General features: G+C 38.9%; 2 protein-coding genes across 7 annotated transcripts; one reads left to right on the top strand and one right to left on the bottom strand.

The window, feature by feature from the left end:
- The first annotated feature begins 12,176 nt into the window (after positions 1-12,176).
- SLC5A8 (solute carrier family 5 member 8) lies at positions 12,177-37,976 on the top strand. Of its 2 annotated transcripts, XM_031600391.2 has the most exons (15): positions 12,177-12,676; positions 14,979-15,044; positions 17,434-17,485; positions 18,555-18,622; positions 19,928-20,082; positions 21,429-21,569; positions 25,630-25,759; positions 26,838-26,926; positions 27,536-27,648; positions 28,952-29,019; positions 29,300-29,386; positions 30,253-30,452; positions 31,266-31,369; positions 33,194-33,279; positions 34,707-37,976. In XM_031600391.2, exons 1-15 carry the CDS (start codon positions 12,344-12,346, stop codon positions 34,836-34,838), a joined length of 1,824 nt encoding a protein of 607 aa, XP_031456251.2. In that variant the 5' UTR covers positions 12,177-12,343; the 3' UTR covers positions 34,839-37,976. The 2 variants fall into 2 exon arrangements, with proteins under 2 accessions (XP_031456251.2, XP_089996492.1); XM_090140366.1 differs by lacking the exons at positions 14,979-15,044; positions 17,434-17,485; positions 18,555-18,622 and having other exon boundaries at positions 12,252-12,676.
- A 44-nt stretch (positions 37,977-38,020) lies between these two features.
- ANO4 (anoctamin 4) lies at positions 38,021-210,190 on the bottom strand. 5 transcript variants are annotated; one of them, XM_031600390.2, is made up of 28 exons: positions 209,824-210,190; positions 153,515-153,721; positions 133,847-133,983; positions 127,876-128,034; positions 104,678-104,778; positions 104,328-104,429; positions 102,318-102,362; positions 97,073-97,204; positions 88,030-88,136; positions 86,447-86,502; positions 85,812-85,933; positions 79,006-79,140; positions 78,144-78,240; positions 77,460-77,520; positions 71,186-71,268; positions 67,221-67,361; positions 65,005-65,169; positions 61,236-61,272; positions 58,714-58,825; positions 57,693-57,750; positions 55,306-55,403; positions 53,374-53,516; positions 52,242-52,394; positions 50,412-50,559; positions 47,146-47,265; positions 45,221-45,326; positions 41,520-41,715; positions 38,021-38,452 (listed from the first exon to the last, which is right to left on the bottom strand). In XM_031600390.2, exons 2-27 carry the CDS (start codon positions 153,582-153,584, stop codon positions 41,524-41,526), a joined length of 2,880 nt encoding a protein of 959 aa, XP_031456250.1. In that variant the 5' UTR covers positions 153,585-153,721; positions 209,824-210,190; the 3' UTR covers positions 38,021-38,452; positions 41,520-41,523. The 5 variants fall into 5 exon arrangements, with proteins under 5 accessions (XP_031456250.1, XP_089996478.1, XP_089996468.1 ...); XM_090140352.1 differs by lacking the exon at positions 209,824-210,190 and adding an exon at positions 200,155-200,288; XM_090140342.1 differs by lacking the exon at positions 209,824-210,190 and adding an exon at positions 198,510-198,780.
- Positions 210,191-211,232: the final 1,042 nt, after the last annotated feature.

The following is a 211,232-nucleotide window of genomic DNA, read 5'->3' as shown; positions in this document are numbered from 1 at the left end:
TCTGGACCTGGATGCAGTATTCCGGATGGGGCCTGACAAGGGCAGAGTAGAGGGGGACAACGGTCTCCTCTCTGTCCTTGTGGCGACTGCTCTTTTGGTCTTCCAGACTGCAAGAGCATGCTGCTTGCTTTTCATCTGCATCTTGCCCAACTCAGGCTGTGGGCCTTCTCTGAATATTTACTTAATTTAGAACAACCCTGAGAAAAAAAAAAAGCAACAAATGCCTACCACAGGCACAGCTCTGTGGTAGTACAAAGTACTTCAGTGGTGCTGTTGACACAGTGGAAGGAAGGGATGCCATTCAGAGGGACCTCAACAGATTTGAAAGGTGGCCCCAGGAGAATCTAATGAGATTGAACACAGCAAAGTGCAAGGTTTTGCACTTGGGCCAGAGGAATCCTAGGCATCTATACAGACTGGAAGGAGCAGTCCTTGAGAGTAGCCCTGCAGAGAAGGGCCTGGGGATCCTGGTGGATGAAGAGCTTAATGTGAGCCAGCAGTGTGCTCTTGCAGCTCAGAAAGCAAATAGTATCCTGGGCTCTAGGGACAGGGAGGTGGACAGGGAGGTGATTGACCCCCTCTACTCTGCCCTCATGAGGCCCCATCTGGAGTACTGCATCCAGGTCTGAGGCTCCCAATACAAGAAAGACAGGGAGCTGTTGGAGAGGGTCCAGAGGAGGGCCACAAAGATGATTAGAGGGCTGGACCACCTCCCCTACGAAGACAGGCTGAAGGAGCTGGGCTTGTTCAGCCTGGAGAAAAGAAGGCTGTGGGGTGACCTCACTGCAGCCTTCCAGTACCTGAAGGGAACCTGCAAACTGTAGGGAAGTCAACTCTTTGAAAGGGTTGATAACTGCAGGACAAGGGGAAATGGTTTCAAGTTAAGGAGGGAAGATTTAGGTTGGATGTCAGGCAGAAGTTCTTTACAGAGAGAGTGGTGAGGTACTGGAACAGGCTGCCCAGAGAGGTTGTGGATGCCTCATCCCTGGAGGTGTTCAAAGCCAGATTGGATGGGGCCCTGGGCAGCCTGGTCTAGCATTAAATGGGGAGGTAGGTGACCCTCCCTGTGGTGCAGGGCTTGGAGCCTGATGATCCTTGAAGTTCTGTCCAACCCATGCCATGCTATGATTCTGTGATTCACACACAAAGTGTTAGGAGCCCCTATATTTTGTACCTGTAATTCTTCAGACCAAAATTAGCCATGGGTTTGGACAGTGCATTAAAGTTACCTAAAATATCTGGCACCTTCTTAATGGTGCGCAAGAGCAAATAACTACAGACTGACTGTTACTACTGTGGTCACAGGAATGCCAGAGCCTGTGGAAGCTTCTGGTTGTGACTGCAGTTACAGAAGTAGAAAGAGTGGAAGCTGGAAGAAGCTTTGGTTTGGGAGATGCAGTAGAAGCAGGTCAGAACCATGCAGCCCAGAACCATGTGCCCACTCTGGGAGGCAGTTGATAGGGCCCCAGGATTTGCCTTTCCCCATTCTGTCTGTCCTTCCAGACAAAGGCCTCTCTCACAAATCTGACATAGGTGTTACTCAGCAAACCATCAGGCTGGTTGTGAGCATGGATGAAGTGCACTCCTAGGAGTACTGCTTTGAATAGACCTGACAGGTTACATGCTGCCAGGTGTAACCAGCAAAGCTCCCACGGGCAGGCAATAAGCCATTAGCATGATAGTTATCTGGATGGGCAGGGAATGTGCTCACTCCAGCACCTGCAGCTACAGACTTTGGAGCTTGCTCTTCTTCAGGTATTAAAAAGAACTTCTGGTATTTATATCAAGTGGGAAGAAAGCGTCTAAGTTAGGCAGTAGAGTTTGAGAAGTTTGGCTTTAATGCTTTCAAGCCCAAATACATCCACAGTAATGTGCAACTATGAGCATGCAGGCTGGTTCAGATCCACATAAGAGCTTAGGCATCAGTATGAGCCTATTGAAGTTCACAAATACCTCTTCAGCTGTGGTTACTAAATTCCCCTAATGTGTCTCCTGCATACTGCAAACTTGTGAAAAACAGTCTACAACATCTTTCTTCTGTTATGAATAGTGTCCAGGGAGGTGGTAGACTAACTGTCCCTTGGAGGTTTTCAAGAACTCTGTAGATGTGGCACTGAGAACACAGTGGGCATGGTGGGGATGGGCTGATGTTTGGACTACTGTGATCTTCTTAGTGGTCTTTTCCAGCTTAAACAATTCTATGATTCTATGATCTTGTAGAGTTGTGGAAATTCCTCGAATGCACGTGTTCCAAAATAATACAAGGGAAAGAACCAGCTCAAACATCTGTGGAAAGCAACAAGGTGAAGAGCTCATGTGTGTTCTGCCTGTTGCAGAAAAGGTGTCATCAGCAATAACAGAAGGTGTTAGGGGAAGTTTTTCACTTAATGTTTGCAATGTAGCAGCTTTTGAGAAGAGTGAGACTGGTGAGCCCTGCAACTGCTGATGCACACTGGAGCTTCTGCTTGCAAAAACCACTGACAGGCTGCACTTTAGCCAGTGCTGTGAACTTAGTGCTTGAGGATACATCTGCGTGAGCTGCAGGAAAGTAACAGGTACTGAAATAAGTGTAGCCATAGCAGTAGGTCTTGCACTTCAGCTGGAAGGGTCCAGTGATGCAGAAGGTCCCTTGTCTACTTCTGCATGAATAACATCTGAATTAGCAATGTCCTCACTACACTACACTCCAATCGCAATGCCTCAAGCCTTATTCCTTTGCCTTTTCAGGAAGAGATGTGGCTCTCCCACCTGTGGACAGGCCCCAGCTCCACCACCCTGTGATTATCTGGCAGACTCAGCTGTCAACAATTCTTCAGAAATCCACGCTAATGGCAAGCAGATGGCCTTCTGAAGTGTGATGGTTTATTGGCAGTAATGCTTGTGGAGGCACGTAGAGAAAACTCCTAAAACAGCACGTGTGTGTCACTTCTGCAGATCTGACTTCTTCAAACACTTGCTGTGGGCTACAACCATCAGTCCCTGACAGTAATATATCAGCGCTCCTGGAGCCTTGCTTGTGATACCCAAAGTCCTTCTCTTTGTTACAGCTCATCCCACGGAACAACTCAGGTGGACAGTCTGGGTATGCACAGCTGGAAGCCCTCTGCCTCACAAAAGCTCTCCAAAATCACAGAATCACAGAATCAGAATCACAAAATGGCCCGGCTTGGAAGGGACCTCAAGGATCATGAATCTCCAACCCCCCTGCCATAGGCAGGGCCACCAACCTCCCCATTTAATACTAGACCAGTTTGCCCAGGGCCCCATCCAGTCTGGTCTTGAACACCTCCAGGGATGTGTAAATTCTTAGAGAGAAGGCTGGCATGGGTCTGAGTTAGGTTATATAGTTGCATGGTGTCTTTGGAGTACTCTTTTAACTGTTTTTCTTTAATTTGTCTAGAAAGCATGAAGAGCCCTTTGAAACGCAAGGACGTGTTTTCTTTGCCAGCTTCCTCCTCAAGTTCTAGCTGGCATTTTGCCTTGTCCTGCAGGAGGACATCCCACAAGATTATGTAGGTTATGGTTGAGAACACTTGCATTTTCAAAAACAAAGCAGACAAGATACTGGAATCCTGTTCTGCAAACTGGTAGAACTGTTCGGCCGCATTTTTTCTAATCTGCCTGAAGCATAGAGATTCTGTAAATAATGTGACGCCAGGTCAGTGCTGGCTGAGTCCTGGGGAGAATTTCACCTGTGTTTGCACATCAGAAGGAGTTTTGGACTAGAAGCTGGAAGGAAGAGCCCACATTTCTACAGCTGTATCTCTGAAATATCGTGAAGTTAGAGCCTTCCTTCATGGAATGATAACAACAATCACTAACAATATCATTCGGCTCAAGACACCTAGGCCAGTGGTTCCTGTATTGCAAGACAGGGTGCTGCTGCAGAGCTGGAGCAGGCGGGCTACCCTCACTCCATCTCTAGAGGTAAACTGAATAGTGCCAAAGCACAGGGACCATCTAGGCTGATTAATCATTAACACACAATCCCTGGCACAATTTTGTTTCATGCCAAATATGATTGCCCCAATGTTTCTGCCCAGCGGGAAGCCACACTTTTATTTTATTTTATTTTTATTCTTATGTTTTGTGGGGAAGAATGTTGAGAGTGTAGTTTCTGTTAAAAAAAGAAAAAGAGAGAGAAAAAAGAAAAAAAAGGTCTGAAGGTCTGATTTCTGCATGGATAGCATTATGCAGATGACTCCATGACAGGAAGGGATTTCAGTTGTGACCACTGCTACTATTCTTCATCCCAAGGCTCAGCCACAATGGCAGCAGCAGGACTGGCATCAGCCTTGTTGAAAGCAAGAGCAAGAGTGACAATAGGAGCAAGATCTACAGAGGAAGCAGGGGACATGGAAAGGAAAATGAATAGGCAGGAGTAAGTCTTTTCCTGAAAAGGATGTGAATTCTCTCATGTATTTTGCCCTCACCGCTAGAATGATGGGCATCTGGATTTGACAGACAGTCTGGATTTCAGGCTTTCTGTCAGCTGCCTGGGACTATGAAACATCTGATTACAGTGTAAACCAAGTTTCTGGCAAATGGTCCTGAAATGTGGGTATCTGGCTTGTCCAGCAACAAAGCAAAAAGCCTTTAGCAGTGGATCTGAAGCTATGTTACCAGATTTCTCTTTCTTCCAACCCCAAATCCCTTGTTTGCTCAGTATCTTGAAGCTACAGTGTGAGGTGCAGAACAAGGGCCAACAGATCACAACTTTAAGTTTTAAAGTAAAGTTCAGCCTTCCAAACTAGAGAAGATGGAAAATGGTAAAGATCTCTTAGAAACAGGTGCGCACATGAGAATGCGTCCCTCAAAATCACTGCCATCTCTTCCTTACAATTTTTTTTCTCTTCTTTCCCCTTCTGCTCTGTCTTTACTTATTCCTTTATCTAGTAAAGGCCAGAGGAAACAATAAATCAATAATCCAGAACAGTAATTTCCCTACTGAAAACAGTTCTTATGTCGCAAGGATGTTGAGAAGCTAGTGTTGTTTAATCTTGAGTGAAAAACATGAAATGATAGAAGGATGGAATCAAATATCCTTTCTCAAATAATTTCTGCGGTCTGACTTGCAAAGTCAGCTGTACACGGCTTTCAGGGGCAAATCAGGCCAGGCTCAGCATTTTGTTACTGAGAGGAATTGTTTTGTTACTGAGAGTTCCTGCCACAGAATAGAAGATGATAGCATACAAAGCAAATGATACTATTTTTCATGTCTCTGCATCCACTTGGTTCATACAAGATGGATCCAACGTTTACATACTGAGGGTTTGGCTTCTTCCTGTGCTTTTTTTTTCTTCTTGTTTTTAGCTTGAGCTGTTCTGATATTCATGCAGCTCTAATTTGTTCTCAGGTTCCAGTAAAGACACCTTGGTTAACTGGTGCCTGCTGCTTGATGAAATATTCAGAGTTAGCTTGGAAAAGAGGAAGAACTTACACAACATCAAAATACAAAGCAGCCCTTCTCACTAATTCTAGTGTGTCAGGAGATTTTCATCAGTTGTTAGTACCAGCTGCTAAATCATAGATCTACATGACAAAATCCCTGTGCTGGTCTGTATAAGCCAAAAAAACCACATTGCTGTATTCTTGGGTTGGTTTCCAAAATTTCATGTGATCTGAAGAAGATCGATATGTCACCAGAATTCATTCCACTTCTGGACAACATACCTGGTCATAATGGGTAGGACAGTAAGGACTTCTCAGGCATGTGCTCTTAACTCCTAACACCCGTTTCTGCTATGAGTCCCCATTTGTGATACAAATTCTGCAAGGAGATACAATGGTGCTTCGCTTGGAAAACAATTTTGTAGTGAAAGAAGTGCAAAGTTTTATGAATGTTCTACTGTAGAGATATTGATAACTCAAAGGAAAGAAACAGGGCTGTTCCTTCTTTTTACAGGAATCTTATATAAGCTTTTGGATCCTGTCATAACTTCTAATACTGACTTGTGGGTCTGAAATATAATCAGCCATTAAAACAACTGAAACAAGTAGCATGGACCAAAGGAATAGATCCTTGTGTGAAACATGTCCAACTGGGTGGAGACTGGCACTTGAGAAACAGAAAATGGACTTGGGTATCACCACCCAAGTGAGGGAAAAAAAATGACGTTGAGGCAGATGAAGTCCTCAGTGCTGGTATGGGTCAGGAGTGTGCTTACACAAGGTTGCAATGAACTCTCTGGCTATAGCTATGCACTGCACAGGGGGCTGCATTTAACCTAGTGTTCCTAGCCAGTGGAAGAGGACCAACATTTATAGGGTGGCACAGAAGTCAGTTCACAGTGCCTACTCTGAAATGAGATGAAAAGAATATGGGAGCACAAGAGGAATTATCACTAGGAATTACAAAAAAGAATGGCAAGTAGATAACAAGGGAGATGCGAGAGCTGGTGAAAGACACTCCTGTGTTTGAATGGAAGAATAAGTCAAGATAATAAAAAAGTACATCTACTCAGAGCACTGCGATAGTGTCAGGGAACATTTTTTTAGAGTATTCTTAAGTGCTGAAGTGAGGAGTTTCATTTTTAGAGGCTTCCTCTGCAGATAATGGGAAGAGACAGGTTTCTCCAGGGATCGCATCAAAGCAGCACAGTTTCTTTCAGAAGAGGCTGTCTCTTTCCGTGGGTTAAAGGGGAAATGTAGGGAGCCAAGCTGCATAACTGCAGTACCTACACTGTGTACCCAGAGCAAACATATCTCAAAATAACACCAACTCGAACATGTGAGCAGAGATTATCTGGACGGCAAGTATTGGAGAAAGAGAAAATGACAGAAATAAAATAAGAAAATTCAGAAAAGATCCATTCCGAAGAAAAAAAAACAATTTTTTGTTGATCATTCTGGTGAACTTTTGTCAGCCCTTTTTCATACATTAACTGTGAGTAAGCAAACTAGTTGAATTGTAATTCTCTTGATGCAAAATTGAACACCTTAAATAAACAAAAGATCCCAATGCCATGAGAATAAAGTTCAAGTATGTAACTTATTTATCCTTTTCAGTTAAAGAAGGAATGAAACCTGCACCACATTTTTATTCCCATACTAATTATTCTCTTGAGAAAATAATTATGCATGTCACATCTCACTGCAGCCCATAAATAAATTGTGAAATTTGTTATTTTAAATGAAAGCACAGAATTCTCCAACAAATGAACTATGCGGTCCAAATCACTCAGATTTAAATGCTCAGCACTGACAGCTAACTTAACTACTTCCTTCAGTCCTGAGGCACTGCCTATTGATTTTAAAAGGTGTGTAGTTACTAGGGAGTTACACAATCTTAAGTTTTCTTCTCAGGACCATTAAGCATTCATCTTTAAATCATTTTGCTTGCATATTGCATTTGTTCACATTTCTATGGGACGCAAAATAGAAAAAAAAACAAATGGCCAAGAAAGTTTCATTCAAAACATCAATAAGAACATGATTTATTTCTGTAACTTTTATGCAACTCCCTGGCTCTTTCCCTGCCTCCATTGCTCTCTTTTTCTGGAAGTCACTCCATCTCTTCTGTGTCCCAAACAAGCTAAGCTTGAGAGGACAAGTCTTCAAGCAATCAAGTTGTCACTCAGGGAAACACTGATTAGAGTCTTAAGCTTATCTTCCTTTCGCTAACCTAAGCCCCTGAAAATTTAGGAAGAGGATTGGAAATGCTAGAGACATAGAATTAGGGAACTGTGCTTCTTGAAATATTTAACTTGTTATGGTGGTGTCTTAAGGCATCAGACGCTTGCAAATTGCATCACACTCTTGCTATTGCACAGAAACAGTGCACAGAAACAGTGCACAGAACTTTTAAATGCACCATCCTGTGCTTTTGGCTTTGCAAATCCAACTAGCTGGAAGTAAGTTTCCAGAAATATTCTTGGAAACACACTCTAGTGATAAGCTTGGAAATAAATTGCAGGACATCTGTGTACAAGAAAATCCCAGTGCTCAAAATACAGGTGCCATGTGGCTATTTGTGATCCTAAGGAACTCATCCAAATTTCACGATGAATATAAATGATGATAGTGTGCTTCTGAATACACTTGAAGAGTCATTCTGTAATGTCCAAACATTATTAATGGAAGATCAGACAAAAAAAAAAAGAATACAGCTACGAACATCACTAATGACATCATGGAAAATTTTGCTAAGAGTAGCATTTAACCTGGGAAAGAGAGGCCAATGATGATGGCAATCAGGTAGGTAGCTATACTGAGCTCAGCCATTCAAAGCAGCAGTGTAGACAAGCACAGCAAGCAGGAGAGATTAGAGTGGAGCCAAACATTAACTGGTGTTGAGATGTATAAAACACCCTCAGCAATGAACTTCCGTGACACCAAAATCCCAAGAGGCTTTTCAAGGTGACAAATGATACCGTGTAGGAAACATGAGCAATTTCATCTGTTTTGCTGGAAAAAAAATCTTTCAGGAATATAAAAAGTGAATCATAGGATCATTGAGGTTGGAAAAGACCTCCAGGATCATCAAGTGCAACTGTCTGCCTGACCAAGTCCTGTCACTACACCATATGTCTTGGTGCCATGTCCACACATTCCTTAAATGCCTCTGGGGATGGGGGCTCTGCCACTTCCCTGGGCAGTCCATTCCAATTCATGATCACACTTTCCATGAGTAAATTATTCTTAGTATCCATTCTAAACCTCCCCTGGCACAACTTGAGACCATTTCCATGTTTCCTATCACTTGTCACCGGAGAAAGGAGTCTGATCCCCCCTTCCTGCAAACCTCCTTTCAGGTAGCTGTGGAGAGATTTTGACTCAAACCATTGCACTGGGATTAAAATCAACCTGTTAAATTTGCATTCAATGATTTATTTTGATATATTGTTGCTGATAATGATGCCGTTTATTTAATTAATACTGAACAGAGGAGTAAATAGAACTTGGATTCCTCACTGTATTAGTGTTGGTTGGCTTTTGTTCTCAAGATGAGAAGCTTTGTCTGCAGTTAGGGCGTTTCTGAGGTCTCATATGTTTTCACTGTTATCTAACAGAGGTTCAGCTCTTGCTGCAGTCTTTTTTTTTAACAAGAGCATTTACAGGGTCTTTCTTTTTGCCTGTCTACTTTGATAAAACTGGTAGCAACTTAATATCTCTGAGGCTTCCACTGCTCTGTTAAATTGTTCAATGGTTACTGGAGTGTGGGCAAACACCTACTTGCATACATGTATACACGAGGCATAATTCCATATCTTTTGTTTCCTTGGCAACTCATCCAGGCAAAAACAAACAGTTTTTCCAGTTCTTTTCTGGGAATGTTTTGTTCCCAGAAAAGGCCAACCTTTACATTTTTTATCTTATCAACATTCGTTTTTTCAGATTTCACACTGAAATGGTTTTTTATTTTACCAGTGGCTAGTCATTCTCTGGGAAGTTTTCCAAACAGATCTCAGCAAAAGCAGAAGAGAATGGAGCACAGACTTCTGATCCCGGCCCTGGCACAGCACTGTACTGCTGCTTAGCGTGAACATCATCTGCAAACTCAGCTCCACTGCTGTAGGTACAGTCAGAGTGCTCTCAGGCTGTCAGGGTGAGTTGCAAAGGGTCTCACAGCACTGCTGAGCAGCATCAATGGTCAAAGAGGGAATTGCTTGAACTCAGTAGAGCAGCCTGGGGTTTGTTTAGGCAGAATCACAGCTCTTTTAACTTATGGGTGCCAGAGGGATGTGACTCTCATGCTACCCAATATCAAACACAAGATTTCACTGATGTCAGCAGATCTCACAAGAGTGGAATCACAGTGAAATGAGGGAGCACATAAGAGCCCATGGATATGGGGCCAGGCATTACAAGGAAACAGTGAAACATGCTGAGATTGGAAGACATCTGATTACCTATTGTAGGAATTAGGAGAATGCAGTTCTCTGTTACACAGCACAGGTCCACTGGAGTGGATTTGGACTTGTTCATGAAGAAATCAGGGGGAAAAACATTTAAAACATGTCCACTTACTGTGATTTAGGACATGGGCATCATACAGCTTTGCTGCTAATCCCTGAGACAGAAACATCCAAATGGGAGGATCTGTATCTTGCCATATTGTACATGATGACATTTGAAAGACAATTTTCATAACACTCCTATAAAAGAATCAACGATGCCACCTGACACCACTGAGAACACTGTATTTATTTCCTTATAGCACTGCTTGTGTTTCAGTTAACAAACACAACTTGTTTTCCAGTACATGTTATTGCTTGCAGTGTTTACATTATGTCAAAAAATGATAGAGAAGCAGAATCAAAACTGTATTAATCCCGTGCAGTTTATACTTTAAACACACGTTATTGCATGAATGGTTTGAGCAATATAACACCTGAAAGACTGCAAGCAGGTAACACCACGCTCTGGGCTGCACAAGCTGTGGGTGTAGGCACAGGGCTGCTTATGTCCTTCTTGCAGGAAAGTGGCTCAGGTGTTTTTGACACCCAATACTTTTGCTGGACAGCACCAGATTATTTCACTATGTGGGAAGGTGCTGGTTTTCACTGATGTTTTGCTGGCAAGGTTTTTTTTTTCCTTCCCTGTGGTCAAAAGCTCATAGCAAATTAGGGCAAGCACCTCATTCTAGCAACCACCTCAGGTAATCAATAGCTCCATAGCCTAATTGGTAGGCGTACAGAGCAAGCTTCTTGTTCTCCCCTAGCAGTACATCTGGAAGCTGTTACTCATTGTACAAGTAATTAAAGAGTAATTGGGCCAGAAACACCAAAGCCCTAACCTGCTGGGCGAGATTAGGACATGCCGTGCACCTCAGTGACCAGCTTCTGTATGTTTGGGGACACCCAAGGACACCCACACTCTCAGACAGGCACCTGGAGGCTAGGTCAACTCGCACGTGATTTCACAGTACTTCCACCCACATCCCTGCTTCCAGCATAGAGTCAGGACCAGCTCCAAATGGCCTGCCAAGTCTGAACCCCCAAAAAGAACAGCACTTGGTGAGCAGGGTTGGCTGCCAGGTGTCTGATCAATCATTTGTCTTCAGAACAGAACCCTGCTGAAAACTCTCAGATCCAGGCAGGACGGAGCACCTTGCGCTGAACTGAGGCAATTTGCACCAGTGAGCTCTTCCAGTAAATTCACCAGTGGGTAAGAACAAGGCTAAGCAGGAAAGAGCTCTATCTGCCATGAAATAGTACTGCATTTTGTGTTATAGAATCATAGAACAGCCTAGGTTGAAAAGGACTACAATGATCATCTGGTTTCAACCCCCCTGCTATGTGCATGGTCACCGACCACCAGAGCAGGCTGCCCAGAGCCACATCCAGCCTGGCCTCAATGCCTCCAGGGATGGGGCATCCACAGCCTCCTTGGACAACCTGTGTGTCACCACCCTCTGTGTGAAAAACTTCCTCGAATTGCTGTCTTGTGCCAGAATAGCACTTGGCCAATACACAACACAGGTCAAGCCTGAAAGCCTCTGCACAAAGCCCTGAGCGCCACTGCATGCAGCCATGCTGCTGTCAGAGCCGCCTTGGTCAGCTTTGGCACCCTTACACCTTAACTCCCACCTGCCATACAGCAAAGTGGCAAGGTGTAATGTTTGTTGTTTTAGCCCAGGACGTGTTGCTAGCTATGGAAACACATCTCCAGCAGAGAACATACACGGACTTGAAATCCCACTGGTACTTTTGATGTGTTACTCCGTGGGTCAGTGAAATGAAGCCCCATCTCTGATATTCCTGTGCACTTTGACTCCTGAAACTGCGATTAGTGAGAAAACTTCCTTGATCAGAATGAGGGTAACGGGTCTTCCCTATCATACTGTATAACTGCAGCACTCAGCAAGTGTTCCCTTGGCAAGCGTGCTGGGAAGTCCACTTCAGCACTTTATCTTGCAGATTGCACAACCCACGGAAATATAGGTAAAAAAGCACATGTATAAAAAAAAATTTCCATCGTCTTCACTTGAGGAGAGGGAATGCTAACCGCGCAGTAGAAAACACCACCAACGGCGGCAGCGGGGGGAGCTGCCTTCCACCAAGCGCAGGGCTTCCCGGGGTCGAGGCAGGGAGGCGGGCACCCGCCCGCTGGGAGCGCTCCTCCACGCCGCCCGACCCCGTTCCGCGGCAGCAGCCCGCCGTCACCCTGCGCACTGCCCGGGTCGCCGCCCCTTCGCGCTCGGCGGGGCCGCGGGGAGGAGCGGGCGCCGGTGCTCTATAAGGCCGGCCCGTCGGCCCGGTACCGCGCTCACCGCCGCGTACAAGGGCGAGAGCTGCGCCTCGCAGCGCCCCGCGCTGCAGCCTTGGTTGGCTGGGTCCCGTCGCCTTCCTCCTGCAGCTGCACATCTGAGTTTGGGTCAGGCTGCAATTGCTCCGTTGGCATGGGGGGCTTCAGCGTTTGGGACTATGTGGTCTTCGCCGCCATGCTGCTGGTGTCAGCTGTCATCGGCATCTACTATGCCTTTGCGGGAGGGGGACAGAAGACCTCCAAGGACTTTCTCATGGGGGGGCGAAGCATGAGTGCCGTGCCCGTGGCTCTCTCACTCACCGCCAGCTTCATGTCAGCTGTCACTGTGCTGGGCACCCCCGCTGAGATCTACCGCTATGGTGCCATCTTCTGCATCTTCGCCATCACCTACGCCCTGGTAGTGCTGTGCAGTGCTGAGATCTTCCTGCCTGTCTTCTACAGGCTGGGCATCACCAGCACTTATGAGGTAAGGTTAAGCAGAAGGAGCCTTTCCGCAGCCTTTCAGGGAGCTGGGCGGCTTCTCTTGGCTGCTTACTATTTGTCTTCCCTCACTCTGTTTCCCCAAGTTTCCTTGCACTCGGTGCTGCTCTACACACAGCTCGTGTTCCCACACTGCTGAGGACAGGCAGGCTGTGACCTGCTCCATCCCCAGCTCTGCCCACACTGCAGAGCGGAGACACCCCTGCTGCTGGGACTTGTGCACCATGCCAGATCTCTCCTCACTTCAGGTGCTCAGTTGAGCAAGTGGTTTAATCCTTTTGCAGCTTTGATGATATTGTGTGATTAACAATGTGTAATTAACCAAGACCATCCAACATCTAAAGCGCAAGCGCATGTAACATGGTAAGGAGAGCTCTCAAATCATTCTCACTTCAGGCTGGTTTCTAAGCTCAGACACACCACAGAAGTTCCTTTCTGGCAGAGTATATGTTTGTGCTGTTCCTAGAGGTTTTGGGAAGACAGCCTCTCCAGCAATGAGTGTCTTTTCTGTTGCTTGTATAGAGTGGTCAGCAGGTACTCTGTGTCTGCACAGGTTTTCTTGCTTTCAGCAACCTACTATAGGGAACTTTCGTAAGCAAGGGGGTTGGACTAGATGATCACCAGAGATCCCTTCTAACCCCCACCTACAATTCTGTGATTCTATGAAAATATGGCTCTTCATCAGCCCTGCATGTGTGTTAAAGCTAAACCTAGGAGTGCAGAGAAATCTGGAGTGGTGGGATGTATCACTGGTTTGGAGTGATGAAGCCTGGTCAGGGCCTTCTTCTGTCCCAGAAGGTCCTTGCAACGTGTTGGTCTTGCCTGGAAGATAGTTCATAGCTACAGACTTGGAGGCAAGTTGCTCTTGTTATAGGATATTGGAAAAGGGGCATCAGTGCAGGTGAAAGTCCTCGGATAGCTACTTTGGTCTTTTGCGTTTTATTACACTGAGCAGGAGCACTGCAGCACTGGACATTGAAAACAGCAAGGTTTCAGTTGGTGGAGTTAGATAAGAATTCCCAACAGAAACAGTGCATTTTAAACTACTAATCTTTGGACTATCAGTTATGGTGATATTTAAAATGTCTCCTCTTGTTAAAGGCTGTTGATTAAGACCAGAAACTTGCTGATAATCTCAGGGTTTAGTCAGGGTAACACACCTATAAAAGATATACGTTCTATCTGTGGCCAGAGTTCAGAGATCAGACTTCTTGTGCCTGTCCAGGGGTTCAGCACTGCTGCCTGGAGTGAACGTGCTCACTGACCATATTTTCAGTGCTGGCCGCACGGGTGAGCACTGTGGGATTTCTCAGTGTTTGCCTGTGTCAGATGGGTGGATTGACAGGTGAAGGGGATCCCTTTTGTGCAACCATGTGCCTCAGAGGGTTGGCAGGACAGACGGTGGGAAGAAATCTGCCCTACAGCAGATTTACAGAAGTTGCACCATAGGCAGAAAGGTGAGGTTCCTCTTTTGAGAAAGGCTGCATTTCTACTTGCTGGTAGAAGATGGGTAGTTTCCAAACTAAGGCTCAGGCATTGCTGTAATGTTTTTCTCTCTGATTTCATGACATAAACAAGTTCTGTTGTACTGGGGAACATCTCTGTGAACAATGCTGAGTTCATAATAGATGCAGAGCTTTGCCAGGTGCACAGCTCCCTGCCCCATGAATGCCCAGAGGCAGCAGCGTAGCACCAGCTTAGAGAATCATAGAATCGTTTGAGTTGGAAAGGCCCCTTAAAGATCATCTAGTCCAACTTCCCTGCAATGAACACAGACACTACATCTAGATCAGGGTGCTCAGATTCTCCTCAGCCTGACCTTGAGTCTCTCCAGGAATGGGGCATCCGCCACCTCTCTGGGCAACCTCTGCCACCCTCTGACTGTAAACACAACTTCCTTATCACCGTTCTAAACTCCCCTCCTTTAGTTTGAAACCATTTCCCCTTGTCTTATATAACAGGCCCTGCTAAAGGGTTTGTCCTCTTCTTTCATATAGCTCCTCTTTAGATATTGAAAGGCTGCTATTCAGGTCTCCCCAGCTTCTTTTTACTGACTCAGCCATGTACTGGTTGGCCAATGTCAGCTTCACCTGCTCATGTGTCATTACAGTGGTGAGGTTTGTGAAAAAATATCAAATAAAGTTGAAAGAGATATCCATCAAGTTTTGGCTATTAACAAAATGCTAAAAAAACACTGTGCCCTTTTCTATTGCTCATCTCTTCACTTTAGTCCTATCAATAAAGCCAAGTTTTGATGTAAACTTTTGTTTTTTTCTTCTCTTCTGCAGTATTTAGAGCTTCGATTTAATAAATACCTGCGTCTCTGTGGAACATTCCTCTTCATTATACAAACGGCAAGTAAACCTCAAAGTGATTCATGGGTTCTCATAACCACCAGGGCTGCTCAGCTGGACACAGCTGGCTGTTTGCCATGAGCAGCTGATGGGGTGACCACAGGGGAAGGGCCCCTGGAAACAAGAAAAAGAAATCTCTGCACCAAAGCAATCAGGTGAAGAGCAAATGCTGGGCCACCCTCCCCTTTGGCATCACTGGGCATTGCTGAGCACCTGGGGCAGTCGTTTGGCATCAGCGCCATGTCGTGGGACCCTTCGTGGCACAGGGAAACAGTGCACAGAGCAGTCATTGGCCTGCCCTCAGAGAAGCCCAAAGAAAGTTCAAAGTGTAAACATGCCCCAGTTATCTGCAGTGGCAGATCTCATCCCGTGGGCCACTGATTCTGTGAGTCTGGCTAATTCCCAAAGGTTTGTGGAAGGTGACAGGGAAAACAAGCTGTCAGGAGCCTGTCAATGGCAGTACAAGGGTTTGTATCACTGATGGGAGTCTGCAAACAAAAGTTATGGATCACTCACTGCCTTAGGGAAAGTCAAACTAAAGCAGTTCCTGTATTACTCTGGATATCCAGCCCATTTGGTGAGTCAGGGTGGGACTGCAGCTTTCCAAGATACAGTGATTATGTGCCAGATGCTGTGAAACACCAGCAGTAAACGTGTTCGCAGTTTTGAAATGGACGTTTTGGGGAGTTTAAAGCAAGAATGAATGTAGGATTTGAAGGCTTTCCAAGTTATGCTTCTGTGTATGCTTGCCTCTTGTCCTTTTTGGTACTGTTAAGACCCACTGGGAGTTACAGAACAACCACAGCTGTACCACTGCAGTGCTAATTCCTTAAGTGAACAGTGCTTCTAAGCTGGATGTTTTGGATACACATAGGAAAAGCAGAGTGCTAGCATGCATGAATCATGGGCAAACATGAAGGCATCACAGTTGCATAAGTTGGAACAAAACAAATGTAATCTTGCAAAGATCAGAAAAATAATTTTATATAATGTAAGTATACATACAGGAAATTAACTGACAACCTGTGGGTGATTTCTGTGCTGAGCACTAACAACTTAAATGTCCTGAATCATGAAAACAGTGAGGAAAGGAACTCTCCGAGATCTTCTGTGACTTGGAATTGGAACTTGATTCAAAGAAAAATAAAAAGGATATCTGGTAATACAACATGAAGAAACACTGAAGAGATGGAAAGATTGTTTTATCTTTGCTGTTTGAATTGACACCAAAATGTGATCAAAATTGTATCAAAAGAAAATTTCTGGTAGTTCAAAGCTTCTGGCACTTGTTTGCTGCACACAAGAAAGTTGCTGTCTCCCACTGACTTCCTGAGTGAAGAGGATCCTACAGCCCATGCAGATGGCAGATGGTCACTGGATGGACAGGTGCCAAATGCTTTGGGCTTGACGATTGTTGGCAGTTGTTGGCCATGAAGTGGTATGGCTGGTGCTGAGGGGAGATTTGCTATGGACAGGCCAGGGCTGGCAGCTTTCAGGGTGTACAAGCCATGTGTGAGAACCTAGAGAGGGCTCAGAGTGCAGAAGGAAACAAGCACGCGCACATGAACAAGTAAGAACAACTATTTCCCTGCTGGTCCCACCACCAGACATGGAAAGCTGACGTAAGTCAGCTCAGGACCTAGCTGAGATTTAGATCCCTTGAATCAAGACCTGACCTTCACAGAAGTTCATCTGCGCATTGCAGGCTTTGCCCTGGTGCATGCCACAGCTGAGCTTGCCCTAGTAGGTACTTAAAAATATATGTGAATCAAATATAGAGAATATCAGCGTATGAATCCCACTGTACTGTTAGAAGTGGATATAGTATCTCACTGATTTGTCTGATTATTTCTGTATTGGGTGAAAATACATATCTGCTGATGATCATGCATGGTTTCATCTTATAGAACTGTAAACCCTTATAATCCTATCCATAATGCCTAACTAATGCTGTGTTTCTTGTTGTGATGTGCATTATAGATGCATACTGAGAGGTATATTGATCCCAAGACTGAGAAAGTAAATTGTAATAGATTCCTTGGCAAACCATGTGTAAACCTCACCAATTTCCTTTTGCTCTTGCTTCTTTCATTTGACTGCACTTATAAAGCAATAAAACAAGTTAATTATAAGAGAGAGGAGAAACTAAAGAAGGATGGGGTGTTTAAGAATCATTGTGTTGTTTGTTTTAAGCAGACTAGGCTGTGAGACTGTAGTACTGGTTAGTCTCAGACATCTGTCTTCCAGCAATTGGAATTATTCCTTAACAGTCATGCATTTAGGAAATTTAGACTGAAAAAGTGCTTGAAGAGAAACCATCTCAGAACACTATCACTTGTTCCAGGAATTTTGGTTTCTTTTGTTCTTATATCTTTTTCTCCCCATCTAGACTTTATACACTGGCATTGTCATTTATGCTCCAGCTTTAGCACTAAATCAAGGTAAGATGACCATCCTGAACTGTTCTGTATTTTTTTTATGCACATAGTACTGGTGTGCTTTTCTTTCTGTAATGCACACCAATGTATGTATTTCAAATATTGACTGTGAGGTCTTTCAGGACTTCAGTTGGTCCTGATGGGAACTTTGATAGACCTCCCAGATCTAATCCTGCTCCCTTATCTCTGGCTGTAAGGAATTACAGAAAAGGCTAAGCAAAGAAAATCTGCTCTCACTTATTCTAGCTCTCTCACGATATCCTCACATCAAGGCTAATTTCAGAAAAGCCAAGGAAAAATAAGTCAATTTTGGAGGCAGTGGGCAGCATAAACACACAGAGTCCATCTGGTTAAATGCGCTTCTTGAAGCACTCTGTAACTTGCTCTAACAAGCTACAGCCTGGCTGGGAGTGGTGCATTCCATGAACTGTGCTGCAGAGCTTCCCATTTGCCTGGGCTTCTGTTGGGGAGCCCCATGGTGTCACACTGGGCAGCGTGTCAACCTGCCAAGCTTGGGCACTGGCAGCTTTAGAGACTGGCATAGGTATGCTGTCACATTTCCCGAAAAGAACACAGAATAAAAGAGGCTTTTAGACCAACGTATGTCTTCCAAACCATTGCTTAAACCAGCTTGTGTCTGTGAAGCATGCCCATGGCTGCTTTCCTGCATAAATCCCTGGCATAGGGCTCCAGGGCCTATCTAAATTCTTTTGAAGAAGGACTCTGATTTTAGAACCTTTCTGAGCTGAGCCCTGCAAGAATATTGGTTTTGTTGGTTGTCATTAAAGACCAAAAGCATCTCAGGTTCCCAAATCTATGTAATTATTTAGAAGTTTCCAATTATTTAGCAGTTTCCAATATCTGTAACAACTATGCATTTTTAGAGCTGGTCAAGGTGAATTCCATAATTCAGATACACACATCTTTTCATTGCAGTTTTTTATTACTTTCTACTTCTGCATTTTACTTATTTTCATTTTTCTCCAGCAGCCAGACAGAGGTGAAAAACAGTCCTCCAGAGTTATATCCCCCATGCCTTGCTTACACTTGCTGCCCTTTCCCTCTTTTTCAGTCACGGGCTTTGACTTATGGGGTGCCGTGGTGGCAACTGGCGTCGTCTGCACTTTCTACTGCACGTTGGTATGTGGGCCATTCAGCTGAGGGAAATCTCGTTTCCTCTCACCATTTACATCAAGTGTGGAATTTATTGAAAAGTCAGCTAATAAATGGGTTGCCCTGTTTCACAACACAGCTGCAGCCCAGAGCTGTATTCATCCAGGGACTTTGGATATAAGGAAAAAGTCTTTTACAATGAGGGCGATGAAGCAATGGAACAGGTAGCCCAGAGAGGTGGTGGCCCTGTCCTTGGAGACATTGAAGGCCAGGCTCGTGGGGCGCTGAGTACCCTGGTCTATCTGTGGATGTCCCTGTTCATTGCAGGGGTGTTGGATTAGATGACCTTCAAAGGTTCCTACCAACTCTATGGGTTTTATGATTCTATGACTTGGACACAAAGGCAGCCACAATGTGACTTGTGTTCCTAAAAGAACAGCAAAAAGATAGATCTTCCTTCCTGAAAATTGCCCTATGAAATTTCTGCTAGCCTAGCAGACTAATTTGTCAAGCACCTGTTCACCACAACTATAATAGTCCAGTCTCATAGTGACGGGGGACACTGAAAATAGCAAGTGTCACATGAAAAGATTGTTCTTTAGGTCAGTGCTAATTGACCAAGTGCCTGGATATGTGTAAATGGATTCAGCAGGACATAAAATTATTTGTATATTTTTGATTAAATAATATTTATTTTAATTTGCACAAATTGCATGCCTTCTGGAGTTAGTGATACTGTAAACATGTAAGATGAGCATGGTCTGCCTGTTTACCTTTTGATACAGCTAACTAGTGATAGGACAAAAGGTAGTGGCTTTAAGTTGTACCAGTGGAGGTTCAGGTTGGATACTAGGAAATATTTTCTTTCAGAAAGAGTGATGAGGCACTAGAACAGGCTGTCCAGGGAGGCTGTGGAGTCACCGTCCCTGGAGGTATTAAGTGTGGATGTAGCACTGAGGACATGGTTAGTGGGCATGGTGGGGATGGGATGATGGTTGTAATACATGATCTTAGTGGTCTTTTTCAACCTTCGTGATTCTTTGATTGTATGATTCTATGAAATTTCTGAGTTGGGGGGATGTGATGAATGATGAATGAGATTGGACATGTCTATGGTCACAGTACATTGTAGTGCTCCTCACAGAAGGCCCTGAACAGGTTGCAGGATACAATTCCTAAACATCCCAATGCAGAATTATTTCTATTCAGGAATAAGATAGAATTAGTCAGTTATGCATAATCCATATAGTAAGGTTTGTCCTAGCTGGATGTGAACATACGCCAAGAGCACGGCTGCCCCGCTGTACCTGATACATGCTGTTCCTCACACAGGGTGGTCTGAAAGCAGTGGTGTGGACAGATGTTTTCCAGGTTGGAATCATGGTCGCTGGATTCTCGTCTGTGATTATACGAGCTGTGATAGTCCAGGAGGGAATTGGACGCATTGTAAATGATTCCTACTATGGAGGAAGATTAAACTTCTGGGAGTGAGTTTTTCGTTGAAGATGATGTGCCTTTTTCCTGATAAGTGTGAAATTAAATTGCTACTGAAGGTGGGGAGTCGGGGACCAAAATTTTACAGATATTTACACAAGCTTACCTGTTCTGGAGGATTAACTCTGTGCAACATTCTGCCAAGAGAAAAATCCTTCACATTCTCAAAGTCATGTTATAAGGATGCATCTTGGATTCCATTGAAAGTGAATGGTGAAGAGTAGAGGACAATCGTATTTATAATTACAGTTTGCAAAGGAATGATTTGGTATTTCAGCTACTGAACCAAAGTAGCTGAAAAAATTACAGCTGTTACCTAATCTGAAAAAGGGAAATGTTCTTCTTTCCCTCAAATGAAAATTAGAAGTAATCTTAATGGCATTTTGCCCTTCATTATTGTAACTAATCATACACCAAGATTATAGTTTTGCAAGGTTAGTAATATTCATTTCTGATAATGCTGAATCAAAAGATTCCTTAAGTTAAAAAAAAAAATAAAAATGTTTTTTTGATGAATAGGTGATTCTGCTGAGAAACTTCAGCTGCTGCTATTAATAATAGAAGTTTACTGTGACAGGTATTGCCTGTTGCCCTTTTGTCTATTGATTCACAATATTTATCAGGTAATTCTATTAAATTCTTCAGTAAATAATAATCCATTGGAAGAAACATATTTTCTTCTCATGAGCAGTGATTTTTCAATCTATTTGGTTTATATGCAGATGTTACACAGCATTGCTTCTTCTCTCATCATAGAATTCAGATGGAAAAAGAAAAGGAATAAAGGCATATAATAGCTGAATTAATATAATTTTGTTCGGCAAGATAAGTGTAATCTATTGCTCTATTTAAAATATCATTTTAAAATATATTCCATTTAAAATCTGCTCTTCACTTAGAGCTAAATCAGCAACCTTTTTTATAGAGGCTCTGTCCACAAGGGCTGGGTATGCAAACACACCTTTGTATTGGTGTTAGACTGAGGTCCCTCCAGATAAGCAGGCATATTAGACTTTCTACTGGAACTTCATTTCATCACAACAGCAACAGGCATCACAGTGCTTTACTTATGACTGTAATTTATAGGCAAATAAGTTAGTTTGAATTCACCTTTGAGCAGATCAGTGTTTCAGTGAGTCAGTGGTTTCAGTGATTTCAAATCTGCTTTCTGTGATTTCATGTAAAGTTGGAATATCTGAATATTCAAAATCTGGATAAATTCATTGAATTTATATGAGAATAAGTAAGAGGAAATTCTTTTCCTAGCCATTAAGGTCATCTGATAATGAAAAGAGTTTCATATTCTGAGAGTTTTCTTTGTTTTTCCCTCTTGTTGTAGCTTTAATCCCAATCCATTGCAAAGGCACACCTTCTGGACGATTATTATAGGTGGGACCTTCACATGGACTGGCATTTATGGTGTCAACCAGTCCCAAGTACAGAGATACATTGCATGCAAAACCAGGTTCCATGCAAAAATGTAAGTCTGCCTTCAGTAACTCTTGATGTCTGAATTTAGCAGTGACTGTACTTTATAATGCAGATTAATTTTGTTGTTGTTGTTGTCTGTATAAAACCTATTTGTAAAAGGTAACAACTTCTGCTGTCTGCTTTGTGGACCAAATAGGAGACAAATTGGCATAGTAAATGCTGATATTTTAATTACATATAGATGACTGTGACATTCAACTTTCTGATGGACTGTTTCACTCTGCCAGTATTCTTGCATACAAATAACTACATTAAGTTTATATGCAACCTAAAGACCAAGCAATACAGCACTTAATTGTGCTGTAGCTTTATCAAGACAATATTCTGAATTGCTAAACCTAAACCAGAGTGGGGGTATTTTATCTAAGTAAAGACTAAAAATATTTTCAGTACCTGTGAGTGTAAACGTGAGAAAAGACAAAAATGTTTTATTCAGTGATAAAATTGCTGAAGAATCATATATTTTGGTTTCATGATCATCAAGACTTTTTCTATAGGAATTCATAATGGAGACTGGCAGCAAGTTCTGTTTTCCTTGAGTTTAAATATTTCTGATCAGCCTTTACTCTAGAACAGAGTATATTTACTAACTCTGTTATCTTATTGTTATCTTTAGTGTCATTCCCATAGTTCACAACTCAATATTTAAGAACTATTACCAAGCAAATAAAGTCTATTTATAGGAAAGATATATAAACGCATATCATTAACTACAGTCACTAAATTTCATAACACAGTGATATGCAGTAGAGGAGGAGTTTACGAGGATTTTCACTTCATAAAGTCAGCAAGACACTCACAAAAATCATATTAAAGTTTGGATCTGAAGTATTTCAGTTTTGGCAATAATGGAAGTGCACCTTTCAGCCATTTATGCTGCAAACAGGAATGAGCTGATGCCCATCATTAGCCACATCTCCAGCATACAGTGCCACATTCCAACACACTATCTGGCTTCCCTGCAGTCTCTGGTGCGTAGCTGGGTCCCAGCTTCTTGGTGCTGCAGAAGCAAGAGGCTTCCCACACCCATCCCACACCTGCAGTGCCAGCTGGCATGATTGCCAGTGTGAGAACAGCTGCATACATTGTGCCTGAGTTCATTCCCAAGCACCTGCTCCACTTAGGGCTATTCTATTGCCCCATCTGTACCCCCTGTGATGGGAGACACCTCCATGGTGTCCCAGAAGCATGATGTGACCAAGGAAAATGTAGTACCGTGGCAGCTGCTGGGTAGATTTTCTGGGCTCTTGCAAGTGTCTTTGATTTGGATTAGAGGTAGCTGGTTCTGGAGGTTTTTGGATGGAATTCAAGAGTTATGAATAAACATTCAGGTGTATTTGGTTGGACCTGATGACCTCGAAAGTCTTTTCCAACCTAAATGATTCTATGATTCATACCATAGTAGTGACGGCAGAACCTTAATTGATGGATCTGTATCCTGCTGGGATGGGCAGTTGAATTCCATGACACCTTGCTTGTGCCTCCTGGCATTTCCCTTGCATGGAGAAAACTTTTTGTGCAATGGCTACAGTTTGTTACAATTGTAAACATTATCATTCTGTGATGACTATCTAGTTCATTCACATATGTAATTAAACACATTTGGCAAGTCATATTGGCAGTTACATCTCTTGCCACCATTTAACTAGTATAGAGAAGTGTCAATTGTCATTGGGTCACAATAATAAGGCTTTTCTCCTCCATGGCATTTTATATAAGGCTTTATTTAATAACAAAACAGAACTGAGAAAATAATTCCTTCACAGTTCCCAACTTGTGGGTCATAGGAAGGCCTTAAAGAATGGCACAAGAGTAGGAATTTTCTCAGGCTATGGGAAAGGAGTTCACCCCACTCAAGAAACACACTAGTAGGTATGAACACGTGCTGTCATCCTCAAGCAGTAACTAGGGAAATCAAACATAGTGCTTGAAGATGAACAATACTAGGCCCTCAAGAAGATCTGCACCTTCTGAAAAATATGGGCTCCTAGCACATTCTCCTCTACTTTCTTTTCAAGGTCATTGGCTGGCATGTTTCCTAGAGCCAGGCTGAAACAACCAACTAAAAATAAGCCTTGCATAGTCACAGTGCCTACTTCACCCAAACTCCACCTTATGTTACTCATCCAGAATTAATGGGAACATGTACTCCAATAGTGCTGCAATTATTACACCCCAATGCTTAAGTCACAGGGTGTACCATGAGCTAGGGATGTAAATAAGATAGAAAAAGAAGTTTTCACTGCATTCAAACACTGACACAGTTTAAAACTGGGAATTACTGAATGCAAACAATTTCTTTTGCCTCTGTGTCTTTCTCTCAACTTTCTAATCTCAGCTACAGGCTTTGCGCTAATACTGCTATTGCATCTATTTGAAAAGATTTGGATTGATTTAAGTCATTGGTTACTTTTTGTGCTACGTCAGCTTCTGAGTGCCTTATTTCAAGGTAGATTATGCCAATGTAGGAACAACTTCAGCTAAATTTATGCAAAACGCTTAACTACTGTGTAAGCATCTATAAGATGGGGATTACTTCATTTTCACTAGATTAGCCTAGAAATAAATTTAAAGAGTTGCTGTATTTATATTAATGCTAATTTCAAATATGAAACATAAATGCAGAGTTTTCTGTCCTGTGTTATCCAACCAGCCTTTATTTACCTAAGTCTTTTTTAACAGTTTACACCGTGCTTGCCAATCATTTTTCTGTGATATAAAATGGCAATCTCATCTAGTTAACCTATTAAAAAAAAACGATATAAAAACACGCATTTCAGTGCCTAACAAGACCTATAAAGATAAGTTTACTTCATTCATCCTTATAATCCTCTGGAGCAGTCCAAAGGCTGATGCTCTTTGGCTTCTTGGGTCTTGAAGGCACTAAAAGGCCTTCTGATACAGTGCAGGCATGGAAATGTTTGCACAGATACCAGAGATCCTCCAGGGATCCACGCAGAAGAGGTCTTAGCTGGCACAGGTGCAATGTATGTGATCTGTCAGCAGTTAAATCCCCATATGTACATGGTACACAGCCAGAAAACAACTGCTGGAAAAGAATGCTGTTTTTCAAGGCCATGCTCCCTCTGGGTGTGTTCACTTGAAACGACCACCATAGGTGAGCCATAGTGTGAAGAACTTTGTGATTCAGGAGTCATCAAGAGCTGAGATCGGATAGTTAGATAGAAAGAAAAAGCCCTCCCTGGGGCAGGAAACGTGTGGAGAAGGATTTATTTTTCATGATGGGTAGAGGCTGCCTGTTGTGTGTGGCAAAAGAAGCATTAATATGTGATGTCCACCATTTTCTTCTCTGTGTCAGTCATCCCCTCAAAACGTGGGGACAAGATAGGGTTCCTTGACTGCTCCAGGATCCAGGCAGCAGAAAGGGAAGCTCTGGGGTTGGTGGTGAACCCCTGATCCATGGAAGTGACAGCTGGAAGTGGCTCCAAAGCAGGCCACAGTGGGAGGGAGCACCCGCCTCATTGCTGCCTTCCATGGAAACCTTGCCAGGAAGAGATGGTGAATTTATTGATTTATGAGCATAATTCCAGCGTTGTGTAAGTGTGGTAGTGCAGCTCCAGAGGCAAAGGAGTGCTGTTGCTGATTAAAGGTACACCACACTTTGATCTGTGACACCTTGCCTTGCAAATATGTCTAGGGTTTGTCTCTGCCAAGGGGTGTGGTGAGGGGATAAGAATGTTTTCTTGATAGCTGGCTGTAATGTAAATCTTGTGCACGTGATGAAATGTGTAGATTGCCATAGTTCTCCCATCATCTCTGGAGTAGGCCTTATCAGAGGGCATGCACTCAGACCATGCTATGAAGAACAAAGTGTAATTTGTGTTTTTAGAAATGTGAGCCCATGTCAAAATTGCTTAGAGCTACACCATGATTCCCTTTCATCTTGGCAGCCACTGAACAGGGTGTCTCCTCAGTGCTGGGATGGTGCTTGTTTGCTCTGTTTGAGAGGGGCTGACGGTCCACTGCATTAATTGCAGTATGGTGGGACATCTAGCTCTAACATGGCATTTCTGTGCATGCTGGTGCAGGTCCCTCTACATCAACCTGGTGGGCCTCTGGGCAATCTTGGTCTGCGCAACACTCTGCGGGCTGTCTCTGTACTCCATTTACAAGGACTGTGACCCATGGACGGCAAAGCAGGTGTCAGCACTTGACCAGGTACAGCCCCACATCTCAATGGGGAGAAAGGGGAAGCTTTCACCTTGAGGATGGTGATGAAGGAGCGAGCATTAAGCATGTGCAACTGGAGATGGTGATGAAAAAGCAGCTACTGAGCACGTGCAACTGTGTAGAGGGGGGTTCAAGAACTAGGGGATGGGTGTAAGGACATGTTCAAATCCATACAGAGTGAGTTTGTAACTCAGGGATTAAGCTCAGACTGTAGCAGGAGGGAAAACTCTGGAGAAAGCAGGAGATTTGCTTTCAGGATCGATCAGTGCCAACATCCCCTTGGGTCTCACAGAGCTGCAGTTTGTTTGTGCCTCAGATAATTGTGTGCTATGGACAAATCCCCATGGACAATAGCTAGGAGTCCAGAAGAGCAGAGATAATGGAGTACTGGAAGCAGGACTGCTTGGTCTTAAACAGTAGAATAAGATGAGATATGAAAAGCCAAGGTGGATACCTGAAGGCTGTTAGGTGCCTCCTGTGAGTCAAATAATTTTGGTGGAACCTGAAAGTAAGATACTAAAAAGACCAACTTGTTGGTGAAAAAAATGGTTCACAGGCAGAAAATCTTACAGTCTGTATCTTTTCCCAGCTCTCAGATCTTGCAAAGGTAAACAAACAGCACACAGCTTCCAATATGGAAATAGTTCTCAGGTACCCTAAGGCTATTGGGTCGAATCTGTAAAGCTTTTTATGGTGTCAGCAGAGACCTGAGCATCTACTGTGGTACTCAAGCCTGACAGAGTGATGTACAGTGCAAACTACCTGCTGCTCAGTGCTAGCTGCCTCTACAGTCATCTCCTGGGAAGAAAGCCTGACAGCAGCTCTGTGTTCACCTCTGCTGGGCTGTCTAAACAGACTTGCCAGTATTTCATGTGGATGTTTTAAACATCATTTTATTTTCTATAGAAAACCAAGAAATACTGCATTGTGGAACATTCCAAATTGGAAGAGCTGAGCAGCATGCCACTAAGAAGGTTCTAACAACAACAACAAAAAAAGCAGCAAAGAAAGAAAATGAAAAATAATGGCAATATAATAAGTTTTTACACTCTCCATTTTTCTTTAGTTGATGCCCTACCTGGTGCTGGATATTCTCAGGGATTTTCCAGGAGTGCCAGGGCTTTTTGTGGCTAGTGCCTACAGTGGGACATTAAGGTAAGTTAATAATGTGGAATTTAGTGTCATTTTTTTTCATTTTGTTAAACCAAAAGTTGCATTTATACTGAAATGTGATTTAACTGCATTTCATTTCCTTAATCTTTAGGATAAGTGCTAGGAACTGATGTTGCAATTACAAATCTTTAGTTTTCAGCTCCTGTGCTCTGATGTCTTAAGAGTTTCCTACTGACAGTGGGAAGAAACAGCTAGTAATCTATGGCACTAACAAACCCTGCCACTCTGTGCTTTACAGCCTCTCTGCTAGAGGAATTTTTAAATATTATAAGCAGGTGGTTGCACAACATGGCTATAGTAATGCTTACGGCACAGCCACATGTAATGTATACTTCATTTCACTGACTTCTCCAACCCCACCTTTTCATTAAGAATTGCCTTGTCTTCACTAAGAGAAGTTATTAGAAATGATTTTTCTAAACTATTAACTGTATCACCAACAGCAATGTCATTTCAACCAACACAGCAGCTGCATTTCTTTTCTGACACCATTCTAGACAGTAACAGCTTCTCTCTGCCATTAATTCACCTGTTATCTATGATTTCAGTGTCTAAGATTAAAAAAGAAAGTATATATCTTGTGTTTTGCAGTACAGTGTCCTCCAGCATCAATGCTTTGGCTGCTGTAACTGTTGAAGATCTCATCAGACCATATTTCAGATCCCTTTCTGAAAAGAAGCTGTCATGGATTTCCATGGGGATGAGTATGGAAATTTCTCTTCCACTTTTGCTTTATGAAGTGAGGGCTTGATTTAGATTTTAAGTCAGGGGTAAGTGTGTTCAGACTGATATTTGGGGGAGCCAAGATCAGCTGTGCAAATTCTGTGCGGGATGAGAGACAAGCTATTTCTAGTGAGCTTAAGAGAAAGTATCTGATCTTTAAGAAGTAAAGATAGACTGCCTTTATATTCAGTATTGCCTGTAGTTGTACAGAGCCAAATGTCTTGAATTAAAATAGGTGATATTTTAATTTCTCTGTCAAAAATTAGAAGCATAAGAAACGATTTTGTAATAAACCTTGTGAACAGAGCAGTATGTGAACTACAGCACTCCAGAGAGTGACCAACTTCACATCTTCCCTGACCTGTGGGCCCACGGCCTGTTGAGCTCCTATATTCAATTACCCTCCTCGAAGAAAAGAGTCAGAACTGGGCTGAGCAGATGGTTTACATCTCTGACGTTCACTTTCCATCTCTGCTGGTTGTACGACTTGATACCAGCTGCAGGTGCAGCCCAAGGCAGCGTGCTTAATAGGCATGAAAAACCACAGACCCAGCACAGTGTAGCCCATAACACTGAGCACAGTGGACTAGTGGCAGGTGACAAATATGAAATGTTTTCACCTGACAGCAGCTTATTGAATGTTATTTCAAGCAGTGTTTATACTGAAATTGTTGATGCTGTGTTATTGTCCTGAGTTGCCTCAGCTATCACATCCCCACATGGTGGGATTAACCTATTGCTTGTCACTCAGACAGTGAAACTTAACAGAAGTGAAGGTGGAGAGCACAAATGAGCCAGTGTTGTGGGTTCTGGCAAGAGACACTACATCCTGGTAGTCCAGGATGTCCTCTGTCACTCTGCCAGCTCCCAGGATCTGACATCATTTACTTTAAAGCTCCAAAGGCTTTAGACTGAGATGCAAGATTACTTATTCCAAATAGTGACTACAACACAGGAGATTACCTGAGAAATACGAACAATATACTTAGTATTGCTACTGTGTTTAACCTATACATGTGCAATCTAGGATCAGGTACTTAACTAATCATACACAGGAAGAGGATTTTGTCACTTTCACATGGTCTCCTCTTAATGTAAACAGTAACCAGGCCCTGTGGCCTAGTTGGGCTCTCTTAGGAAAGAAAACCCAAATGAACAACAAAATCAAATCCAAACGGATGGCAGTGGTTTTGTTGTGATGTCAGGGCTTCCTGGGTGAGACGGGACCATTTCCATCAGTGGACATTTCAGCTGATGCACTCACAATCTTCCTTTCCCACACAGGCCTATTTTATGGTGGAGTCTGCATTGCTATGGCTGCACTGGCGTCTCTCCTGGGTGCCTTGCTCCAGGTGAGTGTCAGGCTGCATTTTCATGTGTTTCAAATAATCTAGAACAAATTGTGTAAGGAAATAATTGCTGGCAACTATTATGAGATTAGCTTTTATTCTTTGTTAGGTACTGACCTCAAACAGCCTCAACCTCTGCTCTAAGCACCCATGTCACTATATGAATTAACACCAGCTGAGAAAACACTAATTAAAATCTCTTAATTTTCTTCTCATCTTTTTGTCCTGTTTGTGTATTTCACTTTTCTAACGCAGTGCTTGATAGACTCTTCTCCTTCCACAGGCAGCGCTCAGCATTTTTGGCATGGTTGGTGGCCCCCTTTTAGGACTGTTTGCCTTGGGAATTCTCTGCTCCTTTGCAAATGGAATTGTAAGTAGAAATTTAAAGCCCTGTTGGACCAAAATCCATCAATAATTTTGGGTGCATCCATCTCCCTCCATTCTCAATAAATTTGCATTCGGCAGCAAGGATATTTCTTTGATACTTTCCATGTTGATCTTTACCCTTTTCTTTCCCCATGAGGGCAGCTGGGAGAATGGCCTTTTGGGTAGGATGGATAAACCAATGCAGCAGATGGCCTTAAGGGCAGGCAGTCTTGAAAACACATCCAGAAGTCCAAGATGATAAACAGATGTGTTTAAAAGGCAGACTGTATTGGGGTGCTCTACTAGAGTGGTTTGGATATTACAAAATCAGCCCTTGGAAATGAAAAAATTACTCCATCAAAAATGTATTGATGGAGGAGAATGGATGGAGGAAGATGGATGGAGGAAGATTGTTATTTAGTAAGATTTGCTAATCACTATCCTCTACAGTTTAACAGTTGAAAATCTAAAATATGTGCTGAAAAAAAATCACTGTCAGCAAGCAAACCCACCCTGAAGTAGAAGAGACTTTTTCCAAAAAAAAAAAAAGAAAGAAATTGTATTAATTCAAGGATGGTCTCAGATAAAATAGCTTTTTTGCTATAAACCAAGAAGCCCAAAGCTATTCTTTCACTATAAATTCATAGTGGCAAAATAAAAAGAGGTAAGTTCAGGAGCCATAAGCGAACAATGAGTTCTCCAAAAAGGAAATGAAGTAAACTCCCAGTTCTCCCCAGCTGTACATTTTATTTTTCCTATCATCCCTGCAGTTTGCTAACTTAAGTGTTTCCTACTCATCTAATTTTTGTTGTTGTTTTCAAAATCCTTTTGCTTTCCTTGCAAGCCTGAGTATCCTATTTTCTTTTGCAGGGCGCATTTGTGGGTCTTATAACTGGCTTTGTTATTTCACTTTGGGTTGGAATTGGTTCTCAGATTTATCCTCCCCTCCCAGAGAGGACTATGCCTCTCCCCCTCTCAACTGCAGGCTGTAATATGTCCATCTCAAGCAATTTGACTACACCGACAGAAAACCCATTAACAACAATCTTCAGCACACAGGCTGCAGAAAGGTATGGAAGTTTCTCATGTGCAGTCACTACAGCATGTGTTTGGTTTGAAGCAACATGAACATCTGCCTAGCATTTGTGTTGCCTCAAAAGAGAGCATTGGTGTAATGGAAAAAATATAAGGGGTTTTCTCCCCTCTGCAATCGCCATACGTGTCTTTGGGCACCCACCATTAAACCTAGCAGTTATAAATAATAATACAGAAAACAGCTGGAACAGGAGCTGAACACATTTCTAGATATTCCCAACTGTTGTTATATTTAAAAGTACCATACAGTCAGTGACAGACACTCCAATCCACACATGGATGCCCAGTATCCACTACATGTCTCACGCAAGACCTTCAGCATGGCTGTAGGAAAGCAACAGAGCACATTCTGAAGGAGATCAAAGCAAACTGTAACCCAAGGTGTGAGAACTGCCCTGTTATTTCTGGCTGTTTTTAGCTACATGTGGCTGATGTCATATAATATATTTTTTCTTTAAATAACCCAGTCCCTTCTAAATATGTTATCCCTTTATCTGGATAGCTGGAGTGCTCAGCTTGCAGTAGATTCCTAACTGCAACAAGACTGTCCTGTTTTACCTGCTTATTTCCATGCACTTACCAGTCTCCTCCTCTACGAAGGCATATTTTCTGATATTTTTATGACAGATTTGCAATGCACATTTTATCATATCAAAATAATTCAAGAATACCAGCTCACTTGGTTCAGAAAGTAGCTCTGTATTTATATTCTATATGGATATAGACAACATTTTCAGGTTCCCTGGAAGAGGACAGCAGAGGTTAACTCTTTTCCTGCTCTTTTTCAGGCCTGTCCTGGCAGAGCACTGGTATTCCTTGTCTTATCTCTACTTCAGCACCCTTGGGACACTTACCACGATAGTTGTGGGAATGATTATCAGCCTCCTAACAGGTACTGGTTACACAGCTGAGGCTGAACATAAATCTTAGATTTTTTCAAACCATGATGATCAAAAAGAGAATTGTCATTTCCAAAGTAAGAGCCAGGGACCCTATCACAAAGGCTAAGGATTAGGAAAATGTTCTTCAGCAGAGGGTGGTCGGGACCTGGAACGGTTTTCCTAGGGTGGTGGTCACAGCCCCAAGCTGTCAGAGTTCAAGAAGCATTTGGACAATGCTCTGAGATGCAAGGTTTGAATTTTGGGTGGTCCTGTGTGGAAATGGAAGTTAGACTTGATGGTTCTTACAGATCCTTTCCAATGTGGGATATTCTGTTGTATGAAGGTTCCTATCCTAACTCTCATTTCCCCACTCAGCCCTTCTACATCCTGCGCTTGACCTCTAATTACAGCAAAGATCACTTCAAATCTCTAAGGAGAATGAAGTTTCAGCAGTTTTTTAACCTAAGGGGCAAAAATCCCATCTACCTTTCCTGTTTTGTGAGATCTCAGCAGATGCTGAGGTTGAAGGATTGTTGCCGAACATGGAAAGAACTCAAGGCAAGGAGATGCACCCGTTCTTCTTCTAGAGGACAAAAGCAGTTTTACTTTGAGTGAGTTCAGAGCACTCAAAGGCTTTTGTCTGCACCTGTGCAGTGCATGCATTTCACCACATTTCCCCGGCATGTACCGAAAAGCTGCTGGTCCCATGCATGGCTTTCTTTCTCAGTTGCTCAGTACTACTTCTGAAAGGTGCAAAAGCAACAAGTGAGAGCAGGGACATCAGTTCCAGCCTGTGATCTCTCTGCTCTTCCATCTAGATGAGATGCATACTGCACTTGTCAGCTGCACTGTGCATGGCAGAAATGCACCAAAGGAGCTGCTCTCATGGCTTTCAGCAGTATACCTGGCCAGAATCTTGCTACAGCACTCATCAGACTTTGACACTGTTAGATTTCAAACCTATTATCCTGACCTACAACTACTTCAGAGCTCAGTTCTCTTTGTTTTTTATCAGGACCACCAAACTCCCAACCTAGCAGATTGACTGGTCCACCACTTTCTTTGTGTCCTGCAACTTATGAGCACAAGATACGTCTACTGTTTTCTTTTCTTAAACTTCTGGAGGATTTGCTCCCCTTTCTTCCTTCCTCTTCTTCTAAATCCTGTCTTCCCTTGGTGACATGCTGCTCTCTACAGAAGGCAAGGCTGAGCTCTGACAGTGATGCTTATAGTCAAACTTCACTTTTTAATATCTTGGGATCTGGTCATCTGTAGCCACTCCAGTGAAAGCCTTTCCATAGGGCCATAAAACAGTGCAAAATCTGAGGAGCTCAATAAGTCCAGATGAGAAATCTTCAGTCCAAGAAATAGAAACTTCAGAGAACCATCTAAACATCACCCATCTGAGCCTTGGGAGACAAAGCTAATTCCCAGCACCTTCATCTCCTTTCTTTCCCACATGCATTCCTACACAAGAGTAAGTAGTTAATTTTACATACCCTAACAGTGCTCAAACATCCCATTAACACCCCATCCCCTTCAGATGATTGTCTCAGCATTTTACACATTTTTCAAACAGAAACGTGGGGAGAATTTAGAAAACTATGAAAAAGGGCTGAGAAATTTCAGGTAGATCCCAAGGATAATTTTATATTCCGAGAGATGCAGGGGGACACATGGTTGTAAAGGAATGATTCCTAAGGAATGTAACATCTAGCCTGTGACTGCTTGATGGCTTTTGCTGCATGACTGTCCTGGCTTGGTGCCTGCAGCTGGGCTGTGACATACCATGTACATGTGGAAACCTGGCTGATTGAAGCATGCCTATTTTGCAGGAGGATTGAAACAGAACACAGACAGTAAATTCCTGCTGACCAAAGAAGATTTCCTCTCCAACTTCTCCTGGTCTAAATCTGAGACAGTAAGTATAGTTATGCATCCTCTGATATAAAGCAATCTCTCCTCTTGGGAACAAAGGCAATCTTTTCCCACCAGGATGAATTGCATTTGATGCTTTAAGGCAGCAGCAGAGCACAAGACGGCTGAGGCAAAAGCAGCTGGCATAGGCAGTGAAGCTGCGTTTGGCCACAGCCTGACTTCATAACAACAGAGCAGCAGCTGAGACAAGGGACAGTTGTTCCCAGGTTTCTGACAAAATACTCCCTCACTATACCCTTGGAAGCTAAACCAAGGCACGTGTTGGGTTCAGCAAAGCTTTCTTTGTAAACATGATTTCTAAATTCTGGGATTTTTAGAAATATTTTATATTTTTTGCAACATCAGCTACTTTTTGAGAGAAGGCATTTCATTTCTAGACAGTGTGTCTATTTCCTATCATCCTCCCTAAGATACAAGAGAAATTATTGGGTAGAATGGAAATAATGTCCCTTAGAAAGGAGAATGTTGGAGAAATTTGTTTTTTAAAATAAACAGAGCCAACCTCTGGGTTGGGGCCATCATTGCAGTCGTATTCATCATGTCTTTGAGATGGTCCAACGTGCAAAATATTTCTCCCCGATGACAATAACTCCTCTTAGCATGACCTCCTGTATTTTAGCTCCCGCTTATGAACAACAGAGGAGGAGAGGGTTTTTTACAGAAATGCATGCTCTTCACCTATGTGAAAGCTGGATACTGGCTATCCAGGTGTTGTCATTCAGTTCTTAATGCACCAACATCTACTTTCACCATCTGGGAATTTAATCTCTAAAGCCTTTTGAAAAGAAAATCTCACCAAACAGATGGAAGCTAACATCCACAGCCATACTGATTTCTGCCTGGAGTCAGAAACGAGTGTCAGCCTGGTTATACTGCTGGGTAGGAAGTAGTTGGCATCACAGCTCGTGCAGAAAGTTAATTGCTCAGAATAACTGGGGGGCAGCTGAGCAACTTCCTGCACATGAAGAGCTTAACATCTCATTACATTTAGTGAAGATGAAGCATCAATGTAATGGTGCATGTTAATTTGCTTTTCCTCTCAAAGATGGGGCAAGGACTGAAGGTTGGGAGTCAGTAGATCGGTGGGCTGGTGGTGACAGATCTCTAGATGTGAAAACAGCAATTAAAACTTTGCACAACCAGAAATGCTCTGAACACTTTGCAGGACAAGAACATTTTATGTGACGAGAACATTTTGCACAACTTGCACCTTACGCAATCAGAAACTTTCCATGCCCCTAGAAAAATACCAGCTACTTCAATGAGTAACGATATTCTGTCAGCAGCAGGCATATTTTCCTGTAAGGCTTTCTGTAAGTCAGGCCTGGCTCTGCTTGCCTGCAGGCCAAAGAGAGGAAGACTCTTTCTTCCACTTCACAACATGGCTTCTATCTCTTCTTTTTTTTTTAGGCAGAGAAAGTGGTTGTGTTGAACTGGAAAACATCTACAATGGTAGCCGAAGGAACTGACAACCCTGCTTTCAGCCACATCGAAATGGATGAAGCAAGTGATAAGAACAAAGCTAATGGCCTTCATATATGACGTGGAGCCATGTCAGCCCTTGAGGACAGTTTTGATCATGTAAAGCACTGTTGACACTCTGTGCTGGGTTAGTTACCAGCCCTGCTAGGGTCACCGGCAGGAGTCTGCTGAGCTTCATGGTGCTGTCACCCGTGCACAACTTTGACATTAGTCAAGAAAGGAATCAGGTCTTTCCTGCTTTTGTTGTCTCTCTCACACTCTGGATCTTGGTGACAGGGCTTAAGGCAATGTATCAGTGTGGAATATTTGCCTAATATTCTTGGGCCTCCTGGAAAATACCTGCTTTTACTTCCAGTTCACCCTTGGAGTAAATGTTTTATTTGGTAAGAGTGCTGTCCCCTGGATATTGACTGTTCTCTGTGGGCTTTTTTTTTTCTTTTTTTTTCTTCTTTTCTTTTTTCTTTTTTCTTTTTCCTTTTAAGGCATTGAAAGAGTGAAGAGATCAGTACTGTGGGATCTTACCAGATTGCAGGAAACACTGGATCTTCTTTTTAGGGGAGGAGATGTACTTAGAGCCCACTGATTGCTTTGTAGAACTGATCTTGAGAGCATATTTATTTTGCTGGTTCTGTCATATGTTTGCTTTCATTAACTCATTCTTTGGTGAGCACTCCTCTCATGTGCTCACTATTGGACGTTACAAAACTGTCTTTGGAGACAAGTAAAAACAAGCATCAGTAATACCCTTCCCTTTACTCCCTACCTCACTCTTCAGCCCCATTTTGCTCCAACAGAACTGGCCCTTGTGATGAAGTGAACAATCTGGGCTCTTCTTTCTGTGCCATGTAGCAGAACACATGCTGGCCCATGACTGCTCTTGCACTGAGCTGGATGCATATATTAACAAAGGTATTAATGTAGGAAGAAGACCCTCTTTGCTGTACTGGAATAGAGAGAAAGCTGCACCTGCAGTTGGCTGTTATCTCTGGAGCTGTGAGCTGAAACTTACTGTAACCATTTGTGTTCTTGCGGTCCCTGTTGTCACTCCAAGGTTTCACTTGCAAGGTTGGGCCAGATCAGGCTAGAGCATGTTTTGTGTTTTGCTTAGAGGGTTGTTCTGTCCTTGGGAGGGGAAGGGATTGCAAAGGCTGGATGAAGTCTTCATGGCTGCAGGGCATGGGATGGCTCATCCTCTGGCTGCGCTGCTGAGAGGAGATGAACAGCATATCTGTCCTTACATTACTTCTGGCTTGAAAGGATAAAAACCCCATAGCTCCCTTATCCTAATTGCTTGGAGAACAGGCTGTTTGACCCACTGTGTTGGTTTGGTATTATATATTTTTTGTGACATCAATTGATGGGGGTTTAAAACTCTGCCACAGCATCAAGTTGGTAAATAAAAATCATTGCAGGAAAGCCAAGCATGAAGCTTATAAAGCAGTCACGCTTGAGACACAAATCAAACACTGACTGTGTGTCTTAGACTCTTTCAAGAAGTTACACTGAGCTGTGCTGGGTGCTGAGCTGCTGTTATATGGGATTTGATTGTACTAGTTTACCTATGCTGATTTGGTCTCTCAAGCACTTAACCCAAGCTGTTCTGTGCCCCCTGACAGCAGGCATTTGATGATTTACTGCATAAGATGGATTGGTAAACTTCAGGAGGCAAAAATGGGAGCAGACCTCTCCTAGCAGAGTATAGACCAGATATATCCTACATGGGTTGCCACTAGGAGCACATCTCCATTGGCCAACCAATGATGAAGGCAGACTTCCCCCTGAGTTGTAGGCTGGCAAGATCCAGAGCAGACTCCCCTTGTCTCCCACTCATGTGCTGAGGTACTTTTGGCCCATGGATATGAACAACCATAAGTACTGGTATCTCCACTCAGCTGCAGAGAGCCAAAACGTTAAGAAGACTGATGGCATTCTGTGTGCCTCTGCTCAGTGGTATGTAGTAAGCCAAGGGCAGAGCAAAGCCTGCAGCAAGGCCTATGTGCCTTCTGGTAGGACTGCAGCACTCCCAGGCCACATGCTGATCTCCTGTCTGACCATGATCCTTAGAAGGGTGACTGATCAGCACAGCCCTTTGTTGCACCATGCTGGGTTGAGATCCTTGTTTTGAATTGATGCTGCCTTGGATGACCTGAGACTTCTATCTGTTTTGTTCATGGAGTGAAGACTAATCTCTCCAGCAGTCACAGTTAAGAAATAACGTAGGGTCATGGTGTTTATTCTCAGTACTTTGAATTCACATGGGAAAACACGTAAGCCTTCACTTGAAGTCACTCTTTGAGTGCTGATCAGTCATTTTACTCTAATTTTGGTATGAAGTGAAAGCTTGGGCCAGATGGTATCTGTTGGCCCATAGTCACATTGAGATGAGTTTTTACTGGGGAAAATACCTTGTTGTAGGACGTTTAGAGGTAGCATTCTTTCTGCAGATGACCCTGGCAACTGTCCTTTTTCTCATTATCTAACCTTCCATGATTGCTGCAGAACAGAACTAAAAAGTGACTCTTCTGCTTTACTTTTTTTTTTTTTTTTTCTTTTTCTATATGCCTGTTGTTTTAATTGGCATCATTAATTAAAACAATTAATTTTGAATAATGTTTTCTCTGAGACTATATACTGTCCTTGTCTAGCTGGACATGGAGCCAGGGCTTTGCCTGTGTAAAAACAAGATAATTCTCAGTGTCTCATCAGAGTCCTGCACCATGATTCTTCAGTTAAAAGCTCACCCAACAAAGAAATGAAGGATAGCCAGTGCCAGTTAATTCCATGGGAATGGGAGCACTCCATGCTGCCCAAGTTACATGCAGCATCTGGGAGGACTGAGAGGAGAAACAAGTGGAAACATTAAAAAATGAACTGAGAAGGCAACAGGAGCAATATTTGATGACGTAGATTCACAGACAGAAGGTGGTAGTGGATCCTGGCCCCTTTTGGTCTGCGTTTACACTTACTTCCACTCAGCTGGTCTGTTTGCTTTCTGAACAAATAAGACAAATAGAAAATAACGCGTGGATTTCAAACAGCAGATATTTCATATGCGTCATTTATTTTAAAGTTTATTGCGTCACATTAGACAAGCATTAAACATGGCTTTATGTTGATGATTTTTTACGTAAGTGTGAAAACTTGACATTCTTCTCTGTAAGATTTTTTTCTATTTACAAATAAACAATCTCTATGTATACTTTATATATATATTATATATATGGTAAATAACATAACTCCCTTCAGAAAGATTTAAAATAAAGAACAGATTTGTAAACAGGGTTTCAGTTGTAGTATTTGGTGGCTTGAACACAGATGGTGCTCTATACCTAGGCTTTTACTTTTGTCAAAGTATCCAGGGTGCTCATTTACATTTATTATTCTAAGGTTTGTAAAACCAATGTGGGACAGAATGCAAAAATTGTAGCAAACAGGCTGAAAAACAGTCCCAGTATACAATTTTTTCCTTGGTTTTAAAAACTGGTGTGTAACTGCTCATGAAGTACATGCTTGCTGTCAAGAGTGGTCTATAGAGATCAATCCTATGCTGATTGCAAGATGATTTCACTGTAAATCCTTTGATGTGTGTTGTCCTGCTTGCTATGGCAAATGTCTGTGGCATGCACTGAGGTTGCATTTTTTCTCTTTCCTTTGAAGGTAGTGCTCTTGTGGAGCTGGAATAAATAAACAACATAAAGGGCCGTCACCTGGAGTTTTAAACAAAACCCATCCATCATCAGATCAGAAAGAATGGAATGGCATAAATTTTCTATCTACAGACTGTTTTAAATTCTATGTATTACTGTTAGTCTATTGTATGTGATACATTTTCCTAAATAATGGAGCAAATAAAAAGGGGGTTGTCTTTCCTGAGTGTTCTGCTATAAAGCTTTAAAGGACTAAAGGGAAATCTATTCTGCAGAACAGCAGGACTGAAATGTCAGTGCATTGACTGGTCAACATTAAGTGACAGAAATGTACTCAGGATCTGCCACGGAGGTCAGAGTCCCTTTTGGCATCACACTCAGCACAAGCCTGGTAAACAGCAGCTCATATGCTCAGTTTGGACAGAACAGGACATAACTTCTAGCTATGAAATGTCATGAAAATTCATTGCAGTGTACCTACATTGAAAACTTGTACCAAATGCAATTATTTTGTATTGTGTTTTTGCTGCACTGTATTAGTTTTGACACACTATATTGTTGTGATTCCTCCAGGATGGAAGTCAGCTTAAATTCTACTCAATATCAATTCAGTTCTGGGAACTGCAGGATTTTGTAAAGATTCACAACTCATATGGGTGAGACTGATATTACGTATGACTCACAACTTATTTTACTACCTAGCAAACAATTTCTAAACTAGCCATTTGTGAGTTTTTGTTAGAGATGTAAAACAGAGGGCATGCAGCCTAATCCAGTTGCTCATGTGAATTTGGTCTGAGTGTTATTTTCCACAGTGATCCTGCCTGAGAGTATCCAGATTGCAAGTGTAATACAGACCCATAAGTGGTGAATGGTAAATACTAGCCCATTTGACATGTGTGTACAAAAGAATGAATGACGTTGTTGCCTATCTCCTCCTATTTACTGAGACAGAACATTCCCATTTCTTCACTGCCCACATAGGCTGTGTCCACAGCAGCTGCGAGATGAAGCAAAGATGAACAAACAAGTTCACTTGCTTATTAGGCAGGAATACATCCCAGAACCATTAGTTGTGTTCCTCATTCCTTTTGGAAGCAAGTCAATAGAGAACAGATTCATCCTGAAACTCCTATTGCCTCATAGGAACTCCAGGCTTGGGTCACGAGCACCTGATAGTGGAAGCCATTTATCCTCTCTGTGCAGGAAGATGGATTAGTACTAGAGGAATTCCTTAAAGAAAGGAAGCAAAATGTAGGCTGGCAGTGGCTACCAAGATCAGGATGCAAACATTTTCTTCCACCAAACCATACTGCTTTTTATCAAAACTTTCCTCCTCATAGAAATAGCACAGTTCTACCTTGCAGCGGAACAAAGTTAACAGATCTAATTTGGCAATATGTGGTCTTGGTAAAGGTAGTCCTGATGTTTACTGGAGTTGGAGGAATCCATACAAAGGATCTTGCACTGTGTGATTTGTCCAATACTGCTTCTATTGAATGGTTTCTAGAAGAACTTGTAGAAACAGTGTGCTGAATTTTCCTCACTGTCAAATGCCTTTAAACTAACAAGGTCATTATTCATTAATAGCTCTGAGAAAAGCATGCTGTTTTTGAAGCTACAGATACTTGGAAAAGTGCTAAGTGAATTGATGAGCTTCAGTATTTTGCATGTAGCTGTATCTTTACCAAGACATCTGGTTCCTTGCAGTCTACTTAAAGTCTGAGCTTTTGAACTTCCTTCTTCATGTTGTGGTTGATTATGCTACTGCACGTTCTGCAAGAATTGCAGTATTATCACTTTGAGGCAAGAGGCAGTGGAGCTTTCACAACGCTCAGCATTTTGATTCATGTTGCTCTGTCCAGTAATTCTGCAGTCATCAGAGTTACAACTCTACTATTCTGGACTAATGACCTGCAAACTTTCTAATTTCTTAATGCTAAGCAATTTGCAAAAGGATATAGTCAGTGGTCCATTTTGGCCAAATCTAATTCTACAGCCTATGTAGAACTGCTGTGCACAAAGGATTTCAAGCTATTTCATACTACAGCCTAGTTGTTTTCTCCCAGTGCAGACAACAGAAGGAATAAAAGAGAAGTTATAAGATCAGAGATTATGGATGATCGTGTTCTCTTGCTCTGTTGAATTTGTTCATCCATTGTTTGTTTGTTTGTTTTTGCTTTGTTATTGTTGATTTACTTAAGACACAGACAGTCTTCTGTTATGTATATCATATATTCTCATTCTTGATGAGGCCTTGATGTGGCCTTGCAATACAAGCATACAAGCAATTTTGGATGAGGTGTCCTAGCTTGATTTGTTTACTTCAGAGACCAGACAGACCCATAGCTGAAAAGGCACTGTTCAGATCTTTAAAATGTTACTAATCTTTCACAATAATGTGTCCAAATTAATGACCCTACAGTTAAGACACCTCTGGGCACATTTAGGTTCTTGCCTATCCGCCAAAACTTCTGCATGTGTAAATTTTCAGCACTGTTAAAGCATTTGATTGGACTCATGTTCAAAAATCTCCTCACAGATACTAAGGTATTGTTCAAGTTATGGAAGCAATCCCCATATGTTAACTTAACTCATGGTAGATGCTAACTTCCACCACTTATCCCACCATGGGAGAGGGCATCGTTGCCACGCACGTTCTGCATGTGCTGACTATACATGTGGACATGTACTGTCATGTTGCTAATGAGCAGTCACTGGTTATGAAGTAGCTGCTCAGCCATGATGAGGAGCCATGAGATCACTAGGTTCTGTAAAGCACTGTAAGATATATAGCTGCTCTGAAGTTCACGGCCTTGAATTTAAGCCATGCCTGGAAATAGTGTGGAGACTTACGCATTGGTCTGTGCTGCTCATGCCAAAATTAGCTCTGGAGAAGACTAAGCCTTGTAAGACCCCAAATTTGAAAAGACTTAGCACAGCATTCACCATTTTAAATATGGGTACACATGTGCTGAGTGCACACAACACTGACTGTTCCTCTTTCACTGTGCTCTCTACTGCAGAAAACCAGGATTTTTTTTTTTTTTAATAAAAAGAATTCCTATCTTCTTTTAAGCAGTTTCTTCCTCACCCCATCATGGCCATTCATTGTGATAAGATTTTCCATTCTTCTTTCTTTCCTTCCTTTCTTTCTGCAGACGTTCTAATTCCGCTTCATACATCATTTCCTGAATCAGGTATTTTTCTCTCCTCATTCGATCTCTCAGATCCTTTGGAAGATCTGGGATTAAGTAGGAAATCAGGTGCTTTATGCAAAAGACAAGGTGCTGCAAAAAGAAGAAATGGTTGAAGAATGAAAACAACTGGAAGAAAATAAGTTATTTCCATACCTTCTGAAATCCCTTTCCTTCTAAAGATGCTGCGTTAGAACTGAATTATTACTAAATTACTAAAGTATTACTAAATCTGAAGAAACCAAATTGTGAAGATTTCCCCAACAAAAAACTAAAGGGCAGTGGACTGTGGATTTCAGCAAAGGTCAAGAGTAGCTGGGTCCAAACAAAGCCTTGGGAGTGTTGTATGACCTGTGTGTTCAAACCCCTGAGGTCATGCTTTGCAGTAGGGTTGTCTGGGCAGGGACTGTTAATAGTGGATTGCTCCATAGGAGGAAGATCAAGTAGTATCATATTTTCCTGTCGCTGGAAATTTCTTGCATCAGTATTGGAAACTAACTCACCTATGCAAAACAAAACATTTTTTTTTCTAATCTGCATTTTTAATCCAACACCATCTTGTCATTTACTAAGCATAAGGTGCTCCTTCGTCATTTATGTTTTAGACAAGCCCCAGCAAAGCTGACTGTGATGGGGGAGGACTGCTCAATTGTCTTCTTTCATTTGACTGAAGATGGTGCAAGGAGATTTATACACTACACCTGAGAGGAGATCCTCAGAAATAAAAATCCCTCATCTCAGCAAAAACACAGATTCTAAAGTAAAGTTACTTCTCCAATTCTAAAGTAAAGGTACTTCTCCAATCAGAATCTTTCCTTTTAAACCCACTGAAAAATATATAACATTTTCCCATGTATTCTTCCCTTATGAGAAAATAGAAAAACAACCCGCAATAACCATAATTACTGTGTGTCTGCCTAATCTAAAAAAAAAAAAAAAAAAAAAAAAAAAAAGAAAGAAAGAAACAACAACGAAAAACTAAAAAGCTTCTTCAGCTTTTGCACACAGCACTGCCACTGAACTCTCAGTTTAACCCAGACAAATACTTTCTTTTACACTGATAGGAAGTACTTTTGTTTTGTTTGGCCAACATAGCCAAACATCACTGCATCCACTTCCTCATTGCCAAAAGGGTGTCTGAGCTGAGGTGGAAGGTTACTTGATTTGTGAAAAAAACTGCCTTGAATCTCCTAGAGAGACCTTTTACTGTAACTGCTCTGGCAACAATAATATATCTGGTAGTATTTTCCGTAGTGAAAAACAGGTATAGTTTCTGCTGAAGTTACTTTTATAATTTCATTTAGATAATTAAGGAAGCATTTTGCAGTGCAAATAAACAGACTGGTCTTTGCTGAGAGAGGCACTGGTGAGCCAACTTATAGCTTTGGTTGGGGCAAAGCAAAGTCAGTTCTCTTATGAAAGCATCAGCCAGATCTGAAAAGCTGTTCCACAACAGACTGTGTATTTAGCTGGGCACTGAGACTTCTGCAAGACTTATAAGTTTCACTGTAGTTACTTTTGTCCTTATTCCATGCTGCCTTTACACATAACAGCTGAGGCAGGAAGAGACTTCTGGGTCTGTTTGGTCCCACCCTCTGGCTCATGTAGAAACACCCAGAGCAGGATGCCCAGGACCATGTCCATGTGGCTTTTTGAAGATCTCCAAAGACATATATACCAAGTGTCCAGTGTCTAAAAGTCAGGCTCTCTTTGGTATTAAACCTCCTTAGGCTGACCTGCCAGAGCTGTTCTTGTAGTTCATTTTTGGAGAGGGATTCCCTGGCTTTCAGCACTGAAAGCTCAGGGAGCAAAGACAAGATGCACCGGTGAGGCCTCCCCTCAAGTACTTTTTGGGCACCTCAGTACAGAAAGGACATTAAGGTGCTGGAGCAGGTCCAAAGAAGGGCAACAAGGCTTGTGAAGGGCTTGGAGAATATGCCCTAATGAGGAGGGAGAAGGAACTGGGGATGTTCAGTCTGGGGAAAAGGAGGCTGAGGGGAGACCTTATTGCTCTCTTCCAATACCTGAAAGGTGCTTACAGCAAGAGTGGGGTTGGTCTCTTCTCACTGGTGACAGGTGACAGGACGAGGGGAAGTGGCTTCAAGTTGCGCCAGGGAAGGTTTAGGTTGGATATCAGGAAATACTTCTTTACATAAAGGGTTGTTAAGCACTGGAATAGGCTCCCCAGGGAAGTGGTTGAGTCACCATCCCTGGATGTGTTTAAAAACCGTTTGGATGTGGTGCTCAGGGACATGATTTAGTGGAGGGTGATTAGAGTTAGGGTAGTATGGTTAGGTCATGGTTGGACTTGATGATCTTTAAGTCTTTTCCAACCTGAGTGATTCTATGATTCTATGATTCTATGAAGCCCACTATGTTGCTATCAGATCTTTCTTTCCCCTGATGTTTTCCTGAATGTGGCAGAAATCACGGAGGAGCCAGACTGAACTTCCATTAGTTAGAGTAGTATGAGGCAAGAAGAGATGTCAGCCTGTGATGCCATATTGCCCTTCATCTGGGAAGGGCTGAAAACTACAATTGCGGAATTCTCTGCAGAACTTGAACTTCTGCTGACAAGACAGCCCTAGGCAAGAAATAATCTAGACAATGTTTCCCCTTCACTTTTCTTCTAACTCGAAAGCTTGAATGTTCAGTGATGTAAAGAGGTGCTTTGAGAGCTCAATACAGAATGAATTTCCAGAGTAACATGAGTCAGAAATGTAGTTTGTGCTCCTGAACAGTATGCCAATAATTTGTGGTGATTACAGCTTCCGTATCTGGAGGCCCTGTTGCTATGATTTCAGAGAAGTGGACTGAGGAAAGAGTGGTCATTTTTATTGTTTATTCCCTGTTTAGCTTCTTCTCAGTGTAAAAGGCATTGGAACTGCTCATGCTGTAGAGATGCTGAACACCTGGTTTCTGGCTTAATGAAATTCAGACCTTATGAGCTGCATCACAGCTTACTTGTCTACCCTCTTCTCTCTGTTTTTCAAAATCAGCATAAGAATAGCAGTCAGATGAAGCTGAGTTTTCTCTGGTTTGTTTTAAAGATTTCTGAGATACTGACAGTAAGCACTAATATTATGAACTTTGCCAAAGACACTGAGCCTCTTTTAGCATCACCAGCTTTGTGATGCTAATGGAGATGAATGGTATTTAAAATAGAGAAAAAAAAGCAAAATGTGTAAATAATGTGCAACTTAAGCTATCTCCATTTTTCAGTTGTTCAGATTTCATCCTTTCTAATCATGTTCCCTCTCCCCTTACTCACTAACTAGTTTGCATACAGCTTTCAGCCTAAACAGAGTGCTAATATCAAAACTTAGAAAGTAAGTAAAAACAGCATTTCTTTCCCCTCTTTTCCTGTCACTGTTACAGCTTTTAAATTGCAGTAACAAACTCCTGTTTGTTAAAATATAAATACCTGTTACCATTCAGGAAATGGGAGAATATAAAGCACAATACAAATAGCAGAAACTAACACGAAAAGCTTGTCAGCTGGCATCATGGAACAGCTCAATGAATAAGCTTCAAGAGGAAATTGGTTTTGTTTTGGTGTTTTTGCTATATAGACTTTTCCACTGGAATGGTCACTGACCTCAAATACAATAATGAAAGCCAGCCGTGCTGCTAGGACATGCCAGAACTGCAGCGTGTAGCCATAGGGCACTGGGGAGTGAGGAGGGTCTCGGTAGTCCCTGTACCTGAAAGACAAGTGGAATACTGCAGTTAGTAAGCTCCTACTCTTCTGCCCATGAGGAAGACAAAACCCAAACCCATCTGCTCTCGATCAATGCGTTTTCTGCAAATACAGAGCATGTCAGGTGCTCAGCACTAGCACTTGTGGCTTCTTTAGGTGCCCTGTAGGCACCTTCTCAGAATGCAGAGTGGGGTAGGATGCTACTGGAGGGGTGCCTTCTTCTCTACCACAACTTGTTTTAAAATCATAAATATCTCCAGTTTTGTCAGCCTGACAACCCTCGTCTACGTTCTAGATGAGCAGAAGTTAACTGAGTATGGCCACTGGCTTTTGTTCAGACACACTGCCTTCTTGGAAAAGTGCCTACACTACAGCAGGATGCAGTATTTCCTTACCTCACTATCAATAGGTGGTTTACGCTGCAATTAAAGTGACGGATGTTTTAGCAGGATCCTGATGTGTTATGTAGCTGATAAACTCAGCCAAAGAAAGTAAGAGGCTCACTTTCTTTCAAGGGTAAATATACATAATAGTTCAGTGTACCTCCAAGAAGAGATTTAACTTCTAGAGATTTATGGCACCAATTTTAATAGAATGGAGTGGAATATTGAGGTGACAACTCAATGCATTTATTGATGGGGTTTCTACCACCAGCTTTAAGTAGCAGCAACATTATACATGATTCTATGGAAGAAAGGAATTAAAGGGGGGGAAGAAACTGGTCAGAATCCATAAACATTATTAAAAGGTACCATGGCAAACTACATGGAATGAAGTATTATAAAAGCAGCTCTGCTCTCCAGAAAACTTTATCTATGGAGTCAACATTGGGATGCTTTTTCTGTAAAATAAGTTTCAACAGAGAACATGACTTCAATATCAGTTATGTAAATAAAAACAGTAATCAACTTACAATGCTATACCAGAACTGGTTATTGCTAATAAAAATGCCACAATATCACAAGGTATCGGTGACTTTTGCTATATTCCAGAATATCTTTTTTCTTGAAAGACTAATGACATTAAATTATATTTTTCTACAGTGAAAAATACTGGGGTACCTGTATCTATAGCCACCAGGACTCATGCTGGTAAACTAGTATTGCCACAGACAAATGGCAACAGTATGTGTCATTTGATGTTCTTCCCTGGCACTCTATTTAAGATTTTGATTCTCTGTATCATTACAATTAATCACTTGCAAGTCTCTCATCAAGCCTAGTGTCAGACTGCTATTCCCAATCTGCTGGCTAATGACAAAGATACAAAGATGATTAACTGCTCATTTTATTCTGATTCAAAGCAGAAGCATATGATGATTACTAATAGTTACACCTGCAAGCAATGACATAAACATGTTAACTATTCAGCTGTTAGTTTCATAAAGGTAGCTGAGGACAGGCTCTGTTTATGTCAGACAGACTTGTGAAATAACTGAATGCGGTCACTTCTATGCACACCTAAACTGACTTCCGTGTGTAAGGGTGATGAGAAAATCTGATTAAGATTTCATCTCAATGACATAATCAGTCACTCATCATTGACCCTTTGATACCATATTCCTCCACGATGACTGCATGTGATTCAAGCCATAACACCATACAAATTCTGTAGTTGGAGCACCTGCCAGCTTCTCTTGTATCTAAGGAAGCAATCATGCAGATAACAACCAAGAACTACCACAAGTGTGTTCTCAAGTAGCACCTTTTTTTTTTCCATTAATGTTTTTCAAGTTTTGAAAACTAGTTCCAACCCCAAATTTTCCAGGATGTTTCTCCCTTGAAGTGCTTTAAAGCAAAGAAGTGTTTTGATCAGATACTTACCTGCAATATTTCAATGGTGAACCAGAGAATTCACTTCCATTTGATGTAGGCTCTGAACGGTTTTCAAAGTCCGACACCAGAAATACTGATAAACTGGCATTAACATAGCCAACCATACACCTAGAGGGGAAAAATTCCTTTAGTCAGGACACAGCTAGATTCTTCTATTAACTGCTCTACCCAGAAGGAAGTTCTCTGGGTTTCATGAAATTTGCAGTTTAACTGCGATGCTTAGTAACGTTTTGAAGGGATACAGAGGCAATATAAAAGAAGTACTGACATAGATCAGTGAATAATGGTAGATTTTTATGGGAGAAGAAATGGTGAGGACTGGGACTAGTTACCTCTGAAAAGTAGATAGGTAGGGAAAATAGTGAGTGGCACCAGGGAGATAATTAGAATACTCCCACTGTCACTGTCATGTTACAAACACAAAGGAACATTAAATTAAAATGGAAAGGCAATACACCTAAAACAGCTATGGGCAATAAGACTTTTTTTTTTTTTTTTTTTACAAAATGTTCAGTTAATTGGATAAATTTGGTATTAGAAGTTCGCAGATTGGTTGAGTGTTGGGAGGGTTAGGCAGAGTTTGGAGAACACTGAGGAACAGAATGTACATTGCACAGTAAAGGGCTGTGGGAGTCACAAGAAAGCTCAAATTTGGTATTAATCATGTTGAGGATAGGGAACATGCATTGTGCTTTTCACTCAAACATGGGTAGGTATTGGCACACCAAGAAAGCATTCATTCTCTAACTAACTGAGAAGAAAAGACTTCAGCTAGCAAAACCTGCAGTAACCAACCACATCACCATCAGGGCCATCTGTTTTCAGTGTTTCAAAGCTAAAACCAAGAGACCATTGACAGAATTACATGAGGCTGCCAGATTTTCAGTCAGGAAGAAGGAAGGACTGAACCAACCTATCTTCATTCTCCTAACATAATGCTGAACTGAGCTTAAGAGAAAGATATTTAAACATATTTTGTAGTGCATCAAGAGGTCAAGTATAAATTTAGCCACCCACAAAACTGTTCTGCATGGTATACCGTGTACTGTCTTTAAGAATAAGGACCTAAAAGATGAGTATAATTTTTGCATAGTTAATTCTTTCAAAAAGCTGTTATCGATGAACAAATTTAGCTACCATAAGGATAGCTTCTAAATGCCCTGACTGGTACGGTTTTGCCAGGCAGTTCTGACCCACAGGGATGTCTGAGGCGACAAGGGAAAGCAACTCTCACCTTCACTGAACTAAATCTGTTATAATACTGCTCTGATTTCAAGAACAATTCTACTGTTATTTAGACAAGAATCTGAAATGAGGAACTCGAGGTCAGACAACTGAGGTGTGAAAATTGCTTTTAAAAGAATATTTGAAAATCAATTTTGTCCTGCCAAGAACTGCTGCAGGAAGCCAACAGTCTTTGTGATATACTTACATCTTTAAAAACCCTCTTTGGCTTAATCTGTTGGACTATTATAATTAAATTTCAGCATTACCAAACCAGAAAGCTTAAATCTGTAATTATTTCAAGTTGTTTTGCCAGAGGTTCAGAAAGCATTATATGGTTTTCTTCACAGTAAGAGCTGATTATTTTTTAACTAAGGATTTTAAAATATTTGAGAAATTACATTTAAGAACCATGTTTTGATTCAAGATCTTCATGTTGATTAGATTTGGAACTTAACGCAATCTCAATATTTTTCTAGTATTGCTGGTGTGTTATATGGATTTAATACCTACAGATGTTTTGGGAAAGAAAAAGAGAATCTCTCTCATGTAAGGTAGTCAGTAGCAGGTATTCTTCACGCCTTAATTTAATTTGAGAAAATTAAATATTCCTGTGGATTTTTAATAGCTTCCATCTTTTCTAACAGCAGTTACGAATAGCAGTATCCAGAATTATGACATATATAGTTTTTATCCAATTTGGCTGCTCCACAGGATTAATATCGAATGATTTCATCTGAGAAATTCATCCAGAAAAGCAGCAAAGTTATGAAAATGCTGTACAAGAGGTTTGTAAGAAGTGCATCTTCAGTGAGCCAAGGTACTTCCCCTGTTCGGAACTAGTTTTAAAACCAGTGAGTCATATTTGATTACAGAAATCAAATTTCTAAGAGCATTTTTTTTCCCATGCATATTGGCTCTAAGAAAATCAGTCGCAAGGAAAACTGCTGACAGTGCCTCAGTGTCCTATGGATCTTCATCACAGCACAAGCAGAGGCGTAGGCTCAGCAAACACTGGCAGCAGACCAAACACCTTACCAGCAAAAAGATTTTAACTCCTCATGAAAATAAATGGAACAGTCCTGCAGGCACCTGTTAAAATGCCAATCTAGTAGTAGAACAGCAAGTTAGCAGCATTGCTAATCAGGAACTGCCCCCATCAGCTGCCCTTCTTCCATCAGTAGGATTAGACAGTATTGGCAAACACAAGATAGCAAAAAAAGCACCAACAGAAGAATCCACTTGCTATAGCAAGGAAGAAAAATCAATCTGCCATATGTCCGACAGCAGAACATAAGCCTTGTAATTCTCTCTCCGGTTAAGCTTATGTTTCTCTGAACTGCAGGCTCTTACTAATGGAGCTGCCAGGAGATCATTTGCAGACTGTGTCCATTTGTGTTCAGCTGGATTCAGCGACCTTCCCCCAGTCCAACAGCCGAGATTTTACAAGTTTGGTGTAGCAGCTAGACTCATACTTAATGTAATCTCAGTGTTTACCAACACTGCAAGAAAATCCACTTAGGAAGCGGGGTTTCAGTTCACAAATGTCTCCCGAAAGATGTAACCAAAGGATTCTAGTTTTAGATGAAAAACAAATTACTTTGCTCTGTAAGGATGCCTTGATTTATCAGTTGGGAATTGCTTCCTCCTGTGAGACGCTGCTTTTTGGAACAATGCATGCTGAATACAGGAAATGCAGCTTAATGAATAAATATAAAATTCTGATTAAATCTTTAACTGATAAATATGTGCATAGCTTCAGAATAAAAAGAGGTCTATACCCATGTACACCAGGAAATGCGGTTTGTGAAGCATACTGTTACACAAGCCAAATTTCTGCCACGTTTTTCTTGAGTTAGCCTCATAGATTACAGTCAGTCAGCAACCTGCTCTATCTGTGGCTGAAGTCTGTTGCCTAAGCACAAGCGATAAATTTGGGTTAGTGGAATTGGTACATATGCAGACAGAACTGCTGTCTATTCAAGCAATATGATTTTCATGCACAACTTTCCTCCTAAAGAAAAGCTTACTTTTGCCCAGCTTCTCCTTGTCCTGCACAAGGTCCATATTTGTAAGCATAAACAAGTCGAGGGATGAAATCTGATGTCACGGCAATAACAAATGCATTTGTGATAACAGAAAGAATTCCAATGCCTTCCAGAATCCCATACCATATTCCTGTATGATAAGGAAAATGCGTTATCTCCAGAAAAAATCAAGGACCAAAAGATTTCAAATACTGCATACTTTGAAGCAATTGTCCCACCACTCAAAAATTATATAGTTTCTATCAGAGACACTGACTAAAAATCATTTTCTTATTGAGCAGCAAGACCTCAGTAGACCAGATTTATGTTCTCACTGGGTGGCTTTATGTTCCCAGTGGATGGCTTCATCTTAGTGAAGCCAGCAGAAATGCTCATGAAACTTTGGCTCCATCAAATACCACGGTCATGTCAGTTTTAAGAAATGTGGTGAGCCTCCTTGCCTATTGTGGCTCTTTGAGGAGAGCCAGCCAGGGCAGCTATGGGTATATTTAATCCATGATCTGCATGCCACAGAGGTCTGGTATGAGCCTTGTGTATGGCTGGTCAGTATGTATCTCTCTACATCAAAATCTTCCTGCCATGCTAATGCTATACAATGGCACATGGCCCCTACACATCACCTGGACTTCTGGGCCCAGTTTTAACTGCCTGAAAGATCCTGTGGTACAGACACACAGCAATTCTGATGATGAGGATCATCACTGAGAAATACATATAAGGCAGGTTAGACATAATTGTTGATTTTAATGAGATATCACACTATCCCTAAAAACTTCACTGAATAGAGACCAACTGCAATTCATTTTGAGAAATCATACCTGAATCTGCCTGAATACAAAAAAAAAAAAAACAACACTGTTTTCCAATTCTTTTATTACTGAAATTATATAACTGTCTCCTCACAGGTTCACACTGTTCACACACAAGGCTTTACTCAGGTACATGGAGAGCATTCTAAGGGCAGAAAGTCTGGGATTCTGCTATTTCATGTTGAGGCCTATGCTTTTTTGCAGTGCAGACAGGCAGCAAGGTGTCCTGTTTACCTTTCCAAGGCACCAGGAATTCAGCACTGGACAAATAAGTTTGTTTTGTAGCATCCTCCTTAAAGGTGTTTTGCTTTGGCATAGTACAAGGATGGAGGTGTTTTATAATCAGTTCAGAAAACTCTTGCAGCAGTGTGTGGCCAAGTAACCTCAAAGTTATGTGAACCCTATGTTTAGCAATGCAGTCTTTCCTCATTAACAGTAAATTGTTTCTTGGAACCTAGACCCATCCTATCTCATGCACCAGGGACATAGCCACTGAGTCATAGGGGATGTTGTTTTTGGCCAAGCAGATAGAAAACACGGAGGACTCTTAATGAATGGTGGCTGCTTTAATTTCATTTTGATGTTTCTGCAGCTCTCTCTGGTTATTATATTCAAACTGAGCAGCAGTGTTCACAGTGTGTATGCTGCAAGAAAAACCCATAGAGGACACTGGCCACTTCATTAAAACATAGAATCATTAAAACATAGAATCATAGAATATCCTGAGCTGGAAGGACCCACAAGCATCACGGAGTCCAACTTCAGGACATCTGGACACCTTGGCTGTTAAGTCACTCAGAAAATCCTTAAAACATTTTTTTTTCCCCAGTATAGACTTTTAATTACATAAACAGACTGGCATCAGATGTTTGAGGCTTTTTGTGCATTGTCAGATTGTGTGTTGCTAATGCAGAGGATGACTGAAAATTCCTTCACCCACTCTTACTTGAGGTGGTCAATATTTTGTCCTAAAAATAACACACACACGTAACAAAGCACTCACCTATATCTTTGGCTCTTGACGCTAAAGGTCTTCTCCATTGGGTGACAAATTTGTATGCATCAAGCCTAATTTCAATAATATTGTTAAGTAAGGCCAGAAGTGGTGCCAATGGAAAAGCTGCCACAAAAATGGTTGTGAATCCAAACTGAAGAACTAGGAAAGAAAGCGAAAGGTCACAGTGTATCTTTTGAGCTCTAATTCTAAAGGCTAAGAGGGTGAAGTATCTCACATATAAACATCTCTTACTATGCTGTACCATACAATAGTCTAGTGACTTTTGTACAAAACTTCCTTGCCGAAAGTTCAGGGTGAGAATGATCAGAAGAAATGCATGCATTCATCCCTGAGATGAAGTGCAACATCTAGAATTTTTAGCTGGCAAAAGAAATTTGAAGATAGACAAGCCTTTTTTTTTTTTTTTTTTTTTTTTTAAGAAATTGACATTTTTACTGCAGCATCAATTAGGACATCTGAATACTTGCAAAGATTACAGCATAATGTATTGGTGGGCTGCTGTCTGAGACTTTATGTAAGTTTCTAGAGCTAAGTCTTCAGATTCCTAAATTTTGCATTACTTTGAAAAGAAGTGTGAGAGAGAAAAGAGAAAAAACAAACAAACAAAAAAACCCCAAACATTCAAGATGTACACAGTTCAGTCACACAGGGCACAAGTTTTTGTTCATTGACATTTGTTACAACAGTTATCCTCCTCTGCAATGCCACTGACAGGCAGTAAATGAAGGTAATTTTAGACAAACAAGCTGTTCCACATAGTTTTAAATAAAAACTCAAGGGAACTTCCTTGAGCACAAATCAGCAAAGAATTTCAGAAACATAAACAGGTGAAGGGTTGCAATGTAGAAAGCAACCTTCCCCATACAAAGCCAGAATCAGAAGTGTTTCATAAACATGGGGTTATCAAACCAAAAGCACTGTAGTTAGCTACATTGACTTGGTTTTGCTCTCAGAAATTCACTCCCATGCCTCACCTGACTTGTGAGAATGAGAAGCATTTTGTAGCCTCTTTAGGTTCATACAGCAATTGCTAAAAGAGCACGCCAACTCACATCAACAAAAAAAAGCAACTACATTAACATCTACTGAAGAGAGAGAAATAATTTCAGTGCCATACTCATTTCTAGGTATTCATCAAACAGTCCATAAGCATTCATAGGCTGCAGATTGTAGTCCTTTTCCCACTGTGGGAAGCTTGTTTTTCTCTGTGTGCCATACTCTTGCCGTAGTTTTCTTCTGGTCCACCAATTTTGAATTAGCCTACATTTTCAAATAAATGAAAGAAACAAAGTAAAGACTGTTGTTGGCTATTCATAACTAAACTGGAAGAGGCTAAATGTGCACAACATACCTTGAAAATATTTTCCAATGCGTGGGAAAAGATAGCATTGGTAATATATGTGGCTGATGATAGTGGAATAGGTACAAAAACAGATAAGGATTGATGGGCTGTTATTCAGGTCTACATGTTATTAAAATGAAAAGGAGATTTTGACATCTTTTTATTACCTCTTTTTGTCGACATAAAATCACTTCAAGCCTTTTTATAAGGCAAAATGCAGCGTTGCATGGAGATAGTTAAGCTCTGAACAAGAAACTGTTAAACAGCTTCTAATGCTGCTTGATCTCTTCCTGTATGTAAAGGAGGGGGTAGGGAAGTTCTGCACTACAGAGTTGCCTCCAAATCATGTTCTTTGCAGAAATGATTGCATTCTTTCATACAAAATGGAAACAAAATGGAAACAAAATATGCTTGGCTGCAGCATTTTAAGGCTAGAGAGGAGATATGAAAGCTGTAAACACCTATTTCTCCCACCAGAATAAGTTTAAGCTTCTCAACATTACTGCAACAGTGATCTGCGCTGTGACTCTAAAGAGAAGGGGCTGACTTACAGCAGTTTATTCCTATTATAGCACTTGTTCTTAAACAATCTCCTCCTATTTACTTCTGTCAACTTCTGTAATCCTCTTCAATGCTCATTATTAGGTTTCAGTATCCCTATTAATAAGTAGGAGGAAGATCTAATGAAAACTGACAAAAGAGGAAGGGAGTAGAAAAAAGGATCAATGCTGCTACTGCTGCTGCTCCCCCCTTCCGACCTCAGCTACAAAATCCTGACCAGCAGCGCTAGGCGCCGACTGGCGAAGATGGATGAATAGTGAATGTTGAGTACCTTGATTGCCCATTACACTATGCATTTAAATCATTCACCCCATTCTCATTACGGCTGGATGTGATCAGCTCTGAGGCTGCCTGAAATCGCTGCTGCAACACATTCTGCAGCTCAGGGACCAACCTCTGCGTTAGCTCTTCTGTGGATCCTGCGGTGAAGCAAATCCCTCCAAGCTGCAGAACTTGACAAGGGCAAACTTTCTGACAATGTCAGCCCTCTCTTATGTTTTCACACTTGCTAATTTCCCTTGATGACCTGCCACACTGTCTCTAGCATCAACTCAAGTCTCTATTAATCATACTAATTAAATACTAATCAATGAGAAACTAACCGATAGGAAATGAATAATCATTAGCCTTTTTAGCTAGGGCACAGTTCCACAGTGCCCAGATCACCAGGAGACATATCTATATACCAGTCAGTACATTTTTCTGGCTCTGAAGTGAATATGCCCACAGTGCATTTTTTTTCCAGCTCAGACCCACCCTTTCAGACACCTTTTATCACTCAGCAAGTAGAAATCCAATTTAGAACTTCCTGACACAGATAAAAAATGGTACATATAATATTACCTATGCAAGGCATACAGTTGTTTTTACAGAGTTTTAAAAAATGGAATACAATATAATGTAGTACTTCCCACATATTTGTTTGTTAGTATCGATACTGCACTATCAATTTAGCAAACTATGTTCAATATCAAAAACCCAGAGCACCAGCTGTCTGGAAATCTAACTTAAGAGCTCCCTACCCGAAGGGATATTTTCTTATTCATATGGCAAATCTACCTTGCTTTTATGTAACAGTTCATAAGGAAACAGTAAAGTTGGTATTCTTCTGTGATCTACAAAAACATAAGCACTAAGTTTACTTACGGGTAGCCCAGTTCCATGAAATTATTCCAAGTCTGCTTTAGCACCATTATGATACCCATTTGCATACAGAGATCAATAAGGCATCCACTAGGGTGGCACTACAGAAAAAAAAGAAACATAAGGTTAAATAGAAGTAATGCTCAGTTTAAATTATTTCTTAAAGAGCATAAACTAATATTTAATAATTTACTTAAGGGAAATGAAGTGCTGTTTTCTTTATGATTATTTTTAAAATATAGACTCATGGGAGCATATGAAACTATATCGTACCATGAGCCCTTTAAGTCTGTCATCTAATTTTCTACAGGAGTCAGAATCAGCTGAAACAAATATCGTTTTCACACTAGTACTGCTAGTAAGTTGTACAGCAGTGGGTAAGATAGAGACAAAAGCTAACAAATTTCTCCACTGATTACAGTAGTTTTTAGGGGGACTGACTATGCTCAAGTCAAAAAATGAAGAGAAAATTCCTCCTGGCTGTACATGCAAAGACTTTATGCCTAGAGGATAGTCCTAATACTGTTTATTAAGTACTTAATGTATAAGTGAGTGAACTCCTCAAAGCTATTCTCTTTTTGAAGATCTACAAACCAACTAGCAGTTCTCAACATCTTTTGTGGAGTGCTTACTTGCTTTAGTTGTGGCTCCAGGCCTTGAGGAAGAAGTGCTGTAGCTCTGAGGAGAGACGCTCAGCTAGTAACAATTTAGGTGATGCCACTATTTTTAGTTTTAGTATTGGAAGAAATAGAAAAGTGCCAAAAACTTTGCAGATCCAAACAGTGGAGTGTAAGCTGTAGTAAGTCCTGGGTATTATGGATAAGTGAAGCAGATTGCTGCCACAGGACTGGAACTATTTCTCTTTAGGTTTTAAAGAGAAAAAAATGGCATTGGTTATGACATCTAACAAAATGTGGTATGAATTTCTTACACATACTCTGCATTATAGTCCTCAGAGCCAGGGCTCCTTCTGAGGTTTCTGTTGACCTCATTCAACTTCTCTTTAGATTAACAGGGTAGCAGATCAATTTTTTTTTTTTTTTTTATTAATTAACTTCACTAGCATCATTATTAAATTATCATCCTTCTATTTTTAGGAATAAGTGACACAAGAAAATACAGCCTAAGAAAGGAAAGTGAAGTAGCAGTGATGTTACATCCATAACACCACCAAAATACTATGTATGCTGTGATTTGGATGTACATAGGAAGATCTGACCAGGGTATATCATGCTATCCAATGTCATGTACTTGTCTTCATCCAATAGGTGAAGAGAGGGCAATTGGAGGGATATCTCGGCATTATATTCTAAAGCCTTTTCCTAATATGACCTTGTACGGATATGGTTGATATAGTTAAGATTTCTTTATTAAACAATTCTTAATAAACTTTTTTTTTTTTTTTTTTTTTTTACTCTGAGACAAGCAAAATAATAAGGTAATAGTAGATTCCACCAGCAACTGACCCAACCCATAACATGTCACTGCTGCACCTCACCCCCAAACTTGATTCTTCCTTCCTTCCCTTTCTGCTTCTGCAGGTGTCCCCCATGTTCTGATTATCCTGTGAGCTGATTCAGCCCAGTAACTTAACAGAAAAAAAAAGATTTCACCCGGAAAAAGAAAGAGGTTCTTGCTGATATAGGGAACTGACATAGGGTTGGAAAAACACCAGAGTCAGTGCAGAAGAGGAAGGAGCAAGCTTCTGGGGAAGGCTCAAAGCAAGTGCAGAACTGACCTCTTTTTGCAGCAGCAAGCTGTTAGGTCAGCTTGGTCTCTCTCAGACTTTGAAGGGATGTTCAGTCTGTCTGTCCATTTACCACTTTTAATGTACAGAATTCACTGCTTCAAAATTACGATGGCTAATTATTCATTTTTTGCTACTGTTTGGATGATATACATTAACCAAAATACTCAGATATCTGGAAGTATTTGTAAATTCATGTTGGCAGTGAAAAGACTTGCATTTTTTGCTTGCCAATTTTCATGCATTTGCAAAATGGTTTTCCATCACTCATCTGTAAAGTAAGAAAAATTTCAGAATAAAAGGTTGTAAGATTCATATCAAACTGACCCATTTTAAGGATGAAACATTTCCAACACGAAAATACAAATAAAGTAGAAACTGTTTGATACAGACCTCCAAATGTGCTCAGACTGAAACTACTAGCATTGTAAACAGTATGAGTGTTGATATATAGATGTTTTTGTAGCAGGTGGTGGAATGTTGGTATTGCGGAGTTCGAGAACAACAGAAAATCCAACACCACACTCAAAGATACCTGCATAGAGTTTTACATCTGCCTCTGCTTGCATTCACTGCAACTGTGGGCAGCAGATAAAGCTGTGTGTATCTTGTTTCGGGAGCACGAGAATTAGCAAGCACCCACCTCTTCCAGTCTCCACCGGTTTATCAGCCTTAGGTAGGCTCCAGGGTGTCCTGTAAATCTTTAACACATGAATATACATTAGAATGTTGCATGAGCAGTCTATTTACAGCAGTGGAAGAAAGCTTATACTGTTGTTTTAATCTAATGTCACTTTAGCATGATTGACTACAAAGGACTTTGCATGAAAAAAAATCTGGACATTCCTGGAATAATTTACATGAAGGGCTAAAAATATTTTTACTTCCAGTTTTATGTGAACATGAAGTATTGTGCTGTTTGATGCTTAGCATATACAAAACAAAGAGAAAATCTGAGTAAAACAGTTTATGTCTATTTGGAAAATGGCTTTCAAATGCCAGCTCATTTTCTTACCCAAATTGTGGTATTTGCCTTTCTGTGAAACCAGTGAAAATATTAGTTTTCACTTGGAAAATCTTATTTTCTTACAGTTCTCTCATGATGCGTTGCCCAGAATCATTCCCAACAACCCACATGCAAATAGTCCACACTGATAGTTTATCAGTCCCTACCAAAAGGCTTTTCTTTTGCTTAAAGGGGGCTTGCAGGAAGAGGCATACAAATATATACATATATTTTACATTTTATGCAGAAAAAAGATCTGATTCTCCAGTAATGGTACAAATCTCATGAAAACAAAGCAGCAAAGTATTCAGTACTCAGAAAGAAAAAAGCTCAGTGTTAAATTATTTACTTAACTGTACAAATTACCCACATGAAGACAGAGCAAAGTGGCTTGGGCACATATTACTGGGGATGGCATCAGTTTCCAGTAGTGAAATTATTAGGAGTTAGTGTTAAGGTAATATGATGCTAGGAAATTAAAACCACATCTGTTTCAGGGCTTTGGAAAGGAAAATAAAACTGTAATGTTTCCTACCTTGCTATTATGAAATTTGCATTTTAAGATGTGTGACAATACAGTACCATTTTGTTTCAAGACAATTTTATTACTCCTCTCCACTTCATTTTGTGACTATGAAGATGCAGATATCAATCCTACCTTCCAAGGAAGAATGCTATATAAAAGGTAGAGCTGTTCAGGTTGACAAACTGAAAAAGAAACATTTTCAATGTGAAGCTGTTCTCCCACTCAGATTCTGTACGAGGCTGCTCTGTGAAGAAAGAGACAGAGTTTGAGAGGTTTAATCAGATTAACAATTCTGCTTGGCACAAAGGATGTAGAAATCTATCTGAGCTGGCAATGTATTTGAAAATTAGCCTGCTGATTTTCTTGTACAAACTGACAGTAGAAATTGTATCCAAAAGAAGTGCACAGCAAGCTAGCTTGTAACGACTCTGAAATCTTTTCTGATATCTGGATATGTATATTCCCAGGAAACTGCAAGATAATGTGTGTATTCTTACAGGCTCATCCTGTTCTCTCATTTCCTGCTCTGCAGTCTACCATAAAGACACAGCTACAAGCTGTGGAAGTGCCTTCTTCCTAGAGACGTCACACTGAAATGAAGTAAATAAGTAAATCTTCCTTGTGGTTCTGTTTCAGGGTTGTGGTCATCATGCTGTGGGCACCTAAGGGCTCTGTACAGGCATCAGCAAAGCCACCTTCCTTGTCCCAGGGTGCTCCTCACAGAACAATGAGAAAAAAAGACTTCACAATGGATGGGTGAGACAAACAGGAAAGAGGTAGACCACATGTCTTCTCTTCAGCTTGGCCCTTAATCTCCATCTAAAGAGTAATCAAGACATGAGTTAACCAAACAACTACTCTGCCAATACACTAGTACCATGGCCTGCAACTGCTTTCCAGTTGGCATGAGCTTGTTTATTAATCTGTTGCTCTGAACAGGAGTAATCAGAGGAAAAGCAGAGGTAGTAATGGTTGTAACGTGTATCATAATGGTAATACCTGCATGTGTACTTCCAAAGGAGTCTCTATTAAATTACAAGCACAAAAAAGATAAACTAGATTCTGTTCAGTTGGAGACATTCTACCCATGAGGAAATTTCAGACACCTGAACAAAACTGTGGAATAGACTATATATCAACAACTGCTCTAGTGATTTGGAAATGCCTGTCAAGAACACCAAGTCTGTGCATGCTACTACATACATATGCAGCTAAGCAGAAGGAAATGAAACATCAGAGATTTTTGATGCCAGCATGTGTTGACTTTAACAGGGCTGCTGCAGCTGAAGCTTTGCTCATATGACTTTCAAAGAGAATGGCAAAACTCTGGAGCAACATGGATTTGAGGTCAGAAAAGGTGATGTAATGGCTGAAGAAGAACATCCTGACTGTCCTTCCAATTCCACTCTGAGCTTATTACACTGATAAAGATCATTCAAATGAAATTTATGCCACCAGAGTAAATAACACAATAGAGGCTGTCAGAACAGTGTGACCCACTGAGTCCTCACATAAGTGCAGTCTGCAGAGGCTACAAGAAGCAGACCTGCCTCCATGATAATCTGGCAGAAAGTAATTAAGCTTCAAGCTCTCTACATTATATCTTACTGTCCACAGGATATCACAGGGAATAAAAGGAAATAGCCCATGCAAATTACATACTTGAAAGTCATTTTTCTCAACTGTAACTAGTAGGTTACAGGCCTTTTCCACGGAAAGAGGATGGCAGCAATATTTTGAATTCAAGACATAAAAATAAGAAACAACAGAATAAAATTCTACCTTAGACACATTTTGAACATATCATAGATGACTGTCTAGGTGTTAAAAAGCCTCAACACTAGCTAAAATCAACTGTTTCCTCTGAGGAAATCTGTGGAAATCTGTCCTCCTGAACATCATCAATGTACACAGATAATCCCCAAATTCAAAATAATGCCAAAAAACTTCTCATACAGATGCAATTATTGGTTGATTTAATGAGTCAATCACTCCATTTCAGATTTCTTGACCCAAGGAGCCATTGTCAACTGCCACTAACAACTGCTATCTTCCAGAGCGATCAGGATCTTCAAAGACTCAGTGACAGTCCATTGCTACCCTAGTATATGCAGACTGTGAAACCAAAGAAACACATTGTCCTTACTCTAGTGTCTTTAAGGCTGATCTGAAAAGTTAGTTAAACTTAGAACACCACTAGAGTTCCAGTGTTGGTAAAAGTTGATGAGACATCTAGTTCTTTTCCCTCTGAGTTACTGCCCCTCCTGAAGGGATGTGTCTGAGAGCCATTAAGCAACTTATTTTCAAGCAACAACTGTGACTTCCAAAAGCGATTCTTGTAAAAGTTTTGAGTGCTCAGTCTCTGAAAACTTCAGTTACACTTTCGTCCTTGTGGTAATACTTCAACTTTTTACAAGGTAAGGGGCTGGAACAGGAACTAAGGACTGCAGGTGAGTGATTCTCACTGTTGCTAATTCAATTGCACTACAGCTTAGTTTATAATACTTCTTTATTATAAACTTTAAAAAATAATTAATTCCTAATAGATCTAAAATTAATCAAGAGTTCCCATATAGACAGTTGGAGTGCTGTCACAGCATGCGGACAAAAAAATCAGCACAATATCATTCAATTTTGTATTTAACATCACTTACCTAAATTTGTCAGGAAAAGAGCAACCTTTTCATACAGCTGAAACAGAGAAAAAACAGTCTCTTAAACATGTGGCCAGCTCAAAAATATAGTACTGTTTTGTAGGTAATTGCTTGTACCTGTTAGATCTGACATTCAGATTGATTCCTGTATCACATTCTGATAATGACTGTAATAAAACTATAAAACGATAATACCATAATTATATAATCAGTCAAGAAAAAGTAATAATTGCAAGCTTATATTCAGCTCTTTTCATCTACAATACATACAGAAAAAGTGCTGTCAGTGTTCCTATTTTACATACACAGTGAAAAAGAGTCTAACAATTATTTCAAAACCACAAAGCAGAGCAATAGTGTTTTTGTTTTAGTTATTTGTGGAACATTTATCACACAAATAAAAACACCCCGCTTTCATTTTCTGGGATATTTTTTATTATTTATGTGTTTCTTTGGTGCTGAGATGAATGAACGTTACTGGGGAGAGAGGGTTCTTCAGAGAAAGTCATTAGTAGTCCTCATAGAAGGTTTGGTTTGGAAGGGACCTTTAAGATCATCTAGTTCCAACCCCCATGCTATAGGCAGGGACACTCCCCAATAGACCAAGTTGCTAAAAGCTCCATCCAGCTGGCCTTGAATGCTTCCAGGGTGGGAGCATCCACAACCTCTCTGGACAACCTGTTCCAGTGTCTCACCACCCTCACATTAAGGATCTTCTTCCTAATATCTAGTCAGAGGCATTTCTTGGCTGATCTCAGTGATGCTGTTCTAAATCCTAAGTGGCACTTACTGATGTTAGCAGGTAGCAGGGTCTCCAGCTCTCTGTGAGACTGCTAATTTAATAAAGCTTACAAAAACTAAATTGGAGGGTTTCCACAGTTGATATTTGCAAAGATTTTTTGAACCCATAAAATACATTACCACCATTAGTATCGGTGTAAATTAATACAATCAGTTCAATTTGCTTTAAATGAGGATAGGGCCCTCCTGCAACATGTTAAATGTCCTTAACTCTCACTGATGCCTACAACGATACCAAAATCCTCATACTTCAGGCTCAAGTACTTATTCCTAGAGTATGTATAAGCAATATTTCATTACATTTGCAGTTATCCTTGTAAAATGTTACTTAAATTGAGTTATGTACAATTTACAGATCAGACTGCTTAAGACCTGAAGTTATCCTGAATTATCTCATCCGCGCTAACAACCACTTCTTGCTGTGAACTGCTTTTTAGTACCTTTGGTGTAAATAGTTTTGATTCAAGTAATAAGAAAGAAGGTTTCTTCTGGGTTTAAAATCATCTCCTAAGGGCAACTGTGGAAGTGCTAAATGCCTGGGTAGTTTATATCCTGATCCCAGCAGGGACTACACTGTTTTATAAATGTACATTGCTCTGCAGATGTGAATATCAAAATTCTGTGCTGTTACTGTTCCTCGTGGAACTGTAAGATTGTTAGGGATTCCATTACCAACTTCAGGACCAGATAATCTACTACTGCAGTTTATCACTACTAGTCCCACGGAGCACCATTTAGGATTATGTTTGTTCATCTTTCTTATGGACAGAATCATTGGAATTAAGAGTTTTTATTAACCTAGGTAAATCCAGTGATTGTTCCCAGGTCAGGCAGCATGGCTGACTGGGAGCCATTACACTTGAAGGTTAGACCATTCTGTCACAATGGATACATCAGTGCATTTATCTGGCTCCCACAGCTTCCAGCCTAGAAGTTACCCGTGGTCCAGACCTTTCCCCTGATGTTTAGAGAGGTTGTCAAGTTGCATTAGAATCACTGGCTGTTTTCCAGGCTCTATGGCAGTGAGTTCCCTACTGCTATATAGATCTTGGTCCATTTTGGTTTCATTACTCTGTCTTAGCTTTCTTTCCTACTGCTTTTCTTGAGTCACAGTTTGTATATGAGTCAACTACCCAACTGCTGATATGAAAAAAGAGGTTCTCCCCTTTCCCCCCTCCCCAAAGAAATCCTACTGCTGCACTTCAGTAAACTACGTTCATCCATCATGGGAAGTGAAAGGTTTATGTTCATAATTCCTCTTACTAATGCAGCTAATGCAATTTCATATTCTGGGGATCTTTTCTTTCCATGAGCCCATATCCAGTTCTAAGGCTGCGGTGCTTATTGCATGGTAATGAGCATAAGGCTTAAGCAATGCATCTTTGTAGTGCTCTATTTATTTACTTTCGGAAATAAAACAAAGTTTCTCAAAAGGCACCTTCAAGACATCTTCCATTATTTTAATAATTTCTCTAAGCTGTAGAACTCTTTGAGAACCAAATATTTTGTTTGTGCATTATTGCTTTGTTGCTGCTTCACTGCATATACAATGGCTGATATTGAGAGCTTAGAAATGGATGTTGTACTGACACAGAGGTATACAGTTTTCATTTTATTTCTTCTATGCTTATTGTGTGCTCTAGGTAGATTAAAGAAAATCCCCAAAAGCTGCAGACAACAAACAATAAATCAAAAATAGCATAGAAGAAGAGAATCCTCAGTACAAATTCAAAGAGAATAACAGCTTCCACCACTTCTTTCTCAACCTGTTGTCTCACCCTTGGGAAAATATAGTCCTAATCACCCTTGCCAGTACCAAGGGAGAAGTGAAGTCCTGCAGCAAAGCTTCCCAAAACCTCCTGCTTTATAAAACAGGGGTTGTTAAAATTAATTTTTTGATGATGAAATTACTTGGGTATTGCACAGGCAAGAAAACAGTTTCCAAGCCAGTACTCAGGAATGTGCAGGCCTGAAATAATACCCCTATAAATTGTCCACAACAAAATCAGTATTATTTTATGGAGCAAAGCCTAGCATGCTTTTGTCAGAAAAGTCATGCTACTGAGTGCACAGAGGAATTCTGCCCTGCCCCGGGACCTGCAGATTTGTAGGCTGATTCTTTTCCTTAAAATGTATTCTTATAATGGCAGCTTACAAAGAACACTTAACCTGAGAGGAAAAGTCCATATATCTCTTGCTAAGAGCAACTAATATAAGGCACATTGCTACTGCAGCAATATTCAGAAGTATCTGCATCTTGATGGAATGCTGAAAGTCTTCTCCCATTTAATCTATGCTAAATTCTCTTACTGGGGCTGTTGCCACCTGGAAATATCACTTTCTTCTCTGTCCCAAGCCCAGTTCCAAACTGCTTCGTGTGTCCACAGTAAGACAACCTCAGCCAGCACCAAGATCCCAGTGCACCCATACTACAGCTCTGCTGTACCCTATCAAAGGTCATAAACTCTTGGAACAAGTTGTGTCTGCTTGAGTCTTGTGTAGTTTTCAGCCCTTCTACTTATAGGCATTCTATCTGTACATGCCTATCCTCCCTAGTAAACTAGCATGAAAACTGAAGCTGAAATGACAGAAACTAGTTTAAATAAGAAATAAGCTTGGCTACTGTATATAAAAAGGAACATTGAAATAGTTATTACAAATAAGAATATTAATTAAAGAGATTGAGATCTGCAAGCATTAAAAAAAAATGAGGGCAAATGATAAAATATGAGCATGGACAAGTGTCCCTAAGATATTTTTTAGAATAATCAATTATGTTTTACATAATGTTTGTATTAACATAAGTGGTGAATGACATCCATCAACAAAAAGGTCAGCCCAGCTTAGCAATGCACTGTGTAACCTCCATTCCCACTGAAGTCAGGATTTGAAAGTATTTGACTGTACTCTTCAGACTGAGATATCAACCAGCCTGGTGGCTCACTTTGGATACGTTAGCTTTACTCACCACATTCAGTAACATGATGATGCAAAAGTTGATGCACACTGCAGTCCCTGTAGTTGCAACCTGAGAGTTATTCCTGATTAAAGCCCACTTGAAGGCAGCAAAAGTGCTGACAGTCACAACACGGTAAATAACAATGCCAAAAACAGCAGCAATCACCACACAGATCTAGAGGAGAACAAAAACAACAGAGGGAAGAACCTGAAAACTTTTTATAGAGTAAGAACTAACTTCTTTCTGCAACTCTGAAAACTGAAAAAATTAAGAGAAAGACTTGAAAAATATGTTAATGTTGGTTCTAGAGGAAGGCTTCAACACGAATGTTCCTCCTATTGTGAATTCCTTTTAATTTTTCATAATATAAATACCTCTAAAATCATATTAAAATATATTCTTAGTTTTAAGCATTTTCTTGATATTGTATCTTTTCATTAGCATTAGTGTGGAAAACAGTATTTTCAGCTCTGGGAAATGGGAATTTTCCTCACATGCATGTTTCACAATGTGCAATTATTAGTCTCCACCAAATGTACCAATATAATGATGTCATATTTGGGATTGAATTTGTGCTTTGGTGCAATTCACACTTACAGGAAAAATATATCTCCAGTTGTAAGCACTTATTCAGAAACAATCCCAGCAAGATCCCCTGTTTCTCACTACAGTTTTGGAAAGAGTCTATCTGAGGAAAGTAAGAACTTCAATTGCCCTGGTAATTTTCTCTGATGAGACTTTCAGCAAACGTGACAGTTCCAGTGTGAAAGCTGTGCAGCTGAGCCAGGCTGCGAAATCACTTGATGTTCCATATGCAACAACTGAGAACTAAGTGACAACTGTTTTCCATCATGACCAATTCACGTCACAGTTTAGCAAATCACCTGAAGGACAAAGGGTTGGGAATTACATGTGTGACTCATCTCACACAAATGATGGCACAGTACTGTTAGCTCTCTTGTTAGATAAGAGTTTCTTCAGAAGAAGCTCCGTGCATTCCGAGGTTGTGCATAAGCAACTTACACCTGTCAAAACTAGAGCATATCTAAGCTAACTGAATAGGCAAAATGACCCTGAAAATACTGAAGACTAACCAAGCTGTTTTTGCATTTTATTAGTCACATTATTTGACCGAATCTCTGTACAGAAGAGAAAGCAAAGTTGGCTGTGTGTGAATGTGAAGGGTTAGTTTATTTGATCCACTGCTTCCACACTGGTAGCCAATAGAAACACTGTGGAGTTAGTGAGCTAGAGGATTGCCTCAGGACTCCCTGCACAGTGGTGAGAAGTTGTTTTCCTCTCCTTTGGTAACAGGGAACCATTAATCTGGTTCAAGCTGCATTTATAACTGTACTGTGCATCAAAGCTCTGAGATTTTGAGAAACGTTCTAACAATTTTGATAATTGTGCTTAAAGCTAAACTTTTAAAGGGATATTTTTACCTAGAAGGGGGAAAAAAAAGCATTTTTCTAGCTCATTGGAAGCTCATGCTATGTCAACATTAAAAGTGCCTTTATTGAAAATAACCCTTGTCTTGATTCCAGGATTGTTATAGAGAAGACTTGTGGAACACAGAATTCAGAGCTAGGCACTGTGGCACATTCAGCAACAGCTTCTGGGCTGCACCACCTACCTGGCTCTCCATAGTTCCTCAAGTTATATTCATTTGGCATTTTCTAGCCATGTAGAAAAACCCTAGTAAATTTAGCTTGGGTCCAAGTTAATCATAAGTGTATTTTCAAGACAATCCTACTGCTACAGCTGTTACATGAATGATAGCAAGTAACAGGCTCCACCTCCTCCATGGCACCTCTCCATCACTCTGCAGTGTCTACATGGGGAGGATGGTGAAATTCAGTCAGCTGAAGTTGATGCCTAAATGTGATATCACTGTTCCAGCAATTGTATAGTTACACATAGATCTATGCATATAGCCTTAATATTACTCCTAAATCTGGACCTTGGAGGAAAGCTTTAACTAACTGTGAGGCTCAGTGAAGAGCCTTTACTGAAGGAAAGCGTGGACTTTACAGTGAAGAGTAAATTAGTGTGGACTTTACAGAAACTCAGGACATTTGTTGTGCATAGATTTTCAGCCTGCAGTAAACATGCTAAAGCTTATTAACTTTCAAGCAGTCATATCCAGTATCTCCACACTCTCTCAGCAGATATTATGTTATTTTGTATTTTTTTTTTAACTGGTAAATAAATAAAAGTTTTCAAACCATAAAAAATATTCCAGATGCAGAAACAATGAGTCTGCTGCATTTATCTGCAAATGCTTGATAAGGCTCTGGCTTTCCGGATATGGGGTTCATTCGTTCTTTCTTGGAGTACTTGGCTTCAAACTGCGGACGTATCTCTTCCTAAAAAACAGACAGAAAGTGTTCGTGTACAGCATGGCTAGGAAAGGTTCTCTAGGAAACTTCCAATAATTTTTCATATTGCTGTTACTGAGAATTACGTCTTTGAATTCAGCAGCTGGCACAGCTACTAAAAAAGCTGAGTTGGGACATCAGGTACCTGTCATGAGGACTCAAATACATCACTACACCCACAAAACCATATTGGAAACATTTAGTAAACTCCCCAATTGGCTACTTGTCAAAATAATGCTTTTCCAAACTATATGGCTGCAAGCCATGTTATTTCAAGGTTGGTATCATGGGTTTTTCCAGCCTGGTATTATCCTACTGATACCAGAATTTTACAACAATGCAGGGGAAAAAAAAACAACACCTAATTTTTCCAAATTCAATTTCTGCTTGCTGGGTGGTTACCTCCCCATTACAAGCACAGGATTCTCATTATGTGAAGCCACGCATTTCAGTATTGCTCAAATCCTTCCTAACTTGGCCAGTATTAATAGCAGAGCAGTTTGAGTCCTGCTTTGGTGTAATAACTCTCTTCTGAAACAAAACCTGGGGATTTCTTGGTCTGAGACTTACTTACAACTGTTTACAGCCTTTTTAGGGGACAGAGCAGGATTTACCCTCAGTTCAGAGAAGTCCTCATGGTCTCTATTTGCAGTACAGACACCCCACTGCCCTGCCATCTTTCCCATGTCTGGCATCAGGGATGCTGCCATAAACAAGGGAGAGCACCAGGCTGCTAGGATGGACTCACAGCTGCTGGCAGACCATACACACTGGATGGAGTTTTACAGTGTTCTGATACATGCTGGGTCGTTGTACAGCTGGCTGTGAGGGAGAACAGGGGCAGCTACTGACTCCCTTTGTAGGTTTTCTGCCACACTTCTACTGTGCTTTTCATTGTGACAGGTAGGAGCCCAGATCACTTCAATTTCCTTCACTCCCAACACTTCAGTGGCCCTTAATTGAACTTTGCCTTTCTGAAAGCCAGTGATTATAGCTATAGGTTACTCATTCTAATAGAAATGAGTGGACTTCGAATGGCTACATCGAAACATAGATGAATGTTACCTGATCATACAAGCCTTTAAAATGTAAATAAAAACACGATATCTCAAAGTCATACACTCCTTTTATAAAATTCCTCAAAAAAAAAAACCCAAACGAACCATGTCTCAGTCTCAAATTCTGAAGGCATTTTCACAAGCCATGTGATTTCCGAATTCAAACAGCAAGAGGATAACCTGTTATTTAAATGAAGATGATAGTCACGTATGCTGAGCTGCAATGTCTGTGTAACTATGCTTGGGGGAACCAGCCCTGCATTAGCTAGTAGTTGAGCCAGACAAGCTAATATATCTTTTCTCGCTCTAATGCTATGATTAAACTCACAGAAGCAAAATTTGCTTGCGTAACTATATTAGGGAGCATGCAACGAGGCATACAGGAAATAAGCTTCTGAACCTTGGCATAGCAAAACTTATTTGGGATATATGCAGAAGTTAAGCACTTTTCTGTGGAGGGAGGGTACACTTATTCTTTCCTGCTCACACTGTTCCTGCCATATCAGGGCAGAAGGCCAATGAGAAGACCAGAATCTACCAAGAGAAACAATACAAGTAGTATTCCTGTGTACCCACAGACATCTAAAAGGACAGAATGTGATGGCATGGAAGAAGGGCACTTGACAATTGCATTCTGTAGACTGTGCAGGGGCTCTCCATCTGATTTAATGAGCCATATGCAAGAAACCCTTTCTTCTCTGCAGGCCTCTCTAAGCCAGTGTTTGATTAAGTTTTACAATCTGCTCTATAAGGAAGTCTTATTGTATACACCTCTCCATGAACCTAGGTATCTTCTACAATCTACTGTCAATTCATATCATGCAAATGCTATTTTTATAGATAGATCTCCACACAAAACTGAAACTCTGGTAGGAACCTTCGTACCTGTTTAATGACACTCATCAACAGTCCTGTATCTGGCTGAGATTAATGATATACAGAAAGTGGCACTGAAGGAAAAAAAAGTCCACTGCAAATACTGACAGAAGGCATATCTCAGCTCAGAGTCCCAGGCACATTGTGCAGTTGGTTTCTTGTTGCACGCTCAAGCCAAGACCCAGCGTGTCTCCCACCTTGCACCTAATTTACAAGGAAAGGAAATTCAAAGGTGCAGTGCTGAAAGAATCACAGCACATTGTGCCTGTGCCCCCAGGCTGGGGATCCAGACATGCCTGTAGTGGTGGCATGCCCTCCTTGGGTGAAAAGCTATCCTGGACAGGAATTCACAAGGTCACGTATCTGAGCAGTTTGACTTCTCCTTCCTGTCATCTTCATTACTTCGTTTCTTTGTCTTCTTTTAGAACAGAAATAGGATGGCAACACCATAGGAAGCCCTATAAATCTTTTTAATTTCTATCTAATGTTGTAGGAATTGGCAAATTTCCCTCAGCAGCAAGCCCTTATTTTTCAATTTGACAATGAAAATTAAAACAAGAGAAAGCTAGATATGGCAGTGAATGTTAATAAAAATAACAATCTTCATTAATAGAAGCTTGTGACTTAAAATGGTAATTAGAACAGTTTAATTGATTTCTATGAAACAGCTAATAAAAGAAGTTGGCTGATTTCGTCTAGTGATAACTAAACAGAATGTAGAAGGGGAATCTAACTAGCTCTTAGAAAACAGCATGTTTAGAAGTAAAATTTTCACCTTATAGAGACAGTTTTCACTGACATCTCACTGATAGGGGCTGAGGGACCTGGGATTGTTCAGTCAGGAGAAGGCTTGGATTGGAAGAGACCTCAAGGATCATCAAGCTTCAACTCCCCTGCCCCATGCAGGGCCACCAACCTCCATGTCTAATACTAGACCAGGCTGCCCAGGTCTCCACCCAAATTGGCCTTGAACACCTCCGGGGATGAGCTGGGATCCCAACTTGCAAACTGTATAGTTTGGTATATCTGTCTTCTGTCCTACCTGCCAGCAGCACCAGCAGTGGCTTTTTTGCAGCTAGGCATGAGGGACAAGATCACTGCAGTTCAATCCTGATTGAATATCTGAAGCTCAGGCAGAACTGTCTCAGTGTGCTCTCTTTGTGACTCATCAGTACCAGCAAGAGTAGGCTGCTAATCTCAGGAGAGGTAAATCTATACCAGAGTATTCTCTAAATATATGAAAGTAGTCCTGAAGTATCACCAGGACTCAGCAGCTATATGAACAAACAGTGATAGCCCTGTTGATGTAAAGAAACCAATTTCCAGATGTGTTATTTAAGCTCTTGGCTTATTTTTAGTGTCTTACAATCCCTGGAAGGGGATTCTGGAAAGGAAGGAGTACAGATTCTGTGGACACCTGTACATTCAAATCACACTTCAGGAGCATTTTTCCTACCATACCCACTGAAACTTGCTTTTCTCCTGCATCATAAAATCCACTTGTTCCCTGTAGATGTCAATTCAGTTCTAAGAGCACGGTGTTCCTTCTTGGTAACCATTACAAGAAAAGTTTAAGGCTGTTTTTCACTGTTTAGTTTCCTAACTAATGAGATTTCTTCTACCAACAGAGAATGAATTTAGTCTTTTGAGCTGATTCATCTCCCTCCATTTGGATTTTGAAAGGTGTAAGAAGAGAACAGCCCCCCTTGAGAAAGTTTCTTCACATTCCAGAGGAAAAATCTAAGGAAAAAATGCTAATTTCCTAGTTTATGAAGCTTTGAAAAATGTATTTAAGTAAATCCAAAAGAAAACTGTGCTTACACGTTTTACAAAATCTTTCTGTATTATAGATCAGGGAATAATTTTTTTAATACAAACCTCTTCTTCTTCCCAGTCTATCAAGTCCCAGTCATAAGCAATTACTGCTCGCCTTCGTTTCCAAAACTCCAGAAAAACAGTAGCTGGAACAAACAGAAAAAAAACCACAAAATTGTTTTAAAGTCAAGATAGTGGAAAGTACTATCATATAACTGTTGAATGAAACTATTACATCATTTCTCTGCATAAAAAACGTTCCTTTGAACAGGAAATCAGGCCAGTGATCAAAACTGCTTTCAAGGTGCATTGCTTTCTAAGAATTACTCTTTTTTTTGTGTCAAGTATGATTGAGGCTTTAGAGATTTCTTTTAGTTATAGACAAAGAAGTTTAATTTCTAATCAACTAAGTGAGGGCTCTCAAAGAATCAAATTGTTCCTGTGAGTCGTCATTACAAAACACGGCAGAACTTCTGATGAAGCTAAATGTTTACTGGGGCTACTACAAGATAAAGTAGTAACTTTCCTTTTTGGAAGATCATTTAAAATACACAGGGATCAGAATCCAGAGGAATCACATTCAGGGGAACATGCAAATCTGTGGACTACTTGTGAGGAATCACATCTTTTACCCTATATGACTGTGTATGCATGGTGTGGCATTAACAGATGACAGTGAAGCACTGTGTGCCAAACAGACTTTTATAACAGAGTTCAAGGTACTGTAATATGCTTGTACGTGACTGTGCTTTCTTTTTGTAAGGGGAAAGAACAACCAAGGAAGCTCTTAGCCATGCAATCATACATTCATATTCTAGAGATTAATACTGAAAAAAGTTTGATAAAAGAATGTAGAAACTGCCTAAAGCTAACTGACATCAACGGAAAGGCTTCTTCTTCAGCTATGAGGTTTGGCTCTTGCTTTTACTGCTCACTGAAAAGCATCAGGCTGATAACCATGGAGAACATAAACCTGTTTGCCAATGAACAAGGACAGTACCCACCATTATAGTGTCACAGCAACATGGCAATGTGTTCCACACATAGTCCTACAAGGGTCTCCTTAATGGACTATCTGCCCTACTGCAGTATGTTGGTAATGACATGCTATCATAGTAATGATAGTAAGCACTGGCATAAATTTAGTGAAAGTGATTTTTTTAGCCAGTAAGAATGATTACAGCTTAATGTATTAACCAGTGAAGCTAAATATATGCTTAGAAAATGAACACTGTGTGAAGATATGGTAAGATATCAATAGTGTGTTTAAGGAGGTTGTTGTGCAGTTTGAAGACATTTTCATGCATAATGACATCTTTTTTCTCAAAGCTGGAGTTGCATTATGGCAGATAACTGGCTAGTATGATTTACTATCATTAAGTCATTTTAGTCTCCTGAGGCTAATATGTCTGTGACCTTTTGTAATAATCACTGTGTGATTGCTTGGCATCAACAAAACTACCAAGTGCTAATGAGGCTCTGGCACTGCTGCTGAACCACCACATTAGCTCATTCTTTGACTTGTCTTCTGGTGGAGCTCCTTCTCTCCTATCAACTCATATTGATTTATTTTGTACAGGCTAAACAAGTAGGCTGTTCTTTTTGGAGTTCTGGGAGAAATAAGTCTGATTGAGCACTACCATTTCAAGAGCAGCTGGAAACAGGACACAAGTGGGTGTACGAGTCCACAGGCATGAAGCTCTCAGATATGTCTATGACAAATTATACTTATTTTCTTTCTTGTTTTTCGCTCACCTGTAGTGAGGAATCTTTACATACTATACTTTGAATAGCTAGAAGCTGTCAGACTTAGTATGTGCAGTTCCTGAAGCTTCTTTCAAAATCTGTTTTCAAATCTTTAAGAGGATGATCTGCACAGTTCTGTTTTAACTTTTACTGTGCCAAACTTCCTTCTATACAGGCCAGGCAGTTTTCCCTTGCTAGATAGTTTAAAATGTGATATAAATAATCATCTTTGATTCATAGTACTACTGATGTCTTTGAAAAAGCACTGCATTTTGAAATTTCTGTTTCTCCTCAAGTAATCACTGATACCTTATTATCATACTTTGCATTCTTTCCTGACTTTGACAGCATAATGTGAAACAGTTGTATTCAATGTTCTCCTATTTTGCAATTGGGATGTTTAAACTAGATGCTAAGAATTCTCCAAAAATTCTGCTTGGAATTTTGAATTTCTTGCTGGCTTTAACTCCCAGCTCTTTTGGCAGCTTTTTTCTTTATTATTTTTGCCCTGCTTCACAGCTCAGCCTCGTAATTCAAACCTCAGCATCCAAGGAAAAAGACAGGAATATTAACATCTGTCCACTGAGTCTTGAGCAAAACATTAGAATAATGAATAGCTGGACTCTCTAGTTGGACTCTGCTGTTGAACTCCAGGCAATATCCAGAGAGTGATATCTTGGCACTAGCTTTCCCCAGTACTCCAACTAGAAAAGCAAAATTTATGTTTCTATCCAGCTTGTCAATAGCATGCTGAAAGCCATCTGATATATCTAGATACTCTCTTCAAATCAGAAAGATATGGATTTGATGGGTAGACTGTTCAATGGACAGGGAACTGGTTGTGAGATCATACACAGATAGTGGTCAGTGTCTGGATGGAGACCAGTGACCTATGGTGTCCCTCAGTGATCAGAATAGGGATTCTAACATCTTCACTGAAGACACTGACAGTGGGATTGAGTACACTTTCAGCAGTTTGTGGATGACACCAAGCTGTGTGGCACAGCTGACATGCCCAAGGGACAGGATGCCATTCAGAGAGATCTAGACAAGTTCAAGTGTTGGGCTCAGGAGAACCTCATGAGGTTCAGTAAATCCAAGTGCAAGGCCTGTACCTGGGTCATGGCAACTGCCCCTAACAGTACAAGCTGGAGGTGGAAAGGATTGAACACAGCTCTGCTGAAAAGGACTTGAAGGTACTAGTGGATGGCAGCTTGACGTGAGCCAGCAGTGTGCCGTCACAGCCCAGAAAGCCACCCGTACCCTGGGCTGCATCAAAAGGAGTGTGATCAGCAGGGAGTGGGAGGTGATCCTGCCCCTCTGCTCTGCGCTGGTAATATGTCATCTGGAGTACTGCATCCAAATGTGGAGTCCTCAGCACAGGAGAGACATGAACCTGTTGGAATGTGTCCAACTGAAAAGATTCTATGATTCTGTGATTCTGGGAATTCTTTCTGACTATCAGTGATACTTACTTGGTATGAACATTTTTCTTACATATTCTGTCTTTGGTAAGAACCCAGTTCAACTGATTAAAATAGAGAATGAGTATTTTCTAGAAACTGGATCTACACTTTTGTCAAGCTAGACATATCTGCAGGCACACATAAAGGGCAAAGTGTAGATGTTTCCTTCTAGCACAGAAACAAAAAAAATGCTATTGATCATGTCTTTCTGAAAGTTTTGAACATTTGGAAAACTTTATCAAGACCAGTGATTTTCAAAAGGAAAAATTATTTTCAAATTTCTGAGATGAAACTCTGAGTATAAATGATAACCTGTCTACCAGGAAAAAGAAAGCATTAGTGTTTAAAGGGACTTATTGTTTCCTATAAACAGCAGAGATTTATAGCTTTGATCATTTTGGATCATTTCTTTCAACGGAAGTTCCAATACACAAAAGCTCAAAAAAACTACCAGCAAAATCCTTCAGTGGAATCTTTTGTCTTTTGCTCCATCCGTTTAAAAATGAGTTACCTTAAGTCTGTTGGGTAACCTTCAAAGGTATCATGTTATTCCCTACAATACGATTTACTTTCACTTCTTATATAGAACATTGCTTAAAAAAGGCAGAAATACAATAAGTGAAGTGATGAGTCAAAATATTTTTTGAAGAAAAGTGTATTTCTCTTCCAGTATTGCCTCGTTCACTTGAATATCCCAGCCTTACTTTGACTGGACCCACTTACCCCACAATGAAGCATTATGAAAGATGGGTACCTGTGTTCCAGAGTACTACAGCCATGATCATCGTTCCTCCACTAATCAAGCAGCCCACATTGATATTTGTGGTGATGATTTATCTCCCTAGCCTGGCCACAGCAGTTTCCTTATCATTTGGAGAAGCATTTTGTTTCTATTTAAAAAGCAAGTAAGAAGCCCACTTTCTCCATCAACTGAAGTTGTCCTCAGAGTAAAAGAAAGAAACCACCATTAATACCACCTCAATCTTTACTTGATCATGAGGCTTCCCATAACCCAAAACAAATGTCTGAGACTTCTCCCTCAGAATACAAGCTTCCTAATGGATCTAAAGACAGTGAACAAGGTTCTTTAAATAATAAGGCAATGTCTAATCCCAGAATAATTAGGTATATAATCCTAGTTGCCTTTTAGCTTTCATTCTCTCTCTCTCTCTCTTTTTTTTTTTTTTTTTTTGCTTTAAAAAAACACTGTCATCATTATTTTTTATGTTACTATCTGCCAAACTGGATCATCTGGAAAGCTAAACTTTTCACATCCATTTTTTTACCCACTTGCCAGTTGTTTCATGCTGACAGAAAAAAACATTTCCACAATGAAGGTGCTATCATTGTCTATTCTCCCCTATGATTTACTGAAATGATGGTAATGCCTATAGCTGTCAGTAGGTCTACTGCAGACTGAAAATCCTTTTAAGAGACAAGGTGAGCCATCTCATAAATGGCATAAATCATGAGCAGAGAGTCACTGAGAAGTGTGGCTTTTCTTGTTCTAATGCTGCTTTAACCCTAATGTATTGAGAATATCTCCACTATCTCACTCTTGTCTCAGTGAAGCATTAATTTGAAACTACAGTTTTGGTAGAGCCATAGCATTGGCTCATTCCCCAGACCATCACCCTATACTCATATCCTTTTCCTGTTCCTGCCTCTATATCTGTCTTGGTGGCAAGCTCACAAGCACAATGTAAGCCAACAGAAGCCAACAGAAGTGGGGAAGCCACTGTCCTATAGCCTCTTCTCCACTAGCCAAAAATAGAGGATAGCTTTCATTGTATTTTTTACTTTCCTCCCTGTGGTGCTGAAGATGTATGGATGCTAAGGAAGAACAAAAACAGTGGTGCAAAAAACTTCAGTCCAAAGACATGCTCACCAACAATTAGAAACAGTGGTATATCTCCCCAGAGGTCCCTTCCAACCCACAAGTATGTGATTCTGTGATTACTGAAGTTAATGACATTTTCATGCTTTAAAATGGAATCTTCTGCTCTTCAAATTTTTCATCATGCCAAATGTAGCTGTTTCAGCATATGCTCATTTCCCTATCTGTGGGGTTTTCCCTTAATATAACTTATGGTACTTTAATACTATCACTATTAAAATGAAATGTCATGAGTAGGCTTCATTAGAATATGACCTAATTTAGTAAGTCAGTTAAGATAAAAACATAGCTTTGGAGGCAGGAATCAAGACAGTCAACTAAGCTAATCTATGTTCTCCTTATGGCTCTGACACTGTCTTCTGGATTGCTTTTCCAGTTCAGTAAAGAGAACCACAGATTAAAATGCAGAATATAAGAATTACTTGGATACTTTTCCCAAGCAGTTTGAGATGTAAGAAGCAGAAAACAACAACTAAGTCAGGATAGCTCAATCATCTGGAGTTATGAGATGGAAGCCATTTTTGAGGAACCTCATTAAGCCACTATTTAAAGGCACTATCTGAAGGCAAAGAACATTGGCATACGCAGGACAGGTTTGAAAGACTTTATGTTTCGCCAGAAATGACTGTTTCATCTTGTCTTCAACTTTGCTTGTAAGACCAGAGTAGAAAAGGTAGTTGAGCCAGAAATGGAGTTGTCCTATGGGCAAAATTCAGCCTCTATAGCAAAAATTGGACCACTCTTGGATCAATTATTCATTCAAATATATCCTACATTTATTTCATCAGGATTTTGCTTTAACTACAACCAGCTCACATGTATCTATTTTTTGCTGCCTTTCTGCATAAAAGAACAATATACTAATTCATATTAGGGCAAACAGTAAACTGGGCTTCCCTAACCTAAGAGAATCCATATGAATTAACAGAGAATAGGCCTCAGTTCCGACTGATAAAAAAACCCCCCACACATAAAACCAGAATACAGCTACCTACATAGACATCGCATATTGCATTTTTTTTTTTACAATAAAATAATATCCCATTAAAAAAAAAAAAATACAGTACTGATTTCAACATTTTCCTTTTGCAGAAACAGAAAAGAATCAAGCCTATATTGTTCTTCTCAGTGTCTGAAAAAAGCGTGCCGGAAATTATAATGACCTATGTTTCATCACAAGCTTTAAGAAAAACATTCTGCAATCATTCATATCAAAACAAAAACTTACCCCACACTGCCATGAAAACAGCAAAAAAGACAGTAGCTCCATTGTCAAAAAGGTGTGTTACCTGATGGGGATATCAACAGTCCAATCAATTCACGATAATACAGATTTAATTTTGCATTTTTGTACTTTTTGCTTTCCATTCCCTTCATAACAGTGTTGCAGTTGTGTCAGCATCTCTCACTTTCTTATTTTCTCTTTTCCCCTAATATAATTAGCACTGTCATGTGTGCAGCTGGACTGACAATCCTGAGGACTGAAACTCTTCCCTTGATATGTGACATGCACCTTTCAAAGTACTCCACATTGACTCACTAGTCTCCAGCCTGGGCTGCAAATGACCCCTACCAACAGTAACTTTGTGCCTAATTTCAGACCCAAAGCATTCATTTTATGGAGCCATGTACAAAGGATGGATCATAAGATAAAACCTGATGCCAAGGACACTGTAGCACATGCATGTAGGGTGTGACCTCTGGTACTGCTGAATCTGTAAGTACAAATGGCATTCAGGTGTTTTAAAGTCCAAAGCAAGTCCTTGTAAAATACAATAGATGTTAACATTGGCTGAATTTGATCTGTCCTTTTGAAGATTTTATCTATCCAAGCTCGCTAAAGACAATTGCAAAAGCTGAAAGGAATTCTGTTACAAGGGAAGCATTTTTATTTGCATAGTTTAAAGGGTACCTTGGCATAAACGCAGCTGTCTGACAGCCTCATGAAAGGACAGTATTTATCACATATAGGACACATTATGATATCTGTAGCTTGGCAGACTTCTTTACTGAAAAATAAAATAGATAAAAGTTAGTAGTTTGATGCACAGCAATCAGCCATAAAATGGATTGACATGTTTTGCTAGTTACTTATTGAAAAACACTGCTTTTTTCTATAACTGAAGCCAAGATGTACTTAACTGTGTGTGTAATTATGGTTTGTTGACTGTTAAAGACTTCAGCATTTGTAGTCCCTATGTGCAATGAACAGTTCCTCAAGGCCAACCTAGCAATAGTTCTTTACCATTTCCAGGTTCTCCTTGAGACAGAAGTGGCCTTCAGTTGGAGAAGGGTAAGAATGAGTGTAGGTAAGTTTGGCTAATTCTTGTGACTTCTCTCAAGGATTGTCTTCAGTGTGCAAGAATACAGGGATGTGGAACTCAGCATAAGAGTGAGGTGGTTCTTCATTTGAGAAATGCTTCCCTGAGGTGGGGCTTTGGAAAAGTCCTGGAAGAGTGAGAAAAATTCCCACTCTTCTATTGGCTTGTTATGACAATAATGAAGGAGCATAAGCCCTATTTTTCCTACTTCAAGCTGAGTGGCCAGCACCATCAGGAACTGTAGCTGGGCAAGAAACGTTATCTCCCATCCCAATTCAGGAACACAATACAAAGGAAGTTCAATACTGAGTATTTTATGAGAACCGAGGAGTATTTTCCTGTGTATTTAGCCAACCATCCAAAATGAAATAATTAGTAAAACTTATAAAGAGCTCTTAGATTAATCATAAAATCCCACAGCTATAATTTCCCTTATAAAAGTGTCCACATTACCTGACTTGGCAGTGGTTCAAAGTAGTGACTCCATACAAAAAGACAAACAATCCAATGAAGGCAGCTGGGAAGAGCATCCCCGTATACCAGCCTAACCAGGCAAAGTACAGCCCGATTTTCTCACCAAAGTATCGTCTGTTTTAAAATACAACACAGAGAAGTTTCCTGCTAATTAGAATAAATCTGCTTAATCATGCCTGTTAACAGAAAATAAATATTTCTATCATATCTGAGGAACAGATTAAAGAGCAGGGCCAGAATTTCCTAAAGAAAAAGTCTTCAATTAAGACAAACAACCCACACTGAAAAACCTGCGCATTTCACAAATGAATCTGAAAATTCACAAACCAGTGTTCATAATAAGATTAGCAGAGAACTCGGAGAAGAAATACTGAGTTCTTTTTAAAAGCTTGTTCTTTATGTCTGGGAAATTGGTGGCTTTCTTTGCTTTAGCTGTGTATTGTACTTCCCAAGTAACTGCACTGAAATAATTTTCACCACTAAAATTGATATAACAGAAAAATGACACAAGCCCAAATTACTTCTAAGAAATCAGTCAGTGAAAGGTTATTCTCCAATCAAGTTTATTTTCACTTCTTTCTTTCTTTTATTGCCTCAGTTCCTGGAAAAATAATCTCATGATTCTGTTGGAGTGGAGAGAAAATTGTGACTGAGGTCTGAAAAAAAAATATCTGAATCAGTCCTAATATAGTAGCTGTATTGTTTAAATACTAACTGCAAAGTGGTGAGGAACTTCTTTTTTGCTATATATTCATTAGCATTTTTCATATTTCCAAATGCACTCACACTTTTGCTTATATATCAATGCATACATCAAGCAAACAAAAAACCTGCTGGACTTATCAGCACAGGAGCAATCTGTGTGCATTATTCTTTATTTGGGTATTGTGCACAGTAGGCTGATGATCAGATTGGAATACTTACCAATCAATATGCAATTATCACAATTACAATGAAAATTTTAAGAGATTCTTTGCAAGAATAGTTTTAAAGAATGAGGCAAGATGATTTTCTTGCACTTCAGAGACTTTGAAGCCAGCTTAAATGTGCATGTCAAGTGAATTTAAAAACAGCTGCTGATGAAAACCCGGATTTATACTAATGATGAAACTTCTGATCTGTCCAGAAACAAAGAGTGTAGTGAACCAACTTTGCTGGCACCTTTATGCTACCATAAAATAGTTTCTTGTCAGACTTTCACAGTCAGGAAGAGATGTATGATGTGCTCCAGGGCTGGAAGCAATGAGGAAGAGAAAGAAACAGTGGGTCAGCAATAAAAAAAACATCAGTTTTCAAACTGGGATGGGAATGATAAGGTTGAAACTCTATGGGTAAGGATCAGGGGGTGAGTCAACAAGGCAGATATCCTAGTGGGGACCTGTTATAGGCTGCCTAGCCAAGATGAAGAGACAGACCTGGTGTTCTATGAGCAGCTAGCAGAAGTTGTGCAATTGACAGCCCTTTCTCTCATGGGGGACTTCAACTTCCCTGGTATATACTGGAAATACAATGCAGGGCAGAAGATGCACTAGGACATGAGTGTGTGGAAGATGATAACTTCTTGATTCAGATAGTAAGAGAGTCTACTGGGGGAGGCTCCACTAGACCTGCTGTTCACAAACATAGATGGGCGATGAGGAGGTCAGGAGTTGTCTTGGGCAGAGCGACCAGAAAATAGTGGAGTTCTCTATTCCTGGTGAAGTCGTGAGCTGAGCTCATGTGTCACTGGTTGATGGGCACAGAACTAATCTACTATTTATTATCATTTGAGTTTATCAGCACTCTGTGAGAAGCCAAATATTGTCATGTTTCTATTCTTCTGTCATTTGACAGACTCAAATTTGCAGGTTAAAGAGGTGGTAAGCTAACAATAGCACACTCAGTTCTGACAAGGGCAGCAGGTCTGGCTGTGAAAAGACACAGTGCATTTTGAACCTTGACTTACTAGTGTTAGTGAACTCTTTGGCCTAATTATTTGGTTGATGCACAGGATGTCAAGCTAAGATTGCTCCACTGAAATAGAAAGCACATTTTGAGCTTACTTCAATTGAATACTTATGGTCCTGTTTTTCTCCATGTACAAAATTCAAAGTAGAGAATTAAACTTTATATTAATTAAGATTTATCTTTTTGAATGATTCCCTGTATCCAAGAATGAATGCTTCCCCATTCCACACGACATTTTGAAAAATGTTTCTGATAAACTTTTTTTCTTTCCTGTTGAGCCTTTCCATCTAACAGGATGGAACACAAAATATGATTCTTTCTCATGATTGAGAGATCAAGCAAGCAGCTAGATCTAAGATGAAGACCCAAACAAGTTTCACTGTGTGCACATGCACAACAGTGAGTGACCCAAATATCTTCAATGGAAGGAAGAGGCAGCTGGGGCCACGTCTGAGCCTGGTTTTAAAAATAAGTGCTGTATGTTGACACTACTTTGGTACCTGTAGGCTTAAATATGGATGAACAGCATTAGTCTTCTACTATCCCCCTTTGGTTCACAGCAGATTTCCAACAGGTTGTACTACTGCAAGTAGAATCAGGATAAAGTTACTATTCATTTCCTATGGCCCTGTAGTTAGCATATTTCTATTAGCATATTTCTACAGCACTCAAGCTGTAGAAACAAATCATGATACCGACACGGTCTTTGAAGACCTGCTTAGGTACCTCATTCAGATCATTTCCACATTTATTCCCACCACTACCTGGGTTCAACTAGACACTCACCATTCCCAGGAGAAATAGATGGCTCAGAGATTCCTTTGCCACTAAGGTCATACCAAAGAAAATGAACAAGCTCTTTGCTCCTTGTCAGTTTACTGTTTACAGAAGAGAAATTTCAGAGAACTGTCCACAGTGAAGTCAGTTCTATTACCTGCGTGCTGGCACTTTACCTAAAACTCAGTTATATATGTAAAGATGTCAGATTTTTTTCCAGAGAGCATTTCTTATACCTGAATTTTAGCTATTATCACTACTCATTGTAGACCTCTTTGCAATTTTCCAGACTTGATGACATTTGCATGTTTGTTAATTTTTGTATCTCATTTCCATAACATTTCTCAGGCAGTCAGTCATAATAGAAAAAAAAGCTGTGCACCTTTTGTAGTTCTCCCACAGAAAATTTCCTCCACATAAAATTCTCAAAAGGAGAGAAACCAAAAATCCTCAATAACCCATCTCTCCTATCCTTATATAAACTATACAACTAGAACTAAAAAAAAAAAGTAAGAAATCTCAGTTTCTCAGTTTTATGTATTAACTCACCAGCACAATCTGCCTTAATGTTTAAGTCTTTCTCCCCTTACTCCATTCCAATACCACTGACTTCAAATTGGCCAAAGTTCCAATCTCTGTATTTAATGGTAATGCACATTTTTGAAGTAACAAAGTCTAATTTCAAACCCATAAAATGTTATGTTTATTGACCTTCATTATATATTATAGCAGTTGGCATTCTTCCTGTGGCGGGTTGGGGGAGGGGGGTTGAACTTGATGATCCTTGAGATCCTTCCCAACCCAAGCCATTCTATTATTCTATGATTCTATAATTCTATGATTTTTTGTTTTCAAGATGCCTAGAAAGAAGTCATGGAGCCAGAATATATTTAAATTTGTACTTAAGCCAAGAACATATCTATCTTCATTAATGCTATTTGCTGGTTAGATTTAAATCCTGTACAGAACTTTTTAAACCACTGAAAGAAGTTGTGAAGGAGCTAGAACTATCTAACAGACTTTCTGGACATGCAATTCTTTCTGTTATGCCAAGAGCAATGTGGTGGGGAAGAAGGCTTAATAGAATATTTCAAGGAAGTTGTCAGCTTGTAACAAAGGCATTATGTTCACTTCCAGGTTCATTTAGGTATCTTAACAATTGCTTATAAATATAGCTTTCTCCCACCCTTTCTTGTAAATGAAATGCACAAGCAGCAGCAGGAATCATTTATGGACAAAGTCAGGCAAAGATCTATAAACAAAAGTGTGAAGGAGATGATCCAAAGCCCCTAGAAGTTACTGTAACAGTTTCCATTGATTTATGTAATCCCCAGGCATATGAGTATAGGAAGTCCTGCCTTTTTCCAATTGCTATTCATTCTAAGGATTTTAAGTTATTCCTGTTAAGTAACTATGGATGCAAAATTCCAACAGGATTGTAATTAAAATCATGGTACCACATTTGGTGTTTTATAATTATGTCTCTGTGTGTCAAGTCTGTACCTTCATACTGCTGTGTTTCAAAGCAGAGTGAAAGCAGAATCATGCAATTCCCCTCAAATGACCTTTTCTCATTTATTTCTGGTGACTAGTATCTCTAATAACAGCTAGATGATGAGATTAAATGAAATCTGGAAGAAATCAGATTAACAACACCAGAGACATAAGGTTTGTTTATAACAGCTAAGGAAAAACAAACAGCATCAGTGTATGGATGGTTTCATTTACCATTGTGGTAACTTGACTTTTAGTTAGAAACACCATATCTGTTAATAAGAGCATCATTTTGTTATCTTCATCTAATTCACTCCTTAGCTTTTCTAAAGCATATATTGAAGGGAAACATCAGCTAGCAGCAGTGAGATCTGGCCAGATGTCTGTGGAAGAATTAACATCCATCCACTCCTTTTGTACAGATGGCAATACTACTGCCTTCAAGCACAGCCCACACAATTGTTGTTCTGGGAAAAAGAACAAAGAAGTTGCTCTTGCTGCAGAGCTGGTAAAATAAAAGCTTTTGTTTAATGTATGCTTGCTGAGATACTTCCAAGGGAAATGAACATTTGCTGGTGGAGTCAGCTCTTCAAACAAAATCTCCTGCTCACTAGAAATGTGAGCTCCTGCAATTAGCAGTAGATAGAAAAGATTTGGCAGGAACCAGGGAAATGTGAGGGATCTAACATTCATGAAGTGAGAAGAAGAAGGCATTCCACCCCTTTCCTATAACCCCTCCTTTTGTGCATTCATAGCCACCAATGGTGTGCTCCAGGAAGCTAATGGCAGGGATGGGTTTGAGCGGCAGCTTTCATCCCTGCTGAGCTTGAAGCTATGGAGACATGCTGTTGTGAACACTCAGGTAGTCTTGTAACTCTCTCTCCCACTCTCTTCCTTGGATAGACACCTGTTCTGAACCACCACATGCCACTCATGACCTCAGCTAAGGAGTCTGCTACTTTGCTTATTTTCTCTTGCAAAATAGGTGTGGAAAAATCTTTGCACTGTCTGATGAAAAGCTAAAGGTTTGTACAGAATGTAAGAGATCACACCCAGACTCAATTAGCAGGCTTCTTCCAAGGTCCTGTGCAATTGTTTATTCTTATACTTTAGAAGTCCTCCAGTTGCCTAAGGATCACAAAGAAAGTTTAACTAAGACCTTGATATTGCTTTGCAGCACTTTCACAAACAAGAAACGTTGATGAAGAACAATGGACCTGACCGCTGTGGGCAAATTATTTAAACAGAAATTACAAGGATAAGTTGTTTATATTGTGACACTGATATTGTATAACTGGAAATTAAAACAATAACATCAACAACAAACCCTCCATTGTAACTGCTGACTCCTCAGCAAATTAGTAATTTCCATATTTTGACAAAATTTCTCTATTTCTGTCCAGGCCAGTATATTAGAGAAGAATTAAGAAGCTCTCTGAATTAAATTATGAAGTACCAATACATTACTTTATTTTCTAAAGTATTTTTTAAAAAAATGACTCAGTAAAATTATTTTATTGTATTTCTCTCTGAATTGTTCTCAACTGAACATCTCCTGTTTTGTGCAATGGATGGGTTTTATATTGCCTTAAACAATAACATCCTCTAACTCCAGGGCATCCTTTGTGAATATTTCTATCTAGAAGTAATTTGGAGAATCAATAAAAAACAAGCGTTTCTATCAGTTACAGGACTTATTAGAGGAGAAGATAACTGCATGCATAACAGTATCTTCAGTGATCCCAGTACACTTTAAGACTGTTCACAGGCTTCTGTAGCTTCACATTTGCCTTTTCAAGCAGAAAAAGCCCACCAATGCCCAGCAACAATTCCGCCACTGTGATCAGCAAATGCTGTATGTGCATAAAAGCTATGTAATCCTCTATTAGTGCGTGCAAGCCTATTTGGAAACCTGACTTAAAAGAGCTGTAAAAATTTGAAGTCACATCTCAGCTTTCTCAGTGTTTCATCTTTGCAGGCTACTTCCAAGATGAAAATAAACTCAGACGGTAGTGATGCGGCAGTGGTAGGGAGGTAACAGAGGAGAAACAACAAGCTTTCACTCATCATTAGTGTTGTCAAACATAGCAGCACATGGTGCGTGTGAGCTTTATCTCTATACTGCCTGAGTATCACTGAACTTCAATTGGAGCTACTTCTGTGGTTGTTTTTTGGAGAAAAATAAGAAGAGCTAATCAATGAGAGGCTTTTTATCAAAGCCACGCTTTGAGGAAGAATAGCTCCCTCAGCGGGCATCCATGCAATCATGTCTCCCTAGACTCTACTCTCTTTTTTCTCTTAAATATTCTGCACCTCCTTCATGAGAAGTTACGGTGTCAGAAACCACTATAAGGACACTCCCTTCACATTCAGAGTCTCCTACAAACCTCTTTATAAATACCTCTTTCAATGTAGTTGCACCCTGAATGAAATGGATTCCCCTGGTCTCAAGATCAGTTTCTAAAAATCACACAAATTTACTGAGTACTATGTGGTTTTGAGAGAAGAAAGATAATCTATTTTCACACCACCTAGACTGAAGCATATTAAAAGCATGAACGTCTTACCTTACTAGATCCAGTGGTTGGTATTTATACCAGACTCCCCAGGAAGCCCAGCACTCGTAGAGCAGGTGTCTGTGGTTTTCTGCCCCATGGGTTTTTATTGAATTCTTACTTCTGTAGCTTCCCTAAAATACAAATCAGGATATTAATGAATAACAACAGCAAAAGAATAGATAAGAAAGCTCTCTCATTCCTGGTGTGCATAATACAATTTTATGCAATCTCCATACTTGTGAGTCACAATCTAAAAATTATTTTAAAAGGAAGATTTCCTTTGTATGCGATAAGACTTGAGGTTATTCTTCTTAAGAAATATGATAACTGGTGTTCAAGTCAAAGGCTAAAAACTGGAGAATCTCAAAGACAAAACCACATGCTATTTTTCCCCTTTGCCAACATAGCTGATTTATCACATTCAAATACTTTTTACTGAACAAATCTAGAACAACTCTCTCTACTTCTTTATGCTTGCAATAAAAAAGGCTTTTTTTTTTTTAAGCACTACTAAATAGAAAGATGTCAGAGGCAGCTGTGGAATCCAAAGGAGAATAATAATGTTAGTAAGATTGAGAACTTTTGCACAGTTAAAGATTCATATCACGGGAAGTGTTTCTTCAAAAAAGAAAAAGAGAGAATACCTCATGAAGAGGAAATGCAGCTTCATAGGAGCCATTACTGAGCAATCGATTCAGACCTAAAAACCAAAAGTATCCAATTATTTAACAGTAGGACCAGAAAAACTGCTAAGTGAAAAGCAAAGAACAGTTTCAGGATACACAGCTAAATGAAGCTTGAAGACTATTGATAGTAAGAATCAAGTAGAAAAATTCAACTTTTATAGGTTTTGATGACCTAGGATATAACACAAGCAAAGAAAATTTGTTCAAATATCAAGCAAAATCTATCATTTATTATGCCTGAGGTTTAAAGACTCATTTGCCAAATCCATCTTTAGTGCAACTTCAGTGAAATCAAGGACCTCACAGGAAGATAAAAGTTTGGTATCATATTCTTTGTTCTAAGAAAGCTGTGCAAATAAAGGGCTGCATTTTCTGGGAGTGGAACACTTCTTCACTTTTTTTAACTGCAAGCCAGTAAAACAACATAAATGCTTAATTCCTATATGCTGTAAAATATGTTCAATTTATGTCTTATGAAAGCCTCTTGGATTAACAGATAGAACAGGATCATGATGGAGTCAAGTAGTAGAAGAACAGGGAAGATACTTGAACCTGAAAAAACAATTGCTCTGTAGTCATAAACCCCATTCAGTTTGGTTTTGTCCCTCTTCAGTGAGAACTAGGACAGAAATAATGAATGATTGCTGAGATGTGGGAACTTTTCACTTGGAAAGTCATTCAGATAGGACTGAACAACTATAACACAATGTAAAACTAAATCCTGGCACTAACAGCCTGGAGGTATTTCAGCCCCATTGATGCAAAGGAAAAGAATCCCAATTCCATCTCTGATTCACAGGAAATGATAACAGTGAGAACACAGCAATGAGAATTACTAATTCAACATAAATAACATGTTCAGTGATAGCATTAGTATCTGTGTGGCAGAATGTCTTTTCTCCTGAAGTGTCTTTGGCAGAAAAGCAAAACGTACAGCTGAGCTGGGCTCTATTCAGCCCACTGATCTGTGCAAGGCTTAGTTCATGTAGGTTCAAACAGATATGTGAGGGAATTTGGGAGGCAGGCAGGGATTTCATTGTGGGTGTGTGCACTACATTCACTACATGAATTCTCCCCTTTCTTTTCTCTTTTTCTCTCACTGTCATTGCTCAAAGCCATGGCTTCCCTCATCCCTCCCTATTGACCTAAAGTAGCTACAGAGCTACAGGATCTCACTTCTCACTTTTGGAGGAACAGATATCCATGGAGATGCCCTACAGGCTGGGATGGACAGCAGCACAAATTCTGCTTTCCTTCTAGTATGTATGTCTTCAAAAGAGTAAAAGGTTTTCTGCAGAAAAGGTTCCTTTGAGTCAGGTTCTTTCCTCGTTGAGGTAATAAATCTCATGGGGGGACATAAATGCCTGGGGAAGCAGCCCAGCATTCTAGTGAAATGGTCAGCTCTTTCTGGGAAAATCCCCTGCCACCTAGCAACGGGTGAGATGTGCACTGTTCTAAAAATAATTATAAACAAAGCAAAAGAGCCAGACTGATACTTATTTTTCTGATAGGATTTATCATCCACATTAAAAAGTACTTACCAATTTTGTTTTTCCCTTCTTCATATTTCACTCTTTGTAAGATATGGTGTACAATTCTACTTCTTGTAGCGTTATTGAAGAAAGTGTCTTTGTTGTGTATGATGAAGCTACATAAAAACACAAACAAAGCTGTCTTAGGAATATGTAGTAGCATATTTAAAGCAAGTATTAAGCTCCACTGTTTTCTGTAGCATGTTTAAAATCTATTTGAGCAAGTGTAAGGAAGATTAAAGGACATCAGATTAACTGAGATGATTCACCAGATGAGATGATCTCAGTAACTGTATTCATTCCCTAGCAAAGAATGGCTTGGAGAAGTCTGGAGAAAGATCAATGATATATAAGCAGTCATTATGATAAGCATTACATTTAGATAGATTCACTGAGAACCAGAAAATAGTTGCATAAAAATTTGCAAAAGAGTAAGATTTGTAAATGCAGCTGTAGAGATTTCATTTCTATTTCTGGCTTCTTTATTATGCTTTACCATTAAGAGTCAGATGAAAGCAGCCACGTGGCAAAAAATGACTCTTAAAGCTAGCTTGCAGAAGCTACTCATGGAGTTACACATGAATGCAAGTTCAATAGTTTAGACAGAATTGTGAAGGGTCTGGGAAATTGAAAAAAAAAAACAAAAACCCACAAAATTAATTGTATTGGTTAGATTTTCCAGCACTGTATATTTTATATAGATTTATTAGCCACAACATACATATTTGAAGAAAACAAGATATTTTAGCACATCATCATATCACTGGAAATATTTAATGCCAGAATTTCAGTTTAGAAATACCAGCTCAACTTCACAGAATCACAGAATGGCCCAGGTTGCATGGGACCTCAAAGATCATGAATCTCCCACCCCCCTGCTACAGACAGGGCCACCAGCCTTCCCAGTTGAGTTGTATAAAGGCTTCAGAATAGACTGTGAAAGTCATTTAGATACTTGAATAAGCACAGACGTGGTTGGCGTTTTTCTGATGAAATATGCTTGTGCATATATTTGAAGAAATTAAATATTTTTATAATTATGGCCCTTAGTAACTGAATGGAAAGGTTCATCTTAAAAAAACAAACAAACAAACAAAAAAACTTAGGATAGGATGTAAGATTGTTTTCTTCTGTGTCAGTGAAGAGCTCCAGGGAACTGAATAAACTGATAAATAAAAAGGTAAAATCAGAACTTTCATAAAGAGGCCAGAGCATATGCTAGATAAAAAAAAAAAAGAAAAAATCTTAATAGAGAGTTTGGCATGTATCTACATCACCTTCTCTTCTGTGTTATATGGGATTTACTGCTCCGTTTTCCCCTCAGGTAATTTTCCCAAAACCCTCTTCTTTAGAGCAAATAGGAAAAGCTATATGGCTCTGCATCTCTACATTCATTTGGAAAGCCAGGAGTCCAAGTTCTGCACTTTACGGACTCCACGTGTTCCTTTCTTTTTATCCAAAAATCACTACTGAACTTTCAATATAAGACAACCTGTAAGTTCATAATGTTCAGTTTCAAAGGCACGCAGCAAAAAATTCCAAAAGTAAAGATATAACAGACAAATTCCTCTGAGAGCAGCACAATTAATAACACTTGGTTTTCTAGAAACAACCCTTTCCCACTGCATCTCAGATACTCACAGGTCATTTCTGTGTCTACTATCTATCCAGCAGTACACTTCTGGCTTTATCCCATCTCCCAAAATCCTACATGTGCCCCAGAGTGCCTGCTGTCATTTCTGCATATCAGCTGACTGCAGTGTGTGTGATCATTTACCACTGGGCTGGTACCAAACAGCATATATACTTGGTGTATGCTGACTGCCTTTTTGGCATAGGCACAAATTTGAGCCCCAGTCCCATTTCAGTCAGCTGGTACTCACAAAGTAAATAAGACTCTGATTCTCTTTGAGACAAACAGACTTGTACTAAATGCAGTTGAAAGTAACCAGCACATAAAATAAGAGATGACAGAAAAAAAAAGGAAATGCTGTTATCACATAATTCATAATGTTAAGGAAATCAGATTAAAAACAGCCTAATCTCTGAAGCAGATAAAAGAGCATTGTATCCAGATAAAGCTAGATTTATGCAGTAGGTTGTTCCAGTAGTAGCAGAGAGAAATTAAGACAGTACTAAAAAAGAAATAAATTGCTAGCATTTTTTCCACTGTTTCATTTTCTCTTCATGTCTGACCTTAATTTCCAAGATCTCACCTTCTAGGTAGCACTTACTGTTAAAGAACAATGAAGGTAACTTTTGAAATCAAACCAGCACAGTAATTTTCATTATCTATGAGCTCTTGAAGGATTCAATTGGGAATGTAAACAGTGATTCAGGTAATGGTAAAAATCAGTAGCATTTATCTGTTCTCTTTGTGATATAATGCTTTTTTGGTATCATGACTAGGACATTCTGCAACCATCAGCAGTTCTTTCAACCACTTTTCTGGACAAGTAGCTTAACAGCCTTTCTGCATTTATTTGCTTCTATTTTCATGAGTGAAAAAAAAAAAGACTAAAATCAAACACTGTTCAATCTTAAAAGGAAATAAGAACTATTTGATTAAAAGAACACTGTAGAGATTTGCACTCATTTATAAACTTAGCAACTGTACTGTTGTAGCTGTTGATCTCACTTGGCCAAGAAAGAACAAGCAGATGTGCTTGAAAAGCAGCTGTCAACACTTCACTATGAATACTACCATGAAAAACTCTGCCTGTTCCAGAACTAAGGCATATGTGAGCTGCAGAGTTTGGCCCTGCCCATCCTTGTGCTATTAAAATGCATGTAGGGACAGGAAGGGGAGAGAAGAGGGAAAATTCACAGCTGGAGTAGGTCAAGAACATGTATTCTCTAGCATACTCATGCAGACATGGATACAGAGATTATGTTGTAAAGGTTTAAAAAAAAAAACAGAACAAAACAAAAACAACCACCTTGCTTAATTTTTGAAAAAAAAAAAAAACAAGAACAAGGATTGTTTTGCCTTTGGTCATTTGATCATCTTGATTATTTCTGTGAAATTTTCTATAGAACATCCCCCAAAAGAAATGTGTTAGCACAGCCAAAGGGACTGGTGCAGGGAATAAAAATGGGGAGAAATAACTGGGAGGAACTAAACGGATGAAAATATCCCAAATGACATTAATTACAACAATGCTGGTGGAGATTACAATTTTCATCCAAAATCAGAGAGGCTGCCTCTGTCAGTTGAGAATCATGCACTTCAGTGCAAGATTTATGCTTTTGTACCACCACCCTCCTCACCTGCACTTCCTTGGCTTTTCTTCCTTCAAATTTTTTGTGCTCCGAGTTGTCACCTTTTGGAGTGATAAATTCATACTCACAGACTAATGATCGGGGCTCATTCATGATCTACAGCATCCAAATTCAAATAAAAAGACTTTTTCATTCTGTGGAGAATCTTACTCTTCAAATTTCAGTTCACGGAGGTCAAAGCTGAAGATATTTCCAAATTAGGTGCAGATAAACATCCATTAGGTGTTACTGAGCTATAAAATGCACAAAGCAGAGACTTTCCATGCAGTTTTTTAACCCTTGCTGCTTTCAGATGGAACAGTTTCCTTAGCTGTTCTATTTCTGCTGCACTTGTTAGAATTGCACTATGCAAAAAGGTTGAATATTCATAAGAGTGATGCAGCTGGTTTTCAAGTTCAGTGAGGTACGGGTTTTGTTTAGGAGAAAGTTCAGTTGAAGGTTTTAGTCACTTTGTCATCTCTTTTGTGAGGCAAAAAATAAGCAATACAATGGTATTTTTATTCCTTGTGAAGGTAATATATAGGTAGATAATAAATCCAGTGATTTTTTCCATAAGAGTTATACCCATTAGCCTATTTCTGTAAGCCTTATTTGTGTGAGCTGTCCTTACACAAAAAAAAAGCTATAAAAAAAAGAAATAAAATCCCAGTGAAGATAATGAGAGTACTTCTGCCAGGAAGGATTCCAGAGCTGATCCTTAATTAAAGTCCCTTTAAAAACTGTCATTCTGGAAATACTGCTCTTACATTCCCACTGTAAGAGACGTGACAAATCACTGAAGGTTAATTGTTTTGAAATTATATTTTTAGCTTTCTTAATTAGATTCTGAACTGGAGATTTCAAACTGACTTTCAACGGATGAAGCATAACAAAACCAACTGCCATCTAGAGAAAGCCCTCAAATAACTATAAATTCAACAAAGAACAAACTGCCAATGGATTCCTGTTCATGCATTCTCTTTGACAATTTTACAGGTTGTACAAACCCAGTAGGGATAGAATTAGCTCTTGAATCTGTGTCCAATACCCTTTTGAAAAGAAATTCTCTAAGTTTTCTGTTTATTTTGGAGCAGTAAAAGACAAGGAAGGGCTATTTTGTGTTCTGTGAGTGAGATGCGCATTCTGAAAGTTGAACGCCCACCCAGGGCCTGGTTACAAAGCTACAAAGTGAGCATGTGTGCTCATACCAATGTGCATGTTTGCTCCATGGGATCCCCTGACACTGAAATGCTTGGTGTCTGACACTCAACATACTAAAATGTATGATCCAAGCAAATGCCTTTTTCTGGAATCAGTGAAAACCGAAGCACAGAAGATGTTTTAGCATAGGAATAAATATGAGAAGTATATTTCCCTTGTACAGAAAAAATGCCCACCCTTCTGCACTGCCAGGTAAATCACTGGTGCTAATTTGCTGTTGTTGGCTGAGGCAATGGCAGATCTTTACTCACTTGACATCAGAGGAAATAAACAGCTGTTACAGCAGCAACAAGATGAACATGCAGTATTCCAGTGAGAATATTAACACAACCCCTGTACATTATTTGTTTGAAAATAAGTATATGATGATTGCTTTCTGTTTTCATTTTATGTGACTTACAAGGCTGCAAGTAAGATAAATAGAAAGGATTGAACTTTCAGACCAAAGAAGAAGACAAACTTTCTCTTGCAACACAATAATGCAAAGCCCGTCAAATTTGAAGACGGAGGAGCACATTGCCAGAGTTGGCTACACTGTCCTGTCACACCACTATATAGTGCAGATTAAGTGCCTTCTGATTTCCATCCAATTGGGTCAACAAAATACGGACTGCATCAGCAACATTTTTCTAGCAATGATGCCATCATAGTAGCTGTGAAGCAGTGTGTCACCGTAGGTGGTGCAGATTTTATGAGCACAGCATGCAGGCTCTTGTTCATCACTAGTGAAAATACATAACTAATGGTAGTGACTATGCTGAAAAATAGTGTCATGTAGCTGAGAATTTGCTCTATCAAGTAGTGATATCATGCTCTTTGTATCTGTTGTAATTTCTGTGGAAGTAAATAGGGATTGTTAACTTCGGAGTGACCTATGTACAAACACATCTTGGTTCAAACCAAGGAAGTGTTCATGCATTCCTGTGCCTTACTGCCAGTGGTGACAGCTTTCTGATCCATCCATGACCTCAGCATGAGGCAGCTACTGGGACAGGGGTGCAGATCATCTTGGTGAGGATGGCATTTATTAAGGGTAAGAAAATATAAAATGCAACTCCACTCTGACAGACAAACATCTTGGAAACCTGACAAAAATACAGGACAGTATTTTCTTGTATGTGGGGAATCAGTACAAATGAGAATAATTGCATGAATCTCTGGTATATATTTTAATTTTACTTTTTAATTGATTTTAATTAATCCAGGTTCTGTCCCAGTCTCCAAATTGTGTAAAGTTTTAAACTAATTTTTACTGAAATAATAAACAATTATTTTAGGGGCTTTATTCAATTATATAGTATATTAATATTTAAGCAGAGAGTTTGTTGCCTTTGGAAGGGGAAAATAGCTCCTGAAGTCTGAAATCTCTAAGCAGCAATTAGGATCATGTTCCTAGCTAGTATACCACTACCTAAGAAATTGCAGATAATTACTAGTGTTACTATTCCCAGCTAACTAGTAGCTCACTACATAAAATAACTAAGACATAGTAAAAAAATAACTAATTACCATCATGTCTGACGGAAAACATTTTTTGGATATAGTGAATTATGCATTCTTGCAACTGATAATTTTCAGAAGAAATGGTTTGGTGTAAATAAAGCCCTTCATAATCTGTGGCTGCAGAAGTGAGATACTGCTCAGAAGACTATCTTGAAAATTATCATTTTCTATTCTACAAAATCCCAACAAAATGCTTGTCTGAGCCAGACAGAACTTCTTTCCTCCGAAAAGAGATTTCCTATTGCTTAGGAAATACAATGAATTTTGCCCTTCTTTTTTTGCTGGCTCCACATGTTAAATGCTGTCAGTTTTCTGTCGTTCCATGCCTTTAACAGTGCCTATCAGAAGTGAAGACTGTACTTAGATCGTGTTTCAAGCATCATCCATATCACACAGGAGACTTGAATATAAAAGCTTGACTAGATCGAAAAAAAGGTAAACTACCAGTGTTTACTGAGGTGAAAAATATCTGAGACTGTGAAGAAAGGAAGAAATTCAAGACCCATATTGCAGTACCGAGACAAACATAAAAGATGAACAAGCTCATTTAAGGAACAATACTTTAAAAAATTAAAAGCACATAAAATCACAATAGGAAGAAGAATTCTGCTACCTCCAGCTACAGAGAGTGGTCAAATTTACTGTGAATACATGAGAGATCTTGCCTGCAAACTCAGTATATGAATATTTATATTTTCAAGACAGTCGTGTTTGTGACTATTCTACTATGTGATCATTAAGCAATAGTTAAAAATGTCTTGGATAAGCATCAATCAATGATAACACAGAATTTCTAGACATGTTCAAGTGGCAGAAGTACATAGCTTGCTCTCTAGAAATACTTGTACGATAGCTAGAAAAATTATTTTTAGTGCAATTAAAAGATAGTCAGTGGGTGGTGAGATGTTGTGCTGCATTGCTCGTGGAGTATCAGTCGTTGGGCAGTTGTGATGTTGCTCAGTGTTGGTCAACAGATGGAGAATAATTGCACTGTGGAAACGTTTATATATATACAGATACATATTGTTATAATTGCATTTTTGTTTCAGTTTCCCTTTTCTGTCTTATTTAATAGTTTTTATCTCAATTCATAAGTTCTGTTTTGCTTCCAATTCTCTCCATCATCTCAACTGGGGAGAGTGAGTGAATGACTGCATGGTGTTTAGCTGCTGCTGGGTTAAGCCAAAACACAAATATTGAATAAGTCACTATATTTCAAAGTCCTTATGAAGGAGAATAAGACAGATACAGTCAAAAGGCTGGAGCATAATAGGAGTACAAGGTTCCTCCCAGAGCCAACTGCTTTTTGGAGAAATAAGGCAGCTCAGCCAGCACTATATCAGTCCCCTCATTAAAGGAATTGGAGACTAAACAGAAAGCAAAATAGAAAGTATCAGAACTTCTGGGGAGTTAGAGCTTTAAAATCTGCAATGATATAAGTGCCAAACAACAACAGGAATGCTAATGAACTCAAAACAGTATTTACTAAGAAGCTTGCTAGTATACCAAATCAAATATGAGCAATGCAGAATAAGGAATGAAATACTGTGGTTCATATACGCCAACTTTTCTTCCTGTCACCAAAAAAAAAAAAAAAAAAAAAAAAAAAAAAAAAAAAAGAGAGAGAGAGAGAGAGAAAAGGAAAAAAATAATAATAAACAGAATAATACAAAAAAGAAGTCGTGCCAAAAATTTAAAGGCTGTTAATGGTTAATCATAGAATAATTGCAGTTGGAAGGGACTATTTTGCCATTAACAAAAATATCAGTCAAGACATCCCGATTTCTTAGTTGTTTTTTTTTTATATTTATTTCACTGGTCTATTACTGAGCTAATTTGCATATACTTTTCACATTGCAGGGCACAGTAACTGACCCATCTTTTTGTTCAAATATCACAAGACTCTTTAGTCTGGATCTGACATCTGTTCAGGGCACAAATATTTAGTGGAGGTAACTGACTGGCGGCTTGTGCTAGGAGCAGAATTATACTGAAATTTCCCCAGAGATTTGCACCTAGTTTTGTTTTTCTGCTGTTTTTGAAAAGACACTACTTGCAGCAGATGACTTTCATTTCATTAACTCATTTTGCAGTAAGTAAATCCACTCCATGAAAAACTCTTCACTCAAAGTAAGGGATCTGAATGAAGTGTTTATTCAAAGAGCAGTTACTCGACCTGTCCTCACCTCAAATAAAATCACACTTTTTTTTTTTTTTTTTTTTTTACTGTTATTCTTTGATCTGCCGGTAATTCATTCCGTATCACCTCAGTTTTCTGTCAGTACCCTGGTCAGCGCTGCCAATTCTTTGAGACTTTGCTCTCGAGTAGCCGATGTCCACTCCCATCGTCACAAACAGTAACTAAGTGTATGACACCTTCTTTCCCCAAAGTTAGCCCTAAAAAAATCATCTTGGAATCTGAAAGAAATGCTAAGCCTTCTTCTGTTTTGCATTTTGCAAGTGAGTAAAAACTACTAGTCAAATGATTTCTCTAGTACCATTGCTGCAACACTGATGCCTTTGGTATGGTTGGACAAGTGTAACTGACCTGAACACTGGCATTATGCAAGCAGTTTTGTTTCTGTAAAAGTTAAAGAGAGAGAAATTCAAACAAAATGACACTGTCCTTTTACACACATCACCAGGAATGAAATGCAGTATCCATTTATCTTGACCATCAGTGCTAGAAGAATATTGATTATACTAAGAACGGAACTGCTGAATAAGAAGTTTTAAGCACATCTTTAACATACACAAAAAAGGCAGTTCTGACTCAAGAGAGAATTAGTCAGTTGACTACTTTAGGGATTTAATTGAAATTCTAGTGAATCAAAAGGAACTTTTCTATTGATTTCTTTTAGCTTCGATTTGGACATTTAATTATTAGAGAAACTTTATGCTCTCTCAGGACTCTCTATCTCCCCCTTTGTGTGACAAAGAACTAATCTGAAGGCACTAATGTTTAAGGCACACAATAATAAATTGATTTTTTTCAAAGGTGAATCCAGAAGGAAAAGTTTTAGTCTTGTAATTAAGTTATGATTTTGTGATGTAATAAAGTACTCACTGATGGATCCTTTGTTGGCTGAATGGAGCAGTATAGCAGTCATTCTCTTCTAGATCTGGCAGTGTCTCCTTGTCCAGTTTCATTGGCTTTCTAGGTAACCATCCTCGAAACCTGCTTATTTGTTTCTCGATCCTGCAATACATGAAAAGTGTGAGCATTTGAGAGAGTGAGAAATATATGGTTTTTTAATTACATTTTTTCAGTGCAAAGTACATATGCTGGCAAACTAGGCCACTTACTATCTACAGCTACAAAAGAAGCACTGTCTGACATTTTTGACCAGATTATACACGCTGAACTTGATTATTAATAACCAGCTTTCAGTGAACGAGAGTCTTATTTTGTCTCAGCAGAAAAACAATGTCAATGTTACATGCTGCTAAAAATCTTTATAAGCCCATTAAGCTCTTGGCAGCTCTCTAAGCCTTTATTTATCAGCTATTTACTTAATTTAAATTTCAGGCTTAACTGACATATTAGACTTTGGACATATAAACATGAGAACATACAGACTATGATGGAGAGCTTTGAAAGTTAAACCCCAGCAAGCTGCATCCTTTTCCTGCCCTCTGTACTGATTCTTACCTTGCAATTGGTGCCATACAAAATAGACTACTTTGTTCATTTGGTTTAACTGTAGTGTCTTGCAATACTATAACCTACCCAAAACTAACATACTCAGTGTACAGATTAATAGGTGACAGCTGCACAGGTTGTTAAATATAGAAGGTGAAAACAAGTAAGATTAAGCTGGATTTAATCACAAGGGTACTCATGCAAAGATGCACGCTGAAATTACTGGAAAGGGAACAATCAGAGCTGGGTGGAGGAGACAATCTAAAACAAATTCACATCCATACTAAAACATTATAATGAAAATGTTATGATGAAAACACATAACAAAGAGGAGATGTGTCTGGCAAAATGAACCCTACCCTCCCTCACACCTTCAAGTTCTAAACAGTGATCTCTGCCTGCAAAAATCAGATGACAAATTATGGGCATGCCCGTACTTCTGTCACAGGACAAGTCTTTCCTGCTTTGGGGCATAAACCAATATCTTTTGAAGTTTAAGACCAGTTGTAGATGAAGTTCAAAGGCTGGAAATCTAGGTGGTTTGGTTTTTTTTAACTTTTAACATAAGCCAGTCCAATAACTCTGTGACTCCAGAAAATGCTGGGAGCTCTGCACAATTTGAGGGACGGAAATCTATAGCCATGCAGCTAAGTGTGTAGGACAGTAACATGAAATTATTACAGAAATGATCACATACTTCCATTCAAAATACATGTAATGTTTCCTGGAATATTCAACCTTTTCTCCTCATATGTTTTATCTTGGACAGGAAAGCTAATGCTTATTTTTAAACATGGACATTCAATTAAAATTGTAACCACACAAGCCCTATCCATTTTGGTACAATTTCTGTATTTCCTATCTGTGAATAAAATGGGAGCAGAGGTGTAAATAGGTCATCAGAACTGATCAGAAGCATGGCAATGCGTGTAAGAGCACAGCATGAGACTTATACTAAAGTTATCAGAAACTTAATGGGCATTGATTGTTCACCCCAGTCCAGAAGCTCAGAGTGGAGGAAGAATTAGTTTGCAAGTGTCTGTGCCTGAGTGCATGGAAGACATTGTCAGATCCCAATTCTGTGAAGGGCCAGACCTGTTGTAAGTCTCTAGTCCTTTCCAGATTCCCAGCCTTGAGCTAGTCTGTGCAGAGACTGATAGGAATGACAAGGGAAAGATTACTCCTGGGGGATTCCCCCTATCTTGGCTTCCAGCTTTTTCCTCTGTAAAGGTTACAAGCTTTGTATTACAGTATGTTCAGTAGACTTAGTGACCCTGGATGTGGAAAACGGAAGAGGAATCAGGCAGAAGGATTTTCTAAATTTCCCAGGCCATGCTTATTTGTTGACCACAATAATTTGAATTCTCTAAGCTATTAATCCCCTTGCTAATCTGCAACCCTTTCCCATTCATTCTGCAAGTGCACATTTGAGATATGTGCGCTGCAGGTTTATCACAGCACATGCAGGCATGAACATAGTGCTTTCACAGATTAAGAACAATACATTATTCATGTTGGCTTCTCACTGAGCATATGCCCAGAATTTCACTGATTTGCCACTCGCAAGGTTCAGACTACTTGGCATGCTTAGTGAGCTTGCTCCTTTCCTGCTGGCAAGCAGGTCTGGAAAGGTTGCAGTGACTTTCTGCACAACTGACAGCTTAAGAGTACAGCAGAGCCATCCTTTAAAAAAAAAAAATAGTTTTCTCCTTCAAAAAGAAAAATGACCACGCTTAAATGCATCCAGGCCATCCCAACAGCACCATGAGTCAACAGAGCAGGCATTGTACTGAGCATTATCCTCTTTTTTAAGAAAAGAGACACAAGTGTTATATGTGTTTTATTGCTTTTTCAAGGATAACCTGGACTTCACATTCCCTAAATAGGGGGCATAGTGTTTGGAAAACAGAGCAGCCTACACAAGAGCAAGACTGTACATGGAGTGAAGAGGCACTGTAAAGTTAACCACAATGAAAGAGGAAAGTGGCAGAGCTGTTAAAAATTTCTTTCCTAAATACTTAAATAAAAATACACTTGTTAGCCTCACATGGCAAAAATTAACTGTCTCAATGCATGTGGTGACTCAAAGACACATCCCACTCCACTCCTGGCCTTGCCTCTGCTGTCCAGGCTTAGCCTCTACCCAGTGTCCTGTTTCCAAAGATGGACATTGTGCTTAACACACAAACTGATTTCTCAAATAATTTCAAACAGTTTTATTGCTAGAAAGCAGAGTAGGTATAGAATCTTTTATATTTTTTTCCCTAAGGAAAGAGGAAGTTTGAAAAATCAAAACAATTGTTTAGAATTGAGATTGATTATATCTCTGGCTCAGCTTTGATAGAGCTTTATGGATAGTGTAGTGCTAGATACTGTTCAAGTTTTTAACCACAGCTCAGGTTGAGTTCTAGATCTTGTATACATACCTGATTCCCTTCCTTTCCTCTATAACTGTTTAGGGCAGTTTTATTATTTGAAATTTTGGGACCATTAGAACTGTTAGACAGAAAATTCAAGTGAGACTGATGAGTTGCAAGTTCTCTGGACTTTCCCTGTAACAAAAGCCCTCTCTAATATTAGTTTTACCTCAATGTCAATATAATATTTGTTTTAGCACAAAAAAAAAAAAAAAAAAAAAAGACCAAGGCTTCTAATCTTAACTGAACTTGTAAAGGAAATATTTTTACTGAAGCTGTAGATCTAAGTATAACATAAATGAAATACAGCTGAATATGTTTTCTTTCCTATCCCACTGGGACTATTCAGCTTTTCTGCCTCAAGCAGCTAGTCACAGAGCTGACCATAAAAAGTGAATTTAGCCAAATGCTGTCATCATTCAGGAACTAAAAAAAAAATCCAAAACACAGAAAAAATTGCACTCCGGATTCTGTCTGTGAATCACATGCTGACTGATGAGAAAATGAATGTAAAGTGAAATTTCATATGCCAAATATAAATGTGAGAATCTTCTCCTAATCCTTCCCTTTGATCTACTGCTGTAGTGAAAGCAGTCATGTCTTAACTAAAATCCCAATAAAATCTGAAGTTAGCAGGCAATATGTACTCATTGAAAAGTGGTGACTGCAAATGAGGGAACACTGACCAACTTCAGAAGAACAGGGTTTGTTTACTAGCTGATGCCAACTGCGTAAAATGTCTTAACTCCACAAAGAGCCCACTGGGTGTTTACCAGTGTAAAAGAAGCACATACCATAATTTGAGATCAGTGCTGGTACTCTCAAGTCACCAACACAGTATGATGGGATTTAATATATAAAAGGCTTTTTAATATGCTCATGCAGCAAAGAGATAATACATAATTCATTTTCCTATGTATGTTCATCTAGTGACATTATCTGCAGAGTGATACAGCTGTTTCCTTCAATATGCAGATTTTTGACCATGAAGCCTATAAAGACAGGCTGAGGGAGCTGGGCTTGTTCAGCCTGGAGAAAAGAAGGCTGAGGGGTGACCTCATTGCAGCCTTTCAGTACCTAAAGGGAGCCTACAAACAGAAGGGGAGTCAACTCTTTGAAAGGGTGAGTGACAGCAGGACAAGGGGAAATGGTTTTAAGCTGAGGGAAGGGAGATCTAGGTAGGATGTCACGGAGAAATTCTTTACAGAGAGAGTGGTGAGGTGCTGGAACAGGCTGCCCAGAGTGGTCATGGATGCCCCATCCCTCGAAGTGTTCAAGACCAGGTTGGATGGGACCCTGGGCAGCCTGGTCTAGCATTAAATGGGGAGGTAGGTGGCCCTGCATGTGGCAGGGGGGTTGGAGATTCATGATCCTTGAGGTCCCTTCCAACCCTGGCCATTCTGCATTCTATGATTCTGTGATTCTGTAATTTTCAAATCTAATTCTTCTCCCTCAGAATTTCATGTGAGTCTTTCCACTGATCTCAGAGTGAGACAGTCAATCAAATGCTAGACCCTTTTGAAAACTGCATCAACAGCACTGCAGCATTAAATGCCAAAATATGAGCTGGTCTTTGCCAAACTTGTATATTTTTAGGGCCTCTTTGGAGACATTTTCATTCAATTGTCTGAGGTATCAGAAAGAAAATGCACACTGGAAGTTTTTGTTTCATAAAGTCAGGCAGAAAATAGATCAAATATAACCTTAAGATATTAAATAAGTAAGTGAAAGGACTTCAGAGGTTCTTCAAAAGTACTCATTTCTCAAGCTCAGTAGCTTCACACCAGTGAAGGATATGGTTCATTGCATTCCTATCTACCAACAAAGTACTAAGCATCTTCACTGAGGAAATAATAAGTAAATAACATCATTTACTGTAACAAGCAAGCCAGGTGCATGGAAATGAAAAAGCAGTACCTGTGGTATTTTAATCCCCCCAAAACTTCCAAATGAACGACATGAAAATAAATAGATAAGAGTTTGCAGTAACACACTAGTTCTTTCTTAAAAGTCTCCATCAATCCAAAAATATCTTTTTATTATTAAAAAAGGCAACATTGGTAAAATGAATTGCCTCTTTTGCACGGCAAATGCTGTATCAGTTTTTGCAGATGTCCTAGCGTGTAATTGCACCCTCCAACCTTTCTAGAAACACTACTAATAACCTTTCACTTCCAGCTTGACCTTAACCATTATTGTAGTGATTGGGTCCAAATTAACATAAACTGAGCTAGCAAAAGAGTTGTACTCACCTATTCATGAACTTGTATCGGCGGTGCAGGTAATAGATTTTTCTCCTGGAAGAACAGCAAAAATGAAGCCAGTCGAGAAGAAAACCCATCGTCAGTTACAGTATGAACTAGCAAGGAAGGAAAGGAGATTGAAGACAGAAGCCTGTAAGAGGTGGAGGAAGAGACTAAAAGAGAGATTACAGAACTGTCACAGGAAGCCACAAAGACTCTAGTGGCATTTGAATTGCAAGGAGGTCATTGTTTCCTCACTGTCTTCTCTTTTTCTGCTACTTGTCATGTGTGAAAGACAGGGACTGAAAGATGTGTCTATTTCCAAGAAGTCCATAAACAGTTGTAGGAATTTTGCAGGACCAATACAAAGATGGATAAATTATTCTCTCTGTATCTCAAATCCACCAGTGAGTTACCAAAACTGCATTTGATAATGTAGGGGGAGTCATTTAGAAAAGCCAGGGAAATGGTGCCTGATGCTGCAATATGCCAGTAACACATGCAGTGCCAATGTGGACCTGTGTTTACTGATGGAGCATCATCCCTTGAAACAATATAGATTACATAAGTAATTGGGTATGTATTCAGCACCCACCCCAGGATATAGTCACTCCCTCTGCCCCTTTTATAGGCATTGCTGATTTTTATTGTCAGTGCAATAAGCTGTGTGTGGGCGTGCATGGGGAACAAGTGAGCAGACAAGGTGCACAATCAGATGCATGCTGACCACAGTCTCTTGATCTTGTCATCTTGCCACGTTAGGAAATACTACTTTTCTGAAAGAGTGGTCAGGCACTGGAATACTGGAATGGGCTGCCCAGGGAGGTGGTGGAGTCATCAACCCTGGAGGTATTCAAGGAATGTTTAGACATTGCGGTGAGGGACATGGTTTAGAAAGAACTGCTGGTGGTGGGTGGACAGTTGGACTGGATGATCTTGTAGGTCTTTTCCAACCTTGGTGATTCTATGATTCTATGATTCTATGATTCTATGATTCTATGATTCTATGATCTGCTTTCCTATGGGCCTTGCAGGGTTCACATCACTGAGGGCAGCGGCCCCTAACCATCCTGTGTAGATACAGTATGGGATGTCCACCTTCTGTCCCACTCCACAGCTCTTGTTCTCCTCACAGGTGCCTATTACACCACAGCTGTGACCTTCACTAGAGAGATCACAGACTCCTTTGGCCAAATCTTCCACAAAGTAGTGCTGTATCTCTTGCCCTATTCAGCAGGAGCAGACAAGGGTCAAAAGTAAGTGTTACTGATGATGCCATCTGCTGTAATGACTTGTGATAGCCTATGCATTTTTCTCTGTAGCAGCAAAAGCTCAAGAAAGAGCTGTTGAAGATTTGCTAGTAAACAAAAAACAAAAGAAAACCCAATTCATGTAGAATAAGCCTGCAATTTAGTCCTTACTTCATATCCACTTTTCCTAGAATGTTCTTAACATTACAGAGCTTGTGTCATACTAGAGGCAATTTTTTGTCCTTAAGCAAGAAGAAAATAGGAATAGAAATCCAGCAAAAAACATCAATTCACTACTGCATATTCTGGGTCTGATCTTTATCTTGCTCAGGAGTAATTCCATTAAAATAAATGGAATTAAGCAACTGCAAACCCTGCTAATTAAAAGAAAAATCAAGTCCTCTCAGTTCATGGGTTTTGGTCAGTACGAGTTGAAGTCTTCAAGCTATTCTAACAGTTCTGATAGCCAGCACAGTAAAATTGATATTTTATACAAAAAATTCCATAGCCCAACATGCAAATAATATTTAAAAATGACCAAAATAATCTGAATGATGATGTGAAATTAATTTGGTTGTCAGTGGCATTCAATCAAATTTATTTTCTCCACAGGCAAAGCACTTACAGCCTGAACTGTGCTCCTACTAGAAGTGATACGTATTTATAATCTGTATTTCTGAACTTATGCATTATACAAGCAGAAATTTTACAGTGCTGAACATATCAGATACGTCCAACAGACATGCACCTTCTGTGCTGCCTTACGTACCTGGATCTTCTTGACCTCCCATTGATTTCAATGAAATGTCCATTTAAAAAACAGCAGCGCACAAGTATGCAGGGGGCTCCAGCAGTGAAGGGGTTAAAGGGCCTAAGGATAGAATACCCCATGAAAACAGCTGCACTGCTACAGCTCACCTTAATTTCAAACCAATACTCTACTGAAATCGCAGGCAGACATTAACAAGAAAGAACAATGAATATGGTATGTATGACACTCCATTTATATTTTCTAAGAGTGTGTGGTATCATACAGACAAGCTTTCCATGTGCATTCTGCTGTTATTTTTTACTTTAGCTTTACAGTAAAGTGTGAAGACAAAATACAACTACACCTACCTGAATGGCATTCTTACATTCATTAGTTCAGCGTATTTGCCCAGGACCTCCCAAGGGGCATGCAACTTCACAAAGATGATGTCACTGTTTGTTAGAGATGACTGCAAAAGAAAAAGAAAACAGCCACCAGGGCTTAATTCTTCAGATAAGAAAGAAATATCTATTCTTGCCTTGTGACAGCCCTCCCACTTCCTGACTCTTCCCAAAGCATGTCTTGTTCTATTGAAATGCTGTCAACTTATTTTCCTTCTTGTTTTCTGAGAGCCATGATTTCCTTCCAGCCTGTACAAGCATTTCCTTCATATGGAAAAAAAGGCATGGATGGGAGGTTAACGTGGAGTTATGGGTTACTCAAGTGTGGGGTGGGAAAAAAGTTGGTCCTGAGCTTCAGCTGAAACTAAAGTGGCAACTTTGGATCTGGTTCTGATAATTGACCTGATTTCTGTGCTCATCATGACACAGGTGTCTCTTTTTGAGTCATATAATGAACACACATCTGGCAATTAAGAAAAATTTAATGACATGGACATGTAATGAAATTCAACAGATAGAGTCATGGGTTCCATTGTCACTCTTTGCTCCAAGAACTTGAATGTTACAACTAAAGTCAGCAGGAAAAAGGATGTCTGATGCCACCCCCAGCACAGGAGTCAATGACGGTTTAGGGTCATGACTGCAGCAAGGAGATCTTTAACTCTTTTCTCTGCTACTGTTTTCTTTCCTATGGGTTGTATGTATTTTCAAGAGAGCTTTACATAGCATATTCACATTCGAACAGTTACCTAATGGCTGTCCAGCAATGAGCAGAGAACATGTAGTTTAGAGAAGGGGAAAAATGTAGGTTTACTTGCTCTCAGGAGGAGAAATAGTGCTTTTCAGGAAAACTACAACAGCATTGGCTGAAACTGCTTTTATTGAGAACACAGACATTCACATATTAATATTCGAAGAGGATTTGTACAAATTCTAGTGAAAATCAATGGTATTGTCATAAAGCTGCATTCTGTGCAGCTTACAACAACTAAATGGATCACACTAACAGGGACAACTAAGGCTGAATTCAAGGAATACCCAGGAAATAAGTGAAGGTGTACAGAGTATGAGAGAAGGAAAATTTGAGAAAGTCAGGCAGGAAATTTGTTAGTTTAAGGACTAGTTAAAGTATAGGGAATTATTTCCTAGTCTTTTAGACTTTGTAGTATATTAAATGCTCCTCACATTCTTTCTTAGTTATTACAGCCTACTGGGGATTCTTAAGTCTAAGACTTCAGCAAGTAGGTAGCACACAACCAAGACTATGCATTGCTTCTCTAAAAATTTCCTGCAAACTACTCCCACCTAACCAACCAGAGGTTAAGGTTAAGTCAGCAGAGGACTGGCAATTTTTTTCATAAGCAACACAGATGAAAACCAAACTAAACCAAAGAATCTTCTAGTAAGGTCCTGACACTCTAACAGTAGTTGAGAAATTGAGGAAATTGATTGAAAACAGTCTGTAAATTTACTGATGAATGTCATATACATTTTCCAGCACATTGTAACTTAAGCCATACAAAGTATAACAGTCACAGTAACAGCTATTTCACAAGTGAAACCTATATTTAACTAAATTTGATTTCTTACATGTTACATATTTTCACACAGAAACATGAAAAGATTCCAAATACTTATGAGAAAAATAAATACAGATCTTTAAAGATATAGATTATTTTTTAAATCAGGATATTGTAATACCGTTTTATCAATTTCGTCCACAGAAAATCTAACAAACATGCATTTGTGAGGCTCAGTTATTTTCAGAAGAGATGATGATGCTAAATTATGAATATGCAAATCCAGTTCACTTGAGTTTCCTCATGTTGCGTGTTTATAAAAGAAAGCATATGGAAAGACTGAGATAAGCAAGATTGGAACTAAAAGAACAATCCATACAGAAGAGTAATTTAATGCAGTGTTCATTCACCTAATCTAAGGAGAAAATTGCAAATCAAAGCAAATCTAAAAGAAAATATCAATAAGTCTATCTTAGTTACAAAAATACTTCAGTGAATAGAATCTACTAAACTGTCTTTGTTATATTAGTATTTAGACCCCTTAGTATCCTCTAGCTTCTTAATGTTCCATTAAGAGGAATACTGTTCCTTTACAATTGACTTTAGAGACTTGGCTCATTAAAAAGTTTGGAGAAATAAACAGTTTCACATTATAGGAATATGCAAACAAAAATCAGTGTTAACATTGCTCAGCTTGGAAATGTAAATAAGAAAACTGTTTATTGACATGAGCCATCTGCTAGAAAGTGATGTCTAGATGATAAAGAAATAAAAACTAACACAGCAGTAAAGGGAGCAGAAAATGAAATATAACAAAAAATGGATCATGTGTTCAGCTTTGACTCATGACACCAATATCATCAGTTATCACCTTGTGATAATTGCCAGGCCACCAACATTCACATAAATCAGCCATTTCAGACTTACTTCTTGAGGAAGAACATGCATAATGTGTGACAAGAGACTTTATTATAATCAGAGAACCACTGATTAATTGAGGTCCCCTCTAGAGGTCATCTGTGCTCACTCTTTACCTAAAGCAGGGTCAATTTTAATCATTTGCTCAAGGGCTTGTCCTGTTGAGTTCTGAGTATCTCCATGGGAAAAGATTTCACAACCTCTCTGGGCAAGCCACTTATTGTAACTGGTTGAGAAAAAAATATTTTCTATGGTAAAACTGTACACTTCTCCAGAGAAATGCTGGTTGAAAAAATACAAGTTTTTACACTGGAAATTAGAGAACATTCAAAGAACATGCAAAGAAGGCTTTATAAAGCAACTTGTTTCTTCCAGGAATGCATTAAAAAATATATATATATCTGATTAAATACACTAGCAAGGTGTATTTAGTTTAATTGAATCCTCATCTTCAGAATATGACAATGTCTCATAGGATAGAATTCAAATCACCACAACCTGAGTCACAGAGTCAATATACAAAGAGTGACATTCTGTGGTGTCATCAATCTTTCACAAGCTGTAATTTTTCTGTCCTTCTTCTCCCTGCTCACTCACCTTCTTTTTCAGTTGATCTGGAACTATAGTATTCCTGAAAATACTAGACCAGTATTTAATAGCCACAAGTAGATGTTTCCATGGCCTGCATTTCAGTATAAGAGATTCATTAATTCTCACCCTTTCTGTGTTCACTGATAAATCACTTTTATCATGATATTATCACTGCCAATATGACAGCACAGGTAGTGCCATAGGACCACATATTTCAAGTAGAAATGGCTATTTCTTCCTTCTGACAAGATCACCTTTGTCTTTTACCACTAAGACTGTAGAGACATTTGTATTCCCAAAGAAAACAAATCAACTACAAATGTGCTTAAAAACGAAGCACTGTATTGTTCTCCAGTATCACTGTAAAAGGAATTGGAGAGTGTAACATAAGGGCCATTTACATAACTCCAAAAGCATAAGCAACTTCTTTGGGCCATCAGTTAGGCCAAGGAAAACTTGTAAAGAAACATCAGGTTCTTGATCTTCTTCTGAAAGCAGGCTTTCATGTCTAGAAACAGACTGCTGTTAACTGCTGCTGAATTTAAGCTCTGGTAACAAACTCACATGTATTTCTGCAGGCATTCTAAGTTCTTTTGATGGCAGGATTTGAAAATATGTATTCACTACTGACCTGACTCTGCTCTTTCTGAAGTTATCACTGTTAGTCTGAACGGAAGCGAAATTGGGCTGACTTTGAACATCTCTTGAAAAGCCTACATTTTACAGTATTTGTAGACTGCCTTCTAGGATCAGGGCTGGAGATTGGTCCTTATTCAAATACTTTCTTGAAGATTCTTTTCCAACAAATAAAACTTTTAAAATTCATTCCTAATACTGTCAAGTCATTTTAAGAAAAAAAAAACCAAAATGGTAAGACTCTCATTAATACAGTATTTTTTAGGTTAAAAATTAAGAAAGTAGAAAAAGAGATTCACAGGAGATAACCTTGAAGAAAGATATAATTACAGTGTCTCCAATTGGGTGGTGTAATTATTTATTTGCCTTGAGGCTACAAGGCAGACAACTGTAAAAACCAGTGCTCTAATTTGTGTATGCTTATCTATAGGGAAAAGATGTAAAAGGAAAAGAAATCAGAATTTATTACAAACACCTTTTCCCTGTCATCGTTTAAGAAAAAAATACTAAAGACTGGGAATTTTCCCACCTTTTAAAGTAAAATAAGATAAAAAGATTTTGGAATAGATCCAGCAACTAGACTCAATTCTTGCCTAAATTAGGAAGACCCAGCAAGGTAACTGAAAAAGAAAGAATAGGAATAGTGTTGTAACTTGCAAACAGTCTATTTTTGTTAACAACATCAGATAACAAGCCAGAAGAGAAAATCAACATCTGTCCTCTAATAACCATTCTGCCTATAATCAAACTCCATATGATGTCTCAGTGCAGAGCAGTAAATAGTAACTGTTGCAGGTTCCACGGCTTTTGAAAGTGACTCAAGTATATTAACAGCACAGACTGATTTGCCATGTGGACTGAATTAAGTGGATGAAAACAAAAGCCAGCAAATTTTAGCTGATTAAATCATCCTTCCTCTGCAAAACCAAAATAAATTAACAAAGGTCATTCCATAGAACTGGACAAGCAGCAATAATGTTGTGCCAGTACTTTTCAGTAGTGCATACCTTACCACTGAATACATACTCTCAATATATGTCCTGTTTGAGGGAAGATATTACACACGCAAATGCATTAACTTCTACATTCATGGATCAAAGGAATCTACTAAATAATAGTGCCAATGTCTTTCAAATGTATCCTTCCAATCACAGCACAGGTGTGATGGAAAAGAGGAATATACTGTTCACATTTCAACATGCTAAGAAACTTTTGACTTAGGAGAACCTGTAGGACAAAAGGAGTAAAGGTGAAAGTAAGATTCAAAAAATGAAGCCCTAACTAATAAATATAAAGCTGTTAACAAAACAATTTCGACATAGGAGGACACTGACATATAAAATAGTGAATAACTGTATATGGAGCCACAGGAAAGGGGTAACAATTTACTGTGATTTTTGTATGAAAATTTGATGCTGGGTAAAGCTTTGTCTTTGCTTAGCAAAATATTTCCAGAGGTTCAGCTTCAGTGGAGTTAGTAATACAAGCAGGTGGCTGGCTACTGCCAGCATTTGGGCAGTGTGTCATCTAATCCAACTAGAGCAGGTGTCATTGTCACAGTGCTTAATTTTTGGCAGCATCTGACACGGAGTTAGTAACAAGGGGAGATGTTTGCAAATGTACCTTCATGAGTGGGAGGGTAACTTAAAGAACAGAGTGGTTTACTTGAGCAGAAGAAAAATGTAATACTATGACATTGCTAAAGTTTAATGTGCAACAATGACCTTACAATCTGCAGTAAAGAGATACAAATCCCTCTGCATCAATAAATAACATGAGAAAGTATGCTTTTAATCCTAACAAACGTCACCAGTATTCACTTGAGGTGGAAAGCGTGAATGTCCCAGTAAGGTAACTTAAATGTAGTAAATCTAGCAGGGAAACAATATTCTCTAACTTGGACTCCATTTCCTAAAGAAAGGATTAAAAATACCTGCACGTCATCATCTTAATGGAATAGGTTGAACTGACTGAGGCAATGATAAAACATTTCCTGATATTTCTTTTACAATATACTGAGTACAAATTTGACCCATGTGGATAAGATTTATATGACAAAATAGCTAATCATATAAATTTCATCTGACAGATAGATGACAGGATGCAGATTTTAATTCTTCTGGATGAGAAGATAGTATAAACGTGAAAATAATTACTTGCATGTTTAAAAATGCAGATAGATAAAACCACTGAGAAGAATGCATTTTTACTTAGAAACACGTTGTTTGATATTGTCTGTTTATATGAGGTATCAGCTATACACTGTAATTTCAGATGAAAAAATGTTAATATTTTATACAGCAATGTTTGAGATCATAAAATCTTTTTGACTGTATTACTAGCCAAGAAATGTCCCTTAAGTACAATTTTTTACTTTTAGCATCACAGGCTGTGAAAAATACATCATACAATTGAACTACATCTTACCAAGCAGCTTCTACTGTGATTTATCCCAAGTGTAAAATACAAAAACAATATTTTCCCAGTACATTTATACATCTCATTTATCATTTTTTGAAGTAAATAAGTGCTTACACTTAATGAAATGTCTATCAAATATTCATATTTGCTTTTAGAGGTTTGTTGGAGAAACACTGCTTTGGCAAGAAAAAGAGAATTTATTTTTTGTCCAGCAGTTAATTTCACAAACTTAGCAATCACTGAAACACACAGAGCATGCAGGCTTATTATAGCTTTTGCATACAAATAGCCTAGAGGAACTGAACAAGGTGCTTGTCATAGCATAGAATAATCGAGGTTGCAAAGGCCTTCTGGAAGCCCAAACCCCTGCTCAAACCACTGTGTGTTATGGGAATATTTCTGCAGATGGACACCTTGCAATCTCCCTGGGCACCACAGCCATTCTGGACAGAAAGGCCAGTACTGATTTTCTACATGGATGCAGAAGTGTTTCCATGTACCAGTCAGCAGGGCTGATTTGGTCAGGTGCCACACCGTGCTGATGCGACTCTAACATTTGCAGTGACAAAGCTAACTAACTTAGCAAAACCTGACTGTTAGGACACGTAAACCCTCATACTGCTGCCTTCCTCTATTCTGCAGGATAGGGAAGGTCTCAGAAGAACACTCTGACAGCAACTCCTTATACCTAACAGGCAAAGAAAAGTCACCAAACAAAACACAAGATCCAGTTAAATGAAGGGGAAAGATGCCCGTGAAGAGCATCAATCATTAACAGTTATTACCAGTTACAAATGCTAAGAGTTTGGGTAATTCAGATGCCTGCTGTCTGAGCTTCACATCCCAGTTTTCTGTGCTTTATCTATCTTACCACTAGTATTATTAGATCTGGAAGGAGTCTGAGGAACTCTCTTCTGATAAGTCATTTCACATCGCTTAACTCAGTGCTGCAATACTATTCTATTACATCTGGCAGAGACACTGAGTAAGATACTTCCCCATTCTTCTTTACCACTATGCAAAAAATTAGTATATCCTTTAATAAGAGAGCCATAGTGAATTTCTGATTCACTGCACTCTGTAGTCTTACTGTAGATACTCACATTATCTGATAAATGGAAATGGAAACAACAAGTTGTTTTGGAAATCCACAAAAGCATATAGCAGGATATCTGTCTCTCCAGATATACACCATTACTCCACCAAAGGGAAGTTTTTCCAAAGCAAAATATGATGGTGAAAATAGACTTGATTAACACTATTCAGGTCACAATTCAGACTGCTACACTTTTAGGTAGATTTGCCTTTTTCCATATTCCAAACCGTGTTCAGACTGTGCAAGACTTCCTACAAAAAAATTAAATATATAAAACAACAACAATTCAAAGTTAATCCATTCTAATGTGCTGGCTTCACCACATCACATTTTCAGGTTGATCAGGAAAATGAAATTTTACAGTCTACTACAGAGAGGAAATTAGTAATAGTTGATAGTCTACATGATTTTTTTATCAGTCTCTGCTAAGCTAGGTTCATAGTAATTTGACTTGCATATATAATGAGATCATCTGATGTTAAAATTTGAAAACAGCAAAAAAATAAAAGTTTCTTAGACAAAGGTAGCATAATTAGAAGTTAACTGGAGCCAAAAGATGAAATTGAAATATGTTACAGTATCTCTAAACAAAGAAGGGGAATAATAGATCCTTTATGCATTTCTGGACACTTCCCTTCACTTGCTAGATGTGCTTTAAATGTAACAGGGCCAATATATAACAAGGGCAAATTATGATTTTACTCTGGTCTGTTCTAATTTGTTATAATAAAACAACATCTCTTCATGGCACAATGTACTAACAAAGCAAACACCTAAGCTTTAGCCCAATGTTAAAGAGTTGTTGCCATTCACAATATGCCTGTTGGCATAAGGTTCTTTCTGTATGACATGGAAAGGCAAAGCAGCACCAGATGGAGCTCAGTATTTTAATGATTCAGATAAATGTGGTTGAGGACAAGGATGATCTGCTCACCTAGTTCAGGTCTCTAACATGAATATATAGCGAGATGTTATAGAAAGCAAGCCTTGCTTTACTTGAATGCCAGTGTCACCAAGTGAGATGTTAGTTTGGATCTGATTGCATATGTTGCAATGCAATGAAACTATCCTAAAAGTGTTTGCTGAATGATACTGAAATTTGAGGTTCCTATAACTTGACAAAAATAAGGTCTTGTGCAGCACATAACACTGACAAAGATTCTCCCCTCCAAATTCACTTGCTCCATGGTAACCACTGTAACGAAGAACTTCACTTAATATATAGTAACATCTTTTACCATAGATTAAGAAATGCTCATTCTGCTTAAGAGTCCTCATCTAGCAAAAGGCAGATTGTTCAGCTTAGGAAACTGCAAACATCTTTGTTATCTATTGAGAGAACTAACACTGTAAAGGATTCTGGAACCTTTTGTTTTGCTCCCTTTCCATAGAGGGGCTGAGTCACTAAGGGCTGCAGCAGAGCCTTCACATTCCAAATGTGGAACAGAAGTCATCAGAGCATTTTCTAGCTCTGCAGCACTATTCAGATACTTCTATTCAGTATAAAACTTCGGAGTGGAATTGAAATTCTCACGTATTGTACCTATGAAACTAATGCATTTGGTAAGCTTACAGCAATCAATTTTATTCTCTTGTGTGGGAAATAGTAAAAATGCAAATTAAAAAGAAAAATAAGACAAAATCCCACTTCACTTAATAATCCCATTCTTTCTATATCCTTCATAAAAGCACTATAATTAGAACTTTTCTTCTATAACAAAGTTTTCTTGGCTGGAAAATTACAATTCCATTAGATAAGATCTCTGAAAAAATTTAATATGGCTCATATAGTCAGGGTTCTATAAATTATAATTCAAACATTTGTGAGAAGAATGTGCTTAAGAACAAAACAGGCCGGCCCCAAGGAATACTAGAAAAGATATTTTAAAACTGGGGAAAAATTCCATTAGAGCTACAGTACTAGACATTAGAAATCATCCAAACTACAGAATATTTTTTCAAAATATCACCACCTAAGGAATTAAAATTATTCATACTCCACCAGCTATACTTCCTGATATTTAAAATATAGAAATTCTAATATGTGCAGTAGAAGTAATGAAGGAATGTTGTGTTTTGAATCATTTCATGTAACTTTATAGAGACATCACATTTATTTCTGTACAAACACATATACACTCGGGCAAGATCTCTTTCAAATATGAGAACATAGCAGTGAATTGGCTAGGAAATAAATGGTATTAAAATTATATGGCACATACTTATCTATGTTCTTGCTAGTAGCTACTGAAGGGTGTGCTATTATCTCAGCAACAAAACTGCTTAATGTCTTCCCTCCAATAATCTCATTGCAGTACTGTCTACAATTACCATGTTGCTTTTCAAAGAGGAAAGGAAAAAACCAAACCCCAATACTTACAGCATGATATTCTAAAAGAGCTCTCTTTCCACCTTTACACATATATACCTGAGAAATTTCTCCCACTGATAAAATTGTTTTCTCCTGCAGGATCCCATCTCTCTGTCTTAAGGCCTGTCTCCTTTCTGTCAGCCAGTGTCACTTTTCTCTCTGCAGATTCCCTCATACAATCATAGAAGGGTACTTGTCCTGCCATTAGCCCTCTAACTGCACCATAAGTCTAACAGATGTATGAAGGAGGTATTGCTGACTCAGAACTTTACCAAATGTAGCCTCTGAAGCATAAGAAATGACAGACATCTGTATTTTTAAAAATTTCAATATGAGAAGGCAAATGGAAGTAATCTTAACCTTTGAATTGAAGGAACCATGTATAAAATAAACATAAAATTCCATGAACTGCCAATATGGATCAATTAAAGAAAGATCAGAGCAGAACAATAAAAATGATCATGAGTTTTGGGCAACTAGACTAGAGGAAAAAATGTGAAGAGCTGGGATAATTCAAAATAAAGAAGAAATTGCTAACGGTATCATTTTTAAAATAGGCAGATGTGACTAGGAAGGGAATGAATTGCTCTGAATAACCTTCTGAATAAGGTTAGAAATAACTGGATTAAATCGTATCAAATGACACTTAGGTCAGATATAGCAAAGAATAAAAAATAAATCAAGCTGCATAATACGAAAACATTAGAGTGATGTGGCAAGGGAGGTTTTCAGGAAAAGATTCTTCACTAGAAGGTGGCTTACTTGAGCAGAAGAAAAATGTAATGACTAGAAGGGGGTGAGGCACTGGAACAAGCTCCCCAGGGCAGGGCAGTGGTCACATCCCCAAACTGGTGGCATTCAAGGACTGTCTGGAAAATGCTCTCAGACATACAGTCTGATTTTTGAGTGGTTCTGTGACTTCATGATACTTATGGGTCCCTTCCTACTCAGGATACTGTATAATTCTCTGATCCTAAGGAATAGTTGGAAATACTATTGGCAATATCTATCTGTCCTGCCCTTGCTGCTGTGGGCACTCCCCTGTCTCCTGTATTACAATTTGCCAGAGGATCATGCAGTTTTTAAAACATTGTAAGATCAAACCTCTCTTATTTGGCATTGTTTATCTTCACTCTACCCTGGAAGATGTGATAATACAAGATCCTGGAAATAATGTTTCAACTTAAGAGACAATAAACTCAGAAACATGAATATAGCATGAAGCAAGTAGTAGGAAAAAAAGAAGGGGAAAAAAAAAAGACGTGTGTGGGGGGGACAATTCACAGAGAAAATAGTGGTAACATTTTTTTCCTTTTAAAACCCACAGATCAGAAAGAGTAGTTCTGTGCTCACCACAACTACTTCTTGGATCTAGCTGCTACAAAAAGCTGCGAAGCTCAACAATTTTGTTATGGCTGAGTTAATAAGTAGAGGCTACACTGGCAAGGGAAACTCAAATTTCAGAAGTGAGCATCAGAACAACAAAGATCAAGGATGAGGACTGAGATATCACTGGTATATGTGGTATAGTCCTTGCATTCCTGCTAGGAAACAGGATCTGGAAGAGTTGTGGGCATGTTTGAAAGAGGGAAACCTTGGAGAAAAGGCTGGGACGTGAAGCAAGCTGAAAGTACTCCACAGGAAAAGCTGTTGTTGGGAGTCATGAAGTGGGAGTAGAACAGTCAAGAATTCCTTAGTTCCCCTAGTGTGGCTGAGATTGTGACTAAAGCAGAAAGACCTTTAAGTGTTGTGATATAGAAATGGCGTTTGATGTATTTTCTGTTTTAGTTCTAGTGCATAATCTTTTGCTAAAATAGGACTTCTTAGCACATTAGATTTTTTTTAATGTTTACAATAACCTCAGGTGAATGTAAAAAGACCAAAGTATATCACCTTTCCAAAAGAAATACATGCAACTAATATGGGTCCAGAGATCCCATCTTATATTGGACTGGGATTTTCAGGAGATGGGGTTGACTGGAAGGAATGTGACAGTGTTAAGTTTGGGATAAAAGCCTTACATCATGCTTCTGTGTGAACATTAATGTAATAATTTCTGGCAAGAAGGCAGCAGTGAAGAAATGGTTCCCGACTCAGGAAAAATTAAACTTTCATCCATCTACCTTTTCTTTTCTTTTTCTTTCTTTCTTTTTTTTTTTTTTTTTCATTCATCAGTCTAAATTTAATAAGGCAATAAAGAATTATTGATAAAAAATAAAGATAGTTCAGGCAAAAAACAGAACTTAAAGCGCATGTTTATCAAAACATCCCATTTCCTTTAGAGATAATTTTAGGATATTTTGAACATTATTTGTATGCAGTACTTAGTATGGAATACGGTATTATTTTACTTACAATTAAAATGAATTTCAGAGATCTTCAGTTTCTGCTGCCTTCAAGACCAAAATTAAGTATTAGAATTACAAAAATCAAGAGGTTAATAGCATTAGAATTACATTTACCATTAAAAACACTTAGAACAATTCAATTTACAAGAGGCTGGGGACTCAAGAGTAACACAGTGTCTGTGCTTCTGCATCTTGGTAGTAGCTTGCTGACAATGCTCTGAGACTCTACTTATATCATTAACAAGAATGTTTTTCAGTGCATATGCACTTTTTAAAAAATCCAAATTCTAAGTATTCATAAAAGCCTGAAACATATGCTTTATGCTTCCATTGCAAATTTTTAGGATGTGTGATAATCACAGAATGGCTTGGGTTGGAAGTGGCCTTAAGCTCCTTTGGTTCCAACCCTCTGCTGTGGGCAGTGCTGCCTCTCACCAAATCAAGTTGCCCAGAGTCCCATATAACCAGGGATGGGGCATCCACAGGGCAACTTGAAATCTCTGAATATGGGAGGATAAAAACTCATACACTTCCATGTTCAACCCGATGAGATCTGCACCAAATTGTGGGTCTAGCACCATATCCCAGACTACTTATTTAACTGCACTTTCCAGTAGTCATGAGAAATAAAATGCTTGCAGAGTAAACGTAACTACAAAGGCTTCTGTCAATCCTTTTCTGCATCAGGATTCTTAGTAAGGGGTTTACAAAATCTGGTTTTCTTTTATATTAAATAGGTAATCTATTACAAGAATTAACAACAAAATCAGTAAACAAATCCATTTGCTAGGTACACAGTCCTACTTTTCAGTGATCACCTGTGATGCCATTTGAGAGAACTACATTATGTTTGAACACAAAACTGAATAACTTATATGAAAATGAAACAAATTCAACAAGGTTTCAAAAAATGTATAGGTAAACACTTGAAAAATTTCAGCGTAATTTCAAAAATCATAGTCCACACAAAATAACAAGTTTTGGAATCTTTCTGGACTATGTAGGCATTTAAAACATTGTGTTGTCTATTTTTTCTTTTTCTTCGTGTTTAATCTTTTGTAAAATTAAGCATTTCTTATCAATGAGCATGGCACTTCAATATCACAAACTTAATTTTGAAAATGTTTTCATGAAAATTTTTCATATTTTAAAAATATTTTCCTCTTTCTTCCTCTAAAACTTTTTGCTGAGCCTAACCTATATTAATGACCATTTATGAAGGTAGCATTGGATAGAAAATTTGCTGGTTGTTACTCAACTTTATGACTAACAGAAAATCTTTGCAGTGTGGCTGTCTTACCAGCATCATATTATACCAAATTGCTGCAAAGAAATATCAATTTCTTTAGCTTGTGTCCAGGAGAAGTAAAAATTCCAAACAAAGAGATGTGATGAACAATACGATCCTAAGAAAAACCTCTGGAGAGAGAACATTTAGTTTTGAGCTGGTTGACAAATATTCAATATTATGAAAAAATAAATATAAATATCTTCCATATGATTCTACCAGTCTCCAAGGAAATTTTTATATATTTCTTCTTAACAATCAGGATTGCAAGAAAGGGAAAAACTTTCTACTGCTTTTCACTTCCTGGTCAAAATAATGAACAGAGTCCTTTATTGGAAAATGTTTGGTGTTACTTGATGATAGGGCTCTCAGGTCAAATCTGTTTACTCCAGAAAAATAACTTCAAATCCTAAATCTTCACCAGACCATCAAATTAAAATCTATATTCAAAACAGTCTTATATACCCACATTACAAACAAATCAGAAAAAGCAATGCATGTAAACATGCCTGAATAGCTTTCTCCTCAAAGTGGATAACCTCTTTAGAGTCTTTTTTTTTTTTTTTTAATAAATAAACAATTCATTACAAAACTGTATTTTTATTGATATTTTGTAATTAAGAAAATCAGATTTGAATGCTTAGTAGAATAACAGAAATGCTATTAGGGTCCATTGTGTCTCATTTAAATGGACATTTTAAAGGGAATGGCCTGAATAAAAGAGATTATATTAGACTGATTAAAAATTTCTCATGTTATTTTCCTCACACACACATACACAAAAAGAAGAACAAAAGAGAAGAATGCTAATAGTGAAGAAAAATATATTAATTAGAATTTAGCTACTACAAGCCAAGCAAATAAACTTGCTGCTTTCAAAAAATAATGACTACTTCTGAAACTGAAAGAATTAAGCTAGAAATGTAAAAAAAAAAAAAACCAAAAAACTAAAGTTAGATGGATGAGTTTTACAAACTTACTATAGGAGATGATTTTCCAGTCATTTAAAATTCATTTTAAAACCTGTCAATATCTAAATTCATATCCTTAAATTTTCTACATAAGGAAATGGTGTATACTGAGTGACAGGTATGTTACTTCTGAGACACAGAAAGATATAAAAAAACTAATATATTTCTACTTCTTACGTATAGAATTATATGAGTGTAAAAATCCTATATTATTATATCTTTATTACTAGCCTATAGTGGCAACTAAATTGAAATAATAATGTAAAGTTATAGTTTCCACATTTACATGTCTCCATTTTCTTCTTCTGCCTTCATTTTCATTGTGGAGGTTCTTTTTTTGCAAAGTTTTGAATTTTAAACAGGTGTGAGAGATGGTTGTTAAAAAAGTAAGCTCAGTGTTCTTATATTCATGCTTGGCAATTGAGACTTCAGAACAGGGTGTCAATCCTACTTGTAAAAATAAATATCTATCTGAGGCCATTAACAGCAAAAAACAGGCTGTACCTATGAAAAGTGCTATACCATGAGAATGTCCAAGATAAAAGAAACAGATCTCTAAACTGTTTCGCCCACCAGGCACTTTTGGAGTTTCTCTCAAAAGCTCTCATGTAAAAGTAGAAAAGTTTTTTGTGGATGAAGGAGAGCTTTGTGAATTAGATAAGACTTTAAACACAGAGACATGACTAATTGGCTGACAGAGGTTTCAGCCAATGTGGCTACCTCAGGAACAATATCTTCTCAGGTCAAGCTTTATTAAACTACATTTCCAACATCACTTCATTACCAGTCTGAAATGGCAAGAAACAAGTATGTATGTATGCAATGAATAATGTTGGATTTAATTTGAGTCCAGAGAGTCATAAACCAAAACATCTTTTTCAATAAAGTCTGAGCTCTGAGATAGTTGGTCTAGTTCTATTTGTGAGGCCGCTACCACAATTAAAATACATTTAATCCAGGACACACAGCACCAATGCTCCACTCACTGCATGGATGAGCTAACCTGGACAGCAAAGAAAGCAAGTAGTCATGGAATCTCTCCTGGAACTGCCTGCAAGGAGTGCAGCCCCACACAGCTTTGTGCTGCAGGAGAAGACCCAAATAATCCCTAACCAAGAGGATATTGCAGATGCAAATCATCACAATTGGATCAGAAGTGTAATGCATTAAATACATTGCAATCCTTACAAGTCACGTTAAGCCCCAAAAACATCAATACAAAATGAGAACCTAAGACATACGTTGGCATTTCTATATACTGTGTCTTCCTGTTCCCTACGGACAGCTCTAGATTTCTTCTCACAAAACCAGTTCAGCAAGGGACTGCTGTAGAAATCCAGTCATGTCACCTTCGGGCAACAAAAACTCTCACTGTACATCAAGTGATAGTAGCCTTCTGGATTAAACTTGATCCTGATGCCATTGGCAGACAAAAAACATCTCAAAAATAATTGCAGTTTAAGAGCAATTACTGTAAAAGGAAAGGTGACTTTTGACATGTAGGGGACATCTAGTATGAAACATTCACTGTGCTTTTAAATCTATCTCCTATTTGTTTTTTTCCCTTGAGCCCAGTGTCCTTCAGAAGATTTTTGACATTTTGATTTGTGAAGATTGATGGCAAGAAACTCTTTGATAAAAAAATCCTACTCAGCATTTTTGAGGGTGAAGTGTCTCACCGGCCTTTTTATCCTTCTTCAGTTATTTACAAAGTTTCTGTTTTACCTTTGCACTCCATGCAAGAGCCATAATTTTTTCAAATCTAAATCAATTTTTCAGCAACAGTTACACCGGATTTCTTAGTCTATCAGCTTTACACCACCCTGTAAAAGGTTGGAATTTGTCAACTCAAAACCATACTTATTTATGGGCTCCTTCAGTCAATCAAAAAGGTTATTTTAAAAAACTGTTTATTTATTTTTGAGTTTGGACTCTCTTGATCCAGATTTCCATGCATCTCCTTACCTTTGTATGTAAAATTGTCCCTGTGCTGTATAGTGGACACAGTGTCTGAAACTGAAACAAGATTTTATCAGCAAGATAAATTTTATCAACAAGATTTTTTTTTGGATACAGAGCACACCCTGCAAAAGGATAGCTGTTTATTCATACCTATATGTTTTTCTGTAGAAAGCTGCTGAAAAAAAGTCTCCTCTGGCTATTTGCATTAGATCATTAAGTAACAATAAATCTTTGGGAGATCAGTCTGTTTATAACCTCTTCTGGCTGAACTTGGATGAGACGAACAGTCCTATGTTCAAATTAAATAGCTGGAAGCACTTCACTCATAATACATGTGATGGGCTTGCATTTCAGCTTGTTTCTCTTTTTGCAGGCATAGTTTCTGTCACTTTGATGTCTCCATCCATGATTTGTGGATGCAATCAGACACAGTGCTTAAACATTAAATAACAAACTGTACCTGCAAATGATGGGATATTATGCTGTTTGTGAAACTGCATCTCTTGCAGGCTGAGTAATTTGTACTTTAAGTTCATTAGTTGTAGTTATTTGCATACTGAGTAATAGCATCAGGAAAGTGAGAGACTGAAATAACTTACATGGAGCTCATGAAAGCTACAGAATGCTTGATATTACTTACGGTAGTGACTAATATCCAAGTCCTAGTTTTGTCCAAATGCCAGTTATTGAAATGGGAAAATTCATGTCACTCTTATTCACATCTTACTGTTTTACTCATTGTAGCTCTCTCCCTTATGTCAAGGGACTGGGACATTTACATAGTGTTTTTCATTACCTTGAGATAGATACTGGCTATCCTTTTTTTCACTTTGCATATACATGAGTGCACATGTGTTTGTGTCCGAGCAGATTTTTTTTTTTTTTTGACAATTTCAGGTAATTAGAAGAATTAGGGTCCTCCATCATTATTAAAAAAGGGAATATAATGGGAATTTTATCTCCTCTTGAGAATATTCTTGAGTATGTTTTAAAATTCAATCAGTAAGAAAAGAAGGAATGTGTAATCTGTAATACATACAAAACCATATAATTGAAAATGCATTAATATGTAGAAGGAAGATCCCTCAGCTCACAAAAACTGTCACTGAGCTGTTGACTTAAATGATAAGGTGACAGCCAGCAGTCTGACCCACTGCAATTAAAGAAATCACACATTATTATAGAACAGAAAAGGAATATGTGAACACTGTCAGAATTAAAATACTCATTGTCAGCAACCTATAATTTTTTTTCTAGCTAGAGAGCAATATAGTTTGTCCTAAAGGGAATCCTGATAGCCATAAGTAAAATCCTCCATGTAGCCTGACCTACTGTGCCTGTGCATTATGGACCATCATCACACACACAGCTATCCTGGTGCTTCCTAGTGGCAGGGTGTGCACTGGACATATGTTACAGCAGGCATGCACACAGATATCTGCCACTCAGAGAAAGGCTCAGAGAACAATCAACACAGTTTTGGTGGTGGAAACTTCTCCTAGCCACCCTCTTCTCTAGTAGGTAGGGGGTTTTGGCATGTGGAAAGTAAACTCAACTTGAAGGAAGGGATTTGAAGACAAAAGGAAAATGACAATTAGAAAAAGGATTATCTAGTTGAGCTATTTTCCTGACCTGCACCCTGCTCCTGACTATCCTATAAACTACCCTGGCAAGCTTCAGGTAGTAACCTGGACACTGGCTGAGCAATCTGTTATAAACCGTACTCCTTGATTAAGTTAATATCCACAGCGGCAATAAATTACTTACAAAGTTTTGTCTTTTCAATAAATGAATGTACTGAAATCAAAGCTGAAATAGAAACTTATAGTCACTCAGAAGGCAGTGATTTTTTATGCATACAGCTCCTCAGAGAGACAAATTACATAAGCTAACTTTATAAAACACCTCTCCTAACTGAGTTCTGCAAATGCCACTTGAGGGCTGGAAGTCAGCCTAGTTCTTTTCTGCTCATGAACCACAGTCAGCAGCAACATTTACATAACAGGACTCTTGTGAACAATTGCAGTGATGGCACACAAACCAGAAAAAAAGCAGAGCAGTTTGATATAATTGTTTTGGCTCTGCAGTACTAAGAAAAACAAGGGAAAAAAAAAGTAGTAGATGTCATATCTGCCAGAATGAAAGATGTTAATATTTGACTATACTCAAGAAGAACAGCTGTTGATTATAACATCTCATATTTGCATCATCACTTTTTGAGCATTAACTATATTTGAAGTTTCAGTCCTTGAAGATCTTGTTGTTTTTTTTTTCCCTACTCACTATTTCTAACTTCTACCTCACTTTGACATAGTCATAAGTCTATTTTGGTTTTACGCTCAGGGACGAGTCAAGAGTCATGGAGATATTATATTGTGTGCTCTTTCTGTCATCTGTAATTTCTCTCAACATTCATCATTCTAAATCAGGCTCCAAGTTGCTACTAAATATATGCCTCTTACTGAATACATGGTTTGAACCCCTAAAGTCCTGTTCCATTAGCACAAAGGTACAGCCACATCAAGAGAAACTGCTTTATAGATCTCATACTACTTCAACATGAACTAATGCACATCTCCTCCAAACCTGAAAGCCATGCAATAATATTATTCAGTAATTCCATTATATCAACTACTGGAAAAGTAGTTTCTTAATTAACTAGTATTCTTAAGTTTCTGGTTAAGAATATGCCTGATAGTAGATACTTATAACAAGAGTGAAGCTTACACTGAGCTTTTCTTTCCCCTTCTCATCTTTCTTTATTTCTTTAGAGGACACCTATTGTATACACCAGCTTCATATCAGCCAGGTGTTGCCCCAAAAATGTCAACTACTGCTTGAGGCAGGGAGCAAATGCAATTTGGGACACACTGGTGACAGATTGACACTTGTAGTGACAATGTTTAAATTTTTAACCAGGCATGCAACAGAAAAAACATACAGTTTGAATTATTCCTGAAAAATGCACCAGCACGCTAACCTAACATCTTACAGCTGGGATATGCAATGACTGATGTGGAAACAGCAGCCCAAAAGGACAGACTGCCTTCCATGAAATATCTTAAACTAGTTTCTGAAACATTCAGTAACCATCAGGAGACTTGCTTGTTAGGTCAGAAAGGAATGCTTTAAAGCAATTCATTACTTCTATATGGAAAAATTAGTATACAAAAATATGTAAAGTATATAAAATATAGGGCCTGAATGTTTCTTTCACTACTTAATAGTTTCTCTTTCTAAATTTCTACCTATCAGTTTCTACAGATATGCCTAACGTTTTTTCAAATAAAGTTTGTATCAAATCAATTTCCAATTTATAAATTAAACATCTGAGACAAAATGTGAAGCAAAACATATTTAGTACTTTTCATAGCACTGTATGAGTAGTTTAGTACAGTCATAACAAGCAAAATTAAAAACAAACAACACAACACACAAAAACATGCCAAGCTCAAATTAAAAGCGGTCTATTCCTGTACAGCTGTTTTCTACCCAACATCAACATCCTTTCGTATGTACAGTACTTACTTAAACCTAAGATGATTTTCTTTTAAGAATTAGAAATCCAATTTTATACAGATTTCTTTCTAGCAGCTCGCTACCTCCTCCTTGATTTGCATTGTATTTATAAATCTTTATACCTGTGAAAAATGCCATGCGGCCAGTTCTTAGTCTTCATTTTCTCTTGAAATGATAAAGTTTCCAGAAAAATGCTGGGTTTTTACTATCTCAGAGGGATGAACACTGCATTTAGAATGATAGATACAATCTGCATTTTCTCTTTATATGAAAGTGATGAATATATATTTTTCTTGGAGTCAATGGGCTGATCTTAGCGCTATTCAAGATTTGGATGAGTATGAACCACACACTCAGAATGTAAACATTCATATCATACCTCCAGTTAACCACTGCCAGTCACCTCTGTAAGGCATTGGTCCTATGTAATGTTTAGAGAAAGCATCTATGTCTGGAAACAGGGTTATTGATACCTCAACTCTAATGAGAACTTGCTTCCTTTGAAGATTGATTCTTCATTTTACTCAATACACAAGTCTATTTCAAAGAGTCTTAAAAAATTTAAACACTGTGGTCATCAAGAATCCCAGAGCCAGGATATCATATTTATTTACCTCTCTTGTGAAACACTAACAGATAGAATAACCATTGAAAAGCAGGGAGAAGTGTCAGAAAATGAAATATGCTGCTCTCTTAGGTTATCCATTCACTCTTAGACCTCTGTTTTCTACATCTTTATTAGTTCAGTGATGGGTTCCTTGGCCAGAAATCCCCTTGTTCTTTAATACTGGTTACACAAAGCACAAAAACCACCATAACTTGCATTGGAGAATGGTGTGATATAGCTGAAGAATCTGAATGTGAATTTGTTGAGTAATACTGGTAAAATGTTATAATAATTTTCTACAGTCAGAAACATATCTATTCAGACCTTTCCCAGCTACATGATTCTGACGTTGTGCCTCGAGTTATCTCAACATGAATTAATTCATTTCAGATTCACTTTTTCATTCCATGAAGTTAAGTAAACATTTATCTCCCTGCACCCACCATTTCCTGGGTATTTTGCTGTGTTATGCTTGTCAGCTAGTCACTGCAATGCATTATTCTTTTACTGCAGTGTTTCTGAGGAACACGGCTTCAAAACTGCATTGTGAAGAGGTCTGTAAGTTTCCCGTCTCTGATTGCAAACTGAAAGCAGGACTAACATAATCAAATGTCAATATATGGACTGCCAGTAGCCAAAGAGGAAAGAACCTACCACCACACAAATTCACAGAATGTAAAAATTTTTCTTTCAGTCCAGCAGTAACAACCTGTTGTTTCTGTATACATTCTCTGGTCATAGAGACAAACAATCCTCTCATTTTATCTGTGAGCAAAGTTTTCCAGTGGAAACAATATATCTAATATGAACAACAATTAGAAAAGACATCTACTGTTAAAATATTCCAGAACTGAAACACTGCACAATTAGCAGTCTCACCAAAAAGGAGAAGTAGAAAATCATGGGAAATAATCCAGGCATTAACCAATCACACCACACAGCTAAAATCTAAGTGTTATGCAGCACAGTTACTCTGCAAGAAGGAAGAGAGGGTGTACCAAGAATGCACTTATTTCTTTCAGGATTATAATTCAATTTAGAAACTCAAATGATCATAAAATATACATGCTAGGGTTTCATTTTAGGTCAGAGTCATAAGTTTTAAAAGACTGGTATCCTAGATTTTAAAAACATTATCCTGAGTGATGTAGCACAGCCTCATATGGATCACTCTTAGTTTAGAAAATGTACAATTACTGATGCCAGCAAGAAGTCACACCAAGGCCAGATGAGATTAATAAGAAATCAAACTGCATGTCAGTAGCATAATAGAAACTGAAATGAATAATCAAATGGGCACAGTATTCATGCAGCCCAAGCAGGAAACTTCAAATAAATGAAAGGCACAAGGAAAGTCTATCGTAAGCACTTAAATCATAAAGTTGAAAAAGTTCTTTGTGTAGAATGCTGCAAATTTCATAATACCTAAAATATAAAGGGATTTCATAACTTTCACCATAGTAAAAGGCAAGAACTGAAAAAAATCACAATATATCAAGATTAGTTCAAAACTGTCAGATGTAGCAACATGGAGAATTTATTTCACATTCATTTTCTACACTTCCCAAACTTCAGAGATATTTTCAATGTCTCTCCTGGTGGAGGCAGGGCACTGTTCTAAGATATGAAGCTGTACAACCACAGCAGCATTCCCATGTTCTCAGATCTTGTTTTGCAACTCTCAACCATTGGTATTTTTATGGGAAGCATATATAACAAAGAAACAAAGGCTGTCATTTAAGACACCCAGCAACAACTTCAGTACCAAAGATGGTACCTTCCAGATTATCTGAAGGAATAATTTAGGGCAACTCTCTGACGTAATCAGTGACATAACTTAATATCTATCAGTACCAGGTTCACTATAAAAAATGTAACAAAAAGAAACATTTTAATTACAGTGGAGAGAAACAGCTTCCATTCCTTATTCCAGTGTTCTGCAAAGAAGAATGCCTTTTAAGCACACAGGCAAAATATCTACACATGTACCAAACTTTCGGTGTCAGAAGGGGAGATAATGTACAGCATTTAAACAGTTTACAAATGTCTGTAACCTGAAAATTCCCATACCATTTGCATCAGTGGCAGGCCAACAATGCATATCAACACAAGTGTAAGTTGATCAATTTCTAGTAAAAGTAAGTATTCAGTATACCTATCCTGCATGGAAATAAGACTTAAGTCCCATTTAAGTATGCTCAGTAGAATGTATTTAGGTTTAAGAAAAAAAAAAGACCTAGGCAAAAAATTTTGCATATCTTATTAATACATTTTTAAGCAGTTTACATTCATTTTACACTCCTGTCCATAAACGATTCACTGTTTTAGGACATTGTGTTAAAAATAACATTGACATAGGAAATTCATACGCGCTTTTCAATTATTTTAATGTTTATGATTTGGACTGCAAAGGAGATTGTAGTCAGTTTTCAAACTACCAAAATATCTCCTAAGACCCTACACCTTAGCTGACAAGAACAGGAAGGCAGGGATCTTGATAGGTCTCTGAAACAAGTACGAAGATCCTCATCAAAGAGTGGAACACGTAAGAAATGTACGTGCAGAAGTGAGCACTGCACTGAGTAGAATTTAGGCCATCCAAAACCAGCATTTGTTTTCTCTATTTGCACAACTCAGAGGATGAAATTCTATGGCCTACTTGTACATAAGATTGAAAAAGATGACTCTAATGGCCTGTTTTGGACTTCAATCCATGTGGCTGATTTTCCTTTAGGCTATGCTTTCCTGCTGCTTTGGCAATAAGTAGTCTATATTTAGCCATGCTTAAAAGCATTTTTCCACTACTACAACAGAGCAAAGGGGTTTCAGGGTAAACACAATTCACATTCTGCACAGATTTAAAAGTTTAAAGCCTTTTTTTTTATTATTATTTTTTTTCCCAGGGAAACTCCTTTACCTCTTTTTCCATTTGAATTCCTTCTGCCCTGATATTTCTTTCAAATACTTCCCTCTTTTCTGTCTGTGGATTGGATTTTCTGTAAACAAGGATGTAGTCAATCCGACATTTTCCATCTCTAAAATACAGTCCATTGGCTTTGTTTTTATCAGGTACTTCCTGTAAAGAGAAATTCAAACAATTCAGTAATGCTAATTTGCTTTGGTAGTTGTTGCATCAGCGTTTACATCAAGTTTTCAGTAATACTCAATAGGAAAGATAAGGAATTGTAACAAGACATCCAAGTTTTCATGTACTTTACATACAGTGCCCCTGAGGTTGTCTGAAAGAAGTACAAATTTCCCCATTTCAAAACCAGGAGGTCTTCTTTGGTAGATGTTTGGCCATATAGATATGAGATAGGAGAGAACAGAGAATGCAAGTCAACTTTCCCACTACCCTCTAGAAAATTGTGAATAACGTTTTACATTAAAAAAAGAGCAGAAAATAGTGTAAGTAAAAACTGAATATAAAAGAACTTAGTATAGTGGAATGTCTAAGTACACCTGAGAAGAATTATGAATGGCTTGAACATAAACTGTACAGAGAAACATTATATTTGGTGTGAAGTTTCTCCTTGCTTTGTGATTACAGTAGTACCTTTGCTTCACAGGACACAGTCTTGTGCCTTCCTCACTCATAACTCAGAATGTTCTTGGCTTATGGAAAAGCTGAGGCAATCCACTAGATTTATTTGAACATAATTTCCAGTGTTTGGTCTAGTGATACATAAAAGCAGTAAGTACTATTTCTTGATTATTTCCATCAAAGAATGTGCCTGTTCAAATTTTTGCTCAGAGAGAAAGAAAACGTTGTTAACAAGAGGTCAAGTGGGTCCTTCTAATGAGATCCAAGAGGCAAACTGCTGGTCTGTTTTAGAAATTCACGAGATGAAGTCCTCTGAAGCTTCTCCTCACAACTAAACACTACTTCCACATAGCACAAATTCTGCCTAAGGATTAAATTTGCTCTGTAATATATGATCTAATCCCCAGGAAAAAAAATTAAACTGCCTTTCACTTATAGGAGAAGTAGGGAATTTTCAGTATACTTTCAATTAGAACTGCTTTTTTAACTTCAGTTACAAAAAAAAGTGTTAATAATACTGATAGGCCAATTGATTCTTACAAAAAAAAAAAAAAAAGAAAGAAAAGAAAAGAAAAGAAAAGAAAAGAAAAGAAAAGAAAAGAAAAGAAAAGAAAAGAAAAGAAAAGAAAAGATCCAATTCAAGTTGTTAAATGTAAACTTACTACCTGATTCTCAGTCAGCATTTTCTTTAAATGGAAAAAACAATGAAAGCATCCTAAATGTACCATCCTCTTGGTACACCCAGTTTACTAAAAGAAGAAAGGAGAAATCTTCTAAGATTCCTTCACTGCAGTGCCTGCCTGACTCCTGACACAGCTTAATACAGGCTTGATATAGTGGGAGCTGTTCCTTAAGGTGAAAATGAAGGCAAGAAAAAAGACATAAGCCCTAAGGAAATAACAGTAATAAACCATTTATATCTATACTGCATATAATGCTGACAAATGATAATATCATGATATCAGAAGTATTTTTCACAGCATATTAAAAATGAAAACAGCTCAGGAAACACAGTCATTTTTTTTTCCTATAAACGATGTTGAGAAGACATGAAAAACCAAGCAGAGCATATAAATAAAAGAACAATGCAGCAGAAGATTCAGAAGCAGCGGGCCAGCTTAGTGGTTCTGCTCTGGTTTCTAAGCCTCCTGCTGTTCTTCCAGTTCTGCACGTCCTATAGACACCGTGTGTATTTTAGCATATGAAGAAGTGCAATGGGGATGTATCCGTAGAGTAGAGAACAATCTGTGCTGAGGGCCTGCTGTACACACCGTGTAGGATTGAGGGTTTACTTTGGGCCCACTCCAGTGTTGTTCCAGAGACTCTCTAGCTGATATCAGCTCAAGTATATCTCTCTCTCAATTTATTTGCATCCAGGAAAGATCCAGGTTTGAAATCTGGGACTGCTCCACAGTGCAATCCAAAGCATAAGTAGGGCCTATTGAGAGATTCACTTCAAATTTACACTCCTGATTGGAACTAAAATGGTAATACAGACTAGCTCAGACTTCAACACAAGGAATGTATCTTTCTCCACAAGGGACAGTGAATCCATTGGAAAAACAGATTTGCCCTCTGGCTTCCTATGTTTCACTTTTCTCTGAAGAAAATTCATTTAGCCTACACTCACTCATCAGTGCATGTAGAAACTTATGTTAAGGGATGCCTAAGAGATTTAGATAAGTTATTTATCCTGTAGGACTTATTTCTCAATAAATATGACTGCCTGAGACAATTACTTTCTCTCTGACCTGTGAAACCATCCCAACTCCAGTATTGTCATTTTTCTTCCAGAAGGGTAGCTTTGACAACATCGCCACGTGGAAGTAGTTTTCATTTTAGAAATTCTGTATGAGAAATTCAGAGTGATAAACTCTAGTAGACTGGTATGGGCTCTAAGAAGGTACACTTACTGTCTCCCTGTTATACCCTGTAAGGAGGATTTATAGACCAAACTTGTTACAAGAACTCTGAGGGTGTAAATGTCTTACATGATATGGAGACACTCAAATTATCTTGTCAGTGTCAGGAAACAGCAGCTGCAGGGCTTTTTGCACCAGCCTCAGCATTCTAGATTTGCACTATTCCAGACAGAGACTTTTCTGCCACCTTGGTATTCATGCTTTCCAGACATTGCCTCTCCTTTCAATCTGTCATGACTTCAAAATTCACTTTTCCTTTTAAAAAAAAACCACAAAAAACAAACATAAATCTAGTACTAAGTTTTACTGCAGTTTTTGGTGGAAAAGTTGTCTAGATAGGTATGTCAAATCTCCATTCCTTTGTCTGAAAAAGGATACCAGAAGAAACTGGCAGAATGGAAAATACTTCATTTTAGCAATAAACTTAGCATTTCTGGCTATCTAAAGTTGTGTAACTGGGAATTCTTTTCCAAAGAATACACCAGTTTTCTTATCCTTAGACCCTCAATGGCAGCCATCAACATTCATAGGCATATGACTCATATACATATACATGTTAGGAGGACTTTTGCCTAAGAACTTATCCTAAGTATCTCATTACTTCAAATCAGATAATTTGAAACCCTACCAACCATAGAGACTTTAAATGGAACTTCATAATCAAAAGTGCCGATAGGAAAATCAAGGGAATTCAAACTTTTATCTGCAAGTCTTCTGAAAAAATAAACCAGAATGGATCCCAGCGTTCACTAATTTAAGGACAGATTAGATTTTGTCTCCATTCCTGCTTCCTTTGGTACTTAGTTATTATCAATATGAATGCTCAATAAACATACGATCATAGAATTTTGAGGAGATCACCTTTTCCTGCTGTTTGTGGCTACTTGAAATTACAGTCCACTGCATAAAAATTACCAACTGGGAGAGATGGCTAATACTTGTGATAACCTGTGTGGAAAAAGAATCCAGCAGCACCCATCTTTTAGAATACAGTTCTGATCAAAGAAGGAGAGAATTTCCTGTATGGGAGAGTAAGTTCTTTTTCATAATGCCATTTTGACCCCTTAAATTACAGTTTTGCGTAGGATGCCAGTGTATTTTTCCATTTATCTACGCTAGTCAGTATATTCATTTTGACACCATATATTTAATTATATGGAGCTTTTTCTAGTAATGAAATTATGTGGGCTGCAAAACAAAGTGCCTAAAAGTTAAAAAGGAACAGATTTGTAGTTTTCTGTGAAAGCTTAGATAGTGTTGTTCTAGATCCTGGTCACTGAGGAAGACAGGAATTTGATGGGAAAAAAAATGTAGTTAACATGTACTGAGTTAAATACAAGAAAATTAAGCTGAAACTGCACAGAGTATCAGAGGTGCCATAAAGAACATCAGAGTTCTTATGTGCAATATGAATAACTTTTTTTCTGCCATAATAGTGGAAGTTCCAATTTATACAAAAGATTGTTAAAACAAACACTATTCTGCACAATGTCAGTAACACTAAACCCAAATATCGTTAGAATTTGAGTTTAAAGTGAAGAGTGTATGGGTGACTTTTACAGTTTTAATTTCAAAACTACTTATATCAGCTGGAATCTCAAGAATATATACGTTATTTTAAGTAGAAATCAATTTTTTTGCCAGTTTCATCATTCCAACTTCCTTGAACACAGAAGGCTAATTTAATACTCTATAGAAGGAAAGGCAGAATAGATGTAGAACTGAAGTGTAGATCTTAAACCATTTTCTCCTTCTTTCTGTTGCAATTCTAATTCTCAGAAAATGAAGCTTCAATCATAACAAAGTTTCAAAATTCTAGTCACAGTATGTCCCAAGATTTAGATTTGTAACTGTACACCTAGTACCTACTGTTCTCTGATCAATGCACAAAGAAAAACATGATTTTTAGTTTGCTCAGACCTCATCTCTGTCTGAATGAAACAAAACAAAATAATGACACATCTTTAGCCAAAGGGCATGCTGAATCCTTATCTAGCTCTACATCTTTGATGGTACTGTTGATAAAGCTTTATCCATAAACTCTTGAAGGGATTTTCTGGTTAAGCATGAGCAACAGACAACTGAAGCAAGCAGTATTCCAACTTGTCAGCTAAGCAAACTGATAAGAAAACTTTGTGTTCTTTTTTTTTTTTTTCTCTAAGGTTTTTGGATTATACATTCATTTTCATGGATTGAAATAAGAACATCTGAAAAATGTACAATTTCCTTTTGGAAATCTGGGGACTCCATGGACTTCAAAACTTTTCTTCCTTACTCTCTCTCTTTTTTTTTTTTTTTTTTAGTAGGCTAAGACATTCCTCTTTTTTTTTTTTTTTTCTCTTATACATATAATTGACATATTCAGCTATTTTTCTCAGTTATAGTTATAGAATAAATAAATAAACAAACCTAGTCAACTAGGAAAGTTTTCAGACATTTCCCCTTTCCCCTTAAAAAACCAAAAAAGTATACATCGAACAGGTGAAAAAAGGTTTTGCTGTTAAATTAACAGCAGCATATATTGTTCTCTCTCATCACTTCTCTTTCCAATCATTTTTTGCTCACTTTTCCTCTTTAATATGCAAAAGTTGTTTGCCTTTCAACCCTGCCCTTTAGTTAAAGACTACATGATACACGACCACAAAAAGCTACACATAAATACAATGTCAGGTTACTGTATTATAATTCAAGCAGGTGAAGAGGGCCCTTTGTAGGTTGTAGGGGAGGCTGTGAAAGAGCAATGAGGGAAGGGGAAGATGAAATTCTGAGCAAGGTCAAACACATCTCTGATGGAATGAATTTTGTCACTCTAATTATCTGTCTAAACATTCTAGGAGCGTAGCTCTCTGTGGGCTGAATTTCTAGTACAAGAAAAATTGCTCCATCAAATAGTCTTATTGTGCTCTCTGTATCAGTTGTAGTTTCCATGGAAATAAATAGGATGTTGTCACACCCCCTAAGCAGGCAAAAGGAGGTCTTAGAGCCAGGGATGAGTCCATGGTCTCCTCACACCCCGAGGTAGGCATAGCATTCATAGGCAGTTAGAACAGTTAAAGGATATCACATTCCCTTCTGTTCAACAGACACAGAAAGGCCAAATTTTCATGCTTGAGCCCACAGTGCTTTGCCTGTATTACGACATAATTTAAAAGGGACTCTGTGCTGAACAATGATTCCTCATTGGTATGTTCTATGAATCAACATTACGCATCAAGTCTGTTCTGCTCTTTAGTTGATTGGAAATTGTTGTTTATTTGACACCTAGTACCTTTCATGAGATTTATAAGTGCTCCTCCTTCATTCATACTCCAGATGGATTAATATAAGGCAAATCTTGTTTGTAGAAAATGAGATTTTGAATGAAATCACATTTATTCCCTTTTTATAGCGGACGTTATTTTAATAATTTTCTGTGTTCTTACCTCTCCCACCACTTCCAACCTGCTGGCATCATCAGAAGTACTGGTCAAGTTACCATGGTGAAGCAGGGAATCATCATCTTTGGAAGGGCTGTTCACACCTTCTAGCTCATCAAAAAAAATGTTGACATCCTTAGCTACTAAAAAACAAAGATAAAAACATATGTTCAAATACATTCGAGCCAAATGAAGATGAGTGTAACACATTATCAGTTATCCTGCTTTTTAGTTCTGGTGTATCTATGATGTTAAGTTTAAAATCTCCTGATGAGCAGTGGTGAAGATTTAGGATATTGTAATATCTCTCTGATCTTAAATAAGTAATCATCTGTCACAATAAAACATTTGTTAGCCATTTCCTTGGATTCTCTTGGGATAAGTGGCTTAAAGGATTGCTTTCTTTATCACAGCCACAAAAAGTTGCTTTCAATGAGGAAGGTACTTTTGAACTACTGCACAAAATATCAAGTTAGAAATTGTACAGACCTGTGACAGAAGATCTTGAAGTACTGCTACTTGAAAGACACCGATTATATGAATCTGGGCTAATCATAACTTTCACAAAATTTAGCATCTTTTGACATATATAACGCTAACACATTCAGATCTACTGACTGCCCAGCCTTCAGTCATGCTACATTAAACCCAGTTAAATAAAAATCAAGGACCACATTCCCCTGTTTTGGGGGCCTGTCAGACACTGGTGTACACGGAGAGAGACCCCAGACAGTGCTTAGGGTAGCCCTGCTTGCTCACCCCAGGTCCATGTCTGACACTGATGCCCCTCACTGGGCCTAATCTTGATCCCCAATCTGCAGATTAAAGTCCCGGCCTGGCCTCAGCCCATCTCCAGATTGGTGCCCAAAGCATGGGGTTGCAGTTGTCCCAAAGCTCCTGGCTGCTCTGCTCCCACTTGAGTGGTGGGGTAGGCCTTAGCTATGGGACCCTGCCCTGATAATCCAATGGGGAGTCCCCCTGGAGCAGTCAGCTCACACCATGTGTGACTGAATACAACAACTTGAGTAACTGAGTTTAATTTCTTCCAACTTTTATGCAATGTTGTGTCATGATAATTTTGTAGTAATTAAAATAAAAGCTGTGGAAGACTTTGAATGCTTTAAATGCTGGCATTGTACTCAAAGTTAGAGTCAGAAGACAATGGGAAGCTGTGGGCAGAGTGGCTTTGCACTTCTACAGCACCACATAAAGGCCATTGGCTTCACAGACTGAGGGGCTGCTGGACAGAAGACATGACAATGGCAGACATGGGGCAGGTAGGCTGCAGCCAGCCGGGTCTATCACTGCACTCCAAAGCTGCAGATCTTGGCTGAAAGGATGGTGAAGAGCTGCATGTGGGAAGAAGAAAGATACCTGTGTTGAGGATCAAGCCTCAGCTGCGCAGAGGTTTCATTCACCTCTCCAGCCTCATATTTCATAGGCAAAACCCAGAATTATGACAGCAGTTTTCTTGGAAAAAGGCAGCTGCTGAGCCTCTTCCCCTGTCTCATTCATGGCAGAAATTTGTCTAGTCCACCATTCCTCATTGTTTTGCTAATCTGACTGACTTTTTGGACACATTCTTCTGTTGTACAGTGTACCCCCAGCCCTTTTGCTTCTCTGCTGTTCCCCTAAGTAGGTGACAGTTGTCATTACTGTTGATGTGCATTTATATTAACAGGTAACAGACAAAAATCTCTAATTGCTAATGGCAACTTTACTCCATTTTTAACTCCTGGCTGTAGGTGTAAAAACACATTCTTCCACTGTGGAGAGAGCGAATAGCTGCCAGAAATTAAAGGACATCAACTGTTCCCCAGCCATCATAAGTGCTATGTGACCTCCTTTCCACCCTTCCCTTCTTCAGTGGTCTATGACCTAGTTTAAGAGATTGTTTTTTCTTTAAATCTCCAATGCAACAGACTCTGTAGATTACCTGTTCTTTACTATCCCAAGCCAGGGAAAGATTTCTTCATGTCTTGGACATGCATCTATGCTACAGTTTATATATATTATTATTTTACTGTCCATTGTGAGCATTGCTGCCCTTTTGCACTTGCCTTGTATAGTATCTAAAGTCTGTTATTACAACTATGGGTAGATTAAAAAAAAAAAAAGACCCTATTGAAAGCTTCATGAATTCTTCATTTGCACACACACAATAAGGACAATGTTGACAACACACCTTGTATTTTACATCACAGTACTTTAGCTTATGAGGCCACTAATAATTTCAGCAGCAACAGAAAGGTACACACATCCAAATAATCCACACTACATACAAACCTAATGAACCAACATGAACACCATAATTTTTAATTGAAATTCAGAATTTCTAATGCTTTTATGAGTGTATTCTGCATTTAGGAAGTACAACAGGAAATTTTGTGCCAGATTAAATGTCTTTAGGATAACATACTAATCCTCAAGTTTAGCAATTTTGGAGTTGGATACTCTACCTCATAAGATAATAATCTAGATGTAGATCACCACCAGTTTATGCACAAATGTTCAAATGAGAAGAATACTAAACATAAAGAACTGCTGGAACAAAAAAAAAAAACATTTGGAATGATTTCAAACTTCACTGAAGTGAAATCCAGAAATGCACCTCCAAAATGTATATGATCAACACCTTAGCATAGTCTGAAAACAATTGTGAGAAAAACGAATCCATAAATATAATCAAATAGGGAAGCTCTCAGAGGATTATGAGAGATGTGTATCTGCTGCAGACAGGAGCAATGAAAGATGAAGAAATGAAAGTAATTTTGCTTTCTGTTATCCTAAGTAGCTGCTTTTCCTGCCACAAAGACTGTCCTGGTATAACTGACGAGACTTTTGAGATACTAGAATTGCTGTTTCCTGGAGTGCCAATAATGCTTGGACTTGCAAAGCAGATGTTTTTAAGTGGGTGTCTGAGATACACAAACTGGTGTGAAGGAGGGCAAATATGTTTGGAAGTTTCAAACAGAATTGCTGGATTATTTTCAGGTTTTGTGAGGAAATCAAGATCTCATTTCAAGGTTATTTTAAAATCCAGCTCAACTCAGTAGGGACTATAAATTGTGGAAACTGCGAACCTCAGCTGGCTGGGGAAACTAGCTACAAAGACCTGTCTGGACTGCCAGTAATGGGAAACCAGTTATATCAATAGTACACATGGAATTGTTGGTTGGAAGCTTCAACAAACAGGCTAAATAGTGAAGAGAAGTTCTGAACTACCTTGTCTGTGATCCAGGTGCCTATGACCCTCTTCCAGTCACAGAAAGTTATGCTACTGCTGAGAACGTGGAGATCTTTATATTTCAGTTGCCTTGCTGTTTTTATTTTTGAATATACACTCCTATTATTTCAGTCACTGGTACTAAACATGGGACTGAAACATTTGCAAAGAACATTTTTCTACTCCAAATCTCATTGGATAATAAACAATGTTATTTAATAAAATATTGTACCACAAATGTCAATAAATAATTTAAAAACTCACAAATCTTATTTTCTCCACTTTAATAATGGTGATGATACTTCCAGTGCAACTCTTGTGTTGGCTTTGCCTAACTCAGCTATTCTACAGCAATGAATAAGAGCACTCACTCCTACACTGCTGCTAAAGGCATTATCAGGGCTCCACTTTCTCTGTTCCCTTCAGACTATGATAAATACATATACCATCAAATGCTCTTAACAGAATGTTATCTAATAATTTTATTATTTATATGCTTTTGACCGTTCATTTGAGAAGCAGACTGGTACTGCTATATGGTGATATCTTTTTAGGCAATGAAATTTAACAGCAGTGCAGAGCAGCACGTACATTGCTACAGCAGATATCAAGAACTCCCCTCTATGGTTTTAGATTCGCTTCATTATGCATGTTCATTTTTCCTCCTCATGTTCCACTTTGTGGGAAGAAAAAAAAAATAAAAATCAGTGAGTTGAAAATTCAGAATTCCTTGAGGAATTAAAAAAATGTGTGAATACAAATCATTTTAACAGCAATGTAGCAGAATCACATATTTTGGAAACTGAACTCTAGGAAATTCTAAGCAAGAATCCCTGTGAAACCTCAGTGGTTTCACAAGCCTCTCTGGATTGAGAGCACTCAAAAGTTACACCCTTACTCTCCTGAAGACAGACACTCAAAATTCAAGGTGCCTAAAAATAAGAAATGAAAGTTGACTCTATGAATTACTGAGGCAATATAGAAGTATAGTCAGAGATGATGTCTTTGTTAATTAACAGCTTTATTACTGATTGTCACACTTTGCCACCACGTATACTTTAGCTTTGGGGAATGCAAGTTATAAATCAGTATTGCAGAAGGTGCTTTTTAGAGGCTTTTAGGCCTATCAGATAGCACTGAAGAGTGAATTTCTTAAAAAATTATTCAAAGCAATGTTTATAATATGTGTAGAGCATTTTTACATGAACATGATGGTGAAAATGGTTGATTTTAAAATTTCCAGTATTGGAAAATAGTTCCTAATAAAAAACTTGAGTACAAAACACCTATTTTGCAGAGAATTGCAAAGCTTGACCAAGACTCCTGCATCTTGTTGTACTACAGGTTATCTTTTTGCATCTTTCTGTTGGATTTTTATATACAAGGATTTTCCTGCAGTCAGTGAGCCTGGCAGATACAAATGCTTCTGCAAGGAGGGAATGCTAGAGCTACTGCAGCCCAGAACTTTTTGAAATGCTAAATTCTGTGATTATGCAGTGATCATAGTTACCGTGTCTCAAGAAAGTCACAGATTTCTGACTTCCAGACTAGGAGGAAAAATGAGACAATCAAATGATTTATTTATTTATATTAACCCTGGCAGGAGTCAATGCAAACTGGAAAGCCAGAGATATTTTAATTTTGATTTTACTGCAATGGCAGTGGAAAGAACCAAATCACAGGCATTCATGAAAAGAGCTTTGAAATCAGAACTTTTTTTTTTTTTTTTTTTTTAAACAGAACTATTTACCACTTTTCAGTAAGACATCCAACCTTCTCAGAATAATAACTGGGAAAAAGCCATGAAAGCCTTTGCCAACTTTTGTCAGGGCACCCCTAGGCATGCCTACCCTTGGCCAGACCCCCAGGGCTCCCCCACCTGCTCCAGCCTCATGTCCCCACATCTCCCCGAGGCCAATCAGCCCCTGTCCAAGCCAGACCACATCAGGGCTGGGGTCCAGCTCCCCACAGCCCTGCCCTGTTCAGCCATGCCACCTGCCCAGCTGGGCCCACCTGCAGGCCCACAGTCTGACCTTGACCCAGGATGCAGAACAGGTGCATCATCCCCTTTGGCAGTTTTACACCCAATGCAATCCTCTACTTTATAGTGCATATTTATAGCCATTTGAAGATAAGTAATGATTGTTTCTTGACAGCCTCTTATAGACTACTGATAATTTCTGAATATACTGCTGTCGAGAGGAAACTGTGAAACACTGTTTAAGACTCAAGCATGAATTGTGGTGGTCAAACACAGAATTTAGCTTTGAAGCATTAGAAGTGATATTTAGTTCTTTTATAATATCAGTATATTCACATGAAAGTATATATACATAATACAATAACTATCTTCATTCTCAGCCTAAGAAAGAATCAGGAGGGCAGAAAAAAATAAAGAGCTTCAGAGCAAACTGTTTAAGTAATTAATCATTTATAAAAATAATAACAACAAACATCTACTCTTGAATAATTACATTTAGAGTTTTCCAAATGGAAGGAGTTACCAGCTACCAAAGCTGTAGTACTGATTTAAGTTAGCTTATCTCCCTAAATTCTGTTTGCAGGTAACAGAGAAAAATAGCCACTTTAAAGTTGTGGGTCACCTCATCTGTATTAGCCACCTACTTCAGATTGAAACAAATTGAGATCTAGACATCCTTGTTACTTTCCATCGATTATAAAAGGCACTTCAGTACTGAACTGAGATGTTGATATTTTCATTGCAAACCTCTGCATTTGAATTAGATGAATCCTGTTTTTATCACCACAGAAAGCATACTTTTAAAAGTAACTGGAGGTTTTATCTAAAAGTTTAACATTTGAGGATGTAAGTAAATCTGTGCCCTCTTGAATCAGAGAGTACACCATTAAAGTATGACATAGTACCAAGAGAATTGAGATGTGGCCATACAGGAAGAATTCAGTTTGGAAAAACACTGCTAATAATTCTAATCTTGACATCTAATTGTTTCAATTAAATCACCCTCATGCCTGAAATGGGGAAGATAACAATCTCTTGTATAAAAATATAGTAACTTCCCCGAGAATCTGTTTATCTTTGTTTATCTGTCTTGTATATTCAGACTCTGAAAGATTATAGTTTTTTTTCAGCCACTCCAGTCCACAACCACAACTCATTCCAGTCATCTATCTGAGCTATGGCATACTAGTGGCGTTCCTGATGGGAAAAATTTTTAGTTTACAAAACATAGAATTCACTCTAAAAATACAATTTAAATAATCAGGTGATTCATTATCAAATGATCATTACTGTCATTTTTCAAACCTGAGTTTCCCTTCCATCCCCGAACTGATCACAGGACATGATCCTACCTCTGTATGGTTACTGATTCTTATGAAAAAAACTAGAGTGCAGACACATTCTTTTGTGTCTTATAGCAATTAATAATGTAAGTTGCTATTATTAGCTTTAGAAAGCTATTAGCTTTATTAAGTAGCTTTAGAAAGTTGCTGTGCAAAATTCAAAGTTTAAAGGTGGAAAAAAGGGAAACAGGAAATGTCCTTTGACCCTTGGCCAACACAAGATTTTTCAACATATTATGGAAAATTTTCACTGAAATTCCAGATTCATTTAGATTCCAGAGTTGCATCACTCTTTGGGGTGGGTGAGGGTGTCTTCAGCTTTTGTTAAAAAGACTAGTGTTTTTTCTAACATAAGTCTTAAGATTATCCTTCAATTGCATTTTAGAAGGATGGATTGATCACTTCACAAACCATATTACTTGTAAAAAGAGGTGGTTCCACAAACTAAGATTATAGAATCATAGAATGGCTTGGGTTGGAAGGGACATTAAAAATATTTTTCTTCCATTCCCCCTGCAGTAGGCAAGCATTGCCAGCCACTAAATCAAGTACCAGCTCAGGTTGCCCAGGGTCGCATCCAACCTGGCCTTGAACACCTCCAGGGATTGGACATCCACAATCACTGTGAGCAGCCTTTGCCAGCACCTCACCACCTTCTCTCAGTGAAAATTTTCCCCTGGACATCTAACCTAAACCCCCCCTTTTTTAGTTTGAAATCATTCCCCCTTGTCTATCTTCCTTCCCTAGATAAGGAGGAGTTCCGTTGTCATTAAAAGCTCATTACTTCTGATCCCAAAATTTACCGTGTGCAAAAATGTTAATATACTCCAGTACTCTGTAAAAACATAGAACTTCAAATCCAGTCTTAGGTCTCAGACTGGAGGATATATATGATAATAATAATTCACAGAGGTATTTAAGAATGTCAAGAATGGATTAAAGTGACATGACTCAATATTTCTCATCGTTTCTGCATAGGAAATATATACTGCTGGAATCCTTATGTACATAATAATCCAAATCTTAGTAAAATATATCTTAGTGGCTTTCAATAGCTCACTGAACTTTTTCACAGATTTTTGTGACAAGTATTTACTTATCATTGTTTGTTAATTTGTATGTAGTAATATTTGTAGTTATAATTTCAATATATCACAATTGATTTATTTGACCATCTAATTGATTTTACATCCAAGTAATAACTTACTTTCTTGTATAGCATTAAGAATTTCTGAAAAGTCCACATCTGTCTTCTGTGCATCTGGTTTTATCCATATTTGTGTTTCCAAAAGGTTAACCTGCAAATCCTCTCTTCCTTCTGAAGAAATTAAAGAGATTGATGGGGTTTGTGACAGTGAAGAAGAAAATCCAGCCAAGAGGCTTTCTGGTGTGGGAACATACACATGGAATAACGCTACCTATTTTCTCCCCCCCCTAGCAGAATCAATTTTTCTTCAGGCAGCTTTTGATATAGCCAGAATTGATATAAAGCTAAATAGAATGAAACAACAGGCTCTGCTATAAGAAACAATGTAGAGTCACCACTGGTGAGTTCCTTATTCAGATGATTATGTGCTGCCATGCCATGAGCATCTCCTCACCACGCCATTTACAAAATCAACTCCAAAATATGAAGACAGACAAAACGTTTTGTTGCAAATGACACAGCACTACCGTAATGGCTAGGCTAAAATAAAACACACAGACACACAAAAGACAAAGAAAAGCTCAAGACGAGAAACAACCATTAGGATAAAAAGAGCACGGACAGCATGTTTTAGCCACAGGACACCATAGGGTCTCACATGGCAGGGTGGTGTGCTATGGTCTAGGGAGCACTCTAGTCCTTCAGTCTATTTCAAAGGAGGTCTCACTGGCATATAATTCTATCAGTTTAAATGTTATGTTGTCCTTTTAAAAGCATTATGGAAAATTAAAAATATAGGCTGGGGTGACATTTTCAAATCCGTTTGAACCCACATGAATAGGCATGAGATTTGCCCCTCTATCAAGTTTCATTGTTCTTTCAACATGAGCAAAGAAAGCAGGAATTTTTCAAAACACACTCTTTCCATGTAAGCAAGTACTACCACATATCAAGATAGGAAAAGGTATTGGGTATATAGGCTTAAACTCCTGGCTACGGGGTGCAGAAATGGAGGGAGCTATCACAGAAGCATAGAATTGCTTGAGTCAGAAAAGACCTTAAGGTCATCTGGTCCAACTCCCCTGCAATGAACAGGAACACCTACATCTAGATCAGGGTGCTCAGAGACCCTCCAGATTGACCTTGGATGTCTGCAGGGACAGGACATTCACCACCTCTCTGGGCAACCTGTTCCACATAGTCAGTTTTTATTAAATAACTCCTACACAGAGTTAGCAGATAACTGCAGGGAGCTTAGAGCCATGTTAGAAAGGACTTCGGAATAAAAAGTGCCAGGTCATTTAGGCCATTTCTATGCCTCCGCTAGTGGCTACCACTCAAGCCTTTTATGGAAGCCTTTTTCTTTCTTCTGCATCCTGTCTATAACAAGCCAGTCTTCTGAAATTCTTTCTAACCTACTGTAGTCATAGAATGGGGAGGGACCAACTGTCAGTTGTCCCCAGGAGACTACTGCCTGGATAAGTGTTACAAATTCTATTCCTGCATACCAAATTACTCAACTCTAAAATAGACCCTACTTCACCTTATAGAAATATAAACCTCAAAATGAGCATTCAACATTTTCAGTCTTTTATTTGTCAATGCTAAAATATTATAAATTCAAACCATCTCACTCTTGCCCTAGAATATTCTTTTGTTCCACTGTTAAATCAGAGTCAGCTCCCCTTATAGATTCCTGTAAAGTGATCTGTCATAATAGCAGCAGGAATCAGTATTTAATGATGTAGAACAAAAAGAATTTCTTAAGGGAGACAGCTGAGTATTCATATAATAGCAGTATGGGGAAATTTGCAGACGGCCTCAGAGATGGCAGCCTAGGCTCTGCCCCAGAGAATACAAGAGACTAAGGAAAAATACTGCAGCTGCTGAAAAAAGCATATAGGCAATAAGGCAAAAGTAGAAGAGTAAGTAATGCACAGTTTTGTCAGTGATACCATTCATTTTCCTGTTAAAAACTCAGATCCACCAACCCATCTTTTCTGTTTGAACCCTAGCTGGAGCAAAATACTGACAATACTGATACACGTAAAATACAAATGATAGTCTCGTATACTTCTCTGAAATATAGTAGCCTTAAGATCTGAGCTCAGGACAAACAAATCAGACCAACAACATCAGCCAGTCTGATTTCACTCAAAACCACACGCACAATCTTCCACCGGTCCTCTGTGATTTAATACATGGCTATTCACAAACATACCTCCACCAACACAAGGAGAAAAAGAAATGCATCTGCCAACAGCACAGCTTCTAGATTAGTGGTTACAGGAATACTTTCTTCTCACATGATCTTCATGGTGTCAATAAACAGAATTGAAACAGGGCTCCTACCCACCTCCCTTTCCTTTGGCACTCTGCAGAAAGAATGCTGCATTTTTTTTTTCCAGAGACAAACAACCCCTAAGTGATAGGTCATGGAATGGCCAACTCAATGATTCCTGATTTACTGGTGGACAAAGGTTTTAGATGAGCAGGTGTTTGGACAGGTCGCTCTCTTGCATCCTTTATCTTACCAGTGTTCTCCAGTATAACAAACTGGAGTATCTGGTGTTGCTGTTGCTTTTGGTTGGCTTTAGCACATCCTTCTTCCATTAACAGCTGCTCATTTGTGCTTTATTGGTGTTAGGTCCCACTGACTAAACTCTAAGAAATATTGCCCAGGAGAATGTCAGGAAAAGAGCCATGGAAACTTGAGAAATAAGCAAATATGGATAAAAGTGAAGTAAGTGTTAAATTTATCAAAATTTAAGTGATTCTATCAAAAGGTCGATACAAGACTTTTCTCCTTTTATTCAGACACTTTAGTTCACCCAAAGTTGCATTTTAAATTATCTTATAGCATTTACTCTGGTGTACTCTTTAAAGTAGTGAACAAGTAGGACACTTTCTCCTTTATTTATTTTGAAGGGTCTCTACTAATTAAATTAAAAAAAAAAAGAGAGAGATTTTTCAAAAAGCATTTCATTGTTTACAGGCTGGATGAGAAGACTTCTTCTAAACTGGAATTTTATTAAAATAATGATTCAGACAAGAAAGTTAAGTAGCAAGGTAGTTAATGTGATGTTAACGTTAAACAAGGTTTCCCACTGCAGTGACAGAGATTTTGCATCTACTTAAAATCAAGAACATGCTGAGGTATTTTGCTGGATGAGAGCCTTGTTACATATATTACCTAATATTACTCAAGTAGCAAAAGCAGCATTTCAGACTTGGGCTTCAAAAACAAAAACAAAAACTTTCAAAGCCTGCACATTTTACATTGTGATGTGCAAATTATGTTTGCACACAGACACTCTCACACTGTGGCCTGAAACTCAGCATAAGCAATTTCATGTCTGGCACCAAAATAGAGGACATGCAAATAAGTTGGATGGAGAAAATGATTCCTTTTCCAAACTACAATGAAGTGTTCATATTTATTCAATAATTTTGAATGGAGGTTATTGTTGTAACTCAACAAGGCAGTCGGGTTATTTGAAGGCTCTGCTCATTGGTAAGAACAGAAATATTTAACTCAGTTTCAGTTGCCTGCTGAAATTACAGTCTTTCTTCTCTGTCCTCCCTTAATTCCAATCAACTCAGCAAGTGCAAACAAACATTTTGTCTACAGCTCTAGAAATTTCTGCAGAGGTAAATCTGTAGCTTAAAAGCATGTTTCTGAAGAGGCAGCTGGGTAGTGCCAGCACATATGTAACTGTATTGGCAAACTGAGAGTATCTTAAAGGTCCATTTTGCTGTTTACACAGTTTTCTCTAATTTGAGGTATTTATTTTTACCTGTGTAGGCCACAGGATTTGCTTCTTACATCTACAAAACATAGTTCTGCAAGAATACCAGATAATAATGCACATTGAAAGAGGTCTTAAAGACTTATCTAAATCAGAGCACTCCATCCTAAGAGCATTAAAACACAATATGTTTCAAAGACTGAAAAATTTGGGTGCCCTCTGGAAATATCTGCAGACCTTTTAAAAGACTCTGACCTGGTAGACTGTCATATACATCCATAAATACTTAGGGACTTGAATATATCACCTGATAGGCTTAACTGGCTTACCGGTCATGTTAAAAAACAGTATATTTTGTCACTGGTCTGCATAGCTAATCAAATCTTTCACCATTTCTTTTAATGGTTTTCCCATTGATTATGGATACCACGCCTGCATGTTACTGTGAGAATCAAAAGCTGAGTGTGAACATAAAACAATGCCCCATTTGTTTTAACTGTGCTTTGAAAGGCAATGGAGTGAATATATATGGCTCCTTCTTTCTACATAGGAAGGTCCATATAACGCAAGGAAAAAGAATTTTAAAACCCAAATCATTATTTAGCATAGTACCTATGTCATAGCTGTCCCTGTACGTGTTCACGTCAAGCGTATCCTACTAACGATACCAGAATTATTTTTGAAAGGCAACTGAAAACTAGTTTCCCTTTACATTGCAATACACTGTAAGACATATAATGCACCTTATGATGTTAACATAAACTCTCTCCTTATATGCCAGAATCAGCAATAGTGAACACAGAATTTCTAAACACCTAATACTATCACAGTCTAAAATATTTTTTAAATGTATGGTGTTGATTCTGCCCTATGTTATACTTTAGGTGAAGTCAGAAGCAGAGAAATCCCCTCACCCAATTAACTACAAAGAAGTGGGATATCTGCACCCAGATGTGCACTCTCTTTCTGTCTCTCACATGCTGCCTGTACCTTTTAAACAGACAATCATAGAAAAAATGGATGGATAGTCCTTGGTACAAACCCACATCTCTAAAATCTCTCTGACAAAGCAGCCTGAACACCAGGTTATGTGGACAGGATCCTGCTACCCCTCAGCTTTCAACTATTGCATTTTGAACATCTCCACTGCCCATAATGTGCCTTTTGCATGGGGACTATCAATTCCAACAGTCTGCACTTACCATCAAGAAGAAGGATTCTCCTAAGCAGCAAGTACAAACTGGACAACAGCTCAGGAGAGCTGATGATCCAAGTCTTCCACATGTACATGCAGCAAAATCATTGAACTGTTGTGCAAAAGGATACAACATCCATCACTATTCTCCAACTATTCTCTTATATATGACTGAATGTTTTGAAAGCTGAAAGGACTGAAATGCCCACCCAGAATCCACCAGAATACCATGCCACATATTTCTATGGCTAGTATTCCCAATTGCCTGGTGGCACATGGCCCCCGAGCAAATCTTTACACAATCAGTAGAGGGGCATTATTGCACAGTGAGCCTTTAAACTACCCTCCCTAGAAGCACTTCTTTTCACCAATAATGCAAAGAGACAAGGAACCAAAGTGTGTTCTACTGAGAACAAATCTCATCTTTTCAGTCGCCACAATATATGGCATAGGAATCCAAGGGAGACAGTCTAAAAATGGCACAAACCATTGTGTGCAACAAAGAAGAAACAGACAATATTATACAGTTGCATGTTGCAAATGAGAATCTAGAAAGAAGTCTGTGATCTAAATGAACTGAACAGCTCAGCTCATTTCATGTTATTAGCATTTGTATTAAAATAGCAGTAGGAATGATTATGTTTTAGTTCTGCTGCTTTCTTTTTACACTGCAAGTGCGCATACAAAGACATAGTTATCAAAGAGCACTATCACATATGTTCAAACATTTGTCTATGTTTGAAAAATCTAATTACTTGTGAATGATAAATCCTTCAGTTTATCTCTTTAGCAATATCAGGAGTTGTTAGCAAGCAATCAAGGAAGGGAAGAGGGAGAAATGGCTGACTAAGTCATTCATTGCAAAGAGTTTGCCCAGTTCTGAAGTCAGTAGTATACTGGTGAGTCAAGCAGAAACTCTGGCCACACAGGTGTAAAAGGCATGACCTAATTAATAGATACCTTTAGTGCACCAAAGATTTACTTCATTACAACATGAAATGTCAAGATGTTCAGCTTCTCTCCAAGGTGGAGTTTAATGCAATAATCAATTATATACAGACTCACATCATATCATACCCTATCACTGACTTCACTGTCTAAATACATCCTTCCCATTCATTCCCTCAGAAGGCATTGGTAGCTAAAACATTTTGGGAACTTCAACTGTCCTGGGACTGCTGAGAAATGAATACAGCATAGGAATATGAAAATGTTTCTCCTAAATACAGGATGGTAGAATAGAGTTATATGCAGCACAGGATCCTATTTCTGACAGCAGATGCTTACACAAAGGGAGTATGAACAACGTAAGGACATATCAAAGAATCACAGAATCACCAAAGTTGGAAAAGACCTTCAAGATCATCCAGTCCAACTGCCCACCAACCACCAATGCTTCCCAACTAAACCACGTCCTTTAGTACAATAACTAAATGTTTCTTGATGACCCTATCTTACACATATCTGTTGCCAGTCTGTCTCTTCCAGCTTGCACAGGTTTAGAGACTTCTGGAGTGGAAAATTTCATCTAGACAATGTTTAATGTCTGCCAACATCTCCCAGAGCCTTTGAGGGTACCTTGCAAACAGCAGGAACCCTGTTCCTAAACCTGGTGCAGTGAATCCTTCTTATAAAGCCTTGTGACCTCCTGAAATTACCAAGAGCAGACAGACTGCTGAAAATGGACTATTTTCAGTAATTAGCGTTAAGCACAGACTCTTTTGCAAGCAGTAGGAGAGCATCTGAACCTCAAGGGTCATCATTTTCAGGCATCCTGGCAGCATAAAGGGTCTTTCAAGTATATGAGCTTTTATTGATCCTTAAAGAACTTCCAGTTTCCTTGAAGTTCAGACTACTTCTTCATGCTGTAGTATAACAGGTGCTAAATTCCTTTTCTATGCTAAGTATTCTCATAAGGTTAGGTCTAAATAAAGTAATAAGCATGGTGCTATCTCCTTTTGCTATAGTAAAAACCCTGAATGATACCAGTAATGGACTCAGAAATGTCTTTCATGCTCTGCTGGACCTCTGAAGCACAGTATGGCCTACAACTGTGTAGACCAAGAATGTACCCAGCAAACATCTTGCCTTCACGGTGTTATCCAGCATGCTGTCAACACATCTGCTTCCTGAGATGTTCAGTCACTTGTAGCACAGGGAAGGGCAATAGTCTGCATGTCCCAAAGGGAATTTGTTCCTTTTTTGGAGCAGATCAAAGATGAGGCCGCCTTGCTTTGCTGCTACCCTTATGCCTGCTGTAAGCTGTGATGCTTTGTTTCACACAATCATTTTTAGGCTTGCCACATCTGTACCCTGCAGTAGTAGGAATTTTTTGTGGGGTTCTGATACATAGATGCACTTAGTAGGCAGTTGGGCTTGTTGGTCTTCGAAGGTCCAAATGAATTATCCTGCTCTGTCCTATTCTATTATACTAATCTACTTGCTCAAGCAAGCAGATACAGAAAGGTCTGAACAATGCAGCACTGGGCTTGGGGGAGAGGTCTTGCTGTCCTTTGGATGGCAAGAAACCCTTTGTGGAAATTATCACTGAGCAGCTATGTTACAGACAAATTAATGTTCTGACCTTAAAAACATTTCTGCTAAAGCAGCATTTAGTTTGTTCCATCTTTTGACAGCCAAAAATCTTTCCCTGGGATGCATGAAGCATATTTTACATTTGAAATAGAGGCTTATGTAATACCAAGTCCTACTTAAGTTAGAACTATATCTAAGAAAAATCATTAGCCAAGCATTACAGGAACACACTGACTAATTATTCAAGATCTCCTTGACTGCTTCCTGGATGATAAACTCTTTGTTTTTAATAAAATGGACCTCTTATTTCTCAGAAACATTTTATTTATTTGCGTTTTATTTAAATCTATTGTCTGTTTTCTTCAGCAAAATTAGTACTGTCAAAAATATTCTTCATTGTTTTAAGACAATTATGGTACACTAGTCTTAGGACACTATGACCTTTTCTTGGGATCAGCAGTGTTCCCTATTTGGTGCAAAGTCACATCCACCAGTTTCATTCCAGACGCTCCACTTTGCAAGGATACCCTGTGAGGGTGAAATGATTGAGAACATGCAGAGGGACTGGCATTTTGCAGCTTTTGTGAGCTAACTGCATGACGTAAACTAACGGCAGCTCTGAGAGCTGAAATTGGAGGATGAGCTGCACTGATTTTAAAGTAACCATATATAATTGATTGCAAGAGTGAATGAAAGATCATTTTACAACAGCAAACAGGAGGCTGATCAAAGCAGGAAGGGGAAAAAAATGAAGTATTTGAAAAGAGAGGAGTTTAAAAATACATACTTTGCCAGAGAAGTAGAACACCCTCAAAGACACCATTTAAAATTACTAATATTAGTTTTGAAGTTCCTTATTGAGGGCATGCACAGATCCCAGGCAGGATCAGTACTTTTGTGTGTCAGGTACAGCACAAACCGAAATGAAAACTGAACCTAAACCAATTTTAAAAAAATAAATAAATAAAAGAGAGCATTGAAAAATATCCTTTATCCTCTAGATTTTTTTTTCATTAGGAGCAGGTGTTTTTGAATAAGTGGCTTTTGCCCTAAGAAAAGGAAAGCAATGAATGAATCGGGCTGAATGACTAAGCAAAGTGACAGAAGATTTCAGTCTCTGCATCATGCACTATCTAGTTCAATCTTTAAACCCAAAGTAGCCCATAATGACCATCTGACGACCTGTCATTCAGCCCAGGAACAAAAGGTCCCCACTGTAATTGCAGTGAACTGCTCTCCCCTTTAGCAGCTTTGCAGTCACCAACAGTCAGGAGAAAGAACTCTCCCCGTGTTCAGAAGAGAATTTCCAGCTAACACCTGAAGTACAGGTGTAGGTAGAATTTTATTTGGTGCATTGAACTTGCGTTCTATTGAATAAAGGCTGAAAATAAAAAGTTAAGCATCCAGAGATGTTTTTTTTTGACATTAATCAAGGTACTAATGCATGGGGCCACTTCTTGTGAGTATTCCATTTTTTGTAATGCACAAATAAGATTAATGAAGGGAATGTTAAACTTATTTGAAATCTGCTTTTTTATTTGAAATCTGGTTTTTCTATGCTTCATTCTATATGAGAGAAAGTTCTCATATACACCCACCAGAAAACACTGAAAAAGGCTGTGTCCCTAAGAACGTTATACAAGCAAGATAACAGCACTGCTGCCAATGGGATCGTAAATTTTCAGGTGAGTTGACATCAGCTACTCCCAGGCCTTACATGCATTTTCTGCCAAGAAATATTTGCATGACAGAGCTTTCTGGCAGGATTATTTGCAGGAATTTGTTCTTTTAATCCGAGGGAGCTGTGTGCCATACACCCTGCCAGTCAGCAAAGAACAGAGAATGTGACTGAACTAACAAATCATATTTAACTAACATAGATATTCTGAAGATCACTCAACACATACAAGCATGTGCACATTTTATGATGAGGAAAGGATATCTTTTGCACATTAAATTATCAGTTTTATAGGGCTCAGTTATGGCTTCCTTGATGATTCAAAGTTCATTATATTGTGACTAAGCTCATAAAACATACATTTCCTCTTTTGCTTTAATTTTGATTGCAATAGTTTCAAGATCTGCACATTTGTTCTTGTCTCCTAGAGTCAATTGTTCTGTTGGCCAATGTCACTACCTCTTTCTTATTTCATGCCCAATAATTACATGCATAAATAAAAATTGTGCAATTGAATAAGAAATAAAAAAAGAGAATTCAAAAATCAAGAAAAGAATGCCAAAAGCAACATACATCTTCCTTTAAAGATTACAACTTCTATATCAGGTAGTATTTATGCTAAAAGCCAAGAGTCTAACAAAAAATATTGTCACTGGACCTCAATGACCACACTAGCCTTCCATCATCACTCCAGAAACCAGTACGTGTTTCCTTGCCATTGACCATGCAAGACATTTTACCTGGGTAATTTATATATGTCAGAATAATCATCACTCTGAAATACCAAACTATTTATAATGTACAGCATTTCATAAGGTACTGCCATTGTCCAACTAGTGTACTAGGAAAATTATTTATGTAGTTAGAGCTGATAATTTGCTGCTGAATAGAAACTAATAACATATGATTTCAGTTTTATTTTTTCTTCTCTCCTAATAGTTCTATTTATTACTGTTGTTGACTGACCATAATCTTTCTAACAGTCTACTTGAATACGGTTTTAACGGTTGTAATTCAAATCAGACACAGAAAAATTCAGTATTCTTAAACAGAAATAAACAATCAGATTCAAATAATTTCAGATGAAATAATGACATTGTAAAAGTTGTATAAGATAGGATTCCTGCCCATAAAACCTATTGTTAAAAGTCTGCAGCCCTCAAGGCTCCAGGTTCTATTAACTCCTATTAACTTCAGTGAAGCTCATGATAGAAAACGCCTCCTTGAACTAAGCCGCTGAGCACGTTCTCTGAAGGTTATGGATCTTTTTTGTCTAAAGCACAGGATATGATTGACAAAACTGATCTCATATGACTGTACTGAAAGCTGAATTCCTCAGAGAAGCATCATCCAAATGATGCTCACTAATGAGCTCCATTTTAGGAAACCTCTGTGGTCTACATAAAAAGGGATCTTTTTCTCAATCAAAAGGCAGCATATGTTGCTTATGCATTATTTAGTGCTAATGCACAGGCCATATCTATTGACATATAGGTGTAGAACGTGTAGCAGCTCAAAATTAATGCGATTAGCATAACCTATTGTGCGTGAACAATATGCTTGTTTCACAAACTGTGGTGCTGTCTTTTTTAATTGATATTTTATCATGCTGCAGTCATATATTGAGCAGCAACAACATATATGCAGTAGTAGTTTCTGTACCTCAAAGACAAAACACAGAAGCTAAAAAAAATAGCACTAACAAGTGAATAGAAGAACAGAAATAAACAAAGAAAATGGTTATGAGCCACCGTAAACTCCTAATTAACGCATGTTGACAAAGATTATTGAGTCTGAATAGTATAGGTATGTGAAACTCATGGAAACAGAGCTACATAGCAAATCAAAATAATCTAAACTTTCAACTTGTACAGAAATTAAGGAATGCCCCAGGTCTGCAAGGTAATGGAAGCATACCATAGCGTTTGCAGGCAGAGCAGTCTGCCTCATACAAATGGACTTTGTCCCATGGTACCCCAACTTCTGCTACAGAGTGCATCATCCCCTTTCCTGGGCAGCAATAGTGGAAGATTATCAAAACCCTTCAATATAAAATTTACAAAACTGACCTCATGGGCGGTCACAGTTCGCTATAGTTAGGATAGAAATTAAGAGTTTAATTTTCACTTTGAAAAACTGAACATGTCCAGCACAAATGCACTACTCTATTCTAAAAAAAGATACTTCTGAAATAGTTCTGGTAGTTAACATAACAAGGAATGAATTCATGATGTCAGTAAGAATTTGATAGTACCCAAGAGACTCAGTTTTCTTTTAAAAAGTTTCATTTTGCTAACCAGTTAACACAGTTTGCAAAATGTCCTTCAGATTTAGAGATTTGTTTTCACTCTGGCAGAATTACTTTGGTCTGCACTCTGCATTGTGTCACATCTTTAGCTCAAAACCACTGTTAACGTCAAATACAGAGATCCATAGGGATCTCTTTACAGCATTGCCATCAGCTCATGGCTAAAATTAAGTGTATAGAAAGGTTGCAGTATACAAAAACAATACTTCAATTTTCTTTCTGCATTAACATTTTGCATACCATTAAATATTTGTTTATGGTTGTTTTTTTTTATGGTTTAAACCTATGTTTTCATTCCCTATTTTCAGCTGTCCCAACTCTTGCTATTCCCAGTGCAATCTGTAACTATCAAAAAGATAGAAAACATACACAAAATATCAACCTATAGCTCTGATGATCAACAGACTGATCTTCATGCACGTGTGATCTAATGCTACTGATACCAGCTTCACAACACAATGACACACCATGCAAGAAATGGAACTAAAAAAGTGCCGCATTAAATCTATTACCTGGCTGGTGGGTTTTTGCTTTTCCACCAGAGGCTGTTGGATTACTTGATCCAGCTGATGAGGCTTCCATGCTTAGTGACCTTCTGACTTGTGGTAATGAAGGGTGCCCAACCACAGGTGGACGCTGTGACACTGGGTAGCTTGCTGCAGTCCTCCGCTGACAGATTTGCACACGCTTTTCAGCCCCATGAATAGATAAACTTATACCTGTCAGGAATAAGAATTAGTAGTGTTAGACACAAGAGAACAACACAGAACAACTAAAGTATAAAGATACAAAAACTGCCACATTTAAGAATGAAGTTATAAAAGCTTTCATAAAGAAAAAAAAACAAAAAAAGGAAAGAAAATTATAAAAACATGAATTTTCTATGAAAATGAAAAATGTGAACATCTTTACTGCTGCTGTGCTGCAGATAACAGAATAACTACACTAATAGATATTTAAATTAATACAAAGTCATGGTTTACTGCTGTACTGGCCTACAGGAGGAATTATCTTCAAGAATCACACAGGTCACACAGGACTATAAAAAAGAGATAAGTACCACACAGTTTATTAAGCGACAGCTTTCTGATTGATAGACTAAAACCTGGCAGTAATAGGTTCTTTTTTTCTGAATATCTGCATGTACCAGAATGTCTCATCGTATGGAAGACACTAAACTACACAAGTAGTAATCAGTTTTTATTAAAATGATCTGTTTTTAGGAGAACAATAATGCTACAAACAAAAATAACATGACCTTATGCTTGAAAACTAATTCCATTTTCACCAGTTCTGAAACATCTGCAACGCTGGAAATTCTTTCACACCAAACATTCTCAAATTTGTCACATTTGTCACAGATAATTTTTAAATAGAAATTGTTTTCTGTGATGAAAGACAGGCCTTACTTTTCCACAGAGAATAACAAAGTTGACATTTTCTATCTGCTGTATGCTCTCAGAAAGAAATGCTGCTTTATGGCAGAAAAACAACTGTTTCTGACTTTCTTATGTTCACATTAATGCAATTGCAGCAACTTGAATTACTGACAGCATCCTCTGGTCAAAATCTTTAGCCAATCATCTCTTTCAGGCAACAAAGCTGAACAATAATTCTACAATGCCATTTTATGCTTAATTTAATTGTGATTCTTATTCCTTTCATCAGCCACTCTTTGTTTAAAAAAGAAAAATGAAAATCTTAAAAGCTATAACTAGGCAAACTGAGAAGCAGAGAGAAACAGCACACCCTAAGAATCAGAAACATGTAAGCATGCGAATGATGAACTGTAAAACTGGTCACTCAGGTAGCACTGACTACTCTATACATGTTAGCAAAAGGGGTCCTCCACTGTCATTCCCAAGACTGCCTTAGTGACACCAGTCTTCCAGTTCCACTGAAAGTCCATGTGACATAAGCCTCCAGATCACAGAACAAGTTTTGAAATTCCAACATCTTAATACACTTCAATACATAACACACTACTATGGGGAAGAGAGCTGTTACTTTTGTAGGTAAATGGTGAAAACAGTGGGGTTGCACACATGAAAAAAGGCTGTGCAAATTGCTCTCCTTTGAGATGGCTTTGTGCATTCAGAACTGAAGCTGTGTGCTCGCTACCTGATTTTGCTGCACTTCATCAGAGCTGGTCTCCTGCAGGAAGTTTAAATGGAAGTGCTCCTATGAGCAGCTGCTCGCATTCCTCCTGGTTACAGAGCTAATGTAACTGCTGCCTGTTTCTAAGGATTGTTGGAAGCACATCTTCATTAACACAGCCAGCAAACCCCAGTCATTTTATTCAATTGATTCATCTTGTGAAAGGCAGTGTAATAATCCACACGAGCAGAATAACAAGTATGCCAGGACAACACATTTGTTTGAATAAAGAATTTAGTTGTAAGAAGATTCAAACAGTGAAATATATTAGCCCCACCTGGAGCTTTCTTGTGCAGTCACTAGAAGTTCATAGTAACATAGCTGATCAAATTCTTGTTCAGTTATCCCTAAGGTATTGCAAAGGTATTCTTTTAACATCACCATTGATTGCTTTATCATAAGAAGCAACCAACTCTCTGAAGTTTACAAGGGAGTTGAGGTACAGCTCAGTGAAACATAAACTGGCATGGACACACCCTTACTGATTGGATCTCAGTAAGGGTATATCTTAATTTGGTCATAGAACAAGGCCTCTTTTTTAGAAACTGGTTCCAAATATAAACTACAATGAAGGTGATCAAGGAGCTGGAGCACCTCAACTATGAAGAAAAGTTGAGGGAGTCGGGCTTGTTTAGGTTGGAGAGAAGAAAGCCCTGGGGAAACCACATTGTGCCATTCCAGTACTTGAAGGAAGCTTAAAAGTAGGAGAGAGACTGATGTTTTACACAATCTGATAGTGATAGAACAGGGGGGAATGGATTTAAACAAAAAGAGAAGAGATTTGGGTTAGGTGTTTAGGCACAATTTTTTTACTCAGAGGGTGATGAGGCATTGGCATAAGAGAAGCTGTGAGTGCCCCACTCCTGGAGGCATCCAAGGCCAGGTTGGATGAAGCCTGGGAAACCAGAACTGGTGGTTGGTAACCCAAACCATTGCAGGGGTTTGGAATTAGACGATATTTATGGTCCTCCAACCTAAGCCATTCTATGATTATCTGAGGATAAAGTAAATATCTTCATTATCTGAAAACACCATATAATGTGTTGTGTGGTTCTGACTCAGTTTCCTAAACTTGTGCAGCCACCAAAATAATGGATACTGCAGACAGACCATTCTTCCTAAAGACTGTAAGATCTGCAGACTGATCACATCCAAAATGATGTTCAACCTACAATTTAAACTCTGATTGCATGCAACCCTCTTTCTCTTGCACTTAAGAGCGGAGCTATAAAGCAATAACACCAAACTATATGAAAAAGAACATGCCAACATTATTGGAAATTAAACAGATTATTCATTAAACATATTTAAAATGTGAAAGTGTTCAAAAAACAGTACAGTTTGTTCCAATGATGTGTCACCAGTATATTCAATATTATTTGTGAGATCAACACACTCTCCACATACTTTATTATTATTATTATTATTATTATTATTATTATTATTTTGCCTAGGAGAGTGAATTTCCCTTGTGTTTTCAAGAAAGACAAGTACAGGACAAAGTTGCAAGCATCTTTGTTTAATTAGCATTTCAGATTTTTCCAGAGGAAGCCCAGATCTTGCTTTTCTCTGTTCATTTCTTTTGTAAAACTAGAAGTAAATGTCTGCAAAAATCTACGATTTCTATCACAGAAAGCTGAGGTATTACCTTGTTTTCATGTGGGCGAAAATCCTTTTAAAAGAAATACTGGCACTTAAAAATACACTCCCAGTTAGTATGCACAAAAGTAGAGAAAAAGAAGGGGGGGAATCAGAGGCAGAGAAGCTATTAGAAATAGTGCTTATAGCTTATGGGGGATTATTGGCATTAAGCAGTCTCTTGTGCAAACTCTCCCTATTCTTGCAAAAAACCCACACTATTGCTGAATCACAGTTTTTGTGGGACAGAGATGTGAGAAAATGGTGCAGAGATCCCTGAAGAATAGATGTTCAAATTGACATCTATTACTTTTTGCAGCGTGACAATACCCACATAAGACACCTAGAAAGACAGACAAATTCTCCAGCAATACTCTGCAGACTAGGTCCTCAGTTTACTCTGTTTGGTGGAGCCATTCCCTGGCTTTCAGTTTTGGTACCACATAGATGCTGACCACCAAAATCCCACCACTGTTATGTGCCTGTAGCATGGCCATTTGTAAGTGAGCTTGGCAGAACTGGCAACACACTTGACTGCTCTGATAGACAGTAGAGATGCTGCAAAAAACAGTTGTTTATTTTATTGCTTCTCACTTATTATAATGGATCATTTCAACCTCGAGCTACCGGGCACATGGAAATGGAAGTTTTACATGCTTTCCAGTACCCAGAGCCAAGTGTCCACTTTGGAGGACTAGCTTCTGGATAGGGCTCAAGCAATCGTGCTCTGCAGTCTGAGAACCACTAGCAGAAGCAGAAGCTGAGTGTTCTGAAGCTGGATGAGGTTTGAGCCTTGAAGTATTGCATGCATCACTCAGTCCTTTTCCTGCATACAGCAGAATTCCTTCTCTGTATTTTCAATATTAACATGTCTTTCCTTACCTTTCTCTGTCTTTTTTTTTTAATTTTCTCTCAAACAAGCTTTTTGTCTCCATGAGGAATTACTCTTCTTGCTGCATTTCTGTTCTCCTCTGAGGCCTCTGTTTGAGGTTCATGTAAGATAAGCATCTTCACTCCCTTCCTACAAAACAACCTCAGCTGTGCAGCTTGCCAGCAGGGAAGAGCAGCCTTGATCCTGCTCCTGGCTAATTTATTGCTTCCAGTTTTGTCTTTATATGAGGTATTATTCTTTAAAGCAGCATTTCTTTTATATTGAGCATATTTTGTATCTGATAATGAGAGATAACTAGAGAATTTATCATACTCCAGATAAAACCTGCATATCAGAACGTTAAAGTGGAGTACTAAAGTACTTCAAAGCCAGGAAGCAAAATCTAACTTAAGAAAAAGGAGGGAAAAATTACTAGAAGTAGAAAACACCACTGCATGGCTTAGAACTACCCTGCATGCAAAGCTTTATATGATAGTGCTGTTTGTTTTGTCAGCTTTTCAGATGCCATATCAATCACCCTATGCTGCATAGCAGTCCAAGTACGTGATGGGGCTCTGCTGCCTCAGCCCTGGCACCACATACCTGAGCATGAAGCAAGGCCCACCACTAGAAGGCCTCATCCAGCCAGCCTGCACCATTGGACTGAGCACAGTGCAAAGTTCTGGTGCTGGAAGAGATGGTTTTAGTGGCAGTACTGGGGCCAGTAAGGCACTGTGTCCAAACTATACTGCATTGAAGCTGAGGCTGCTTGGTAGGCCAGTTTGGCTCAGCCACAGTTCAGCTATAGGCACATACTCATAGGCTCCTTCCTGATGTGTCTTCCTCTAGATAGAGATAATATGAACATGAATAAACAATAACAACACAGTGCAGACGCAGGAAGCTGTATAAATGATCTATTATCTAACAGTGCTAAATTAACCTCAAGTGCCCTGACCTGCTTTGTAGATCTCTGGGAGAAGAAACTGCTGCTGGCAGGTGCAATAAGGCTTTTTATTTTGGTATTATCAGCATGTCAGTGTTCATGCTGGAGGCAAATTACTTCAGCTGTTTCTCTTCTTTATGTGGGTCTTTTATTCTGCTTTGGCCCTACAGCAAACTGAGGCAGACCCTTTCTTCAAGGTCCCTTTCAGAGCAGAACTGTGGTGTTGCACAGAGCAAGGGAACTCAACTGTGATGTTATGTAGGGCCCCCAAGAAACAAGACAGCTCGGGGCAGTCTGCAGTCACTAAGGCACAGATAAGCATGGTCATAAGGATGCACTTTGGAAAAATGGGCAGAAAGCAAAAAATGAGCCTTTCATATGCAATACATAAAGGGGCAAATTGCTTATTTGGTTCCATTCGACTTTTACACCCAGCAAAGGAGAAAATGAGCCAATCTGTCCACCTTAAAAAGCTAAGCAACCTTTCTTCAGCTTGCACAAATTGCCACATCTTCTATTAAAGTCAATGATGTTCTGCAGACATAGTCAGCTTTTTTAACATTTTAAAGCTAGCATTGAAAAGGGGGAGCTCAGAAAGGGCAAGTAAGATTAAAGGTTTCTCATGCAAAATCATTTTCATCTGAGGCTCAGCAGAAAGACAGCTATGCTTGATGCCATGACTGACTCTTCTGTTCCTTTTGAATGCTAGGTGGAAATGAATGAGCAGGAGAGAAAAATCCACCTGCTGCCCTCTGAACCCACAGCTGGAAACATAATATAAAGGCAATTCCCCTTTTTTTCTTTTTCCACCCTATGCCCTACTTAGATAATAAACACATAAAAGAAAGCATAGCTATCTTTCTCCACACCCTTGGGGAAAAATGTTACAACAGTGTCAGGATTCCTACATGAGATTAAATCATTTTTCATTTCTCTCTGACACAGAATCAAGTCCCTTGCCATTGGTAACACAAATCATAACTAAACTCAGATTATTCTTCAAGTACAGCTTTGAAAATATTGAAAACTACATTGATGTAATAAAATACAAACACAACGAAACCAAAAACAACAAAACCCCCTCACAACTACAAAACTTTGGGTAAACAGACAAGCTTCTAATTTCCCATGAATGCTCTTCTTCTGAGGTGAAAATGGAGTATTTTAACTGAGCCATCCTGCTGAATTCCAAATTTATGTACATGTTTTTATAGTTAGTAGTTTCTGATGGAAAGAAGTCACACAGCTTAAATATACTCTCTGAAGGAATAACTCTTGTGCTTTGATTGGAACCTGTCATCCCTTGATAAACAACTATTTCTTTTTATTTCTCTGTTCCACTCATGATATTATGGAGCTCCGTTGTATCCTGTCTTCGTTGTTTCTATTCCTGAGCTTAGCAGACCCAATTTGCCTCATAATTATGTACCTCATAAATATGCTGCTGTGGACCTCTAATCACCTGATTACACTTTCTATGCTCCCTTCATTTTTTAAGGATGGGAGACTTGAAAGGCACATTAAGAATGTTTTGAGAAGTAGGACTGGAAACACACATGATGTTCAGGTCGTGGCTTCAACACAGAATTACACAGTGAAACAATGGCATTTATAGTTTTCTTCTTTCCCTTGTAATACCTTTCGCCCCATGACACAAATGTAGATGGACTCTGCCTCCCTGCTGTATGTGCTAGTTCTTCAGGCAGTTTTCTGGTGAACTGGGAACCTCCTTCTTAATCCACCTGCTTTAGGTCTCCATGTCAAGCAAAGGATATAGGGTACAATGTCATGCTTTCCCATAGGCAACTTTTTCCACTTCAGTTGCTTTCCAGGTCTCACATTTATCACATCTGTAAGAGCATCAGTGTACAGGTCTCAGTAGCAGCAAAACAAATCTTCACAAAGACATTTTATCTGTCAGCATTTTTCCCCCAATTATTCTCCTTCAATGGGATGAGTAGCATCGTCCTGTGCATGCCAGTATCTATCAATATTAAGGTCTGTGATTTGAACCGTGTTCAAAGGGATGTCTGAACTTAAACTAGAAATTCAGTGAGAAAGGTCTGTGCATCCACTGGGGTTGTGCAGTTTTCTCTGCACTGATTTAGACAAGAATATGTCATAGTTCAGGAGGACAAAGGTTTACACTTGCCAATGTGCTTTAGGCCAGAACAGCTTTTTCTCCCCAGATTAACAGGGGATACAATACCTATGGTATACCTGCAATCCAGAGACAATGTTAACTCTGTCAGCACCAAGCAAATTCCTAATGAATAAAAAGTTTGTACTTACCTTAAGCCCATCATCAAAGGGTTTATTTTAGTCTTGAGTGCAGTTTACTGAATTACAACAAGCTAACATTCAGTGGTGATTATTTATCATGACTGCTGCAGGCAGCTTTCAGGGGGGACCTGTATTTTTACTTGAGAACCCTCCTCGTTGGAAGGTGTGATCATATTGCTGAGCTGGACAGCTCCATGACCCTTCATATCCCCGAAGAGAAGCTGTTTCCACCTGAACTGCCTCAGGTCTGTGCTGTTGATGCAAGGTGCTGCTTGTGCAACTCTTATGAACCCAAGAAAGTAAATGGAAATTGTTATTCCAATATGCGTAGTTTGATGCATTTCTAAGTCTTGTGTTTTTATTTCTAACATTTCACTTCTTAGTTCCACTCTGCAAAACCAAAACACATTACAAATGTCTGTATGCTTCTATTTTTTCCAGGCTGTCAGGATATATGCCTAACAATTGTATGTAAAACATGCCACCCATCAGTTCTCCCAGTGAGCTGCTGTCCTTGTCATTTGTCACCATTCCTGCTGACTGAATTCCTACCAGGCTTCCCTGTGATTTTGTTGATGTCTTTGTTCCTCTTTTTGTTTTAATATCTACTTTGATTTGCTCTATTGTTGCACCTGGACTTTTAATAGCATTAGAATTGTATTTATTGAGGGAAAAAAAAAAAGAAAAACATTCCTCTACTTACTCAAATATGGAAATAGTAGTGAGAAAGCACAAATTGCCCTGAAATCTGATAGTTGCTCTAGAAGATTTCAGTAGAATATTTCTATTAAAAAAAAAAAGAAAAAGGAAAAAAAAAAAAAAGAGTCAAATTGTTAAGAAAAAAATTGCTGTTTGTGCTGACAAAAAAAAAAAAAAAGAAGGAAGAAAATAAATCTGACTGTCTGGACTGGAATATTCTGGCATTTAATTTTATAATGACTTGTCACTTTGAAAGATGTAATCTAACATATCAAATAGAATACAAATTATCAATTAGAATAAGCTGCCTCTGAGCAAGCCAAAAAACTATTATCATATCAATTACTGAAACACCATCTGGAGTGCCAATCATCAATTAATGCTACTGTAATATACAAACAGTAAGAAAGAATTCAAAATATAAAAATTAGAACCAGAGAGCAAAATACATCCAAACAATGAAGTATAGCGAAACGAGGACTGCAAACAATATGAAGTATTTCAACCTGAAGTTGAATATCAGAATTTCAAAATTGTTCAAAAGTGACTACCAGAATTGCTCAAAAGAGATTCAAAGCAAAAGAAATTGCAAGAATAACAGAATTTCTGTTGATTGGATGCTCAGACTTGTTACACTCTCCCCTGCACTATGTAAGCAAGAACTGTGCTACAATGAATGTAGGTTCATACTGAAAACAACAGATTTAGATCTCTGTTTCTGTCACAATAAACAACCTCATGTCAACTCCTCATGTTCTGAAGCAATATCTATGTTTCAAAAGAAACTGGAGGATTGACTCTCTATTCCTAAGTGGCAATTACTGATTTGGAAACTATGCAGTACTTGTCTTACTCATTTTACTACATACCCACGGCATTTATGTGTCAAAAATAGATTCAGAAATGAGATCATTTAAAACTTACTTTCACTTATGCTAAGCACTGTGTTCAGAAATGTTTCCTTTCTCCACAACTAGCTATTACTTTGATTTTCTAAAATCAAAGATTTTCTTGTTAAGTTAGTTTGCACTTATTTTTGAGCCTTTTTCTCATATGTGCACAGTAAACAGTAACAGCACACTCAGCAGTAGTATGTACTACAGACATCAGTGCAAACCACATCGTCCAGAGAAAGCAAACACTAAGTCCCAGAGGATTTTTCCTGAACAAAGAATAAACTGAGGGACTAACCATGAATTTCTGTAGATTTTCTTTCCTTTTTTTTCTTTTCTTTTGAAGTATTAATGCACTACTTGAATGCCAATTGCTACAATTCAAATACCACACATCTCATTTTACCTTATTTAATCTAATATTCTCTATAACACAGAACAGTGCAATCAACCTGAGACATCGTCCATGGAACAGGAAAAGACCCAGGAGACTTTACAGATGGAAAAAAAGATAGCTCAGGATACATCTGAATGTGTCTGCCTCCATTCTTCAGGCAGAAACAATTTTCAGCACAGCAACTAGGCTTAATTTAACTGTATTTTAGCATCATGTTTAGGGGACTGGTACACCATCCATACTCTTGAGCAGTATGGTGTGGTCCCTCACACAGTTTGGGCAGAAATGGGGATGGAGAAGCAGAGAGGAATTAATGTTGATTCATGGAAACTACACAGCTCTACAGTCTCAATAAGAAAAAAACATCATTTCCTATATTGCAGAAAGGTGCACCATTTGCATAATTTCAAACTAAATATTCATTTTGACTGATGTTTATCTGACTGTACAGATCACCTGTTCTGGGTCAAGTCCAGCACCAAGGAGAGTTTTTGCCCAGAACAGCCATCTTTATGGGATATCAAGGCTGTTCCCATAGTCTGGAAACTGCAGGCACACATCAGGCCCTAAAAAATGTTATCAGGGGCCATTTATATCAGAAATGTTGAGACGCATGCTACTTGCCTTTCTCCCATGCACCATAAATTTCCAGCACTCTCTCTTGGCAAGTAACAATTTGATTGTAATAAAGCCTATGCTGCCAAGATTTCTAAATGGTCATAAAGTGAGGGTGATCCCCAGACAGGATAGCAGCTGTAGTGTGCAGCAGATGCCAGAGAAAATCTGTGTTCATCTGCCACCTCATCTTTCTGGCTGGACTCCAGGCAATTAACAGTAACAAGATGCTACTGAAAAGGGTAAGTAAACCTGCCATGTCCCTGCTTATGTTCCTCATAGGAATCTGATGATTGTTCTCAACTTACGCCGACCTGGACTGACTAAAGCACATAGGTCATGCTTATTTCTGTTCTAAGCTATACCATATTTCTGATGGAAGACCAATAAACTCTGAAAGACAGCACTAATCTCACGATTTTCTGAACTTGGCAGAGTAGTTTGCAGAGACAGGGAACAGAGTGTTTTACTGATGGCTATAATTTTAATTTCTCGAACTTTATAGCAGAGTCAGGAAAAAATGGTAGGAGGCTACAAAAATCTAGTTACTACATCATAGAACACGAAGCCTATAATATACAGATTCATTTTTGTAAAAGGCGGTCTATGTAGCTCATTTACTGAATAACAAACTCATGCAAGGGCAAAGCCCATCATTCTTTCAAGTGTGAATAATTCTGAGACATTAGCAATTCAGAAAATCATAAAAAGTATGTAAGACAGACTTTAAGGCTCACGTTATAAACGACATACATCAGATGTTATTCCTAAAGGTTAAGAGGAGGTAGAGTCACAACTTTTCTGAACCTGTCACCCAAGACAACCTGACTATAGAAAGAACCTATACAAAGAAGCCTAAAGTTAGGTCCTACAAATGCCATCTTCTCAGTGAAAGGACTTTCACAAATATTCTTCCAAGAAGACTTCCCAGTCTTCAGTTACATCTCTGACACTGAATATCTCGTAACTGATGATTCATTTTCAAAACCACATACAGAAAGTAAAAAATAATTTAAAAAACCACAATACATACACAACAAACGTTATAAAAATCTGTAAATTCTATTTGTCAGAACATGCCAATCTGAAAATTATGTTAAATTTGTTCTGAATATCGCAGGTACTGAATATTTGAGCATTTAAGTAATAGCAGATAGTTAAGGAATAGTAACTGCTTCTATTCTCAGATACCATTTCTCTTAGAGTTCAGAACATACAATTAAACAGATTTTTGGAAGGTAATTTTTCTGAACAATCCACAAGGTGAAATCTCATCAGCAGAATTACTCGTACAATCATAAAATCTGTTAGCAATACTTCTGAGAAGAGCTTAATTTATTATTAACCAGGATTATCTTTGAACAGTTAAAGATAGTTCTGTTCTGTGCTGCTTTGATGGCACTATCCACAAAGAGAAGATTCAAATATAGGAGGAGTAGTGTGTTTAGAAGCCAGGAGCATAGTAAGGTACACTTGGGCAATTAAACCTAAAATTATTTAAGGGCGTTCTAGAATTCTAGTCAATGGCTGGGAGGGGAAATCAACACCTTCCATATGCAAAGCCCTTCTTTAAAAATAAAATAAAATAAAATAAAATCATTTTAAAAAGCTGTAAACAAACAAACAAAAAAATCAATAAAATAAAAAATAAATAACTAAAACACACCTAATTCCATCCCTGGGTGAATGCCTGATTACATATAACTACATAAACTTGCCTTTGGAAGTCCCTGAAAGAAAAAGCAATGCATACCTCTTCATACTAGATCTAAGCCCCCGAATCAAAATGGCACTAAAAATCCCAGATACCACTGACTGCACCCCTTTCTTCAAATACCTTTCTGATCATAAACGTATGTCTTGAAAGTGAGAGGCTTTAGCAAGGGATATTCTCGATAAATTAGTGTGAGTGGTTACAAAACAGAAAACTTTTTGTTCTTATACAGAGCAGCACAAGCCTACTAACAAAATGGTATTAATGGACCACAGTAGTCATAATCCCAATGTCACTACCTGCAGTCTTAAACAGATTTCCAAAGATGATTTTAACACTTCAACCAAAAAGTACAAAAGCTGCTCCGAAAGCAGTGTCTCGTATTTTATTATGTTGGCTCATTACATCAGAGGTGAACGCTGGTGATATGGCAGTAGACGCTGAACCTTCCCAACAGTATTCCATTACATTTTGTTGCTTTGCAACAGATGGCAGCAGAGGGACAGTCCAACAAAATGGCATCTGATGTGGAAGAACACATGAAGAAAAGGTGTGCCATTGAATTCCTCTGTGTGGAAAAAATTGCACCCATTGCCATTCATTGATGCCTGCTGAGAGTTTATGGAGAACAAACAGTGGGTGTTGGCACAGTGAAATGATGATGGCGTGTCAGCAGTGGTGACAGCAACATGAAAGACAAGCCATATTGCAGAAAGCCATGCACAGCTGTAACACCGTGAAAGGAAGAGTGTCTCAATCAGCTCATTCATGCAAATTGGTGGATTATGACCAGGGAACAGGGCTAATATCAGCCTCAATCTGTTGGAAATTATTGTGACAACATTGGAGTATGGAAAAGTTGGCATCAGGTGGGCTCCACAAATGTTCAGACAGGAATAGAAAGAACACTATGTGTTTGTCAGGATCTATTGACCCTGTGTGCCACCAGTGTGAGGCTGAAGGTTTGCATCATTATCTGTGACAAGTGGTGTTACCACTTCAACCTGGAGTCAAAACAGCAGGCCATGGAGTGGAAATGTGAATTCTCCATTGAAAAAAACGTTCAAGATGCAGCTCTCAGAGGGTAAAGTGATATGCAGTGTCTTTTGGGATAAGAAAGAGGTGATCCTTCTGGATTTCCTGAACTACAACAAACGATCAACTCTGACACTGCAACACTGACTAAGCTGAAGGCTCAAACTTCCAAAGTCAGGTCAGAGAAGAACACCTTTCTCTTACAACACAATAATGCCAGGCCCTATACCAGTTTGAAGATCATGGAACACATTGCCAGTCTTGGCTGGACTGTCCTACCACATCCAGTGTATAGTCCAGATTTCATGCCTTCCGACTTCTGTCTCTTGGGGCTGATGAAAGATAAACTGCATGGACAACATTTTCCTAGCAAGTATGCAAAGGCACTATCATAGTAGTTGTGAAACAGTGGGTCACCTCCACCACTGCAGATTTTTACATGCGTAGCATGCAGTCTCTTGTTCATTGTTGGTGAAAAATCCATAGCTAAAGGTGATGACTACACTGAAAAATAGTGTTTTGTGGCTAAGAATTTGTTCTACTAAATAATGTTATTGAGCTCGTTGTAGTTGTTGTATTTTCCATGGAAATAAATAGGAAGCACTACTTTTGGAGCAACACATGTATATTATGTGCATATGAGTGAAAGTGCATGAGTTAGAATTCTAAGGTATGAAACTTTTTGAGAAAAGGAACATAAGAACATAGTATGTTTTAGTACTTCCTCTCAATTCCTGATAATATTCATAATGTTTTTAGCCTCCTTACATGACATTTCTGCTTGCTGAAAACCAAGCATGGTCTCCATAGCCCTGGAGCATCTCCCTTATGAGAAAAGGCTGAACGAACTGGGTCTGTTCAGCCTTGAGAAAAGAAGATTCAGAGGGGATCTGGTTAATGTTTATAAGTATCCTAAGTGTTGCAGTCAAAGAGACATGGCCAACTTCTTTTCAGCAGTTTATGGGGGCAGGACAAGGGGAAACTGCCATAAACTGGAGCATAGGAAGTTCTGCACCAATATGTGAAGGAACTTCTTCACAGTAAGAATAATGGAACACTGGATCAGGCTGCCCAGGGATGTTGTGGATTCTCCTTCTGTGGAGATATCAAAGACCCGCCTGGATGCCTACCTGTGTAGGGGCTTACTTTGCAAGGGGGATGGACTGGATAATCTCTAGAGGTCCCTCCATCAATTCTCTCATACATTTTATGGCTACTTACAATAACGCCTTCAAGTAGTTGAACTATATTAAGGAAGGGAATGTTATATTCTGCTTCTGCCTCCCCTCTCCCCCAAACTACTGCATTTGTGCTCAACCAGGACATCAACTCCGAAACTTATTTCACACATAATGCATTTTTTAATGATAGGTCATCACCTGGTCTTTAAAAAGTACACCTAAATGCACCAAGATAAGGAAAATTCTATCATCTACAATCTCAAGCCTTTTAAATTTTTCTTCTCAGCTTTTCCAGTTGACAACACATTTTATATGTAAATACATTACATGTGGGAGTTACAGGTGAATGGTTGGACTGGATGATCCTTTAGGTCTTTTCCAACCTTGGTGATTCTATGATTCTATGATTCACTAGAAGTTAAATGTTAGACCAAATACTATGGTGATTAATAAGAATTCATAAATTCTAAGAATTGCTATCCAATTTGCTGAAGATACTTGGTATTTACCTGTTCCTCACTGCTTAATATTAAATTGGTTACTTTAATCCCATCTGTCTGCCTGCAATTCAGAATTCAGTGATTACTTCCCCTGACACTCTATCCTCATTCAGTGAATAGACCCTAAGTTTTCATAGTTTATGCAAAGTAATAAGTCTACTATCCTTCTAATTTCTAAAGGTGCAAGAGTCTATGAATATATGAAACAGTTATTTTCTACTTTTTTATTGGACTATGCCACAACTTGTACCTTCTCCTAGGTTTTAAAATGACAGTTGATATTTATGATGTGTAAAGCCAGTTCTACAGAAATGAATGACCACTGTCTGTAAAAACACAAAAATAAAGACTCATCTTTCACAGCTACAAACCCCAAATCTAACTTTCTTGGTTAAAGGTGTACATTCTGTTTTGCTACATATTGATGGATGGTAAGAGAAATGTTTTGACCTAGCTATAATCCCATCTATCAGAAGCAATGAGGAAACAAAGCATTTGACAACCTGCCTAAGCTCAGTCTTTCAACCAGTTTTTCTGAAATTCGGTTATGGTAATTCCCAGCAGTTTCTTCTTTTTTGGAACACTCTTTGTCAACTCACAGTCAAATGGTATGACCTGCATTTGGTTTTCTCACAGGCACAATTCCATGCCTCAGTATAGTTTGCAAAGGTACTGCTTGCCGAGCTGCAATTGAGCTTTCAGCACACATTTCACTTTGTTATGTACAGTTCTTGATTGGACCCTTTACACACTAAAATAAACAACCTTTCAAATCGCACCAATGCTATCCTTTCATTACAAAAGGCAATCTTTTATTCACCCACATTTCACATTAATTAAAAATACATGAGCATGAGCACACATAGCAGACAAATGTTACTAACAGTATTGCTAACTTAGCTCGAAAAGTGAGACTTTTCTGAAGATGTTACATAATGTGTTTCCTTTTAATTGAACTACTGAGGTACTAAACTTCAGGCCGTCACCTTTAAATAACTTGTTACACTAATAAGATGAAAAGTCTTTCACAAACTTTCCCTTGTTTGGAAGTGCCTGCTTCTTCCAGGTAAGGCACTGTACACAGATACATTAACAACAAACACTCACCCCTCCTTCTGGCAAAACCAACTTGCTTCCTCCACACTGGGGAGCAGACCAGTGAAACACAACAGAACTGCGGCTAAATAAAACCACTCAGTGAGTGCATGACTGCAGCCCATTATGCCTGCTCCAGATGTCAGGGGCATGGCTCAACCACTCACCTACAGGCAGCCCAGATCCTGCAGTTCCACTCCCAGGTGGTGTGAAAGGAGATAAGGACACTCCTCTGCTGACCTCCCCATTCTCATGTGTTCTACAGGATCAGTTCCCCCTTCTCTCAAACACTTCCCTGTCATTCAGAGCTGACTGGAATTTTTTTGTAGAAGAACATTCTCTGCGGTAAACTTGAAATTTAATAAAAATTGGCTGCCTCTTACCAGTCCATCAGTGTCCTTACCACCCTATGAAATCTTCACTGAGACAGTTCCTTTAGCCCCTTCTCCCAAAAGAAGACCCACACCTTTGTTCATAAGAAATTCACTTGTAAAACACCCTTACTGCAGTGATTTCAGAACGAAACACAAGAATTCCCATTTCAGAGAAGACATCAGGATTTCATAGGACACATAAATCTGCAGTTTCACTGCAGAATTTTCAGTAAGAAAAGAACTTCTTTGTTCCTTGGACTTAATACACATAGATAATAGAATATTAGATAATTCAGCTGAGTACTGAGAGAATCAGAGGAACACAGAGATGACTTCTAAAGTTACATTTCACTGAACTGTAATGTGTGAGGGATTTTCCTCTTTTAATGCATGAACAACTTCTTCCCCCTTGTTCTATTACCTTACATACTTCTTCAATTTTAAGAACAGTATTTAGTATTTGCCAGTAAGATTCTGAATATGCATAAAAAGACAGCCCAAAAGTAGCAAAAATATTGTTGAAAGTATGAGAAAAATCACTGGCAAGTTCTTCACTATATATTCACTTAGATGATATCTAGTTAGACCTTATCACAAGTATTATCTCCAGGGTCTAATTCTCCAAGTCTATTTTAAGCCAGCATTATGATGAAATTAGTTAGCACACAGCATCTTAAAAAAAAAGAAAAAAAAAAGAAAAAAAAAAAGAAAAAGCAGCTTCAGGATCATATAACTGTTCCTTTCTCCATATAAAGATCCTTCTAACCAATTCCTGTAAAATCTTATATTGTCTTGGAGCATTGTTAGAAGCAGTAAAAACTCACCTTTCTCTTAGAGAACGATGCTTCTTAAAGGCAACTTTCTATGTTTGGAAATTTGCTGTAAAGGTTGCCATGGTGATTAATTTTAAAAGTGAAATTCTCCCATTTTAAAGTTTTTCTTTAAAGAGGAAATGTTCCATAATAGCACCCAGTCCTCATGAAGGCAAATAGAAATGAAAATCTCTCTGTCTTGAAAACTAAAGACATAGCCTCTGTGTAACTGAAACTTCAGAACAGATACATTTCCAGAATAATAGTGGGAAACATATTTTTACCTAAAGTTGAAAGAAAAATATATTAGAGAAAAAAGAACAGATGGACAAAGTCAGCATCTTCCAGTGGTCAGACTGCAGCCAACAGAGCAGGTTATACTACTAAAAGGAAGGAGGAAAGATGAGGTAATGGCAGTGGTAACTGGTGCTTAGCAGCAAAAACAGTGAAGCAGAGTCACCCAAGATAGTTTTACTGTGTGGCAAGAGAGAGAAAAAAACTGCATCCTCCAAGAAAGAGTCTTGAAGTCAAAGGTCATTAATGAACAGCTCTTTACCCAATGAATGCATCTCCAGTTTTCTTTCATGAGTCAAGATGCAGTTTCATATGGTGAATCTCCACCTATTGACTTCTCCTCTTCGCACTGCTGCATTAAATCTTGGCTCTCCACACAACTGCATTATTACAGGGAGCAGGCAAATGTGTAGCCCTGTTCCTGCAGTGGGAGATGGAAAAATACCATTTCTTCTCTAAAAACACATCCACAGTGTTTGGCATCACATAGTGCAACTGCTCACTGTGTGAGTAGTCACTGCAGAAATAATAGCAGATATTGTGCCAGTTCAATACCTAAGCAAGTTATGTCTTCCTTATTCACATAAAGTTCACAGTACTGTGAGACTGATGAATTTTTCATTATGTGTTTAATATTTTATCTTTCTAGGCAGAAGTATCCATACAAGCACAATTAAAATGTCTGATGTAGACAAAGTTGATTTAAACACAATCAAATTCTTTCTTCCGTGACCTTAAAGCTACAGTTTAAAAAGGAGAAAGCAAAAACATGCTGCAATTAATGGGTAAAGTGTCAGGATGTCACTCATGTTACTTTGCCCAGAAAAGGTTTCACTTGATCTACTATCATGCCAGCCATAGTAAACATTAAAATCGTTTGATACAAGTTAGAATGTTTGAGCAGATAAAATCATGAAGACGAAGAAAGAAATGATCAATTTGAAATGGCAGAACCCATAAATAGTTACTACTGCTGTTTCATCTTTATTGTAATTTTTTATAAATCATTATGCTTCATATTTACCCACTAGAATTTCTAGAGAAATAACTGTTATCTGCATGACACCAGATTTTACAGAAACACACGAAGTGAAAGCTGGGTAGAAAACAGTCATCATCTCTGTTCCCAGCTGTCAGAGTAGCAATGGTGGTCCCAAATCACTTGTCTAAGAGTCCATGCCTTTTTACATTCTCTGTAAACACAACTATTAGCAACACACTGCTCCCTAAAGAAAGCCCTTTTTGGTTTCAATGCACAAGAAGTCCCAGAGAACTGTATTTTGCAGCACCCAGTTTAAAAACAACCAAAAGCTTTATGCTGAGTAGGGAGAAAACAGGAGCATGGTGTGCAAACAGCTAAACTGGTACAAGTGTCCCAAGATTTTTTATCTCTGTTATCAACTGTGAAGTTCACTCTCTTGCACCCTAACTTTTATAAGAAAAATAGATAGACAAAATCACTAACTATTCCCTATATTCATTCTTGAACAAGGGTCTTCTTAAGAAGTACAAAGACAAGCCACATGTAACACTATAATGCAGTGGAAAGGGCAGCAATGACAGCATGGTTGCAAAGTCCTAGGCTGCAGTAGATGAGGATAAGCTCAAATGCAGCAGCCATGGACACAAATTAAAAAAGAAAAGAAAAACTGTTTACCCTAAGTAGGCTTCTTGTACACAGGGATCTCTAGCAAGATACCCTCACCTCCACTGCCAACTCTTACATGAAGGCTGGGAAGAGATGGATCCTGGCACTACTCCTTTCAGTCACACTGGTGCATTGCATGCAGCTGAGCTCCCCTGGCTTGGCCCTTCTTTTCCACCAGGTGCTCAATCACTGTTCCAAGCTGCGACTTCGCATTTCTGCTATACCACACTACAGAAATCCAACCTTAAAATTACCCAGATCTCCATAGAGACTGACAGTTCCCAATGCTCCCTTACTTTCATGAAATCAGTCCAAGATAATAGGACAAGTAAGAAAACAAGCATTTATCAGCATTTACCGTCCACAGGGGGAAAGAAAGAAAAATAACAGGAACAACTCTATCCAAAATCCTATCCTTACTGTGATTTTCATCAAAGAGGTTTTGCTCCTTGCCCTGAAATCATGTACATCACTTTTGATGAAAAGAAGTAGGAAAGGAAGATCCCAGACGTATTTTCTAGAAAGACTGTTGGCACTCCATGCTGCTACCTCTGTATGCCTGTAAACTCTGAGCACATGCAGTACACCCTTGCTGGGCTCAGAACTGGTGGAACTTGGAAAGAAGCACCAGAAGAGAGATAAAGCCCTCCAGCCACTGCTTATGTTTAATACTCAGCACCATCAATGACTGACTTCTATGTTCTTGATTTATCTTCATTTAAAGATATGAGTGTTTATATCAGACTTGAAAAGCTCCATATGTCCTGAAAGACAGAAATGAGACCGTACAGGGCATTATGTATTGCTAATATTTCTCTACAATCAATTCAGTGGTCTACAAACCCACACAGCCATTGCCTGCTACATCCAAATACAGAGGTCAAGCTTCACACGGCTGAGAGCAGAAATGCAACTGATGTAGGTCTCCATTTAATTGAGAACAAAGCTGAGAATTGCAGGAGCTAAATCATTTCATTAAATATCTGTGAAAGCTGACACTGGGTTTGTGTCCATGAATAAAGTAAACAAATGAAGAACAGTACTGAAACATCATTCATGTGCTTTGTGCCTTTTTTGCTTTCCTTTCATCTCTCCATGTTTCTTTTCTTTTCTTTCTTTTTTTTTTTTTTTTTTTTTTTTTTTGAACTAGCATCTTCCTTAGACAATGATTTCCTTCTCATTTTCTCAGCTTCAGGAAACTGCAACAGTTTCTTCCTGCCTAGAATATTTTGAATGGATTTGGAATCACCACTAACTGGAAGGGATAAAATCTAGATGGGAGCCAGTCCAAATTTTGATCAATTAAAGATCACTGAAGCCTGTTACACCCACTTTATTTGAAAGGCAACATCATATCTATAGCAAGTCTTGGGTATGCATGAATTCAAAATCATGACTTGCAGACAAAACACTTTGAAAGCAAAAAATCCCTAAAGAGGACCAGACTGGTAGCCAGAAAATTGCACTACCTGTCAGTGAACGAAATATACATCAGACCTTACCTGCTGGCCTGGGACTCCTGCAAGGTATGGAGCTAACCACCAATATCAGCCAGAACGAAAAACTGAGAGCTATTTCACAGTTCTTCACACAGTGATGTGAAGCTGTTTTGCAGTGAAAGTATAAAACCAGTGCTGATCTGTTCAAGCTTTGAATGCAGTTGAATAAGTACATGAAAGATGAACAAAAATATTCTCTATAATTATCCTCTTTTTAATTTGTTCTAAATTTTACAAATTCTAATGCTCAGAAAGGTTTAATTTAAAGCATAAGTGGAACAGGCCAGGGCACATTGACAGAATTTTTGAAGATTATACAGCCAGTTAAGTATGTGGCATCTGTCTGCTTTTGAAAGTATTTGAAAGTGGACAGTTGGCCTTCTGGTCCTTCACTAGGATGGTGTCAGCATTCAGAACGAGCAAATAATACAAGAGCATACTGTGGAGGATGCTAGTTGGCAAGAAGAGCTCACCAGACTAATTCCTGACACTCTAAAAGAGCAGAAACTCATGAAATATATTTCCTGCAGTTGGAAGCACTGTTTCCATCCAAGCCAAGTGTAAATGAGCAAATAAACTAAAAGAAAATGCTATGCTTTTAGCTGAACTTTCTCCTCAGCAACTTTGCTCAAGCTCCTGGTATTTCCCTTGAGTCCACACTGACATGCTAAAACCAGCACCAAAAAAAAGGCACTTCAAGGAGTTCTGATCTCCTTTCTCTCCTTAAAGTGCATCTGAGGTTATCCCAGGAGCTTGCTCCCTAGGAAACAAAGATAAAAAAGCAAATGAAGACTCAGCTGCCCTGTAAAATATCCAAAACATATGAATACGTGGTAAAAGTTCTGTACTATTTTTGATCTTGCACAGAATGTGAATAAAAAGAAATATTGAATTTTTCACCCTCCTCTCAGAAAAAGACTCAATATGAGAAATACTTACTTTCATTATAAACTTGGAAATTTCATGTTGTAGGTAGCCTTGGGGACATAAGGGACTCTTAACTAGAGATAAAAACTTTTGTGGTTGTTTCTAGATGCCAAGAAGGCACTGCAGATACACATATCTAGATATAAAGACACATTTCTGGATATTAAGACCAGCTGAGATATCCTAGGACCATATCAAAATGATGAGTGTTAGTAGCACAGAGCAAAATAAGGCTTAAACTCACATACCTCAGAAATGAAAGAAAAGGAAAGAATTTACTTGGAAATCTTCCTCCCTTTTCCCAGGACCCTTCCCATTAGCATGGTGCAGTGTGATGGGTCAGTGTCTCCTAATCCAAACCACATTTATACCTACCCATAATTTCCAGATGAGAGAGAGCTGTTTTGTGACTGTAGTATATTCAATGACTCAGTATTACATTCAATGACTCTGCATTACCAGAACAACCTGCCAGCAATTCAGCTGCTAAATTCTCATCTTTGCTGAGATCAATGACCAATTCAGCCCCAGCTGGATAGGAGGAGTCACTGCAGTGAAATCTCCTGCAGCACTCCTAAGTGGCACCATTAGACTCTGGAATTGTGGCCAAGTCCTATTAATATGCCACAGAAGCTATCTATGAATGCTACAGAAACATATGGCCTCTAGCATATCCACAAAAGAGCAGACGTTGTCATTCAGAGTCTTCAGAAATAGACATTAGGGACATCTTTAACTCTGCGTGTCAGAATGGCACTGTAAGCCAAGGTCTGAGAGTAATACTGGGAGTGGCTGGTAACATAATGCTCCCCAGATGCTGCATGCTAAGAACTCAGCAATGAATCATCTGATGTCCCTCTAGGCAGCCCCAGGCTTCCTGAAACACTTGATCATGTTATCCACAGAGGAGTCATTGAAAAAAAAACTGGTCTGATGGAGATGAAAATGTGTCCCCTGAAACAAAAAACAACTTATTATCAGGGAGGAAACCCTCTGGCGGACAGCCTTCACAGTTCCACGGACCAAAGCACTGACTATGAATTCCTGTTTAGTAGGAATAATTCCTGTTATTAAATCTGTGCAGGAACCCATTCTTAGGGCAAAACTATCCCTTGCCAGCAGCACTGAGAAGTCCTTGAATAATAAAGAAGGTGGTTAACTTTCTTAGCAAAACTGACAAAGAGGTAAAAATACTGTTCACTCTAATCTGCAGCAAACATCAGCCAGGGTCTAGAGGTTAAGTGTGAACTGAACCAAGGGTCAGAATTTCAGCAAGGGCTTACTTGTAGGAGGAAGAGAGATGAGGCAAAGACAACCCAGGAACATGATATTAAGTTAAATCCAATTCTTTGCAAGTACTTTAAACATAATACCAGGGAGGCTGTCTATCCATCAAACATAAAATACTGAGGACGTGGGAAAGACTCCAGCTGGTTATCCAGAAAATGCTCAGACCAAGGGAGCAAAAGGACTCAAGCAGTGATCAGTACTTTCATGTCCTTCACACAGTTTAGAAGATCCTAGGGATACTCAAGGCAGCCAGTGCATGCTAGTGACCAGAGGAGATGGTCCAAGATCTGGGAACAGATATTTGACTGGACAGGTGAAGAAATAAGCAGAGAAGTGTTCCTAGCAAACTACTACTGGATTGATATTAGTGAAGAGCTGGCCCATACACCAGCCAGAACTGTGCTGCTGTGCAGGAGAGATCTGAGACTGCAGCTTTCATGCAGTCCCAGTAGTTTGGAATACACGACACAGCCCTGGCAAAACAGAAGCTGTTCCAATAGAGGCTGAAAGCAAAGATGGTCACTACTGCCGGCAGAAATACTGAAGAGCACATACTTTCTACAGCACCATATCATGAACATTTCAGCCTCCTGCAATAAGCTAACATGCCTGATTGAAGGCTCAAGGCAATCCAAGAATGATGAAAAGGAAGAGTTATTATGGGTGCTCAGAAATTATTCACAGGCAATTATTCCTGCACCTCCTGCTGCTGGGTGAGAGATGTGGTCCCCATTCAAGACTGGATTCTCTCTGGTGGAACTTTTGTGCTGTCCCAGAAGAATTAAGAGACAACAGCATGAGATGAGGAACACAGCTGGGTAGGCCATCCATCACAATGACAGAGTGAAGGCCAAGATGCAACAACACACAGATGTGCTGGTCCAAGTTGCCAGTTAATTATTTAATTGCACAAGAGAAAAAGCAGAACTCTAAGATGCAGGAAGTGGGAGATGACTACTGGGGGAAAAAAAAAAAAAAGATGGAGGTAAAATCAAAGACAACCACAGAGTAGCTGCATAGTAGATGTTCCTTATCTGCATCAGGCAAAACTAGAGCCAACTCCTCTGACATGGGCAATTCAGCCCCTTGGAGGGCCAGCAGGAAGCTGCCCAACACTATGCCACCTGGAATGTTAAACAGAATGTTACCACCTCCTGGAAACAACATGAGCTACAAAGGGGAGGTTAGTGAGGGGTTGTTTAGAGGAATATGAAGCCTACTGGGTAGAATGGGCTGATGGGCAAAGCACCAGCAATCTCAACAAAAAGAGAAAATATTTGCAAAAATATATAACATCCTGCAATGACAAAAACAGAAATAGAAACCTGTCATAACTTGCACAACACTTGGAAAGAGGAGCAGATCTTGCAGAGAATGCAGACTGAGGACTGATCAGTCTAAATGTATCTCCATGGCTGGCGCTGCAGCTATACTTACAACACGTCTGCAAATAGCTAATTCAGTTGCCTGCTGTTACATGACTCATGAAACACAGTGATTTTCCTTTGCTTGCTGAAAAAGATTAAAATATTACATCCATATACTCAGTGGAAGGAATACTAAAGTTATTAGCAAAAAAATTGAAGTGAGCTCAAGCTTTTCAAAACAGTTTTATTTTCCCTCCTCTGCTTGAGCAATCACTCATTTTTAGTTCTGTCTAGTTTTAATTTTTGATCCCCAGGTTTTTCTGAAAATAAAAGCTTTTTTTTTGCCCTGCTTTTTTGTTTGCTGATGTATTATCAAAGATAACAGAAAGTATCTATACTGTCTCAAACTTTAATTCTGGAACTACAGAAATTTTATTCTAAATACAACAACTTGCAATGTGTGATGTCAGAAAGAGTAAGAATAAACTTTCTCATACTAAACATTTATTCATTTTGGTGATGCAACTCAATCCTTCAGCCAAGTTAAGAACAGATGTGGATTCTAGTCAGGTCAGGTTCTCTTCACCTTGCTTACCAAGAATCAGAAGGAACAGAAATCTCACTGCAAAACTACTTAGGAAATAACACAAGAAACAACAATGAAAGTGAATATCTGGTGATGCGTCTCACTGAGGTATCACCCACCTTCAAATCTGAGGGGGGATATTCCCTTCCCCAGAAACAGAGAAAAACCTCAAAAGAAAGCAAAAGCCCTGGCAACTGTCATATATGTTTTGTTAAGAAAAATCACTTGTAATCTGAGAGCTCATTAATCATTTTTCATTCCCGAAGAATCAGCTTTCCTCAGAGTTATGCCATAAGGAATGTAATAGATCATGCAGTGCCACTGACACAATGTAATTTGCTCTGTATGCAGACATTTACGGTTTCATATTGACCTACTTCATACTTATGATATAATAACGTCAACCTGTGGTTTTTAGAAGGAAAAAATAAAGTAGTAAATCTCAAGCAAATGGCCGTTGTAGCAAGAAGCCACATTTCCTAGAAGAGGACCCAGTCCTGCCACTAATGATGCCACCTCCTGTCAACCAGCTGAGTTCCAAGGAACGCTGTTTAAAAAGTGAACTTGTTAGTGTCATTCTGGGGGACTTGCTAACCACCCCCCAACATGAAACAAGCTGTCACACAGAGAGGCATTGCACTGAGCTGGTCACAGCATTGTGCAGCCTGGGCTCCAGACTGATGCCATCACTGCTGGCCTGGGCCAATTCTCTCTGAATGGGGAGAGTTTGGGTCTGCTGCTCTGATGATAGAGCAGTGTGGTAATCCCCTCATTTCTGAGAAGATCTCAACCTCAGGTCTTGCTGCTTCATCTCCCCTCCTTCACCAGTCATACCGAGGCTGCCTTTCCAGAATGTTGGCTCAAGCACCAAGAGCAAAGCTATTTGCTCCCTGACCTCAGCAGCTGCCAGTGGTATCTGCCAGGAGCCAGCTCTGTCCTCTTGGCCTTTGGGCCCTGTCTTTGCTAAACTTCAGCTTACCTTGCATCCCCTCTAGGGCTACTGTAACTTTCTCATCAGCTCCCCATCAGGGTGGCCTGCTCCCCTTCCCCACCCAACCCCATCAGTCGCTCAAACATTTCAGTTCTCCCTAAAAAAATTCCCATTACGCTTATTCTCCATCTCCTTTCTGTTCCCATAAAAAAGACTTTCCTCCATTTCCTCTATCTATGATCTTTTAATTAATCTGCTTTCATTTGTTCAACTACAGCACAACGTCTTTGCAGTGCTATTTTCTGTACTGTGCATTGCCTCACTTATCTTAAATTCTCCAAAGTCTTCTAGAGATGGCTTATTTACAAGACATTCTGTAATTACAGGAAGGTTTTTACATTAAACTGGAAATGAAGCTGTCATTGTGAAAGTAGCAGTGAAATAAACTGTAGGTTGAATCCACTGTTTAAGTCTTATACTCAAGTACGAACAACAGCCAACTGCCAAAACCATGAATGCAGGTTTCACAGTAAAAATAGTTTATTCCCAAACAAAACAAAACCATCTTCCCATAATTGCACCTACTGAAATTATCTATTAATTACATTTTAAAATCAGTATTTGGAAAAGTTGTTCCAGCAGGTACTACACTGTATGTCATTCACAAATATTTTCAGTATGCCAACTGATGTTTAGGTACAGTGTTTAATGAAAGCAAATCCTTGCTTCTGCTCTAACAGCTGAGAAATAGCACTGCTGAGACTGGCATAACATGGGGCTGAGGTCTGTTCTGCAGTCTGTGGTGGCACACAGTGACAGCAGTGTTCTGGCATGCAGGCAAGTCCTTATGTAGGGAGTCCATGTAAAATGTGTTTCTATCTCAGGCTGCAGCAGAAAGCAGGAAATATCAGAAACCATCATTAATGTATTTTCAGTATACTGTGGGATGCTGGTGACTGCAGTCAGTAAAAGAATTTCTAGCACCAGAATCCCTTCCTCTACAACCACAGACAAGGAACAGATAAAAGGATGAATCCAGTACACATTGATGGATTTCAGCAGCAGGACGCCAGGACTGCTGTGCCAGTGCTGTCACTCTGGTTACTCACAGATGGCTTACACTGGTCAAAAGATGTAAATGAAAATATAAGAAGTACTTTTTTTGGACTAGGATTCTACAGCAGCTTTAGGCATTCAGGTTTCTGTATATTGCATACCAGTTTACATCTGGGATTGCCTAATGCATTGTTTATTCAAGGAGGCCAGATTTTCAAATTCTATGCAGACTCCTCATTTAAACATCAACTTCTTGGGATTTTAAAAGGCCAAGGTTCCTCTGCTATCCTCACAGTAAATTTAAAATTCTTATTTAAAGGGCAAAAGAAAATGCAATAGAAACTTGTTTTAAGGTATTCTTGATGGAATAATTATAGTTGGCTTAGCACATTGCTTCTTGTAAATAATTCAAACTCCTTCTCCCAACACATAACTAAGTTTGGATTTATCTACTTAGAATTTCATCTACCGTCATGCTACCGTCATTATCTTCAGTTTGTTGGGTCCCATTAGGGATTTGCAGTCTTCTTCCAGTTTTCCCTTTCCTAAATAATCCTTCATTATCTATAAATGCCATTGTTCACCCTGCACAAACCCTTTCTATTTCCTCTCCCAACTGCAGTCTCTGATCTTTTTCTTGCTTTCTCAGTTCTGCCAGTTCAGTAACAACGGGTTCTGCCACCCAGTTGTGACTGAGCTCTTCCAGCCTCACACCTTTTACCTCACCCTGAACTACCTTGGAAACATATATTTAAGGTTTGCCCTTTTACTATGAACCATCTCTTTCCTAGAAGATCAATCCTGGATCAAGAAAGAATGAGACAAATTTTAGTGGTTTTCATTCAAGGTTTCTTCTCTGTGCTCACTCCCCTCATGCTTCCCCTCTCTGCTCAGCTCATTCCCAGGGGTGACAACTGCAAACTGCCATGACTGTCCCTGACATTCTGGGCAGAAAACATTTAAGACTCTTACAAGGAACTGAAATGTCTCATATTCAGTGCTTGAATTAGTGACATTTAAGGTATGATAATGTTACAAATGCTGTACCAGATATTTCTCCGGCTGCAATGCTCCAAGGAACTCCAGCCAAACCATGTTGGATTTAGCAGTTATCTTCAAACACCTGGAGATGCTTTCACACCTGGCCTCTAGAAGAAACCTGCACTACTGATATTTCTTTAAATGAAAGCAATAAAAATGCAGCTGGTTTAAAACAAAATGAAACAAAAGATAAAATTGATTAAAGAATGAAAGCCACCTACTGTAAACATCTGTCCTACCAATAGAAGATCAAACAGAAAACCAAAAGGAATGTGCAGAACAGTGATTTTTCTGCCCCTCTCCGTGTGCATATGTATACATATATAAAAAAACGACACCACAGATTTAACAAGTCATCATGACAGTTCCAACGGTAACACTCATACTTGTCACCTCTTCAAAATACTGTTATAACAATATTCAAAGTCTAATGGTGTTAACAATCCTGATTTCCCTTGAGGACTGCATGTTAAGAAAGAAGATCTTGCAGGCAGCAGTAACACACAGCAATATGACACGATTCCCCCAGTGCTATCTGCTTCCAAAAAAATGCAAATATAATGACAAGATAGGTAAAGCAACACTTTGGAACAAAACTATGCAGGATAACAGATGATTGCCTATGAGGCTGTTAACTTGGCCAAGCAGCCTGATTTGAATGCCAGGGGCTGCTTTTGACTCAAGAGTGTTGAGTAACAAGCTGGAATAAAAGTAAGTTCAAGGCAGAGAAAAATGCAGTGTGCAAGTAAACTCACTTAAGCTAATAAAATGTAAAAAAGCTCAATGGGCGATAAGGGTAGTGAGGCACTGGTGCAGGTTGCCCAGAGAGGTGATGGAAGTTCTGCCCCTGGAGGCATCCAAGGTCAGGTTGGAGGGGCTCTGAGCACCCTGATCAAGCTGTAGGTGTCCCTGTTCGTTGCGAAGGATTTGGACCAGATGACTTTTAAGGGTCTCTTCCAATGCAAATGATTCTGTGATTCTATGAAATGGAGCCAGGGCAGCAGGTGGACAGGCCAGAAAGTGAATAAAATCAAGCTGCAACTCAGCTGTTGCCCTACAGGGTTAGGAGAGATGTGCAGCACCAGGCCAGGTGTACCTATGGGGCAGAAAGCAACAATGCCCTGGGCCACAGGTAATGGAGATAGACATTGCACAGTGTGCCAAACGCACAAAACTTAAGAGGGTATTTAGAAGTACCATCATGAAAACTCTTGCCAAGATCCCATGTTTCTGCAGCATCCGCACTTCCTTCTCTTGATTAAAAGCACAGCAGCAATCTAATATTAGCACATTCTGACAATTCAGAGCCTCTTATACTTCAAAGTGAATCTTTCACTCTCAACACAGTTTTTCTTTTGATGGCCACAGAGTATTTATTTTCCAACCCTGTTTTCTGCTCTTCTAATGGTCAGCTATTTAGCAACTACACCAAAGAATCCACCATATTCCGTGACCAAGAAAGACAACTACTCATATGGAAAACACATTTTCTTTGTGAGGAAGGCATGAAAGAGATCAATTCTTTTGCACCTTCTGTCTATAGTAAATTCCCCAAATACACGGATTTTTAATTGTGTTTGTAGTCCTAAGACATCAGGAATTTCTTATTTTTGTTATATAAATATAGAAAAGCTTTCTTCTTTTCAAGATAACTGAGTCTATCAGAAGTGATTGAGATAAAAGCCATAAAATGCCAAGGAATGAAGACACAAGTACTAACTTCAGCACAAAGCCACTAAGCCTCAGCTCATCTCACAGATACCTGGTTCCTGTCCTGTCATAATGGCAAACGATACAGTTCTGCATTACACTTTTCACTCTTTGCCTTATTCTACCAAACATGGTATCACTGCAATATGGGCTGCAAAGCCCACAGCCACGTCACCAGTGTAACTGCTCACAGATGTGGAATGGCTGAACATTCACCTATTACTGCTATAGGAACACAACAGAAACATCCAGAAATCTCAAAAGACACTGAAATCTTGCAGTTTGTGTGCCACGAGTCTCAGAAAAGGTACATAAATCTTATTTTTCTCTGCTGTTGCCTGTGAAAATCCAGGTTGATTTGGACAGATGCCAAATTGTAATTGCAATTATTCTGTCTTAATAAATACACGTTTTCCTAGCACAAGACACAGACCATTACTGTCTTATTGTATTTTAACCTTTTATTGTTACTGTTTGGCTAAAGTCATCTTAGCCTGTTGGCTTTACTAAAAAAGGAAATTCAAATGCTTTTCTTTTAGTGTTTTGTTTGATTCGCAGATGTAGGATTTGACATGATAAAATGCCGCTTTGGTGCCAAAGCATCTGGGAAAACTGATCATTTTTTGTATGACATACTTTCTTGGGCACATCTTTAGCTCCTGTAAATAGAATAAAAATGACTATTCCCAAGTCCTTTAGAATAAAGTTCACATTTCCTTGTGAAAAATACTGTTACCTGGAAGCTCTGAAGCACAACGAACTGATGGTGCCTTCTTTAGTCATCAATTGCCTCAGAGAGGAAGGTTCATTTCAGTTTGAGTAGAGTGATTTTTGACTACATAATTACCACCTGAATTGCCTTTAGCATGATTTTTGCTATACAGTTCTTAGAAATATCAGTGCATTGCTGATCTAATTCTGTGTGTGTTATAAAACTTCCTTTGGATTCACAATGGCAAGCCAGTACTAATATTACTGCTGAGCTGAAAGCAGGGAAGAGCTGGCAAGCAAGCTCACTCTTCTTCTCAGCACAACTTGAATTAAAATGTCACCACAAGTTCATTATACTAGGTTTCATATCATTTACCACTTTACATCTTTGTAACATTTCCTCTTCTTGTTTAAAGCATGCAAGGATTGTCTGCTTAAGCCAATTCAGTTTTACTGAGGATACACTGTAACTGGTTATTATCAGATGATGAACTTTTTGAAATTGGTCTGTTAAAATACATTCACACTAAAGCACTCTAACCCTTTTCTACATGAGTGATATTTGCTCACATAACAGTGGGTGGGTGCACAGTGGCTTAGCAGCAAGGTGCCCAGGCGGCTGTAAGTGCAGTCCAACTTTCACTGAGATGTTGCCCACAGAAGATGCGGATGCCCCATCCCTGGAAGTGTTCACAGCCAGATTGAATGGTGCCCTGGGTAGTCTGAGCTGGTGCCTGATTTAGTGGCTAGCAATCCTGCCCACAGCATTGGGGTTGGAACTAAATGACCTTTGAGGTCTCTTCCAACCCAAGAATTCTATGATTTTATTTTTTGTTTCACAGTTCAGGAAGACAATTTCTTAGCCCATAACTGTTCTCAGATGCAAGAGACATTTAAGAAGTGAGACATATGAAAGGCAAATCTCATTATGTGAAATGAGGTTACTTAGTAACTGGGGCTCTTTTAAAGTATTACCTGGAGACATCCATCTTAAAGAAGGCTCACACATGGCCTTGCAAAACTGAAATATTAGCAGGAATTAAAGCCCTAATCCTAACAGAGGGACAAAGCATCGCAAGGACGGCAGGCATGAGAATACGCTTAGCCCAGAGCCTGGCGACTTGTCTGGATTTAAAAAGTCAGAGCCCAGACTGATATGAAGGTGCTCTGCAGCAGTGTAAAACATGCTCCGAGTCCTTATTCCCTTAACAGAAACAAGTAAAGCCTACAATGACCTTTAAAATGTTGTCCACAACATAATGCCATCATGCCCCCAGGAGCATCAGCTGGGCGATGCTCACCCTGCCTGGTGTCACTGCAGAGCTCTGCTGGGAGGTACAAACCAGCTTTGTCAGGGCAAGTGTTTCAGCAACATGGGAAACAGGGCTACAAGGAGCTTGCAAGGCCCACCAGCTTCTCCTCTGCCCTCTACTTTGGGAGACCAAAGACACAAGGTAGCTTCACCACCACCCCCCACCCTACAGAAAGATTCCAAGATTCATTACACAACCTTCCTATTCTGTCTCCTCTTCCAGGCTTCTGCTCTCCTTACAATTAGAAAGTTTTCCTTAATATCCAGAGCTCACATACTGTAGGTTAAGGTTTTTATTCCCTGATCTACTCACTGTGAACAGAGAACAGATTATTCCTTTCCTGTCTGCCACCACCTTTGCTGTGAGATAACAGATAACCAAAGGGACATACACAACATCCTCAATCTTTTCCCTTAAGGTGCACACTTGGAAACCTTGTCTTCCAAGCCTTGACTGCCCTTGCCGTTCTATACTGAAATTTCTTTCCCAGCTTTTCCACCTCCTTCTAATAGGCACTGCCCCAAACAAGGCAAAATACTGCAGCTGAGATCTTCCTGTTGAGATCTGCCAGCATCAGAAGGAGGATTTCTCCAGGTATCTTCCAGGCAGCTATCTTCCTCCTACATCCCAGTAAGCTGTCTGTTTTGCAGCACTACAACATTATTGGCTTATGCTCATTTTTTATATCACTGTAACTGTCCTACCCACAGATCTTTCTCTAGAAAACATCTGCTTCTTGCTCCCCATCCTTCACAGTTGCAGGGTTCTTTTTTTCTACCTAAATGCAGTCACTCTGACTGAAGATTATCCCATATTTTCAGACCACTTTTCTATTTTGCAGTGATCATTCTGAGCTTGACTCCAGTCCCTCAGCACATCTGCACCCCTGACAAGTTTGTGTCATGTGTTAATATTCTCATAGTATAGTATATTCTATCACCTTAGTTTCTAACAAATTATTGTGCAGTACCAAACACTAGATGGACTTCTTGAAAAGCCCTGTTTGAAACATCCTCCAGGGTAACAGGTTCAGTATCTAATCTTTTTGGGTGTTGTTTTTTTTTTTGTTTGTTTGTTTTGTTTTCTGGACAATGAGGCATTCACCTTATGAGTTTCATAAGTATCAAGATTCAGCAGCTTGCAAATGAGAACATCATCAAAGACTTTGTCAAAAAGCTGAAGAAATATGCCAACTACTATTTCTCCAATATCCAGAATACTTGTTATTCCATCACAGAAGAAAATCAGGTGGCTTTCATACAATTTCTTTTCAAAAATCCCAAGGCTTCTGCTTATCTCCTTGTTATATTCTACATATGCATCAAAAGCTAATTTGCTAGGTAACTTTTCTCAGTCAGTTTTATTCCAGGGATTAATGCCAAAATAAAGAGTCAATAATTTCCTGAGTCTTTTGTTTGTTTGTTTTTTGCTTTGTAGGTGTGCTAGATTTATATGTTTTCCAGTAAAGCTGTCCTGTGTTATCTCGATTAACCACAGTTTTTCTCCAATACATTAAGGTAAAATTAGCTTCTCTACCTGCACTGTAAGATAGGAAAGCTTTGTCAGCATTGCTCTTTCCCTCTAATTACCCTAAAAAGGTCTTTTTAAAGCCAGCCTCTCCACTTTCTGTTCCTTCTGCCTTTGAAAACATCTCTCCTATTTGCTTCAAACATAACTCCTTTGTAGTGGGATTCTGCACTGGAAGGCATACTTGGTTTGAAACCTCTGAGGCCAGCAGCAGCTGCCAGATGGGTATCCAGCAGGGCTGATGGGGTGAGTTTTCATAAATCTGATACTCTGGCTGCACATATCCAGAGCTTCAATCATCATGGTGTTTCAACCTGGGTTAGCAGTGGTTTGCTCCGAGGTGTCTTTATTTAATTCACACAAGTTGTACGCCAACATTGCCCCAGGAGTGCCGGAATACTGAGCCTGCAATTCTGCATGGTAGGTTTTCAGAATCCGAGATGAACTGTTTCCTCTAAATAAACTCTTTGCCCTCCATGTAACCTTTCTAAATGAGGACTTGGGTCAGGAATGTTGTGAGCTAGGGATGTGTTCAAAAATTATCTTTCTCCCACCTGAGAACACCATACCACTCAGATGCTGGTGAATGAGGCAACGTCGAAGTGCATCTGCTGTTCTGAAACACAGCACTGCCATTGATTTCAGTATTTTCCATTTGTTTCATGAGGCTGTAATTGCTGAATTTGACTTAAGTTTTCAAATCATTTAAATCAGCATAAAATTGTATATGCTGCTATTTATTTATGGTCAAATAAACACTCTGGAATGTTTTCTGTGTGCCTCTATTTTCTGAATCAGTACAATTTTATCATTTACTCTTTGTCATAGAATTAGTTCCAATTTTTATAAGGTTTGATATCTTGGAAAATTATGGTAGTTTTTCATCAAAACTGCAAAGGTACATCACGCTGTCAAAAAATATTCACTGTAAAGATTTGCTACAGCTATTGAGCACAATGGTTATTAATCTCTTACTAACATCAGCAGAACATTTCTACAATGATATATAAAATAAATAAAATGCGTTAGCAGAAACTTCAGACAGGTAAAATCATCTGACAAAAGAAACACCAAACCTCAGCAGTTTTTTCATAATCTGCCCTTTTCCTTGGCCCTCACTTTGTTGCTCCTGCTCAGATGCCACAAAATGCAAAACCTAACCGCTCAAGCTCTGCACAGATGAGTCCTATCCAGAGAAGCAGCTGTTCAGTTCTGGCTCCTTATTCATCTGGAGTATTCTCCAGCAAAATTTTAGGGCACCAGCACAAAAAGAACAGAGAGCAGCTGTAAAAGACGTGTCTCTTCTTCTTAATATAAAAAATATGGGACTTAAGTAATTACAAGAGAGTGAGAGAGATAAGAAGGGGAACATCAAGGTTATCAGCAGAGCACACAAAGCACTAATCCTGGGTTTGACCTGAATTTTTCTAGTAAATGTTGGATTAGCTCAGATACTTTGCATTAATCTTTTCCATCAGACATTATAATTCTGTGGGCTGAAAGTGGCTGGTTTTACACAGCTTCTCTCCCAGGCCATTTTCATCATCATTACATTATATTAATTTAAAACAATACAAATAGTCTGCCAAAGAGATAATGGTTTTCCCTATTTATTTTACATCTTACTCACCAAACTGGATTCAACTTGTCTCCTCCAACATCATATATAAGCCTATATTTATTTATTTACAAACAAGCTGCCTGACAGAATAGACTCTTCCCCCCTGACCACATACACTCTTCAGCTCATGGCTCGTTTAACTTGAAAGAATGACTGTTGTAATAATCACAAGTTTTCAGAATTATGCAAAGGAAAAGTTAACTTTTTTGTTAGGCATTCCAAACAATTAATTAATCAGTTCTAAATATTTTCTGGATATTTCCTTAGGAGACCTTATAGGAGAACATATTCTTTTCTGTCAGTTCATCAATGAGATATGGAAAATATTCTTGCAGAGTAAGGGGTATACTTCAGCAATGCTCAGCTTTACTGGCAAACATCTTTTCTAATGGGTCACAGTATGAACAGCTTGTTCTGAACCTTACATGACTTATATTGATCATTAAACTGGAATGTCATGGATAATCTCTTGGTAGAGGAGTTGGGGAGTAGTAAAACCAAAAGTGAATAGAGAAAGAGAATGAGTGAGACAAGATGATACGCTTTCCAGATATAAACGTAGTAGTATGTATGGGTTAACAGCAGTATGATTACTGTAATGATGGACTAAGTATATAACATTGTTACATACCTGTTTCTTCCAAAAAAGAGATAAAGCAGTTGATCAAGATGATGTATACAGTAGTAAAACTACAACAAAATTCAAACTTGTGAACTTAACATCCTGAAAAAGGATGTTATGTTTCAAAAGATACAACTGCAGAAAGAAATTCTAAGAAATCTGGTCATAAAAAGAGACAAAGCATTAGCAGAAGCTCCTAAGTTTCCAATACAAAGTAAAAAAGAAAAAAAAGAGAGAGAGGAAGAAAAGATGAAGTAAGTAGACAGTGCAGGCCTGCAGGCCTCAGTACTGCCAGCTTTCCCTGGATTTTCTCCCAGATAACCCATGGCCTTTTCCTGCAATTGCCCTTCTGCTACATCTCAGGAAGTCCCGACAGCAGAGATGTTCAAGCATCAAGGCTGGATGCTGCTCCTGTAATCAGGGGAGCAGAGGAACTTGGTACAAATAAATTTCTGCCTTTCCATTGTTGCTTGGCCTGCTTCATGCCATTAATGTTTGTTTTGCTAAGGAGCAAAAATAAGAGGGAGCTCTGCTGAATTCAAATCAATTATGGCATAACTACTTTACATCAAAGAAGATGAATATATTCATACTCCAAATAAATATTTAAAGAGCATTCAGTTTCCAGTTTATTCCAATTACCACAACTTAAATCCTGCATTCAGTTCCTGGCAGGAACCTGCACCAATGGGACCAACAGCATCAGTAATTGCCCACTTCACAGTCCACTGCTGACAGTAACTGTCACACTTGAACCACAGAATCACAGACTTATTAAGGCTGGAAACATCTCTAGGATCATCTAATCCAACCACCACTCCATTACCACCATAGCACTAGACCATGTCACTCTCTTCCACAGTCTCCTATTCCACAGAATGGACCTTCCATGTACATGCTCATCAATCAGATTTCTTTTTCCTAGAAAATGACTCAACTTAAAGCAAACCTATGAGAAAGGTAATGCCCTGTGCAGTGTTCCAGCATACTAACTCCCCACAGGACTGCTGCTGTCGCTCACCACAGCAGGGCACACTGATGCTCACAACACCAGAGGCACCACAACAAAAAGCAGAAACCCAGAGCTCCCCCATCATGGTGCCAGCTACATCCCATCACATCCAACTTTGGAAGCAGCTTGGCCCTGCAAACTCACAAACATGAATAATCTTGCCTAAAACGAGAGTAGAGGAAATATTCACATGAATAGGGAATTGCAAGTGCAAGTCCATTATTTAGCAGAGTACACAGCTGGTTACAAAACCAGTCACTTTACATTCATAAGGCCCTTAGGCATTATGCCTGCTGTTGCTATTTTTTTTTTTTCCCTTTTTCATAGACTCGGTTTATTTGAATCACTTAGCTTTGGAGCCTAATTAAATAATAAAATATTCTGTTTGCAAATTGTGGCACATTGCCCTCACACAATGCAAAGCACCAGATGGGGATTTGCTCGGCTGCTAGAGGTTCTATGGTTGTTGTTTGTTGTTTTGCTCTCACTTTAAAAACTGTTAATTTCAGGTCATGATTTTTTTCAGATTTTTTTTCACCCCAATTTGCCAGGGGTTGTCTCTTCAGACTGCAGAACTGGTCTCTGGAAGGCCCGCACTACAAAACTAACTGTTCTCTTGTAGAAGTTTGAGAAACCTCTAAGTGTTCCATTCTTTTGAAAACCAGACTATTTACTTTATCTCCAAGTACACAGACTTGGGAGCTCTGCTTTTCTAAAACGCTGTCTTAATCAAATAAAAGAAAGCCAACTCTGTTGTTTTCAAAGACATTTTTGAATACCTATCCACTTGTTCTTCAAACTCTAGCTTTCACAGTACTACAATACTTACCAGTGCACTGTCAGGAAAATGCAACATGGTGATGCTGCCACTTGTGCCGGAAGTACGAAAGAAAATGAATACTATCAAATCAGTGCTAGCATCTGATTTTCATTGACTAGAGTGCCATAAACATCTCTACACCTGAGGAAAAATGGGAGTACTTCATTGACAATGATATATGTGAAGTGGCAAGTGCACATAAGAAAATATGATTAGAAAAGATGCCTTGTAGGGTGTCTAATAATTCATATTAACTACATTTAAAAAAAAGAAGATAATAGAATTACTTTGACCTCATGAAATGATGCCACATAAAGATATATTGCTTCTGTTCCTAGCATTTATCTTTTTTAAAGCACATGGATCAGCCTCAGGTCTCAAAGATTCTCCTGGGTTTATTATCATTAAAAGAAAAAAAAGAACCAACCAAATAACCCCAAAACAAGACAGAAAAGTTACTCTCCTTATCCTCCAAGATGCACATTGCCTGTGATTCCCCTATGGTCTCACAAGGAGAACAGGAGCAGGCCAGACACAGTTACTGTGAAGACCTGATCCCTCAGCTTTCTTAAATCTACTCCTTACAGCCAACAGATCTAGCAGAATGAAAATACAATTATTCAGAAACATTAAAATGTTCAAGGCTGTGTGATGGCCATATCATGTCCACCATAGAAGTCAGAGGTGCAAATCCAAAAATGCAGCAGCTCTGGCCTACCAATATGTGGTCTTGGTTATAGCACTATTAAGGATCTGATATATCAGTAAGTTTGATATCTCTAGAAACAAGAAAATTAACTAAAGTAGCTTATTCTTCTGTGTGTCTGTTTTTAAATAATCCACAAGTATACCTTTGTATGTCTGTGTGTGCTTAACTCTAATTGCATCACAGATGTCGGCATTTGAAAAACTGTCCTGTATTTAATAATTTTCTTTACCTGAAACCATTGTATTTCTTAAGAAGCTAGGTGGTTTGTCTGAGACCACACCACATGCCAGAGATGCAGCTGCCATCAGGAGCTGGAGCTACAACCTGCAACTCTGTGCAGAGGATCTGTCTTGGCACACTTGGATTGTGTTTTCTCTGCTGCTGCTGGCCTTCCAATTGCTGCTGGAAACAGATGCAGCTTGAAGAATAACTATCTGTAACAAAATGGCTATGTGACATTAATAAGCTCAATATCATAGACTCGAAGACATAGAATGTCTTCACAGAATCACAGAATGGCCAGGGTTGGAAGGGACCTCAAGGATCATGAATCTCCAAACCCCCTGCCACAGGCAGGGCCACCAACCTCCCATTTAATACTAGACAAGGCTGTCCAGGGCTCTATCCAACCTGGCCTTGAACACCTCCAGGGATGGGGCATCCACAACCTCTCTGGGCAGCCTGTTCCAGCACCTCACCACTCTCTCTGTAAAGAACTTCCCCCTGGCATCCAACCTAAATCTTCCCTCCTCAATTTGAAACCATTTCCCCTTGTCCTGCTGTTATCTACCCTTTCAAAGAGTTGACTCCCCTCCTGTTTGTAGGCTCCCTTTAGGTACTGAAAGACTGCAGTGAGGTCACCTCCCAGCCTTCTTTTCTCCAGGCTGAACAAGCCCAGCTCCCTCAGCCTGTCTTTGGAGGGGATGTGTTCCAGTCCCCTGATCATCTTTGTGGCCCTCCTCTGAACCCTCTCCAACAGCTCTGTCTTTTTGTACTGGGGGCTCCAGACCTGGACACAGTACTCCAGATGGGGCCTCACAAGAGCAGAGTAGAGGGGAACAATCACCTCCCTGTCCCTGCTGGCCACCCTTCTTCTGATGGAGGGTTCATAATGGTGGTTCATAATTCAAGCTTGATCCGCTATTTATCTTTTTTAAAATGAAATTCTTATTTCACAAAGCATATTCAAGAAGTCTTTTCTAGGCTACAGTTCAGAAAACAGGAACACAAGCTAATCTCTACTCTAGTCTCTGTTTTCTTTGGGTGCTTCTTCCTTATTTCATGACACATTAGGATCTTCCTGTAAGGAAATAAAAAAAATAAGGGAAAAAACAATCTGTTGTATAGTTCAATATTTTCCCTCTGTTCTGCAGCCTAGTAGCTCTTCAGGAATAGTAAATTAGCTTGCAGCACTGATTTTTCCCCAGACACTTCTATTACTTTGAATTTGCATCCTTATCCTGTAGATTATGTATGCCTGTGCGTCACTGTGCCTGAATTAGACTACAAGTTCCTCGTAGCACAATACCTTATTCTGTTCACAGCACTACACTCAATTTTGATGTTCAAATAATAAAGTAACATAGGAAACATAATGGCAAGAAAAATCAACCAAAATACCTTTAGCACAAGATTGACAGTAGGTCTAACAGCTACTTGACAAAAATCAATAGGCCTCACAACCTAAACGTTTACAGTTGAAGACTTAAAAAAGTAGCTCCGCAGACTTCAGATGATCATTTCTTTTCCTAAACGTTCATCGTGGGAGCTTTTCTACTGAGGGAGAAGAGCTCTTCTTAAAATAGCTCCCTGCATGGAAGGGCTTATTCTGAGATCCTGAGCATAAGCTCGTTTCCTCTTTTTCCTAGCTCCCAAGGCCAGTAGGATGGAAAGGGCCAAACTCCACCTGGGGGCTGGGCTTTCAGAGATGAAAGGATCCTCTCATGTCCAGGTGTGTGTGGTGGAAGAAGTGACACCATTTTCAGCTCAGTGCAAGGGAACATTAAGAAAACATCTCAGGACTCTTCAGAACTGCATGCAGAAATCTTATAGATGCATGAGGAGGAAGAAACCCCGCTTGTTCTGAGCTCAGAGCAGAGTCATGGGTAGAGTCTCACCAGCTGAGTCAAATACAGAACATATACAAAATATATAGCATTAAGAGCAGCCCATTGTCAGACACAAGGCAGCAGACGAAGAAATGGCATGATGAGCAATTTCTATGCTAGTTTGTAGTCATTCACAGACTTTCTTAATGTGCTGTAGTGACTTGATAATCTCAGTTTTTTCCATCAGGACCTTGTTTTTTGGTAAGGAGACAATGTTCAATTTACACTGCTGTACAGTATATTGAAATTGTACCATGGTAGGCCTGGAATTACTGCAGATGAAGAGAACTAGAGGAAGGGAACAGTATATTCTGTCTTGTCAGCTGGTTTTTTTTGTGTTTGTGCTGGATGCTCTGTGTATGTTCTTTTACTCGGCAGTTTCAATACCCATTTTCATTTTCTGTTCTCCTGCATTAATCCTGCTTTGCAATCTTATAAGTCCTGGCTTTCCTGCACAGCTGCTGCAAGGAATGGATGTAGCCAGTGCAACTCTTTCATTTGGCAAAATGTTTCTTTTTTTTTTTTTTTTTTTTTTTGCATATATGATTGTATAAAACATTTATACCTGCTACAATAGTTATGCAGCAAGCGTTAAGTTTTAGTTATACAGGTGTGAGCCCTTGGAGCCCCAGCTTCTGTGGAGGCACCAGGACGGGATCCCCATCTCAGAGCCCTCACATGTGCTTCCCTCTCTCCCTCCACCTGCTGATGGGGGATTGCTGCTCAGAGACATGCAGGGAGAGGTGATATCATGCTATGGCAGCCTCAAGGAGATGTAGTGGATGTTTCAAAGACAGCAATTCTTTCAAAATGGAGAGCGAAGCTTAATCAGCAAAAAGTTAGTGACCTGGAAAGACAGGTAATTTAGTGCTTGGCTGCAAGATGAACACCTAATTGAAGCTTTTTCAAATGCGTGCAGAATTTATTCCCACAGCTTGCAAATGAACCTAAATACCCCATGAAGCAAAAGGGACTGGTGATTTCTTCCACCATCCAAACAAGATGTCTTGTATTTCCAAGCAGCCAAGCAAGCCAGATGGAAATAGATGGGGCTTCTTAGCACTCCACTGCCTTCCATCCTCCTGGCAGGCAATTTTCCGTAGTGCCAAAACAGCCACAGATTAAGCACTGCAGGATAAGCACCAATGCTCATGTTCATTATCTCTAGTCTAGGGGCATGCCTGTATTCAGACAGCTCTTGAGTTCTCAGTTTAGACCACATAGGTGTCAACACAGCTGGAGCAGGGTCAAAAGCACCAGTTCATTTTTCATCTACCATTGGTAAGCTGACCTCCAGCCTAGACTGGGTTACAAAACACAACCAAACAGCAAAAATCTCAGAAACCAATTGCCACCTGCCCATAAATGCTAGCTGCGTCTATTGACTTGTGTGAACTGGCTATGGAAAATGGACCAGTAAAAGCTATTATGTTAATTCTTTAATTGACTCTGGGCGTGAATAATAAATTTTTGGGATCAGTCTCCAGCACTTCTGTATGGTCATCCCCTGTCATGAGTGTTGTCAATGAACATAAATGGTCAGGCTTTGCAATGCTTCTGACCAAACCAAGTATAACTCTGCCATGTCAGTTCTTTCCCCTCTACATCATCTGGAAAGTACAAATAGGACATAATTTGGTTCTAACTGCCAAATGGAAATCAGCAGCAATGGAAGGGAACTCTCAGCAGGCAGGAAGGCAGCCAAGGCTGTGCCCAGCACAGGCAATGGCTTACATCAGAAGAGAGAAATCTTGTCTATAGTCTGCTTGTGCTGATGCAGCAAGGGCACCTGCTCAAACAGGTATCAGCAAAGGGCAGTGTGAGAGCTGTGCAAGAACTGGAAGCTGTTGTTAATACTTCCACACTTTTTCAAAGCAAAGGGTGGAACTTGAGAAAATTTGGACCTATACTTCAAGTGTTCCTATTTGTCAGAAGTAAGTAGAAAGCCAAAGCAAAACCCTGATCTAGAGGTTAATTAGTTTTAAGACATAAAATAAATCTCCATGAGGCCGTTCCTCATGATTCTTTCAAATGTGTATTCTTGTAGCAATGGGTGAGACACTACACTCCAGATCTTCTGAAACTTCTGCTGGTGTTGCAAAATGCACAGTCAATTTAGTTTACTGCAGTGGATTATAGATAAACCTGCTGATCTGAAGAAATGACCTTCAATTTCTTTTTTATCAGGAGCTCAGTAAGCTCTTGGATGTCATTGGCTTGACAGCACAGCAGAGCATTTCTCTAAGCCACTTGCAAATACAAGTAAAAATGCACTACAATGGAAGTGATGAAGTCCATTTTAAACCCAAGCATTGTACACTGCAGCTCTGCCTATTCTGCCCCAGGTGCCACACTCTGATCAGTTTACTGCAGATAATCAGTCAGACGATTACATTAAGCAATCATGTGCCATTTCCCTCCTCAATTTAGAAATTTACAGCTTTAAATGTATACATTTATCATCTGTTTCTAAACTTTGGCTAAACCATCTTTCAAACCTCTTCCACAAGACAAATTGCATTTTACACACAAGAAAGAGAAGATATGAAAGGCTGTCCACGTTTCAGTGATTGATGTAGCATTATTGATGGACAACATGACATGAACAACAGTAGATGCCACTCATTCCCGTGTGGATCTGGTGGAGTTAGAGCAATGGCTGTAACATATCCTATCCAATAAAGCAACAGGCAAAGCCCAAGTGATTGACCCTTAAGGCAGACTCTGAAGTATTGCCAGGATCAGAAAGCAGGTCCCCCTTCTTTATATTTGCTCCACTGAGATCATTCCATTATGCCATTTTTATTTCTCTCTAGAAGAGATATTTAAAAACCAAAAAGGGCCAAATAAATAAGAAAAATTACAGTGATTCAATACAGTTCAAAACAGTGAACTCGTTGTAATGGGAAATCAACCTGAAGAAATCTACCAACGATGTATTTGGCTCCAAACATTTACTATATAATAAAGTAGTCAAGGAAGCCCATGCTTAAAAATTCAGCATCTTCCTGGGTCTGAAGAAGTACTAGGCTTGGTTTGTTGCCGTCCTATACTGACAGTTTCATTATGCTCTATGTAACTGCAGCATTACTGAAGAAGGAACCATAACATACACTGGCTCTGATTAAGTCCATTGTCTCTGGCTAATCAAACCCAAGTAACGCATCTCAGTGTAACTCAATAACAACTTCAGTGCTGTGCTCCACACATCTGCACTCAGCCTGTCTGCAGTGACTTTGCAGTTTCCCTTGTTTGGTTGTTTGTTTCTGTTGTTCTTCTGTTTTGCTTGGTTGGTTGGTTTGCTTTGTTTTATTTCAATAACAGGGTAAAGTTTCTAGCTGGTTTGCACTGAAGCTATTTAGAATCAGATGAACCCTGCAGACACCATCAAAGCAGATTTAAACCACGTCAATTTCTTGCTGCATTTAGGAATACCTAAACAAGATTCCTGGTTGTAACATTACTGGTCACTGCTGATGGGCTTTCTTGATTGCTGCATCCATAACATTCTAGAGGGTTTTGCCTTATTTTCTCTAAAAATCCTATGCATTTAGACACATCTAACATGGAATTTCATTAAGCAGTTCCAAATCAATTTCAACACTACCTGTTTTAATACCTTGCCAACAATATCAATATTTTTTTTGTCTTTTTCTTTCAGGAGTTGCATGCCATCATCATACCCAAGGGAATTTAAATTCCAGATACAATCATTTCAAACTAGATTTCATGGTCAAAGAGAGAAGTTCGAAAAAGAGCAATTTTTATCAAGGAAGATCTGTGAGATATTACAGAATTAAACCTCACCTAATCCAGATTCTCAACATGTTCACTCTGATGATTTGTAAGAGCTGCCATTCTGAAACTTGCACTTACATTCGGTATTTTTTGTACCATCTTATTACGATTGTGCTGAGGTTATATCAGGGAACTGTGGTATTTTTAAAAACTGCATAATTGTCTTCCACATTTCTCCCTTTTGTAGCATGCTTAGCGTGCTCACTGAATAAAATGAAATATAATGTATAATTACTTTCCAAATACTTTGAGCTGTTTATGGAAAGAAGAAAATATTTTTTATTGATGCCTTTTAAGGCTTTAATTCAGTGTGAGGTTTACCCTTGCATATTTATTTTCACATCCGACAGTATGAAAATGAGAAGTAAGAAATGCAATCCAAACTTTTCTGTGGATAATGTTGAAAAGTGGCCATGAAAAACATGAGCTTAGCCTCCTCATGATACTACTTATTTTTTCTTTGTAGAAATTAATACTGTGCAAATTGAATGCTGATTTTCACAGGACCAAATTAGCACTGAGAGTACCAGAGAACAAAGTGTCCAGTTTGAATGCAACTTTTGCTCTCACTAAGTTGTCTGCAAGTTGTCAAGAAATGTCACAACTCTCTTGCTGAGCATTTTTTGGCATCAGTAGCTCTAGATGGTCATCTTTCTCATCAGTTTCATGCCATGGTAGAACCAGTTCAATCGTTTGCAATATCCCAAACACTCTAGTCTCCTAAAAAGGGTCTTCAGAGACTCCGCTGTTACAAACCAAGCAATCCCTTGTTGCTCACCAGTCCAACCACAAGAAGAAACATTCCCCACTTCTATCCACTAATCCCAAATTAGGCATTTTCCCACATAAGCCTCCTGGAAATAGCAACACAAACAATAATGGGGATCAGCTAGCTGGAACTGAGGAGCTTCTTCTGTCTGCAAATTAATTTCTCATATTAAAAATTAATTGAAAAATTAATCTGTTTATTTACTTGGTGCTCTTTCTATCCAATGATCCTGAAAAAAATGTTATTATTAAGGTAGAACACTTTTTTTTCTTAATTGTGCATTCTATAAGCTTCAAACGAGGCACTGTTGATTTCTAGTAATTTAGTCATCAAACTCAATATAAGATTCAGAGCCCATGAAATCTATGGGTCTTCTGTGATTATGGCATGAATATGAACGCCATTTATTTTACTCTAATAATCTAATTATTTCTCTGTGCTGGCCGAAATATGTTTATTAAAGAGAAAATTATAAAAAAGAAATCAGAGCTTAATGGCAGTGAACAATGCAAGTTTCCAGATACTAAATCCTATCCTCTTCCTTCCGCAATTTTTCTATATTTTAATGCTATATCTGAAACATGCTTCCCCATCCCAATTCGTTGTTCTGCCTTCAGTTCCCCTTTAACAACAACAACAAAAAACAAACAAAAAACACCCTCATTTCTTCCTAAAGGAGAAAGGTACAGGGTGGAACCAATTTTCTTTTCTATTTTTTTTTTTTTTTTAACCCTGAAGAATAGAAAAGCCTAATTTAAACCAAAAGTACACAATTCTGAATTCTGTGGGCTGATGCACTTTTCCTGCAGCCTGTATCTGCTCCTTGCAGGCCGCTGGTGTGCATCAGAAAGTGGACTGTCAACACCAAGAATAAGTGGCAATTAACAGCTGTCAGCTCTCCCTTCCAGCATAGGCAAGAGAAATTGAAAACACTCTACCTGATTTCTTGAGCATCCACAATAAGATCCAACTCCAAGCTCAATACACCTGTGCCACTCACAAACTGCGAACTGTGCTGGAAATCAGTATCTTGACCCTGCTGCTTCTCATCATTCACACTTCCCCTTGTTCCTGACATTCATTTCTACTGCTCTAGCAGCATTGTTCCTCTTCAAACACCGGGAAGCAGAGTTGGCCAAAAATTTGCATAGAAACAAGGGGATATTTTGCTTCTCACCTCTACAAAGAATTTCTATCCATTTTCCAAAGCAGACAAGGAGGCATTTGATCACTGTCCCCACTGGTAAGCTCCTGTGCTGACATCTGTATTCTCTAGGACTTTCTCAGTAATAAATTTCAAAATTATCCAAAACAGGCTAAAAAAGTTGGGAGCTTAGAAATACAGAGGGCAGCAAAAATTAAGTATTTACCAGTAGAATTCAAGAACCCACAATTCCAGGTATTGGACATCATGCACTTTAAAAAAATAAAAAGTCTCCTGATTCAAGTGCTTATGGAGACAAAATTAGCAAAAAACAAGAAAGTAAGATGTGCTCAATAATAAACAAGAATTGGAACAAACTTTGCTTGCTTGTCTTTTTCACTCATTCCCCATGACAACTGTACGGACTATTTTTTAAAACTTCCGGAATAATACTTCATAAAAACTGATACCATTTCATGAAAGAAGAGATGACTGAATTTTAGGCTTAACACCATCCAGACAGCTATCACTACCCACAAGGAATCCATTGACTGCAGCTGAACAGCAGCTTCTGCCTGAGCCCTGGTGCAAGAGCAAGATGAAGAGAAAAAGCATGCATTTTTACTTATGGATTTCCTGACAAAATGGAGCACTGGATTCTATTTCACACTTTCACCAATGATTTTCAATTACATCAAATCCCGCTGATGCTCTTATGTGGGGAAGAAGTTCCTCACTGCCTCTTGCATCACTCCATTTATCAGAAGCACCTGCTGCTGATTAGTTAATCCCACTTGAAGTCTGAGCTTGCTCAGCAAAATAGCAATACTAAATCCAGAAGGATTAACATTGTACCAAAGTGTTCAGCATCTTGCAGTTAGCAGGGTGCAATATTTACTGGCTTGTCAGATTTTTTTATGAGAGGAGTAACAAAAAACTTCTCCACTTTCTCAAAGTGTAAAATTCAACACAGAACTGACCCTTTGCAAAGGTTGCAAGCCTGACTTTTTCTATATCAACTGTTAAGTTGTGCACGGAGGAAATGGTCTTTGTGGGAAACCAAGGGTTCTGTATATTCTTCAGAGTAAATCAATAAGTGTCTAATTTCCTTGGCACAAAATTAGATACTTAGTGCCCTAAAAATACCCTGTAGAGGGGCTGAATGTCCTATTTTGCCCTCTGTGCTTCTATTTATGCAAATGGCTGCCTCCGTTTTCTAAGTGTATTGTTATCAGAAAACCATAAGCATGATTACAGGTAAAATCATCTCCACGATACATTCCAATTATAAGAGATAAACAAGAATTGGAGGAACATCCTTAATAGTATTTCTTGATCTCTCAAATTTCTCTGTCTTCAGCTTACAAGTGCATTAAGATCATGACATATCCACTGCTTTAATTCAGAAAGAATCTAAAGTGAGAGCATGAGAAATTTACCTCATCCAATGGGTAGAGACAAGGGTAGGCCTTTTCCTGGGATCATGCGTTAAACACAGCTCTTGTTCTTGCACTGGGACTGAAATGAGCAGGTAACAAATCCCCACAAAGCCGCATGCGTTGCAGGATGCTGTGCTGTGACAACTGTCTGCAAATGGTGCTCCAAACAGCATTTCAGATGCTTTTCTCACTCAAAATTTGTAGTCCCATGACTGTGACTCATAGGCCAGACCTTCTGGTAAAGCTTCTGAAGCATGGCCATACCCCTGATAGTGTCAAGGTCATGCAAATGAAGTTTTAGTTGTTTTTCTCACAGCACTTAGGACAGAAGAATTTCTGAGTTTGACTGATTACAATTATTACTTGCACTATTTATGTTATGTCCTTTAGTAAAAATTATAATAATATGTAAGGAAAACATTTTCACAGTTTAATTGGGTTTACGTTTAACACCAAAACTGTAAAGATAAAACTCATGCTCACTTAATAGCTAATCAAGAATTTCCTTTCTTTTAAAACTGGCAAAGTATCTTTTGGGTGAGATAGTCAGTTACAGCCCTTACTGCCAGCTTATTTAATTCTCAAGGAAAAGATACTCAGTTGCTTAGGATAGCAGAAGTAAAAAGAAGCATACTTTGATATGCCAAATATATATATATAAAAATATATATATATATATATATATATATATATATATATATATATATATATATATATTCTCCATATGTTAGAGCAGGATTTGATATTTGATGGAATATCCCATTAAGGCAGACTTTCATCAGCCATGTGAAATCTACAATTTTTTTTTAAAACTAAAAACTTGGTAATATTCTCATGCTGTGGTCAAGAACACCTTAACAAGGATAATGTTTTCTCACCTGCATTTAAACCTGTTACAGCGCAAGGGCATCCCTGCAGCAGTCGGAGTAAGAAAGCAGAGACCCTCTTTCCTGGGATCTCCTGAACTGCAGCCATACCATATAGCAACAAATAAAGAATTACCCTGATGGAGTGGAGAAAAGGCTTGTAGCTGTACAAAAAAACTTTCTTCCTTTAAATTACCCATTACACGTTATGAGGGAGCTCTGTGGCAACAGACATGTTTTCCCCTTGTGACCCCTCTGCCTAGAGATTAAGGAGCATGGCTCCAGGCTGATTTTGCAGCGTGCTCACACCTAGAACGGAGAAAACTGAAGCTCTTAAGTATCTGTCCTACATGTATTGCCAACATTTTTCTCAGTATCAGAGGATGAAATTCCTGGATTTCATATTGCCTTTTAAAATATTTAGTTGTTGACATATTAAAAAAACTACATCAAAAGAGTGTTTAGTTTGCAATATCAAGCCACCAGACTTAAAGAAATGCCAGGTTTAAGGCTGCATCAGTGAAATATGCTCAACACTTTGTGCTTATGCAATATAATGCGACCACAAATAATTTTTATCTTCAGTGTGCACTTGGGAGACATTTCTGAGATAACCACCAATTCCGTGTGGCCTCTCCTTCAGCAGAGGGGGAGCTGCATACAAAAATGGAAATTGAAGCTGCATGAAAAGAAATGTTAGTCTCTGGTTTAAAGAATCTGAACTTTTGTCTTCAGGTAGTTGATTGTATACCCACCTCTGCCTTCAAAGTAGAAAAGGGTAGATGTGGCACCGAGGGACACGTTTAGTGGGCATGGTGGTGATGGGTTGATGGTTGGACTAGATCATCTTAGTGGACTTTTCCAATCTTAATGATTCTAAGATTCTAAATAAATGGCTTCAATGGGTCCCCAGCTTTCAACACAAGATGAATAAAAGCTCTGATACTCACATCTCTGGCCTCACAATCTCAATTCACACCTTATTTTGGTTATATGAAATGCTACAATACTATAAAGGCATTGAAAAAATGATACTCTTGGGATTTCAAATTCAGCGCCCTAAGCTAATGGGCATTTCTCATTTTCATGCAAAATCTCACCTTATCTATAAAGGAATAAGAACTGGCAACAACAACAAGAAGGGAAAATTATTTGCCATCTGGTGATCAGCAGAAGTTATGCTGATAAGACATAAAAATACATCTATCAAGATGGCTTTTTTTGGAGCACAGTTTGAATCATACATACTAACCATGAGACAAGGAAGACAAAATGGAACGCAGAAAAAACTCAGTGAAAACTACTGCATGTGAACATCTGACTAAAGTCTACAGAATAATGTATAGATGCAGCCAATTCTGCCATTTATTAATTCTTAAATCATGGATTTTATACTCTCACATGCCTTTTAGTATAATAAAGCATGCCTAGATTACACAGTGCAAGCACCCATGAATGCACTGCACTACTCACAAAGCCGTATCTGAGGCATAAAATCTATTTGCAGGCTTTTTGTTTCCAAAAAATGCAGTTCAAAAGATATAAGTGGTAAAAACGTGTCCCCAGAACATGTTTTTCCCCTGGAGTCTATAAAGAGAAGAGGACATATGTTTGACAATAGTGAAGCAGAAATACCACTTCAATTGCAAGTCAGTTAGCCCAGAGTGCACTGCAGTACTAGAGAGGAATTCAGAGGACATAAAAATCTAACCAGGCATCATGATATGCCCTGGAAAGAAAAATAACTGAGAATGCTTAGATAGGCAAAAACAAGCATCAATGATATCAAAATTATTTTGTAAATATACCAAATACTTATTTATGTTCTGTAACAATATTATAATTCTCTTTTCCCCTCACACTGTTTCTGAAAGAATAAGCTATCTGACATGAGCAGAGCACTGGCATACGTTTTGAGAGGCCTGGGTTCTTCTAAGACACATATTTTTGTATGATCCTGAGCAAGACATGGAAATCTTTGACAATTATGAAGTTTCTATGCAATAATTGTCACAGTGTGACTGAACAGCAGAAAGTGCATAGCAAATCCCAGATGTAGGGATCATCACAAACTGACCTTAAGACAATGTTGAAAATCATTGAATCTGTGTCACATCGGTCTCACTGCTTCTCACTCTGCTCCCTCTTGGGACTGAAATGAAGCAGATATCCTAAACCCATCTTCCTTTCCTCACTACTTGTCTTTTCAAAATAACCCAAGAGCCAAAGTGTCCTTCAGCAAACAGTGTCACATCAGGACAAGCAAGGGCCTGCTGTACACCCTCACTGCAACACCTATTGAATTTCAATTCTGTCATTTTCCTTAAGTTTAAGAAATGAGATTATCATACTGAAATTTCACACGGCACTTCTGGTCTGTTATGCCTCTGCATTGAAATGTGACCTTTAACTCTGTCATTGCACTGTTTTCCAAACACTTAATGGAAAATCATTATTTGTTGTTGCAAGGAACGTCAATCTGTGCAACAATCACTGCTGAACTGCTGTAATTCAGAGGTGTGACTGGGTTCCCTTCCTTCTCCTGAAATCTGGAGAGCTTCCAACTTTATTTTCCCCTTCTCATCTAAAATAGAGAACGTCTATGGAAATAACCTCAAAAACCCTGGATGTTATCCAAGGCAGCATTGCCAACTTCAGTATGAAAAGCTTGAAACAATTCTGGCCGGTACCAATTGCCTAATTCTTCTTCATTATGTTTTTTTGACCTCTAGATTTCATAATTATGGAATATGCTGTTTTCCTAATGTGTTCAGAAAAATAATATTCTTGCTAATGCGGTTATCATTTTATTTGGCTCTTAGGCTCCAATCCTGTTGTCCTGCTAAATCTGCCTATAGCTGCTTCCTGTTGTCCAGTTTTCAACATGAGCTTCACAATCTCTCGAGACATAAATAGTCTCATAAAGCCTTGGATTTCAGCTGACATTTTACAAGAACTCATCCTCCAGGAACTCTCAGGCTCGTTAACAAAAAGTCCAATATGACGTGTGAAATAATGTGTCTAATTTTCACAAAAAACAGTTTTGTCAAAGAAAATGATCTGAAATGGGAATAATCTCCTGGGAATCCAAAACAGATAATCACTAGCCTAGCTTTTCCCTACAGCAAATTGGCTCAGAGGAGGTTCAGTCTTGCTCCTCTTAAGTGATTTTGATAATTAACTTCTTCCTTAAAAAAAAAAAAAAAAATAGTGCACAATTTTTCTATACTTAAGGCCAAAAGCACCATATAGAATATAGAATTAACATCAATACTGCAGGGGGCTACAAATAGGAGCAAATAAATGAAGTTTAAAAAAATCTATCCTGAAGTAGGCATCTATTTCAACCACCAGCAGTGGTGATATAAAATCTACAGGTAGCTTAAATTGTATTGAAAATGCTATCCCTAGCTTCCTATCATCAAATAGCAATAGGCTCCTATGAGAGACTTGGGACACAGATCTTAGATATGCTTCAAATTGCAATCTACAATCTCTAACTTCTACTGTTGTACCTATGGAGAAAGCATGAGGACTCAATCTGCTAGAATCATGGCGTTTTAGACATAGCCAGTATGACACGGTCCTAATCCTGGCTTGTGTTATACAAACATTGACTGTTCAAAAATGGTTATGTTTTTAGGGTGCCAGACTGGTGCCCAGGTGTGGTGGTGGCTCTAATCTCATGTTGATGGTGTGCTAGTTCAGATTTGACACTCAACAATAACTATGAAGAGCTAACACTAATATTGAAACAATGCCAGGGAGTCTATTAAGAATAACTCAGAGCTTATGTAAATAATAGTAATAAAAATTATCCATTGGTAATACGGACTTTCAGGTGAACAAGCTGTGTAAAATTCTTGGACAGCAAGCCTGTCAGCAAGTCTGATGGTTAAACCCTAAGTGAAGAGTCTGGAAATCTCTGAACTCAAACTCAGACTTCACCATCTGGGGGAGATCAATCTTCTGTCGGGGCTGGATTTGGAGACACATTTGTAAGTATGCTTGCTGTAAATTCTCCTTAGGTGGTAGAGGGAAGGGAAAGTATTTTCAATATTGAGGCCTTGATTGTTGAGCCCAGCAGTGTTGTAAGCCTCTACATCCAACTCTTAAAAAATAATACTGTTCTCTCTACTATAAAGAAACATGAGTCTTTCCTTAAAAATTATCTCTCAGACTCATGCTCTCTTAGGCCAAAATCCATCCATATGCACAAAGCTGTGTGCCATTAGGTCTCCTATCTGGGGACTTAATTGCAGCTTCAATGATATTCATCCTGCTCAGAGATGTTCTTAGAGACCAAACACTTGCATTAACATGCTTCAGTACTAAAACCCCTTCCACTGAGATGCTGAGGAGCTGTCCAATACCTTTTCACCAGATTATTATTTCATTTGATTCTGCAAACAGAACAGCATAAACATCTTGATTTTAGACATCTCAGATGATCAGAACAAGACCACTTGCATTTGGTTGACTTGAGTTTAGGTAATTTTATCTTCTTCATACCTTCCACCAAAAAAGACTACAAAGGTTTCTGAAGTAATTCTGAAGTAAATACTTTGTCTTTAAACTTTCCAATTAAATTTTATGTTCAGAAGTGCTCAAGAAACCTACAAAATAGAGCAGACCTTCAGGAATGCTTTAATTCTTTGATTTTTCCCCAAATAAGCAGGCCTAATTCTGCCCCACTGATTCTGAAATGAGACAGTTGTGATTTATTCTATGCAAGAGAAAGTTCTTTAACTTACAAAATTGCTCAATTTATTGTCTAGTATTTTCTATGGAAAAAACCTGTTCCTGAGCAAATTCACAAATTCATAGCATGAACAGAAAGCCCACAGTTTCCTTGAAGAGTCAGTCAGATCTACACAAGTGCTATACTGTTGTGAAGACAGAAAGCATAAATGTCTGAGGATCTGACAGGCATAGAGTGAAAGCACTTAGTAAGAGGGCAGTGCATCCACAGAAGATGTGTTGGACATATTTAATAATGCCCAAAAGGTAAATCTTCCACACAAGTATGGAAAAAAAACACAAACACTTCCCAAAGTACCAAACTCCTTCTGACATGTTATGTAGCATAGGATCCAAGCATTGAGCTTCTGGACATCCACAAACTACAAATGTAGCAACTGGGCTGAAGACAGCTAACTTGTTAATGCCCCCAGACATATAGGGACAGATTCGTAATATTTGCAGTATTAGAGCTGTAAAGTCCTTGAAATCAATGTGTACAAAATCTACAGACTGAAAGAGAGAAAATGTTCAGATAAATCAGTAGAACTATATGAATAAAAGAAAGCCTAGAAATTGCAGTCAATTCTTGCTACATGTCATTACTTGCATTGCTATGGATGAAGAAGCAAACAAAACTACAATTAAATACACCATGTAATACATACATATAGTGGATATTACAACATGTAATTACATGAACTATATAAGAGTATAATGCAGCACACTACCTTTCAAAACAATTGCAAACAGTTTTCACAAGGTGTTTTGAAAATCACTAACCAGTTCACTGCCTGATACTGATGACTTGAGCTCTGCACCATGCACATCCCAGTATCACAGGTATCACATGTCAGTCAGGGGTGCAGAGGGAAAATGGGATGCAGTTAATCCACCACTTGCATTCTTTAGCTGGTGACCATCAATAGCTGCATATGTCTTGTCCAAAAGGAGATGAGTACACAGAAAGTATAAAACTAACGAGACTAGTTTGAAGGGAAATTAGTGAGCATTTTGTAGAAAAGTATTCCATTCTGTCTGTAACATAAATGTATATGACAGTATTTGTGGAGTATGAAGTTTTAAAGAATTTGGTTTTATGGACAAATCAAGTAACGAATGCATACTTATCACGCAGTATGAAAATCACGCACAGAGAAAAAAAAATGATGCAGTGACTTCATCAGACCATTGGGTGATTTCAGCTGGCTGCTTTTTTTTTTTTTTTTTCCTCCCTGCAGTTGTTTTCTATGCAGTCCTCAGACATTCTGCAAAGGAATTAACATGACACCATGCTGTGAAACAAGGAAGTACTATGCATGCATCTCTGTATCTCAGCATTCATGGGATTCCAAAGAACTGAAAGGAACATCTGCCTACTTGGATTTCTTGTTATTTGGGGGTTTCCCTCTTCTCTCTACCTCTCAAGGCTTTTACAGGAGCTCGCATCTTTATTTTTTAGCTCAAGGCTACAATAGGATGTGCTGGCAGAATTTAGGTGCAGTCATCTCAGTTGCAGTACACAGACGTCAGGTTCCAAATGTAAACATCCCATTGCAAGCTCATGTGGTTTAAACTGGAAAAAATACTTCGAATTTATTATTTTTCTTCCTTCTCCTTTGCATCAAGACTATTTGAAAAGCACATTGCATTATATATTTCAGCTTTTAAACTTTTATTGAAAAAAAGATGTGATTATGCTTTTAGGTTGAAAATTAGCTTTTACAAGATAGTCTTTCAGACGTGACATTTTTCAAGTGAGAACAGTTCTTTGGATTAAATGTTAGTATGAGTGAAGATTTTAACGTAGGGGAATGTCTGATATTATAATAATAGATTGAAAATAAAAATAATGTGCTGTGCCACACTTAACTGATCTTCAGAATCATTTTGATTGCACATGTATTTTGCACACCCTCTTACTTCTAAAGTTTACAATAATTTTCTAAGGAAGAAAAAACACAGTAAGCACCTCAATGTGCAGATGCCTACACACAATTAATTACTTATTACTTTTAATACAGAGAAGTCTAAACTTGGTCTCCTAAAAGCAATGCTGTGACCTACGGGCACTCAGGACCATTTCCCCATGTGTGCTAACAAGATCACTGCTGGTCTTATTTCACAATCAAAAGATTCTTTACTGCTGCAATTGTGTCAGAGCTTATTTAAATGGAAACAGAACAAATACAGACATCTTTGCTCCCCACTTAAAAAAATTAAGAAAGGCAGACCTTAGAGCCTTTTTATAATAGACACTGGGGAGTACTGCTTTAAGGATAAATGTTGCTTAAACAACTCATTGAACTGTACAGATACCAAGAGAGCAGGAAAGGCAGGTTTGCAACTTGCCTTCCTGGATTGGTGAAGAGAGAAACGGGTCTCTGCTGCACCAGTGGGTGCAGCATGATGCCATCATGAGCTGATGAGACAGCTGACTTGGGCCACTGGCATCTGGGAATGTGCTGGCCCCTACCGTACTTTTGTTTCATTTTTTTTTCCCCTGAAAGCAATGCAGCAGGTACCTCACTGCACCATGAAGTCCTCTACCTGCAGATCTGTGTGAGGACTTCTCCTCCCCCTGTACCTCTTGCAGGTGCTGAGCACTGAATGTCCTGCTTCGATCCCTGAGTGTCCTTCCTTCCGCAGCGCGCACACACACCAAGCCAACCATACATAAATATCCTTTCCTGTCTCTGCTATACTTGAGCGCAAAACAGCTGCAACATCTGAAAGTTTTCACTCATTTGGGAGAGGGAAGGAGGTACACAAACTCTGCTGATCTAAGCAGCTCATGTGAAACAAGCCCCTCTGGTTTATAGCATGAACCACCAGCAAAATCATTTTATTAAGCCATGGCATAAAACACACGAAACAATGAAAATAACTTCTGGATACCAGCATTTCTCTTTCTTGAAAAGGGCACTGCAGAGACAGAATTAAATCTTTATTCTTATCCTAGCTTGTAAAAACAAAAGTGTAAGAACACATCACCCCATTGCCTCCCTTTGAAGGCATATCAGCCTAGGATGAGTTTGAGCCTGTGTTACATCTGACTTCAGCAGACCTTTAAAGATTTAGTGAAGTCCTTATTATTCCTGCAGTGTGTAACTGCTATGGGTACTCAACTCACATAATGGATTCACAATATAAAACATGTAAGTTAATATTTGTGCAGTTCTCTCACACTAAAAGGCAAGTATTTGCATTTACTTTTATGTCTCACACAACAAACGATGATGTCTAAGGTCACAGACGTCTGTGGACAAAATAATGACCTTTCTCACTTGCAACATCAGCGCTGTTAATATAGGTTAGGACACGGATTAAGTAAGAAAAGACTAATTTAGTTGCACTTCTTTTCTACTGTGGAGTTGTAAAAGACTAAGAATTTGCAACTGTATAGATCAGAGAGGGACCAGGGCTATTGGGCTGCTTGTGCTGTAACTTCTCGTCCCAACCAGTCAGCACTTTAAAGATGCAGAACGTCCAACTTAAATCTATGTCATCAGGTGTTTCTATGTGTAAAATGCTGGAAGAGCGGGTCCTTCCTATGCCAATAACACACACAGGCACAAACCACATGTACTCCACACTCTTGCACACAGGGGTGTCAGAGTTTTCTGGATGACTAGCCAAAGCAGGGGCTATCCATGCCCTTCTGCCACAGCAATGCAGACCTACAGAAATGAGTCATCTTCATCAAATCTCTCCTTCAGTTCCCCAGAACCTTAAGCCATTGCTGCCACGGGTGATCGCAAGCAATGTTCAAGCCTCCTGTTTCAAGGACAAAGAGGCAGCACTCAGATTGCAATCACTACTTCAGAGCTCTGAGTCAGAGAGGGGAAAAGAGCAAAAATCAAGAGAAAACATTTCAGTTAGCTTACAACTGCTATGAAGTAGATGAAAATGGTAACTAGTACTGAGTGAAGGTCACGAGGCTTATCTAAGAACACAGGGGGAAAAACAGACAGGGAAAGGAGAAAGGGGAGAGGGAGGGAGGGAGAGAGCATGAGCACTGCAGCAAAGAAGCTATGCTCAGCCAATACATGCTGGCACTTACCATAAAAATAGAAAGATCCAAAGAGAATCAGATTAAAGATCCTTTTTATCTCTCTTCAATAGAAAGATTTCCACATGAAGCTCTGAACACAGCTGTCCAGGGAAAAGCAAGGCAGTTTGATGCTACACAGAAAACACTAACACAGCAGTGGCAAGTCCTCGCTCAGCCTTCCAAAGCCTGCTAGCAGTTTGTGCTGAAAAATCTACGGTAAGAAGTCTGGAAACGACTCCTACATAACACTGCAGCTAAAGCAGCTGTTTTCCTCCAGTCACTCAGGCTGCACTGTTTTCATGTTCATCTTCTCACCATTACTTACATCCTAGAGGTGGGCTTGGGGGTGGGGAAAGAGATTTCTCCTCCAAGTGGAAAGGAGCGCAGAGACAGCATCAGCATTTTTAATCAGTGGCTGAGAGTACCCAATCAGAGGAACTGAGTTATGCCAGCGTGACAGTTGTCCAAAGCACGGCAGCCTGGCGCGGTCCCTGCTCACACAAGAATACTTTAGGTAATCTGCTGCTTAACCCCTGCAAGCTTTTTCGTGCCCACACGCAAACAAACTGTCGTCATGCACTGTCTCTTCTCCTCCAAGGAAAAGAGCTTTGAAAACTATGAGCTTTTTCCTGGGATGCTACTCTGTTTTCTGTATTGTGCAGTAGTGCAAAAACAAGAAAAGTTTGGAGGTTTGAATCCCAGCATCATTTTACTTTGCAGTTTATTAATCGGTAGGTTCCATGTGAGAAACACACATGAAACTCCTCCTTCTCTTTTGGGAAGAGAAAGAAGTGTGTGAGAGATTTTACAGCACAAATCCACTGCTGTGGAATGTCTTATTAAAGGCAGCACTGTTTCTGATGTGAAATCATGAAACTCTGACAGCAGCAGATCCCCCAAAATATATAATCAACATCTTCAGCATCCCCTCAAAAGACAACTTACGTTAAATGTTTGTGATGTTATCTATCTTGCTATCAAACATTTTAAAAACAAAAAATAAACAGATAGACCACAACCTAATCTGAAGTAAGGATACCCACAGTCTGGAAACAAACCATTCTGTGGCATTTAACCCGAACAGGACAATGATGCAATCAACATCAAAGCTGCCAAACTCTGCAAGTTCCAGAGAATGGTTCTGCTTCCAAAATATAAATGCCTAGATTTAACTGTGGACGAGAAATTCTTCTGGTCCTACTGCACAGTGCAATCCACAGGCAAATCCACATGGCACAGGCAAAAATACAGCATGCAATTTGCATTATTTAAAGCAGACACTCTGCTAGTAGACATGCAATTTTAAATGTTCATCTTCTAAAAGCATTTTTAGAATGGTCAGTTCCAGATTTCTGCCATGCTGTAAAATAAAGATAAATATCACCAAGCTCATATTCACATTTTAGAAGATGGCCCAG

The sequence above is a fragment of the Phasianus colchicus genome, chromosome 1 (assembly GCF_987193195.1).
Source record: "Phasianus colchicus chromosome 1, bPhaCol1.hap1.1, whole genome shotgun sequence".
Classification (NCBI taxonomy): Eukaryota; Metazoa; Chordata; class Aves; order Galliformes; family Phasianidae; genus Phasianus; species Phasianus colchicus.
The sequence above is the reverse complement of the archived record's forward strand: the minus strand, read 5'-3'. Positions and strand labels throughout refer to the sequence as shown.

Bases quoted from the DNA above. Each gene is read 5' to 3' on its own strand.
- SLC5A8 (XM_031600391.2), top strand. From the start codon at position 12,344: ATGGGGGGCTTCAGCGTTTGGGACTATGTGGTCTTCGCCGCCATGCTG. The intron at 25,760-26,837 runs GTACAGCCCCAC...ATTTTTCTTTAG, and splicing joins AGGTGTCAGCACTTGACCAG to TTGATGCCCTACCTGGTGCT. The intron at 29,020-29,299 runs GTGAGTGTCAGG...CTCCTTCCACAG, and splicing joins TCCTGGGTGCCTTGCTCCAG to GCAGCGCTCAGCATTTTTGG.
- ANO4 (XM_090140342.1), bottom strand. The intron at 71,269-77,459 runs GTAAGTTTTTGT...TGTTTGTTCCAG, and splicing joins TGTTTTCATGGCAGTGTGGG to CTACTGTTTTTCTGGAGTTT. The intron at 47,266-50,411 runs GTAAGCTTTTCT...TTTCCCCTCTAG, and splicing joins CAAGGAGAAGCTGGGCAAAA to GTGTATGGTTGGCTATGTTA.